We start from the raw sequence: 288,358 nt of genomic DNA, 5'->3' as shown, positions 1-288,358 counted from the left end.
TCCGTGTGGCGGATGCTTCAGTCTCCGATTTTAGAGATAAGTCTCAACTATCATGGCAGCCCGTGTCGTACGCTCGACCTGGCGAGGAAAGTCGGTATTCTGAACGGAATCAAAAGGTTAGCCGCGTTGCGGACTAGTGACAATGCTGTTATTGTGCTCTTTGCTAAATTGGAAGTTTGGTTAATTTGAGGTTTTTCGCGGTCCCCGTGGACTTCGTATTAGCGGGGATCAACTGTGCTCAGCACACACGCCGAGCTACAAGAGACGCTTCGTTCCCGTTGCTCGAACGTCGACGTTCACCCCAGATTTTCTATTCGCCTGTTTTATTTTCAATCAAGCTGGTGCTTATACGGTTCACCTCGCGAAAAACGCTCATGGCCACGTATCGCATTCCTGTGGTTCAAAGCGTACGAACTGAAAAGTTTCATCCTCTAAAAGGACGCCATGTGCAACCCGCGGACGCCTATGTCGTCGCCAAGGACGACGTACGTGTGCTGTTCGTTTTATTTTATTTTTTTTTTTTGTGCGACTGTCGTTCCGGCTGTCATCGCTGCCTTTACGAGCTTTTTTTATTATCTGCGAAAGCGTTCACTTTGCCGACGTATGCGCTATTTCTAAATGAGGCACAGGTGCGAGAGGCTGGAGAGCGCGAGTCGCTTACCTTCATTCGTCGTTACAGAGACGAGACGAAATATCCTGAATTTTAGTCGGGAATAATGGCATTTATTACGAGCGCCAAATGGCTTGCGGCTTTCTGGGCTAAGAAAGCCTCTAACTTTTATGCTCAATAAATGTTTTTCAATCAATGCCTTCATTAGAAACACCGTCTCTTCGCCTCTCTTTTTGCGCTCCTAGGATCCAAACTTATAAACTTTGGATAACGCCTCCGATACCCTACCATTTGACGGTCGGCTTTCTTCTATTCCTCTCTTCTGTCATCTGTGCGTGTGCACGTGTACGCGTGCGCGTGTGTGTGCGCGTGCATACGTGTGTATGCGTGCGTGCAAGCGTGTGCCTGCATATATGTGTGCATAAGTGTGTGTGCGTTACGTGTGTGCGCGCGTGCGTGTATGTGTGCGTGTTTGCACGTGCGTGTGTCTCTGCATGCGTGTGCGCATGAGTGTGTGTGCATGTGTGTGCGTGCGTGCGCGTGCATGCGTGTGCATGTGCGTGTGCTTACGAGTGTGTGTGCACGCGTGCGTGCGTACGCGCTAAATGGGGATGTTCAGAGCACTGAAAGACCTCACCACTGTCATTTGTGGTCACTATGGTGCAAGAATCAGGTAGCGAACCGCAAAATATACTGGAGAAAGAAACAAGGTTAATACTTGCGCATGATGCCTCCAAAAAACTGTTTCCTGCAAACGCAAGCTTTTCTCTGAAAACATGAAATGACCATGCATGGTTTTAGAAGTGCTCCTATCATGACACTTGGCGAACGTCAACTTCAATTGCCGCAACGTTCGGTAGCTCTTTAAAGAAGAGCTAAGCTTTTCACGCCTAGGGATCTGTGCGTTTTTGTTGAGCTAGTGCAGAAATGCATTGCAGAAAAGCCAACTTTACCGCGAGTGCTCAACAAAAAATGTGTGTAACCTGTTTCCTTAAAGGAGTACTGACACGAAATTGCAAAGCTGAGATAACTATGTAAAACGCTTCCTTTTTATCAGGAGATATCTCCCAGCAAGTTTCAACAGCAACCGCTCAGCGAAACATATTTAAAATCCATTTTAATCTTCTCCCGCACGAGAAAGCCGAGAGCGGGCCGACATGACATCATCTGCTACGTGCCCCAAACTGCCGACGTCGGGGCTCCCGTGACGAAGCCGACGCGCTGGCTGTGGTTGGCGCGCGCTGCTCGGGCGTGTGTACACGTCATGGTTTTGGGACTGACGTCATGCTGCCCGGGCCTGTGGGGACGGCGAAGACCTCGGCCGGTCTGGGCGCGCGCGTGCGCTCGCTCGCGCGCGCTTCCAGAGAGGCAGCGATGCGGCAGGAATGGTGACGTCATGTGATACATCCTGTCATGGCGGCCGCTCGGCGTTTTTTAGTCGAAACCGAAACTGGCACGAATAAACGACGCCGTAAATGAATGTTTACACTGCGCTCGACGGTCTAATCTCTCATTCTATGATTAGTGGGCTGGTAGGCACGCATAGCAGCGAAAAAAAACGTAACATAAAAATTTCGTGTCAGTACTCCTTTAACACTAATTAGCCGCATTGAGTCAGCTATGGATGTGAACTACAGAAAGCTCGCGAGAACAGCAGCTTTAAAAAGACTCTGCAACACTGCCGATAAACGATTTCACTCTTTCCTTCGCGTCTAGAAGCATTGTCAAAGTTTTAGCTGTCAATAGCTCAGAAAGCCACCGCGTGATTTGCTCGTCGCAGCAGATGCGCCTTCCGTTTCGGCTTTGCTTTTGTGGCTTTCTATTTAAAGGGGCTATAGAAGGCGTTCATTACTGCAACTGAAGGAAACCCCGCCAATAGCCGCTACATGGCCTTAATGACGTAATTCGACCACTGGAAGAACGGCAAAACCTAAAAAGAGAGAAAAGCCTTTGAGCAAGTTTCTAAGTTATCTGATGTGCATAAAGCAGGAATTTTTGGCCGAGGTGCTTTGCGACCCCCTAATCTAAGTGCTGGATATGCTGGTTGACTACGTTTTGAAAAAATTCTAAGGTTTCGAAAAAAGTTCAAAAAGTGTTGCAGCATTACCAAATTGTCACATCTCACTTTTTTTATCATTTATAACAAAGGGCAACTCAAACATTTTCTCCGGCACGTTGACCGCATTGAAACGTTTTTCTTTCAGTTCAGCCAACCACGGGTCCAGATGCCGACAAAAACTTTTTTTTTAACATACGACACCATTTCTAGCGAGTCGGGGCTCCCGTGACGAAGCCGACGCGCTGGCTGTGGTTGGCGCGCGCTGCTCGGGCGTGTGTACACGTCATGGTTTTGAGACTGACGTCATGCTGCCCGGACCTGTGGGGACGGCGAAAACCTCGGCCGGTCTGGTCGCGCGCGTGCGCTCGCTCGCGCGCGCTTCCAGAGAGGCAGCGATACGGCAAGAATGGTGACGTCATGTTATACGTGCTGTCATGGCGGCCGCTCGGCGTTTTTCAGTCGAAACCGAAACTGGCACGAATAAACGACGCCGTAAATGAATGTTTACGCTGCGCTCGACCGTCTAATCTCTCATTCTATGATTAGTGGGCTGGTAGGCACGCATAGCAGCGAAAAAAACGTAACACGAAAATTTCGTGTCAGTACTCCTTTAAAACTTTCACAGAAAACAAGTATACATCATTTGGTCGCTAAGACGACTCTTTCGTCACTCCAAATTTTATTTACTTGAAATAATTGGTTCATATTGAAGTTCTTAAATTTGCAGAATTTCCGTCTGCTGTCAATAAACGGGCATCTACGGAAGCATTGTGGTGACAGGAAACGGTTGGAACTTTTATTTCATAAAAACAATCCCGCAACTAAGTAATGTTGAGCAGGTATGACTACTTCGCAATTAGCCGGAGTTTAATTTACTTTTCGTGATTTGTTAGCTCACACTGAAGCCACAAAAGTTGAGTAAATCCCGCCTGCTGTAATACACAGGCACCTACGGTAAGAGTATGGTTACAGGAAATGGAAATAATCCTCGTTTTAGCGAAACTTTTCAAGAAACCTATATACGAATATTGACCGCTTAGACGATTTAGAATATTTTCTCTCATTACTTATTTATTTATTTATTTATTTAAAATTCCTTACAGGCCCCTTTACAGGGCATTGAGTAAGGGGGGTAATTGGTGAAGTGTTACAGATCATACAAAGTTGATTAATGCGTTACAAAGCATAGCAGCACAAAGAATTGCGACGAGGTTTGCAATAAGTTGAAGTTAGCAGGCGATAACAAGAAGAAGAAGAAAAGACGTTTTCATAGTGCACACGCGACAAAGTGAACCGATACAATCATTATGGTATATGAAGGCGACATCAACCAAGGATAGCTAGCTGGCTTTACCGACCCAAAGGGCACCAATTAGAGTTTATAATTTGCAGTGGTTCACTTACTCGTCACAATTAGTTAGCAGCGAAGTTGTAAACGTTACCGAATTTCCTTCTGCTGTCAATGCATGGGCTATGGGCTTCTACAGAGGCAAACGGGCAGCCCCATGTTTTTTCCCAAGAATAAAACTCTAGCCTTTTTTCAAGTTTCGTTCAGTAATCCCAAAGCCACTGTCACTACCATTAAGACATGATGAGAAAGATAAACATGGGCACATTCTCTAACCATGAGTGGTGTGTATTTCATTTAGCTCAACTGGCCATGTACCCCTTCACAGAGTAGAATTGCTTCTATTTTTTTTCTGCCGCTAGAAGAAGCCTGTTAGACATCTATATCGTATGAACTCCGGGGCACGAGCCCTTAGAGAGTGACGAAGCTGCAGGTACCGCCGCCCGAGGCCATTCACACCGGGCTTCAACCCTTATAGGCACTCACCACCCTGCAGACAACCACCCAAACGCAGCAGGGACGTACTACAGCATTGCATGCCGGTTATCAAAAAGAATATACCCGCCGCTCCACCCGAAGCGAACCAAAGAAGAATCCACACAATTGAGAAGACTGCAGACAAGCTCATCCCCGAATGCCACGCAGCTGCACAGGATACCCTCCGCGCTCTTCAGCTACGACTGCAACTTCTGCTGCGGGATGCCCAACACCCTGCACCACATGGTGTGGGAGTTTAAGGGCGTCACGGAACTACCAGAGGTCCTCGCGCCGACACTGGAGCAGTGGGAGGTCCTGCTGATCAGTGATACCCTGGAAAACCAGCGTGGCCTGGTGACCGGGCCGTTGGAGCGGCAGCTGGCCATGACATCCCGGACGCGTATTTCCAAATGCTTCGCTGCCCAGAGCACCCACGTGACATGTCTGTTTGCGGGATAAAGAACGGTAATTAAACGTGGTCATTGGCTGCGCTTCAAACCTAAAGCGACCTGAAACACACCAAATCACCATTATTAACAAAAAAAACGCGTAGATTTGAGTTTAGGAAAAAAATCAGGAAAGAAAATTGGTTGCGTCTAATCTCACGGCAGCCGTGAGAATTACCTCCGGGAAATTCTCACGGCAGTTTCCATAAAAGCTGGCTGGCCTAAAATTTGCTTAATAATAGTACGCCCCAACCTAAACTAACCAAACATAACATAACCTCACCGAACCCAACGTAACCTAACCTAACCGAACGCATCCTAACCTACCCCAATCCAGCCAAGCTGCAACAAACCTAATCTAACCCAGCCCAACGACACAGAACACAACCTATATTAAACGTAATTAAACCCATTCTAGAAGTCCTGTGCGTCGAACTCTTGATATAGCAAAAACCGGAGTAAGAAAGTAATAACAACGTCACGATGAGAGAAAAATTCTGAAAGCAAACAAAAACAAAAAAATACATTGGGAATGCCGGACTCGACCCTGAGCCTTCTCGTTTAAAACAAAGTCTTATACCACAGCGTTTCAGGGCCTTTTTTTCTTTGCTGCAATGTGAAAAACTGCACTTATTACAGCCTACAAAAGTTATGAGTCATCCAAGAAGATGCACATCACTGCAGCTAAAATAAGCCGCCTATCAAAACTCCGGCAAGCAGACGCACGCGTCCAACAGCTGCAGCCATTCTGGTGGGTCATTTTGCGCCGCATAAATGCATGCGCCGCAACAACGCAGCTTGCTCCCGAAAAATGGACTTCGTTGGGCGAGGGGTTTCCGCGTGCCTGTCCGTCATGCGGCACTTCCACAAGATGTACAATCCCATTACAACAACAATAGCATAGGTCACTCCAGTAACATCTCGAAAAGGCAAGAACCGAACTGTATAACGGGTAATGTCCATGTCCTTTTTAAAAGTTCGTTGCAACACATCCCAGAAAAACACCGCATCCCGGCACAAAAGAAAACAATGATCGATGGTTTCAGGTTGATTGCATAAACGGCAATTTTCAGACCAAGTAATAGGCATTCCTTCCTCGAGCAACCATGTTTTCACTGGGAGTATCGTTGTATGCAGCTTAAAGACAAACGTTTTTGCATTTGGAGGAAGACACATACGTGTGACACACTTCAAAACACTGTCCTTATGGTGGCCAGTGTAAGGCTGGCGATAAACCGGCACTGGGAACAGTCTCTCTAATAAAGTGTTCGTCAAAGCCTTCCTGGAAAGGCTAAACAGATATTACGGGGAAAACCTCGCAGTAAGGAAATAAAAGGTGTCGACCACGCCCTTTAAAAGAACCCATGGCGGCTTCGTACTAACATCACCAGTGGAGACAAGGAAAAACGGTAAATGAAAATATATGCGTTGTTGAATAACGTTTAGCACAAGTGGATGATGCGTCACCTTATAGAAGAAAAACCGAGATACAAGCTGGTGTACAAACAAATGTGTCAGTCCAGCACCCCTAGACACTAATGGAAGAAACAAATTGTCCCTACGCATAGGTTCCCATTGAGACGCCCACATAAGTGTCGCAAAAACTCTATGTAGAGCTTGTACTTAAGAACGCGCACAATGAAGTACTTGCAGCACATAAACAAGCTTTGCGACAAGGAAGACATTACAAACCTGCGCATTCGCAAACACAGAACGTTCTCGCTCCATCCATTCCTGAGAGGCTTGCTTGACTTTTTGGAGTGCCAATGACCAATGCGGCCCGGTGTTTCGTATAGCTCGGGGGCAAGAATTTAAATCCCTCATTGATCTACTGCCTAAGCTGACAGACGATGAGTGCGGTCTGATTTCTGGGCCTATTGCCCTCGAAGAAGTTAAGGCTGCCATCTCTGACCTTAAGACAAACAAGACCCCTGGGCCAGATGGTTTGAGCGGAGTTTTTTATCAAAATTTCTCTGCTATCCTTGCTCCCGTTCTGTTAGACATATTCCCAGCAGCATACGACCATGGCGTTTTGCCGCCAACCTTTTATTTAGGGCACACAGTTTTCATTCCGAAAACGCAAGACGAACAGAAGCTGAAATCGGTTGCCGGCTATCGGGCAATATCTCTCTGCAATGCAGATTATAAAATGTTTGCAAAACTTTTATCTAGGCGCCTTCAACTTGTCATCACTAGCTTGTCCCCTCACAAAACTTGCGGTATTCGAGGTAGGAGCATTCAAACAAACATACATGTTGCTCGTTCATATTGGAGTGTGTGTTTGATTCGGCAGAGCAGGTGGCCCTTATCCAAATCGACCTTTCAAAGGCGTTTCTCATGATTTTCCATTCGCACTATTGGCAGCGGCAAAATTAGGGGATATATTGTTAAAAGGCATTGAGCTTTATTACGAACAGTGCACCACACAACTGGTCGTCGACCGCGTTCTGTCTAATCCAGCTTCGATTAAGTCGTCTGTTAGACACTGCTGCCCCCTTTCACCCTTGTTTGCCTTATACCTCGAACCTCTATGCCTTAGTATACAGCAGAGTCAAAGAGTACGGGGTTTTTACTCAATATCCTGCGAGGTTAAGGTCCTTGCTTACGCGGATGACATTGCCTATTTTTGTGTTGATAAAAAAAAGCGTTCAAAAAGCCTTTAATCTGACCAGGCAGTTTTGTGCCGCGTCTGGAGCGGCTGTGAATATGGAAAAAACAAAGGGATTTTGGTTTGGTGAATTTGGTGCGAAACCCTCCTTATTTGCTGGCATTACTTGGGATAAGGACACACTTCAATGCCTAGGTGTACCTTTGCACCAATAGACTGGACCCCGCAAATAGTGTGCTGTAATGGTCATGGAAAGCACTAGCGATTTCATCTGCTTCGGTGTACCTAATACCTTTATGTTGAATTTCAATTACTTCCTTCGCAAGTGCTGACTCCCGTTCATCACTTAGTGAACAACGAGTGGGGTAGCTATCAAATAATTTTTCAGGTCTCGACCGAATTAGAGCACCATTGTATTTTTCGGTAACATGTTGCTGAAGTTGTGCTTTAACAATGCCAATTTCCTCTAAACCCGATCCCGGACTGACCGCTTCGAGTTCATGAAGCCCAATCAATGTACGAGTCGTTCCCGTACATAAAAACGTCTTAAAAACGAAAGGCCAGCGTAGTCTTCTATTGCGCAATTCCTTACCTCCTGTGTGAATAGATCCCATTTCTGTTATAAAGAAAGACTGTGTGTTTCAAGAATACTAGTCCAGCAATCTGATATACGTTTACAAAATATTCCATCAGCCAATAAAGAGGTATTGAGCTTCCACTGATCCCATTGAGGCAGCACACTACGCGGTCTTGATCTTCCTAAGCAAACAGCGCTACAGGGGCAGCTGCAAGTGCGGCCGTTGAGGGAATATTTATCCCATTAAATCTTCGCATAGCGTGCTTAAGAGGCGACTGCCGTGAGAAATTTTGGCGGTAGTTCTCACGGTTGCCAATAGACACTACTAAGAAAATTAAGCAATGAAGAAAAAAACTAAGAGCCCTTCTGGGGCTCGAACCCAAGCCGCCAGCGCCAACACCCTACGTCGAGGGTACAGAGCCCGAACGGTGGGTTCGTCTTAGTAGGCGTTCAAAAGAATTGCGCGCGCAGTGACATCACACATGTCACGTGGGGGCTCTGTGGAGAGAAGCGTTTGAAAACACGCATCCCGGAATGAGGCCACCCACCATGGATGATCGACAATCATCTCCCGCTCCTTGTTTTGATGATGAGGATGATTATTATTATGGTGGTGGTGGTGGTGATGATGCCGCCCTCGAAGTTTCTGACACGTACCCACGAGGGGGCATTGGCCAGGGCTAACTCACTTGTTGAAATTCGTGATGTCCTTAAAATACTAGTTTATTTCCTGGAAGATAGAGACCGTAAAATGAAACTTCGTTGTGATCAAAACCCGAATTACCCATTCACCCATTCATTAGTGCCCTTCAGCAATTCAAGCTACCTGAAGCTGCAATCATATATATATATATATATATATATATATATATATATATATATATATATATATATATATATATATATATATATATATATATATATATATATATAATGGTGTCGAACCTGAACCGAACCGAACCGCAAACCGGAACTGAACCGAAAAAGAAATAACGGTTACCGGTTCATGCCGAAATGGTTCGACCCTCCGTTGTTGATGTTGCACAGTCAGTGCAATCCAGGACTTTTTTTTTCCCCGTACCATCAACTTCCTACCCGCTAGCGCGCTTTCCCCTCCAGAGAATTGAACATTATCACGCTCTATGTAACAACAGGGGAAATGAATGAGCACCAAAGTAGCAATGGTTTGTTGCTGCTGGAAGCGCGAGCGTAGTGCATGGCTGACCAAACGAAATGTCATTCTCGGCAGCTTGCAGGGGATATAAAACGGCTTTGCCCTTCCCTAGCTGCGACTTTATTGGAGTAATCAGGCTGCAGAAGTGCTCCACTGCGCAACAGCGAAAGCCCACACATGATGTGTGCAGGCTTTTTGCAGTTCATAATTTGTTTAAAAGGTCCGACACCTGCAAACTGTTAATACTTGATAAGTGTGACCACAGGAGCTTCTCAGTGGCTAAGCCGTTTACTGCTGACCACAAGTGACCTCGATCTCCCTTCCCCACGACTGTTTTTCTGGAAATCGAGAAGGTCCGTGTATCGAGATTTTGATCCATTTTTAATATCACCAGCTGGTTATTAAAATAAGTGTGCCGGCCTGCAACATAAGCTGCGCCTCGAAGCAGAGATTATAGCACGAAGCATCAAATGCACCAGTTTTTCTTAACGTGTTTACACGGAACGCAACACAAAAGGAAAGGCGAATCACGTTGTTTTAAAATATTACGCAAAAAGTAAGTAAAACCGAATAAGTAAAAAAAGCACCAGAACGGGGATATTGCTCTATACTTTTCTTTGCCTTGCCTTTCACAACCAAACGTGTCATCAATGCGAAGGAAGTGAGTTCCGTGGTCAGTTTTTGAGGACAGTACAGTGGACAAGTTCTGTTTTTTACAGATACAAATAACAACAGATGTGTCAGGGAAAACTGTTAAGGGGCGCACTTGATCTCTTGGCAGGAAAATGCAGCCCTCGACCTTGTCTCGGAAGCATAAACAGTAATAAAGCAGATGACACGTGCAGAAAGGCAGGCCGGTACCTCACACTGTCATCTTTTCTACTTGTTCTGCAGTTTTGCCTCTTTTAGGTCTGCTTTTTTTTTAAGGTGCACTTGTACTGACTGTCCAACTCACTACATTACTTCTACTGCTACTCGTTCCGGAGGGGAGTACTGCTTTGGACGAATTAAAGAGCGTCTACCCAAAAAAGTCCCATCTTATGATCCGCGCGTCAAATTTCCCGTTCATTTTGTAAGAGCATAATCTGTTATAAGATTCCGCAATGTAGCACACGGAACGATGGCCGCGGGTCAGGCGGTACGATGACATACTGATTGTAATGCACACATCCGGTATATATATATATATATATATATATATATATATATATATATATATATATATATATATATATATATATATATTTATCAAATTTGTTGCGCGAATAGATAATGTAGGTGGAGCGGATCCATTCTCTGGAATCAATAAAAGTTTGTTCTTCTTCCTGCTGCTCCCCCTCCTCCCCGGACGTTTTGAACAATACACCCCCGTTACTTATGAATGATCGTTGCTCTTTAGTTATAAGTGCAAGTTTGGTCACCACGTTTAGTAGACATCTGTTCCAGTCTACACACCCGCACACTGTAAACAGTAGGCTGGCCTTGACTTTGAGAGTAGGGCTCGCACTTAAGCCGTAGGCAATAAACACACGATTCTATTATACAAATTTAATAGACGTTTGCTTGACTGTGCAAATATCCGATGGTAAACCATTACAGGAACATAATACGCAGTACACCACAGCAGTGGCAGCAAAATCGCTCAGCAAGAGGATGCAGAAAGCAAAAGGCCTATATATACATTTTCTTTTTTTTTTAATATTGCTAACATATTGACATGTTCAGAAATTTGGTGCCCATGCGCAGTTAGACTACCTGTCGACTGCATCAATCAAATCGGTGCTAGCACAGCCCAATGATATTGCCGCGAACCATACATTGGGTTTGTTTATTTGTGTTTTGCTTTTACCGCCCGGCTGTGCCGGTCTGTGTTATCTCTGCGCCAAGGAAAGCGCGTGTTCAATTCTTTCTTTCTGTGCCGCATGTGTTATCTGTTGTGATAGGGAGAGCATTCCGATCTAACGTGAACAGCCCAGAATAATCTTCTTGGGTCTACTATGTTCTCGATGCGAATCGACGTTTCGAGAACCACGCGCGCCAAAAGATAAAAAGCCTGCAGTGCGGACGCCGGGGCATTCGATTCTGTGACGCTCGCTGACGCAAGTCACTTTGTTGACCGCTGCTTCGCCGCCTCTGTATTCTTTTAAGTTGTTAGGGGAGCACAAGTTCGCTCCAATAAACTTGTTTCTCCTGCAAGACAACTGCGTCGTCCTTGGCTTCGTGACATCTGGTGGAGGTGCTGGGTACGCACCCTTCATGCCCACTACAACCTCGAGAAGCCGCCAAGCCAGTCCAACAAGAGCCAGCCCCCGCCTGCAAAATTTACCACCCGAGTTCGGTTTGATGCCAGAAGGGCCCAAGAAAAAGAACGCTGCAACCAACACCATGGTGCAAGAAACAACATCGCCAATCGTCCTGCAGCAGCCCCGGGAACCGCCATCGTTCCGGGGAGCCCCCGCTGAAGACCCCGAAGAATGGTTGGAGAAGCTGGAGCGCGTCCGCATCTTCAACAGGTGGGACGACGAAGAAACTTTCCGGCATGTCTTCTTTTACTTAGAAGATGCTGCTCGAACTTGGTTCGAGAACCATGAGAGTTCTTTGACCGACTGGACTCACTTCAAAAGGGAGTTCCTGAAGACATTCACTACTGTTGTGAGAAAAGAGCGAGCTGCGCTTTTGCTTGAAACTCGGACACAACACCCCAACGAAGGGGTCGTGATCTTCGTTGAGGAGATGAAGCAATTATTTCGCCGCGCGGACCCTGAAATGACGGAAGAAAAGAAGTTGCGCTTCTTGATGCGCGGTGTGAAGGAGGAGCTGTTTGCTGGACTTGTCCGCAACCCGCCCAAAACCATCGCTGAATTCGTGACCGAAGCCAGCACGATTGAGAAGGCTCTCGAAATGCGTGCTAAGCAGTATGACCGGAACTTTGTTGGCGCGGCCAGTGCGAACTACATCGACAACATGCGGGTTCCGGCTGATAGCCTACGCGAGGCTATCCGCGAAATAGTGAGGGAGGAGCTGCGGAAACTGCTCCCGACGACGCCGCAACCACAAGTCGCTTCTCTTACCGACGTCATTAGAGAAGAAGTGCAGCAAGCGCTGGGAACTTCAACGACGCCAGTAGCACCTCGCGAGCCGCAAGCCATGACCTACGCGGCTGCTGTACATCGCCCTCGCCCACCTGCACCCTATCGTCCCGAGGCTCCGTACCGTCGTCCCCTCTCGCCGGCCCGACCACCTGCGGCGCAACCCCCTGCCCCAAGGAAGACCGACGTGTGGCGAACGTCCGACAATCGTCCGCTGTGCTACCACTGCGGAGAGGCCGACCACGTCTACCGTCGCTGCCCCTACAGGAGGCTCGGTTTGCGAGGGTTCTCCGTCGACGCACCCCGCCCCCGAACTGGTCAGCACCTATCGGAGATCGAAGAGTACCTGTCCAACACCAGCCGTCGACCAGCCCGTTTCAACCGTTCGCCGTCACCCTACCCATACCAGTCGCCGAACCGCCGTAGCAATGCTGAGTTCTCACGTGGAAGGTCCCCCAGCCCACGCGGGGGAAACTAAAAGCAGCAACTTCTGGAGGTAAAGTTGCACGATCGCGGAAAAATGAAAACCCTCCAACGACGCAACGACTCGCGGAAGACAGTGATTCACAACATGCCCTCATCCCGACGACCCGACCCAGACCTGACGAGACTCCCGTACACGACGAGACGTCCGCTGAGAAGACTATGACAACGACGACGCACAGTGCCCGACCGTCAACACGCACAAGCCGAGATGCGACGCCCCGACGCACCCGGAACTCGAGGAAGGCGGCATCCGACGTCAAGGTGTCCATCGACGGCTTTGACGTAGTCGCCCTCGTAGACACGGGAGCCGATTATTCGGTAATGAGCGGACCATTTGCGTCTAAACTGAAGAAAGTTATGACCAGATGGGACGGTCCGCACATACGCACAGCAGGAGGCCACCTCGTGACGCCAAGTGGAATGTGCACATCGCGCGTCACCATAGACGGCACAACGTACCCTGCGGCGTTCGTCGTTCTGCCTAACTGCTCCCGCGACGTGATTCTCGGAATTGACTTTTTGACGGACAACGGCGCAATAATTGATCTGCAGACAAGTCGATAACATTTTCCTCCGATCACTCCACGACGCCGCAACCGAACCCCGATCACCGTGCTGCTGTCAGGATCGCCGACGATCACATCACCCTGCCACCCCGCGCAAGCTTGATGATCGCCGTCTACTGTGAGGATGCTGCTTCTGACATCGACGCTATCGTAGAGAGTGATCGAAGGTTGCTTCTCGACCGCGGCGTCTCCGTCGCAAGAGGCATTGCGCACTTTAAGCAACGCCAATCTCACGTTTTGGTCACTAATTTCACCGAAGAGTACCAGCATTTAAACAAGGGAGCTGCAATTGCGTTCTTCGAAGAAACGCAAGAAGCAAGTGATGTGATCGCAGTCGCCGACTTTGAACGCACACCCGTAGAAACCTTCAAGCTCCCGCAGCCATTCGACGTGAATCCGGCGCTACCGCAAGAACAACGGAAAAAATTATTGGCCTTGCTGCGTCGCTACAGCGAATGTTTTTCGTCGAGCGCAAAACTACGTCAGACCCCTCTAGCGAAGCACCGAATAATAACCGAAGATGGAGCCCGACCTACCAGACAGTCACCGTACCGCGTCTCTTCACACGAACGGGAAGCCATCCGGACTCAAGTCGACGACATGCTGAGCGATGACATTATACAGCCATCGAAAAGCCCCTGGGCTGCGCCCGTCGTACTCGTAAAGAAAAAAGACGGCACATTAAGGTTTTGCGTTGACTACCGGCGACTGAACAAAATCACGAAAAAGGACGTGTACCCCCTTCCCCGAATCGACGACGCCCTCGACCACCTCTGCCACGCGAAGTACTTCTCATCGATGGACCTGAAGACCGGCTACTGGCAAATCGAAGTGGACGAGAGAGACCGACAGAAGACTGCATTTATAACCCCAGACGGCCTATACGAGTTCAAGGTGATGCCGTTTGGGCTGTGCACAGCACCAGCGACGTTTCAAAGAGTCATGGACACTGTGCTAGCTGGCCTTAAGTGGCACACCTGCCTCGTATACCTCGACGACGTAGTGGTATTCGCCCGGACTTTCGACGAACACCTTGCAAGGTTGGAGTCTGTACTCGAGGCCATTCGTACGTCGGGGTTGACGCTAAAGCCTGAAAAGTGCCGTTTCGCATACGGGGAACTCAAGTTCTTGGGCCACGTCGTCAACGCCGCGGGAGTCCTACCTGACCCGGCAAAAACTTCAGCGATTGCGAACTTCCCAAGGCCGAAAGACAAGAAGGGCGTGCGAAGATTTCTCGGGCTGTGCGCATACTACCGGCGCTTCGTGGCAAACTTCGCACGCATTGCAGAGCCACTCACGCGCTTGACGAAAGATAGCACCCCTTTCAGCTGGGAAAACGACCAAGAAAAAGCATTCTGCGAGCTGCAAATACGCCTGCAAAGCCCGCCCGTGCTCGCTCATTTCGACGAAAATGCCGAAACGGAAATGCACACGGACGCCAGTGATATCGGCTTGGGTGCCGTCCTTGTCCAAAAGCAAAGCGGCTGCGAAAGGGTAATCGCCTATGCCAGCCGTGGTCTGTCGAAGGAGGAGAAAAACTATTCTGCCTCTGAGAAAGAGTGCCTGGCTATTATATGGGCGATTTAAAAATTTCGCCCATACGTGTATGGAAGGCCATTCAAGGTTGTAACAGACCACCATGCGCTGTGTTGGCTCGCCAATTTGAAGGACCCCTCTGGCCGTCTTGGGCGGTGGAGCTTGCGCCTGCAGGAGTTCGACGTTACCGTCGTTTATAAATCCGGCAGGAAACACTCCGACGCCGACTGCCTCTCCCGCGCCCCCGTCGACCCACCACAAGACTCTGATGAAGACAGCGCGTTCTTCGGGATCGTGACGGAGAGCGACCTAGCCGCCCAGCAGCGTGCCGACCCCGACTTACGCGTCATAATCGAGTACCTCGAGGGATGCAACGTTGCCGTTCCTAGGACCTTCAAACGCAGCTTACCAGCATTCAGCCTGAGAAACTCCGTCCTTGTGAAGAAGAATTTCTGCCCCGGAACAAGAGCGAATTACCTCCTCGTCATCCCCGCGGACCTTCGTGACGAAATTTTGGAAGCGTGCCACGACGACCCGTCTTCCGGACATCTGGGCACAGCCCGCACTATCGGAAAAATCAAGGCGAGGTACTACTGGCCCGGCCTTACCTCTGACGTCACCCACTACGTCCGGAGCTGCCGTGACTGCCAGCGACGAAAAACGCCGCCGACAAGACCCGCCGGACTTCTGCAACCGATCGCCGTCCCATCGAGACCATTTCAACAGATTGGAATGGACCTTTTAGGCCCGTTCCCTACGTCACGATCACAGAACAAGTGGATTGTCGTAGCGACAGACTACATGACGCGCTACGCAGAGACCGCCGCTCTTCCGAGGGGGACTGCACAAGAAGTGGCGAAGTTCTTTATAAGCCAAGTTGTGCTACGACATGGAGCCCCGGAAGTCCTAATCACAGACCGCGGAACGGCATTTACTGCAGAGCTGATGCAAGGAGTATTACGCTACAGCAACACGGATCACCGAAGAACGACCGCGTACCACCCCCAAACGAACGGACTAACAGAACGTCTGAACAAGACAATCGCAGATATGCTGTCAATGTACGTTGACGTTGAACATAAGACTTGGGACGAAGTTCTCCCGTATGTCACGTTTGCGTACAACACGGCTATCCAGGAGACGACGCAGCTGACGCCGTTCGAGCTTGTCTACGGTAGAAGGCCGACTACGATGCTCGACGCCATGCTTCCGCACGTAGAAGACGACGACCTCAACGCCGACGTCCACGGATATCTTCAACGTGCGGAGGAGGCCCGCCAGCTCGCTCGAGTTCGTATAAGGGACCAGCAGCTGGTGGATGCCGGCCGCTACAACCTCCGACGCCGAGACGCCGAGTACCAACCAGGGGATCGTGTGTGGGTTTGGACTCCCATCCGACGACGCGGACTCAGTGAGAAGCTCCTGCGACGGTATTTCGGACCCTACCAGATTCTACGACGTGTTGGCCAACTTACCTACGAAGTGATCCCCGATGTTGACTCCGGCACATCACGACGACGCACGCGGCCTGAAGTCGTCCACGTGGTTCGCTTAAAACCTTTCTACGAACGATGACGAACTTTTATTTTCATTTGTTCGGACTGTCGCTTATGTTAGCATCGGGTCGATGCACTCTTAGAGGGGGGGTAATGCCGCGAACCATACATTGGGTTTGTTTATTTGTGTTTTGCTTTTACCGCCCGGCTGTGCCGGTCTGTGTTATCTCTGCGCCAAGGAAAGCGCGTGTTCAATTCTTTCTTTCTGTGCCGCATGTGTTATCTGTTGTGATAGGGAGAGCATTCCGATCTAACGTGAACAGCCCAGAATAATCTTCTTGGGTCTACTATGTTCTCGATGCGAATCGACGTTTCGAGAACCACGCGCGCCAAAAGATAAAAAGCCTGCAGTGCGGACGCCGGGGCATTCGATTCTGTGACGCTCGCTGACGCAAGTCACTTTGTTGACCGCTGCTTCGCCGCCTCTGTATTCTTTTAAGTTGTTAGGGGAGCACAAGTTCGCTCCAATAAACTTGTTTCTCCTGCAAGACAACTGCGTCGTCCTTGGCTTCGTGACAATATCAAATGGCAGCTCCTTGGACGAATAAGTTGAAAAGGTCAATAACAGCAACAATAAAATTGCTTCGGGTCCAACCCACCCAATTCTATGCAAAGTATACAAAGGTCAGATTCACATTTTTGGGGTATAACGCGCCGAAGCTGCACTTGGGCTATGAGGCGCGCCGTAACAGAGCGCTCCGGATTAATTTCCACCAACTGGGGACCTCACAGGTGCGCCTAATCTCGACACAGGGGCATTTTCGCTTTTCGCCTACATCAGAAAAGCAGACACCGAACCCACGTCCTTGGGATCAACAGCACAACACATTAGCCACTGATCTACCGCGGCGGGTTCCCTGGACGAGTAAAATGAAAAGGTCTATAAAAGCAACAAGAAAACCACTTCGTACCCAACCAACCGCAATGCTATGCAAAGTAGGGAGGTCGCTCGTGTAGGTCAAGGCAGGTAAAGAGAGCCTCGCTAAGCTGTCACCGGCACGCACCAAAGAGGCCCAAACAAAGCAAATGAGCCGATGGCCGACAGCATTCTCGCTGTATACGCAATTAGCCTAGCAAGCAGTCGTTAAAGTGACATTAGAGCAGTGATGGCTTTCAGGGTGCTTCCGGCGCTGCTCTTTCTTTTTAACCTACTTATTTTGCGGACGCCCTGCTTATTACCCCATGTTTTGCTGTCATCCCGCCTTCGCCCTTTTCAATGACGCATCCTGTTTTGTTTCGGTTTTTTCGAAGAATTTTCGTTGCGCATCACACTGCCTTCACGAGACATGGCGCCTGGCACTAGACAGTTTTAGTTTCGCCTACTTAGAAGCTTCATGTACGTAGAGCTTTTCGGGATGACGAGTGCGTATTAGTAGAACACGAAGGGTCGCCGTAAAAGCGCGAAACACATGCACGACTACAGCACGCGATTGGCATGTGACTGATAGTTAAGACGCTCGTACAGGACCGATTTGGGTGCCGTACACTTGTCGGGGGAGGCTTACGACGTGCGACTGGCGAGCCATGTGCAATCGTAAGAATCGTTGCAACGATCTAGTGGCTCTAGTTGCGACCGTCGTACGGCGGCACTTAATGAAAGCCTGAAGGTCTTGTCACAATGACGTCACTGCGAAAGCTTCTATTAAAGCCTCGAGGAGGCGCTAGTGCAGTTCCGAGTATTATGAGGGGAGCAGCCATGGAGGAAAGAAACTTTCCGCCGACGCCGCCGACCTGCGCGTTCTCCGCCGACAATACAGACATACAGACACATACCTGGTAGACACATGTTGCCAGCCGTACTAACAGCACGGACGAACGGAATCGTCGGTGCTTAACACAGCTTTGATTGAGGGGTTTAACGCGCCGACGCAACGCAGGCGATGAGGCGCGCCGTAGTGGAGGGCTCCGGATTAATTTTGACCACCTGGGGGATCTTTATCGTGCGCCGAAATCTCGTACACACGGGCGTTTTTGCTTTTCGCCTCCATCAGAAAAGCGGCCGCCGCGGCCGGGAATCGAACCCACGACCTCGGGCTCAGCAGCGCAACGCCTTGCTTAACACAGCTTTATTGAACATATAAAATGCAATGTATAAATTAATAGCACTATTAATTTTTACGTCAAGTTGATAAATGTTTTCTTTTCCTGCTCGGACTTCTCTTGCACATATCTAAATCGGCCGGAGTGAGCCTAAACAGGGAGGCAACCATGGAGCGAGAACAGTGGGCGGAGCGACGGCGACGACGCATCGCACGCACGCATCGAACCATGTGTCTTAAAGAAGCACTGACACGAAAATTTTATGTTACACTTTTATTGCTTTTATCGATGCTTAATGGCCTGGCGAACCTGGAACAGCAGTTCAAATACTTCAGCGCGCGATAGTTAATTGCATTGAACGGCCTGAAAATCGTTTGTTTCAAATTCCCGCACTTTCATCCCGAACGGCGCATATGACAGACTCCCTGCCTGACCTCACCTCTTTGTGCGGACGTCACCGGCGCCCGCTTGAGAGTGTGTTGCGCCCTCTCACCGCTCGTGGGGCCGCGCGCATGAAATGGCGTTACGAGCTTTTGACGTGCGCTGCCACGTCACTTCTTTTGGCTCTCCCTGGATGATGTCACGCTGATGTCCATTTGCTGAGTACCGCTCCGCGCGCTGCTCCGTCGGCACGATAAATGAGATCCAATTAAACTATGTTCTTCGCGTCGCAGGCCGCTCATATTTCACCCAGGGTATTCTGTTGAGTGAAGGAAGCGAACTGTGCAGTAATATTAACGCAGAAAATTGTTGTCAGCGCTCCTTTAAATTCAACCGTACGACTAGTCGTGGCAGCCATATTTACGACCAGTCGCGCATCAATCGCATCTAACGCCTCTGTCGTGCATGTGTCTCGCGCTTAAGTCTCACGTACGTACGTGAGATTCTAATTTTTACGTTGCGGTCTTTACGTTGCTTACTACGTGGAGTTGACCAACATGGCGGCGCCCTGCCCTCCCACTTCGCAGCGATATGATCGTCGCTAATCCCTAGGCGCGATATCGTGATCTAAGCTGTTCCTTTCGCCTTCGATTTGCCCATTCTTACCCTCTCCCAAAGTGTCAATCGTTAAACAGGTTTTGTTTTTCAAATAAAACGGTGATTTTTCAGCTGTTAAGCCTGACAAAGTAGCGTTTGTCGTCGTCATAGCAACGGCCTCGCGAGATCACCAGTGACTGTTACTAGATGGCGCTAGTAGTAACGCGCGGCGATGGGCGGAAAACGTGTGCATCCCACGACCGTCTTATAGATACCGACCTGCCCACTGTTATGCCACAGCGCCCGGCCCAATTTCGTTGCACGGGGCGACGCGCCGATAGCGGGGCCGATTCACGCCTCGACCAAACCAGACCAAACCACCCGCTGCCGACAGGCCCAAACTTGCATCGCCGCAGAGTTGCCTCTCCTTTTCCTGACGTGGCGGCTCGGCCGAATCATGCATCAGGCGAACGACCGGCAACCCACATGACGCTACATGCTTGGAGACGGCTTCGCTGAGACGGCAGCGGCGTCGCCTTCCCTTTCCCCGTCGGGGCGGCTCGGCTGACGCAGCCGCTTCGCCTCCATTTGTCGGATTTAAAACTTCGGCCAGCGAGAGTCCTGCTTGAAGCGATTCAAACCGACAGGCCCAAACTTGCATCGCCGCAGAGTCGCCTCCCCTTTTCCCGACGTTTCGCATGCGATTGGAGCGATTCAAACAACACACTTCCGGGGTATGAAAACCCGCCCGGAGGCACAGCGAGTGCGGCACTTATCAGCGGCACTTTTCGGAAGTACCGAGTGGACAGGTGCTTTCACCTTTGTGGCTGCCATGTAACGCTGTTGTTACCCTTGTACATACTGTATATAAGTGTTGCTTCAACTTTTCGTCGGCTCGAGAACTTCATCACTCTACTCTGCGCCGCGTCGATAGCGGACGGAGCAAGGCAACGCCCCTACACCGGTGAATGCGCTCGGATAACCAGTCGCAACAGGGGTGGCAGCGGTGGGATGGCCAGTCCCAACATCGGTGTCGGCGCTGGGGATCGCCCATTCCCAACAGTGGTGGCTGCGCTGGGAAGGCCAGTCACAACACCGCGCGCGCCGATTACGTGTGCCGCATTCGTTATTGCTTGTTTGGTTCTTTTTAGTTCTTTCTGGTGGCACCGCACCGGCTGGCACTGATTTTAATCGCCGCTGTTTCGCTGTGTACGCGTTTTATCGGCGTGCCGTCGCTGTTATTTCGTCTTTCTCTGGGTGCGTTGTGGTCTGTCCTTGCCGATACACACTGGGGGTACTGCACACCTTCTGTGAGATCGGCGGTGTGCTGAAATAAGAGTTTTTTTCTTTTTTAGTCGAAATTTTTACTTGGATAGGCTGGCAAAAATATGCAACTGGCCGGCGTCCACCGAACGCGCACCCACAAGAAAGTGTCCACAGCTAACGCGCACAACGTAATTTGATAGCGCGTGTACATCCGCAAGGATAAAGCGAATAAAAATTACACCATCTTCCCGTAGGGGAACCCTGAGTAGTATTCGAAGCAGCCATGGGGTCGACTGAAGTTTCTATTAGTTTTGAGTTCGTCGTTTCCGTTGTAGCGCAGTGTGAAGAGTGCCACGTACCTCCCGTTGCGGCCAGAGTCGTGGGATAGAAACCGGGCGCCGCATAACTATTTCTTTTAAATGCAGAGCATTTCTTTAACTCATGATGTCACCCGGCGTTGGCGTGCCTCGGTATCCGCAACAGCCGTTCCAGGTGCGCCCTCTCACCCACTCCTCCTCGCCTGCTCTCCGCTGCTCCTCGCGTGTTCTCTGCGTGCTCGGATCGCGTTCAGCAACAGGTGGGGCGCGCATGCGTCTTAGTTTGGCGCGGGAGCAACAACAGTTGTGGCGTGATCGTGACGTAGTCGTGGCGCGGTCGTGCCGTGATGGGACGGTTCTCGGCGTTCGCTCTCGCTGTCAATTTCTTTCGAACCAGATAAAATGCCGCAAAAGCGGCGCGAAGAACGCCTTTACAAGCGCCCGCACTCCGTGCCAGAGAAAAGGAAAAATAGAAGACCACTTGCACGCACAAAGTGTCCAGCCTGGAAGCGCTACGCTTTAAAAACAACCAACAGCAGCAACTGCAACAACATTAACGTAATCCAACCTACTTAACGTCGTGCGCCCCCCGAAAATGCTCTGCATTTGACCGTGCCCCTCGCGAGGGGGATGTTTGCTTTTGTGTGTAGCATGACACCAGGTGACAAGAGTAAATACACTTCACTTTTTTTATAGTGGACTGCGCTGACGTCAGGCCAAACGCTGACGGGGCTGAAGAGACGCGCATGCGCAGTAGAGTGCGGACGGCGGACAACGACAACTAGGGAGGGAGGGACACAGCCCCGAGCATAAGATGCTTCGCATCTAAAAATATTCAGTGAGTTTAGTTCTATAGCATGGGACATACAAAAAAGGAACTGAAAGAAGCACTTTGCGGGCACTGTTTCATGTAGTGCGACAAAAGAAAAAGAAAGAAACCGGAAGAAACACTCGGCACGCGGTAAAATCCCGTTGGTTTACGACACATGGCACGAATATTACCAAAAGAAAAAAATATAGCGTGCGTCAGAATTTTCCCGTTTATGAGGCAGTGTGGCGGCAGCATGAATAGTTATTGTTGGGAGAGTAGCTGCAGTGAGTCTGATGCCAAGGTTGTGTTTATGGTCGACCTAGGCAGGAGGCTCCGCAACAAACCTAGCCAAAAGAAACGCGTTCGCGATAGAATACGCTGAAGTATCCTGCAATATTTTCGCGCCGTACTTTCAGTGATATCGTACGTGATGTTATTTGTTGCGTACATCTGACCAAGCCCAGCACGCGCACGCTAAATGCAAATTGTTTTCAACAGGTTCCGATCGCTTCGGTACGGGAGCAGTCGCTCAAAAAGATATCCCCAAGATAACTGGTTCTCACCGCAAGCGTTGAACTCAGGCGGTTGCTATACCCAACTATGCCATTTGTTTGGCTTGTAAGCCCCCCCGACTGAGCTCCTAAAAACGTGGCGCTCAAGTATGGGGATAACGCGGCAGCCGCTGAAAAGGTTGCCGTCGATTAGCTCCGCCTTCACTGGAAAAACTTTTTCTCGCAAGAATGGCGGCGCGTCCACGCCCGGAATGGCCCTGTTGGGGTGTTTATACAAATTGGAGCCTTCCCTGTGAACTTTTCACCTGCATAGACGAGCTTCACGTCGAAAAAAATTCACGCATCTCCACGAAGCGAATCAGAACGAGTGGGCGAAGCACTTGGGATCGTTCTTGCCGTAAATCACCCGTGAGAGTGCTTACTGCTGCTAAAACGATTTCCAATCCAATCAAATGCTCCTCGCATATGCGCAGCACTGCTCTCCAGAGCCCTCTCCCTCTCTCTCTAACCTTTAGTGAACCTTTTATTTTGTTCTTGTTAACCTTTTGTGGACCTTTTGTTCACAAATGTTTCGACTTACACGGTGCTGTTCGTCTCTCTCTCTCTCTCTCTCTCTCTCTCTCTCTCTCTCTCTCTCTCTCTCTCTCTCTCTTTCTAACCTTTTGTGAACCTTTTATTTTGTTCTTGTTCACCTTTTGTGAACCTTTTGTTCGTAGATGTTTCTATTTACATGACGCTGTGCCGTGAGCACGGACGCCGGACGCCGGACAGGCCTCGGCAAAAAGGTTCCGGCCCCTAAAAAAAAAAAGCTCCTCGACGGAAACCTTCGAAAGTCGAGAAAGTTTTTGTGTGTTATAAAGAATGTTAGTCGAGCAGGCGCATATAGTAGCACTGGGGTTTACTTGTGTGCGTTGATTGACGTTTGCATTGCTAAGGGACGGTTCTAGATTTAGCCGTGTGTTCTAGTTGCTGGCCGCTATTGTGTAGGTAGCTATCGATACAATCGGCATTCATTGGTACGACCGCTGCATTTTAGCGAACAGTCGCAGGCCCCGCAGCGAGCGAAGCGAAGCTGGCGGGTTTGCGGATTAAACTTATAACCCCACCTGACGGAGCGCTGCGTCCCTACCCCGGCAATGTTTTGGCGCGCTTGCTCCCATTGTCGCCGGCTGCAATGGGCAGGTCGCTATCTATAAAGCCGGTCGTGGTGCATCCAGGCGGCCTACGCGCGGGGTCGTGGGCGTACATGTAACTATAAGGGTTTGAAACTACATGCGCGCGGGCTATACGCATACTTTTCACGTTCGCGTACGTGAACTCTGTACGCACGTGAAACTGAAACTGTCTACTGAGAGATTCAGTACCCCTTTGGGTGCAATTCCGCAACTGATGATTATTATTATTATTATTATTATTATTATTATTATTATTATTATTATTATTTTCGAGCGCCTAAATGACCCCGCTGTTTGGCCGAAAGACTGCCTCTTTAAGGAGTTCCGAGGCATGTTTCGCGAAGGCATGCTTCACAGCTCTGAGCGCATCACGTAAGAAAAACAACCATGACTAGTTTAGATGTTTTTTATCAGAATGTGCGAGGTCTTCGAACTAAGGCGACTGAATTTTTTGGTAACGTTCTGGCTTCTTGCTTTCCGTTAATAGCTATATCTGAAACTTGGTTGTGCCCTGATATCCTATCCAGTGATTATTTTCCTCAAAATTACCATGTATATCGTAATGATCGTGCTTTAACGGGATGCAAACAAAAAGGGGGCGGGGTCCTTCTCGCCGTTGACAAATCTCTCCCGTGTGTGCTACGTAGCGATATTGATAACGCAGATGAGTCTTTATGGGTCGAAATTCATTTCTCTAAATCTGAAAAACTTCTAGTTGGTGTTTTTTACATTCCTCCTGATGTAGCTCCTGAGGCGTTCAATAAGTTAATCTCCTCCATTGAACAGGTGCTTATCACTCATGGCAACCGCAAAGTCCTCCTGCTTGGAGATTTTAATGCTCCTGGCGTGGAGTGGAGCCAGCTAACTTGTTCCCACTACAACCACCACATTGAACAGAAGGGTAATAGGTTGCTAGATTTTGTGGCTTTCACTTCTATGGCACAGTGTAATCGCATAAAAAATTGCAGTGGAAATATTCTGGACCTGTGCTTTTCGAACTTTGACGGCGTTAGTGTGTTGCACTCTGATTGTTCTTTAGTAATACCGGACAGATTTCATCCTCCTCTTTCTATTTCCTGTTGCCTCCCTTCATTGCTCCACCGTTCCGTAAATTCCAACAACACGCAACCTCATTACGCTTTCGCCAGGGGAGATTATGCTGGGCTGTATGGCTATTTTTCCGCTGCCCCTTGGTCGACCGTCATTGACCACACTGATGTCAATGAACAAGTCGACCGTTTCACAGAGATTGTGCTTTCGGGTATGAAGGAATACATCCCGCAATATTTACCGAGGAGGTTCAAGTTTCCACACTGGTTTTCTTCTGAATTGCGGGATGCCCTGAAACTCAAGGAACGTGCGCACAGAAAGATGAAGCGCTCTGGTGCCAACCAGTTTGCTCAGGAATTCCGGCGCCTACGTGCCCTATGTAAAATATTGCACAAACGTGATCATACTTCGTACCTGGCGTCGGTAGAAACTAAAGCAACTCACCAACCGGGAGCCTTCTGGAAATACATTCATTCTAGATCTAGTACAACTAACGATTCTATTCGTCTTCTAGACTCCAACGGCGATGAGGTTGTCAAGGTGGCCGACTGCTTTGCTCGTCAATTTTCTTCTTTTTTTGGGATTAGCGGTGGTAGTGACAACAGCAGCGCCCCTTGTCACCAGGGCGAGAACTCCGGTTGTTTACAACTGGACGAGAACATCATTCGGACCAGCATCAAGCGGCTCAAGCCCTCGCTTTCTTGTGGGCCAGATGGTATTCCTGCTGCAATCCTAAAAACATATGCAAATATATTCGTTCCTGTGTTCACTTCAATATTTAATAACTGTCTCCGGTCGGGAACGTTTCCTCGCTCATGGAAAATCTCTCGCGTATTCCCTGTTTTCAAGTCAGGCCTAAAAACTGATGCTATAAACTATAGGCCTGTCTCGCTGCTTTGTTCTGCCTCTAAAATTTTCGAGTTATCTCTTCATATGGTCTTGTCTTTCTCATTTAAACATGTCCTCATTCCTAATCAACATGGATTTATGCGTGGTCGTTCAACTTCCACGAACCTTGTATGCTTCATGGAGAAGGCTGTCCCAGCAATCGTTGGTAGAAGCCAACTGGATGTGGTCTACTGTGACATGAGCAAAGCCTTTGATGTTGTCAACCACTCGTTATTGCTTGCAAAGCTCACTCTGTTAGATGTACACGCTTCTTTGGTGGGTCTTATACGTTGTTATCTCAAGGAGCGATATTGCTATGTAAGTGTTAACGGTCAAACATCATTTAGGTACAAAGCAACCAGTGGTGTACCCCAAGGCTCCGTCCTGGGTCCCCTTCTTTTTTCCATTTTCATTAACGATGTTGCTTCTGCCATTCAAAATTCTTCTTTTTTGTTGTACGCTGATGATATAAAAATCTTTAGAGAAGTGCGTAGTGTTCAGGACTGTAATTCTCTTCAGGTTGATATTGTGTCATTCCATCGTTGGTGCACCAAAAACGACCTTATTTTGAACCCTTCAAAAACTAAAGTTGTCTCCTATAGTAGAAAAACTCAACAACTGCAATACCCTTATGAAATTGCAGGCACCACACTGCCGAGGGTGACCGAAATTCGGGACTTGGGAGTACTGTTTGATTCTTCTCTGACTTTCTCTTCCCACATTGCACAAATTACCCGTCGGTCTCTTCGTTGTCTGGGTGCTGTTTGCAGGTATTCTAGAGAGTTTAAAGGTCCGCTTCCTTTCTTAAAGTTGTATTCGGCTCTCTGCTTACCTCTTCTTGAATACGGGTCTGTTGTCTGGAATGGAACTTGCAAGTCCAATAGTGACCGTATCGAAAGGGTTCAAAATAAGTTCCTTTCTATCTTTAAGCACCGCTTCCGTCATGTGCAAGACGACGCAAACGGCATCATGTCTCTTCTGAAAAGCATTCCTTCCCTTCGGTGTCGACGAATGCGAGCTGATATTATCTTTCTCTATAAACTTCTTCATGGTAATATTTTGTGTGACGATTTGGTTACACTTATCAATGTCAATTTGCCAAATAAACTTTTCAGAAAATTTCCAGCTTTCAGACCAGTTGCTTTAAATAGCCGACGCTCGTCCATCTGCCGAATACAATGTGCATATAATGAATATTCCGTTCGGCTTGATATATTCCAGAGCTCCTTTACTTTGTTCTCTAATGAGTTGAAAACTGTTGTAGCTTAAGTCCTTTATGTCATTCCAAATTTATGTACCCTATGTATTATGTGCAAACTGTTCTTGCTTGCTTTTCACTTTTTCTTGTTTTGTGTTGCTTGAATATTTGTACGTTTTTAGTGTCAGTGTTGGTAATGCTGAAGCTTTTCCCCCCTTTTTTTTGGAACTTCCTAATATGTTGTTAGAAAACCTTGGCTATATACGTATACTCTATGTCATGTTGATTCAATATTTGCTTGTATAGTTCCTATTTTTCACATCTACTGAACGTTTTGCTGGCCGAGTGGCATGGCTTGCAACACTAAGCCTGCCTTTTCTTTTTTGACTGTCTGTTCTTTTTTTTTTTTCTTCCTTTTTTGCTTTCTAAGATTTCTGTAACTATTTTTACTTTATTGTTTATGTCATACATATAGTTTGTGTATGTTGTCTTGTCTTAATTGTAGTGTGTTTTTTTTTGTATACGGTGCCCAGGAACAACCCTAGGGTTGTTCCTGGGCACCGAAAATAAAGGTTGATTGATTGATTGATTGATTGATTATTATTATTATTATTATTATTATTATTATTATTATTATTTTCTTTCTTCTTTCTTTCTGAGGAATTTCTTTCCTCAGCGACCAAGTGGCCCGGCTGCGGGAGAACAACGACCTCATGCGCCGGGAAAACGCGCTCTCTTTCGACCGTCTCCGTCAAGAGAGGGAGGGAGACCGCGCCCATTATGCGAAAGTGGTTAGTTCCCTGCGTGCGGAGGTGTGCTCCTTGCGTGCCGAATTGCTTCGTCGCCCCCCTGCCTTGCAGGATGAAGTACGTCGCAGCTCGGAAAAGCCTTCTTTCACGCAAGTTGTCTACAAAGAAGTGTCGCCGTCGGCTACGTCGGCTCCGCTGCAGTCGGTGTCTTCGGCTTTTCCGACACTGCCTCCCACTCCGTCCCCACTTTCCCCGCTGCAATCTGTGTCTGTGCTTGATCGTAACCCTCCTACTATTGAGAAGAAGCGCCGAAGCCAGGCATGTGTAGGTGCATCGGACACATGTGGACTCGTAGTCGTTCCGCAGCCGAAGCGCCCCAAAGCTATGTTCGTCTCAAAGCTTTCCCCATCCACCACCTCTGCTAGCCTTAATGCCCATCTGTCAACTTTAGGTGTCTCGTCCTTGAGCTGCCGACGACTGAAGACGAAGTTTGCCACGTACGCATCCTTTTATATATCCGTCAGTGAAGAGTTTTTCGAGCGCTTGAATGACCCCGCTGTTTGGCCGAAAGACTGCCTCTTTAAGGAGTTTCGAGGCATGTTTCGCGAAGGCATGCTTCACAGCTCTGAGCGCATCACATAAGAAACGCAATGATGACTAGTACTTTGGATGTGTTTTATCAGAATGTGCGCGGTCTTCGTACCAAGGCAACTGACTTCTTTGGTAATGTTCTGGCTTCGTGTTTTCCGTTAATAGCTATCTCTGAAACTTGGTTGTGCCCTGATATTTTGTCCAGTGATTATTTCCCTCAAAATTACCAAGTATATCGTAGTGATCGTGCCTTGACGGGAAGCAAACAAAAAGGGGGTGGGGTCCTTCTTGCCGTCGACAAATCTCTCCCGAGTGTGCTTTGTAGTGATATTCAGAATGCAGATGAGTCTGTATGGGTTGAAATTCTTATCTCTAAAACTGAAAAACTTCTTGTTGGGGTTTTTTACATTCCCCCTGATGTAGCTCCTGACGCATTCAATCAGTTAGTTTCCTCCATTGAACAAGAGCTTATTACTCAATGCAACCGCAAGGTCCTCCTTCTTGGAGACTTTAACGCTCCTGGCGTTCAGTGGAGCCATCTATCCTGTTCCCACCATAACCACCACATTGAACAGAAGGGTAATAGATTACTAGATTTTTCGTCTTTCACTTCCATGGCACAGCATAATCACATAGAAAACTGCAGTGGAAACATTTTGGACCTGTGTTTTTCGAATTTTGATGATGTTAGTGTGTCACACTCTGATTGTCCTTTAGTTAGACCTGACAGATTTCATCCTCCTCTTTCTATTTCCTGTTCCCTTCCCACAATGCTCCACCATTCCGTAAGTTCCTGCAACACGCAACCTCGCTACGCTTTCGCCCGGGGAGATTACGTTGGGCTGTATGATTACTTTTCTGCTGTCCCTTGGTCGACAGTCATTGACGAACCTGATGTCAATGAACAAGTTGACCGTTTTACTGAGATTGTACTTTTGGGTATGAAGAAATACATCCCGCAATATTTACCAAAGAAGTTCAAATTCCCACACTGGTTTTCTTCTGAATTGCGGGATGCCCTTAAACTCAAAGAACGTGCGCATAGAAAGATGAAGCGCTCTGGTGCGAACCAGTTCACTCAGGAGTTTCGGCGCCTACGTGCCTTATGCAAAATATTGCACAAGCGTGATCATGCTTCGTACCTGGCATCAGTAGAAGCTAAAGCAACCCATCAACCGGGAGCCTTCTGGAAGTACATTCATTCAAGATCTAGTAAAACTAAAGAATCTATTCGTTTACTAGACTCCAACGGCAATGAGGTTGCGGAGGTGGCCGACTGCTTTGCTCGTCAGTTTTCTTCTTTTTTTGGAATTAGCGGTGTCAGTGATAACAGTAGCGCCCCTTGTCACCAGGGCGGTAACTCTGGTTGTTTCCAACTGGATGAGAACATCGTGCGGACCAGTATCCAGCGGCTAAAGCCCTCGCTTTCTTGTGGACCAGATGGTATTCCTGGCGCCATTCTAAAAACGTATGCAAACATATTCGTTCCAGTGTTCACTTCAATGTTTAATAACTGTCTCCGGTCTGGCACGTTCCCTCGCTCATGGAAAATCTCTCGCGTATTCCCTGTATTCAAGTCAGGCCCAAAAACTGATGCCATAAACTATAGGCCAGTCTGGCTCCTTTGTTCTGCCTCTAAACTATTCGAGTTATCTCTTCATATGGTGTTGTCTTTCTCACTTAAACACTTCCTCATTCCTAATCAACATGGCTTTATGCGTGGTCGTTCAACTTCCACAAACCTCGCGTGCTTCATGGAGCAGGCTGTCCCAGCAATCGTTGGTAGAAGCCAGCTTGATGTGGTCTACTGTGACATGAGCAAGGCCTTTGATGTAGTCAACCACTCGTTATTGCTTGCCAAGCTCATTCTGTTAGATGTCCACGCTTCTTTGGTGGGTCTTATACGTTGCTATCTCCAGCAGCGATATTGCTATGTAAGTGTTAACGGTCAAACTTCATTTAGGTACAAAGCAACAAGTGGTGTACCCCAGGGATCTGTTCTGGGTCCCCTTCTTTTCTCCATTTTCATTAACGATGTTGCTTCTGTAATTCAAAATTCTTCTTTTTTGTTGTATGCTGATGATATGAAAATCTTTAGAGAAGTGCGCAATATTCATGGCTGTAATTATCTTCAGGCTGATATTGCGTCATTCCATCGTTGGTGCACCAAAAACGACCTAATTTTGAACCCCTCAAAAACGAAAGTTGTCTCCTATAGTAGAAAAACTCAACAGCTGCAATACTCTTATAAAATTGCAAGCACTGCATTGCCGAGGGTGACTGAAATTCGAGACTTGGGAGTACTATTTGATTCTTCTCTGACTTTCTCTTCCCACGTTACACAAATTACCCGTCGCTCTCTTCGATGTCTGGGTGCTGTTTGCAGGTATTCTAGAGAGTTTAAAGGTCCTCTTCCTTTTTTAAAGTTGTATTCGGCTCTCTGCCTACCTCTTCTCGAATACGGCTCTGTTGTTTGGAATGGAACTTGCAAGTCCAATAGTGACCGTATCGAAAGAGTTCAAAATAAGTTCCTCTTTATCTTTAAGCACCGCTTCCGTCATGTGCTAGAAGACGCTAACGGCAGTGTGCCTTTTCTGAAAAGTCTTCCTTCCCTTCGGTGTCGACGAATGCGAGCTGATATTATCTTTCTTTATAAACTTCTTCATGGGGATATTTTGTGTGACGACTTGGTTACACTTATCAATGTCAACTTGCCGAACAAACTTTTCCGAACATTTCGAACTTTTAGAACAGATGCTTTAAGTAGAAGACGCTCGTCCATCTGCAGAATACAATGTGCATATAATGAATATTCTGATCGTCTTGATATATTTCAGAGCTCTTTTTCTTTGTTCTCAAACGACTTGAAAACTGTTGTAGCTTAAGTGCCTTTAGTCATTGCAAATTTATGTGCTGTATTTATTTTAGGCAAATCATGTTCTTGTTTGTTTGTTTTTCACATTTCCTGGTTTTGCGTTGCTTGAATTTCTGTAGGTTTGAGTGCCAGTGCTTGTAATGCTGAACTTCTTTCAAAGTTGAAACTTCCGAACATTTTGTTATAAAACCTTCGTGTTATGCGTATAACTTATCGCTGTCATGTTCAGTGAGTATTTCCTGTTTTTCACGTGCCTTGAACATTTCGCTGTCCGAGTGTCATGGCTTGCAACGCTAGGTCTCCTGTTTCTTTTCTTTTCTTTTTTTTTTTTTTGCTGTTTTGCTTTCTGAGATTACTGTAACTATCTTTACTTTATTGTTTCTTTCATGCATACAGTTTTGTGTGTTGTGTTGTCTTGATTTTAGTTTGTTTTTATGTACGATTTGTATATGGTGTACCAGTACCAAGACCCTAGGGTTGTTCCTGGGCACCGAAAATAAAGGTTGATTGATTGATTGATTGATTGATTGATTGATTGATTGATTGATTGATTGATTATTATTATTATTATTATTAACCCTTTTAAAGCAGCTGGAGCTCTCAGCACACGTTCTCCTCTTCAAAGGATGCAGCATCTGCATAATGTTCACTCCGAGAAGCTCGATATCTTTCAGCGTCCTCTTCGGGAGTTTTTGGCCGGGTTGTCAGCTCTGACACACTAGGTTCATCTTGGCAGTGCTCTTTTTCTTCACTTATCGTCCTGACGTGTGCATTGACTTCACCGAGCTTGTTCTTGTTCCTGTTATTCGTGTATTGTGCTGATACTGCGACTGTAATTATCGTAGAATTTTTCTTTTTCTGCCACTTTTATCATTAAAAGTTGCCATATTCACTTCATGCGTCCATTTGAAACTGAAAATGTACGCTTCCCGAATCTTGTAAAAACTTTCTTCTTTTCACTCACCCTTCCGTATAGTTACGCTTATTGTAAGATGTCTTCTTGCAATTGACCAGACATTACAGTTTCTATTGATTGTGTAATGTTGACTAAAATTACACTATGGTATTTTTATTCTTCTTTGAAGTTGTAGCTTCTTCATATTTTTTGCTCGCTCACTGTTCTTTTGCCAGCTGTTGATGCATTTCATTGCTGTCTTATACCTTTTCTGTGCGCCAGCATGACTTGATTGTGTAAACTGGGTTGGATTGCACTATTTTATTACTAATCTTCTTTGCCGTTTTTTGTAAGTCTTTCTGTCTTTTTTTCTCATTTTTTTTTTTGCTCACTGAGTGTTTATTAGCAAATTGTTGATGTACTACAGTGCTGCATTTTCCCCTCTGAGTGCTCCAGCACGAAGGCCTCCGCTGTTCCTGGGCACTATAATAAACATTGATTGATTGATTGATTGATTGATTGATTGATTGATTATTATTATTATTATTATTATTATTATTATTATTATTATTATTATTATTATTATTATTATTATTATTATTATTATTATTATTAGAGGCTCTCCCTTTGTAAAGCGACATCGGTTGTCACCAACCGACTTGCCTGTGTTATTCTACTAGTGTGCCCCACCCTTCCCTAACTTAATGGGTTATCCCCCTTCCCCCCAGTTTTAAACTCCCATCGCTTCCCCCCCTCCCTTCCTGCTCTTGCACTCCTGTTTACCTCCCCCCTTCTGATTCTGTTTCGGTATATTACTCATCCTACCTCCCCACTCTCTTCCCTAGCCTCTTGATGATGATTATGATGATGATGATTAGTGTCTTTCCCTTCGAATCGGGGCGTCGGTTGTCAGTATGCTTACCTGCCCTACTCCCACCTAACCGATAGATTTGCTTCCTCCCTCCCATCTCTCCCTCTTCCCTGTTTTAAACTCATCGCCTCCACCCCCCTTTTTTCTCCCCTCGCTGTTCTGAATTCCCGCCCTCACCCAGCGCCACGTACTGGTTTGATTCAAACACTCCGTCTATTGTTTTGAGAAACGGCTACTAAAGGATCCACCCTCGCTAATGGGCTTGAGTTGACTAGGGGTAGAATCTCGGGTTTGGGCGCGAACGACCTGGGTTCGAGCCCCAGCGCGCACTAAGACGAATGCATGGGCAGGTGGCCACGAATCGATCTTCGCGAGCGCGCACATATGCAACCCGTTCCTTATTGCCAAATTATGGTATGTCATGCAGGCGCTGTTTTGTGCGTGAGAAAACATTCAGAGTTCATCAGCTGTTTGCTGTGTTCGTATGGCAATCGTCTTTTGAACGCACAAGCGCAGAAACGTGTTCCGGCCGTTAAAAGATGGAAGCCTGGGATTGCCTAATATGTATGTAAAACAGATCATGTCAAGGTTTTTGCTTTTACGCGATCACTGCGACCCACTTATAAGAACGTTTATTCGGGTTAGATTGTTCTCTCCATCCAATTTTATTGTGTGAACAAAAGGTGTACAACGTCACGCTGTCAGTGGGTATATTTGCGTGAAGTTGCGTCGTCATGTCGGTTTCTGAATGCTTGATTTACCCTTGAGCACGTGTCTAAGATTACGCGCAAGCGTCTTCATTGCGATGTTATTGAACTTTTATGTCCTGAACCGATGTACAGGAACTTTTACCACGGAAGTCGGGCTAACAACGTCTTTAAAAATGCCACTAACAGGGTGGGTAAAAACTTTCTTTCTTAAGCTACACACGCAGATATTGATTGTAGGCTTTAACGCGCCGACGCAACGCAGGCGATGAGGCGCGCCGTAGTGGAGGGCTCCGGGATAATTTAGACCCCCTGGGGATCTTTAACGTGCGCCGAAATCTCGTGCACACGAGCGTTTTTGCTTTTCGCCTCCATCAGAAAAGCGGCCGCCGCGTCCGGTAATCGAACCCGCGCCCTCGTGCTCAGCAGCGCAACCCCTTAGCCACTGAGCCACCGTGAAGGGTCACACGCAGATAATGCCAGCTTTGACTTGGTCACATGAAAGGGGACGTTTTGGTCGTGGGGATACGACTGCAGGTAATGCAAGCACGTCTTTGTGAATTGCTGGGATGCGGTACTTTTTTGGGATGTCCTTCAGAGAACTCTGCACGAAGGCCTACCACTGACATCAGATGGAGTATGCTACCTTGACATAGAACACGATGTCACACCGTATGATGTTTACACAGCGAGGCTGTTAGCTTATCGTTGGTCGGAGAATTTCGTGTGGTAAACAAGAAGCTTCCCAGGCATGATCCAGAAGTTCTCGCCCAGGACGCCTTGCGCATGCGTCAGGCTAGGCGGGACCCAGCATTTGCCGCCAGAGAAGCCCAGCGCAATCTTTCTTTGCAATCAGGCATACAGCATAGAGTTCAGTATTCGTTAAAACAACACAAAACAAGCATGGAAACCTCACGATAGATGATAAGTCGCCTGCGAACAATGGGACTCCCTAATGTGTTCCTGGTAAAGACCAAGTTTGCAGCTGCTCGCGAAGAGGGGGGTTGACGTCATCATGAGGACAGCGCATGCGTCACGCTGTGCCGCCATAGAAGCCGAGGGCAAGTGACAAGCCCGCTGAGACGACGAGGAACATTTCGTGCCCTCCCACATCAGCACGTTTAGTGGTTTACAAAAGATTCGCTGGACATACACTTTCGCAGGGCGGAATGGCGGCCTTTTTTTTTTTTTTCTTGCTCGGCCTTCACGCCATACGGAGGAGCAGAATGGCTGTACGGAATAACGACGTGGACGCTATACCTGTGGTTAGTTATTTAACTGAAAACGTGCGTTAGCTTGAGAAGCGTACGCCGTGCAGGGGTTCGATGACGATGTATTGCAAAGTATGAATGGTTTGATTCTGATGAGTGCACAGATGTTGAATGCCTGCTTAAAGTATAACAGGGCGACTATTTACATCAACCTCTAGGTTGAGCTTGTACGTAACTGCGGTATGCCAAATCAGGCAATAAAGAAAAAGAAAAGATCCCCAGCGATGCCAAAGTCTTTGCAAGACCAGTGTTTTTTGTTGTTGTTGTTGTTGTTGCAGTGAAATGTTCCCTTGAATCAATTCTGCGCATTTTTTTTTTAAATAAGGGTAGTTTGGTACCTCTTAGGCCGTTTAGGGGCGAGGCACGGCACATTAACACGTTTAAATAACTTTCTGCGTCTAACCAAGAGTGCCTGACTTGTGCCTATCTCTGAACGGCATATGGTCCTGGCACTACATCGATATCGTTATGACGCAAACTATACTGACTTGTACATCCGCAGCTCCCATGCATACGCCTTCTAGAGCTCGTATATATCCCGTATTTACTGTTTTTTTTTAAGGTCGTGTCTGAGTGTGTGCTTTCGTGAGCACTTTCTGATGAGCCTAGCTCCACAAGGATCTCTTAGCAAAGCGCTGAAGACGCTGATACGAGTTTCGAACGAGTTCTTCGCAGCCGAGGGGGGAAATATAATAATAATAATAATAATAATACCATTTATTAAAAGTTCACCAGAAGCATACATCATGCGCGTTCACCTAAGCCATCAAGTGGCTTGTAGAGCGAAGCCAAAGGGACATACATAATATATGTGTTCATTGAAAAAATTGTTGAGAAGCGAGACACAATAAATGTAGCGATAGCATGAATTACCTACAAATGTACTGTACCAAATAATAATAAAAATAATACTTTATTACACAGGCCAAAACACTGTACAAATTCACACTGGCCTGCAAAAGCCGCAGTGGCTTGAAGGGCAGTGCCCAGCAGGCAGTGAAAATCCATGCACATGGCCGAATACGAAACAGTAACAGAACCGTCTGGTTACTATAGGACAGCATAGTCGCCAATAGAACTGGGTAAACTCTAAATAACGTAACAGGCTATACTCCACCACGGGGCGGCGGGAACGTACATCAGGAGGCAATAGCGATGGGCGTTGGTGGCAAGCATGCTGTCAAACAACTTGGGTACAAAAGGCACGTAGGTGTTTTTTTTTTTTTCAATGTACAATGAAACTGTTTTCAGTTTACAATTTATGCGTGTCAAAAGAAGGCCCCGGCGAGGAGACGTCGAACGGGCCCGGCGTCGGTCGCTGGTTGGGTCACGTGATTCCTGACGGCCGCCACCAGACGGGTCCCCACCCTCTCCGTAAGCAGGCACTGAAATGGGCGGTTGAACGAGAAAAACATGGCAGTTGTGAGGTGTTTTACAAAGCACTGCTGACTCACCGCTACAAGCTCTCCAAACGACGGTTCCACTTTAAAGCGAAGCTTTATATGGCTAGTTGAAAGGTACACCCGGCGGCCCCGTGTTCGTAAAAAGCTCCTCCGGAGCAATCCCATGCGCATGCGCGAAAAATCCAGGTTGTAAGGGAGATATAAGTAAGGTGAGAGAGATTGGCCGGGTTTATCGCAGCAGAGCGCGGCAATGGCCGCACGCCACTTCGAAATGGGTGGGCCACGCGTCATACGTAAAACACCAGGCACGTTACATCTCCGCAGGGTATCATGTTTTGTACGGAGTGAATGTCGCATTTTTAAAGACGATAGTCTTTCTTGGGCTACTTAAACACAGAAATTTCGGTCTGTCTGTCTGTGTGTGTGTCTGTGACTCGGTTTAGCCACCCGGCTAAAGTAAAACGAAGGCTGCCCAATAGTCTTATATACCCACAGCCAAATCTGAACGTCTAAGTCCGGTGTGAGTGTTTATAGTTGTCAACAATGTTGAACAATAACAAGACATTGCGCAAATTAAGGCAGAAGATCAATGCATCAGTAGTATTTGCAGTGTTCATTTATTAAAAATGCATGCATGCTTGGTTTTTGCGATAGCAAATGAAATACTACATCAATGGCAGAAAACCGTCGCCTGCTGTTGCCAGCGCTACCTCCTGGCGGCATTTGAGAAATCAAACGGCAACAGCAACGAAAGGTTCCACTAGATGAGATCCACGTTCCGCTTGGAACGCTCGTGGAGTAGGGCAACGTGGTTCTATAAGCGTTGTAGTAGGGTGCCTCGATTCACGCGTGTCTCTGCCGTACGGCAGCGCTGGCATCGAGGCACCCGACTTAAATTTAAATTGGCTTGAGCAAAACTCTTGCGTGTTATCTTGCGAGGAACGAGACGGGAGATGAACAGCATGAGAGGTTAGCGGGAAAGAGAAGGGAGGCCTTTACTTGGCAGGGGCGCCAGTCGACTATCGTCTTTCGGCGACATTTGCAACGAAAGGAGCAAATACCCGGCCATTTTTTTCCAACATTATACACTGTCAGGACGTTATTTAAGGCACAGAAAAGCCGGGCTTTTTTTTTTACAACCTCGCTGTAACGAGGGCGGTAAATAACGGCCTGAATGTGTGTCGAACGAATGTTTACTTGGCAATTACTAAGAAATACGTGGTTCCGATGAAAGTAACGTCATGTCATGGCAGAGTCGGGGAAGAAACTCATTACACTTCCCTCGTTTCTTGGCATCCCCGCAACTGTATCTTTTACGCAGAGAACCACCTGTCGCAATGTCAGAAATTTCGATGCCATTAAAAACGTTGCGTACGTGTAGTTGGCTCGTTTGTTTGTCACCAGCCAATTGAAAAGCAACTTACTCCTCCTGTGGCACCGAATTCCCGACATTTTTCGGGTGGTTTTTGAAGTCAAGGATGTATGTGCCCGACGGAAACGATGCGGGAAGTGGGTTCAATAGAGGTCGTCTCGCAGGTTTTTCTTTACTAAATAGCTAATTCATGGAGAATAAATTACAGTCGAACCTCTTTATAACGAAGTATTATCGGGGCAGTAAATTAGTTCGTTATAGCCGATATTTGTGGTAACGGTAGAGGTTGAAATCGGCTTTAACAAATCGGCAATCTTGCTCACGCAAAAATCCTGGATAATAAGCGCATTATAAGTAGGCTTCGAACCCGCTATACCCGAAGTAATCCTTAGCTGTCTCCTGTTGGCATTTCAAACTAAATGGACCGGAACATGAACAAAGTGCGTTTGACAAAACAGGCTTGCGTTCTGATTGATTGTAGGGTTTAACGCGCCGACGCAACGGAGGTGATGAGGTGCGCCGTAGTGGAGGGCTCCGGATTAATTTTGACCACCTGGGGATCTTTAACGTGCACCGAAATATTGACCGCACGGGCGTTTTTGCTTTCCGCCTCCATCAGAAAAGCAGCGGCCGAGGCCGGGAATCGGACCCGGGACCTCGTGCTCAGCAGCGTAACGCCTTAGCCACTGAGTCACCACGGCGGGTAGGCCTGCGTTCTAATTTATTTGAAGGAGCATGTGATCTTCACCTGGTGGGTATGTTCACAGCATATGTTCACAGTATGTTCACAGGTGGGTATGTTCACAGTATGTTCACGTTTTCCACAGTGTCCACGCACGAAAGGGCCTTTTCTACTTTTGTAGTTTTGCAAACTGATATCCTCTATTTTTTATGTTTTGCTTTTTTAACCTAGCTATCCAGTTTAAAACCTCGCGTGAACCAAATATTTCTTCGTTATAGCCGATATAGCGCGCGGCTCTGGCAGTTTCGGTTTCGTTATAAAAAGAATAAGCGTCACTGAAATAAAGCGTGGCCACCCCAGGTCGTATTTAGTTCGTTATAGCCGGTAATTCGCTATTTCAGTGTTCGCAATAACGAGGTTCGACTGCACCACCCGTCGAGGCGTTTTACACCATATAACGCCGGACACGATTTCAACTTAAAATTAAACTTTTTAGTTATTTCTATCTTGTATACAGCCTGCTACAAACCTCGAATGGTAACGAGAGATAACAAAATGAGCACGAAACGGTAGTGCATCGTAAACGACATCGCTACATGCAGCTAGGTCGGCTGTGCTCCGGCTCGACCCACGACTTGACTTCATTGAAACCAAACCGCCCAAAACGTATATGCGCTCTCACGAAGGGTTATACGTTCTCTCACTGCTTATATGACAGCAATGGCGGCCGTCTGCCGGACTCTGTTAATTTCTTTCGAATTTGGGGGTTTTTGCGTCCTTCACGACACGTCGGCTATGAGGCGCCCCTTAGTGGATTAGTTTCGGGGGATTAGTTTAGACCATCGGGGTTGCTTGGGTGTACCTTTAATATACGCCTGAATCTCGACAAATGGACGTTTAAGGTTTTGCCTAGGTCATAAAATAAGCGTATTCTTATGAGATATGAGAGCGAGAGCATTTCTTGTGGTTAGGTTCGTCTAGGTTGTCTAATGGCTAGTCGGCAGCCGATGTCGACTACAGCCTACTCCTCGGCATCGGACCCGCTGCAGCTACTCATTGCCGAATCCCCGTCCATGCTGCTTCGACATTGTTTCCACAGAATCTGAAGGCTAACCGGGACTGCGGGAGTGATTTCTTGCGCCCTCCTTTTCTTGTTTCTTCTTTCTTTCTTTCTTTTTTTCTTTGATGTACGCGCTTGGTAGAAAATGGGAATTGAGCGCACCGAAGGTTGGCTGTTGGCGCTGTTTGCTGACGCCAGCCACTGGTGCGCTTTCGTCAACCTGACCAATTCTTCCGCGATAGAAACGGTGCCGCGACCGGAACCGGAACCATACCTGAATCAGCAGCACAACGCCTTACAGTTACATCGGCGGGCTTCGGGCAGCTTTTCGTGCCACTATATCCTCGCAACTCTTTCCAGGCTACATAATCACTTCCCAGAGTAATCAAGGAGCTGGTCTTGTGTGCTTTATTGTAAGGTGACCTTGAATGACTTTGGCGTCGACACGAACGGTACAAAAAGCCCAGGAATGTCAGAAGCAAATCACACCATGCCGGCCGTGTACAAGAGATTATTAATGGTTACCAAAGATAATTAGCCATTCATTAGTGATTTATAGTAATGACTGGTAAGCTGAAAGCGGGTGGAATTTCTTGATTGATTTGATTGATTGTAGGGTTTAACCACGCCGGCGCTTCACAGGCGATGAGGCGTGCCGTAGTGGAGGGCTCGGGATTATTTTTGACCACCTAAGGATCTTTAACGTGCGCCTCAATCTCGAACACACAGGCGGTTTTGCTTTTCGCCTCCATCAGAAAAGCGGCCGCCGCGGCCGGGAATCGGACCCGCGTCCTGGGGTGAAATTTAGGAGGATTAAGATGACAAAATGGATTAATGATTCTTCAGTGGTTGGTAGTAATTATTAGTAAGGTGGTATTAGGTGAACTAAGGTGAACCAATATGGGTGCAGGTGGATGGGGAGCGGAAATTAGGCAAGGGTGGCTTAAGATGAATTATGGTGGATTAAGGCGGATTAACGTGGCGAAAGATGGACTATGCACGCTAAAATAGCGTGGCTGCTGTGTCAAGGGAGGGACGTGTAAATAACAGGCATCAGTCCCAATAGTACGCAGGCTTTCGCCTCACAAGCACGTAGGCCGACTTAAAGGAGCCATGAAGACAAAATAAAAGTTTGGTTTATTAGAAAGACTGCTTAGTCCCGATAACAATGATGTCAATATCATCGCAATCTTCGAATAAATAACGGAGATATTAAAGAAAACGTGTGAAGCAGTCGCGACCCCCTAGACAATTTCCCGCAACTTTTCTATGACGTCACGTAACCTTGTTTGTGCGATTGGCGGCCGCCTTACTGACCTGTCGCGACGACACATGACTGGACGTCTGTAATGGGGCCTCTAGTTCCATTTGACCGCATCACTTGAATGCTAACGTGCAGTTAACGCACTGAAAATTGTTTTATTGTTGGCCCGTATGACGACATTCTTGCTCATAACACGTCACTGTGGCGCAAAATTTGAAAGTTTTTAAATACTTCTTGCTTTTTTTTGTTAAAAAAACGTCCTTTGGGGCTGTAATAGAGCTGAGTGAGGTGCTGAATCCCAGTTTTTTCACATTACACGAAGTTGTATTTTCTCTTCATGGCTTCTTGAAGTGTCCCAGAATTGTTTTTTTTAGCGTTGTTAGGTGAGCATGTCTGCCTGTTGTCGATTACCACCACATTCAAGGCCACGGGGTATACCCGTACTTGACTGACGTTTCCACTCACCGAAAATATGAACAGGAGAGTTCCAAATGCCGATTCCTGGAAGAAAAACGCAGAAAGCGCCTCCTTCATAATTGCGCGCTTACTCGGCGATAAAAAGAGTAAACTCCGTGCGAATTTCGCAGGCGATTACGTTGCAGGTCACGAAAATTCTTAACTCGCCCTACGTTTGCCGCTATGTTTGAACGAGTGTCCAGGGTGCGATGGTTAAAATCAATCTCGCTCTACATTTGATTCTATATATAATTCTAACCTCAGTGGAGAAGTTTGAAGGCTACTTAACCCAACTCCTTGGACTGGAAGACTCCTGAGCTCCCTGCATACACGTACTTATAACCTTAACACTAATTAGCCGCATTGAGTCAGCTATGGATGTGAACTACAGAAAGCTCGCGAGAACTGCAGCTTTAAAAAGACTCTGCAACACTGCCGATAAAAGCTTTCACTCTTCCCTTCGCATCTAGAAGCATTGCCAAAGTTTTAGCTGTCAATAGCTCGGAAAGCCACCGCGTGATTTGCTCGTCGCAGCAGATGCGCCTTCCGTTTCGGCTTTGCTTTTGTGGCTTTCTATTTATTTAAAGGGGCTATAGAAGGTGTTCATTGCTGCCACTGAAGGAAACCCCGCCAATAGCCGCTACATGGCCTTAATGACGTAATTCGACCGCTGGAAGAACGGTAAAACCTAAAAAGAGAGAAAAAGCCTTTGAGCAAATTTTTAGGTTATCTGATGTGCATAAAGCAGTAATTTTTGGCCGAGATACTTTGCGACCCCCTAATGTAAGTGCTGGATTTGTTTGTTGACTACGTTCTCAAAAAATTCAAGGTTTCGAAAAAAAGTTCAAAAAGTGTCACAGGATTACCAAATTGTCACATCTCACTTTTTTTTTGTCATTTATAACAAAGAGCAACTAAAACATTGTCTCCGGCACGTTGACCGCATTGAAACGTTTTTCTTTCAGTTCAACCATCCACGGGTCCAACCACTTTTTCTTTTTTTTTTTTTTTTTACATACGACACCATTTCTAGCGAGTACCCAAGTTGGGCTCTAGCTAATTTATAAGGACCGCATAGCCAGAAGACTCTGAGACAGGTTGGCATGCATCCGAACATCACTTCGCTATATTCCCAAATCGGACGCACCCGGTAGGATTGGCATTAGCGTCGACCAAAAATTCCCTGTTACTTTGAAGACAGGCATCACCGCGGTATCCGATTACGAAGAGCACCACGTTTCGTGACGTCACAAGTCGGGAATAACTCACGGTGGCACGGATATGATTGAGCTGCAAATCGCTTGCAATATCGCAAACAGCGCATGTGGCTACTTTTGGCTGTTTTGGCTTCATCTGGCTACTTTGTGTTGCCTTTACAGCTTTCGCCATTATATAACCCCACTGTCTCTTCCAGGATTTGTGTCGGCTCCCCTTAGTTTCCGACTATTTGAAGGCACCCTGCAAGTTTCCTCCTCCTCCTCCTTCTCCTCCTCCTCATCCTCCTCCTCCTTCTCCTCCTCCTCCTCCTCCTCATCATCATCATCATCATCATCATCATCATCATCACCACCACCAGTCTATCTACGCCCACTGCAGGGCAAAGGCCTCTCCCATTAATCTCCAATTACCCCGCTCCTGTGCTAACTGCGACCAATTCATCCCCGCAAACTTCTTGATCTCATCTGCCCACCTAACTTTCTGCCGCCCCCTGCAACGCTTGCCTTCTCTAGGGATCCACTCTGTTTCCCTTAATGACCAACGGTTATCTTGCCTTCGCATTACATGCCCTGCCCACGTCCATTCCTTCTTCTTAATTTCTACTAATATGTCCTTAACACGCGTTTGTTCTCTGACCCATCCCACTCTATTCTTGTCCCGTTATGTTACACCTGTCATCTTCCGCTCCATTGCCCGCTCAGTCGTTCTCAATTTAAGTTGAACCCTCTTAGTGAGCCTCCAAGTTTCTGCCCCGTAGGTGAGTACCGGTAAGATGTTTCCTCAACTTTTTTTCTAAATCTTAAACGCTTTAAGTCTGTAGTCAGCAAGCGCATCCAGTACTTAGAATGGGGGGACAAGAAGTACCTCCGCCAAAAATTATTAATCTATGCCCATCAGATAACTTAGAAACTTGCTCAGAAGATTTTTCTCTCTTTCACGGTATTGGAGTTTTTCGACCACTGGAATGACGTCATTACAGCAACGTAGCGGCTATTGGCCGGCTTTCCTTCAGTTGCAGCAATGAACGCATTCGATGGCCACTTTAAAAAGAAAGCCACAAAAGCAAATCAGAAACAGAAGGTGGATCTGCTGCGACGAGCAAATCACGCAGTGCTGGCGATTATAGCTTTTGCAGTGCATCCAGATGCGAAGGAAAGAGCGAAAGCGTTTATCGGAAGTGTTGCAGAGTGTCTTTAAAGATAGAAAACCCTCGTCATAAAAAATCGTTTTAATCAAACTCTCACTTTATTGAAAGTGTGACATGGACCTATTTTCAGTGCAGGGGGAGCATATCATGGCCGCTTTTAGCGAAGTATCGCTCATAACGAAGTCAGCTTCCTGTTTCAATGACTGTTTAATTTTGCTGTACATGCCTCGTACTTCGTGCCGATTGCTTTGCAGACCTACCTCATCGGGCGTGACGTCGTCCAGTGGCGGGCACGTCCCGTTCGAAGCCTGCACCGGCGTTGAATATTTCATTAGTTGACCGAAGTCGTGATGATTAGTTCCGAAACAAAATAAGTTCCGCAAGAACTTCTGATGTTGAACTCAAGTTGTGTGTACAATTCATGCGGAAGCATGTACCTCGTAATGTCGCCAAATAGCTCATACTAGGAGACCAACGACGATTAGGTTAAAACTTGAATTGCGCGCGTTTTACGCGCGGATTTTACACCTGTGCTATGGGGCAAGTCATAGACGAAAACTATGAATCAACTTTGATCACCTGGAGGTTTTCGTTACGCGCACTGAAAGCTCATGCACATGGCGATCGTCTATCTTGGGCTGCATAACACAAACATTTTGGTCTGTCTGTCTGTCTGTCTGTCTGTCTGTCTGTCTGTCTGTCTGTCTGTCTGTCTGTCTGTCTGTCTGTGTCTGTCTGTCTGTCTGTCTGTCTGCCCGTCTGTCTGTCTGCCTGCCCATCCATCCGTCCGTCCGCCTGTCTGTCTGTTTTTCGGCTCCGTTTTCCGTTATCACAATTTGTGCTGTTTATGCTGCCTCTCTTACTGCCCGCCACAATAGCGTAACTTCGTGACTGAAGTGAGTTGTGTACGAGCATGTTATCGGCCAAGGTCAACAAGTTCATCCCCATTATCACTACAACACAAGGGAAGTTCAAGCGACATGTCCACTTAAACCAAACTTTCATTCAGAAAATTTATCGGGTGGGTTTATTTTGTTTGCCCAATTCGGAAGTCGATGTATAATTAATGAAATTCGGCCACGTTCGCGGTTGAGATGCGAAGACTGAGGAAACAGAGGAGCTGGTGGTCCTCACTAGCTTTATTTTGGCTTTTCTGAGGTCTGCCCCTTCCTTAAGGAAAAGGTGGTTAAAAGCGCCGATTTCTTTACGCAAACTTACTTAAATCAAAATCTACAATTTACCCTCCTAAGTTTAAAATCCAAACTGCCAAAGTTCGAAGCCAAAGTCCACTTCAACTTAGCCGAAGTCCAAAGCCAATGCCCGCACTGGGAACCCAGAGAATAAGTTGTGGGCCCCAAATGCGAAGATACCGCAAGCGGATAGACGCTGGTTTCTTAACGCGAGGGAACCACGTTGCTTCCGTCGACGGGAAGTTTTTTCTCTTTTCTTTTTTTTTTTTTTGTGCACTCCCAAAACCTGCTCGTTGGCTGCATGCCTCCTCGCCCTTTTATTTTTCCCCTCTGCCCTTTGCCGAGCGGTATTTCCTGCTAACGATCCGCACGGATAGAAAAAAGCTTAAACAGCCCCATTGTTTAAAATACCGGACGATATACGGCTAGTAAGCCTATGTTATGAGAGAGGAGCAGATTTATAACAGCTGTCGCCCCCCTTACATGTGATCCGTGTCTTAAGTGTATATCTCTCCGCCAGAATGATTGCGGTCCAACGCACTGACAAAATAATTCGTGTGTTAATGCAGCAACCACTGTACGACACGAGACTTAACTGAATGTGATTAGAACCATTGAGCCGAATGCATTCTGCACAACTCACCGGTACTAGAGGAGTCTGCCGCGTCTCCTCAATGATCTCATTCCAGGCGACGTGCATGTACAGCTCCTCGACTGTAGAAGAAGATGAAGGAAGTCAGAAAAAATTAAAGCCGTTCCCCTCAATGTGGAAGCTGCCGGAAGTTCAGAGTAATGGTTCACCATGATGGATTGTAGCGCCGTTATCCGCTCACTGCTCCCACCCAATGCAATTCAAACTTCTCGCCTCCGCTAGGGAGCGGGCGCGCATAGAGGCACCCTAGCCTCCGCCAGAGCCTTCTATTTACAGCTCTGGCCTCCGCAGGTCTCGCGCGCCCCCTGCCTGAAACAGTGCCAGCTGTTCTCTCTGTTCTGTTCTCTCTGTGATTGCTTTTCTTCCCGCACGTTGCACTGCCGCTTTTTTTGCTTACTATCGTAAAAACCAACCCAACAAGCGGTCCTAACTAAAGGAACGCGGGTGCCACCGGTTAGTTACGTATATTTTGCCTCAAATGTACCTGCAGTTTTCTTTGCGCTAAACAACGGGGAGATGCTGTGCAAGCGCCAGCGATTCACAAGTTTCGAACGATTATGCCTATATAAACCGCTTGGCTTTCAAAATGTCTGTGGGATGCCATAGTGAAGATTTTTTTTTTTCTCTGTGGGGACGCCGCGACGAGAGAACGCCGTGCGGCCGTGCGGCTCTACGTGGGTTCAGCGATCGAGCTACGACACGGCGAGCCCCCTAAAGTGCTCTGCCCTTGAAATTCCATGTCGTTCCACTCTGTGAAGGTGCATGACCAGTGGAGCTGTGTGTGGGTTATTGGTTGGCCGCAAACTCCCGCTTAAGCCATGCCGTTGCGCCAAAGAAGCTTTCAGCGGGATTGTGAGCAGGCTTCACTGCACAACACACAAGATGGGGAAGCCAGCTTACAAAAGCCACGGCTACAACGATCTCCCAAAGGTCGGCTTCACCTCTGAACACACATGCTATGCTGGGAAGACTATTTTTCACAGGCAATATACGCCATATTGTATCATAATACAAAGCCCCGGAGGAGAATTGGTGGTTGGAAGGCGTGCCGAATTGAGCAGGAGTGAGTATATGCTTTTCTCGGGCTACGCACGAAAAAGAGATGTTCGGCTATAAGCAAGAGATGGTGCACACGCACGCATACAGACAGTTAAACAGAAGAGAACAGAAAGAAAGAAAGAACTAAAGAAAGAAAGAAAGAAAGAAAGAAAGAAAGAAAGGAAGAAAGAAAGGGCAGCAGTCTAAAGCGCCAAGAGGGGTACATATCTATAGCAGGACTGCTATTCGACATCTTCGAACAGAAAGGAAGTGGACAAAAACATGCGCCCAGGTTGAATATGAAAGTGTGAGACTATATAATTTCTTCGATGCCGTATCGATTCAGTAACCGGGGCAGCTGAATTGACCATTTTCTGGTGTTTATCTTCACAAAAAAAAAAAATGGGAGCTGGCCTGCAACAGCGCCGCTGTAGAAGGCATTGGTGGAACCTCTGCGGATGCAAGGGGGCTTTGTGCGACATACGTTACACCGGCAGATGCATTGGTCAAATATCGGGCGCGCAAACCGAACGTTGTGGGTTCGGATCCCAAACGACGCACATGTCTACGTCAACCTTCCCTCATTCCTAAGGACACAAAATTTATGTGTTCATCAGAGAAAACGCGTAACTACGCACCATACGCCCGCCCTGTCGTTCTAGACCGCTGTAATCTTTTCTGTATTCATGAAACGAGTTCTTCAGCCCCAATTAGGTTAATCGACACGCGTCGCGAGGGCCTCTGTTCTGGCAATCTTGGTTGAACCGCAAGTGGCACAGCAGGATTCTCCGTTGGTCGACCGCTCGTACGGGTCGTAATTGCTGGAGTCACGACCCGGGGGGTTAAAAAGGCCCCCCCTTTAATCCGACTTGTAGGAGCGGCGATGCATGCTGCAACCCCTAAGCGCATTACACACTTAAATGCGCATAAACATCAGAAAGTGGCCAATTCAGCTGCCCCGGTAATTGAATTGATAAAGCATCGTTTCGCATGGTTTCGTCGTGGTTTCGCATTCCACCTGGGCGCAAGTTTTCGTCCACTTCCTTTCTGTTCGAAGAGGTCGAAAAACAGTCCTGCAATACTTCTGCACCCTCCTTGGCGTTCTAGACTGCTGGCTTTTCTTTCTTCCTTTATTTATTTATTTATTTATTTATTTATTTATTTATTTATTTATTTATTTATTTATTTATTTATTTATTTATTTATTTATTTATTTATTTATTTTTTTTATTTATTTATTTCTGTCTACCTGTCTGTGTGCACAATCTCTTGCCTATAGCCAAACATACACCCCCATCCTGCTGTACAGTATGTGGGCTCTGCTTTGTTACTTAACGCCTACTCATTAGCATTTGGTCTAATTTAAACTGGCCAGGTTTGCTTCAATCAGGGGTAAACATACACCTGTAGACGTTGCACCTATATACTTATATGCGTTTAGTTGTACGCATTTAGACCACTATAGACCCCCAAACACGCACACTCTGACCACTGCAACAGCTGGGTTCACACTTCCAGTGCTTTCATTTAAATTTAGCCAGGTTGATGACGGCATACATTTTACCGTGCGTTAGACCTCATCCATCCCCGGCCGATCCTTGATCTTACCCGGGAAAAAGGAAGAATGGATGTTCTGCGCCAAACACGACGTGACCATTATGAGGCATGCACCTGATCATATTCTACGGTACTTACTAATTCGTGACCCACAGGCTCAAAAACCATCGTGTACCAATACGAAAAGTTGTACAAATTCATACATATGTTCCTAACGGCCATGGAGGAAAAAAAAGCTTAGGAGAGGCCCCCAGCTATCCCCGCGCATTGGCAAAAGTGTGGAGGAAGTCACGTGTTTTCGGCGGCCATTGGAAGTCGCGTTAGCAACGGCGTCCTAGCAACAGCCCGCCCGCCGTTCGCCAGTCATGGAGGAAAGGCAGCGCCTGCCTTGTCGTCCGATTGCGAAGATTGCTGCTTCGCTTTGCTGCGCTGTGGTCTTGCGGAACTCGAAAAGGATGCTGCGAGTTGCGACAGCTGCGCTGATGTGAATATGTCATTTAATTTCTACTTACAAGTGCACCTTGTACCGCGTCAAGCTATTGCTACGGTCGCGATCACGACGCGCCTATTGAAGTGCAGATATCGTGAACGCGCCGTCCCGTCGTACGCGCGGACACCCGTCTGGTAGATTTTCGGGAAGTGATACACGGTGTGCAGTACGTAGGCGACTTGCAACCGAACGATTCGCAACTCAATTTTTCGGTTATCGCCGGTGCAATATGTAGTTTGCTAGGCCGGCAATGCGCGGCAGTGCTTTTGCACCTGTTACAAGGTAGATTCCCAGTTGATATAATTCCATCGTCCTATTACCTTAGTAGGTGTCCGTCTGTTGACTGGAAGAGTGCTGGATCTGGAATCTGGATCTTTTTGTGGTCTCGCTCTGGATTTCGATTTTCAACGCTTCATACTGCGAGGTTAGTGTATGAACGTTTTCAACTGATATCACCTTGAATTTATTGACACTGAGACAAGTTGAAACTTGGCGAAAAAAAGTTTATTGACGCCACCCGCCCTCTCATTTTTTTTTACTCAATAAAACGTTTTGCCTCCTCCTCCTGCTCCTCCTCCTCCTCCTTCGCAAAAAATTCTATCGAAGGCACGCGAACAACGGTAAAAACATTCCACAATTTTTTAGCGTGAAATCTGCATGAAGTACTGCTTACCTATATATATATAGAACGGCCGTTTAATTGACTAGTCATCTCTGGGATTGCCAGTGAAACTGCAACGCAAACTTGGGCACTTTCCAGTCCGGTAGCCGCACGGCGTTCGCCCACTGTTTGCGGCGTTCTCCATCGCTTGGGAACCTATAAACGGCGGCGATTGCAAACAAAGGATGAATGCACACCAATGTACAGCAATACTTGTCAGCGGAATGATGCACTAACCGGTGGAAAGGGACGCCCAATTCCTTCGGTACCGATCGCGACTTGCAGCCTGGCACCGAGCATTGCGGCATTGTTAGAGCGAGCCGCTTCGCAAACCTGCTGCGGCCACACTGAAGACGTGTAACAGTGTAACCGCGCGTTTAGGTTCACGCTCACGCGCTGCAAAACGGCCTTCTACCTGCCTCTCAGCTGATTTCCGCCGGCTCGGCGCTGGCAGATGCAGACGACAAGAGAGGCGATACAGGACGAAGGCGGCGGAGAAGGTGCACCGAGAGAGAGAGGCAAAAAGAGTCCGCCAATGGCATGGAGGGTCAATGGTCCGCCATTCGACTTACAGAAATGGCGTTTCCGGCTGCGCTGGGTGTGACGTCAGGGCCTCTCCTAAGCTTTTCTTTCCTCCATGCTAACGGCCTAGTTTGCTTCTTTTAGAAATATGCCACCTCTTTACGGAAATAAAAAATAAACAAGAAGCGCATTCTGGTTTATCCACTTCTCACCAGATGGCGCTAGCTGTCTAGCAAGCAAGTTTTTTTTATTTAAGTACAGCAGGGACATATCTCTAAAATAAGCAAATTAGGACGTCGTGAACATTGATATGTATTTTTTAAGATTTTCTTATTGGTGCACGGTGGTTTTTATGTCCCTGGATCATGAGGTAGTAAGTCCCATAGGAAGTACGCGTATGACTCACGCGTATGAAGTATGACTCACGCGTATGAATTACGCGTATGACTCACGGAACTGTGACAACTGGGATCCGTACCAACAGGCTTTTTAGGCCTAAATGCTGTCCGCGGAGGAGCGCAACTGACGCCGCACGCCCCCTCGTAACAGTGTTCCAAGTTCAAAAGTAGCAAAAGGTTCCAGTAGATGGCGCGAGCAGTAGAACACGGCAAAATTGAATTGGCGCGCACGGTATTCGATCTGCCGGCTTTGAGAAGTTCTATGAACCTTCGCCTTGCGATTAAGGTACGCCAGGCAGCTTCGCTGTTAAATTCAGCTAAGCTGGGTTAATTTTTTAATGCTTTGCCAACAGCTAGTTAAGTTATAACGCTTTGCTTACTCGGTCTTACACATTTAGCTTCAGCGTGCTTCACCTACTAAGGAGGGGACAACACGTGGATTCCCCTCGCCCCGTCCCCTTACCGTCCTTAGGGAAACATTTTCCCTTTTTTCTCTTCATATGTCAACTTGGGCATGCAGCTTTCCATTACCTCGACGCCCTGTGGCAAAGTGGCGCAGTACAAAATGGATTCCGCTCCTCTGCATGCCTACGACGCGAGTGGGGATCAGCATGGGATCGACATCATCATTATCAACAAAACATCACCCCTCCCTCCTTGTTAATGAGGAGCTGATAATGATGATGATGATGATGTCGATGCGTCGTGACGGACGCATACATACCCACGCTTTTTTCCCACGTTACACGATAGTTCATGGTGTCCGTACGCTGTTTGAATCTGCCAGCTGCAGCGTCACCAATATCGATCGATCGATCTATCTATATATCTATCGATCTATCTATATATCTATATATCTATTTACCGCCCTATCTCTTGAAGCAGTCGAACACTTACACCAGGGTAACACGAGGGCTGTCACGGCGAGGGCCCCGTTTCGCAGCAAAGTCGCCACTCGGTGTATGCTGAGGTTGGTCAGAACGGCCACCAGTGCATACTGCGCGGATTATTAAGAGCCCGCTCAGAACCGCGCTCGATTCAACCGCCCGCAGAGGGCAACCTGAGGGCGTACTTACAGCTATTACTTTCCTAAAAGGGGGCCTGAGAGGCTTCCCGTCGGCGAAACATGTAAAAGAGGAAGAATACGTCATTTCCCCATTCGCTAGAAATTTTAAATAACAAACGTGTTTTTAAGGAGTAGAACTCGTGTCTAAGAAGCGTGGCTGTGAAATATCAGGAAGAATGCTCACGTAAATGAGTGAAAGGTGACGGGGCCACGAATATTGTTGTTTCATTCAAAGACAGGTGTTCCAGTTGCAATTAAATATGCACCACGCAGATGAAAGTCACTTCAATGACGCAGTGGGGAAAATTGCTTACGCGTCCCGTAAACTTTTGCCGCCGACTGTACGTTGACATTTCTCGCTGCTATTTTACTGTTTGCCAAGGGCAAGCACGGTGCGAACCGACAGGAGTAAGCTTTTATTATTATTTTATTCCTGTGCATTTTGGCGACAAAATAAAGTAAAACTATTCCGTTTAGCCAGAAGAATGAAAAAGAAAGGCCCTTATTCAGGCATTACGGTACCTTTCCGCAAGTGCACAGCAGACCGTCGCCGCACTGAAAGTCGGACAAACGCGCAATTAGTATACGACGCTAGGTCTTCCCGCTCGCAAACAACTCACTCACTCATTCACTCACTCACGGGGAGATCGGAGAGTATGCGATCTCCCGCCGCTAAGTGCTAAGTCGTCGATTCGATTACCACCAGCACGCCGACGGAGAAGCGTATAGTGCAAATTACGCACAAAAAAAAAGGAAATTCGGAAGGCATAAACATCTTTGTTGTTGATAGGATGACTACGCAACCATGCAAGCATTGCGCGGGGTTTCGGTGAAGAACGACGCCTTGGGAGACAGCAACGGTGTTGCGTGTTCACCAAGCGCTTACCTGCGACTGAGTAGCCGCCACGGGCGTGAGGTCACCCTCGGCCACCGGCTCAGACATCTTTTCGTGGCCGATGGCACTCCATTGGCTTTGGCTTCGACCAGAAGACCGCCCTTTGAACCAAAGCCAAAGTTAAGCAGTTTCCTTCATTCCTCCTCCTCTTCTGGCGAAAATCTGGCAATACGACGATCCACTTTTCGGCCAACGCTGCCTTTTGCTTGATGAGAAGCAGCGGAAGAACATACAATAAAATAATACGATAACAGGAGGAGGAGGACCCGAAGAAGGTGGTTAGGATGATGATTATGTTGTCTGACTTGCGCATAACCACAAAGTTGGATTGGCCTGCGCTTGTCGGGTGGCACCGCTCTGGGTAAATCACGGTGATAGCCACAAACGACAACGAAGGGATAGAGTGGAATGAGCAGAAGAAATAAACCATAACTTGTCAGGGCCAGCTCGAAAGTTCAAAATAAAGATAGCGTGATCATGGTGACTATTTTATCGATGAGGATGTCCCGTACCTATCGGTGGAGATTATTAGCTAGAGGAGAAACTTCTTCCCTCCCGTGGGTGCTGTCAGAAATTAAATAGTGTAACTAAAGAAGAGGCAGAAATTAGAAGATCTCGCTATTATTCCGAACACTTATCATCAACGCCAGCATCATCAGCCGCCAGTTTTTTTTTTTTTTTTCACTGCAGGACGAAAGCCTCTTCCCAAAAACTAAAAAATTACGCCCATCTTCCCGCGAGGGGAACCCTGATGTGATACGACGCATCGGGGGGGTTCAATTGGTGTTTCCATTTGGTTGATTCTCTAAATCGCGCGAAACGTGTTGTGAATGCGTAGGATTCATTCCATCACATGCTGGTGTTCTCATACGCTGGAAAGATTGGCGTAATTTTCATTCTTTTACTGAGAGAAAGAAACTGGTTGCCATTTTCAGCGGTTGCACTTTACGTTGAGCACGACGGCTTTGTGGTCGCTGAAGTACACGTTCAGTGGATCGCGAGCGCTGACCTAATCGCCGCAGCGCGCTACCCGCTTTATATTCTCAGCGCCTGAAGGAGAGAAGACAGCGGAGGAGAGTCGCGCATGCGCACACTTGCGCTCCGGAGCAGACGCGAGCGGAGCGAAGCGCGCGCGCGCAGCTGTTGTTGTTTGTGATAATGAGACGGAGTGAGAGTGTTGCGCCAGCTGTCGGAGAGAAGAACAGGGGAGAGTTTCACATGCGCAGGTGGTGTGCGGACTCCGACGACGCAGGAGGGACATACCCCAGAGCAAGAGGTGCGTCGCATCTAAGAAAGACAAGGGGGGTTTTTAAGACTCTATAAGAATGTGAAGGCGGAAACCTATAGTTCATATCACAAGCTAGCTGCAGCACTGTGGAGGCTACATTGTTATCAATAGTGCGCCCACTGAGGGCGCCTAATCCGCCGTGAAGGGGGTCCTGAAAGGACGTTCCCTTCTCCCCTCTCGGCAAGTGGCACCGCAAGGCCCCGGCGCCTTTTGTCGCTTCCTTTGCGGTGAGTTAGGCGCCCTGAGGGGGACAACAATGTAGCCTCCACAGTGCTGCAGCTAGCTTGTGATATGAACTATAGTGGGACATTCTGTTTACCTGCTCCTGAACTTTCTGTTGAACTTTGCGGCCGTGCGCTTCCCCACGTGACCATGTGACCACGTGACCCTCGGACAGCACCCCCTCGAAGCTCGTTCAGCTCGCTTGTCATAGCCAGGAACCTCCTGTTCCATGCGTTATCGCGCGGTGGCTTTATGACAGAAGAGTAGGAAGAAGCCCTACAAAGTGAAGAGTACGTTACTCAACTCCAGGCTGTCCAGATTGCTTGCGAGAGAGCGGAGGAACAAGGACTTGCGCCCCCTGCGCAAGTGCGGCCCGCGTCCGCAGGACGCAGTCACTAAGACTGCCACGGATTTTCTGGGCCTCAATAAAGTTCTCTGTCTGTCTGTCTGTCTGTCTGTCTGTCTGTCTGTCTGTCTGTCTGTCTGTCTGTCTGTCTGTCCTGTTCGCCTGCGTCGTCTTTTTCGCCCCTCAAAGCGGCTCGTATTGCCCCAACTCCACCCAGAGAAAGGTGGCGTTGGTAGTATGCTGATGAGCTCCCCGATGACCTCAAAATACCCCAGTCCACTTCCTTTCCACTTTCTATTCAAATCCCTCTCAATCATACACTGTCCTCTTGCGGTGCTACTGTCCATGGCCCGTTCTCAGAACCGTCCCCCGATCCTCCCCGAGCAATGATGTGTCCCTTTCCCTGCACGTGATCGCCACCTCCTTTCCTATTTTGTGTACCGTGTTTTCGCACGTATAACCCGCCCCTGTATATAACCCGCCCTCCCACTTTCCGTCGACGAAAAAAAAAAGAAATATCCCCGCGTATTGCCCGCATATTTTATACACAAGGGGATGGACCAAATCTACTAGTCAAGCAACATTACACATTTGTTTATGCAAAAGAACTTAGCTGACTACGTAACTAGACGACTTGCCGCATACATTTTTTCAGTTGGTATTTTGTTGAGCTGTATGGGCAAAATAAGCACTCTCAATGGGATAACAGTGGCTTAGTCGTATTACGCTGTATGGGCATCACGGCCCAATGCGCATTGCGGTGAAGCTGCACCAAAGGAAGTATCTCGCATATAATCTGCACCTCTACTTCACCCCTGAAATTTTCGCATTTTTGGTGCGGGTTATACGCGCGAAAATACGATAGCTCACAACTCGCGTGGTTGAAAAGGGGCCATGGACAAAATACCTGTTTGGGTCATCACAGAGACTGCTTTGTCCTGATAATATTGACACAAATTCCATCGCAAACCTCGAAGACGTAATCGAGATATTTACAAGAACATATGAAGCAGTGGCGGCTCCCCAGCAACTTTTTGGAGATTTCTTTATGACGTCACAAAATCTTGTTTGCGCAATTGGCGGCCGCTGACCTAAGCCACCTCCAAGGAACATGACTGGCCGGATGTGGTGGGCCTCCAGTTCAGTCTGATAGTCACACTTCAATACTAGCGGGCGCTTAAAGGAGTACTGACAACAAATTTTGACGCCTAAAAAATGATATAATTGGCTTCAGTAGTTTGTACAGATGCCTCACAGAAATTTTTGCAGCGATCCGAGGCCAGAATCACATCTAAAATCGATTTTGATTGTCCCGGCCGCGAGCTTCCACAAATCGGCAGCACTAGCGAAATCGCTTTCGGCGTGACGAAACATCGGCCTGCGTGTCTGGCCGGTTCAGGGTGACGTCATATAGTCGTTTTCGGAACCGGAAACGATATCCTGCGCTGCGCGTTGCTGTTGTCGGTGGTATTCGTTTGGGCAGGAGACGTACGGGTGTAGCTGCGTGAGCAATGCTTGTAAACTTTGCGCACTTTGCGTGTTCGACGTCTTTGCTCTTCAGTTCGTGGCCGGCGCATGGTGTTCCCTTGCACTGGTGCTGAAAACTGCGCGGTGCGCGATATCGACGCGCACCGCGGCGACGCGGCGGTGTGCGTCGCCGAGCTCGACCAAGTTGTGCTATGGCAAGCTCGCGGAATGCGAAGTACTGCTCGTGGAAGCCTGTCCGAGCAAATCGACGACGACGCCAAGATGCATTATTTTCCACGCGACGACATGCAGCGCTAAACGTGGACTGATTTCGTGCGCGGCGGCGGCCGCAAGAACTGTCGCCCAAGCCAGCGGGCTCGGCGTTGCTCTGTTCAGCTTGGGTGTTGGGAACTTTTAGGCTTAGTATCGTGGCGAATATTTGATCGCCGGTATCTGTACAACTGCGAATGGCCATCCCTCACACAACTTTTCAATCCACTATCCTCCCCTTTTTCGCATATATATCTTTATCTTGGCGATAATTCCCGTTTCAGCGATCGGTGATCAAGACATCTAGCGCGCAGGTGGCTCCCCTTTTTCGTATATAGAGCTTTATTTTGGCGATAATTCCCGTTTCAGCGATCGGTGATCAAGACATCTAGCGCGCAGGTGGCGGCATCTTTCGGCCGCTCGCCGCACCGCGGTGCCGGCAGTGCTGGGTCAGAGCGCCGAACCTCCGCTGCCCGTCAGCGTAGGCTTACCATCGCGGCATATATCTGAACGCCGCTTTTAAATTCAGCGCTGATAACAACCCCTACAATTTTTCAACACACTAACATCTACTTTCTCGCATGTGGAACTTCTTTTTCGCGATCAGATTGATTAAAGGAGTGGCGACAAGCTGTTGCTGTCACGGTCTGCACCGGTTCTAGAGCCGCAGTGATATTAAAAAACGGACGACGGCGAAGAAATCACCGGCCTAATCGCCTGGCCAAATAAAGTTGTTCTGTCTGTCGGGTGGCAGCGGCTCATCCGAGTCTGACGATTCAGACGACATGTCGACTGCGCGGGCGAGTGCGGACCATGGGCAATCGTAGCAGACGATGCGGCGAACGTCCCTGACGTCACGGGTGAGACCGTGACGTAAGGCTGGCCCGCTTGCAGGCTGGCCTTCGAACGGCCATTTTCCCGCGCAGCGACCAAATTTGAAACTGGTTGCACTAAACACGCTATAATTAATTCTGTGTTGGCGGCTGATGGCTTTCGGTTCGATTTTCGTAATTACTGGGCCAATAGGTATTCTTTACAGCACAAAAACTGAAAGCGAGAAATTTCGTGTCAGTACTCCTTTAACACACTGATAACTATGTTTTTGTGCTGGCCAATATTACGTCACTCCTGTCCATATTACGTCACTGTAGCGCGAAATTTATGTTTTATATTTCTTGCGTTTTTGCAGTTTAGAAAAGCCTTTCGTGGCTCAAATGAATCTGAGTCAGTTACTGAAGACACTAAAGCTCTTGCAAACTGAGCAAACTTCCTGGTCACGAACGGTGACAGGGTTCTTCAGGAAACGTTCGACACCTGCCCGCTTCAAAATCTTGCACGCCCGCAAGCACATGCCTCGAGAACACCTGAACAAGGATCTTCGTCAGCTCCACGTTCGTCACCCCTTTCGGGAGTCGAGCGTATAACGGGAAAGGCCTGTAAGCCGCGCATCCTGAGCTGCCATGGCGAACGCGAAGGCACAGAGAATTCACTTCAAGCGGTAAGGCCAACGCATCCTTTGAGCAACCACTTGGAGGTATGAACTCCCGTTTCAAGTGCAGAGCACTTTATGGGCTCGCCTTGTCGTTGAAGCGCGATAACGGTCGATGCGACTGCCGGAATCAGGCGGCGCAGCGAGATAACGGACCCAAGTACAGCCTCCTGTACCGTCGTCAGGGGGTCATGCTGAGGCTTCGAAAACCACACGGTTTAAATAGTCCTAACCGTTCGAACCTCGTGAACCCGGCTGGCGCCTTTCATACATCTCCCCGTTGTTTAGCGCAAAGAAAACTGCAGGTACATTTCAGGCAAGATCTGTGTATTCATTTAGTGCTCGTTGGGTTGGCTAAGCGGCCCCACAAGAAAAAAAATGGACCGTTCGAAATACCGCAGAAAGGCTCCAGCCGCGCAAGCTCCACAGCTCCAGGGCTCCAGCATACGAAATTAAAGCACGCACAAAAAGAACAGAACTGCTGCTGGCGCAGTTTCAGGCAGGGGGCGCGCGAGCCCTGCGAAGGCGGGAAATTTGAAATGCATTTCGTCGCAGCAGTGAGCGGATAACGGCGCTGCAGCCCATTATGGCAAACCGCTTCTCTGCACTTCCGACAGCTTTCACATTAAAAGGAACGGCTTTAATTTTTGTTCTTACGTACACAAACAGCTGTTGACCGTGCCCGGTTCTCCAGGCCCGCACCTTGTGTTCAACAATGTGCTCTACCGGTACTCGCAGAGCATCTTACAAAACAAGCCCTTGTAAAACAAGGGCCACAAAACGCCACTTTCATGAAAGAGCACCTTTTGTACGACACAAGTCTACCCGACACAACATGACCGCTTCTCGCACACAACCGTTCTTCTGAAACATCCGATGTCTACATTGCACAAGCAAGACGCCAACCAGGCGCGAACAATCGAGTGATCGATAACGCGCGCTTCCAGCGAGGCCCCTGGAAGACGTCGACGGCCTTCTTCGCGACGCCAGTTTTGAAATCGAGCGCGCGTACCCGCTTTCCCACGCGGCCCGTGGGAGAGATATGGCACGTGACAGGTTAGGCGAGTCGCTTCGGGCAAGTCGTGAGGATGCAGCAGCAGGCGCGCAACGCGCAGGCCGGGTCAAAGCAACGACGGCGGCGGCTGCCGTGCGGGGTGCAGTCAAGGTACATGCAGACGCATGAGGAAAGCCGCGCTATGGTTCTCGCTAGCGGCTCTGTTGCTCGTCGCCGCTGCTTGGCTCCGTCACACCAGACGCCGCCATCACAGCAGCGACAACCTGGATGACAAGGTAGGTGCTGTGAGCTGAACCGTAGTACCGTAGTACCGTAATACCGTAGGTGTAGCAGCGGAACAAACTCCGACGTCGTTGCCAGCGGACACCATGTGATTCTGCCGCCGCGGGCGGGTGATTCGTGAACGACTTCGTTGACGAGGGTCAGCTTCTCCTATTGACCCTACGGAGTATTACGCTGATACAACTGTGTCTCGCACGTGACGTTCGCGCGTGCACTCGCGCTGTGCTCAGGTCAAACTATTCACTAGAAAGGCTCTCTCGCGACGGTAAATTGCGGATCTGGTTTCCGCGCTCTCGCAATATATACGTGCAACGCGAAAGCTGGAAGTTTTGCGCGCACGCGCTCTTGTCTGAAAAATGTTCTTCGCTTTTAACGGTGAAGATGACAAAGACCTTGCCGTATTTTTAACAGTAGAGTTGTATGGGCCGCAACAAATCCGTCCGGCGTAGACAGAAAACCCCGAACGCACGTGAGCGCGTGCCTCGCAGCGACCGCTCGGCGTCGTCCAGGATTGCGCGTGTGCTTACGCCACATGAAGAGCTCCCGCCTTTTTCGTCGTCGTCGTGTAGCAACCGGCGTGCCACGGGTACACCGCGCCTAGTATCGTCACGACGAATCTGTCAAGCCAACGCAACCAAAAGCAAAATCCAAGAAAGGCAAATTTGTTTCCAAGTCAAAAGCTGCAGTTGCTGAGTTATTGGTGCTCTGAGTTATTGGAGTTATTGGTGCTCTCTGAGTTATTGGTGCTCTTAAAGTTCTCCAGTGGAATTGTCCCTCTGTTTCAGCCGGCTTTGCTGATTTACTTTCTCCCAGTTTTCCCAGAGGTAATTTTGCTCCAGGAAACTTAGCTGCGCAGATACCAAAAGTTTGGTCGTCAGTCTAGACTTGGGAGCCTACATCTTCCCGAGATGGCAGTCTGCTAATTTTGATATCTACAAAGTTTGCCCACAACACGAAAGTGTGAAATTTTAGTGTTGGAGTTAAAGCTACCAGGTTGTCTCCCATTCTCGTTGGCCAATGTTTACTTTCCTATATCGGTGTCATTGATTCCGAACCACTTGATTTGGCTATTACTTCGGCTGTGCCTCCCATTATTTTTGCGGGATTCTTTAATTCCCATCATGGGACCTGAGGATTCCGCACGAATTGCTGCGGTCATCGCTTGTTGGAACGTACTTCAGTGGTCTAACGCAATCTATTGGATTTAACTATCTCTTCCATGGATGTTTCACCCTACTTCGGTCGGCTGTGGACGGCGGGTCTAGTAGTGACCATATCCTTATAGTAGTTGAAATAATGTGAAATCATCGACGGAGTCGCACTTTCGTAAACTATTATAAGTTCTAAGCCTCTCTGAAGGAGGCCATATCTTCTCTACGCACCGAAAACCCAGCTGAACGTACAGGCCTTTGCGTCGCCCTTACCACTTCGGCTCAGCCCTCGTTGTTTGAAGTCCTGGCAAAGAAGTCTGGATCGCCTAGCCCTGGTGGAACGAAGAAAGTGGCAGCTTTAGACGCACAAAGGCAGCCTGGAAGAACCTTTGCCATAACCTTTGCCCACTTGACTGGTATAATTTCAAATATTTTTTTGCTATATTCAAACACGCTGCAGGCTTATGACTCCTAGCGCTGTTCGTATCTTTCTAAGCCTAACAATAAGCGAGCGCTTTCCCGATTTCTTCGATCGCGGAAAGCAGCTTCTTCAACAGATAATACAGATTCTTCAGTGATATCTCCAGGTAATCTTTCCGAGTCCCTAGAGTCGATTGCTAGCGGGCTCCAAGCTCATTTTCCCTCTGTTTTAACGTCGTCCTATCCTCCGCATGACGTGGTGGACGACTTTGTAGAGGTAAGATTCTCAGATCTCGCTGACGCCACGAAAAATTGACCGATGCGGCACCGGGCCCGGATGGAGTTACTATTGGTATGCTAAAGCTCTTATTTGATGAGGCTCCTAATCGTTTACTGAATATGGTCAATTACCCTGTCCGTAGGATCCCCGATGTGTGGCGTCTTGGCGAAATGCATCCTATACTTAAGAGTGCTGGGCAGGGCCTCGTGATTGAAAACATCAGGCATATAGCTATTACGTCGAATTCTGTTAAACATAGAACGGATCTTGCAGCGGTGAATTATGCATTTTGTCTTTAGATATATCTTCAGCCCGCGTATATTGGTTTTAGACCTGTTTGTCATATTTGGAGTGCGCATCAGAACCTTGAAATTCGGATTAAACTTGCCCGCTGTTGTAACCAAGTTGCCGCTCTGGTGACCCTGTATATCTCTAAAGCTTCTGACAGCGTGGAATATCCAGTGTTGTTCTCCATGTTAGAAAGATTAAATTTCCCAAGGTACAACTGTCGATGCACAGTTGTCGATGTGCATTTGGGAATCTCTCTGCAAGGTACATCTTAGCATGGCTTCGTTAATTTCTAAGAGGCAGACAGTTCAGTTGTGTATAAGGTAATATTTATTCCTCTCGGCGGCCACAGACTAGAGGTGTACCGCAAGAGGCTGTCCTTTTCCCTATTCTTTTTAACGTCTTCGTAAGCTCGATTGCTGTGGTTCCCGGTGTCTATACATATGTCTATACCGACGATATTGCGTTTTTTGTATCAGGCTCTGATATTCAAGCCCTTTACTTATCAATTCAGTCATATCTGAATATCATTGCCTCCTGGTTAGACAGTATTCATCTTCAGTATAAATGCCAGTAAGTGCTCTTTATTAGTTTTTCCTGTCAGCAGCTCCCTGTCTATATTTCTCTCAGTTACCGTGGCAGTGCATCATTCCGAAGGTTGGCTCTTTCAGATATCTCGGGATGATTTATGCCAGTAATCTAGACTGGAGACCTATAGCTCTCATAGCTGCTAAAGGTGCACGCGCTGTTGCCATGTTGAGGCGTCAAAGTTATAGAAAGAGGGGAATGCGCAGATATGCCCTTCTCATAATATATAAAATGTACGTTCGCCCTATCTTGGGATTCAGCTGTGGGTTGTTATCTCGGTCCGTGGTGTATAAGCTTTATCGTTAGGTTCTTCTGGAGTGACATGCTCTTCACTGCTGCTTAGGGCTACCGAGGTATGCAGCTAATGCCATACTGTATCTTGAAGCGCCCGTTCCTCCTCTGCTAAATAGGTTTCGCATACTTACTGTGGAAACCCTTCTGAGAGCCTATGATTCAGGGTCTAATAGGCTGTAGTCTAAACTTAATTGTGGAGCCAGGTGCGGGTTTTACGCCTCAGTGGCCTGGATCATGCTGCCTGCAAAGTACTTTAGTACATACTAAAGTCTCATTTCCCCGTTAGGTAAATGGATAGGGTAACTCCTCTCCTTCATAGGAGTGCTTCCGTCTCTATAACCCTCCGAAACATCTTCCCCAAAAATACCACACTTCCGCGACTACTCAATGGCCTCATTGAAGATCATTTGGCCTCCATGCAGTGCAGAAGCTGTAATTTACATACATGCCTCTCAGAGCGATGAAAACTCACGAATAGGTACATTTTCCCCCTCCCTTAATTGGTGGTTTTCGGTCTGACTGGTATAGACTTTGTTGTTGTACTCCACGCTGAATTATTGGCAATTGTCTTGGCTTTACGTAAATTGGATGCATCAATTGGATGCATCAATTCAGATTCGCTTTCAGTCTCCTTAGCTCTTATTTCCCCTAAAGATACCCCTATCCAATGCGCGTTTAAATCGCTCCTGCCACCTCATCTTGTTGAAATCCACGTTCCCCAGCAACCACCGGACGTCTGTCGGCCGCCCAACGTACGTCCATTCCGGTTCCAGCGGACGTCCGCTGGATGTCCGTTTCAGAGCCAATGGACATACCATGTACGTCCGTGTGACGTCTGGACTTAACACTTCCGTACATCCATTCGGACGTCCGAAATTGGATACAGTTCGGACGTTCAGTAAAAACTTACAGAATCACAATCGAGAAGCATATGTTCCTACACCGAATACTACACCGCACAACACCAACACATTGCTGGGCCGATAAGTGTACAAAAACACGACAAACTTGCTTCACACGTAATGGGAGCGGTCCTCAATCCTTAAATACTCTTCCTCCAAAAAACATTGTTGGAGTCGGTGAGGTGCTTTAAAAAAGTGAAAAAGAATTGGCTCACACATGAAACTTCTGATATACAAGTCAGGGTGTTGATGTACAAATTTTTTTAAATTGAAAAGCAGAGCAGCTTTTCCGCTTTAGCTTTTATATTCAATTTACGCCATTATTTGATGCTTCGTGGTAACTTTGTATGACCACGGGCGGATGCATCCTTCGGACGTACAAAAAAATCATACCCTTTGTACACCCGTTGCTGGATGTTCACTGTACGTACACAAATGTACATTCGAACATGGACGTACAGTGGCTGTCCAAACGTGGCATTGGACGTTTGGCTGTTTATCGGACGTTCCACGGACGTCCATGGTTGCTTGGGAATCGTTTGGGTACCTGGGCATGCGAGGATCTATTCAAATGAAGCCACTGACTCTCTAGCAAGAATAGCGTTCTCTGGGCCCGTCGTATAGTACATGTTTTTCCGCCAACATCCTTTATCACTGCTGCTAGACACGCTAAAGGTACGAGGACAGCAGGAATCAGGTTTATTTTAGAGCCTCCCCCCCCCCCCCCCTGTTGTCGGTGCCTATGTAGAATACAGCTATGTACTGTGTAGTGTACTATGTTACCTCTTAACTCTTAACAGTGACCACGCCTAGTGTCACAAGATAAGATATAAGAGTACTACAACTGAGGCACGCAAGTCACCAACAGTAGACATTTTGGTGTACCAGTGTTGCCAGATTGCCGCATCTATGGCCTCGCCGCTAACTTCGATCGGTTCGCTCGTTAACAACACTGCCGAAGATGCAGCAAAACGGCATCTTTGGGCTCATGGAGGAAGAAAAAGTTAGGAGACGGCGCTACCGGAGAAGCGTGAAGCCTATACATAAAAAGTAAAATCAAAGTCGGCCCAGGCGTCACTGCACCACGTGACCCCATCGTGCCGCCGCCGCGAGCTCTTCAATTTCGTCTGCTCGAAACTACTCTGCTGCCCGTTGTCGCGAAGCCTGATATATGTTGGTTTTTTTCCCACGGCTTTTGTCTCTCACACATACGCGGCACTCCTGCCCGCACGCGGGCATGAGATCACCGAGCAGACAAATGCAGGAAGGACGGGGAAAAGCTACCGCCAACCAAATACGAGAGAAGCGCCGGAGTCGGATACCGCCGCCGCCGCCGCCGCCGGCCCACCCGACCATGGAGGTCACGTGCTGGGCCGACTTCGGCGGCTTGAGAAAGAGAAACGGCGGAGGGAGCGGTTTCAACGGAGCTGGGCTTGCGAAGGCTAGCTGCGTGACGTCATGCCGTCTCCTAACTTTTTCTTCCTCCATGTTTGGGCTCACCACTTCTTCTGAAATGCTGCTACACGCGTTATCTTTGATTTGCATTCGAAATGACGTCACTCGCACGCATCCACAGAGCAGGGGACAAGCTGAGTCTACCAGAGTTGACCGACTGAAAATGCATAAACCACAATATGGTGGCGCCCACGTACCGTCGCAGTGTAAACAAATGTCACGTGATGCGAACTGGCCAATGATCATGGCGGCGGTCCGGAACAATAGGAGAAAAGAGAAAACTCTATCAAAAACACGGTCTGTGTGGGACTTGCACACACTAGACCACTAGCTTAATGCAAACACCGCCCATAGTATTCCTTATGGACAGAGCGGCAGGAGACGGGAAAAGCACATAAGGCCTGAAAACGGGAGAGAGGGAAGGAGTTACGTAGCAGCTAGGGGTAGCAGAAACCTATCATCTTTTGACGTCGCTGCATCAAAACGAGCAGATATGGGGTCATTTTTTCAATGACCATTCACAGCATTATCTCCCAGCCCCTCGTCCTGGCTACCTGGGTGTGGTTTGCCCTTTGCCTTTCCATGGAGAAAAAACAAAAAAATTCTAGCTGAAGCTGCTGCAAGAATCCAATAAATCCCGGCTGACAGCTAAGGGGAGGATATCGTCCACGTTGTCTTTCCTTCAAACCCTGTCTTGGGCATAACATAAAGTCTTCTCTCTCTCTGTGCACATGTATGTCTGATGCCACTGGTAATTCCCTTTATGGAAGGACCAAGGCTGTTGTATAATATTCCGTTTTAAGATAGGTGTTCTCTCCTACTAATGTGACCTGAAAGATACCAAAGCACCCTTATTTACAAAACCAATGCACAGAATTGAGCTATAACAGAACATTTTACAGTAAAACAACATTACAAGTCTTCCGAAAAAAAATTGAGTGCGCCCAGGGACTTCTGGACTGAGAAGACCACCGCCCCCCCCCCCCCCTCCCATTGCCGTGACTCCAGAACGAATATAAAAAATAGTCCATTCCTCCTCCTCCTGGGCTCAAGCCCACGCCGCGTGCATTCCAAAACCTGCGATTATACCCCTAGGCAATTTTTAAGGGCGAATTAAGCACCGTAAGGCTGAGGCTTGTCCGTCCGGCGTCCGTGCTCACGGCACACCACCGTGTAAGTCGAAACATCTGTGAACAAAAGGTTCACAAAAGGTTAGAGAGAGAGAAACAAAGAGACGCACAGCACCGTGTAAATCGAAACGTCTGGGAACAAAAGGTTCCCAAAAAGGCAAACAAGAACAGAATAAAAGGATCACAATAGGTTAGAGAGAGAGAGAGAGAGAGAGAGAGAGAGAGAGAGAGAGAGAGAGAGAGAGAGAGAGAGAGAGAGAGAGAGAGAGAGAGAGAGAGAGAGAGAGCTCCTAGAGAGCCGTGCTGCGCATGGGCGAGGTCCGAGGAGCATTTGATTAATTTAGATTGGATTGGGTTGGATTGAAATGGATTGGATTGTATTAAATTGAATTGTATTGTATTAGACTGGATTGGAAATCGCTTTATCAGCAGTAAGCACTCTCACGAGTGATTTACGGTAAGAACGATCCCCAGTGCTTTGCCCACTCGTCATGATTCACTTCGTGAAGATGCGTGAATTTGTTAATTGTCTGGTTTTGCCAGAATATGCAAAACAAAAAAGCACTACCACATGCTATTGTGTCAGATTTAAAAAGGCACTGGCCCTCAATGTCCTGTTCAGTCACCCACTCGAGTGGACAAGGCTTAGCTTCTAACACCTCAACTATGTAACAGACATGGAAGCAGAATAGAGGAGTTTATTTAGTGCTCAGAAGAATAGATGGAGTGTTCCAGGCGAACCAGTAGATGGCGCTGGGTGCATGCAGGAAGTGCCTGCCTTGTACCCGCAGGGAAGTGGAATGTCGCGGCTGTTGTAACTTGTAACCGAAGCATTGCGCACGCGTCTAGGAGGAGGGCCACCAGCGACATCTGTTGCAGCAGCAGGCGTCCCGCATACGGATTCTGGAGGAGACGTGCTCCCGCCACGAGCGTGCTCTCCTTGGGCCGCACTACCTGGGCAGCCGCAGCAACCGGCGCCTGGGCCGGCCCACCCACTGCCCGCCCCGCACCTGCCCCATCTTCGTAGACGAGCCTCGCAGGGTGGCCTTCTGCTTCGTGCCAAAGGTGGGCAGTCGACCTTTCAGAGGGAAGCTCTCTCTCTCTGCATGGGCCATGAAGGCAAAACACAAGTGCGGTGTATTAAAAAGACCGCTTTGCACGTACGGCAGCAATGGCACCAATTGTTGTGGCAAACGTCGAGTAAATAATCCAGATATTAATGAAAACAGATGAAGCAGTGGCGACTGCTCAGCCACCTCACAACAATGTCTCTGTGGTGTCACGGAATGCTGCTTGTGCATTTATGTGATTGTGCAACCAAAACCACCGCCAACGGCAATTGTATAGGGGCATTAAGTTTGGTTTGACCATATCACTTGAATGCTGGTGTGCTGTTAACACACTGATGACTATATGGTTTTCTAATGCTGGCCTATATTACGTCACTCCTGCCTATTTTATTTAGGAGTGTTTAATTTAGGAGTGTTTAAATATTTTCTGCGTTTTTTGGTTAAAAAATGTCCTTTGTACCTAGAGCGGGCTGGCCGGGTGAGTTACAAAATACTAGCTCTTTTATACTGAACAAAGTTCTGTTTTGTGTTCATAGCCCCTTCAAGCTTCTCTCTCTGAAGTCAGCAACGCAACTTCACTCAAAATAGACATCGATGTTCTGTAATGCCACTTGCATTTCAAGCTTCAGAAGGAAGCCATTCCCATAATTGTTGTTGTTGTTGCAGCCATTCAGAAGTCCGTTTCTGAAAGTGCCGAAAAAAGCATAGCTGCATTGGGACCATTCAATTCCAAACTCGCTTAAGTGTAGTAATCCATGAAAGATCGTCCCAATGCTGAAAACTAGTGAAGCCAAGGTGCCTTCTGGCATTCTGATGGTCTAGATGTTTTTACCTGTGGGTATGTGCTTCTGCTGTGTAGCAATTGGCAATGACACTATTCCAGATTAAGAATATTGTGGGGCTAAAATTATTTAAATGCAAACCTAATCTTGTCCTGCGTTGACTTCAGCCTGAATTTTTCATTTTATGTTCATCGGCGCCATCACCTACCTCAATCAAAATGCAAAGCACGAAGAATTTAAGTTTCCCTGATCTTAACTTTTTTTTATCTTACAGTGGCAGCTATAATCACCTCAACAAATAACAAGCTATTACTTTATAATGGACAGAATGAACCAGTGCCGGTCTTATAGGTGAGCGACTGGGGCACATATCAGTACAGCCAGCCGTCACTTGAGCTTGCTTATGGGGGATATATCACAGCATAAACGTACCTAAAGCATACAAAACCATCCGAACTGAAATAAATAACAGCCAAAACGGACCTGCAATGGTTGAAAACTACGGCGTAGAAAAATGTTCAACAGAAATAGCCGAAACCGACCTAACAGGGGAAAACCCGCAGTCAGTCAGTGAAAACTTTATTACACACCAGTCAAAAAGGGGGCGTTAGGTGCTCCCTCCCCCCATCAGTCGGCCGGTATCCCTTGGGACTTGGCGGCTTCTAGGGCGAGACCGATGATCTTGCGCTGGGTTTCGGAGGTTCGGCTGAGGAGTAGTGCCTCCCAGGATGCTACGTTTCGGTGCGGTTTCTTGTACGAAGGACACGTCCACACCATGTGGACGAGGTCCGCTCGACCCTTACATTTCTTACATCTTGGATCGACGACTTTGGGATGCCACTTACTATATAGGACTGGGTTCTGGAAAACTCCCGTCTGCAAACGTCTCCAGTAAATCTCCTCTTTTCTACTTAGCTGCGGATCCGCAGGAGGTAGTATCTTCCTCTTTAGTCTATAATATTGCGTAATTTCACTGTAGTCACTCGGCCCTTCGTTCGCCGTCATTTGGGAAGGAGGTTCGGCATGCAAGGCTGAGGCCAACGACTGGACATCAGCAGCGGCGGCGTTGGCGGCGGTTGCCCGGACTGTAAGACCTCGGGCGGTCGCGTGTGCTTTCTCATTCCCAATGAGTCCCCGATGAGCTGGTGTCCACACTAACGTTACCTCTTCGGTTGTAAAGTTTTTTTATGTTTGCGAGGATACTCCAAGCGGCGCTGGAGATCCTCCCTCGGTCGAAATTTCTGATGGCCGATTTAGAGTCGCTCACTATCGTTCTAATTTCCGGCCGGGTCATTGCTAAGGCAATGGCTACCTCCTCGGCCTCCGTCGTGTCCCTACTCAGTAACGTGCAACACGAGACTGGGACCCCGCTTTCAGTAACCGCTACTGCTGCGTAAGCGGTTTTACTCTGATATGCCGCTGCGTCGGTGTAAAGGACGTCCGTCTGTCCACCGTATCTGGTTTGCAAAAACGTACATGAAGCAGTAGCTGAAATTGACCGAAAGGCAATGAAAATACTCGAAATCCCATTTATAATGCATAAAGATGTCATAAATAGATTACATGCATGATAACAAATGTTAATATTCAAATATGACAAACCCTTGAAAATGAAAAAAAAAATGGCAGCGTATCTGCTCCTTTCGTTGCAAATGTCGACAAAAGACGATAGTCTTTATCGACTTTTGCCAAGTAAATGCCTCCCTTCGCCTTCGCGCTCACCTCTCAATTTGTTCCTCTTTCGTCGCGCTCCTCCCAAGGTAAAGACGCCAAAGGTTTGCTTAAATCATTTTAAATTTACCGCGTTCCACTGCTCCAGGCCGTGTCTCGATGCCAACGCTGCCGTACGGCGAAGACGCGCGTGAATCGAGGTGCCCTACTTCAACGTTTATAGAACCGCGTTTCCCTACTCCACGTGCGTTGCAAGAAGAACGTGGAACCTATATAGTGGAACCTTTCGTAACTGTTGCCGGTTGATTTCTTAAAATGGCGCCAGAAGCTATAGTGGCGCGGGCGACAGCAGGCGACTGCGGGGTGAATTTTTTTCCTGCAGTTGATTAAGTATTTAATTTCGCAAAAATCAAGCATGTATGATTTTTTATAAAGGAACACTGCAAATATCACTTCTGTATTAATCTGTGGTTTTATATTTGCGTAATGTCTTGTTCTTCTTCAACAACGTTGACAAGTATGAACATTACACCGGGCTTAGATGGGTAGATTTAGCTATGACTATATAAGACTATTGCGCAGGCATTGTTTTACTTTGGCCGGTTGGCTGAATCGAGTCACAGACAGGCAGACGGACAGGCATACAGACATACAGACAGACCAAAATTTCTGTGTTTAAGTAGCCCAAGAAAGACTCTCGTCTTTAAAAAAGAGGTTACGGGATTTGAACCCAGGTTAGGATGTTTGCTTCTCAAAAGCGGTACTACTGCACTTCGAGACCAAGCGGTTCTGAGCGATCAAATTGAGGGCCACAAGCACGTGGACATAGCTTCAAACATGGCCCTAGATGGCGCCATGCGTCGCTTGGCTGTGCTGACTAGGAAACGCCTATATGCGACCGGGGCGGTAGCACAGTGCGCTAGCGAGTGGGGGCGCCTACCTGCAATGACCCCCCCCCCCCCCCCCTCGTTATCTGCCCCCGGTCTCTTCCGTCTTCCGTCCATCAAAATAAGAGACTTTGGGGGTGCACTTTTAACTGAACAAGAAATCACGTATGTCCAAATCATCGCAAAACGTTGGTGCGGAGGAGAAATTGACCTTCACAGAAACCGCCTGGGCAGGCTCCGGGTGGGGCTTCTGTAATCGCAAACCTAACTCAAGTAGAACGTTTGTCTTACAACACTTTCCGGCTCCCTAACTCATTTCAAGAACAAAACTTCAAAGAGCGTCTTATTTAGTGGCCAGAAAAGTAAGCTTTCCTCAAGCTTGAAAAAAAAAAGTGGCAAGGAATTCAATTGATCTTAATTATTTTGAAGAACAACTTTACTTGTAGTATTGTAACTGCGTGCATTCATTTCGACATAAGTTTGCCCAATGGTCTGGCTGCTCGGAAAAAGAGGTTGCATTTCCTTGGTGTGGTGTTATGTTACAGCCCGGGTTGGTTCTATTTGAGAGAGAGAGAGAGAGAGAGAGAGAGAGAGAGAGAGAGAGAGAGAGAGAGAGAGAGAGAGAATTTTTATTTATTGACCAGAGGCTGATATTATGGGCCTCGCCCCGTGGAACACATCCCTAGTCTGGGATCCCTTGACTTCGATTGAATCTCCTCTCTCCTGTGTTGCAAAGAGACTGTGGAAAACTTTCTTATGGCAACCTGTTGCTACAACTGTCTCCTACGCACATTTCTAAACAGGCTATTTGTCAAATAAAGATAGAAATGCTAAAATTACTGGCGTGTGGTGAAATTTTTCAAAGAGGAACAGAAAAGACGAAAAATGCGCTTGTAATTGCAAGAGAAAGCCTAATTTCCGTATTACGGCATAGTGGTATCAACATCACTATTATCACCATTCACATCCTTCGATTATCATCAGCAGTGGTGCGTGGCCTCCTGCGTCGGCTGTGAAACGCGAGAGATCGAACACGACTGTGGCGTGAGCGGTCGCTTGTCATCGCCGCTACTAATTGAGGCCGGCTTACGCACCTTCAATAAAAGTAGGAGGCCACAGTCCACGGCTCCTTCCTACAAAGCTAAAGAAACCTGACCTCTCCAATCAAACCTCTCACAGTCTATAACCTTATTTGAGCAAGTTGAGCTCATATTCACAATAATAACTTCGCCCTGCTAGACTTCCGACCATTTGTGTGCAGAAAGCTGGTTCGCAAAACTTTCTTTAGCCCAGCACCCTTATTTAGCACCGAATAAATTCATGATAAATATAATATCTTGGACATTTTCTACATAAAAGCTAATATATACCTGAACTCCACAGTCACACAGTTTAACGGTTAGACTTTGTCCTTCTGTCAGTGGGTACGTGATTTGGAGTATCTACTGAAAACTAAGGTGCACCTATTACTTCGGCAGGCATTTTCAGATAATGAATGACAGCCTACTATTGTCCCTGAAGAAGAAAGTGTATGACAGCTGCATCTTACCGGTACTCACCTACGGGGCAGAAACATGGAGGCTCACTAAGAGTACTGACACGAAATTTCGCGCTTTCAGGTTTTATGCTGTAAAGAATACTGGCCCAGTAATTACGAAAATCTAACCGAAAGCCGTCAGCCGCCAGCATAGCGTTTATTACAACCAGTTTCAAATTCGGTCGCCGCGCGGGAAAATGGCCGTTCGAAGGCCAGTCTGCAAGCGGGCCAGCCTTACGTCACGGTCTCACCCGTGACGTCAGGGACGTTCGTCGCATCGTCTTCCGCACTCGCCCGCGCAGTCGACATGTCGTCTGAATCGTCAGACTCGGATGAGTCGCTGCCACCCGACAGACAGAGCAACTTTATTTGGCCAGACGATTAGGCCGGCGATGTCTTCGCCGTCGTCCGTTTTTTTAATATCACTGTGGCTAGAACCGGCGCAGACCGTGATAGCAACAGCTTGTCGCCACTCTTATAATCAATATGTTCGCGAAAAAGAAGTTCCACATGCGAGAAAGTAGATGTTAGTGTGGTGAAAAACTGTGCTAGGGGTTGTTATCAGCGCTGAATTTAAAAGCGGCGTTCAGATATATGCCGCGATGGTAAGCCTACGCTGACGGGCAGCGGAGGTTCGGCGCTCTGACCCAGCACTGCCGGCACCGCGGTGCGGCGAGCGGCCGAAAGATGCCGCCACCTGCGCGCTAGATGTCTTGATCACCGATCGCTGAAACGGGAATTATCGCCAAAATAAAGCTCTATATACGAAAAAGGGGAGCCACCTGCGCGCTAGATGTCTTGATCACCGATCGCTGAAACGGGAATTATCGCCAAAATAAAGATATATATGCGAAAAAGGGGATGATAGTGGATTGAAAAGTTGTGTGAGGGATGGCCATTCGCAGTTGTACAGATACCGGCGATCAAATATTCGCCACGATACTAAGCCTAAAGTTCCCAACACCCAAGCTGAACAGAGCAACGCCGAGCCCGCTGGCTTGGGCGACAGTTCTTGCGGCCGCCGCCGCGCACGAAATCAGTCCACGTTTAGCGCTGCATGTCGTCGCGTGGAAAATTATGCATCTTGGCGTCGTCGTCGATTTGCTCGGAGAGGCTTCCACGAGCAGTACTTCGCATTCCGCGAGCTTGCCATAGTACAACTTGGGCGAGCTCGGCGACGCGCACCGCCGCGTCGCCGCGGTGCGCGTCGACATCGCGCACCGCGCGGTGCCGGCACCGCGCAGTTTTTGGCACCAGTGCAAGGCAACACCATGCGCCGGCCACGAACTGAAGAGCAAAGACGTCGAACACGCAAAGTGCGCAAACTTTACAAGCATTGCTCACACAGCTACACGCACGTCTCCTGCCCAAACGAATACCACCGACAACAGCAGCGCAGGATATCCGGTTCCGAAAACGACTATATGACGTCACCCTGAACCGGCCAGACACGCCGGCCGATGTTTCGTCACGCCGAAAGCGAATTCGCTAGTGCTGCTGATTTGTGGAAGCTCGCGACCGGAACAATCAAACTCGATTTTAGATGTGATTGCGGCCTCGGATCGCTGCAAAAATTTCTGTGAGGCATCTGCACAAACTACTGAAGCCAATTATATCATTTTATAGGCGTCAAAATTTGGTGTCAGTACTCCTTTAAATTGAGGACGACTCAGCGAGCAATGGAACGGAAGATGATAGGTGTAACATTAAAGGAGTACTGACACCAAATTTTTACGCCATGTTTTTATTGCTTAGATCGATGCCTACGGGGCTAACTATCATGAAACAGTAGTTCAAATACATCAGCGGACGATAAATGAGGAACTATAACGCAGCGAAAACCGCCGTCAACGGCTGCCATTTCAAAAAGCCTGGAGTTCGCGGGCGGCCAAAAGTACGCTAGGACGTCACGGTTTCCGCTGAACAGGGCCGGCGCTATCACGTGTGTATGCGAAAACCTGTGACGCCTCATCCACACGCCAGACGGTTGCGCCTTGCCGGGTGGACGTTACGGAGTAGGGGAGCACGCGGCTACGTCACCTCGTTTGCTCTACCACACCCTGATGTTATACGATGTCGATTTCGGTGGAAGCCTCCAGCACAGCAGTCTCGTCGGCGCTACATTTGCAATCAATTTAGGATATGTCCCACGCGACGCATGCTGTTCATACTTTACGCAGGGTGTCCTGGTGGGTAAAGGAAACGAACTGTACAATAATATCAGTCCCGAAAATTGGTGTCAGTACCCCTTTAAGAGACAAGGAGAGAGCGGAGGGGGTCAGGGAACAAACGCATGTTAAGGACATATTAGTAGAAATTAAGAAGAAGAAATGGACGTGGGCAGGCATGTAATGCGAAGGCAAGATAACCGTTGGTCATCAAGGGTAACAGAGAGGATCCCTAGAGAAGGCAAGCGTTGCAGGGGGCGGCAGAAAGTTAGACGGGCAGATGAGATCAGGAAGTTTGCGGGGATACATTGGTCGCAGTTGGCACAGGACCGAGGTAATTGGAGAATAATGGGAGAGGCCTTTGCCCTGCAGTAGGCGTAGATAGGCTGGTGATGATGATGATTACTTCGCGAGTACTAAGATAACCACTTCAGATTTCGCTGATGTTTCCTTGTCGTTCTGGTGTTCTTCGCAGCAAGCTTGACCAATGAGCATGTGCGCGTACGAGGAACTGTAGAAAATCTCTGTAATTTTACGGGGGTATTACGCGTAAAAATAAATTGACACCGTTGTCGTTTTTTGGAAGACTGACGGTAGATCCTCAGACATCACGTTCAAAGACTCGCGTTAAAACCTCCTCGCGAGACCACTGGGAAGCAGAACTGAGGCCTGAAGCTCGTTCAGCTAAGCACAGTCAGCTAAGCTCTGGGACGCGCTTCTTGAACTGGCTGATTTTTAGCAGGCAGGGGCTGGTGTGAGGCACGAAGCACGACGCATAGCCGGACAGCTCGCTGACCTCAAGACTTCGTAGCTTGGTATGACATCCCGTTTCAGGTGAATGCCAGATGCAAGATCATGCAATGAAAAACAACTGACATTGTCACCCGTACCCCGCTGCTGAGAGCCTGTTCAGAGTACATTGCAAGTGGTCGAGATGATGGATGAAAGGTCATTTGCCTTGCTGAAGACGTGGGCTTCGGAAGAAACGAAAATACATCTACGAATATGGAACGAAGAATTAAAGGAGAAGAAACCTTCAAGAGGTTTCTTCTACTATGGAACGGTAGACATTCTAAAGACGCCAATTGACAAACGCCTCAAACAGATAGAGCAGCGCGTGAATCTATGGGGTCCCCATACAACGAAACAAATATTCCAAAAAGAGCGGCGATTACTGAACTGCGCAGCAACCTTCTTCATGCTGTCAAGCGCAAGGAAAATGCTGACGGAAATGATAAAGACCTCACTTAGCAGCCTCCTGCCACCTGGTTGCAGCAGCTCCTAACGTCGTTCAGTTCAAATTAAGCCACAACATCAAGGTGAACTTTCCAAATGCTTGGCTGGCAAGTGCCACATCATTGGTTTCAAAATGGTCTGGATAAAGAAGCGTTAAAGCCAATTTTTGTAATCATACTTCCTCCGTAGATGGTCATGCTTCACTGCGCAAAAGGCAATGTGGGAAAGCCAGCTTACAAGACCAAGATCACACCCATTTATTTAAAGTAGGCTTCACTTTAAACATAAATGCATTGCTTTGAAGACAGTATTTCAGGGGATCTATAAGCTGTGTTATGTCAAAATGGGAAGGCCCTAGGACATGTTTTTATTTTTATGAATTTTTAACACGAAAGTGTTTTATTCCGGGATACACAAAGATTTCCATGACGTTACATCCATCACAAAAATGACGCCAGTACAACGAAGCAAGCGGCCTGTAAAGGGTGCACCCCTGCACACAGGGTCCTTTTGCGGGGAAGCAACCTTTAGTACTAAAGAGTACGTTATACTCAGGGCTGTTCGTTTTCGGGTTTTTTATTTTAACAGGAAAGTGCATTATGGCAGGATACACCAAGATTTCACTCACGTCATATCCGTCACGGAAATGACGCCAATACACCTTTGCCGAAGCGACCCGCCAGCAGGACGTCGCTCGCCAAGCACACACACAAGACGGCCGCCGACCCGCAGATAATGCTCAGCTGCAGATTTCGCTGCACATTCCACTTTCGTGTTTTACTGATACCTATGACAGAGGAATCAATCGCAGTTTTTTTTTCCATACACGGAAGATGTGGCACCATGGCCCCACGATTCGATTCGGGAAGGGCTCAACCGGGATCCGCCTTTCGCGCTGTCCCATACCCCTAACGCCAGGGCGGCGGCTAAGGCTGCTTTTACTCTGCGTAGAAGCTGCTCCTGTTGCTTCAAATCGCGGTGTCGTGGTTTTACGATCCTGGAGATTTGAGTGGGCACCACAGGGTGGCGCAACCCTCACATGTGATTCCTGTCCACATTGCCCTGTAGTCGGAGATGATCTACTGGTTCCTGGCCACCGACAGCTTCGCTGCAAAAACTAGTTTGATGGCTGGAGGGGCGTGGAGAGGGTAGTGTGTGCTTTGGCGTTAGCACAGGGCGCCGAGTGAGGCGATTCCAGCACTGCCATAGATTCCCTACTACATCCTACGGCAAGGTTCGACATGTGAAAAGACGAAAGGTCTGATGGCCCCCTTTTCTCAGGGGCAGGTACCCTATTATAGCGATCCTTGTGAGGCGCGACGACCAATATGAGGACAGATGCCCCGAAGGGTGCTATAATGACGACTACCCTCAGCCTCAATTCGTCGGATCTTCGCTACAAGACTGAAATCCCTATCCTTGTCACTGCAGTGCTGCAGCATAGCGCACAAGTTAAATGGGAAGATGAACACAACCGGAAGTGACATCACTTCTTCAAATCGTGGAACCTGTGCTGTTACTTGTACATCTCCGCTCACTCCCTCACGACTCCTCTCAATACAGGATACGTAGGACCCCAATCGGGATGTTCCTGCAGTCGTTGTTGGATGTGTGCTCTGCTGCCCGAGCGGATTGTACCTGTCCCTCCTCCACACTTATTTTGCTACCCAGATAAGGCACCTAAAACCGCGACGTACTGAGGGCGTTCCTGTGACATGCGAGCTGACTGCCCGAGTCACAGCAAGGAGGGGCACGCATTTCGCTTCTTCACCAGGCAGCGGCAAGAACCCTGCCCATGGTGCGCGGCCCCAAATTGCCAGTTGGAGAACAGGGGGATTTGCCTCTGGTTGTGGCAATGCCCGCCAGTGACTAGCCTCCTCTTCCAGGGAACGCCCTCCCCGAACCGCAGCGGCTAAGTGGCTGCATGGCGTGCGCAGCTGCTGGGCCCCAAATCGCGGACTAGTCACCCGGCTGCGGCAAGGGCGAAATTTACCCACCACTGGGTGAATGCATGCACGCTCGTGTACTCGCCGCTTGTAGTGCACGATAAAGATCCCACCTTATGTACTGGTGGTCAAATTGCACTTCTTCGGAGATGCACAGGCTGCGTGACGCAGCGATTCTAACCAATCAGGCAAAATTCCAGTTTGGGGGACCTGGGTACTAGGATTTGGCAAAATTTTTTTGGTTCCTGTGCTAAACAAGCGAACAAGGTTTTAACGAAAAAATTACTCCCACCTCCCCTCGCGGGAACCCCTGTGTAGATGCGACGCATAGGGGGTTCCGTTGTTGTTTCTGTTAGGTTGATTCTCCCATCGCATGATCCAAGCCAAGCCGATCCAATCAAATCCAATCCAATGCCCCTCGCGAGAGAGTGTTCGCTATCGGAGAGGAGAGGGGTGAGCGGCGTAGAGCGCAGCTCGCGCGGCGAGGAGAATGGGGGAGGGGTGTGGACGGACAACAACGCCGTATGGAGGGACAAGGCGAGTGAATGAGATGCAGTCGCATCTAAAATGTTAATATGGATACGTCCATCCATCCAAATCTACATGAGGGAAATATTTGGCTTCCAGAAGCCCTAGAATTTAAGGTTAGCCCAGAGGAAATTAACTTCAAGGCTGTCGAGGCGACGAAAAGATTAGAATGCTGGTGAACGTGCACGAAAAGCAGAGAGCGGAATACTGGCTAAGACAGTTACCACAGTAACAGGAAAAAAAAGTATTTTGTGCCTAATAAGTTTTTGTGCCTACCCCAAGCAGCGCTAGCAATAAACTAAGAGTATAAAGCATAGGTATATTGGTGGTTTTTGGTAAGATGACACGTCATTACCTTGCTACAAAGGGGAAACCAATAGCAATCATTATCATCATCATCATGGATAAACATTTTACAGTTTAGGAACTGTTTTTGATTTCAGCAAACGTAACACAAGCCTCAGCTGCTGGTTTTCTAACTCGCGACATTACTTTTTGTGTGTGTGTGTGGGGGGGGGGGGGGGGGCACAGAAACTTACTAAGCCTTTTAGAACTTTTCGGGAAAGCATTTTAAATTTTTACTTAGCAATGCTGGCACCGATTACCCATCAACCACTTGGTGTAGCATCTCTTCTACTAAGTTTTCAATGTACTATTCATCACTAGGATCGCCATCAAAACAGCAGTATTTCTTTCGATTCCTTAAGGTGCGAATGAGTTTAAGGAGCGAAGTGAAATCACGATACGGCACTCGCAAAGCCGCTTCCGGTTCTGAAGACTGCGGTAGTGCATACTTTGTCCTCTTTTGTCTTCAGTACAACAACGAACTTGAGAAGCCACTTGCGGAGACGCCATCATTTTTCCCTGCTTGGATACTAGGCACACGTACAGCTTCGCTACAAAAATGAGTTTGATGGACGGGGGGGGGCGCCTTGGCAGGCGTTTGCACAAGGCGCCGAATGAGGTAAGGCCAGCCCTGGAACGAAGCGTTACACTGCAGGAGTTCCAATGTGTAACCTTTTGGCAACCTGTGATAACATCTGGTGGCACAGCTTGTGCTAAATCACAACTTATATTGCTAGATTCTGTGTGGCATCAATCCTGACAAAGCTTAAACTCAAGCTTGTCTCCCTGTTGCAGGTGGCATCAACAACAGTCAAGTCCCTGTTCGCAGACCTTCTGCATATCAACATCACTCCCGAAAGCAGGCACGATGATGATGATGAGCTTCACACATTATTCAACGAGCGTGCATTCCGGATGGGCCCCACTCACTGGCCACCCAGCAGGCTGCGGCCGTACACCAGGGTATGTGCTGCATGAAACTTCAACTGAAACTAATCTGTGTATTAAGTAGGGGTGTGCGAATCCTGAATAGTGGCTTTTGAATGGAGTATCGAATCGAATTAGGAAAAAAAAGCTGTATGTCACATCGAATATCGAATATCAAAAAAAGTTTTTATAGGACTCAATTTTCCACAGGTATTTATGGAAAAACAGCAGCTGCTTCGCGGGTACGGGAGTCACGACGTTCTTTTGACGACCTGAAGAACGCAGTTTTTCACTTTCATTTGCAGCAGTCGAGTCACCGAACCGCAATGAGACGGTACTTTAGGAATCCGGAGTGGGCCCAATACATGTTGAAAAACGACTTTTGCTAGAGTTGCAATACTGCGCTACCATAGGGAACGATTACCGTAATTATTTGAATATAAGGCGGTTTTTTTTCAAAATCCGTAGTCTCAAACAAAGTGAATATTTGAAGCTCGGTGTGTGTGTGTGTGTATGTATATATATATATATATATATATATATATATATATATATATATATATATATATATATATATATATATATATAAATATATATATATCTATATATATATATATATATATAGTGAAAGAAGTCGACTGACACGTTTCCCGTTTTTGTTGCCAACAGTTTCGGAGTTAGAAACTCCTTCTTCAGGGCTGTAATGTAACAGCCCTTTTATATGTGTAACAGCCCTGAAGAAGGAGTTTCTAACTCCGAAACTGTTGGCAACAAAAACGGGAAACGTGTCAGTCGGCTTCTTTCACTATTTTTATACTGGCCCATCGAACCTCATGATCTCTCTCTCTCTCTCTCTCTCTCTCTCTCTATATATATATATATATATATATATATATATATATATATATATATATATATATAGTATAAGTAAAGAGTCGGATACACAGCAAGAACAATAACAAACAATGTTTACTTACGTAGCGGCAATGGGACTTGCCTTCATCAGAGTAAAGTTACATGATTTTACTGTCGCAAACATTTTGAACACATTTCTTATATAGGTTTGCATAAAACTGTGAGAAAGAGCGGAAAATGTTTCGGAAATGGGGAGTGTGCATACAGTCAGGCTACGCCTATGTTACAACATCAACAAACAAACAAGAAAAATAAAAAGGGGGGGGGGGGGGGGAAGCGAGAGAGAGAAAAAGGGGTCGTGTTAACAATGCAGCGTTCAAGGTTGCACCATGACGGGTCAACGTATGCCGCGCGGGCTGCAAGTTCAGAGAATGGGGGAAACTGAACAACCGCGGTTTGAAAAGAAAGGGAAGAGTATACAGTAAGGTATTCAGTGACTGCGGAGACTGGTTCGGGGGAAGCAAAGATGGGTGTGCCCCCCGCGGGTCAAGAGAATAGATAGGGGGCACAAAAGAGCATTTCACAGAAGCTAGCAATTGAACAGGAAATAGGTAGGGTCACAAAAGGTTAAACATGAATACATCACAAAGAGTTAAACATTCTTAAGTGGTGGTGGGAACGAGGCCTCCCTCCCCAGGACAAATGGCATTGTTGAGCCGCATTAGGCTAATAAAGCTGCTGTATTAGGAGAGTTTCTGCGAATTCTGATGGCAAACTCGAGGGTAGGAATAATGAACATAGTTATTAAAATTATGAAGCCGCTAATTTTAATCGAGGGATAAGCACGTTAGTTTTCCGTAACTTTCATTAATTCCAAGCGTGGCTGACCAAAATAAATGAGATAAGATTCCCGAACCTCGCGGTCGTGGTGTGTTTTGAAGGCGGATTCTAAAATCGTTGCTTTAAGATGTTCAAATGCATGCCCGGGACTGTTCACATGTCTTGACAGGGGCAAATAAGGGCAGCTTTTTGCATGAGAGCGGTGATTATTGAACCGTATTCGGAAGGGCGTTTCAGTTTGGCCGATATATTGTTGCCTACAAACAGTGCACTCTAGAAGATATACGACATTAGCGGAGTCACAGTTAAAGTTACCTTTTATATTTACGTAGTAGTCTGAAGCCGTGCTGGTGGCGCGCTGTGTAGTGGTCATGTGTGGGCATACTTTCTTTACATCGGGGTTTATTGCAGGGCATGCAGCCAGTAGTTGCCGGTCGGTTGATACGAGAGTTAGTAAGAAAGTCACTTAAATTCTTATTACGCCGGTAGACAACGCGTGGTGGTTCGGGGAATATGCTTTATATATATATATATATATATATATATATATATATATATATATATATATATATATATATATATATATATATATATATATATATATATATATATATATATATATATATACCGGTTCGGTTACGGTTCTGGTTCAGGCGAAATCATTTCGCTCCGATTCAGTTACGGTCCGACAAAATCACGTACCGAACCGGTTGGCAAACCGGTTCGGGAGCGTGAACCGGTTCCCGAACCGGTTCGATTAGTTTAATTATCACTGAAATTACAAAAAAAAACATTTAGTAGTTTAAAACGACAGTCAAATCAAAATACATACAAAAATTCAAAATGCTGCTGTTCCTCAAGAGCAGTGGCGCAATTACAAAGCAAACTTTAAAACAATTACGAGATATTAGAAAAATAGATGAAGTGGCGATGACTTACCACCCACTTTCTCGCCCATACTTTAAGTTGTCCTGGCGACTATTCATAAAGCCACCGCTAAGAGATATAATCTGCCCTTTCCTTTTCTGTTGAAATCGCAATCGTCGCTATGGAATCGCCCATCACGCTAACCTTGAAGCCTTAAATTTAGGCCTGCGTACTGGCGCGTTCAAATACCAGCACTTAATAACAATGGGGCACATTTTTTATATTTGTAACAAAACAGAAAAATCCTACAACAGGCATATAAATGCTACCAATTAATTATATTATTAGTATTCGCACACCCCTAGTATAAAGCCATGTGTAGGAATGGCTGGCAGCCTTCTCAAGATACCTCACAATAGTGACATGTTCCTGCGATTTTAAATGCGTAAGCATTTCTGTGTAAACTCGATGAGGAAACCTATATATCCATCCGTAACACGGTAACAGTGCGTCCACACTGTCGTCGCAGAAAAAAATGCTGTTAATAAAAGGTGCCAGGCCCTTCATATTTTCATATAGGACGGCCTCTGGAAAGATGTCTTTCCAGCAACGCACCCTTGCATAGTAGTGAAGCGTACCTTCAAGGGGCTCAACCTGTACTGCTTCGTAGGGATCATGAAGTGTTATAAAAAATTTATGAAAGGTCCTCTAGCATTCAGTTTCCTTCTAAGAAAGCTTATATTGCCCCTCAAAAATCTCTTCCCAGCAATGCATTGGTGTATAGTAGTGAAGCTGGCTTTAGAGGTGTTTGGAGAGCGTTGACAGAAGCCATTTAAGTGGAAACAGTGGAGCAAACAACTCTGTAAACGACAAAAACAGACCCCGTAAGCGGAGAGGGAAAAACAAATGCAATAAATATTTAATCAGCTACATAAATATGCAGGGAGGCAGAAAGCCAGATAAGTGGGTGGAAATTCAAAAGCAACTTGAACGGGAAGGAATAGACGTGTACGCTTTAGCCGAGACTCACCTCCGGGACCTAGAAGCCCCACCTATCATAGACAATTATGTCTGGGAAGGTTGCAACAGGACCACAGGAATGAAGAAAGGGGGAGGGGTTGGCATGCTCATTAAACAAGGGACCGACTGGCAGAGAGTGCATGAAAGTTGTAAAGAGCATCTATGGGTTAGAGGCACCATAGAGGGGAAAAATACATGGTTAGGAGTGGTGTATCTGTGGACCGGAAGTAGTGCTAAGGAAGAAAATGAGGAAATGGTAAACTGTTTGAGAAGAGATATAAACGAGTTCAAAGATTCGGGCGAAATAATCATAGTTGGAGATATGAATGCCCATATAGAAGGTTTGGATGGATACACAGACCACAACGGTTCCCTAGTGATATATCTATGTCAGGAAAACCGGCTTGTAATAGTAAACACGGAAAGCAAGTGTGACGGACAAATAACGTGGGAAAGCGGTAACAGGCAGTCCAGCATTGACTACGGTTTAGTATCCGAGACAGTATACGGAAGGCTGCGGGAAATGAGGATAGATGAAAATGGAAGAGACAGCTTAGGAAGCGACCACAAGCGGTTTAGCTTGCACTTTGGAGGCGCAACCCGGACAAATGCAGAAATAGGTACAATAGGAGGAAATAATTTGAATAATGAGCAGTTAAAGATCATCGCTGATAGATTGGAAGATGAAATCAATAAATACCCAGGCAAAAATTGGGATTACGATGAAATAATTGCGTTCATAAAGGGTAAGATTAATGAAGAAAAGGAACGAAACCGATGGAAAGGGAAGAGAAAGCCGAGAAGCTGGTGGAATAAGGAAATAAAAGAGGCTATCGACCAGCGAAGAAAGGCGTCGAGAGAACATAGAGAAGCAAAAAGAACTAGTATGGAACCGGAGGTAGTGAAGGAAAAGTGGGATGTCTACCGTGGGAAAAAACTAGAAGTGCAGAAAATGGTGCAAGCGAAGATCAAGCAGAAAAGCGAACAATGGATGGCAGAAATACGGAAGAAGGACAAAAGCGCATCCAAGAAGTTTTGGAACCATGTAAAATCACTAAGCTCAAAAAACGATAACCATCAAAAATTCCTGATTGATGAGGAGGGGGAACATTTAGAAGGAGAGCACGCGTTGGCGCATATTCATCGAGTGATTAGTGAGAAGTTTAGGATAATAGTGGTAGGGAAACCTGCACCGATAACATCAGCGCCACAAAAGACTGCGGAAAGGGAAATAAGTTTGAGCAACCTTGATTGGAAAAAAGCAGAGCAAAAGGTTTCCCCTCAGACAGCAGTGGGCCCGGACGGAATACCAATGCAACTGATAAACCTACTTGAACCTAAAAGTAAGGAATCGTTTATGAGGGCAATAGATAAGGTAATAGAAACCAAACAAGTTCCAGAGGACTGGTTAGAAAGTAGGATGAATTTAATATATAAAGGCAGAGGAGACAAAGCCAGTATTGAGTCATACAGACCACTCACAGTAACGTCAGTGGTGTATAGATTCGTAATGCAGGCGATAAAATCAGAAATTCAAGCATGGATGGAAGAAAATGAAATACTTGGGGAACTGCAGAATGGATTTAGACAAGACAGGCGACTGGATGACAATCTGTTCGTGATAACGCAATGCACTGAAATTGCGAAAGCACAGAATAGACCACTATGGATTACGTTCTTGGACATTAAAGGGGCATATGACAACGTAAACAGAGAACGGCTGTGGAGAATGTTGAAACTCCAGGGATTAGATGACGAGTTAGTACAGTTCCTTATAGCAATCTATAAAGACAATAGAGTGCACCTTACTTGGGAAGGGCAGAAATGCACCCGGCAGGTCAACATCCATCGGGGACTGAAACAGGGATGCCCTTTGAGCCCAATAATGTTCATGCTTTACATGGCAGGGTTAGAAAAGAAACTGGAAGAAAGTCAAGTAGGGTTTAGCCTAACCCATATGCTGCAAGGCGAAGTGGTACAACAGCATATTCCGGGAATGTTATACGCAGACGACATTGTTCTTTTAGCTGATAACCAAACCGATATGCAGCGGCTAATAAATATTTGCGGCCAGGAAGCCACTGACCTCGGGTTAAATTTCGGTGCAGAAAAATCAGGAATAATGGTTTTCAATGACGCTACCACCGACGTAGTGTCTATCCAGCAAGGCGAATTACCTAGAGTGAAGGAATATAAATATTTGGGAGTGTGGATAAACGAAGGGGATAGCTACTTAAGTACTCACGAGGAGCAACTTAAGGTTAAGGGAAAGCGAAACGCAGCTATAATGAAGCATAGAGCTCTGTGGGGGTATAACAAATATAAAGTAGTAAGAGGAATGTGGGAAGGAGTAATGGTTCCGGGCCTCACGTTTGCGAATGCTGTACTCTGCTTAAAATCAGACGTTCTATCACGCCTTGAAGTAAACCAGAGAACGGTAGGACGTCTGGCCTTAGGCGCGCATGGAAAAACAACTAACGAAGCAGTTCAGGGAGATATGGGCTGGGCGTCGTTTGAAGTTAGAGAAGCTCAGAGTAAAATATGCTTTGAGATGAGGTTGAGGGCAATGGATCAACGAAGGTGGGCAGCTAAGGTTTTTAGGTACCTATACTTGAAAAGCGTGGACACGCAGTGGTTAAGAAAGACTAGAAGGCTAACGATGAAATACGGAAAGAACAGTGGGGAATCCAAAACAGCCAAGGTAACCAAAAAAGAGGCAAGGCAGATTGAAACGAATAAATGGAGGGAAAAAATGGAAGCCAAAACGTCGTTAGAGATGTACAGGGCTGAGAAGATGAACACCAGAAAGGAAAATTTCTACGATAATTCCCAGGGCAGTGCTTTGCTTTTTGAGGCTAGAGCAGGTTGCCTGCGAACTAAGAGTTTTGTGGGGAAGTATTCACAAAATGATGGGGTATGCGTGGTCTGCGGAAAAGAAACAGAAACTATGCGGCACATCGTGCTAGAATGCGAGGGTATCCATCCAAATCTACATGAAGGGAATATTGGGCTGTCAGAAGCCCTAGGATTTAAAGGTATCACAGAGGAAGTTAACTTCAAGGCTGTCGAGGGGACGAAAAGAAGATTAGAATGCTGGTGGACGAAAAGCAGAGAGGGGAATATTGCCTAGGACAGTTACCACTTGTAACAGAAAAAAAAAAGTATTTTGTGCCTAATAAGCTTTTTGTGCCTGCCCTAAGCAGCGCTAGTATTGAACCAAAAGTGTAAAACATAGGTATATTAGTCTTTTTTGGTAAGATGACATGTCATCACCCCGATACAAAGGGGAAACCAATAGAAATCATCAATCATCATCATCGGTATAGCAGAGAAACGTGCGCGTTTACCCGACAAGTGCCACCTGGATGGAAACACGACTACAGAAAGGGCACACTGACAGGGCGCTGTCGGTGTGCCCTTTCTGTATTCCTGTTTCCAGAGCTGTTTTATAGCTCAGTTATGTACCAACTGGCGCACCTTCACTCTGTGTTACAGTCATCTGGAAGTTTATTTTTTTCCTTCCTCTTCTTCATTTCTTTTTTTCACGACTGTAACTACAATGCTTGGTTCTGAAGAGCATAGGTAGTTGGAAATGGCTCGACCTGTTCACGTTCAATATTCTCACTTGTCATGCTGTTTTTGGACGCATTGGCGGCATAAGCATTGCACTGGCCCAGTTTATGTTGTACCTTGTAGCACCAAAGATCTGATACCATGTGTTCCTGTACAAGCCACTGGCAGGCTAAAATTCCCCTCCTGCAATTTTCAGGCGAGTCTATGGGAGACAAGAACTTCCTACTCATTAAGCGCCGTAGTGTCTGAACCACTGAGGCAGAAAAACAATATGCGGTAAAAAAAATGCGATCTCATTGTTTTACTTGGGAAAACCATGCAGTGCTTGGTGCCAGGAGGTGTACAACATTTCACTGTTTTGTTTGGGAAAACCATGCAGTGCTTGGTGCCAGGAGGTGTACAACACTTTGAAAAAGCTAAACCACGTTTCCGTGCGCAGGTTCTTTTCGTGCGGCACCCATTCGAACGGCTCGTGTCCGCCTTCGAGGACAAGGCAGGCAGGCCGCGAGACCGGGAGCGGTTCTTCTACGACGTCTACTGGGACCGGATCGCCGCAGCCAACAAGGGCAACAGCAGCAACGCGTCGACAATCAGTTTCTCGCAGTTCGTGGATTACTTGTTGCGCGTACCCGTGACCCAATGGGACGACCACTGGGCCCCGTACTATTCGCGCTGCGAGCCCTGTCTCTTCCACTACAATTTCATCGGTCACCTGGAGACGGCACCGGATGATTTAGCACTGCTGTGGCGTAAAATGGGCCTCCAACCTCCAAACTCGACTCTCCTGATGCCCCGTAACGCTACGCCGCGCCGTCAGCGGAGTCGCCGCTACTTTGAGCAGCTGACAGAGGAACAGGCTGATGCGTTGTACCAGCGCTACTACTACGACTTTGAGCTCTTTGGCTACGATCTCAAAGGCTATGTAGCTTCAGCGAGAGCGAACGCCGGTAGAAAGTTCAAAAGTTCAAATTCGTCGGAGTCTGGTTTTACGAGGGGTGGATGAGGAACTCTGGGTGGGAAAGGAGGACATTTTTGTTTACAGAGAAGCTGTTTAGAAAATCGTTATTTTTCGTGTCCGCAGTTCAAAAAAGTAAGAAGATGCTGAGTGCACGTGAGCGCTTATGTGAGCGCGTGCCTCATGGCAACCGCACGGCAGCTAAAAAAAAAAAAAAAAACAAAGAAAAGGCCGAGCGCTCGCGTGTGTGTGCCTCCCGCCACTCGTTTGTCAAGTATACCCACTTATGGAGATTGTCCAAGATTGGACAAAAGAAAAAAAAAAACTCCAGCATTCGCCGTAATCGTGGCAACACTTGCCCGGAATGAGATAGACACATCATAGCGTACGCCCCTCTAAGGTGATGTCCAATAATTATTACTTCCAAAAAATGAAGGAAGCTAACACTCACAGCAACAATGATGGAGTAAAAGTCGCTGCGGCAGTGAAGAAGCAGCAAATCGGCTGCAATCGTGGACTTAAACCGTCGTGACAATCGTGAAGCTTGCGTTCAGCTTCGCTACCTTCAAGTCTTACGCATCAGTGTGAGCCTACTGCATTTTTTTTAATGGAAACCAGCTATTTGTGCAAATGAACTTCAGGTCATCAGAGGATGGCTAGTTAGGCAAGTGGGTACAAATTCATTTTTGGTTCAATAATTGAAATTGAACGGGGACGATCGAAGAGGGAAAAGCACCTGTGTCATCTTCATCCTGTCCTCGTCCAATTGTCGCCATTAAATTAAAAATTAAATCTAGTAAAGAAGTTGTAGCCGTGCATAAAGTCAGCCATGTAGCAAATGAAAGTGAGAAGGAAAAAAAAAGAATTCGTTTGTAATTGGCACATGCATTGATGAAGCATGGCACTCAAAAGCAGTTTTTAATCGTCGAATAAGTTAAGCGCAAGATGCTTTGCACTATGCGGTCTGCATCTGGCCTGTTGCTACTTAGCCAGGTAGGCACCAACAGGAACTGAATGCCAAAAACTGTGGTCACCAACCCAATGTGGAAGAGTGATTGGAAGTTCAGATACCATTTATGGACCACTTCGAAATAAGGTCAGTTGTGAGCACATGCCAGTTATGAACAAGGAACTAGCGAAAACGTTCAAAATGCCAACTCTTCAGCCGCACTACGTCAACTACATTTAAGAGCTTTCGGTGTCAAAACTGAGCCGTTACAAAACTATGAAGATATGAAATTAGGTGGTTTCTTAACAGCATTTGTTCTTAGCTTCTAATCTGGCTTGCAAGCCCCAACCGGGTCATTAAAAAAATAATAATAAAAACTGGCCGAGCTTGCAGTAAGTCGCACAAGGCTTGAACCATAGCGAGGCTGCAGGATATCGTTCTATGTGAGCACTGAAGGACACATCACCATGCATTTGTGCAAGTTTGAAATTGTTTATTTACATGTTCCGGCATCGCTTTCCACTGTGCTAGTATTAGTTATTGTCATATGCATCGATACTGTTGTGTTTCTCATGCCAAGCATTAGATGCGCGGTGGCGCTTGACGACAGCTGGGGCGCAGTGGTGGCGCGTACATGCCCGACGCGGTGTTCCTGAAGTCGAGTCGAGGTTCCTTGAGCAGGTGTTGCACCAGCTGTGGCGTTGTTGGTTGCTAGGCAATGTGAGGCACTCCTCAGGGTTTCTGCCTCTCTCTCTTCCTTTTTTTTGCTAAATCCAATGCGCATACCAGGGACGCTCAGCAGTCACTGCAAGGCACACACTCACAAGCGCTCAGCATTTTCTTGGTATTCATTAAGGCCAGCTATAACAGCTCCACTGTTAAAAAAATGTAAAGCTCAATGTCAATGTCAAGGTGTGTGTCAGCATCACCTTTTAGAGAATGTTGCACTCCAAGACCTAATAAATGTTTTGTAATCACTGGGGAACATTTCACAATAGTTTCAACATTTTAACAAAGGCATACTTCATAATGTATCCTCGTTGGCAATTATTTTTCGTTTAGGCAGCGACAATAAAGAACGATTTCATAAGAAGGGAATAAAATATACGATAGCATTGAGACTTCAGCAGCCAATTACACCAGTAAATGTGCCCTAGAAAAAGGGCAGTGATATGTGAGCCTTTACTCAGGTTATTTCTCAGGCAAAGATGTATCTTTAAGGAAAAGAGTGTTAGTCAAACATGCACTGAAGACTTGAACCCTTCTTAGAGGTTTACAGCTCCTGCAACTCCCAACCTCCAACTCTAGAGTTATCTGCATGTACAGTCATTGTCAAATGTTTGTGGGCCATTTCAAACGTTTCTGGGCTACAAATAACTCAGCGAAAATGCTCAACGTTCTGTGGACAAAATATCTTATGCTAGTGAAAAAACAAAGTGGTACTATAACCATATTTCTGGAATGAACCATTTTCAGTCTCACAAGGGTACACTTCCATGCCGAGTTCTTTATGACCAGTAACGTCTGGCATGGCCTAGAAACTTTTGACAAAGACTGCACTTTAGCATTTGGACACTTCTTGGCTTTCATGTTGTACTTTCCCTTTTTGATATGCTTGCTTGTCAGTATTTATTTCCAGCTTTCAACTTCTCTTAAAAGGTCACAGCTGTGTTTATAAATGTTAGCTTGAGTGTTAAATTAAGAAAAATGCTTGCAATAAAGATGGTTTGTTTGGTTCTCGAAACGATGGTTTGAAAAATCCCCTCGGGTGCAATGTCTATGAAAAAAAAAAAAAAAATGACTGAGAAGGTTTCCGGCTGGTTTCAACTGCACACGATAACGTGGTTTGCATTACAGTGCGGGGCAAGTTTCAACCCCGTTTTCATTTGTGAAAAACTGGAGAAGACATAATGAATGGCGGCTGCATCATTACTAGTTCTACAATTAGCACTCCCTAACTTGGCTGAGCCTTCTCGAACACGGGCATGAATTCAAGGCCTGGCACCCAGAACTGTAGTTACAAGCAGGAAATGTTTTCAGTAACTGCATCACCAGGTTACACGCGTACATTATTCCAAGAAGAGTACGAAACAGACACAAAAGATGTGTAGGCAGCGCCTGTTTTTGCCATTTCTAAGTGCAGAGCACTTTAGGGGCTCGCCTTGTCATCGTAGCTTGCTCGCTCGACCCAAGTAGAGCCCCAAGCAGCTGCCGTCGCGGCATAACCCAGAGGCTTTGAAAGCCAAGCAGTTTATACAGTCATAAACGTTCGAAACTTGCGAACTGCTGGCGCTTGTCATACATATCTCCGTTGTTTATTGCAAAGAAAACTGTAGGCGCATTTGAGGCAAAATACACGCAATTAACCGGGAGTGCCCGCGTTCATCTAGTTAGAAATGCTCGTTGGATTGGTTTTTACGATAGTAAGCGAAAAAAAGTGGCAGTGAAACGTCGGCACGTGCGGGAGGAAATGCAAGCACAAAAAGAACAGAACTCCCGCTGGCGCAGTTTCAGGCAGGAGGCATGCGAGCACTGCGAAGGCGGGAAATTTGAATTGGGTGGTAGCAGTGAGTGGATAACAGTGCTACAGCCCATTCTGGAGAATCACTGCACTGCACTTCCAACAGCTTTCACACTGAGTGGAGCAGCTTTAATTTTTTCACCTGTCTTGTGCTTGATTCGCACCGTTCGACATATCTTGTACGCAGCTAAAGTATGCATCATGATTAACCAGAAGGACCTTGCAATGTCACCTGCCAACTTCTTCAAGACAGTCAAGCTTACTTCTTGCTTACATGCTTGGCACAGAGACAAATGAGAAGTGAAAACACTTTCGCTAGTTCCGCAGAAAAAATTATTTATTCTCCCTTTTCAGTTTTGACAAGCCATTGTGTGTGCATTGAGACCTTTCGATAGGTAGGAAGAGAAAAACAACAAAAAACAACGCAGCTCATTCTGCCATCGATGGTGTGACCCACTCTAAACTTTGTTCTAAATTTTGCCGGCCAGTGTAAAGCTGCACCAAACAAACAAACAAAAAAGAAACATGCTTTCTCACTCATTTGATCTATGGAAAACAAACAAAAAGCTATCTTACTCATTTGAGCCTCATTGATCATTAACCAATGATCACTAATCGTTGATTACTTACTGATCTGCATCGTTGTGACCAGCTTTCAGAGACCTGTCTCGTGACAACTGAGATCGAAGCCGAACTCCCCGAGAAATGCCTAGGTGTGACATGGCGTAACAGTATGTGATGGCGCCATTAAAATAAATGCTGTTTTGTTCTTGTTCTTCAGTCGGCCTTGTTACTTGGCCACTTGGCGGATAGCAGCTGTTGCAGTGACATGGCTACAAAGGCAATTGTGACCAGCAATATGATGCGGTACATCCGAACGGTACAAAGCAGTACGCAGACCACCGCAAGAGCCCGGAAAAACCACCCGAGGGGCCTGTAGTAATGCCTGCAAAAAAAAAAAAAAAAAAGGCACAAGGAACTATGTCAGAGAGGGATGCTACCTATTTCAAAAAAGGTTCCACAAGCAAAGCTAACAATGACAGCCTTTTCAAAAGGGGTGGTAAACTTATTTTCGTTTCCTCAACAGCACAGAAACAGTACAGGCATTCTTGAAGTATTGCGGAATGCCAGATAAGTGCGGCAGTAAACTGTGTCCCTAGCTTGGAACCCCTTAAATGGTACCAAAACGCCCCTATTTACAAAGAAAATGAATAGAATTCACGTAGCAGGAGTACTCTCTGTTTTTTTACGCTAAACACAGTCATTTCACCAAGAGAAAAAGAACGGAATTGTGTGGACAAGCAATTAGCATGCCTTGTTGAACAGTGAGCCCCTTTTGGCACTGTGCAAAGGAATACCAATAACTTTTAAGTGGTCAACTTGAAGGCGCTCACTCTGCGAACACAACATGGGAGGTGCACTTGTGAGAAAACGGAACATTGCGAAAGGTAGACCCACACCTCACATCTCTGTCTTGTGGCATACTTACAAATGAATTTCGGGAAAACACACTGTTAGGTAAGCTGGTTTATATGTGTAGAAAAACAAAGCGCAAAGAGCTTGACGACAGAAGAAAGATGATGGGATAAGTGCTCCCGGGATGAGCGCTCGAGCTGTCATCCTTTTTTTGTCCTTGTATTCTTCACGCTCCAAGTTTTGTACAGACCTAAATGCTTTAGTTCCTACTATTATTTTAAAAACTGAAAAAACTACCTGTAAACTGAACGGAGAAGTGCAGGACCTTGCAAAAAGAACTGCCCGCACAAATGGCATGACCCGCATAGGTACAAATACTTTCTGAGTCACAGTGGTTCAGTAACAAAAACACTCCTTGCAACTTGCAAATTGCCACCTTCACCCAAAAACATCCGTTCCAAGACAAAGCCAAGTCTGAGGTGGGTACATATGAACCTCGTCAGACGCGTTTTTGAGAGAAATGCAAGGGAGAAACGTACTATCCAGGGAAACACACTATACAGTAAGAGATGTACTATGAGGAATTTTTAGTGTTCACAATTACTAACCGAGAAACTGTTCGAACTGAAAACGTATCAACGTGGTTCTACTGTATACACCATAAAGTTTCATACAATGTATTAGAGGAAACTGCGGCACTAGCATCTAGGTGAGCTGCGCTTCAGCGATTGCACCATCGGGTGCCAAGTAGCAACATTCCACTGGTCCTTGATACCATTCGTGAACAAGCTGGACAGTGGAGCTTAGAATAGGATCAATCAGTAGAAAAGTGGAGTTTAAATTATTTATGTCAGGGATTTTTCAGAAGCCTCCAGCAAGATGGAGAAGAAAAAAACGTTGCATATTTTGTTACTCCGGCTTCAGGGGTGAAAAGAAGCCATGTGGCAAGCCAAGCCGAGTAGGAGAGGAACCCTTTTAGCTGACATGGCAGCGCCCATGACGGCATGCAGTTGCAGGGATAGATTTCTCTCTACAGTGGAACCCTGATAATATAACTTCCAAGGGACTGCACGAAAGCGTCACATGACCGAGGTGCCGTAGTCCGCCCTAGTGGGCGGTCTCATGCTACAGGTGGGCTAAGAACTTATTTAAGGGGGGACACTGGTCTTGAGGACATTCTTGTTATTTTTTAACCTATGTGCTTGAGATTTACACATTGAGTGTATTTCAACATCCTGAGCACAAATATGCAGTCAGTTTTCGTCTATGGGGTGTAAGTTTAGAGTTGTGCAACATGTTATGTCACTCCGTTTCGGGCAATTTTTTGATTATGTACCTATGAAATACTCAAATAGCTTTTATCCCTTTGTGCTCTAGAAGGACCAGGGAGTGCAACTATACCACTGCAGTAATTTTAGCATGGTTTCTGCAAATGCTGTAAAATTCGTAAATGTCAGGTCACCAATTTACAATGTTTTTGCAAAACTAACTGCATAAAATCTTGTGCCAGCAAAAAGAAATTCTGTACTTTTGTGGTTTTATTGCACTGTTCAGTTCATAAGCTTTCGAATGCAGCAAAAATGATGTAATTGAACCAGTACATCCCAAGATATTGTACCCGACAGCTGACCATGTGGGAAAAAAATTGGTTCTGAGAAAACAGGGCACGAAGTTTGCAAACATAGGCAAAAATGGTCATTTAGGCGGCTTCAAAGGGCGACAGCTTTGTGAATACTTATGATACAGCTATGATATTTTGCAGGTACATTCTTTAGAACCTGTAGACTGCAAATAAAATTAATACAAAAAATTGATTTTTTTTGGCAAATTTTCGGTCCTCAAGACCAGTGTCCCCCCTTACTATATTCAGTGCGTCTCTGCATAATTTGCGAACCCGTAACCGAAATACCAATTTTCTTAAATAAACGCCTATTTTGCACCCCTTTGTGCCTAAGGGGTATTGTGTATCACATTGGTCGTCTCGATGGGATCTTCAAATTGGCGGTCCGCTGGCTACCTGGACTTTGACTTCTTGTGGTTGTCGCGTTGGTGCTCTGCTGCCAGGTGGGGCTGTTGAAGGTTAAGCTCCCACCCACCAGTACCCGCCTGCTTGCATGAGTCTGCTCAGCAAGTGGCAAGGCCTGCCGCAGACTGTTTTTCGTTACGCATCAAGCAGCGTCAAACAAGGGCTCAAAACTGAAGGTCAGAACTCAGTGGGGTGGGTAAAATGTGGGAAAAACGGCGGTTTATCCCTGCCAGCATCCAGTGTATGGAGCGGACCGCGAGCACTCAAGTGTTGAATTATCAGGGCCTTCAGTGCACTGTTTCTATGGGGAGTTTGCCGAGACTGCACTGATCCGTTGTAAGAAGCGGGTCATCGTAAAACCAGGGGCTGTTTAATTGCGGTGCCACTGCAGTATATATTAGCATGAAAATCCATGAGGGAAAACTGTCCCTGCATTCCACGGATCGCCGCTACCTCACAAATATCCGTTTCTAGACAAATCCAAAGTCGGCTGTCTCGTTCCTTATACCCCGCTGCACTAGCATCCAAATGTCATTTGACGCTAATGCGAAGTTGCGCTGCTCCACTAGCTTTTTAAATGCCATTCGGCTCAAATGACATTCGAGCCAAATCAGCACCCAGAGAGACATGTGGGGCTCTTAAATACCACTTCTAGCACTCTCGCGCACAGCATTGCAAGTCATCTTAAACAAATATATTACTGGCATACTTAAAACAAACAAAATATTTTTAATTGTGGGACTTTGTTTACTTCTCATTCAATTAAATCGTTATATCAAGATGTAATAATGCCATACTCTCAGTCCAGTGCAAGCAAATGGCAAACCAGCGTGGCCAGACAGCACAAAAAAAAAAGACGATTGCGATTCAGCATTAAGCAAAAACAGCATCAAAGCTTACGTTATTTATAATGTGATATCATTTTACTGCCACAGACTGCTGCTAAATTTGATCGTTGCATTACTGTGTAAAAACAGAACTCGACAGCAGCAGCGCCACGCAGCACGGCAAGCGATTGTTAAAGCTTCCAAATGCCATCGAAATTGTAGTGAAGCATGGTGGATTCTGAATGGCATTCGAAGCCCCTCGTTTGAGTCAAATGACATTCGGGCGCCAGTGTAGCCGGGATATTACTCACCCCTGGAAATTGGGGATGACTGGCTGCCACAGTACGCCCTGCGTCGAAAGGAGGATGACGGCGTAAGGGGCCAGCGGGTCGAAGCCACCTGGCATGGATGCCAGGGGCCACCCTGCCCGGAACCACACCAGTGTGGCAGGCAGCCCCAGGGCGGCCACCCAGAGCCACAGGTGGAGCAGACACAGCTGCAGCCGCCAGCCGCATGTCTCGCTCGAGGGGCCCCGCCGCTGCTCCCGTGCACTCTGGTGGCTGCACTGGAGCACCGTCTGAGCAAGAGAGGGTGAAGGAAGGGCAACAAGGGTTGCTGTATACTCTGTTTCATACGTAATGTGCAATGCAGCAGAAGCTATTGAAGGAGTCCTCAGCAAGAAATTAACGAGTTGAATAGTTCCACATTTGCGCTGTTGCTCAGTGGTATACAATGCGTGATATCTCGTTCCGGGATAAGTACAAGCCAGACGCTTCCAGTATGATGCAAAATGTTAATCAAACATGTTGATGTGCCGTGTCCCACCCTTAAACTGACGTAAAGAATAGCACGCAACCCTTATTTACTAATAGAATGCGCAGAATTGAGCCAAGAGAACTTTCTAAAGCGAAAAAATTTGGCCGACGATTACAATTACGATACTCCCTAATAGAAAACTTGTGCGCAGGACAAACTGCAGCCTTCTGGGTGATGGCGCATGCCTGCTGCATCTCGCGAAGTGATTGCCGCATCAGCGAATGCACAAAGACGCGCAATATACTCCCGCGTTGTCTCGTAGCGTGTCGCCGTGGCCGACCATGCCTCCCTCCTTTCGCCATACTTTGCTCTGCTTTCCTGCTTGCTCTATCTTTGGTGGCCTCTCGGCTGAAGAGAATGTCTCGCAAGTGTCGGCATGCCGCCCTCCCCCTCACACTTTTGCCCCACTTTCCTCCTCCACTTTCCTGCTCATTCCATCTCGTTTTGTCTTTGGTGTCCCCTTCGTCCACTCGGCTACAATGAGGGTCGACAATGCCTTAAAGGGACAGACAACCGATCTTTGTGCAGTGTGTGTCCTCTAGCTGATAAGAAAGCCAGCGTTTTGCATACTGGGGTAACTGCAAGGAATTTCTAAATAAACAGGCGGAAATAATTTTAATTTTGCACTGAAATTTCCCATGTCTGAAAGATGGAAGCATTTGGTGTCTAAACGTGACACTCCTGTACATGTCCAAACAACTCCGCCGGTTTCAATGCATGATTTAAAAACCACGTGAAGGAACAGGAAAGGTTGCACACTATTGTTGTTTTATCCGGGGACAAGTTTTTAAATACCTCTTTTAATATCTCGTACAGTTAAAAGTGTGTTGCCGCACGGCTCACTGTCATGGTTTCCAGCATCCCTTTTGGCAAGGCACGTATGGCCCGTAGAACTAAAAATTCTGATTTAAAAAGTTCTAGCGTACTATCAGCAAAACCGTTTCACGTTAAGGCATTTTAAACCGTTTCACGTTAAGGCATTTTAAGCGATGATTTTTCATTTGGGATAAAGATAATATGCTCGACAAAAATCGATTCTCTGTCCCTTTAAGGGAGGAGCGGGCATTTAAAGTGCGGCACACTAAAAAGTCACGGTCTTTTACAACAATTTCGGCACTGCTGTGACTTGCATCCAAGTCGTTCACATCTAAACTAGCAATCGTACCCCTTGGCTACTGAGGCCGAAGAGCGGGGATTTTCTCGCAGTTGCCCTGCCCGAAACATTAGAGTGGTCGAAGCGAACCATTAGACGGCACTGGTTGCGTATAGGAACTTGTGGACTTGTACCCACAAAGGTACAAGCCCGCCACTTTGAATTTCGACAAGTAGTAACACAGCTTTCCCCTGAATCAGGGTCCACACAGAAGCGGTGCATGTGTTCTAACTTTTGTCCCACTGCTACCAACGTGCAGAGACAGCGCAGTGGTGACACCCTCGGCTCCTACTTTGGAGACCCGCGTTAAAATCCCATAGAAACTCGCGCGTTGTTATTTTATTGACATTTTCTGTACTGGACAACAACCCATAGAAACTCGCGCGTTGTTATTTTATTGACATTTTCTGTACTGGACAACAACAACAATAAGGATGTTTTTTTTTTTTTTTTTGCAGAATAGAGCACGTAAGACTTTCGCCCCCCAAAAATCACATTGTAGCTTAATAAGCCCGGCAGCCCAATTTTCCACATTCACTAGACAGTGCAAACATAGGATGCAATCGTCATCATCAAAAAAAAAAAAAAAATTACCAGTGGCTTAGCTCGTCTATGCCAGGATATAGTTAAGGTTCATTATATTCTTAGCTTTCCTGGTTGTCTAGGATTAGCCGATTATAATGCTTACTGCTGCTAAAACTATTTCCAATCCAACCCAATCCCATCCAATCCAGTCCAGTCCAGTCCAGTCCAATCCAATCCAGCCTAGTCTAGTCTAGTCCGGTCCAGTCCAGTCCAGTCACTGCTCCTCGCGCTTGCGCAGCACAGTCCTTCAAGTTCCATGCTAAACTGCTCAACCTCAGCCAGTGTAGCTTACGCTACAAAAAAGTTGGATTTTCTAGCCGCCCCACCCCCTTCCTGTACAAGCCGAGTCAACTTTCCAAGCATTGTAGTCCTGCACAAGGGCCAAGTGCCAGGCTGGGGAGTCGCTTGTACGTATTGCTCCCACGGCACATAAATGCACATGGTGACTTACATAGCCCCAGTGGATGGTCAACACGTAACCGCCTCTGGCAGGACATGCCGGCAGACTCTTTCACTCCCCGGCAATGCGGTGTTGTGGAAGGCTGGGGGACCCTGCCAGCTCATGATGGGACAGGGGCACCTTGCAAGGGTAAAGGCAGCTTTCCAGGCATGAATTCCCCTTTCAAGGGTCCCCCCTCGACCAAGGACGTCTGTACCCAGTGAAGAAACCAGTGGGTGCCTGGTCGTACGCGAATTTGAGCCCGTTACCTCCCGCATACGAGGTAAGCACTGTACTTCTAAGCCATCACTGCGGTTAAAAGTTACGACCCCTTCCGGTCACTCCCAACCACTCCGACCACTTCTGGCCACTCCCACCTTGTGCTGTCCGAATTCCTTCTTTGCCCTTAAATGTTCTCATCTCGCACCTCCACTGAGTAGTCTGTCTTCTCGAGCTCTTCCATGCATCATACAGGACTGAAAGTCTTCTATACGGGGCATCCAGTCCCATATGGTGCAAAAACTGTACAATGTAAAAACCTGTATGATGCACCATTTTATCAAAACCCATATACCAGGCATCGAGTCCCATATAATGCAAAGCCTGTATGACGTCGGACCTGTACAATGTAAAAACCCGTATTATGCATCGTTTTTACCGAGCCCATATACAGGGCATCCAGCTCTGTATGATGCAAAACCTGTACAATGTAAAAATCCAAATGATGCACCGTTTTTACCGAGTCCCATATACGGGGCATCCAGTCCTGTATAATGCAAAACCTGTACGATGCAAAACCTGTACAATGCAAAAACCCATATGATGCACTATTTTTACTACATCCTGATGCAAAACCTGTACGATGCAAAACCTGTACAACGCAAAAACCCATATGATGCACTATTTTTACTACGTCCTGATGCAAAACCTGTACGATGCAAAACCTGTACAATGCAAAAACCCATATGATGCACTATTTTTACTACATCCTGATACAAAACCTGTATGATGCAAAACCTGTACAATGCAAAAACCCATATGATGCACCATTTTCACTAAGTCCCATATACGGGGAATCAAGTCCTGCATGATGCAATCCCATACGATGCAGTTTTTAACGCATCGACACCAACTTGTCAAAGGCCATCACTGCCACGTGGTGTATCTCTTTCGGCAACAATGTTGGAGGGAGAGGAAAAGCTGCTTACCCTCACGGCAAACACGGCAGCCCCCACGAATAGCGCCACAGCTGCACAGGTGGCAAGCATGAGAAACAAGAGGCCCGCCACAAGCAGCCCGACATACGGGGACCACCGCTGCTTCCCTGGTGATGGCGGGATCCGATCCATTTTCCCAAAGTAGGCAAGGCCCCTGCAATGGTAGCACCCCGTGTCACGAGACAATTCCACACGAGATGCACGGGTTCTCTCCTGGTTATCACGCAACTCACAAGGGGACCAAGAAGTTCCACGCAACTTGTAATTAACATGCAGAGGCTGCTCTCCGCAAGTGTCGCATTCCCCCACACACAAGTCGCCCACCTTTACAACATGATACAAAGGAATGCCGTGACTTTAGAGGCACGTCACCAGGGACTCACGAAATGTAGCGATCTGTCCACCACTATTAATTGGCCCTTTGCCAATGGACATAACATTTTGGATGACCACCACAAAATCGAGAATAAGTGCATGAGTGATTTCGCAAGAACAGAAGGATTATAATCATGAAAGATGAATGCTTAATTCGATACTCCCTTACCCCCCCCCCCTTAAAAGAGGCAACGGTGGCAGTGATGGGATTTTGAGAGTTTAGTACAACCCTTATAAACTAAATTCCCACACAGGAGTATAAAACACACTTTTGATGGCCAAAACGTGGAAACAAAGGGTACGACATTCTATAAATAGATGGCGTTTCATAGCTACAACCATGCTAAAGTAAAATGGCGCAGTACTGTAGCTCCTTGCACGCATCACACTTTTAACAACAGCAAAAAAAAAAAAAAACGTCCAAGAACACCCAAACACTTCTTATGAGTTGTGCATGCAAAAGCCCTAACGTCAAACTAAATGCCACCGAGTGTCCAGTTGAACGCCACAGAGCATTCTGTGCTGCGCAGAGCACCCTGGCTCACTGGCGACTGCTGCGTTGCAGGGCGAGGGAAGCGGAGAAATAGCAGGGTGCCAAACAGCTGCCGCTGCGTTGCCACTTTCCCCGCTTTTCACGAGGCTCTGCACAAGCCCATACATAGCCCCGCAACACGCATTCCCTTTTTTTTTTTTGTCGTATTTCTGAAGGACGCAGGGGTGCATGTGCTAGAGAATGTGTAGCAGCCAATTTTCGTGCCACATTTGTGGCACGACAGCTTTTTGGATCGACAAGCCCCTAATGCTTTCACATTAATGAGCAAGAGAGATTACCTTGCAGCGATGGCCACACACAGAAAAAAAAATAATAGGAGACCTAAGCACTTCTTAAGGGTTTTCAATGTGAAAGCAATACTGTCCACTTAAACACCTGAGACGACTTGCTTTGCGATCCGCTTACGCACTAAGCTTTCGAGCAGCTTCCATCTGTCTCCCACGCGTTGCACCGCTACTTGTTGCCGCTGCCGTGCGGTGAAAGTGTTGACAATGATGGCACTGCCTATCTGTTAACTCACTTGGCTCCATTCTTCCGCCCCCTCCCTCCCTTCATCTGTGGCCTACTCATGTTGGCAACCACCTTTCACTACTGCTGAGTTTGAGCGCACTATGAAACACTATACTCGGGAACAAGTTAAGAACGGCAATAGCTCATATACGGTATCACTCCGCCTAAGCGACGGACCCAGATGTCAACGGGCACGCGCGTTTTGAAAGGGGATTGCTATGAATGCGTGATATCGTCTGCCTTTCCTCGCGTAGTTTGTCTGCCGTCGCTGCAGTACTTTATAAGCATATTAAGCACAGAAAATCACGGAAACGGCTCGTGCCATGTTCAAAATATTCCCAGTAACGCACTACTCGCGGCGCATGGAGTAACATCCGGCTGCGGTGATGAGGCTAGTTGTAACCTAGTATACAAGGGCACATGGTCTGGGGTGGTTCGCTGATACACACTGATGTCAACAATGCCATTTTCACTCAATGGGCCACTTAATGCCGTCGCATTAAAATGGTTGTGCATGACAAGTAGCAACATCATAAAACCCTAGCAGATGCCCCGAACAGTCAAGCAACCTCGAAACTCCCGCAATACCTGTTGGCCCCAACAGCGGAAAGGTAGGTAGCACCCGTCAGAAGGCATCCCAGCAGAAAGACGGCCCCGTTGGCAATGCAGTATAGCGCCACGCGGAGAAGCAGGTTCTCCCAAGGACCGTCCGTGCCCAAGTTGTCCAGGGCCAATCCTTCCGATAGGCTCCTGTAAGCAGACGACAAGCAGTTTGTTCTGACAGGCACCAACAGCTCCCTCCAACAGGTATCTCCTACATGTGCAAAACCGTCACTCCCTCCAAAAGGCTCTGTCTTACAAGCAGACAACCACAGTATTTTGTGCCACCGGCACCCATGGATAACATTGACTACTCTTATTGATTCAATCAGCCCACATGGTAGAACCGTAATCGTTGGGTGAAATTGGAGGGTTTCGTTAAATTAGTGGACGTCGACTGTAGAAGCAATGTAAAGTTTTTTGCAAAGCATCAGAAAGCCCTTATTTTCATCCTCCATACAAAAGCACAAGCTGGTGTCATTCCCACACATGGCCTAGATCGTAAGACGGAATTATGTACGCTGTGATACAAACTACAATAACAGCGCAGCATCTACGAAGCACTTCACTGCCACAGCTTTTAAAGCTGCCGCCATTCCACCTGTTCCAACTACAGCTAGACAGCTGCGACAATTAGCAGTTCTACAGCATAGCCCTATTATAACCCTGCACTTCTTAAGACATGAACCAAGAGAAGCCAAAATCTCAATTAATTAAACAGTGTGCACACCACAGAACACTTACGTTGTATGAATACTTTGATGCTACAGTGATGCTGCTTCTCTATGTGTGTATTTTGAAAGAACATAAGAGGCTAAATAACTGTTACATATAATTGAAAGATCCCAGCTTCCATAGCTCTTTCGCCTCTTCGCCAGTGAAGAACAATGTTAGGTCTGTTGGGAGTAAATACCTGCAGTTGCCGTTTATTTCTCTATTATTTTTTTTTCTGGAATGAAAAAGGAGGTCCCAAGTGTGCCAATCAGTGCCGAATGAGCACGGACACAACACAAGGGTGTCTATGAGGTACTGCCACATGCTAGGACAAGGTGTTGCAAACACCCACACACTACAATGGTAATCAGATACGCCAACAGCTGGCTTTCCACACAGTCGACTGCGTGAATCACCTTTCAGCTTTTGGGACTGCCCACTGTATTATGAGTACAGTGGCACTAAGAAGGGTGATATCTCTCACTTCCACACGTGGAAAGTAGGTAGTAACCACATAAAACAATTTCCGCGAGTGACTTTGCCAGTTCTGGTGGTGGTGGCAGCATCATCTTGTCACAGCACCAAAGAGCAAAAGGTTGTTGCACCCACAGGGTTATGCCTGTCATGAGGCACAACAAAATTGCCTCATGTAGTTGCTGCTAAAAACGTTTCGCAGCACTTGTTCCCAGAGACGAAACATTCTATTCAAACTGAGTGAGCTTACCGACAGGGGCAGTAAGGCAGGATGTTTGGCAAAATTTAACAACTGAAGTTTGTGTCATTGCAGAAATATGCGCTAAGCAAAAGTTTCCAGATGCATTTATTTCACAATTACATACCCTTACTTCACTTCTCCTTTTTTAACAAGCACTCAAACAAGCTCCACGAATCACACATCGCTGTTCATTCAGCTCCACCAGCAGCACGCACAAATTGGAAGCGGCTCTCTTACCCGACAATGTATTCAACCAGGCTGGCCAGCATGGTCAGTTCCAGGAAGGTCTCAGCCTTCTGCAAGGCACAGTTGAAGTCCAGACACACTCCTACGGCATAGGGAACACCGCTGTCAGGGTTGGCGTTACACGAAACGTTGGTGCTGCGTGGCGCAGCGGCATTCTATTTTACAAATTACTACTATTTCACCTTGTCACCGAAGATCTTAGAAGGGACCATAAGACAAAAAACAGGTTTTGTTCCCAGTTTCTTGGCAAACTTCAAACAAATATAGTCGAACCCCGCAATAACAAAACTGCCGGGGACAGCCCGAAAATTTGCCTTAGCGAGAATTTCGTTTTTGCGAGAATGAAACATAAACAACAAAAAAAAAATCACCCGAAAACCAAATATTTATTTCTGAAAGCAGGTTATATCACTTTATGAGGCTTACCTAGCAGCAATTTCGCAGCTCAGCTCTCTTACTACAAGAAGTGGTTCATTGCTAGTCGTCGCCGTATGCTTCTAAGAGCGACTGCATCGTGTCAAATGCACCCAAATCATCCCGCAGGTTCACCTTCTCGGCACGTTTTTTTTTTCCCTTGAAAGCAAAAGCAATTCACTGCAAAAGCTTAATGTTCAAGTGTGATCGAATCATCTCATCACAGCAAGAAAGGTAGTTTTGCCAGCTTTTCTGGAATAAACATTGCAGTGACACTCGAGCAGCAAGCTTGTATTTTGAATTCTCCACTGCCTATTAACTTTCAGCATGGCCTAGAAACTTCTGACTACATCGGTGCTGGGAGTCCACCAAGGAAACGTTGGCGTCACACAGGCAAGCAGTAAAACCTCATAGGCTGCGACGTAAGGCGTAACAGAACGACGCGCTACTACAATGGTAATGTAATACAGCCTCACCCCTTTCCCCCGGCCCCTCCCTTTTTGCCACACCTACACTGCCACTTCCAATGATATTTACCTCAACCAAAATTTATTACTGCATTGCACACGCCTTTGGCGCCATCCTCGAAGGAAAACAACAGATCGCATTCCACACACACATTAAATTAAATTAAATTAAATGTACAACTATTTTCTTAATGTGAGATCTAAGCGTACTTACTTCGATTTAAGACCAGTTTGAAAAATAGTTACACTATAGTTCATCTCACAAGCTAGCTGCAGCACTGTGGAGGCTACATTGTTATCAATAGTGCGCCCACTGAGGGCGCCTAATCCGCCGTGAAGAGGGGCCTGAAAGGACACTCCCTTCTCCCCTCTCGGCAAGTGGCACCGCACGGCCCCGGCGCCTTTTGTCGCTTCCTTCGCGGTGAGTTAGGCGCCCTGAGGGGGACAACAATGTAGCCTCCACAGTGCTGCAGCTAGCTTGTGAGATGAACTATAGGTGATTGGTGAGCAGCAGTTAACAATTCCCATGACTGCTTCGCGACCGTTTGATACATGCTCCTCTCGAGGTTCTACAGCGACCCTGTTTTAATCACGGCTCTAGAGCAACAAAGGCATGCTCCCACCATCAAACCCCCAAAAATGACACGGATTGGCTATCGGCATCTTGGCACAAAGTTGCAAGCCCGAACGCATGGCACTCAAAATATGCAAACAAAATTTACGACTTCCATCAAGCCAGGTGTTTGACTGGAACTGGCCAATCTCGTGAATGCTGTGCGCACCATGCGTACAAGCAGGCTACCTTTCGTTCCACACTTTTTTCGGCCAAACTGAATTCCAGCCTTTACTTGAGGTCACTTGAATCAAGTTCCAGTATTTTTTTACAATCTTACGCAAGGCCACAATTCTAAGTACTCTTACCTGCTCAAGATACGAGGAAAGTAAAAAAATTAAGCGGATGACTTGACATGTACGCCCTCGAACTCAAAGCCCACCTCTCTTCCACTTCAAGCACTATCACTTCAGAAAATCGAGTGTACTTAGAATCCAGAGAGCACAGTAATTGTGGCAATAAAAGTTTGACTGCCACTTTTCTCATGATAGAGCTGAAAAGCAACCAATTTCTATCAAAATCACAACATTGCAAATGGAACGAGTTACCTGAGAGATGAATAGAGAAGAGCTGTTCCGCTAGAACAGCCAAGGTGATGGCTACGGCGTAAGAAGGCACCATGGTGACGTATCGTCGCATCATCTGCAACCAAGACATGCCCACGCACATCCCGATCAGCCAGACTAGGGGCGACGTCTATGCAATTGACGTAAGCGTCATCATCATCATTACCAGCCTGTTTGTGTCCACTGGAGGACAAAGTCCTCTTTTAGACATTGCCAACCATTCCTGTTGTGAGCTTGTCAAGTCAATCCCTTGCCCCCATGAAAGCATCGTAGACAAAAATCCTTTCATCGCAGCAAGTTGGGCTACTTTCTGCAGCAGGACGTAGGCTTACACCAACCAGTCTCAGTGCAAGTTTAAGTTACTCCTCAAGTTGCAATATGCTCTAATGGTCAAGTTGTAAAGGTTTGAGGTCAAAGCCATTAGGAAAAGGGTTCTGAGGTAACCAGTTATGGGGACCCCTGTAAGGGGAGGGTAGTGAGGGTGACATGCGATTCAAATCGACGCAATTAGCCTTTGCGCTGAGAAGGCGCTTGCACGCTGCCGTTTATTGCAACATCTTTTGCACACTTTTGTACAGTTTGCAACGTCTTTTGTACACTTTTGCACACGTCCTTTGCAAAGTATTTTGCCCCGACATGGTGCAGTGCAGAAAAGTCTGCCTCATGGCTTAAAAGCCACGAGGCGGAACCAACCTGCTACACCCCTGGCATAGATTTAAAAAATAACAAAAAATAAAAAGAGAATGAGGGCTCCACCAGCTTACTGAAATAAAGTCCCAGCAAGCTGACAAGAGAGGCAGGCACCGGGGTGAAATCACAAAGTACACCACAGCTGCCACCACATTCGCTCGTTTCCAAGGTGCAACTTTTTTTTTTCTTTTCTTCAAAGAACATGACTAAAAACGCCCAGCCCATTACAACCAATAAACACATACAACCAATATTAGCACAGCATAATAATCATTACCACGGTACAATGGCAGCGTACTGTTCAGGATTTATCAGCTAACAAAAAGCAACATGTGGGCATATCTCATAGCGTTGCAATAAAGATTTTTTGCAATAAAAATAAAGCATCACAATAAGGATTTCAGTTACCAGATGAAGAGTGTGGTTGCTTTCATGCACTCGCAAGCTTCGACCATTCACAGCGTACCACCCGTAAAGCACAATACTGCGGATCATTTGCTAGCTAACCCGGTTAAACCTAAAACTTTACTGCCCGCAGAAAAAAAAACACCAAATTTAGGTAGTCAAGGCAGTATATTCTTTGGTTGCAAATCAAGCTTGATACTGAAGTGTGTGGGTATTAAACTATGCAAAAAAAAATTCCTTTAAAATGGTTTCGTGTGAAACAACGTTAATAAGACACAAAAAAGGCAATGTTGCTTTGCAAGAACAGAAATCCAGAATATCCATTTTGTAGGTGCAGTATTTTTTTCACTCACGGATAAAAGTTCACCGTAGTGAGGGCATACCATCAAACAAAGCAGTTCCTTATTAAAGTCGTAAAACCTAAGTTGGCCACGCACGCATCAGAAAAAACATTTGCTTTCTGTTTGACGTTCCTTTCTTTGTAAAGCACCTTACAGCTCTTACATGATTACGCCATTCCAACACAGCCAAAGCAGTTTGGATTTTAGACTTGGACTTTGAGTCGGTTGATAGCAGAAAGCTCCACGTTTTTACCATCTTTCTTTCAAGAAAGGGGCGTTGACTTTTTTTTATTATTTTGTAAAGAAAGAGAAGTGTATTACTGTTTTTAGTAACATCAGTAGACATCACAAGCTGAGACAGGAAAGCAACAAATTCATATTTGAGAAGCTGTAGCATGGTGGAGCGCATCAAAGATGTTACAATTGCCTTCAAAAACAACATTCAGCGGGAAATGTTGATTTACTGTTGGTTTTCGACACAGTGCTCTTCGTTTTAGTGACAGCCCACGGCTGTCGAGGATACTCATTTGGTTCGGAAGCAAATGCGAATTTGTTCGATGAATGCCATTCACGTCAAGTGTCAAGTGTTTGGTATTCTTGTGTAGAGCCGAACTAAACTAATGTCATTAACAGCTAATTTTCTTTGCTTTACAGGCCACTACATTTTCCGTGTGACAGGGACATCAACTTGAACAGAACCCGGAAGGCATTACTAAAATTGAGCCCATGTGAGAATTGGTAAGCATGAGTAGGTCAGGTTGTGTCAGGTTGGCATTGTGTCTGGGTCGGGGTCGAGGTTTGGGATCTGGGTGGGTTAATAAGATAAGGTAGGGTTAGGGTTGAACCAAACTTGTATTTTGTTGTCATGGCGCCTATGAGCCATTGGGTGAGGTGCGGGTTGTGTTAAGTTAGCTTGGGTGAGGTCGGCCGGGTCCCTCCATACCTGTCCCAGGCTGGGAGTCCACTCCGGCTGGGCCTCAAGCTCGTAGCTGCACTCGGGGTCCAGGTATAAGTGCAGCTGGGGCGGGGGACCCTCTTTCCTTCCGACACCGCTCTGCACTTGGATGGGCATTCGAGTCTCCTTTGGGAAGCCACGCGACGTCCTGAAAGAGAACGACGGGACAACTCTAATGCCTGCCAGGGACGGCCAGCTGTACGCTTCCTGCTTTCAGAAACATAAAAAATTACAGCCAAACTCGGCGATTCTCTCCCACCACCATCAGCAGCATTGCATCCTTACATTACATTGTATTAAAGTCAGCTCAGTTGCCGTTCAAGACTGCTGCTTCATGCTGTACTGTATATCTTAAGTTAAACGGTGTAGAAGCCTAAGCTTCCTTTTAAAGAAAAATTTAAAACCAGGAAGGCAATGCAGGTTAACAACATTTTCTAGACATGCACCCAAAGGTAATTAAATTTACCCACTTACGGGTTTTCTGATTTGTTTTCTTTTTGTCCTGCTTTTCAGTGTTGTAAACTTAAAATACCGTCAGTTGTTTTTTTTTCCCTCCAATTTCTTCTGTGATCATTCTCTTGAATGGCAATGTTTTCCAGACATCCGTACTGTGTTACATTTCTCCATACAACATTAAGATGCAAGTACTCAGTTGAAAAACTGCAAACAAAATTACTCAGTTTAGAAGACAATCAGAATTATACCAACAGCACTGCTCTAGAAACCTTTGGCAAAAGATTCCAATTTTTTTGCTCAAAGACATCTGAGGTATTCAAAGTTTGGATGAACATATCAACGAACGTGCAAACGTTCATTTTATAAGCAAAATTCTAGAACAAACAGATTTACACAAAGAATTAGTTAATCACTCAGAAATTGTGTTTCAAGCATTTGAATGTGGTGAGCTGCGGGTGAAAAGCGATCCTAAAAAATTTTTCTGAAACGCCTGTAAAAGAAATTGTCTGTGAAACATTTGAAACCTGTAAAGCAGTTCATAAATAAAACGTGACATACGTAAAACAACCCTTATTCGCTTAAAGGGGTCATGAAGACAAAATAGAAGGTTTCTCCATTACAACACTGCTTTTCCCCATAACGATAATACCACTTCTAATGCAAACTTCAAATATGCAATGTACATAATAAAGACAACGGATGAAACACTGGCGATTCCACAGCCACTTTCGGTGGTTTCTCCACGACGTCACAGAAGTTTGTTTAGGCCATTGGCGGCCACCAATTAAGCTGGTTGATCACATTACTTGAATGCTAATGTGCGGTTACACACTGATAGTTGGTATTTTCAGTGCTGGCCCCTGCTGCATCACTGTAGCACGAAATTAGAAAGACTAACTTCTTTCATTTTTCCGATTTGAAAAACATCTTTTGGGGCTGGAATGAAGCTGAGTGAGTTACCAAGGGCCAGTTCTCTAAAACTGAACAAAGTTCCGTCTTGTCTTCGTGGCTCCTTTAAGATTTCCCTGGGGAGCACAGATGCTACGGTACCTTATGTGCACACTAAATAAGTGTAACTGTGATAGACATGTACGAAGTAAAAACTGAAATACCAGCAACGTCTGAAGTACGTCAGCAAAATGTGTCTAAATAGCGTCCACAAATAGAGTATCAGCAACATCGAGAGTACGTCTTTAACATAGTCAAAATAACGTCCAAATATAAGGTACCAGCACCGTATTCTTAACATCGAAAATTTTTTACAAAATTATAGCATGTACTGTATTTGCATAATTCTAATGCACCCCCAATTGTAACGTGCAGGTTAGTTTACATTGGGGAAATTCAAAAATATAGCTTGCCACCGATCCAACTGCGCAGACGACACCACGTTAAGCCGCGTGCCTGTTAGAAGACATTTTATTTTAAGAGACGTTTTAGGTACACCAAGATTTATGCACATGGTATTGGCGGATTGTTTTGGATTGGATTGAGTTAGATTTCACTGTGAATCTGGTTTCGACTGTAATGCGCACACAAATTTTAGACCTACATTTAGCAAGAAAGGTGCGCGTTAGAATCAGGCAAATACGGTACTTCGGATGTCTAATAGATATACTGCTGGGACATAGACCTTCAGATATTTTTGGGAAGTCGCAGAGACGTTAGCGGTGAGCTAAGTACCCAGCCTACTAATTGGGCCTATGCTGTACTTATGCCCGCTAGAGAGAGTGTAATGAATATTATAGACTAAGTATATTGATTAAAGGAAAGAGAAGGCCAGTTACTTGTCTCGCCGACGTGTGTCATCAAAGCAGAGAGCCCCACGTATAACGAAAGTGTCCCCATCCAATCTCGCAAGATCGCATCTTTTACTGTTCCCAGCATAGTTGCTGAAAGGTGACACAAAGCAAGCAACATTTCATTACTAGCCACAAACAATACATTTCCCGCGGTATCAGATGACAAATATATATATATATATATATATATGTCGCCTGACTGCAATAATGTGTAGCCCCATGGTATCACGTAGGATTTCTTTCACAATTAAGAATCGTGCACATTTGCAATTTTACAAGCAAATTCCCATGTTCAAGCACGTTTCTTACTAACTTTCCATCATCTCACATTATTTTAAATGCGCAAGCACATCTGTCTCGATTCAACAAAGAAACGTCTGTCCATCTGTAGCACATGATGTGTCACGATTTTATCGTGTGAGAAAATGCTATTAACACTTTTAGGGGCACGGCCGTACATGTACGGCATCGGCAAACACTTTCAAAATGGTCAATGACGTACATGTACGGCATCGCTTGTATCTTTAAAAAGCGCGCCTTTTTGCGCCAACTTCTCTTGCTTGGCATATGCTGCCACACTTCAGAAATACGTCAAATTTTTTTTCTTGCGCCGATGGCTCTTCTTTTTATTTTTTTATGATTTATGTCAGTGGCGCGCCGGCTATCGCTTGCGCATTTGCTAACGAGGGGACGCGCTGGGTATCGCCAGAGTCCTTCAATGTTTTACTGGTCACGAAACTTCGGCGCTCGTTTCATATAGGGACCGCGCGCGCCACTACAGGCGCCACCGCCGCACGAAGGTCATCCAGCCGCCGCTTTCGCGGCGCATTGGCCTGCTCTTGGCGTGCAAACGCTCGCTCCTTTTGGTGTCTGCGCGCTGATTAAGTGTGTTTTTTTTTCGTAGTAGTTAGCGATGAATAGTCCAGTCATCACCTGCCTTCAATAGGGTTTTATTTTTCGTAGTAAATTACCGTAGACTTCGGCCGCCAACGGCAACGGCTTCTGCGTGCTCTGGCACAAGCGCTGCGACGTCGTGTTTTCGGATTTTTAAATCTCTATTTCTTCTTTTCTTAAAGCAAAAGTTGTAAATACCACACATACGGGAGCTGCGCAGTCACGGACTGCTGCGGGCCTATCGATACTACAATAAAAAAAAAAACTTAAAGAAACCAAGTAGACGTCGTTCAGACTACGCTTAATGAATCCGTTGATTGCTCTGGAATGCACAGAACACTAAAAGAGATAGCCCAATAGTATTGCCGTTTCAATGAGTGGGTACATACTTGAGAACATTTAAAAACGCCGCAGAAACGCGAAGGATCAAAACACGAAGAGATATATGTTGCCCCATGTGTCTTTCCGCTTCCACGCTTTGCAATCCTTGCAAAAACAGGAAGCGAAAAAAGAAAAAAAAGAACAATAAAACTGATTTTATCACACGCAACAAAAATTCAATGTTACGAAGGGAGACAAACGAGCGTGGTCCAGCGTACAAAAATTTATTTTTTCGCGCTGCGATGTGGAGCACACGGAGGAAACATAATATTGCCACCTAGCCAAGAACGACGCAAAGCTTTTCTGAACGCAGCGAGCTAGCGAGCTCCTGTTCTACAGAAGACTAGAAGGAAACACAAACGTCGAAGAAGCAGTCCGCAGTGTGGCGTGCACAGATGAACGTCGATAAAGTGAGTTGCGCGGCGTTTGCTAAGCATGCATTACTCTCGGAACGTTATTAATTTCGGATCCATGGAAATGGGATCGAGAACATCGTCGAAGAAACAAAAAATCAAGTTGGCGACAAGGTGGCACCCTTTTCATACAGTCAAACCTCGATATATCGAACTCGGGTATATCGAATTATTGCCTATATCGAACACTTTCCATATCACGCGGAAAATCACATGCATTTTTAATTTTTTATTTCGAACTGGGACGGACATGAAATGGGTATATCGAACTTCGCCACCCCACACTGCCCAGACCGCTCGCGCTCTGTTGACAGGCGGTGAGCTATCCCGCAGTACCCTCGAGGATAGCGGTGGAGCGATGGACGTTCCCGGCTGCTGCGCATCGGCTGCATCGAAGCAGAATTGGACGGTGCAAAAGAAGAATGTAAGCTTGAAGAAACCTGGGGCCAGCTGGAGCGCTTTGTTGGTGCTGAGCCACGAAGCATGTGCATTGATGACTTTGTTGGCGGTGACGGCAGCACCGGAACGACAGCGGAGTTGACGGATGTGGAGATCCTAGCGGAGGTTACTACTGAGCGCACAAACGAAGACGCTGCCGAGGTTGTACCCGCAAGCGCTGATAGTGTCTCGCTCCCGACTTCGACCGAGGCTTCAGCGGTTTTGGCCCTATAGCTACTGCAGCGCTATACAAGGTACCGGCCTGTCGCTTGTGGAACGTTTGGACTACGTTGAGGAAGTCGTGTATAACACGCCAGGCTACCCTGCTGCAGTACTTTAAGTCAAAATAATAAATACTTCGAAGCACCAAGTGAGTATTTACTGCACAATTCGTTCATTTATTGATTTGTACCAGTTTATGACGCGTTTTTTGCGTGATTTTATATATCGAATTCTGGTTATATCGAACTATTTCGCGGGCACCGCGCTGTTCGATATATCGAGGTTTGATGTATCGAGGTATCAAACAATATTGCCCGACGGGACGTACGACAAAAAGAGCAAACGGGCGCTCCGGTTGAAACGCCAGATAAGAAACCGGAATTGGCCACGCGCGGTTACAAAACAAACAAGACGAACCCTAAGCGATAATTCGCGGAAATATGAAAAGTAAAAGCACAAGGACGTCCAAAACCTTTTTTATACGCTAGCCTGAGCGCAAGGTAATACAAGTTTGCAAACAGGCAATGAAGCACCGCTACAACCTGACTGATATGACAAAAATCCGGCTTTAAGTTAGCCTTGTACAATTCTAGGTCCACGATGCTCTCAAAAGGGTACCTTGCTTTTTCCATTCTCACACACAGTGCATTTCAACGCACTGTCACACACTTATAATCGAAGCTGAAATCACCCGTTTCTTGCCTTGGAATGGCGCGCCTCCATTTCTCTCGCAGCTCCCCGTCGCTCGGTCAAAGAACAAGGAAACATTTTCTGTGGTATCGTTGTACCAGGAATGACATCCCGGGACGCAACACACGTTAGGCATCGTCGTTGCACTACTTAAGTCGCATCACAAGAGCGCGAGATGCACGTTATATTTTTTTCCCGCACAAAACAAACACAACTCGCCGCGGCTCCGCCGTTCGAGCCAGCGCAACGCCGCCCGAGGAGTGACCTCAGTGAGAGGGTGGCGCCACCGCGCGGCGGCCAAACGCAGCATATGAAGCTCTCCCATTGAGTTACGGAGCAGTTTCGTGACCAGTAAAGCATTGAAGGACTCTGGTATCGCCCACCGAGTACCCGGGCGCCTCTCGCTTCTTGCGCCTGCCACAGACCAAGGTCGCCTGAGAAACTGATGAGGCTCTTTTTTGTATTTTATGAGCGGTGCGCCGTCTATTGCTCCCACATCCGGCCGCGTGCGCAGCGGCTGGTTTCGCTATCGTCCTCCGGGTGCTTCCCGCTTTTTGCGCCCGCGTAACTGATGTCTATCTGATTTTGATTCACTCAAGAGGTGCCGGCTTGTTACTCTCTCGTTTTTATTTAGAACTTTTCTTGTGTAATGCCATAATAAACTACATGTATGTAACAACACAAATGATTTTTTTGTCACTTTACAGTCACCCAAAAAATTTTGATTATTTTTTCTCGATATAGATTCGTCCGTAGAATTTAAATCCGCAATAAAAAAAATCGACCCTGGGGGGACGCATTTGGCAAAAAAATTTGACCCTCAAAGGGCTAAATGGATACATGGATCTCACTGAAGTATTTAATAAAAGGCCCTATGGCCTTTATATTTTCATATAAGACCCCTTATATTGCCTTCAGAAAAATGTATTCCAAAAAATAAATTTGTACATAGCAGTGAAGCCAACTTTAAAGGGGCTCTATTTAATACATTGCATTGTGTTCTACCCAACTATTGCCATTTAAGAGTTTCGACGATTTCTTTTTTTTTCTTTCATCACTAGCACAAATTCATAAATCAGAACAAAAAGCCTCGAAGGTTTAAAAGTCAGTCAATTTCCTGTTTCGCTTGAGCATTTCAACAGTGGCAGCAAATTAAGGTGCACGTGTGGCCCGCACTGCATGTGCTCACCACGAGGAATGCATTGCCACTGCAGCAGAACTCAGAAACTATACAGCCGAAAAGTTAACGCCACAGAACCAGAGCCACAGGGACCAGAAAAAAATTCAGGGTCTTAAAAGTCTTAAAGCAACTTCTTTTATATTTTCAAGTTAACTTTGTGAAATCTGTCAGTCTTCTTTTTTTCCCCCTTTGATTTCAAATATGCCATTATTTTTTTCAGTTGGTCAATTACTTCCAGAGATAATTAGAGGTAATTAACCATTTTTGGAAGAACAATAGACCAAACTGTGTTGGTCATAAAACTGTAATCTTTACATTTTCTAATACTATGAACCCTGGTGAGTGCAATATGACAATCAGTTTTTTGATGCATCGCTTGGAACTAATTTTACAGCTTATTAAACCTTAATGGCACAAGTGGCAAGGAACCTTTTTGAGTGCTCATTTCAAACACTGAAGTTTCATGAGCTGTAAAATTAGTTCCAAGCGATGCGTCAAAAAAAAAAAAAAAAAACTGATTCTCTTATTGCACTCACCAGGGTTCATAGTGTTGGAAAATGAGAAGATTACAGTTTCATGACCAACAGTGTTTCGTCTATTGCTCCTACAAATATGGGTAATTATCTCTAATTATCTTGGTAACTAATTGACTAACTCAAAAAATATTGCCACATTTGAAATCAGTGGGGGGAAAAGCAGCAAGACTGACAAGATTCACACAGTTTACTTAAAAATTAAAAGAAATAGTTTTAAGAGCGACGTCCCCCCTTAAATTCAGAAGAAAAAGACCAGTTACCACAAAGTCATCGGAAACAATATTGCGGTTAGAACAGAGCCACCACAATACCCTTCAAAAGAGCACGCATACTAAAACAATTTTTGTTCCATGCTAATTTCATTTCCTCGAATAAATCAGCAGCACTGCACACCAAAAATCACTATTAGAGCATTACAATTTGACAAGACTTCCCACATTCTAGCCCTGCAGCACAGACCAGATGTACACCACAATAGTGTCTAAATTACAAAACAATATTGGCTCAGAGCTATTTACTTTGAAAAGTGACTGCCGTCAGACAGAGCGAAAACCTTTTCTATGTTCAGACAGGGTAAATAACCACACAGTGGGGAGCTTTTGGGTAACAGTTTCCACAGTTCGTTCAACCCTTTGGTAAATACAACACATTAACAAACTGCCGCAGAATTATACAGCCTCCCAAATTTTTAATAATATAGCCGGAGCGACGACCGATCGGCACGTCAGCGCCTTATCACGGTGTTCACCGGCAAAATAAGCGAGGGTACGTGCACACGCATAGAACTATCTGTTGTGAGAGCGTCGTCTGCTCCGCTCTTCTTCTCTGGAACACACCCCCGGTTTTTCTTATCTTGCAAGGCCGTTTCGCTACTGCCAAAGGTAGCTAAGCAGCGTGGGGCACAAAGTCATTCAGGTGCAGTGGCAGGGGGTGTACCACTCTGAACAAAACAGAGTAGCAGACAACACTCATATAGCAGATATCCCTATTCACGTGCGCGTACTCTCGTTTATTTCGCTGCTGAACACCGTGATAAGACACTGACATGCGGGTCAGTCATCGCTCCCGTTATATTATTAAAAATTTGGCAGGCTGTACACCAGACTCAAGAAATTAACAAGTGTTAAACACGAGGAAACAGGATAACCGCGTCTCGTACGCACAGGGGATACTCGATGTGGAAGAAGGTGTCCTCTTTCGCCCAGGGAACAACGAACCGAACGAAGCCATCACCTAAGAGAAGACAGACGGGCACAAACAGATTTCAGTTAGGTACTCATCTGGGGCGAAAAGCAGAACACTGTCACCACAAATGAACACGCATGCAAACAACTAAATGTGATACAGTGGAACCCCACTGATACATCCTCCGGACCTATGACGACCCGCTTCTTACGACGGATCATCGCGGTCCTGGCAAACTCCCCATAGAAACAATGCATTAGAAACCCCGATGATATGACGCTCGGGTGCACGCGGTCCGCTTCATACGACGGACCCGGGCAAGGTTAAACCGGCGTTTTCCCCATCTTTTACACCGCTTCGCCACCTCATCCTGACTTCTTTATTCATAACCCCCGTTCGACACTGCTCAATGTGCAAAGGTCCGAAAACAGGCCAGACCACTTGAAGAGATGCAAGCAAGCAGGCGGGTACTTGCGAGCGGGAGTTAATCTTCGGCGGCTCCATACGGCAGCAGAACGCCAACATGCCAACTGTGAGAAGTCAAGGTCCAGGTGGCTGGCGGACCGTGAATATCAAGCTCCCTTCAAGCCCACGAATGCCCCACAGCGATGACCGAACACCCGCTTTCCTCGCTCGCACAATCAAGTTCCTTCTTTTCACGACGCTCTCTGCTTTTCAAAGTCTCTCAAAGCCGCATTGTTGCTCCGCTCCTTCCTTTGCCGCCTTTTTTTTTTTTTTTTTCCACCACCACCTAGTGCTATCCTTCGTTTCACTTGGCCTTGGCAGTTCCACACTCTCAACTTTTCCCCTGTCAATTTGCTCAACCACATCATCCTTATCTCGCGCGTGCGAGGCGCAGGGCTGGCTCAGACGCTTTGGAGGGTAGGGAGGCACGGAATAGGCATTTCTTTTTTTTTTATATGAACTTGAGATTTTAGCTAAATGTTCACAAATCATGCGAAAACACGCTAAATATAGTACAGTCTACGCCCGTTACAACGGACCCTCTGAATCCGGAAAAAAACGTCCGCTGTAGCCGAAGTATGCAGTATCCAACGGGGGGGGGGGTGGGGGTGCTATGAGCCCTACAGTGGGTACTTTGACCGGTATTGCATGCATAGTACTTACACTTTGTTCTTTCTACACGCCAGCAGCACCTCTGCACAGTGTTCGCGCGAGGGCAAAGAATCGCGTAAACACCGTTTCCAAAACTTAGCACCGGCACTTCGAAAAGGCCTAGCGCATGTGGTCAAGCGTGTAAAGACGCAAGATGAGCTGAGCAAATAACGCAAGAAGATAACTAGGCGCAATTATAAACCAGCTATAAAACATCAGTCGTGCCTATCAGCATTAGCTAGGCTCTTTTAAATCCCCTCACGACGAGGCAGGTTTTCCCGAAACCGTTCGTCAAACAAATCGGATCGCTGCCTGACGTTCCCTCAAGGCAGATTCCACATTTTTAGCGATTTTATTCTGGTCATTGAAACAGATGTAATGAAATAATCTGACAACGGTCAGCTGTAAAATCGAAAGTTAGACCAGTTGGACTGCGCACGGGTACCGGCAGATTGCACACAATGGATGGGGAACAACCCCTACTTGAGGCATTTCTTACCTTTTTCACCGAACGGAACGGGAACGATGCATGCGTGGGAATAATAAAAGCCGAACTTCACTGAACCCGAGTTTTTTATTACATAAAAAAACTGACGAGGGCAGACTCGCCTCCGAGTGCACCACTTCGAGTATTCGATTGCCCTGATTTCAATCTCACCGGAGTCGCGTTTATCGGCAGCGGCCTTGTTCTTGACGGTACAGCGGACACTGTGCTTAGACAGGCCTGTACTTCTGGTGATGTCAGCCTGTTTTTCCTCGTGTTCAACAGCGTTAATTACGCTTAATTTATCCGACAGTGAAATCAGCTACCCTGCCGCTCATGCCGCTGGTCACACAAAAAAAAAGCCACTGGCTTGGATTGGCTGCGCCAACGACCCGGCTGCCAGCAATGCTGCCAGACATAATAGTTTTCTTGCCAAAATAAACGAAAAAGCACACCGGGCGCCGGCCCTGCGGAAGTCCGCTATAAACGTTCAGTCGAAACAATTTTCGCCTAAAATTTAGTCTGTTGTAGCCGATAGTCTGCCCTAGCCGGGTCCATTGTGAGCGGAGTGGACTCCATTTAAAATGCATGGGTACCAGACGAACCAACAGAAATGGTCTGTTGTAACCGAAAGTCCGTTGTTGCCGGATCCGCTGTAACGAGCGTAGACTGTAGTTAAAATAAATTCATCGCCAACTCGTCCAGTGAGACTGTCTACTAGGCCGGCATTTGCTCACACGCCGGTCATACGGCGCTTTTGCGCAGTCCCTTGAAAGTTGTATTATCGGGGTTCCATTTTATTTGGCTGAGATATCTGGAGGGTTGAATTAACGAATGCTAGCAAAAGAAATTCAAATCCGTGTTATTTTTATCCACAGGCCAGAGTGTTTACCTTGCTTCTTTCGATTCTAATGCGACTTACTCAATGACAAACGGGAATTTTATGCCATCTTGCTAAGAGTGGACAATGCCCAGCGATCTCAGTTATGTCAAGGAGGAGTTACTTTCTGTGTGAGAGTGTTGGAAAGAATCGGGCATAGCTCAAAGAGTGCAGAGCTTAGAAGACCCACACATCCCCGCCAAAGCAACCCGCTCCTTTCTTAGACCTCTGGCCACCCTTGCCCAATAAAGATTTATACATAGTACCAGTATTATTCGCAACACTCACGAAAAAAATTTACCGTCCTTTCCGAAAGAACGCTGAGAGAAGCACAAAAAGCTTTCTAACATCAAAAGTGCGTCAAAACCCTAGCTAAAAGTGCACCGGAAAGCAAAACTCCATCTTTAAACTTTCAAAGACCCAAATCAAGACCAAAGAATGAACCCATGCAACGCCTCTTCGTGCACTAAGTAAACGCGTCTACAAATGATCTAAATGTACGCCGACACATGGTTTACGAGATGAAGGTATACTGTTGCACTCCTCCTTCATTCATCGATGCTTGTGTACTGTCTTATCTAGAACTGTTCCTTTTTCACAATTTTCTACTAACTGCTTTGACACAATAGAAGACTTGTTTCAAGTATGCGCCATGTGTTTAGAGATCTTATCAGAGCTTCTCAGTCGACCAACTGGTCTATGGGAAAAGGCATTAGATTTCTGACAGGACGCCATTGTTCCCACTAAGAAAGCTTTTGTCTTAAAAAAAAAATGTCAGGTGCTTCAAAAAATTCCGGGCAATCTAAACTAACGTGAAACCCAGGGAGGGGGGAAGCATGCATTGTATCAGTGTATTCTTATCGGCTTGGCATTTTTGCCAATGGAGATGAAACTGTTGGGGGTAGAGGTATACAGCTTTGCTGTAAAAGTCTCTTGTCTTTGAAGCACGAAGCTCTCTAGCGCGAGGCGTAAACTAGTGGCCCGGTGTTTTTAAGTACGCGCTACGTTCTAGCGCAAGGCGTAAGCGAGTTTCCCGGTGTTTTAGTACCGTGACTACATGAGACGAACGACGATGACGACGACAACGATGACAGGAGACGCCAACAGCCCCAGCCCCTAAGGGGCTTCCTTCCAAACAATAAAAGTGTGTGGGCAATTGAGTAGTAGCAAATGAAGTATGTAAACTTTTGAAGTGACATCAATAGTTACGCACCTAGCGCCCCCGAGCGGCAAATGCGGACTCGGAGAGTTAGCCGGTATGCCTGCCGGGGATGCCAGAGGCCCCGTAGGCTGAGGTTGTAGAAAGCGGCGCTCTCCGTGAGTGGCACCGTGAGTAGACTTGACGCAGATCCCCACCACGGGGGCATGAGCACCTCACGCCAGCGCTCCGTCGCGCGGAGCCGCTCGCCAACCACCGTCACCTGTAGGCGCACGGAACAAGGGGGTGTGTTCAAGTGGCCGCAAAGACAAAATACAGCGTCATTCAATTTGAAAGAACCAGCCTCTAATAACTCGCTCAGCTCCATTCCCGCCATCACAGACGTTTTTTAAAAGGACAGACAACCGTTTTTTGCGCAGCGCATGTCCACTAGCTCATACGAAATCCAGCGTTTTATACACTGTGTTCACCGACAGGAATTTCCAAATTAAAAGGTGGAAATAATTTTATTTTGGCACCAAACTTTGTGATGTCCGAAAGGTGGCGCCATGTCATGTCTAAACAGGACACTACCGTACATGTCCAGACAATTCTGTCGATTTTGAAGCGTGATTTAAAACAACATGAAAGAATAGGAAAAGTTTTTAAACACCTCTTTTAATCTCGCATGCAGTTAAAAGTATGTTGCCGCACGGATCACAGTCATGGTTGCCAGCATTCCTTTTGGCGGGAGACGTATGGGCGGTAGATATAAAAGTTGCGATTTCAAAAGTTCTAGGATGCTATAGGCAAAAAACTTTCGAATTAAAATGTTTTAAGTGATGCCCTTTCATTTGAGATATAGAAAATATACCAGAGAAAAAAATCGCTTGTCTGTCCCTTTAAACCGAATAGGGTGCAAGAAATACTTGAAAACTTTCAAATTTCCCGCTACAGTGAATAATATGGGCAGGAGTGACACAAGAAGTCACCATTAAAAATACATGCCGTATTTTTGCGCATATAACCCGCCCCTGCATATAATCCACACCCCCACTGCCAGCCCGCAGGAAAAGACAAAAAAAAATCCTTGCGTATTGTTCACGCATTTGATACAGGAAAGGCTGCACCAAAGCTATTGCTCAAGCAACACATCACATAAAGTGTAGACAAAAAAAGTGTAAAATTCAGTTGTTAGAGCGCGCTCGTCTTTGTTTTTTCTTCGTTGTCCTTCTATGTTTCGCGCAATCGTTGCCACAGAAGGCTTAGTCAGCGTTACTGTATAGGAGCTTCACGGCACAACAAGCCTTGTCGTGAAGCTGCACTAAAGGAAAAACCCTGCGTATCATCCGCGCCCCTACTTTTCCACTGAAATTTTCACATTTTTGGTGCAGGTTATACGCACAAAAATACGGTAGTTATCAGTGCGTTAACTGTACATCCACATTCAAGCGATACGATCAAACAGGACCAAAGGCCCCACTACAATCAAACAGTCATGTTTCTCGGTAACGGCTTCGGTCAGTTGCCGCCAATTGCACGAACAAGATTTTGTGATGCCATAGAGAAATCGCTAAAATTCGAGTGGCTGGGAGTTTTCACTACTTCACATGTTTTGTTTAAGGGGGGACGTGGAAAGTAAAACTATTTTTGTTAATTATGGACCAAATTTAGCCAGATTAGAAGATTTTATGTAGTTAACTAACCTAATAACAAAACTTAAATCAGTTTAAAAATATCATCTATACTTTCTGAGTTACCAGACTAATTACCTTCACAGAGCTGTTGCAAGATTAACTAATTAGGCAAGAACTCAACAAGATTTTTATGTCAGCATCACCAGGAAGGGCCATTCTGTGCAAGGAAGCTATTTGATTATTGCTTTATTCCCTTTAGGTATCCAGAAAGAGAGACAGAATATTCACTTTCTTTTTGGCATGAGGCTATTTCTTATTTCGAAAGGAAGGTGAAACTTTTCTTGTTCTTTTTATGCATAAAGGATATAATGCAGTAATCTAATAGCTCCCTTGCACAGAATAGACATTTCTGATCACACTGACATAAAAATTTAGTTGACTTCTTGCCTATTTAGTTAATTATGCTGATTGCAAGCTTCAGGTAATTAGACTTCTAACTTAAAAAGTATAGAAGGTATCTTCAATCTGATTTCAGTATTGTTGTTAGAATGGTTAGCTACATAAATGCTCCTAATCTGATTCAATTTGGACCATAAATAAAAAAAGTCGTTTTATTTGCCACGTCCCCCCTTAATACCTATATCATTTGTTTTAAGTTTGCTATAAGATTGGTATCATTGTTATCGGGACAGAGCAGTGTTCACAATGAACTAAACCTGTACAGCAGACTCTCGTTAAAACTGGTTAAGTTGAACTTCATGGTTAAGACGAAAACCACTTTTGCGCTCTTGAAACGTGCACAATGCAAAAAACGTCCACTTAAGACGAATTTCCGATAAGATTAACAAATTTTCACAGCCCCATTCGAGTTCGTTTTAATCAACGTTTGCTGCATTTGGTCTTCACGGCCCCTTTAATGGGGAAGTGAACTTGTCTTGGAACTCTTATTTGTGGCCTGCGTAAATTAGCTCCGATGCTAACTGCTTATTTCACCGCTAGGTAAAAGTTAGTTTGCAGATTCGTAAAGCTTTCAAAAAGTGGCAAAGCCAAGCAGCGTACACGGCCGCCATCTTATCGCTTACAGAAGTGACATCCCGCTGGCTTTTAATGCAGTTTGATGTTGTTTGCAGGATTTTTACTTGAAATGCTAGAAGGTACCACGCAAACAAAATACAAGCTTGTCTTATTCGAAAGATTTCGTGTTTTATAGTGCCCCCAGTGCTGGTCCGGCAGCAAACGATGCTTTATTCACTCAGAAATTATTCAGTTTAGGTTTAAATTTTCATTTTCCCACCAAATCGTGGGTTTTCGTGACGTCTGCCATGAAGTCACGAGTGCGCGTATTCAAACGAACTTCCACTGCACCATTCAGCTCTGCAGCCTTGCTTACCGACAGTCCTCCCAGATGGCACTACCATATGGAGCTGCAGACCGTTGTCTGCCGTTGCTTTGTTTTTGACTGTATTTGTACACCTGGCTTGTTTTTGTTACGGTAGAAAGTAATCGTTTCGCGAAGCATGGGGTGTGCTCGACAAACGAGGTCCCATAAGACAATGTCACTTACGCCAGTCGGCCAGTGTCGTGTAAGACAACTCCAAAGCGGCAGACCGCAGTGCAGTTAAAACAAGCATAGTGCGCCAAGTACCAACAGAAGTGCGCATCGGTACTCCTATGTTTACGTGTATTTTTGTCCTTTTCATTGTTTACCAGTCCAGTCTTGCCGCTGTAAAATGAATATGCATTACATATAAGTGCAAGTAGCTCGTTCGGCAAGCTTATAAGCCGTGCCTAATTTGCGTTTTGCTTTTGCCGGCCTCAGCCAATCGCAGAGCTGGCTGGTGGATCGCATGGCTATTTCGTAATTATATAACTGATTTGAGCTAAGTGTCCGCTGAAAGTGGTGTCAGTACGATTCAAACGAGGCAATCTTGGGAATGAACTGCACGTGTTTTGTCTGCACGGCCTCTTTAAGCGTTTCTACCCTTCCACAAGTCAGGCCAGTAGAGGGTCTTGTGATGGGGCTTGCCTTGGATGTGGTCGGCCGCACGTGCACCAACAAAGCCTTCACACCGGAGGCCCTGAGGTCGGCCCCCGAAGCATGGTAGCCGCGCCGCTCGACCCCGTAGGCTCCCCGGTAAGGCAGCGTCTCCCCTTGCCGGGACAGGCTCACACCAGACGTGCTGAAAAACACCCCCGTTTTTGCATCGATTTCCCCAAACTGGAACAACGCAACAGCATGGAAGACATGCATTGTTCCCTGATGTAAGAGTACTTTAGCACTTCCGTTAGCTCGCCATGTTCTGCTTTATTTCTGGGTACCAATAATGTGAGCAAAACAACCACAGAACTGAAAAGCCTATTCATCTATGAGGCGTAGCATGCATGAACGCTCAAGCACGAAGGCAGGCATGTAGGAGAAGTAGTACTTGACTTGAGCGACCCAAATTGGACTTAAATAAGGCAAAACAACAGCCACTGCAATGCTCCAAGGTTGAGCTGACCAAAGATTGAAAAAAAAAAAATGTCGCTTGCAACTTATTTTGCTTTAGGTACAGTAATCGCGACAAGAAAACAAAGTAGGAACTTCCAGAAAACTCTTAGAATTGTGCTATGTTTGTCATGACAAACCGCCCGCTATACCAACTGTGCTCCCATGCTGTCTGGTTACAATTTTACGTTATATGCTGCACACACACCAACTCAATCTACTTACCAGTACTCACTGTATTGCTAACGCATTTGTCAAAGCAGACAGAAGTTTTTGTACCACTACTGATACATACATGTACACTGCAGTACTGGTGCATACAGGCATTAACCGGTACATAATGAGTACCGGTACATACTGGTTTGTTCAATGTCAAGCAGCCATGCTGGTATAAGTGCAAGTGAGATACTTTCTTTGTGACTATTTTTTCGCCCCGCTGGCATTCAAGCAAACTAAAGCAGCTAAGTGTTCAACACTTCTAACAGGCTCCATCACAAGCTCCGTTTAATGCCCCACCCGCTTACACCAAACCATCAACACGATTTTTAACCCAAATTTGGTATCCTAATTTAATCCTAATTTGCTATGAGAGTCTGCACTGTGCACACACAACTGCCAAAGTTTGTCAGATACGCGCAGCGAAGTAAGCCGCAGCCATTTTTACAACAGCAGTGCTTAATGGCAACTGTTCCACGATTCTGTGCCTTCGAGCATGCTGTAATAACCACTTTGCATAGGAAGCCTTTAAGTCAAGGAGAGAATAATTTCTTGGTTAATTGAATAATTAATTAAACCATTCTAATTTATTTTATTATGTTGACTGTCACAGGGGTGAGACAGCTGAATCAGATTTCGGAGCAGTTTTTGGAGCAGCAAAATCTTGATTTTGGAGCAGAAGAACCTTGATTCGGAGCAGAATAACGACATTGATTATGTCAACTTTGGAGCCTAAAAAATCAAATGTTTGGCAACTTGGGGGGGGGGGGGGGGGGGGGGGGTGCAATTTTTAATCGGTTTTGAACGTAAATAACACTAAAAACAGCCTTTCAATAAAGCTTTTTCTACCTGATTGTGACAAGGTACGATGTGCATTACCTTTTTACAAACCAATTTTAAATTCTTAGCCTCTATGCATAGATGAAATGGAGCTCCGTTGAAAATATCGAATTGAGAAACTAAACAATCGTAATGCACTTTTATTGTCATGTGTATGCGAAATTTTTTTTGTAATCCCAGGCTCGGCTTTATGCACAAGTGTAGACTCGTCACGGGAAAAGTTCCGCAAAACGAGGTGACAGTCGTCGCACCCCACCAGCCCTCCCATTTCACAATACTCAAGGTGCACGTGCACTACGATCGTAATTTGAGTAACGTTGGTATGTTTAGCCACCTCCATTTTGGCATTAAAATTTCACTTCAGATAGATGAACCATTATTACTAGCGTGCCCATCCCGCTATCGGACACTGCTTGAACATTTTCCGGCGATGTAGCCTGCAGCGCCACACATGCAGTGTCGATCATCCCATTCCCACCGCTCGCAAGCTCGCTGTCAAAGGCAGCAATAACTCGGCGCTTTAGAACACCGCAATGATTCCGAAATTTCACTTCAAGCACGCACCGCACCTTACACTCAAGGCCGAGACACGGCGAATTCGCGGGCACCACGTTGTTTTTGATGAACTCCCGTCTTTCGAGTCGCGCAACTCCCCGGAACAAATCAAACGACTAAATGTGAACCCAGACACCCCCATAACGAAAACCATGGTAGAAACCACTGAAGAGCACTCTGCCTGGACCCTGAACTACCTGTACCATGAGCAACTGCCTCGCCCGGCGGCCATGTTTTCCAATCTCGACCACCCCAAGATGGCGGCGCATAGTAATGACGTTCCGGAGATACGGCGCTCTTAAAATTGCCGTTTTTTCATCACCTTGGACAAGTAGTTTGCCGCCTCAGTACCCAAAAGTATTTTTTCTACAAGACTTTGCAATGGTTTTCAATTTGAAAACTTTAAACTCACAGAATATAACATGTGCAACCCGACATTGCAACTTTCGAATTCAATTAAATCGTTACGAACAGCATCACCTTGCAGATGCTGGAAAAGTATGCCGCCAGTAAGCATTTTTCTCCACTGAAACTGACGGGAGGGTTGAAATCCTTGGCTCTCAGACCATTTTGGAGCAGTTTGGTGCAATTTTCGAAATTTTCAAGCTTTTGGAGCAGCCTGGCGCAGAAAACAAATTGGTATCAAAACTGCGCAATATGCGCAGCTGTCTCACCCCTGCTGTCAAAATCCGTGCTTATTGAGGGCAGCCAATTGATGTGCTTAGTTGCACACTTATTTGACTAACAATCAATCATTTGATTAAATCATTACTAATTTACTAATTAAATTACTAGTAATTATTTATTTCCCGTTGATTTATCATTACTATTGTTATTCACTATTTATTTGCAAGCTGTGAATGAGGAATACAGTCTATCTACTTGAATTACATCAGATTATGCATGAACTGACACCAACTGCAAAAAACCGCCTTAGCTCTCTTTGGCCATCCATAATAGAGCACTGCACAGGCCCGGGCTGGCCCGAAAGCCCGGGCCCGACCCGGCCCGCGGACCGGGCCGGGCCGGGCCGCCCGAAGTCGATTTTCAGTGGGCCCGGGCCGAGCCCGGGCTCAATGCCGCGGGCCCGGGCCGGGCTCGGGCTTTAATTCATAGGCACGGCCGTTAATAGGTCCGACGTGAGGTGTAGAAAAGACCATCAAAATGAATATTCTTGGTTTATTGTTGCGCGCTTCTTGCTGTTAGTTGTACGCATTGTTTTAAAAACGTGTTTTGATAGGTCTGATGGTCACTATACTGCAATTTTAATGACATTTCTTGTACTGCATCAAGATTTTATATTGTGGTGTATAACATACCAAAGATACGATTACAAGGAATTCCCAAGAGGGGAAGGAATTAATTCAGATATCCTGGAGCTGTGCACCTATGTCTATGTATGTACACGTGTGTTTTAGATGTCGCACCAATCAAAATGCGGCTGCCGTGGCCGGGAATCAAACACGCGTGCCAGAGAAACACCACCGTTTAACAACCACTGCAGGTGAAGTATTTCAATGCACGCACATACTCATGGATTCAAATGCGGATCAAAAAATTTCAGCAATACCAACTTGTGGCCGAGACAACCACGTGAAGTTGCCAAGAGTTTGGTGATCAAAGGTGACGGTGTCTCTCACCTAAGATTACGAGCTATTATTACGCCGATGTGGTGTGAACTGCAGACGGTGAAAGCTCAACTACGTGCACTTTTAAACCCTTATTTTTTTTTGCGTTCAGTTCATGACGTGCATGTACAGACTAGATCCTCCGTCTGATCGCCCGGAATATAATAAACAAACTTTCTTCAGCGTCAAAGACCGGGCCTGGTCACACACGCGCAAGCCCTCCCTATGCCAAAAAATAAATTACCGGGCCGAACGGGCCTGTACTTGAGATGGCGGGCCCGGGCAGGGTTTGGGCTAGGCTCACTTATGAATGCTCAGGCCCGGACCGGGCTCGGGCTAGGTGTTACGGGCCTGGGTCGGGCTCGGGCTTCGCGAAGCGGGCTCGGGCCGGGCTCGGGCCTTAAAATCAGGCCCGTGCAGTGCTCTAATCCATAAACCGCAATCCCCCCACAGTTACCCAACTGCGAGGTTTGAAAACAGCTAGACTCAGGTGGTTAAAGACATAATTTTGTGAAAATGTTACAAGTGAGCAGGTTCCCCCTCAACATACATGCTTGACAAGGGCAGTCGATAGGTACGCATAAATGTATAACCATTTCATTGCCATCGGAGGTTTTTTTTTTTTTTTTTTTTTTTCCCCGAAATAAGCCAAATTTAGAAACCGAAACTAAATCAGATAAAGCTGCAGTGACAACAAAAACTCGTCAACTTTCCCCTAGAAAAGACGTTGAAATAAATTGTCAGATAATGCCTGGCGAATGTGCATGCGGAATGTGTTTCGTATCGAAAATGAGTCAAATCTATTTTTTCAATGAAAGTGCGCTTTCAGATTGACATCACATGTCCAACATAGCAGCCTCCTTGTGAGTTCCTGTCTGACAGCTGGGACTGTCGGGCAGGATGAATTAATATATTCATAAATAATTAATTAAAAATGAACAACCAAGCATTTAGCTGCTTGCTGTTTAATTACTTGTGGCTTTAAACTTCCACTATCTGATGTGTAAAACGTCACATAATACCACTGACAGCATTGCATTTAGGTCCCGCAACAGAGTTTTAACAGTTTTCTCAAAATTTCGTTAGGTCCGAAGCCCCTTAGGGGCTGGGGCTGTTGGCGTCTCCTGTCAACGTCGTAATCATCGTCTCGTGTAGTCACAGTACTAAAACACCAGGAAATTCGTTTATACCTTGCGCTAAAACGTAACGCGTACTAAAAAAAACACCGGGACACTCGTTTACGCCCCACGCTAGAGAGCTTCGTGCTTCAAGGACACAAGACTTCTACAGCAAAGCTGCATACCTCTACCTCCCAACGGTTTCATCTCCGTTGGCCAAAACGCAAAGGCACCAAGAATACACTTTTATACTGCATGCTTCGCCTCTCCCCAGGTTTCACGTTCGTGGAGATGGCCCGGGATTTTTTGGGGTGGATTTGACTCATTTCGGAAAAAACTCCTCATTTGTTAACATACGATAATTATTTTCTTTTCCCCGCTTACCAGACGAGCTTGCCAGAGGGCTCCTTGCGCACAGCCGTGCAGCCGTACAGCCACTCCTTGTTGCCCTGTAGAGTGAAATAGGAAGGGGGAATTGGCATACGGGAAGGCCGAGGAGCGGCCGCGCGTGCCTTACGAGACCCGACGCTCGCAGCATGACGTGGTCCCCTTCCCGCACGGGCATCACCACCCACTGGGACACCAGCACCTGCAGTTTCGAAGGCGATGGCTCACGTCAAAGTTGGCAATACAAACTGCTACCACAGCAAATTTCACAACAAATACCGTAGAAGAGTTGATGATGTAACACAAAACTTCTACACACTGAAGCAAGGAACAAAAATTTACGCGAGCTCCCAAATGTAGCCGCATGAATGCGTAAGAAACGATCCCGTCCACTGAGCTTCTTTAAAGTTGGCTTCACTAGTATACATAGATGCATTGCTGAAAAGATACCTTTTCAGGGGAAATAAAGCAGTCTGATATCAGAGTAGGAAGGCCTTAGAGGCTTTTGTTAAAGGGACAGACAACCGATTTTTGTCCCATATACAGGGTGTCCCAGCTATCATGCACCAAGATTTAAAAAAAGAGTAAAGGCGTAACCCGAAAGAAACCAGGTGCATAATGTTTGCAGTACTGTGAAGAAGCGGACAGTATTTTTTTCTTTAATGAGACTTAATTAAGTAATTGTAATTAATTATCTAACTCGAGAAATACTCTCCTAATCACTAAAGTGTCAATGAGGCACTTGAAGGTAACCACGAGGGGCATCTAACTGTGGTATTTTCAGAGATGAACTAATTACGTACACATTTATTCTGACTGAGAAAGGAAACCCACCAAATATGAAAAATACCACGTGACGGCGCCTCCGCGCGCACCGCAAAGCAACGCCCTCAAACAGGCTGTCTCTGAGTTAACCAGAATGAAATAGACAAAAGAAAGAAAGAAGAAATCGCGACCGAGTTTGTTCCTGATCTGCACACGCGTCCCGCAAATCTTGCTGCTGCTGCTCCTTCCATGCATGCTATTATGAAGGTGATGCGCTGTCTCTTCGGGCGGGTAACACGCGAAGCAGTTGCTTTCAATCAGCTTTGTTTGGGGACGCTGCTTTACAATGCGCGCGTAAGCGTCGTCACGTGGTATTTTTCATATTTCGCGGGTTTCCTTTATCAGTCAAAACAAATGAGTACGCAATTAGTTCGTCACTGAAAATAGCGCAGTTAGATGCCCCTCGTGGTTACCTACAAGTGCCTCATTGACACATTAGTGATTAGGACAGTATTTCTCGAGTTAGATAATTAATTACAACTAATTAATTACGTCAACGAAAAAATTACTCTCCGCTTCTTTACAGTACTGCAAACATTATGCACTAGGTTTTCTTCGAATTACGCAACTTCTCTTTTTTTAAATCTTGGTGCATGATAGCTGGGACACCCTGTATGTTCTCTAGCTCATATGAAAGCCAACGTTTTATGCAGCCCGGTAACCACAAGCAATTTCTATACAAATTGGCGGAAATAATTTTAATTTGGCAGCAAACTTCCTGAAATCGGAAGGGTGGCGGTTCGGAGTGTCGAAACTTGGCACTACAGTATGTGTCCCTGTCACGTGACCTGCAAACCTAGCAGCTACTGTAACTGCTGAAACGTTTACTTACGCAGTGAAAACCTTTCAACAAAAGTATTTATACAAGGTTAAATTGTATATGTGTTTCTAAACATTATTCTGAAAATTTTAAAGGCACGCTGCCCGCCGCCGCTGGGTTGCTATCAGTGTGGCTAACTGAGCCTCCATACTCAGAATCAACGGCAGCGTTCAGTAAAGAGAGCCAGTGAAGGAGCTTTGACGATTCTGCCTGACTGAGGGGTGCTTGTTCTGCCAAAATATTTGATTTCAGTTTCTAAATACGCCAACGACAGCTTTAAAAAAAAAAAAAAATGTTGCGCCCAGGGAGAACCGAACTTCCCACCTCCACAACGTGAAGCCAGATTCTACCCATCGTCTGTCACAACAGATGGTGCATTCGTGCACAATAGACCCTTGCATTAAAAAAACACATAAAGGAACAGGAAAGCCTGCGATTCAAACTTTTTAGCTGGGGACAAGTTTTTGAATATCATTTTGCATACAGACAAAAGTATGTTGCCGAGCTACTCTATGTCATGGTTGCCAGCATCATTTTTGGGAGGGACACATACGGCTCATAGATCTAAAAATTCCGATTTAAAAAGTTCTATGGCGTTATCAGCAAAACCGTTTCTCGTCAAGGTGCTTTAAGTGATGCCCTTTCATTTGGGATAGAGAATACACACTCGACAAAAATCGGTTGTCTGTCCCTTTAAAGCGAAAGCTTTTTTTAGTGGGACCAGTGGCATCCTGTCAAAAAACTAATGCATTTCCCCATCGACCGGTTGGTTGACTAAAAAGCTCTGATAAGATCTCTGGACACACGGCGTGTGTGTGAAACCAGGCTTCCACTGTGTCAATGCGGTTACTTGAAATCACAAAAAAGGAACGGTTTTCGACAAGATCATGAAGAAGGAGTACAACCAACCATAAAACTTTATCTTGTAAACCATGTATCGGAATACATTTAGATCATTTGTAGAAGCATTCAGTTAGAGCGCGAAAAATCATCGCATGGGTTTGTTCTTCGTTTGCGATTTCAGCCTATGAGGGTTTGATGATCGATTGGACCCACTTTCAGCGAAGGTTGGACGCACGTTCAGTGAATGTTTTGACGCACTTTTGATGCAGTTTTGATGTGAGAAAGCTTTTGTGCTTCTCTCAACTTTCTTTAAGCATGAATGGCAACTCCGTCTATCCCCATGAACGCATGAAGCGGGATACACTGGGCCACTTTAAAGTTGGCTTCACTACTCCAAACAAGTGCATTGCTGGAAAAACCTTTTTCGTGGGGGCAAACTAGGAGGTCTTGTATGAAAATATGAAGGCCAGGAGGCCTTTTATTAATCACATTTTCATATCTGGCGAAAGTGTGGCAAATTAAGTGTTAGAGACGGAAAGATATGTCTTCTCATTGAGACCACACAAAAATGCTTTTGCATCAAAAAAATTCCTCGATTCTTGATTGTAGGATTTGATGCGCCGATGCTACACAGGCGACGAGGCGCGCCGTAGTGGAGGGCTCCGGATTAATTTTGACCACCTGGGGATCTTAACGTGTGCCGAAATCTCAAACACACAAATGTTTTCGCTTTTCCCCGGATTGAACCCAGTCGCATTTAAAAAAGGTTTCGTTACACACACAATGCACCTAATAACCGATGTACATTGACATAGAGCAACACACTGCACAGCACATGACAAACAAAATACCACGCTTGCTCGTCCACCTGGAGAATCTCACTTGCCTCAGCACACTACTTAATGCCCGGCGGTGCTAATTTGATTTCAGAAAAGACTCAAAACTTCGGTTCTTGCAAACTTTTTCTTGTTTAATCGCACTCTAACTGCACCTCTGTATTTGTGCACTCCAAACTTTAGCTCAGTATCACAGTCCCTATGGAAACAGGTATGTAGCTTTTCTTTCAAAATCTGCTGCATACCGCTTTTACAGCTTCAACACTGCGACTGGTGCAGACATCATGTGTTGCGCTTTCATGGGGTTATAGCGCAGCGACACCGACGGTAGTCATGACGACGAGGCAAACTAACGCCAACGAGCGCAACCACATCTGCACTAGATGATGATGATGATGATGGCTGCTCAGTTATACTGCAACCAACACTGAACTACGCAAATACATGTTTAAGAGTGCTTTATTTTAGCACAAAATTGTGTTCAAACCCCTATATGACACCTGGTGCAACTCTGACCTGCTCGAATACTAAATAAAAGTGAATTGTATTGTATGTGTGTTCAAAAGGTACTAAAAACCTTAATCTTCTCTATCATCACCACTATCACCATCATTATCGACCACTCTGCAGCTATCTTGCACAAACCTCAGGTGCTCAAAGCCGCTAGTTAGAACCGTTCAATATTAACAGTGGAGCTGTTTAGGCTTTCTTCTGTCTGTGCGGATCTTTAACGGGAAATTCGGCGGAGTGGAGAGGGGGAAAATTCTAGACCAAGAAATATGAGGGGAAGTGATGAGGAGGCAAGGAACCCACAAGTAGGTGTTGGGAGTGCACGCCTCAAGGAAAAATCCCGGGCCATCTCCACTAACGTGAAACCTGGGGAGGGGCAAAACGTGCAGAGTATAAACGTATGCTTGGCACGTTGGCACTTTTGCCAACGGAGTTGAAACCATTGGGGGGTAGAGATATGCAGCTTTGCTGTAAAAGTCTCTTGCCTTTGAAGCACGAAGCGCTCCAGTGTGAGACAAGAACGAGTGTCCCGGTGTTTTTTTAGTACACATTACGTTTTAACGCGAGGCATAAACGAGTTTCCCAGTGTTTTAGTCGCGTGACTACATGAGACGACAATTACAACAACAGGAGACACCAACAGCCCCAGCCCCTGAGGGGCTTCGCCTCTAAAAAACGCTTCCCGTGGTCGGAATCTAACCTGGGTCCCCCACGTTATGAAACCCGTGTCTATCCAATTGCACTATCATCGCATTCAGGGCACACAGCATTTCCTTTGGGTTCGTAGTGCGAGCCTTGGCTTTTGACTTCGGTTGAGTTGAAGTGGACTTTGGCTTAGGAATTGGGAAGTTTGGAATTTGGACTTTAGGAGGGTGGATTGTGGACAGTTTTGATTTAACTCAGTTTGCATGAATACAGCTTTGCTTTTAGATGCGACTGCATCTCATTCACTCGCCTTGTCCCTCCATACGGCGTTGTTGTTGTCCGTCCACACCCCTGCCCCATTCTCCTCGCCGCGCGAGCTGCGCTCTCCGCCGCTCACTCCCTCTCCTCTCCAATAGCAAACACTCTCTCGCGAGGGTCATCTGATTGAATTCGATTGGATTGGCTTGGCTTGGATTGGATTTGGATTGGATTAAAGTGGATTGTGTTGGATTGTGTTGCGTCATAGCCGCTCCACATTGCGTCATAGCTGCGGCAGGGGGTTCACGGCACGTTTCACGCGATGGGAGAATCAACCTAACGGAAACAACAACGGAACCCCCTATGCGTCGCATCTACACTGGGGTTCCCGCGAGGGTAGGTGGGAGTAATTTTTTTTAACCATCTTTCTATTAAGAAAGAGGGAGACCTAACAAAAGCCTAGTTAATTAAAGCTAGTGATGAACACCGGGGCTCCGCTGTTTCCTCAGTCTTCGCGTCTCGATTGCGAAGGTGGCGGAATCTTTTCTAAACCTTCGACGACCCACCTTGTACTTGAACAGCCTCCATGAAGGCTCGATTTCGTCCGTCCACTCGCCGCCCGAGCCAAAGTAGATGGGCTGGGTGGTGCCGTCGTCCTCCTGGACGTCGGCCGGCAGCTGCTTCCCGTACGGCCGACGGACAAAGTGGAAACGGACCACCGACTGGATGCGACCCTGGTCTTTCGTCAGTTGGACCTGCGAGTGGAGCGGAATACTAAACTATGGACGTCTACGTGCCCGGGTGAAAAAAAGGTTGTGGGGGGAAAACGGGTCACATTAAACTCATAAACCTTGTCATCACGATGCAAAAGGTGTGTTCGGCTTGGTATTGCAAAGACTATGCGCACAGTGTTTCATCGAAGTTAGGTCTCATCTGCCACACTTGCGTTCTGGCAGCTCAAGGTCATCGCGACACGATGAACGACCTTATGAGACAAGGCACAGCAGAGCTTTCACTCAACTGTGGCAAAATTTTACACGCTTTGAGTGGGGGAAAAATGCATTTGAGCACTTTTTGGACACTGTTAGCCTCAACAGGGGAGATAAAATGCCGACCGAATAAGCAGCAAATTTCGCTCACACAGGGTCGCTTTCTAAAAGCATTTCGTTCCCGCAGGAATTTCATACTCAGAGGAATTTTGTACCCACGGGATTTAATTATCACGGGGTTTAACTGTACTCATTAAAGAACAAAAACATTAGTAGATAAAACAAAATCAACCCGGAGCCCTCCACAATGGCGCACCTTATCGGCTCCATTGCGTCAGTGCGTTAAACCCTACAATCAATCAATCAATCAATCAATCATTGTAGATGAAACAGCAGAGCATTAGAGAAGAGCAGACAAAAAGACAAAAAGTGGTAGCCCTTGCCTGACGATGTTTGCGAATGATGAGATCGAACAGCGCCCTAGCCGTGGCAACCACCAGCTGCTGACACCTGCAGAGGAGGAAACAAGATTACTCAAGCACTTAAGTCAGCTTACGTGACTTGTAGGTGAAAGACTGCTATTATCAGAGGTATCCACTGCTGAACCATGTTTAGGTCGCTTCCTTTGCTTCCACTTCTTCGTTCTTCGACGCAAATTACTCCGACAGGCAGACAATTAATGCGGTAGCTTCCGCACAGACAGAGCTCTCTGCTGCGTACAACTGTTTTACAAATGTAGCGCCATGTTCACCTGCCAGGGGGCACGCATTCCGGTTTAGCACAATGGTTAGCACACTTGACTGCTGCTCTAGCCACGTGGGTTCAAATCCCACACAAGCACAAATGTGTTCGTATTTTTTTTTTTAAATCCCTTGGGCAAAATAACTTTATAACTTACCCTAATGATACTCCAAAAGATACTCTTTGCCCATTCATATGCATTGCAAAGAAGCCCACACATGTCAGCAGCAAGTAAGAATGCACATACTATTACTAAAAGGCTAAGCACAAAACAAGAAATTCCTATGCGCAAAAACTACTAACTGTAGCACTGGCAAAACTAAAGAAAACTTACGTCTATAAACACACATCTGTGCAATAGAAGGCCAAGACAATTAGCCCAATGACACGTTTTACCTAAATACAGCCATTGTCAAAAGCTTGCAGGTCATGCCGAAAGCTTTCAGGACACAAAGAGCTGAAAATACAAGTTTACGTCTCTACTGGGATAGAAATGTTTTAAGCCAGAAGCTTGGAAAAGTGCTTTTTTTTTTTTACTGCCATAAAATAATTTGGTTGAACTTGAGTGTCAAGCTCTTCCTGTGAATGTTTTGTGACCAGCAACTTCTGGCATGGCCCGGAAAATTTTGGTAACACCTGTACACATCACATCTGCCATGCCCTCCCATGTAGTGTTCAAGCAGGTGTACTTAGGACTTGTGAACCTAAGCTGAAATGCTTGAAAAGGAGCGAGAAATACATGAAACTGCCATCACTTACCAAACGATGGACAAGTGATCGGTAGATGCCCAAACTCCAGGCACTGCTGTGCTCTGCAAGTGGAGGAGGAAAAAAAGGGATGTAAAATAAAAATGAAAAAAAAAAAAAAAAATGGCCGCGTATCTGCTCCTTTCGTTGCAAATATCGACGAAAGACGACAGTCGACCGGCTCCCCTGCCAAGTAAATGCCTCCTTTCTCTTACCCGCTCACCTCTCATGCTGTTCCTCTCCAGTCTCGTTCCTCCCAAGATAACCCGCTACAGGTTTGCTCAAGTCCATTTAAATTTACCGGGTTCCACTGCTCCAGGCCGGGTGCCTCGATGCCAGTGTTGCCGTACGGCTGAAACACGCGTGAATCGAGGCACCCTACTACAACGTTTATAGAACCACGCTGCCCTACTCCACGAGCATTCCAAGCAGAACGTGGAACCTACCTAGTAGAACTTTTCATTGCTGTTGCAGTTTGATTTTTTTAAACGCAGATAACGTAAAGCACAAAAAAAATTACAGCTAATGGCAGCTACCGTGACGATCTAAATGTGTAATCTATACGCAACATTAAAAGAGTTATAACAGATAGGAAACGGATTACGGAGATTACAACTAGCGACTGCGTGAACATGAAGCGGGCATTTTACCTCTACTGCATCTCAACAGATGGCGCCAGCAGGTCAAGCTGGGTTCCTCCATGTGGGCTCTCAATACATACGGCTGGCTGCTCCTAGTTTTTCGTTGTAATTTGAGAGTCCCTCGCACTGACACCGCCTGTTCCTCACTCGCCGATTTGTAGACGGGCCCCATGTTGCTGTTAATACTAGTTATGTAGCCAGATCGCCTTTATTTAACCTAAAAGAAGCTATCGTACATGCGTCGCTCGATGACACATGCCACGGCAGTTGGTTCGGGACCGTGTTTCGCTTGCTGCTTGAGCTGTCAGAATCGCACGGATTTCACTTGTTGCAACCTAATTTTTCTTAAACGATCTCATATTTACAATCCCTTCGACTAGGCGTGAGCCAAGTGTACGTCTGTCAAACTCTTCCAAAGCGGCCGTCCGCTTTGGAACGACGGACACGATGCGTCTCGGTACCGTCCGGCCAAGTCGCCCCGGTTTATGGTAGGGTTCTGCTCATGCGGGGTGGCGTCCAGACGGTAGACGTTACCGCACTGGAACCGCTTTTCCGATCTGTTATAACTCTCTTTTAATGTTGCGTATAGATTACACATTTAGAGTGTCACGGTAGCTGCCGTTAGCTGTAATTTTTTTGTGCTTTACGTTATGCCGGACGTAACTCAAAACATTGGCCTAAACGTCTGTCGGACATATAACTCTAGTTTCCCGCCGGCCGTAACCCTAGAAACTGGCTTAAAGTTCCGTCGGACGTAACTCTAGTTCCGTCGGACGTAACTCTAGACACCGCGTTAAAGTTCCGTCGGACGTAACTCTAGTTTTCAATTTTGGGTTCCGTCGGACGTAACTCTAGACACTGCGTTTTTTAAATGCCGCCAGGTAGTGCGGGCAACAGCAGCTGACGGTTTCAGGAGTTGATGTAGTATTTTATTTGCTACCACAAAAACCAAGCATCCGTGTAATTTTTAATAAAGGAACACTGCAAATATCACTCATGTGTTGATTTTCTGCCTTATATTTGTGTGATGTCTTGTTCTTGTTCCACAGTGTAGATAAGTATGAACATTAACACCACACTGACATTTTGGTAGAATTAGTTGTGGGTATGTAAGACTATTGCACCACACACTCAGACAGACAGACAGACAGACAGACAGACCAAAATTTCTTCATTTAAGTAGCCCAAGAAAGACTATAGGCTTTAAAAATCCCAGGCCAACCCCACTATCGTGAAACCTGGGGAGGGGCGAAGCATGCAGTGTATCAGGGTATTTTTAGGGACTTGGCGTTTTTGCCCATGGAGATGAAACCGTAGGGGTATAGAGGTATACAGCTTTGCTGTAAAAGTCTCGTGTCCTTGAAGGACAAAGCGTTGTAGCGCGAGGCATAAATGAGTGCCCCGCTGTTTTAGTACCGTGACTACATGAAACGGCAACAGGAGATGCCGACAGTCCAAGCCCAAAACCACTCTCTGCAGATTAGAGAGAAAAATTGCTGTGCCACTATATTTCCCCACAGCAATGTGACCATGCAATGCTGGGAACATCACGCACAGTTTCAGCAAAGACGGATTGGCACGGTTTGATGCGGAAGGCAGTTGATCTCGCTGCTCACTCACACGATCACAATGTCACTTTGCATTTCAAATGGACACAAAACAAACGAACACGCAGACAAAGTGTTCGAAGTCTAAAGGCGTGAGCAACCCCTTTCCCTTCCTCTATTTCTCTCTCTCTCTCTCGCATGCTTCTTGAAATTGTCACAATTCTTATTATGTATACATTACCTACAGTTGTTGTTGCTATCCCATATGTTTTCGCTTTTTCTAATGCACAAGGCAAGGAATCGGTCCAACAGGGTTTTATTAAGGGGACATGGCTCCTAAAGCAATTTCTTTTAATTTTCGAGTAAACTCAGTGAAACATGCCTGCCTTGGTGCTTTTTTCCCACTCATTTCAAATATGCCATTATTTTTTGAGTCAGTCAGTTACTTCCCAAGGGAACTAGAGATAATTGGTCATTCTTGGAGGAACAATACACAAAACAGTGCTAGTCATAAAATGGTAATCTTTATATTTTTTAATACTATGAACCTTGGTGTATGCAATAAGAGAATCGGTTTTTCGATACACCGCTTGGAACTAATTTTACAGCTCATTAAACTTTTGTGTTTGAAATGGGCATGGTTTCTTGCCACTGGTGCCACCAAGGTATAATGAGCTGTAAAATTAGTTCCAAGTGGTGCATCAAGAAAAATTTCTGATGCTTTCTGATACTTTGTTATGTGCATCTGGCAGCACCCCTGGTGCAAACAGAGAGAGGTATTTAGCCGTGACGGCCATGTACCACCGTGCTGATGTGGTTCGGGTGTGGTGCCAGTCGGGTGAGCGCGGTGGACACCAGGGCATCACGCTTCCCACCGGCGACCGACACCAGCGTGATGTTCGGCGGCTGCCGCGTCCAGACTTCCCGCAGCTGCTCGTAGACGCGATCGAGGTAAGGATCCAAAAGGGCTGCACAAAATGAAAGAAACACGGCACAATGCAGCTTTTCGCAACATCAAAGAGACCACGAAGATAAAATACAACCTTGTTGAATAAGGTGTATGCTTTAGCACGTTGGTAATCCATGCTAAACGTTCACTGTGCAAAACTTGTCCTATTTTGCACAGTGAACATTTCATACATGGTTTAGTAGAGCTTGAGACAGGACGAAAGCAGAGAAGACACACATGATGGTGCTAACTGGCAGAGTTGCGAGTTAGCACCGTCGTGAGTGCCTCTTCTGCTTTCATCCTGCCTCAAGCGCTACTTAACGATGTGTCAACACCAACTAGCCCAAATGTAGATTTTACTGAACATTTCGTAACCTTGTTTAATTTGAAAAAACTAGCACTCGGTAACTCACACAGAACTATTGCAGCGACGAAGGACTTTTTTAATGAAAAAAACACAAGAAATATTGAACAAATTTTAGCACTATGCAATGTCAGCAGTGACACAAGAAAAGGAACAATAAAAATATAGTTAAGAGTGTGTTGATTGAGCATTTAAGTGATATGACCAAATGGAACTAGAGGCTCCACTAGAATTGCCCAGTCATGTCTCTTAGCGGTGGCCAAGCAGCTGCCAATCACACAAACATGTTTCCGTAATGTCATAGATAAATAACCAGAATGTGGCTGTTCAACATCTTGATTAAGTCTTTGAAGTTTGCAATGATGTTGGTAGCACTGTTATCAGGACAGTGCAGTCATTTTAATGAAGCAAGCATTATTTTGTCCTCATGGCTCCTTTAACTGCTGACAACCATTATTATGAAGTACAGCTTGTTACCAATAAGCACCTTATTCTCAATTAGAATTTATAATGACTTGCTAGACATCCCACTACAATGACATTAGAGCTTCCGAGCACCGATCAAGAGTGCGACTCACCGGCACTGCAGTGCGGCGTGGCATAGCTTATGATGAGCGACACGCTGTCCGTCTCAAAGTCCTCCAGAGTGAACAGGGCCCGGGCAACCACGCCACCCTGCGGAACACCACGAAACACCATTCTGCCTTGGAAGTCACTAGTGACTCTGCTTTCGGAGACTGGCAGTTTAATGCATCAGACGGGTGCTACTGCTATTAAAAAATGACACTTGTTATGGCGCGACTAGAGTTCAGTCACATATACACGTTAGGCGTCTGGCAAACCTTCCATGTTCAGCAAAATACAAAAACACAACACAAGACAAATGCCGGCCTCAAAGATATATATGCAGATTGGTGTGCGTCAAGTGACCTAGAGGGGTCATCACAAACGTTGCACTGCCTCATGCGCGCTCGTATCGAACGACGTCACATTATCACATTGACTTCCAATTGGGCAACAAAAAAGAAACAGCACAGGCTAAGTGATTAGCCCTTGACGAGCACAACACGAGAACACAAAAGAAAGAACAGGAGACCGTGACTAATACCTAGCTCTCAAAGGGACAGATGACCAATTTTTGTGGAGTATATGCTCTTTATTCCAAACGAAAAGGGCATCACTTGAAACCCCTTTAACCAAAACGGCTTTCCTGACAGGGCCCTAGAACATTTGAAAATGAAATTTTTAGGTATACCCGCCTTATGCATGCTGGCAGCCACGTGAAAACATACTTTTAACCGTGTGCGAGATGAAAAGACGAATTTTAAAACTTGTCGCCAGCTGAAACAATGATAAAATGCAGTCTTTCCTATTCCTTTAAGCATTTTTTGGATACACACTGAAAGCAACGGAGCTGTCCGTATACGTACGGTAGTGCCACAGTGAGACACCGCATGCCACCACCTTTCAGACATCAGAAAGTTTATTGTCAAACTAAAATTACTTCCACCGATATATTTAGATGCTCGTTGTGGTTACCCCACTACTATATAAACCACTGGCCTTCATACGAGCTGGAGGACGTGGGCTCTACAAAAAGCAGTTGTCTGCCCCTTTAACATGGATCATAGCCACTTTTACGGCTCTCCCTGTATTGCCAAGCACACCCCTTCTAATAGAGTCAACACTGAACTATCGGAAAGACAACGCACCATGGAGTGTCCCAAGACCACGAGGCTGGCATTGGGCGCGGCACTGTACAGCTTGCGAATAGTGCGGACACTTTCGTGCAGGAAACCTGGAAGAACACGAAGGCCACAACAGCCCACATACATGCCTGGACAAGGACTAAGGAGAAGGCAGAGGCTACAAATGCACAAACAGCATACAGGTGGACAGATGCAAAAATAGACTGGTGAAAACACAAAACACGGCAACAGGTGTACCCACAAGGACGTTAAACACGCACACGATACTTCTTAATTTACACTTAATTAACAAGAGGAGGTGATGACAGGTGTCTATTGAGGAGAGTGATCATGATAACACGTCACTGTCCTTGATAAAGAAAGGGAAAATTGTCATGGTTTGCTCCTAGGATAATAATTGGCTTCTTTCCCTTCCATACACTGCCAAGGAGCAGGTCATGATACAGACAATAACAACCATGCATCGTAACATACATAGATAGGTATATCAAGATTTATCACCACAACCGTCATCAACATTCTTGGTTAACGCTTGCAATGATGACAGCGACAGGCCGTGACTTTAGCAAACACTTCCACAGGATGGTAACTGTGTCCGTTAGGGAAAATTACTGTATGGAAATCAGGGGATGATAAATCCTATAAATCGCTCCCATGTGGGAAAGTTTTTGCTTGGTGCCCCTGGCATCTATAAAATTGTACTAGGCTGGCTTCTATACGCACTGCCGCATCAAAAACTCATCAATCCGGCACAGACTTGGAAAAATGCAACAGGTTGACAAGACAGGCACAATTCACAGCCATCGGATATCCTAGCGCCACTTAACTCTTTCGCTACCGCCGGAAAATTGACTAATTTTAGGGGTCCAAGAAAACATTTTTTTTCCTGCTAAAAAATTGGTTAGCCACTAAATGCAGGAACACAAAATGCAGATTATTTAACGGTCTTTCCAATAACACCAGTTTTTTAAAGGTTCTTATATATCATAGTTGTAAAAAAAATATCAAAATCAAAATGTTTGTGAAGTTGTCGAAAAAAAAGATAAAAAAGGAGTTGTGTTTATCAAACCACCGGTAGTAGAAAAAAATGAGAATATACATTTTGTAGGGAAACATTTCAAACACACGCCCTAGAAAAAATGTCGACTTGCGCGGAACAGTGTCAGATATAAAAAAAAAATGTTAGCATGCACGGTGATCGTGTCATGCGGTGAAGCCCAACCTCCAATTCAAAATGTGTAATTTCGGGTGGTTTCCTGGAATAAACCTGGCGGTTTGTCATTATCAGAGGCACCAATTTGCCCCCACATAACGTAAAAACATCATGTCAATGGCTGACTTTGCATTTACAGCGAGCACAATATTTGGGACTAGCACGCGATGCGGAAAGAAACATGCATGAAGTTGAAAACGGAATGCCGTGGCTGATGCTTGTCGTCGTTCACGGTCAGTTATCTCTCAAAACATAAAGCTGAGCTTTATTATTATCTTCTTACTCGCAATTGTAACCTTGCTCGCAAAAATGAGGTACGATGAGCTAGAATCGTGGATCTTTGGCCGAGTAGCAGTTGCGCGATGAAAAAGATCAGCACAACGAGCCTCCTCTATTGCAGCGCCACCTAACATTTTTCAAATGAAACAGTACAAAAACTTATCGGAGACTCCGTCCGAATAGACAGTTCAACTAAGCAGCAACATTAGACACCCGGATATACCCTCGCATGGAAACGAAACTGAAAGTTGAACAGCTGGCAGTGTAAGGCTGGTTTGAAGCGCTGTCCTCGGCGAAACAGATATCTGGCGACTGGGTGTGACCTTTTGACTTGCATCTGAAGTTCGTATCGCCGAAATCGGGTTAGGGTGGGGGAAATCAGGAGCGCCGTGCTTTGTTCAAGGATCAGTCGTGGACGCTCCAGGCGCCATGGCAGGTAGCCTTGAAGTTGGGTAACTGCGTAGTAGCGCTAAATATGAATTTCGCGATGCAGAAACGAAACTGAAACTGTTGTAAACTGTTTGCGAATGGTCCTGGGGTAAGTAAAACTACCACAGTACTTAGAACAACGTGCGCAAAGGCAATAAAACTGCCTAAAATCATAAAGTAGCTTTGCAACCAGGCACTGCTTGACATTTTCAGACGATTTCTGGGATTATTACTGTCAGAGCGCGAACCTGATGATTGAAAATCGTTTGCTAGTTCCCCATTCACGCCCTGATAGCAAAAAACAAGCGCTGGTGCAGAGTAATTACGAGTTCCACGCATTCTTCGTTGGTAGCTACCACATTTCGTGCTACCACATTTAAAATTGACATTTAAATGCTACCACATTTAAAATTGACTACTAATCCCGTCAACAGGTGGGAAACATGTAGCCGGACCTACGGAGTGAACACACATTTCTGACGAGCACTTTTCCCCCACTTTTGCATTCACTCTCATCGTGCATCAAATCGTTCATACACCTGCGAAGCGAATATTCGAAGCATATGTGCCCAAGCATAAAATTGAAAGCTGTTTCACAAAGACGAACACCTGGTTCCCTCTAGAACCTCAACTGAGAGGTTTTAAGAGGCCACATAGACAAAATACAAGTTTGGTTCCTTACAAGGACTGCCTTGTCCCAATAACAATGGTACTAGTTTATTGCCAGCTTCAAGCAAAAAAGTAAAGCCGTTCCGCTCAATGTGAAAGCTGTCAGAAGTGCAGAGCAGTGATTCGACATAATGGGCTGTGGCGCCGTTATACGCTCACTGCTACCACCCAACGCAATTCAAATTTCCCGCCTTCGCAGTGCTCGTGCGGCCCCTGCCTCAAACTGCGCCAGCGGGAGTTCTGTTAATTTTGTGCTTGCTTTTCCTTCCGCATGTGCCGGCGTTGCACTGTCACTTTTTTTCTCTTACTATCGTAAAAACCAACCCAACGAGCGTTTCTAAGTAAATGAACGCGGGTGCTGCCGGTTAATTGCGTATATTTTGCCTCAAATGTGCCTGCAGTTTTCTTTGCGCTAAACAACGGGGACATGTATGACATGCGCCAGCGGTTCACGAGTTTTGAACGCTTGCAACTACATAAACTGCTTGGCTTTCGAAGCCTCTGGGTTACGCCGCGACGACAGCCGCTACAACGGAACGCCCGTGTGGCTCTACTTGGGTTCAGCAAACGAGCTACGACGACAAGGCGAGCCATTAAAGCGCTCTGCAATCATGGAGATACTATTGTAGAAAACAGATAAACCAGCACTTTCAGGCGACATCTCTATGATGTCATGGAATCTTGTTGGTGCAGTTGGTGGTGCAATTGGTGGAGTGCAGCGGGGCCTCTAGTCCCATTTTATTGCATCACTTGAATGTTAACGTGCAAATACCACACTGATGTTTACGTTTTTATTCCTGGCCCATATGACGTCACTCTTGCGCATACTGCGTCACTGTAGCACAAAATTTGAACGTTTTTAAATATTACTTTGGTTTTTGTTTTCGTTAAAAAATTTATTTCGTGGCTGGAATGAAGCTGAGTGCATTACCAAGGGTTAGTTTTTCCAAATCAAACAAAGCTGCACTTTGTCTTCACAGCCCCTTTGACACTCTGGCAACACTTTTCCTTTGGCTTTTATCAGCGAGCTACAGACACCAGCGATGCGAATCCTCAAAGCAGAGACATTCGTGCTATAAAGCCACTCACCAATCTGGTCGCGAAGCAAAGGTCCGTACATCCCCGACAGCTCCCCCTTGAAGTCGGTGGCGAACACGTCGAAGTGGTACGGCAGGCCCTCGAAGTCAGCCTTCCGCAGCAGCACACTTCCAATGGAGCGCACCTGCTCGAAACTGCCCGCATTGCCAGGAACAAATAGCACGGGCAGGCCGCGGTAGTGGCCCCTCCGCAGTTGCCGAGCGTACACCCTGCGTGTGTACCCAGCATGGGTGTCACTCGGAAATTTCACACGGCAACTTAAGTCTGCCTAGTGCTTTGAGGGGAAAGGCATTTGAAAATTCATCGGGGTGCTTAAGTCTGCCTACGGGCTTTGAAGGTGGAAGTCATCCGAAAATTCACCCGCCGCGGTGGCTTAGTGGCTAAGGCGTTGCGCTGCTGAGCACGAAGTCGCGAGTTCGATTCCTGGCTGCGATGACCACTTTTCTAATGGAGGCGAAAAGCAAAAATGCCAGTGTGTACGAGATTTCGGCACACGATAAAAATCCCCAGGTGATCAAAATTAATCTGGAGCCCTCCACTACGGCACGTCTCATTGCCTGCGTTGCGTCAGCCCGTTAAACGCTACAATAAAATCATTCGAAAATTCACCGGGGCACTTAAGTGTGCTTAGCGCTTTGAAGGCGAAAGTCGGTCGAAAATTCACCGGGGCACTTAAGTTTTCCTACATGCTTTGAATGCGAAAGCATTATGGCTTTCCCTGGTGATACTTATCAAAGTCTTCTTTACTACAACATCGGGTTTGAGTTCCTTTCTTTGCCTTGCTTTCATCTGTTCGCCTTCCGGCATGAATTACTTCGACAGTAGGACTGGCCGTACTTAAAATCACAGCTTCTCCAGAATCAGAGCTCTCCGTAGCCAGCATGCACTCTACTCACGTCCCACCACGTTCACCTGTCACATGGCACACACTAGGCTGAATTTTGCTCCACTGACTGCCACGTGCTAATTTAATGTCATGGTAACGCACTTAGCTCCTGCCTCGGACTCGGCCCAATTCCCATATGAACGCACATGTGTTTTTAACAGAGCTGTTCTAGCACTAGCCTTGATGATAGCCTCTATCGGGATCGTGTCACGCTCCCTCCGAAGCAGGTTTCTCCACCCCACAAAAAGCGGTTCCCAGCTTAGAAAAATTCATCAAAATATAAAAAAGGTCCTAAGACCTTCGCATTTTGTTATAGGACGCCTTATATTGCCCCTGAAAAGACTTATTCCCAGCACAGCACTTGTGTTTAGAGGTTAAGCCGACTTTAGAAGATCGGTGTAAGCTTGGTCTGGTCTTTGTAAGTTGGCTTTCACGCACTGCATGTTGCGCGGTGAAGCACAGCAACCTCCGGAGGTAGTATTATTACAAAAAAAAAAACGGCTCTAACTCTCGTGTAATTCAAGGTATTGCGAAACAAATTGTATGGCAATTAACACCTACGACGACTCTACCAGTGAACCGAGTTTCATTTACTTGTCAACTGGTTCACAGTGAAGTCATGAAGAATAAAGAAGAAAACGTGGCACAAGCTAGACGAGGTCACAGAAGAGAAGATACGACAAAAACAGGCATCAAATCAGACAACAGAAACAACTGGTGCTTGTTTTTGTCGTATCTTCCCCCCTTCTTTGTCCTTGTCTAGTTTGCGCCATGTTTTCTCCCTTATACAAGTATGTACCTACTAGCTCAGCGACAAGTTTTGTTAAATTGTAAACATTACAGAATTACTGTTTGCTGTCAATACATGACCATAAATGGAGGGAGTATGGCTACAGAAAACAGCTGTAACTGTTGTTTTAGAAAGCAAAACTATCCGGAACCAAACTATATGAAAATTAGCAGCAAGACGACTCTAAAATCAGAGTTACTCAATATAGACAGTTGCGAAACTCCGCTTCAGAATCCGGGCGGCGCTAGCCCCCCCACTCCGTGGAAGCTGAGGGGCAAGTCGACGCGCGCGGCACCTAGGAGATAAAAGCGGAACTTCGCTAAACTATTATTATTCAAAATTCTTCTGTAAAATAAAGATTGCTTTCTAAATTAAAACACAATAATTACGTAAAATTTACTTGTGTTTTTGCGGCTTTTCTTTTTATGACTTACGGCAGCAGCCGCAAGCACTTGAGTAGTGCTTCAACGTCCTGCCGACAGACGACAGGCTAGTCAACTTGCCCCATGCTTGCCCCGACGCAGGGGGGCAACCGAAGACCGGCTTTCGATACATGGGGCCTATGGGGAGTTTCGCAACTGTCTATATCCAGTAACTCTGTCTAAAATTACGCACAAGAAAGAAGCCAAAGCTAGACATAATCTCCGTAAAGACAACCCCCAGTTCCAACGTTTCAGCAGATTTCACACTGAGTGGAACTGGATTTACTTTTTATTTACTCTTCACAGCAGCGGCCATTTTCTTTACCAGACAGCAGCAACAACAAGAACCAAGGCGAGGACACGAAGATGTTAGCCGCGCGAAGACTGTGCTAAGCGTTTGGCTTTGGCTTTGTGTATGTGCTGCCTGCTTGGCGTAATGATTTGACCACTCCGCGCGGTCAGTGACTGTAGGTGGCAGGTGTCTTGTATTTGCTTGTCGGTTGCAATAACGTGCGCGGGGAAACGTACTATGAGTGCATGAGAGAGAGAGTGTTGGGTCACGTGACCGCAGGTGGGGACATGTGTGGGATTGGTTGGTTCTTGTGGCCAACCAATGGTTCATATTAATCTTTGCCACAGTTCCTTTATGTATATATATTTGCTGTGTTGCTGACATTTCATTATAAATCTGCCTCACTTCTACTCCTGTACCATCGACCATCACCTGATGCGGAATTTTTGTACTTGCTCCCACCTTATGTAATACCCCGCAAGGGGCCCTTAAGGGTATAATAAATGATGATGATGATGATGAACAGCAACACCTTAAGTGCACCCACGGCGGTGCACTTAAGGCAGGGGTTCTCAAAGTGGGTTCCGCGGAACCTTGGGGTTCCGCAGGCCCCTTCTCAGGGTTCCGCGAGCCACTGATAAATTTCCCCTGGTTCCGCAGTCGCAAAGTCTTATATGGTGAACTTGAGGTGCGATCGATCTAAGGAACCTCCATTACTCACGCCCGAGTGTCAGTAAGCACATCTCGGCGCGTGACAGAAACGCGCGAGCTGCGCACTAAATCTCGCCAGCAGCTTGTAGCCAGCCAGACTCCGAAAACGGGCCACGTGGTTAAACTATTGCACTTGAATCTCGGCCTTATATTACCGCCATGCGCATTTCTCCTGTTTGGAGATAGGTGCCGCTAGCGTACGCATTCGCGTAAAGTCGACGGAAAAAAAAAAACGATACCCTTGCTTGCTTTTGAATTTATTGCACGTTAATGTAGCATGAACGGAATGAAAAATGGTGGGAGGGGGGGGGGGGTTCCTTGGCACTTAACGGAACTTAGCAGGGTTCCCTGGGACCAACATGCTTGAGAACCCCTGACTTAAGGTGTTCACCTCAAAGATCTTGGGGCTTCAGGTACACTCAAAGCCTCAATGAAGAAGCAGTGTTGATGAGGTTTTGGCTTGGAGTGACACTATGGTAAGTGGCTACAGGCCCAGAGAGAAAATGTGATCTCACGATAGGGGAGTACCTAAGGCACGGCGTACACAACGAAAAACTAGGTGATGTGCCCCAGATGTACCCTCCCTTGTCCTCATTCAGGTATGTGCTATTTCAGAGCGAATTGTGGCAAAGTACTGTACTTATTCGATTATAAGACGGTCACGATTATAAGGCTAGAGTGCAGTTTGGAGAGCCAAAAAAATCGCCATATATATATATATATATATATATATATATATATATATATATATATATATATATATATATATATATATATACATACATACATACATACATACACTGAGCTTCGAATATGAGGAGGGGTATGACTTGAAAAAAAAAACCTCGCCTTATATTCGAATAAATATGGTAGTCTGCCTCCCATCTGTCTTCCTGTATACCAGTTGGATGGTTGTGCAAATTGAAAAATGCACCGTTTAGAGCTAATGAGTGGCGAAAGAATATAAAAGCGTAATTACTGGGCCCGAAGTGGGCAATGAAGAAGCGTTGATGAGATTCTGGCTTTTGATGGATGTTTCATACAGCTGGTTTCAGCCAAAATCTGTTTGTCGGTACGCCTAAGGGAGGGAGGAAGAACACGCCTCCACACTAGAATAAAGTGCGGTTTTTAGTGGGAGTCCAAAAGGAGGGAAACAAAATGTATATGCACAGGCAGGCGCAAGCATATGCCTGCATACATACGTGCACGTATGCCGCTGATGATCGATACATTTCCAGGCTGCCCCAAGCAGACTGAACAAGCAGATGGTTATCCCGGCTAATAGAGCAGTGGAATTGGCGTTGTCAAAGTTTACTTGCATTTGGAAGTATGCTAGGGCATGGAAGCATGTTTTCTGATGCCATAATGTGGAATGGCAAGTACAGTTAATGACAAATGAAACGCAAACACAAAATAATGAACCAGAACACACAAACAGCGAGATTTCGTTCCCTGCAAATCAAAATTATCCGTGGCTTATAAACCAAAATCGGGAAATGTGGCTTATACTATACCAATAGTGCGCCATTACTGGACCTCACCGAACAGTATTTTTCAATTGTGTGTGCTCTGGTTCCCATTTTCGCGTTCGCATTTCATTTTTCCATGACTGTACATTGCAATCAGCTGAGATCTTTTTGAGCAGCGTAATGTTTTGCACCATGCAAGCAATGCATTCGAAACCCCAGTACCCTTAACTGGTGTGTCAACCCATTTTCCTGTACCTGGCAGTAAGTTGCAATGCAGAAACAAACTTTTGGTAATTCAGTAAGGCCAACAAAGCAAACAGAACATAAGGGCCCCTTTCAGCCTCGGAAATGAAGTACTAAATGTGGGTAATTACAACTACATCGGGCCAGTTGTTACAACTACATTGGGTCAGTTGTCAGCGCTGGCTCAAACCACAAGGAGGAAATCAACCGTAAAGCTGCTATCGAATGGAAAGCACCCGGCAACCCTTCTGAAGTAATAAATAGCAGGCTGCTTCTGCCACTGAAAAGGAAGCTATAATTAATAATTTTTCTTTGTCAATTTGAAATGAACTTTTTAAGCACACCGCTCGTACACCACGAAATGAGACTGGGGGAATGTGATTACAAGGCCACCCAAGCAACCTGCAAATGCATTGTGAGATCTCATCTGTTCATTTCATTCATGCTGTCATCCCTGATGGAAGCAGCAGCTGTGCCCTTTGTAGCAAGTGATGGGGTCGCAACACATGTCGGAAGAGTATGCCCCAGTAAAGAACAATACATGATATCAAGAGAGCAGAGGACAGTTATTGGCTTACCCCTCTCCATATACAACGAGGCGGTACCTTGGATACCTCTGCTTGATGTCCTTACTTAGTCTGATGGGCTGGAAGGAAAAAAACGTACTCGTAATAGCACACTATAATATGCATATAAGCTGCACATATGGATACACACTTACAGTGTAAGGTGACTTTGAAATGCGAGAGCTTTGACGCTAACCTTATAAACCAGAGGGTGGAAAGGACAAGCAATGAAAATTATGTGCGTGCACAAAAAGTCTGCCGATTTCTGTTCGGCTGCAATCATTCCCGTTCAGCAAAACGACGCAGCTTTTGTGAGAAACTTCGCTTCTACATCGAAGAATATTTTTCAATATATCAAACTATAAAAGCTCGATCATTGCCGATAAAATGATGTATCAGCTGTGCCATTTAACAACAAACGGCTAAAGCAGGGAAATAAAAGAATTATCAAAGACTTAGCAGTTTTCTAGTACTCATTCATGATTGATTGATGAGTTGCGCTCACTCATTCATTCATAAACATATGCGTGCAACTCTTATCGCTCACTCCGACTTATTTCACGTCTGCGAGACAGTTGTCTCTTTCGGTTAGACTATAATAAAAGAATGCAACCACTTACAATGAATTCAGGCCGCTCAAACATATACGTCATGTCACACGCATTTTCCTCGAAGTTCGTCAACACATCGAAGAGCCCCACCAGTAGTAGCGCGAGCCCGCACAGACCCACAAACGCCTTCGCACCGAAGTAGAACATTTCTCTTTCACTCGCTGGGAAGCTAAACTCTGCGCTTAGTCCGTCTCCTTTTCATAATGCTGCGTCTGTGCCCTGCGCGCGCAGTGCACACTTTTGACAACCCCTCGCACCGACGCCGTCTCAACCCGGCGTCGGCAACCCGTCGCCATAGAGTTCATAAACTACAGGACTAGTGACTAGAGTACATAGAGGGAAATCCGTCGAATCGCGTGCCGTCGTGGGCGCCGTCATGGCAACTCCAAAAGCGTTTTCTTACTTGGCTTGGCTTGGCTTAAAACGTAATTTTTTTTTGTTCTGGAAGCCAAAATTATTTAAAAATTGTAACATTTGCTTTTAATCGTCCTGCATAAAGCTTCTGAAAAATACATGACAAACAAATCTTGAAGCTTCACTCTTCTATTGATAAAAAGCTTCAAGTACTGCGTGCTTTTGCGGCCACAGGCAACTTTTACGCCTCTGCATGAGCCACGAGCCATGAGCCATGCCAAAGACAAGTGGAACGTACCTCTTGGGAGGTTTGACGGACAGGAGCTAAGCATTTTATATGCATTTTATCACTCTCTCACTCTATCTCCCTCTCTCTTTCTCTCTATATATATGTCTCTCACACACACACATGCACGCCCGCGCGCGAGTGGTTACATCTTACCTTTGTCGTCGTTCCAGCTATGCTGTTTTTTTCTGTTGTGCCGAACCAACACACCCAAGCAGCCACTTTTGTCTCCAGCCAAAATAAATTAGTGCCCTTCCATTCTGTGCAGAAGGATGACCTGTGAAGCTGGACGCACTACACGCAATGAACGAAGCAAAACATGTTTGTTTCGTTTATATAAGCACTAAGCCCAATGAAACTTTGCAGGACTCGAGATTTATTCTATTGGACAAACATGGAGCTGTCTGTTTCCCTCCTGCGTCGTAGGAATCTTACTGTCTGCGTAACATACCAACCTGAAGACACCGGAAAGTTCGCATTGGGGCGGAGGACGTATACGTTTAAACCTCCCGCCAGAACAACGGACATGTCATCATTGAGGGCATGAAACCTACATCTGAACGTGCAACTCCCTCCCCTTTCCCTCCACTTCCAACTTGCACCTGATAATCCGGCAACCAAGTATGTCCGCGTGCTTAGAAGTGAAAGGCACTGCCAAAATTGTTGCCCTGAAAGCCCCTCAAGCTGAACAAGAAATAATGGCTCACATTGATGTTGCTGTTCTTCCGGGAGAGATTCCCAGCTACTTGGCGAGCTGGAACTTGCGGAAGAAACAGCAGCGGCTTTGTTGTTTTCATACCCATTCGCGATTCGGTTCTGGCAGACGCTCCTTCGATTCCCACTGTTCTTTCGCCAAGCGAACGCCACGCGCCTGTCCATGGGGAGTTAAAACCTGGAAGGACTCGAGCTTTATTCTAGAGGAAAAAGATGTGGCTGTCCGTTTCCTTCCCGCATCGTAGGCATCTCACTGTCTGTGCAATACACCAACCCAAACACTTGACCATTGAGGCCAACTGACAGATCGCATTGAGCTACGAGACTCCCACATTTAAATTTCCCGGCAACACAACGCGCATGTCATCAGTAGCGGCATGGAGACTAGCTGTGCATGCACGCCCCCCTGCTTCCACCCCAAACGAGTGCACGTATAAACCAGCAGGTAATGATGGGCTCGTGCTTAGGCCTTAAATACAAGGGCGAAAATGTCGCACGGGGATCCTTTCATGCTGAAGAAGAGTTGTGGGTTCGCGTCGGCATTCAAAGTGTGCAAGTTGCTTTGTAATGCCTGATAATGGTGCTACCGCCGTTATCAGCAGACTGTGCAGCTTGTGGTGGTGAAGGGAATAACAGTTGTGAAAGCCGGGCCGGCAATGGCGAGAAGGAGAGCCACAGCGGCGCCGAATAAATTAGCTTCACCGGAATGAAAACTGCGGGGTTAGACATATACTGCTTCGCGACAAAATTTTTTTGTTCATATTATGTCTGTCACAAACTTTTTTTCAACTTACTCTATGGTGACCGAACAGCTGGAGCCAAAGCAAAGCGAACTGCTCAAAAGTTGATCTGGTGATAGGTCTCTTACAAATTCCATCTATGCCACTAGTGCGTACACTTATTTCTTAGAGCGGGAATTACATCACATAAATGTTTTGTACACTGTGTGCATGGAATGGTGCAAGTATTAAACAAGTAGTTACACAGAATCTTCGTTTTTCCTCTTAATGAGCGTGGCACAACATCGGATGAATGTTTATGTCTCAAGGGTTTCCGTTCTCGCCTTCAGCATGTGTGCAAAGATTGAAATTGATTGAAAATTGCCTCATGCAATGGCGAAGTTCAAGCTTCTGCGAGATCACATACACAGGAAGCTACTGACAAGTCACCTCAGGTTGGAAATTTCACGTCAGTACCTCTTTAAATCACTTTTACTTCGCATAGGTGAAAAAGATGTGAACAGTGCTGCTTTCAACATATGTGGCTTTGTAATGTTACTCCGCACTCCCCAGAAAAACTAAACAAAAACATGTACAGTCTTTGTCAAAATTTTCTAGGCCAAGCAAAATGTGCACAGGCCGCAAAGAATTCAATGTGCAAGCTTACGTCCCAAGCGAGACTAAAACATTTTATGCCTGAAAGCCAGGGTGTCGAACCGGAACCGAACCGAACCGAAAACCGGAACTGAACCGGTATTTTTGCCGGAACTGAACCCGAACCCGAACCGTTATTTTTTGAGCACGCTGAACCCGAACCGGAACTGAACCGAAAAAAGAAATAACGGTTACCGGTTCATGCCGAAACGGTTCGACCCTCTGTTGTTGACATTGCACAGTCAATGCAATTCAGGCTTTTTTTTCTTTCACGTACCATCAACTTCGTACCTGCTCGCTCACTTCCCCCTCCAGACAATATATATTGAACACTATCACACTCTATGTAACAACAAGGGAAATGAATGAGCACCAATGTAGCAATGGTCTGTTGCTGCTGGAAGCGCGAGCGTAGTGGAAGCTGACCAAAGGAAATGTCATTCTCCGCAGCTTGCAGGGGATATAAAACGACTTTGCCCTTCCCTAGCTGCAACTTTAGTGGAGCAATCAGGCTGCAGGAGTGCTCCAGTGTGCAGCAGCGAAAGCCCGATGTGTGCAAACTTTTTCCATTTCATAATTTGTTTAAAAGGTCCGACACCTGCAAATTGTAATATTTGACAAATTTGACCGCAGGAGCGGCTCAGTGGCTAAACCACTTGATGCTGACTACAAGTGGCTTCGATGTCCCTTACCCACGACCATTTTTGAGGACAGTACAGTGGACAAGCTCCGTTTTTTACAAGTACAAATAACAACAGATATGTCAGGGAAAACTGTTAAGGTGCGCACTTAATCTCTTGGCAAGAAACTGCAGTCCTCGACCTTGTCTTGGAAGCAGAAACAGTAATAAAGCAGATGACACGTGCAGAAAGGACGGCCGGTACCTCACACTGTCCCATTCGCCGAGCGATCATCTTTTCTGCTTGTTCTGCAGTTTTTTCTCTTTCAGATCTGCTTTTTTTTTTCGAAGGTGCACTTGTACTGACTGCCCAACTCGCTACATTACTTCTACTGCTACTCGATCCGGAGGGGAGTACTGATTTGATTTGATTGTGGGGTTTAACGCGCCGACCCAGCACAGGCGATGAGGCGCGCCGTAGTGGAGGGCTTCGAATTAATTTTGACCACCTGGGGATCTTTAACGTGCGCCGAAATTTCGTACACACGGGCGTTTTTGCTTTTCGCCTCCATCAGAAAAGCGGCCGCTTCGGCCGGGAATCGAACCCGCGACCTCGCGCTCAGCAGTGCCTTAGCCACTGAGCCACCGAGGCAGGTCAGAGGGGAGTACTGCTGTGGACGAATTAAAGAGCGCCTACCCAAAAAAGTTCTTCTTATGCTCCGCGCGTAAAATTTCCCTTTCATTTTGTAACAGCATAATCTGTTATAAGATTACGCAATGTAGCACACGGAACGATGGCCGGGGGTCAGGCGGTACGATGACATACTGATTGTGATGCACACATCCAGTATAGCTTTCGCAAAAGGAATTGCAGTGGTCAGAGAAATAATGCAGTGACTGAGCGTTAACTAAAGCTTACTTTTAACAAAAGTGTGGCTAACACATTCGATAGGGTGACAGCTAACAAATTATTCAGGGTGACCAAATGATCTAATTCATTGGTAGTATTTATGTGCCTGTAGTAGGGTTGTTCTGTTTTGTTACAAATATTAAAAAAATGTGCGCCATTGGTAATTAGCGCTGATATTTCAACACGCCAGTACGCAGACCTAAATTTAAGGCTTCAAGGTAAGCGTGATAGGCGATTCTATAGTGACGATTGCGATTTTAACAAAAAATGAAAGGGCAGAATATACAGGGTGTCCCAGCTATCATGCACCAAGATTTAAAAAAAGAGAAATTGCGTAACTCGAAGAAAACCTAGTGCATAATGTTTGCAGTACTGTGAAGTTGCGGAGAGTAATTTTTTCGTTAATGAGACTTAATTAATTGATTGTAATTAATTATCTAACTAGAGAAATACTTCCCTAATCACTAAAGTGTCAATGAGGCACTTGTAGGTAACCACGAGGGGCATCTAACTGCGCTATTTTCAGCGACGAACTAATTGCGTACTCATTTATTTTGACTGATTAAGGAAACCCGCGAAATATGAAAAATACCACGTGACGACGCTTACGCGCGCATTGTAAAGCAGCGTCCCCAAACAAAGCTGATTGAAAGCAACTGCTTCGCGTGTTATCCGCCCGAAAAGACAGCGCATCACCTTGATAATAGCATGCATGGAAGGAGCAGCAACAGCAAGATTCCCGGGACGCGTGTGCAGATAAGGAACAAACTCGGTCGCGATTTCTTCTTTCTTTCTTTTGTTTATTTCATTCTGGCTAACTCAGAGGCAGCCTGTTTGAGGGCGTTGCTTTACGGTGCGCGCGGAGGCGCCGTCACGTGGTATTTTTCATATTTCGCGGGTTTCCTTTATCAGTCATAATAAATGTGTACGCAATTAATTCATCGCTGAAAATACCGCAGTTAGATGCCCCTCGTGGTTACCTTCAAGTGCCTCATTGACACTTTAGGGATTAGGACAGTATTACTCGAGTTAGATAATTAATTACAATTAGTTAATTAAGTGTCATTAAAGAAAAAATACTGTCCGCTTCTTCACAGTACTGCAAACATTATGCACCTGGTTTCTTTCGAGTTACGCCTTTACTCGTTTTTTAAATCTTGGTGCATGATAGCTGGGACACCCTGTATATCCCACCGTCATATCTCTCGGCGGTGGCTTTATGAATAGTCGCTAGGACAACATAAAGTCTGGACGAGAAAGTAGGTAGTAAATCGTCACCACTTCATCTGTTTTTCTAATATCTCGTGATTATTTAAAGTTTGCTTTGCAATTGCGCCACTGCCCTTGGGGAACAGCAGCATTTTGAATTTTTGTTTGTGTTTTGACTTTACTGTCGCTTTAAACTACTAAATGTTTTTTTTCTAATTTCAGTGACAATTCAATTCATCGAACCGGTTCGCGAACCGGTTCAAGCTCCCGAACCGGTTCGCGAACCGGTTCGGCACATAATTTTGTCGAACCGGAACTGAACCGGAACGAAATTATTTCACCCGAACCCGAACCGTAACCGAACCGGTATTTTTTTCGGTTCGACACCCTGCTGAAAGCTAGAGAAAACACCTTCCTTTCTTACTGTCATAAAATATTTCAGTCACATTTAAAAGTAAAAACGTTATTCTTTGAATTCTTTGTGGTCGAGAAAGCTTAGGATTGGCCTAGAAAATTTTGACGAAGGGTGCACATAATTTCTTATGACAGAAGGTGCAGCAGGTGACACTGGCGCCAAAGAAAAGCGTTCAGAGGCCGTTTTCATGTCGAGCCTGAAAAATATGTAGGTCTATTTTTGACACAAAAAGGAGAGGCAGTAATGTGAAACGTATTTACAGTAACATGCAGTAACACAGCGAGCAAAGATGTTTGAACGCAAAAAAAAAAAAAATGGACAGCACATAGTCATTGTCACACGTCACATTTGGTCTAGCCACAACAAACAGCTTTAGCCTCCTGCACTGCGTATGTGGAAAACAAGGTGCAGATTAAATGGCTGTGACACTTGTGCACAGATGCAAGTGGAAGCATTCATTCGAAAAGTCAGAGACGACAGATAACAGTTGCCTGGAAGCCTTGTTATACTAATACTTCTTTTTTGATTGATTATAGGGTTTAACGCGCCGCCGCAACTCATGCGATGAGGCGTGCTGTAGTGAAGAGCTCCGGATTAATTTTGACCACCTGGGGGTAATTGCCAGCACCAGTTCGTTCTGTCCTTCTGGCAGAAACTGTTTGACCACTGTGGCGATCTGATCAGACCTGACAAGCTGCCATGGCTCCATTTGAAGTAATACTCCTTGAGCCGTCGATTTTTCGTTTCAGTCCCACTGTTACCGAGTAGGTGCATTTTAATTCAGGTGTGTCCAGTTCTGAACACTGTCACATAGCCAGGGACGATGCAGGCTTCTTTCAGAAAACAGTGTTTACTGGAGCAAATTTGTACTCCGCAAGGAACTTAAAAATACACAAACACCAAAGAAGCAGCCAACCGAGTGATGTGCACAGATGACCGTCGGCGAAACGAATGCAGTGGCGTCTCCCTGCGAGCATTTATCTTTCAACGTTATCCTTTACGGAACCGTCAAATTAGATTGAGAACACTGGTGATTACAGAACATACTGGTCTAGTGACATCAGATTGAAACACACTCCCTATCAATAAGATAGCTTATGCATCATAAAAAAGAAAGAGAAAAATACGTGGTTCACTTCAAACATGGATAAGACGGCCGGGCGCGATCAGTCACTGGCAACAAAGCAAGACGTGGTTCGCGGCAATGTGAAAATGCTTCTCAATATACAAGTGTCAAATAGACGAGTCTTTTCTTTTTCACAGTGAAACATTTGCAGTTGCCTGCATTTCGCTTGCGCGATCCCCTACCCTTTTTCGCGTCTTCCAACTTCCCGCATGACCCCGAGTTCGCTGCAGTGCTTTCAAGCGAAGTCGCCGCGCTGTACCTTTGGTCGGGGAGCATCCACTTTTGAGGATCCTGTACGCCTGCTGCATGTGTTTGTGGGCTTCCCTCATTTTGTCCTCGTCCATGCAATGCGCCACGACACTGGTGATCCGGCGTACTGCGTCGGTTATTTGGCGTTGGCTCTTCTTGCTGGCTTCTCGCGCTGTTTTTGGAAGCATGTTTTCAACGTTGACATGTTCATCTGCACTACTAAAACCGCCGCTGGCCTCATCAGGCTGACAATATGGCTCCAAAATGACCTCGGAGATTCCGTCTTCTATCTGCAGCACAGTCACAAACTGAGCTACATTTTCTTGGTCTACATTTCTGCAATGTTTCCTCTTCACACCCCTCTGTATGTGGTTGATAATGTCCTTCGAGGTTGGGTAAAATGCTCGGCAGCTAGCGTCGGGCGGTTCTTTACCCGCAAACAACACGTCCCGCACGTAGAACTTGAGGCACGTTTTCACCTCCTCCACGGACGTGATCCCTTCGCGAACAAGCTCACCAATGCGATTGATGAGGTTCTGGTCCAGCGTTTGTTGGCGCTTTGCGAAGTGATCGAAGTCGTGCCCTGTGTGGGCAGACATTTTCGACATGGTGACGTATAGTCGCGTCTCAGACCTTGGGGGCTGGTCACTTGCGAGCTGTGTCGCCAACTTCTTCAGCGCAGTTGATTTTGCCGTGACGACCTTGTTTTTGGAGCCTCCTTGGACATTGATCTAGAAGCATTAAAGAGATCAGGTTCAGATTGCGGGGTTTAAAGGGGCCACGCCGACAAAACACAAGTTTGGTTCATTTGAAAGATTACCTCGTCAGAATCATACTGACCCCACTTTTAACGCACACTTCGCTCAAATAAGCTACGTAATTCGGAAAAAAGGGCATGGCCATGCGACCCACAAGTTCATTTCCCACAACAGAACCTAGGATGTCATACGCGCCAGCTGTGCGATTGGCTGAGGCCGCCACAACCAAATTAAGCAGGGCTTATAAGCTTTCCGAACAAGCTATTTACGCTTATATGTAATGCATATTCATTTTACAGCAGTAAGAATGGTGCGGTAAACAATAAAAGTCCCGAAAATAGCCGTACGCATAATAGTACCGATGCACACTGCTGTTGGTACTGGGTGCACTATGCTTGTTTTAGCTGCACAGTTGTCTTAGACGACACTGGCCGATAGGCGTAAGCGACGTTGTCTTACGTGACCCTGTTTGTCAAGCATACCCCATGTTTCATGAAACGATTACTTTCTACACTAACAAAAACAAGCCAGGTGCAAATACAGTAAAAAACAAAGCAACGGCGGACAGCAGTCCGTGGCTCAGTACGGTAGAGCCATCTGGGAGGACTGACGGCAAGCAAGGCTGCTGAGCCGAATAATGCAGTGGAAGTTTGTTTGAATACACGCACTTATGACTTCATGGCAGATGTCACGAAAACACACAATTTGGTGGGAGAATCAAAATTTCAACCCAAACTGATTAATTTCTCAGTGACTTAGGCATCATTTCTTGTTGGACAAGTGCTGGGGGCACTATAAAACACGAAATCTTTCGAATAAAACAAACTGCTATTTTGTCTGCATGGCCCCTTGAATGTGCCAAAGCTCCACCTGGGCTGTGAGACGCACAGTAGTGAAGGTGCTCCGGATTAATTCCGACCACCTGGGATGGAGATCTTTAACAAGCACTGAAGTCCCGAAACACTGGAATTTTTGCCTTTCGCCTCCATCAGAAAAGCAGCCATCGCGGCCTGGATCAAAATCTGCGACTTTGTGCTCAGCAACGCAACACCTTAGCCACTGAACCACCGTGGCGTAGGATTAAATTCAGTACCAACTGACAGTTCACCCCATCCCCACTCAATTTTTCAGCAATTTTTTAGTGTGCTGGCTCCCATACGTGACATGGTTTGAAGCACAACGGAAAACACAGACGGCAAACCCAGAGTAGACAGGACAAGCTCCATCCTGTCTTCTCTGCTAGACACGGAGATTAGCACCTGCCCTGTTTGTTCGGTGTTCACCGTCCGTGTTTTCCGTTGCGCTTCAAGCCATCGGAACTACTCACCCACTAGCCTGGCAGGAAGTTCTACTAAGTTCCCTTTGGTGCCAGCTGCGATGGGCAGGTCGCTATCTATAATGCCAGTAGTGGACTAGAATGACTACAGAAAAAGGACAGCTGTATCTCAATTACCCAAATAAATGCTGTACCCGAACAAATGAACCACTGCCAGAAAAGGCTGTTGGTCATACCAGAACTACAAAGAAAAGGCACCTACTTCGCGATACCGTTGTTTTTCTGCCAATGGTGAGCCACTGGCTTTTAGGGGCAAAGTCCCTTAGGAGCTGCGGCAGTTGGCATCTCCTCTCGTCGTCGTAACCATTGTCTCACGTAGTCACGGTACTAAAATGCCGGTACGCTCACTTACGCCTCACGATAGAATGCTTCGTGCTTCAAAGACACGAGACTCTTATAGCAAAGCTGTATGCCTCTTTCCCCAAATGGTTTTAGTATCTCCCTTGGCAAAAACGCCAAGGCGCCAAGAATACACTGATACACTGCATGCTTTGCCCCTCCTCCCCAGGCTTCACGTTAGTGGAGACACCCCGTGATTTTTCAAAGGTGCCCTCGGCAGTTTACGCTTCAGTGGGTCTCACCCGATAACATTCCTGTGGAAGTTACTAATTCATGACCCACGGGATTAAAAACCATCGCGCACCAATGCAAAAGCACTTACAGTTTCATGAAAATGTTCCTGATGGCCTATTTTTCTTACTTTATAAATACAGTTGAACCCCTTTATAAAAGACACGTACTGGAGAGCAGTTTCTGTCTTTTATATGAGATGTCTCTTATAAGCAGGGAACCATGTTTTCACTTACTAATCAGACCCTAGTTCAATGTGGGCACCGTATGACTAAAATAAGCTCAAAAGAATGCTACAGCATGTTGCAAAAGGCTCATTCTAATTTATGTTTGGCCCCCAGAATTCATGAAACAGTTCTGAATCTTTGTTTGCTTCATGACTGTATTTACACCGATTCTACAAGCTTTCTTTCCTTTTACTGTTTGTGGAAGATGAATCGTAAATGTTGAGTTCACGAGCCTCATGAATAGCCAGAGCACACAGCTTCTTCCGCTGTGTGCTCAGGCTATTCATTACGCTTGCAGGACTCAACATCGGCGATGCTTCTTGATTGGGAGCTATGCCAGTGGGAGAGCCCGCATGTGCGGTCGCGCTCCAATGGATGGCAGTAAGCTTCAACCACTTCTGTAAGTTGCATTTCCATTGGCAGGGCTTCTCATCGTCATTTCATAGCTGACTGAACCACTGTGTGTTTGCTGAAGTTATAATAAATAACGACTGCAGGCGTCTGTCGTCCACCTGTGTTTCCACAGAGGAAGCAACTGCAATTAGTGACTGGTGGCACTGCATCTGAAGTTAAAATGTCTGTTACAAGTGAGATTATCGATTAAAGTTCAAGGACGACTTGTCCCTTATAACCAACTGTCTTCTACACCCGATGTCTGTTATAAAAGAGGTCAAATTAATGGGACAGATAGGGCAGCCAACCATGTGGGTGAATAGTGTCTCTTATACCCATTTGTCTCTTACATCCATGTCTCTTATAACGAGGTTCAACTGTATATATCTAAAGTAAGCTAATGAGGCTGTTAACAACATTTTCATGGATCTGTGAAAGCTTTCGTATTGGTGCATGATCGTTTTTAAACCTCTGAGTCATGAAGGTCCTGTAGTAATGTGATCAGCTGAGTCCCCCTTAATCAAACTATACTTGCTGGCCATTTGTACTAGGAAAAGATTTTTTTTCCCACATAAGTGTAGGTTCAAATAGTAACACTGATTGTTGTAGCACCAACACAGCTCCCAGTAGGTTGAAGCAACAAGCACTACTCACAGCTTTGAAGGCTACAGTGGCATGAAAACAGTGGCTGCGATTTATTTTGTGAGCCCTTACTATAGAAGTCGTCGCTCCTGCACATGAGAATGCACTATTGGTATAAGCACTTGCTTTTGAGGTGGCGATAAAAAAGAAAACACGGCTTCCATGAATTTATGGCTTTCTTGACATGTGAAAACATCTAAAAAGGCAGGAGCATTTTGAAGCAACCCTCTTTAATAAAGGGGCCACGAAGGAAAAAATTCACGCATCTCCACGAAGTGAATCATGACGAGTGGGCGAAGCACTGGGGATCGTTCTTACCGTAAATCACCCGCGAGAGTGCTTACTGCTGCTAAAACAATTTCCAATACAATACAATTCAATTTAATCCAATGCAATCCATTTCAGTCCAATCCAATCCTCGCACATGCGCAGCAGACGCAGGCAGGATCTCTCTCTCTCTCTCTCTCTCTCTCTCTCTCTCTCTCTCTCTCTCTCTCTCTCTCTCTCTCTCTCTCTCTCTCTCTCTCTCTCTCTCTCTCTCTCTCTCTCTCTCTCTCTCTCTCTCTCTCTCTCTCTCTCTCTCTCTCCCCCCCTTTCGTGAACCTTTTATTTTGTTCTTGTTAACCTTTTGTGAACCTTTTGTTCTCAGATGTTTTGATTTACACGGTGCTGTGCCGTGAGCACGGACGCCAGACGCCGGACAAGCCTCGGCCTTAATGTGCTTGACCCCCAATACACTGAAACCGCATTAAACCGTACGTGACGGGGACGCGACGAAAGTACATACTAACTGGCACTACTGTTTATCCAAATGCATTACATTAACTATTTCGTTACCGCGGGAAATTGACCAATTTTGAAGGGTCTAACAAAACATTTTTTTGTGCTACACATATTGGTTAGGCACACATTGCAGTGGCATAAAATGCAGATTATTCCACGCGCTTTCCAACGACACCAGTTTTAATATTGTTTTCCTAAATAATAATTGCGAAAAAAATTATTTAATTCGAAATTTGTGTCAACGCGTCGAAGAAAATAAGAAAAAAGTAAATTGTGTATAATAAACGACAAGTAGTAGAAAAAATTTAGAATATACATTTTGTAGGTAGACATATCAAAAACCCGTCCTAGAAAAAAAATTGAGTTGCGCAGTACATTCTGTCAGATATAAAAGAAAATGTTAGCCCGCGTGGTGCCCGTGCCATGTGGGGAAGCCCAACCACTATTTCAAATTTTGCTTTGTATGGTTCTCTAGAAGAAATCTGGTGGTGTGACATTATTAAAGGCCCAAATTAGCCTCCACATGATGTAAAAACACCTTGTCAATGATTATGACCGGCACAATATTGAAGGCAAGCAAGCGATGTGAAAACATCCGCTTGGAGTTGAGAACCAAACTCTTTGGTGGATGCTTGTTGACGTTCTAATGATCACTTATCAGTCATAACTTTCATTTGCGGTTTATTATCATGTTCTGACTCACTACAGTAGCCCTGCTTGCAGGAATAAGGTATGATGCACTAGAATCATGCCCAGAAAGCTTTCACCAAGCCGCCGTTGTGCTATGAAGCGAGTTCAGCACTACGAGCCTACTACATTGCAGCGCCACCTAACAATTTTGAAAAGAAACAAATACAAGGCTGTTGGAGACTTCGTCAGAATAGACAGTACTACTAAAAAGCGACACTAGACCTCCGGAAATACCCTCGTATGAAACCGAAACTGGCCGGTGAACAGCTGGCGGTGTTCAAGGCCAATTGGAAGCGTTCTCCTCTTCTGGACTGATACCCGACGACTTGGTGTTATCATTTGACTTTCAGCGGAAACTGCTATCGCAGAAGCAAGGCATAGAGAAAGTGGAAGCGCGAGCGGCATGCTTGTTTTGAGGAGCAGTAGCGGGCAACGGAGGCGCCATGGCAAATGAGCTTGTAGTTGGGTAACTGCGTAGTAGCGCCAAATATAAGTTTCGCAATGCGAAAACGAAAACGAAACTGCTGGAAACTGGTTGAAAATGGCAGGCACACTTGCTAGACATGCGGGGGACCATCAGAAATAAGCTTTGGGACAATAAAGCTGCCCTTTGTCTGAATTAAAGATCATTAGTGAATAGCTGGGGCCATTTTCAAGTAATTATCACCTCTCAACGTCGTCGGATTACAAAGCTGACCGCATTATTTGGTATTTGACTTGCCAGGAGCCTTTTGACAAAAAATTATTATGGTAATGCAGCCTAACCACAATCTGCATCCTTTTTTCTCAAGTGCAGCAGCCACGCCCCCTTCCTCAAAAACACACGCACCTTAGCTCACAAAAAACGCCGTCAAAAATCTCAATGTCGCCGGAGCGGGAAAATTTAAACTGATTCTAAAAGGGCAGTGCCTAGACTAACCACTGGCCAAATTAGGTGTACGAGAAACGACTACAACATGTTTAAATAGGCATTATAAATCATTGATCACCGGTGATCGATTTGAATAGGCGTGGTAACGAAAGAGTTAAAGGAAAACCAAGTCGGAGATTGGGCTACACGACGCATAAAAAGAAACTACGCTACAGTACCGTAATATGGGCTGGGGTGACGTTATATAGGTCAGCACTAAAACCACAGTTATCAGCATGTTAATTGCATGTTAGCATACAAGTGATGACAGGAAGGAACTACAATCGCCCAGTGATATTTTTCGGCGGTGAATTAGCTTAGCGACCACCAATCATGCAAACAACAATGTGCGATGTCATACAGAAATCGCCAGAAAGCGGAGTTGCCACTGCTGGATCTGTTTTCCCTAATATGTCCATTATTTCTTTGAAGTTTCCGATAAAATTGATGTCATTGCTATCGGGACAAGGAAGGCTTTTTAATCAGCCAAACCTGTATTCTGTCTTCACGGCGCCTTCAAGATCAAAACTAATGAGCACAGAGCGGCGTTTGAGTGGAGTTTAGAAAAAGCAGTGGTAGTCCAGAACACGATGTGGTGCGTTGCATTGTCCCTGAAATGACTGCATGCTATACATACCGCATAGTCAGGGAAGACTTGAACCTTCTTTATGTGCATGGTGGCAACACACCCCTTCTTCTTGGTGCCGTTGACTTTGCCCCGTCTCTTTTTGAATGTCTCAGACGTCCAGTCTCCGAGGAGCAGTTCAGCAGCATTCTCTGCGGGCTAAAAGGAATAATAACAAACCTTCTTGTACCGAAAGAAAATAAAAAACCTCCACAAATCATCTTGAGACAAGTTTATGTCATGGGAACACATTTTAATTGACGAAGGAACACCTAATGTAGTGGACGTAGGTGACCAACTTCATCTGCAGTTATCCTCGCTTCTTTTCGAGTAATCAACCTATACAAATAAATTCCTAACCGTGTACACAATTTCATAAAGAAATGTTTATTAGTTTTTTTTAATAAATATCTAAAGTTTCTGAGTTTTTTTTTCTTCTTGGGTTAAGGAACATTCGGAGAAATTTTTTTACAGACACAGGTCTGAAACGCTTTCCATGTGTGTTAAATGCCTGAGGCTTTCTTCTGAACTAAAATAATAATGGCGCCATCAACCGTTGATTTTTAAAATATGTACATTTACATACCACAAACTCAAATTTCAGCCATTTTCGACACAAAAAAGTGTGAATAAAAAAAACAAATTTTGGCGAGAACATATTAATTCTGGCTCACATTGTGTATATAGCATTGATAAACAGCTCACAAAAAAATGGTTTCAGAAGCATAAATAGTTGAAGAGAAAATGTTCTTTTTTTTGTGGAAATGGCGTTTTGAAAAATCCCGCTTTAAAGTTTGTTTCATTTTTTTCAAACTGTCGCTTCTTGCGTGGATTCTGAAAAAAAAAAAAAAAAAGGCAATGCTACTAGCACAGGATACTTCAGTCATGAAAACTCCTTGTAATCTGTCGAAAAAGAAACCAATTATTCGAGGGCAAACGGAAAAATGCACGATCTAGTTGACCTAAACAAGCGTTTCACAATGCAAACGCAATGCAGTTTCAGCTGACACAACGCCTTTGCGGCATGTACTGAAGAACTACAGAAAAATTGAAGTAGCTATGGGCTGTATTTGTAAGGTATTATAAAAATAAACGTTTTTACACATTTTTAAAAAAAATTGCGATCTAAATACCACTTTGCGACACACAAAACTTGCACTGACTCAGCAGAGTCGCATGGGCGCGCCTTGGGCGCCATTTTCAAATGACTCGTGGTGCACATCTGAGGATGTCTCGAAGTATGTTAGCATATTTTGCCACTACAACGAAAAAATCCAACTTTTAGCCAGTTTTGCCCACCATCCCCCCCCTTATTAAGGTGGCCATGAAGACAAAATACAAGCCTGATTGATTGATTTATTGTGAGGTTTAACGCGCCGACGCAACGCAGCCGATGAGGTGCGTTGTAGTGGAGGGCTCCGGATTAATTTTGACCACCTGGGGATCTTTAACGTGCGCCAAAATCTCGTACACACGGGCGTTTTTGCTTTTCGCCTCCATCAGAAAAGTGGCCGCCACGGCCAGGAATCGAACCCGCGACCTCGTGCTCAGCAGCTCAATGCCTTAGCCACTGAGGCACCGCTGCGGGGCAAAATACAAGCCTGGTTCACTAAACAGAAAGCTTAGTCGCTAGTTTTATTGACAAGGACGCTAGTTTTGACAATTGTTTGACAAGGACGCTAGTTTTATTGACAATGTCAAACAATTAATGGAGATAATAATGAAAGCAAATGAAGCAGCGGTCACTCCTTTATCACTTCCAGGCTAATTTTCTATGACATCAGAGTCTGCGGGTTTGGCAACTGCTAAGCCACTGCCAACAAGCATGACTGAGCGATTGTAGCGGGGCCTCTTGTTCCGTTTGGTCACATCGCTTGAATGCTTAAGTGCAATTTTGCTCAAGTGTAGCAAAAAGTTTAATGTTTTTCAATATTTCTTGCGCTTTGTCCTCGTTAAAAAAATCTTTTGTGGCTGTAACAGAGATGAGTGAGGTACTGAAGCCTATTTTTTTCAAATTGTACGGTTTAACGTGCCAAAGCACTGCAGGCGATGAGCCACGCTGTAGTGGAGGGCTCCGGATTAATTTTGACCACCTGGCGATCTTTAACGTGTCAAACACACGAGCGTTTTCGCTTTTCGCCTCCATCAAAAAAGCGGCCGCCGTGGCTGGGAATCAAACCCGCATCCTCGTGCTCAGCAGCACAACACCTTAGCCGTTGAGCCACGTGGTGGGTAGTTCTTTAAAAAAAAAAATTACCCGCCGCAGTGGCTCAGTGGCTACGGCGTTGTGCTGCTAAGCACGAGGATGCGGGTTCGATTCCCGGCCACTGCGGCCGCTTTTCTGATGGAGGCGAAAAGCGAAAACACCCGTGTGTATGAGATTTCGGCGCACGTTAAAGATCCCCAGGTGGTCAAAATTAATCTGGAGCCCTCCACTACGGCGCGCCTCATTGCCTGCGTTGCATCGGCGCCTTAAACCCTACAATCAATCAATCAATGAGTTCTTAAAATTAAGCAAAGGTGCACTTTGTCTTTGTGGCCCCTTTAACTCACTATCCGTACTTACAGGAGAAGGTTGTATCCGTTCCTTTGCATGTCTGTCCTTTCCCATAAGACATCCTTTGTCCGTCAAGGACAGCACCCGGAAGGGCATCGCCAAGTTCAGTGGAACAGCTCCCCGGTTGATGGAGAACATCAGCTTCACTGCGTACAGAATTTGCACCAATCGATAATATAAACGTTTTCCAATCCAATCAGTCATTTTCCGCAGTTTGTGTGCTCCCCAAAACTATTCTACACTCTCTACGGCATTCCAACTTTGCAGTCACAATGAAGATTCTAAAGCCTAAAATTTTTATACCCACTTTTAAACTGCAAACTTGCTCTCGACCCCATTAAGAATGCATCAAACATGGCATTCACACACACTCTCTTTAACCCCACACTTTGCTTGGACTAACTTGTTCAAATTTTCTTTTTTTCCCTCGCACCATAGAAAGTGGAACAGCTTGCCCGCCAGCAGTTTGCACTCAACTGAACTCATTCACACAGTAATTTGATTTCATATGCCATTAAAATTATATCTGTTCCCATGTTTGCCTCCCCAACTTTTCCTCTCATTGCTGTTGTATCAAAACATTGTTTATGATTACTGTATTGTTTGTCCCTCCTGCTTTGGTGTCTGGACAGCAATATTTGTAAATAAATAGGTAAATCAATAAATATTCATGTGTGCTGAAATTTTCCATATCGTTTCAACTCCACCAAAAATAAAGCAGGGTGAATTTTATTTAATTCCCTTTCTTTCAACACTAATCATCACCATCTTACGAGTGGCCTCGACAACCACTGTACCAATTTCTCTTTATCCAAATTCTCTTTCCCCCGTTCAGGGTCGAGCGTTAAAACCTAGATGACCCACTAAGCAGTTAAATTAGCTTGGCACACCTTTTTTGAGAGGGAATAACCTTTTTTTGAACATCGAAATTGGACCTTGATTTTTGTTTGGCTTCTCCGCAAAGCAGCGTCAAAAAAGCTGTGAGTTGGCTTTAAGAGGGCCATGCAGACAAAATACAAGACTGTTTTATTCTAGAGATTTGGTGTTTTATGGTGCCCTTAGCGCTTGTCCGGCAGCAAACGATGCTTTATTTACCGATAAATTAAAATATTTAGGCCAAAATTTAGATTCTCCCACTGCACTGTGTGTTTCACGACGTCAGCAATGGCGTATCCATAGCAAGTACCTAAAACAAAATTTAGTATGTTGACTAGGGCTGCTGCCAACAGTGGTAGTAGTGTTGGTAACACGCATTTCTATTTACAGAGGGTACAAAGATGCCATTTTACACTTTGGCGAATGTTGGTATCTAGAGGAAAGGGGGTGGGTTCTGGGAATTTGGCAAAAATAAAATAATGTCTCTAATAGGATAGGAAGCTAGAGGACGTGGTAGAGGCCAGATGTCTCAAGAAAGTTTTGTGGAGCGGTGAGCAGACGTTCTTCGCTTGGATTAGGGAGACTTGGGCAAAGCCAATCATTAAGACTGTGGGCTTGTAGTCGACAGTCAGCAAAGCGAGGACAGTCCCACAGAATGTGTGCGGTGTCGTTATTGGCTGAGCAATGTGAACACTCGGGATCACCTAGACTGCCGTATCTTGTAGCGCGAAAATGTGGTGTCCTTGCCAACCCAGTTCGAATGCTGCGGATGATAGTGTGCACCATTTCCTGGACCAGAGCTCGAGAATGTCTGGATACTTCACACCTAAAAGCCACCTGTAGCTGTGACTTCCATTCCACCTTGAGGCGGGTGTACAATTCCGAGCTCAAAATAGGCACTGTGTTCTCATAGACATCCATCTGCTTGTTTTGAGATCCAGATGATAATGCTATGATCGAAGGATGCTCATGCGAGTACGGTTTAGCCCAGGTGATGCAATTTTGCCCAGTTGATGATCCCTTGCGGCTTTTTGTGCAGGTGGGCCTTGCCATAGCCAAAAAATATTTTTTTACTAGTCTGGTCAGTATCTGCCTTCGTAGATGGCATAATAATACTGCTCGAAGACCACTGTCTGCACACTTTTTTTTTTTTATGACCGGACTTGTACCTGGTTTACTTTTATAGCTGATAGTAATCCTGTCGTGCAATATTGGGTATGACTTGACAGCAAGGATCGTGTACATGGCAGTGACAGTTATGCCAGTTGGCCAGTGTCATGTCAGACAAGCCCAACGGCTGAGCAGTGTCAGCCAGCATAGTGTGCACCATACGCACTAGCGCTGCTATGTTTACGTGTTCGCTCATAAATTCCATTGTTTACCCCATCATTCTTGCTGCTATATAAAGAATTTGCGCTAAATTTAGGCACGAACACCTCGTTCTGCAAGTTTATAGCCCTGTTTAATTTGCGTTGGATTTTGTCGGCCTCAGCCAATCACGGCTGCCCATAATACGTCATAAGTTCAGTGTGGAAGAGTCACCGGTGATCCACATAGCTATTCTCTAACGAGGCAATCTTTCATCAAATTGACCAAACTTGCATTTTGTCTTCATAGCCCCTGTAAGCGCCGTTGCTTTAGTGCGCGTTTTTTTCTGCTCAGTTTGCATGAAGAAAGCTTCGCTTTTTAACCATCTTCTTTTTAAGAAAAAGGCAGACCTAAGAAAAGCCAAGTTAAAGCTACTGAACACCCCTGCTCCGCTGTTTCCTCGCATGACCGATCTTTTTTTTTCATGTCGCCAAGCCGCACTTGCAGGTCATTTCTTAATAATTTGGTTCCAGGCCGTACTTACGTTTGGCAGGTTCACCAAGCTTTTCTTCGGCAACTTGCCGGGAATTAGTGACTTTGAAGGAAACCCCAATACCGAGGAGCGATCTTTCAAGCTCCTCGATCTCCTGGTCGGTGCTCACGTAGCCACGCCAGTTGTCTTCATCGCTCTCAAGATCGCGCAAATGCGATCGCACTATTGCCTCATCGCTGCCTTCCGCATTCGTCATTTTTTCGTCTCTGGACGCGTGCACTGACACGGTGTTGTCGCGTTGAGTTATCGTAACCCGCGCCCGCGCGGGGCTCCGGAGTCCGGACCCGATCTCGGCTCGTCGGTCTCGTCACTCTCGTCTTCTTTTCGTCCCGTCGCAGGTCGGATTGGCACGAGCCAAAAGCCGAGAGGGGCCGGATCACCAAACCGGCCAAGCCAAGCCCTAATTTAGGCGATCGAAGCCGCAACAACGAGCATGTAAACAACAGCCGCGTGCTACAAATGATTGAGGTTGAGAGCTTTGCCATCTTCGGAAGAGTCAGTTGACCTCGTGAATATGCAACTTCACGTGCGGCTTTGAATTCTCGGCACACAGGTAGGAGTAGAGCATGGACAACGCATCTCCGAGATGACTCTATTCACGTGCAGGTGGTGGTGGTGGTGGTGGTGGTAAACTTTATTCACAAAGGTAGAAGAGGAGGGGGTGGAGTCAAGGGTGGAATCCTATTTCCAGGACTCCAGTGGCGAAAGCCCCTAGCTTGGCTCTTTCCAGCAGTTCTCGCTGACTGGAGAGGTCCGAGCTGGACAGTGCCGCTTCCCAGGACTCTATTGATGTCTTGTAGTTGTTCTGTTGCCATATGGTCGGGCAGTTCCATATAGTGTGGAAGAGGTCTGCCTTCTGATGGCATTTCTGGCATTTTTCGTTGCTCTCGTGGAGTCAGTAATTATGGTGAGATTTTTCTTTTTGTGCTCGCCCCACCTTATGGCCATTAGGATGGCGGTGGTTTCGGCTTCTTGTATGCTCTGTTTGTTGCTCATTAGGAAGTCTAGAGCTTTCCCGTCGCAGTTGACTACCACCGCTGAGGCGTTGCCACGGCTGTTAGTTGCCGCGTCGGTGTAGACTGCGTCCGGGTCTTTGCCGTATGTCTTCCTTATGTATCTTGTTCGTGCTAGTCTTCTTCCTTTGTTGTATGTGGGATTCATTTTTCGGGGAATCGGTGCAATTTTGAGGCTTGCTCTTTGTTGAGGAGAAAGTTCTGTCGTTCTCTGTATGTACTCTGAGTGGACTGAGTACCCGGCTCTTCTCAGTATTTCTCTTCCAGTCTTGGTATTCAGTAGTCGTTCTTTCTGGGCTTCTAGGAGAGTCTCTGTGACCTCCCGAAAGGTGTTGCACACTCCCAACTTGTAGAATTTCTCATTTGAGGTGTATATGGGAAGACCGAGAGCTGCCTTGTCGGCTGTTCTGATGAGTGCGTCGACCCTCTCATGTTGATTTGCGTCGATGTGGTGGTACGGTAAGCTGTAAGTAATTCTACTCATGATTAATGCTTGCACCAGCTTGAGAGTGTCTTCTTCTCTCATGCCTTTTCTTGTTCTTGTGATTCTTCGGATGGCTCTAGCCAGTTGTTGTGTTGTTTTCTTTAGCTTGTCCAAGGTAGTGGTGGCCTTGTTGTCGTTTTGTATGTGCATGCCTAATATTCTTATCGTCGGTTTGAAGAGAATGTTTTGGTTGTCAATTACTATGCTTCCAGAGGGAATTTCTTCTTTGGAGGGTCTTATTCTAATGAGTTCAGTTTTTTCCGGGGCACATTTTAGGCCATTTCTTCGTATTGGCTCTTGTAGCTCGTTGATTGTTTCTTGTAGGATCAGTAGTTTTTCTGAGAGGGTTCCACTTTTGGTCCAGATGGTGATGTCATCTGCGTAGATTGATTTGCCGATGTGTTCTTTCTCTTCTAATTTCTTGGCTATTTCAATCATTGTCAGGTTGAACAGCACTGGGGAGATGATGGCCCCTTGTGGAGTTCCCCTGTTAGGCATTTCGAAAGGTTCGGATCTAGTGTTTCCAATGCCAATCGTGGCTGTTCTGTTTGACAGGAAGTTTCTGATGTAATCATAAACTTTCTTGCCGCATCCTGCCTTTTCAGCTGCCTTCAATATTGCCTCATGCGATACGTAGTCAAATGCCCCTTTCAGGTCCAGGGCTAATACAATTTGATCGTAGTCGTCATTGCGATTGAGGATGTCGTGTCTCAGCTGTAGAAAGGCATCTTGAGTGGATAGTCCACTGCGGAAACCAATCATACAGTGTGGAAACATGTTGTTTTCCTCCAAGTGCTTTTGAAGCCTTGTCGTGATAATTCTTTCGTACACCTTTCCTACGCACGAGGTTAGTGATATGGGTCGTAGATTTTCAATAGCTGGTGGCTTCCCTGGTTTGGGTATTGTCGTAATTCTCGAGTGTTTCCATTGCATAGGTAATCGGTTCGGCTTCCATAGCTTTTCATTTATGTATGCAGCTAATGCTTCCAGTTGTGAGTCATTTAGGTTCCTGAGTATGTTATTGTCAATTCCATCTTCTCCTGGCGCACTCTTTCGTTTGCTGGCAAGGATGGCTTGATACACTTCTTCTTTTGTGATGTCACTGTCGAGCTTTGCATTTTGGGAACCTCGGTATTCTCTTGTAGAGGGTGGAATTTTCGCGTTCAGTTCAAATCTGTCTTTTAGGGCTCTAATTAGTTCCTCGTTGGTGCCTTCGAAACCTAGCGGTGGTAGTCAACTGCGACGGGAAAGCTCTAGACTTCCTAATGAGCAACAAACAGAGCATACAAGAAGCCGAAACCACCGCCACCCTAATGGCCATAAGGTGGGGCGAGCACAAAAAGAAAAATCTCACCATAATTACTGACTCCACGAGAGCAATTAGAAACCTAATTTGCGGAATAATTCCTAAAACAGCAAAGAATATAATGCCTCTGACACCGAAAGGCAAACACAAAATAATATGGACCCCGGCCCATCAGGGACTGGAAGGAAATGAAAAAGCGGACTCCCTCGCGAGGCAAATCATGGACCGCGGGGAGTCTGAGCATTCATACGCCCTTCCTCCATACAGTGCGGCTACCGACCAACTCCGGTTATGCCGACTAAGCAGAAAAACAATGCCGACACCTCATCTTCTACTAGACGCAGAGGAGGCCAGAAATCTTAGGAAAATTCAGACAAATACCTACCCACATAAGTCTAGATTAGCGCTCATGTTCACGTGCAGGGGCCTTTTTCTTGTCGCTGGATTTTGCGTGTTAACGAACAATTTCATAACGCACGCGCTAGCCACCGTAGTGCGGCTTCGCACGTGATCGTGCGCAACGATGAGAATTGTGGCACGAACTACCGGAGTGTGGTTGATCGATCTGACTGATTGGAAGGAGGAAACTGTCCTGCTTCAGATTGTGGTCATCTAAATAAGGTAATGAAAAAAGGTGCAGGGATCCTTATCTGCCTTGCGTTGTCTTCGTAAACCATCGTGCGGACGAGTTCTTTTGTCGTTCGCAAAACGGTAGCTTACATACGCAGTGTCTGTAGGCCACGGTGGAAGAATCACTGCGCTGATGTTTGCCTCTCAAGCAGCAGCGCCGTTTTCTATATCCTGGTGGTTCGGGGCGTCATTTCTGTTGTGAAAGATGCCATGCTCATCACGGCATCTCGTCATAGCATTCAATTTACGTAAGTGTTGGCTCCTGTACGAGATACCAGTAGCCGGGATTATTAAGTGGCGCGTATGAGAAGGCTTTAGTCGTTAATATTGAAGCCGAACAATCAGATGGTAGGTAATAAAAAAGGCAGGGAAGAACCGATGCATTCATCAGAGCCGTAGAGAGGAACATAAAGTTCCATTTCACGTCCCATGCATGGCGTCAGTGCAAAAATAACAAATTACTACTGTACATTACATTTGTTTCACTGAAACTGTCACGTTAAAGCCAAAAAGCCAATTTGCAGGTTTAAAAAAAGGCATGAATATGTTCAGCCCCACATTATATCTCTCCCCAAAACGCAGCCAAATGGTTGAGATTCTGAGTTGTATTTAACAAACGGCCAATACACATCTTAGCTGTAAGCTATACACCCCGACTTTAGCTTTTACGTCACAGGGGCACCGTCTTTTTTATCATTGCAGCATCTTGGGTACAGGGCGTAGCATGTCTGTGGACCCATGGGGATGTCACCGATGCTCACGCAGCTTCTGCACAAGTACGGATTTGTGGGCAAGACCACGTATGGACCCTGTGGCACTCTCCTGCGTGACAACTTGCGGCGGGAATGGTGATGTTTTTTTTAATCACGGAATAGGACGTATACAGTCAAACCGCGTTATAGCAAACACTGATATAGTGAATTATTGGATGTAGCGAACTAAATACGAAGTTTGTTTGGTCACACTTCATTTCAATGTAACCTATTCTTTTGATAACAAAACCGAAACCTCGAGAGGCGTGCAATATCAGCTATAACGAAGAAATATTTGTTTTCGGCGAGGCTCAAAAGTTGACAGCTGGCATATTAAAAGCACAATTTAAAAAAAAGTGGGACAAAACAACCATTTTTATTAGCCTTAAAAACTGCACAAGTAGCAGAGGCCTTCTGCGCGGACACTGTGAAACACTTCATCCTGCTCAGACTATGAAAACCCACCAGGTGAAGGCCGCATCCCCCTAGTAAACAAGAACGCAGGCCCGTTTTGCTGAACGAACTTTGCTCTGCTGTAATTTCAGAACCTCATGTTCCGGTCTGTTTAGTTTGAACTGCCACAAGGGGGCAGATAAGGATTACATAATTTATAATGGGTTCGAAGCCTAGAACAATGCGTTTTTTTTTATGCAGGATTGTTGCGCAAGCCGGATTGCCGATTTATTAAAGCCGATTTTTACCTCTACGCTTACAACGAATATCGGATATAGCAAACTAATTTACTGCCCCGATACTACTTCGTTATAACGAGGTTCGACTGTACCTAGTGGCAGTGATGACTTATGGGTCAGAAGCTTGGCACCTTACCAAGTGCCTTGAAGGAAGAATTGGGTCAACCCAACAAGCTGTGGAACAAATAATAATAGGGGTAACGCTTACAGGTAGGCAGAGAACGTGTTGGGTCGGGGAGCGAACTCGGTTGAACGACATCCTAGCTCAGTGTGAGAGGAAGAAACGGCATTGGGCTGGGCATACGTCGGGGCCGTAGCCAGAAATTTTTTTCGGGGGGGGGGGGGGGGGGGTATGGACTTCGGGAAGGGGGTAGTTCTTCTGAAAGCAACAGTAAATATTGCTTACGTGCTGCCTGGAAAAGATTTCAGGAGGGATTAGAACCCCGAAACCCCCCCTCTGGGTACGGCCCTGGCATACGTAATGAGGAGAGCTGATAACAAGTGGACTTCTCCGTTACGAGAAGCAGGAGAAGTCCCATGACTTGACGGAGGGACGAAATCGGAAAATTCGTGGGCAATAAGTAACTAGGGTGTAGCAAGATAAAAATCCCAGTCCATCTCCAAAACCTGGGGAGGTGCGAAGCATGCAGTGTATAAGTGTATTCTTGGCGCCTTGGTGTTTTTGCCAATGGAGATGAAACCGTTGGGGGGGGGTAGAGGTGTGCAGCTTTGCTGTAAAAGTCTCTTGTCTTTGAAGCACGAAGCTGTCCAGCGTCAGGCGTAAATGAGTGTCCCTGCGATTTTTTAGTACGCGTTATGTTCTAGCGCGAGGCGTAAACGACTTTCCCGGTGTTTTAGCACTGTGACTACACGAGACGACGTTTATGACAACGACAGGAGACACCAATAGCCCCAGCCCCAAAGGGGCTTCGCTCCTAACAAAATGGTTAGAGGGATGTGACAGAAGCCTCTATGGGAGAGGCTCTTAATGAAAATATGTCTGTATCAATGCACGTATGAACAGGAAATAGTAACGTACTTTTTTTTAATGCATTAAGTAAAACTGGCACAGAAAGAAGACATCATGTACTAGCTACTCTGTTATGTGTAACTTGTTGGATGTTTGATGCTTCACAGAGACTTGTACGCTTATCTTTAGTGCTGAAAAGAAATTTAATTGAATAATCCTTGTGCTACAAAACCAAACCACGGACTTTGGGGACAAGTTTTGCCAGCCTGCAGAACCTTTTTGGTGAATATAATTTGCCAGAGAATGTTTCGGCTTTCAGGGCGGGGACAGGGAATTGCGCTCGGAATAAAACAGTTAGTAAAAGGCACTGATATGTTCCACCAAAAACGTTCCTTTAACGATTACAGTTCTATTGAGACAACACCAATTCCATTATAAAGGTCTCAAGTTTCAAACTGGATTTGAATGTGGAAGCCCAGAATAATGAATCGGCAAATACTAGTTCCACAGGCACTGAATGTGCCTGAAAACTACCGCATTGAAATTAAGTGAAAAAGAAGTGTGAAATCCCCCCAGTGGGAATTGCCGGAGTTGGCTTAACTGCTATCTACTATACATACACAAATGAATTGCTGGCAGGAATTTTTTTTCCGGGGCAGTGTAGGCAGTCTGATGTCGATGTAGGACTGTCCTCTTGGATACCTCCGCAAGAATAGTCGTGCCCTTAGAAAACACTATACATCGGGCACCTCTGAAGTTGGCTTCACTACTGTGCACGAATGCATTGCTAGGAAGACATTTGTGATAATACAATCAGTCTGGTATCGAAGTAGGGATACTTTAGGAACTTCCCCCACTTGACCTAGCGTCTTCCTAATGTAATAAAGGCTATCTCCTCCTCCTCCTTTTATTAATGACATATTCTTGTGCAGCGAATGTGTGGCTCATGAAGCATTATGCCCATGCTACATGAGCATTTCGAAGGCCTTTGGGTCGAATGTCATTTGACTCAAATGACACCTTTGAGCTGCTACACGATGTTTTTCAAAGGCCTTTGGTTGAAATGCCATTTGAGTCAAAGGAGCGCCACCAACGACCTTTGAGACTCTCAAAGGCCTTTGAAACGCGAACGGTTGTACTCTGGGGCGCAGTTTCTGCATGCCGTAATAACCAAAAGAATTATTTACTAGTAAAACTTGGTGTTTAATCTTCGTAATTTTTCACTTGTTTGTGTTAACTCGCTCTACGAGAACACGGTAACTTAGTACTCTCAACACCGGCGGTGCCAAAAAAGAAAAAAAAAAACTGGCTGTTTTGTGTGCGCTTGTAGCTTGTTGTCAATGTTATCAGTAGTAATTGTTTTCGTTTTCGTTTTTTTTTTTTGCTCGTTTTAACTAGAAATTTTTTTTTTTTTTCCTCCAGAACGAAACATGGTCGCAGAGGTGACACCAAAACATGGCAAGGAGATGCGGAAACTTTCAACTGCCTTTGAGAATTGTCGTGTAGATCGTTGGGACTCCTTAATTCGAGTGGCATTTGAAATTTATAAGGCCATTCGACTGAAATGTCCTTTCAAACGCTCGTGTAGCACAAGTATTAGACTGGTTTTTCTCGTTTAGTCTACGTGGAAATGCCACACATTTAAAAATTCACACATACGTGACTGGAAATGCGACATATGGCGACCACAGAAGTGAGGGCTTTTTTTTTTTTCTTCTTCTTCTTCTTTTTCCAGGCGGCGTCATATTCTCCGGTCAGCTGAGGCCAGCGTGTTGCCACTGGAAGAAGCCTGGCCAGATCACATTAGCTTAGATTCCCCCAGCGGTGAGCAAATTTCAGTTTGTGACTCCACCACGAAATGCAAACGCTGTCTGGCACTTGTTCGAACCCCAAAATTCGTCCCCTTACCATGCGCAGATCTGGAGGCGCTGTTTGGTGCAGCGAAGGAGTTGGTGGACCAGGAGTCTTCGTTTGGGCTTCTCCTGAGCAGCAAAAGCAATAAGGCCTTGTTTGAGACCGAGTCACTGCGAAGCCAGCAGTGAGCCAATTTCGAACCTTTGCTGCGGGTAGGCCTGTGTGGTAGTCTAGTGGATCATCCCGAGGCGATATTTTAGTGACAGCAGCACTTCTCTTTTAAATGCAGAGCATTTCAGTAACTCACGATGTCACCCGCGTTGACGTCTGTAGTCGTCCGGAGTCGTAGTCCGCACCCCTCCCCCTACACTGTATAAAAAAAAATACTCTCCGGCGCCTGGTTTCGATCCCTCGACCCTGCGGGCGGAACGCAATGTACATGGTGCTCTACCCACTGCGCCACAAAGCCGACACAGAATGGGAGGCTACGAACGCGCCTTATATCCTTCACTCATTCAAATTACTGCTGACGAGCGCTCTCTCGTCAGCAGTTGCCACAAGTGCAACAACATTAACGTAATGCAAACTACTTAACGTCGTGCGCCCCTGGAAATGCTCTGCATTTGATCGTGCCCCTCGCGAGGGGGATGTTTCACTGCATCGCCATGCGAACAGTTTGCCACGCTTTAGTTTTAAATGCAGAGCATTTCAGTAACTCACGATGTCACCCGCGTTGACGTCCGTAGTCGTAGTCCGCATCGCTCCCCGTCGGTCTGGCATTGGATTGGATTCGATTGAATTGGCTTGGCTTGGATTGGTTTGGATTTGGATTGGATTAAAAAGGATTGTGTTTACTTTTTACGATAATTTTTAAAGGGGCCATGCTGACAAAACACAAACTTGGTTCATTCGAAAGATTGCCTCGTTAGAGTCATACTGACACCACTTTTGGTGCACACTTTGCTCAAATAAGCTACCTAATTAGGAAAAAAGGGAATGGCCATGCGACCCACTAGCTCATTTCCCACAACTGAACCTATGATGTCATATGCCCAGCTGTGCGATTGGCTGAGGCCGGCAAAACGAAACGCAAATTAGCCAGGGCTTATAAGCTTGCTGAAGGAACTATTTGAGCTTAAATGTAAACCTATTCATTTTACAGCAGTAAGAATGGTGTGGTAAACAATAAAAGTTACGAAAATACACGTAAAAAATAGAAGTGCCGATGCTCACGGCTGTTGGTACTGGGCGCACTACGCCTAGTACCAGCTGCTGCACAGCAGTTTGCCACTTTGGAGTTGTCTTGCATAACACTGGCCGATTGGTGTGAACCACGTTCGTTGCCTTACGTGATTCTGTCTCTCGAGCATACCGCATATTTCACAACACAATTACTTTCTAACATAACAAAAACAAGCCAGGTGCAAATACGGTCAAAAACAAAGCAAGGGCGGACAACCGTCTGTGGTTGAGTATGGCAGCGCCATCTGGGAGGGCTGATGGTAAACAAGGCTGCAGAGCTTAATAACGGGCTGGAAGTTTTTTTCGATACCTGCCCTTGTGACTTCAGGGCAGACGTCACGAAAATACGGTTTGGCAGGAGAATCACAATTTAACCTAAATTGATTAATTTCTCAGTGAATACGGCATCATTTGCTGCCGGACAAGCGCTGGGGGCACTGTAAAACACGAAATCTTTCCAATAAAGCAAACTCGTATTTTGTCTGCAGGGCCCTACAGGTGAAACACTCTGGTTATAAGAAGTGTTTTAATTTGCGTAGATAGTTTTCCGCATTTGTGCAAGGTGAGAAATGTTGGGTTTAACTTGCGCATTGTGTGTCTAGAAATCAAACCATCAGATACTGCAGCGCTGCCATCCTGGTTATGTAGCAAGGCAGCTAATTGCACTTTTTTACGTAAACAAGCACACCTCGGGGCTTCCATTCTGAGAGACATATTATAATAGAAAATTATCACGGCGGCCTTGAGAAATGAAATGGGTCATTGGACAAAAAAAAAGTGTTTAGCTTGTTTTTATGGTTGTGCCGAACAGAGAGAAAAGATTGAAGAATATAGATCGCTCTATCAAGGTTAGTTTTTTACTCAACAAGGTTAATAATTTTGGTCGCCATTTACGGTAGACAATAATTTGCTGCTCGTATGGAAATGATGCCTGGGGGCAGAGCGCATTAGGAAGCAAAAAAAGATTGCATAAACTCCAAAGCCGGAATTGTTAGGCAAATGCAAAAACCATTTTGAAAACCAGCCCATTTCAAATGCATTGCTCGGAATACATTATTAGTAGAAATACGAGCAGTCTGATATGAAAGCATGATAGCAATTCAAAGAAGGGTCAGACAATAGGTGGACGTATTTGATAATTTGATTCACAAACTCTACAATGCATACAAAGATTTCACGCAGCGGTTTGTTGGCAGTGTTCGAACTGTTTGGTGTAAGCGACAAATTAAAGTAGCCGATTTGACGTAGATGGGTCTAACTGACTTTAGTGGTAACAGCACCAAGCAAAAGATTGGACATTTGGATTTGCACCATTTTCGTACTTTTTTTGGACGTTGGCACACTTTAGGCATTTGTGACTGCTGACAATCCTCTCATTTTCTTTTTTTTTTTTTTTTCCCATGTGTTTCTTAGAGGCAGCACACTAGAGCAACTGGTGTTTTTCCCCGCTGCTGGGGAGGAGGCACGTTGGCTGACGCATTGGCAGCGGCAGCGACTTCGATGGTGGCGACAGGTAGGCTCTGACACCTGCCACACAGGCTATGCGTTTTGAGAGGCAACAGTACTTACAACCAGTGGGGAGAAATCCTGTTTTTGGCACGATTGTTTCATCAAAGGTTAGGCCTTGCGCATTGAGCTCAATGCAACGGGTGTAGCTATTCCCCTCTGGGCAGGAAAAGAAGAGATAAAGGCGATTACAACAAAACATTCGTGCAGTCTTTTTTTTGTTGTTGTTTAGTTTTGTTTTTCTCCTTACATTTCTCAAAAGCCTCAGTAAAACAATATTTGCATGAGGCTAACATTTACAGCCACCAACCTTTCCATGGGGATGCTATCGCACCGAATACCCACGGACCTACGGTGGAACAATTTCCAAAGAGTGGATGGAACCAGTTTTTTCACATTTTTTAGACGCCAAGAGCCTTACGTCGGGTGCTCATCGAAAATTCAGATCTGTGCATCTCTGCCTCTAATGAAGAGCAAGATGAAACACTACCATTCCTGATGTGTAGTAGGAGTGTCATGATGCTGCAGCTCATTGCATTCCGTGCACTGCACTTATTTAGGAGAAGCAGAAACAAAAATCCGCTTCATCCCTCAACAAGGTACGATATTTCCTCTGCACCAACACCTGAGCATTGCAGAGCCATGTAGCTCACAGGGATGCAAAGACTTGCCGGTTTTAAGTGCAGTGAACTTTAGGGGCTCGCCTTGTCATCGTAGCTCGCTGTAATGCTCGATGTCAAGTGATCGCCGGAATCAGGCAGCTCAGCGAGATAAGGGAGCCAAGTAGAGCTTGGCATACCATCGTAAGGGCGTCCCACACAGGCTTTGCAAACCAAGCAGTTTAAATGGTCATAACCGTTCGAAACCTGTGAACCGCTGGCGCTTGCCATACATCTCCCCGTTGTTTAGCACAAAGAAAACTTCAGGTACATTTGAGGCAAAATATGCGTGATTAACCGGCAGCGTCCGCGTTCATTTAGTTAGGAGCGCTCGTTGGGTTGGTTTTTACGATAGTAAGTGAAAAAAAAGTGGCAGTGCAACGCCGGCACGTGCGGGAGAAAAGCAGGCACAAAAAGAACAGAACTCCTGCTGGTGCAGTTTAACGCAGGGGGGCCGCGAGCACTGCAAAGCGGAAATTTAAGTTGCATTGGACAAACCTCCGTTGAATTCATCAGGGGGGGAGTGAGACGGGGGGGGCGGCAAAGAACGTGATGGGTGGTAGCAGTGAGCGGATAACAGCGCTACAGCCGTTTATGGCGAATCCCTGCTTCGCACTACCAGCAGCGTTCACATGGAGTGGAATGGCTTTAATTTATTTTCTATTTCTATCTCGGAGTATGATGGCTTGGCTTCAAGCAAAAGTTTGTCTGTCGTCTAATCACAACACGTTACAACTGGCATGGGGAGAGGCACACTTCTGTTGTAAGGGGTGATGGTGGTCGCTCTGCTCATCAGAAAAGACAGTGGCACATAAGTATGCATTGGATTACAATGACAAGTAGTGGTATAAAAAGCGGTATTATAACAGTAGTGAGTCATGCATTCGTCATGTTAGTGAGCAAGGTATCATCGAGTAGAAGCATTTGTCTACGAATATGTGCAACCGGTTGTCACAATATTCTCTCATCTTACCAACTCTCCCCCCCCAAAAAAGAGGAAACAATGCTCACTTCATTTGCTTGGGATTTGGCGAGTTGGTCTGTATTAACTGGAATTTTCACCTTGAACGTAAAAGCCCAGGGACGGTGGTAAAGAAAACACGGACACAGTGCTGACCCGCATTTTCTTTTCTGCCGTCGCGTTCAATCGGAAATTTCAAAGTTTCAAAAAACGCTGGCTTTACTCAACAGCATCAAAAATTTCATAAGACGTTTCACCACCTATGCGGGTGGCATTGTCTGTTACTGACAGTGCCACCCGCATAGATGGCGAAATGTCTTGTGAATTGTTTTACGCTGTTGACTAAAGGCAGCGCGTTTCTTGAAACTTCAGAATAATGTACCCCGCCTTTTGGAACATTTTTTAAAGCTGAAATTTCCGCTTTGTTCCTTAAATGGGCCATGAAGACAAAATACAAGTTTGCTTTATTCGAAAGATTTCATGTTCTATAGTGCCCCCAGCGCTTGTCCGGATGCAAATGATGCTTTATTCACTGCAAAATTAATCAATTTAAGCTAAAATTTTGATTCTTGTGCCAAAAGGTGTGCTTGAACGACGTCCGCAATGACATCATAAGAACAGGTCTTTCAGCTAAACTTGGTGTGGAGCGGAGACTTGTTTACCGTTAGTCAACCTAGATGGCACCACCACACCGCGGCAAGCTGTTTTCTGCGTTTGGTTTGTTTGTGACCGCATTTAAACCTGGCTTGTCTTTGTTCATGGAGAAAATAATCGTTTCGTGAAACATAGTGCTCGCTTGACAGATATGGTCACGTAAGGCACCATTGCTTGCTTCAGTTGGCCAGTGTTGTCTGAGACAAGCCCAAAGCCTCGCAGTCCTGTGCAGCTAAACCAAGCATAGTGCGCGCAGTACCAACAGCAGTACGCATCGGTACTTCTATGTTTACGTGTGCTTTCGTAACTTCCGCTGTTTGTCCCACCATTCTTACCGCTATAAAAAGAATGTGCCCTAATTATAAGTGGAAATAGCTCGTTCGGCAAGCTTATAAGCTCTGCCTAATTTGCGTTTGCTTTTGCTGGCCTCAGCCAATCGCAGAGCTGGCTGGTATGACATCATAGGTTCTGCTGCAAGAAATGAGCTAGTGCATTGCATGGCCATTCGCTTTTTTCTTAATTATATAGCTTATTTGAGCGAAGTTTACGTTAAAAGTGGTGTCAGCATGATTCTAATAAGGCAATCTTTTGAATGAACCAAACTTGCATTTTGTGTTCATGTCCCCTTTAACTGCGACAAGTCTAAGGTGCTGTGGTTGTGACGTGAGGTAAACCCTTTCCTCGCAGCTGTCGCGGCGTCCCTGGGCTTTCAAGCTCCAAGAACTGGAAGGGTCGCAGGAGTGTCGCGTGGTCCATGAGGGAACAGGTCCCCTGGAGCGCCTGTGGAGCCAAGGTCGCCTTGTTGCATCAGTGGGGAGCCTCGAGCTTGCCGCCGAGGCGTTCCTCAGGGACGCCCACCAGGAGGGACCCCTGGGACAGGCACGTGGCCTCGTGGGTGTGGGCACTCCGGAAGAAGTGGGGCTTTTAAAGTGGAAGCTTTTTTAGTGGGATTGATGATGTCCTGTCAAAAATCTAATGCGCTTCCCCATAGACCGGTTGGTAGACCGAAAAGCTGTGATAAGATCTCTGGACACATGGCGCGTGTGTGAAACCCCTGGGCTTCCGCTGTGTCAAGGCGGTTACTTGAACATCGTGAAAAAAGAATGCTTCTAGATGAGACAATACAGGCATAGGTCATGAAGAATAAGGAGTACAACACTGTATAACTTTATTTCATAAACTATGCATCGCTGTACGTTAAGATGTTCGTGCATGCGTTTACTTACTGCGTGGAAAATGGTCGCTTGGGTTCGTGTTAGGGGCTGGGGCTGTTGGCGTCTCCTGTCGTTGTCGTCGTCGTAACACACTTTTAGTATTCGGGCTTCTCTCAGCTTTCTTTAGGCGGGGATGGTAAAGACTTTTTGTTTCACGGTCTAGGACTTGCTGTGGATAGTCTGCAGGTAGTGCGAGAATTCTCCGCATTGTAGGAATACTATAGGTGAAAAAAATGAACCCCAGATTGCTTCCTTTGGAGCCTGCAGTGACTCTGGAATTGATAATTGAAGCAGCCTGAAATCAATCAGTCCCAGTTGGTAGGCACTTGTGGCAACTGGTAGGCACTCATGGAGGCCAGTTGGTAGGCGTTCATGGCCTGAGGGTCGTACACTCTATAGAAACGTGTGAAAAACTACAAATTTCAGCTAGGTTTTCAAGAAGTTTGCAGGGAGTCTGGGACTGGTAATCAAAGTGCCCCACTGTCAATGAAAGCCAGTTTGGTTGGCACTCGTAGTAACTTGTAGGCACTCACGGGGGCCAGTTGGTAGGTGCTCATGGTATGAGGATTCTGCACACTGTAGGAAGGTTTGTGAAAAGTGGATGCTGGGGCCGAATTCTCTAAAACGACGAAGCGTCGCTTTGAAACGACGTGGCAGCGCCATGCAAATGCGTGTGTTCTGGGGTTGGGGCCGTCGCTTTGGGGCGGCCGGCAGGGGCAATCAGCGCAGAAAAGCGCCGTGGCAAGGGCGCGAAGTGACAAGTGAAGCGACGAGGGGCCAGTGGGTGTCACTTCGCGCCCTTGCCACAGCGCTTTTCTGCGCTGATTGCCCCTGCCGGCCGCCCCAAAGCGACGGCCCCAACCCCAGAACACATGCATTTGCATGGCGCTGCCACGTCGTTTCAAAGCGACGCTTCGTCGTTTTAGAGAATTCGGCCCCTGAATTGCATCTCGAGGAGTCTGTGGTGAGTCTGGGACTGATAATCGAAGAGCCCCACTATCAATGAAAGCCAATTTGCTAGGCACTCGTGGTAACTGTTAGGCTCTCGGGGGGTTATTTTGTAGGCGCTCATGGCCTACCAGTAGTGCTAAGAAATGAAACATAAAAGGAACAGCAAAGGAAGAGAACGCTGTGCTTTCTTCCATCTCTCCCTTTTGTGCGCTGTTCCTTATTCTGTACTGTGGAGAAATGCGTATTCAAATCCCACACCAATTTTTTGGCAGTAAAGTACTGGGAACTCTAATCATGTAGTGGTGCATCTGCTTTGACCTACATGTGCAGAAGTTGAAAGCAGAGATTTTTGTTTCTTACACCAACTGTAATGCACTTAAAATGCACAATTTAGTACAAGCGGGGATGTTTTCACTCGAAGGAAAGCGCACATCATATTCTGCAGTACTGTACAAAAAAAAAAAGAAATATCCCAGGTTTATTTTCTTTCCCCTGGAATCGGTGGAAACTTGAGTTATGGTAACCATAGCCAGGTGGACCATTTGCACGCACCTAAGGTGTGCAGGCACTTCTCTTTCCAAACAAGACGTCATTGTCTAATTCAAGGAGGGGGGATCTGATCCTCGGGAAGGATAGTGATATGTCATTCGGCTCCACTGGATTGGATTGGATTTTCGCTCCTGCTTTCATTCCTTCTTCATGTCAGTGAGGATGAAACACTACTGTCTCTTGTTAGGGAAAATACCGTCGTACCACTCAGCATTTCACTCTAAACATTAGCAGGGCTATTTTTTTATTTACACAAGTTGCACCAAACCTGCAATCGGTGTAGCCAGTGTATACCATAGAAAACAAGCTTTGTGAGGGGTAAGTAGGTTGCGACCTACTTTGACCTATTCTGATGTACTCTGACAATGACCTGCATTGTATTTCACAGGAAAGTGACCTACCTAGACCTGCATTAACCTGCTTTGACAATGACCTGCGTTGTATTCTGTGCTGAAATGGCCTACTACATTGACCTTCACTGACCTACCTGTTGCAAATATTAGAGAAAGAAGAGGTGGCTATCGGCAGCTGCCTCCCAATATCACCATCATTGTACAGTTTCATCCGCCATTAAAAAGGATCACTCACGCCCCGCGGTCCTCGCCTCAGTTCTTCAACACTACCTTAACAGGGACCTGCATTGTGGTGTACAATGAAATGACTTCCTTTGACCTGCATTGACCTGCTTTGACCGTGACCTGCGTTGTGTCTTATGGTGAAATGACCTGCTTTGGCCTACATTGATGTACTTTGACAAGCTGTGTTGTATTCCACTGTGAAATGACCTACTTTTACCTACATTGCGTATAACCCGCACCAAAAATGTGAAGATTTCAGGGGTGAAGTAGAGGTGCGAATTATATGCGAGGCATTTCCTTTGGTGCAGCTTCACCGCAATGCGCGTTGGGCCGTGATGCCCCTACAGCAATAGTAGCGACTAAGCCACTGTTATCCCATTAACAGTGCTTACTTTGCGCCCACAGCTCAACAATACACCAACCTGAAAAAATGTACACGGCAAGTCGTCTAGTTACGTAGTCAGCTAGGTAAGTTCTTTTGCATAAACAAATGTGTAATGTTGGTTGAGTAGTAGATTGGGTCCATGCTCTTATGTATAAAATATGCGGGCAATACGCGGGCCTATATTTTCTTTTATTCATCGGCGGAAAGTCGGGGTTTGGGTTATATGCAGGGGAGGGTTATACGTGCGAAAATACGGTACTTTGGTGGCAATTACTGGCATGATATTACAGTGAAATGACCTTCGACATTTGTTGGCCTACTTTGACTGTGACCTGCGTCGTATCCTACGGTGAAACGACCGACGATTTCTGTGCAGGTTCTTTCGCTTCACCCGAGGCTGACCCCGTTCCAGGCGGCCGTCGCCACATCGGGCGCAGATTCACTGAGGCCCCTGGCACAGCTTTTGCAAAGGCAGCTGCAGGCAGCGGCACTGGCTGTCTACACCAATCCCGCCCTGGGGGGAAGCTCACCACTCGACGACCAGCTGGCCAGGTATTAAATGGGAAGGGAAGACAAAATACGAGTTCAGCTTATTAAAAAAAAATTGCTTTGTCCCGATAACGCCGGTTCCGATTTTGCCGCAAACTTCAAACAGAAGAATTCAAGCGCCCCTTCATCTAACGATGATGACGGTTGAACGCGATGCTTTCTCGTGGGGGACTGATTTTTTTCGTTGCTGTCCGATTTTGGACTTTCATTCGCAGACGGTTCGGACTTTGACTTGTTGAGCTTCAACTTCGATTCACGAGCAGTTTTTACTTTTGATCGCAGCGGCTTTGACTTTGACACTTCGCCATTCAATGTTGCGTGGAGAAAGCTTCACATTTAACCTGCGTCGTCTAAAAGGAGGGGTGCATGATTTTTCTGTCTAATTTTGCACGAACGTGCACCCCTCTCCAAATCCAAGCTGCTTCAACTGTTGCAATCGATAGACATTGGCTTCGTGACGCGAGGGACCCAGGTTTGATTCCGACCACAGGAAGCATTTTTTTTTTTTTTTTTCACTTCACCCACGATCATTCATTATCAGCAGAGAAAGTTGGCTTTCCTGCAGTGCGTTATCCGACGTGACATACACCATCACTTAGACATAGAAGGCTTCACTTTAGCAACTGAGATATCAAGGCAAACAGATGAAGCAGCGGTGACTCCTCAGCCCCTGTCTGGTGAGGTCTCTGTGGCTTCACAGAACCCTGTTCTGACCAAAGCCAACGCCAACAAACCATTGCCAAAGCAATCCGAAGCCATTGCCAAAGCCATTGCCAAATCCATCGCCAAAGCCATCCAAAACCAAAGCCATCGCCAAATTGGACGACTGTGGTGGGGCCTCCAGTTCTGTTGACAACTGTGCCAACACGCTGACAACTGTGTTTTTAGTGCTGCCTTGTATTACAAAAAGAAGAAAAAGAATGTGCTAGCAATGCACTTGTGTATAGCAGTCAAGTCAGCTTTAAAGGGGCTCGATGTTTGCGAAAGCATTTGGAAGGGATGCTCAACCATTAGTAAGCGATGCTCAGAATTTCTGTACAATTCTTTTCTCCAGATTAAAAGCTAGCGAATCTGTCACAAATGTGTGAAAAGGAACAACAACAACTGTTCGCACACTGGTGTCAGCGTGGGAAAAAATTTCCGTCATATTTGGTGTGCGCATTAGGTATTTCAGTGTCACAGATAAGATAAAGTACGCTTTCACTGTGAGTGAAACATGCAATGTCTGGAGGTTGTGTTTTAGGCTTGAGTTGTACCAGAAGAACCCTACCTATCTTCTTGGCATTCATATTGGTGCGATGTATGGCGTCAAGAGTCACAAACATTTGGTAAAGTCCAGGGATTAGTGCTCTGCATTCATACCCGTTTCTTTTCGTCTTTGTCCGTTTTCAACGGTGTCTTTATTGTGGGCAAACCAGCCAGTGGGATGTGGTATTTTGTTTTACCAATGTGCGTCCCTCCTAGCCTTAGCTATTTCAGCACTTGACGCTGTAGAACTTACAACCACCAAGCTGTTTAAAATTTTCTATTTAGGGAGTTTTATTAACTGCGTATTTTCGCTGGCACCATGCTCTGATATTTCGTGTAATGATGTAATTTGGAATAGCTCACAATGGGCTATCTTTTGTTTGTGAAAGGGGACAAGATGTCAAATTTGGTCACTGGAGTCGATGTAGTAGTGCATTCAGGAACGATTTCTTCACTTTCTAGATATTTGTGGTCATTACAGTCCTCTTTTAAGGGGCCATGAAAACAAAATACAACTATGTTTAATTTAGAAAGAACCAGTCTTCAAAACCTCACTCAGTTCTATTACAGCCACGAAAAATGTTTGTTTAACCAAAAAAAACACAAGAAGTATTGAAAAACTTTCAAATTTTGAGCTACAGTGACATGTTGCGGGCAGGAGGGACGTCATATGGGTAGAGTTGTTCGTTTTCGGGTTTTTTTTTTTTTTTTAGTTTTTATTCAGGGGGTAAAAATATGGTGCTATTTTTAAAACTGATAATCAGGGAGAAATCGGGTTTTAATTGTAAAACCATTCGGAAATCCTGTATTTTTTTTTTTAGGTTAAATCTATAGATTTGCTAAGTAGTACCCTCAGTTTGTTTTATCAGAAGGTATCGCGAGCTTCTTAACTTTTTTAACACATTAAAATTGGTGTTTGCTTCAAGCTGCTACTCGGGGGGTCATTGGGGTTTTCTAGCAAATACTCTTTACAATTTGGCGTTTGTTTGGAACTGAATCAGTAACGATAGCAGTAAAGAGCACAGATAACCGCCGAGAAATCAAACATTTTCTTCACGTACAAACAAGATTTTGTGACAGCATAGAAAAGTTGCCGGAAAGTGGCTCGGGAATCGCCACTGCTTCACACATTTTCTTTGATATCTCCATTATTTGTACCAAGTTTGTAATAAAACGGGCACAGTTGTTACTGGGGCAAAGCAGTCTTCCTAGTGAACAAAACGTGTACAGTCTAGTCCACTTATAACAATATCCAAGTGCCAAGGAAATCCCATCGTTATAACCGATAATTGTTATAAGCGGGTTGCGAAATAAAAAAAACGGAACACAGCTCAAAACATTTTATTCGCATGCCAGCAAGGTGGTACTACAACTAATATGCGGGAAAGAAGCCACAGTCGGTCACCCTTGTTTGCCGCGTGTGAAGCTAGAGCAAATTTTTTCCAAGAGCATCTATAGGTGCTTCACCTAGCTGAGGTAAATGTCCTTGGCGGAAACAAAGTCCCCGAGGGACTGTGTCACACTTTGGGCCTCCTACGAAGACACTACCTGAGTAGACTGCGCAACCGCGTCATTAGAGTCATCACTGCTGCACTTTTGGTGCACAGTATAACCGGATTCAATCATTATATGCGATATCGTGGCACTGGAGCATTGTAATAAGCAGTTTATTTTACCATAGAGTACAAAATTTGACAGTGCCATAGCTGTTCATCGTTATATCCGATATATTGTTATAAACGGTATCGTTATAAGTGGACTCGATTGTATTTTGTCTTCATGGCCCCTTTAAATTTTTGGGCTGTTTAGAGCACATCCAAAGCAACTCCCTGTTATACCTACCCATAGAATTCCTATAGCATGAGCAGTATTGAACTTCCCAAGAACTGCTCAAAGCTGCTACACTTCCGGCTGCGTGTGACACCCTCAAAACTGTTCGTGACAGGTTTGATGAGATGGGAGTAGTGGCCGTGGTCATCCTGGATGAGGAGACACAAAAGACGGGCATCGCACACGTTCGTCACCGGGACACAGGCCTCAGGGTAAGTTAATACACCCATTGGTTTTGCCAGTAGAGGGCCGGGAAAAGAACCATGTACTACCCTGGCATTGCGGAATCTTGTTTCAAGAGAAATTGATGAGGCATGAGAAATCTGGTGATGCTCCTGGCGATGGCCTCCTGTAGAATTTTTGTGAAGACAAGTTGAAGGAACCTTTGTTTCATTCTCGATGTGCTTGTGAGGTACTGAATGAATTCGCTTCATCATTTGCTGTGCCAATTTGAGTTGAGCTTTTAGCAGGAATGTGAAGTGTGCTTGATGCAGAAATGCTTGAAAGAGCACTGATGGCAAATTTTGGGCAGAATTCTCTCCATCTCTCTTTTCTTGTTCTTTACTTCTGGTAGTGCTTTGTGATTGATGATCAATTAAGGTTACAATTTATTGATTAATACTGTTCACGGAGAAGGTTTTTAATCAATTAATTGGTGCCTTCTCACATTCCCTATCTAATGGGCACTAGAGCAGATTATGAGCTAAGCGTTAAAATTTTCTTTTAAATTTAAATGCATGCTCACTGGCAGGTAGCATAGCAAGTAGTAGTTTCAGCAACTGCTTGCCGCATTCTGCAAATTTTTCCGGACAGCAGCACAATTTTTCTCATTCTGGTGATGCCTGATTTAGTAGCAAAGTCATGTCAGACCCTTTAAAAGTTCATCAAAGGGACTCTGGAGATGATTGTAAGCATTTTTTCAATAGTATTTCTCGCAAGTAAATCCAAAGATGTGTAAATTATGTTCCAAGGTTTTTCGGCCAATTTGCAAGCTTTTCCTTCTATCGAAAAAGCTGTTTAAAAGTGCTGTTTTTCTTGCCAATTTGTTGACATCCGCTCTGACAACACACTCCTAGGTACACAGGGAAATGTCTTAACTGATTGCATGCACATTCAACCAAACTGTGTGGGAGTAAAGAAAAAGATGATAAAGATTGATAATAGCTGAAAGTAAAAAAAATGAAAATTGAAATAGCACACAATTATATTGCAAAACCATGAGACGTCATTGCAATAGCAATTGCAGTGTTTTCTCCCCTTCCATGCTTTACCAGTAAACTAAAGCTCTATTTAGTTTTCCACTAAATAATTGGCAGATCGCACAAGTTCCACAACACAGTGTAGCCACGATTCAGAGCTCGATTAATTAGTACGACAAAATTACGACAGAAATTCTCGGAAAATTATATTACAACAGAAATGCTCACCTTGGATCAGCATTTCTGTTGTAAACTTGTGTAGGCCTGTCCTTTTTCTGCAAGTTCTTTGCAAGTAATTATGCTTATTATATGTTCATTAATTTTATGGTTATTTTACGTTAATTGTTTGGTTAGTATATGTTTATGGTGTTTACATGTTTGTGTTCCCCTTTTGCAGGAACAGGTTCACGTTGCGGAGGTTCACAAAAGGCTACCAATCTGCCTGCAGGCAGGAGGGAATGGCACACTATAGAGTTTTGTTTTAATTTGCTCCGCAAAGCTCCCACGGGCTCAGTTCTACGCAGGCGCAAATAAAAGTTAGCATCCAGAAAAAAACCTGCTGTGTTGTTTCTGTCTCTGCAGTGTTTGCAAAATTTTACAGGTAAGTCATATTTTCGAATGGTGAGATTAAGGGGGGACATTGCTCTTAAAACAATTTCTTTAAATTTTTAAGTAAACTCTGTGAAACTTGCCAGTCTTGCTGCTTTTTCCCCACTGATTTCAAGTATGCCATTATTTTTTTTAAAAGTCAGTTAGTTAATTAGCGATAACTAGCCACTTTTGGGGGAACAATTGAGAAAACAGTGTTACCTATAAAACTGTAATTTTTATATCTTCCAATACTATGAACCCCAGTGAGTGCAATAAGAGAATTGGTTTTTTGATGCACTGCTTAGAGCTAATTTTACAGCTCGTAATTAAGCCTTGGTGGCACCACTGGCAAGGAGCCATTTCGAATGTCCATTTCAAACACCAAAGTTTAATGAGCTGTAAAATTGAACTGCGAATGAACCTGACGACCATCACTAACCTGGACATCAGCAACTACTGGTCTCCTGGGCAGAGACCCCAAACTCCCCGGAAAACGAAAAAAGCATTTCTAGCAAGAAATCATAATTTACAGCTTCATTTCTGACTAGATTTATAGATTCTAGCTGGAATTGACAGCTTCTAACTGGAAAAATTCTTAGTCCAGCAGTTATTTCCAGCTAGCAAGTTTTTTCCCTTCCAGTTGGACTGACAAATGCTAGCTGGAACTAATAGTAGCTGCCAGCCAGAACAAAATCTCAATCCAGCTAGAAATGAGCTAGAAACTGAATATCTAGCTAGAAATTCTGCCTATTTCTATTTATTTATAAGAGATTTCTGGTTCAATAATCCGGCTTGAAAAAACATTATTTTCACCTGGAAAGTGATTACTTTAGCTCCTGGACTGACAAACTACAACCACTTCTTTGCTACATAAAGTTCTTAATTAACTGCTATTTCTACTGTTCGTCTCATTCCGTGTTCAGATGGCTATTTCAGATTTCCTAAAAAAGAAGTTCCAGTGCTACTATATTACACACTACTTAAATTTAATAGAAAAAAATTTGCAGTGCACAGCACGCTCGTCTTCTTTTATTATTTTTTTTTTCCATCCCCTGTGCTTTGATTTTTCACTTGGCAAGAGTTGACTCGTTCCACTGTTCCACTATATATGCCATGTGGGTTGTGACTGGTGTGTTTTGTGTCTATCCTTGCCATAGAGATCTACAGTCTTTCCTGACAAGACATGCCACTCAAGGGCAAATCCAGGCCCACTGTAGTGATGCCCTTTAAGGTAGAAAGTATCAGCCTATTATCTGAGAATAAAGAGTTGTAGAGGTACAACAAACACATCCAAACTACTAACCTTGCATCTACTGTGATTTTAGTATAATAAGATGTAATTACTAGCGATACTGAGACGAGGACAAGAGAAAGACCACTGGGCGACGCTAATTTTACTGCGATTTACAACCTTAGCTCTGAGTTCAGTGATGACTGTGCTCTCCTATTTCTACATAAGCCTTGTCAGGAGGGTGGTGTTCCCCTCGGTTACATTGAAATTAAGTTTTTTTTTAAGTGGCCACAGGGTTTGAACTTGCAGCCATTACCTGTCCAGGGCAGATGCTTTACCAACGTATAGGTCAGACTGTCTCGTTTACGTCATCAGGTTGAGTTTTAGGTGCTTGCCACTTCTTTTTTTGCAGAAGCTTATTCCACTTCAGAGGATTCCTTTCAGTGAGTTAAGCTATTAGTACTGGCAAACAGCTCTATTTAAGCACAAGTACAGTCGAACTTCATCATAGAGAACACTGATATAGCGAATTATCGGCTATAGCGAACTAAATATGAAGTTTTTTCGGTCCCTTCATTTCAATGACACCTATTCTTTTTATAACAATAGCGAAATCTAGAGAGCCATGCGATATCAGCTATAACGAAAAAATATTTCATTCCCGCGAGGCTTAAAACTTGACAGCTAGCAGAATAAAAGCAAAATTTAAAAAAAGTGAGACAGAACAACCGTTTTTCAATAGCTTAAGGTTCTTTATTGCGTGGACACTGTGAAAAACTTCCTTCCGCTCAGACTGTGTGAAACCCACCAGGTGAAGGCCACACCCTCCTTCAAGTAAATAGGAAGGCCGGCCTGTTTTGCCGAATGAACTTTGTTCTGTTGTAATTTCACGTTCTCACGTTAGTTTGAAATGCCACAAGGAGACAGATAAGGGCTACCTCGATCGTTTATAGTGGGTTCGAAGCCCACAACAATGCGGATTTTATCTAGGATTGTTGTGCGAGTCAGATTTCCAATTTATTAGAGCTGATTTTTATAACGAATGTCGGATATAACTAACTACTTTACTGGCCTGATACTGCTTCGGTATAACAAGGTTCGACTGTAATGCAAAAACCTTTCAAATAATTCTCAGTATTAAAGAGTGCTTGCATCACTATAAGGTTTTGTTGTGGGGGTGCAGAACCAGGTTTCTGCCAAATGACTTTTCCAATTCCCCAACTTGAGATTTTCCTTGACTACGTAAGTTAAGTTTTCTTAATGAGAATACTAATTCAATTTAAGAAGGGTAGAACGTATTTCAGGGTGAACTCAGGCTATTGATGTTCCATAACATAGAACATAGCAATAAGCGTATGTACTACAAGAAAAATATACTTTCAGTGCTTGAGTGTGTGTAGATTTTTTTTTTCAGTCTGAAGTTGTGCTTTACTTATTAATTTTTTTAAGTTAATTAAAACAGAGTGGATACTACTACTTTTTTTTCTTGCCCAAGGGTACTGGACTGAGGCGAACCCACCCCACCAAGTGACGGTTCAACCACCACCGTTTGCTCTATTAAATGTTTATTCTCTCTCTCTCTCTCTCTCTGTTGGTTTATTTTTTACTTTCTCCGAAGTTTCAACTGCCAGTTAAAGCATAAAGTGCCTGCTACTGGGGATAATGATGCTATAAAAGCTTGAGGCAGTAATGATGGAAAGGAACTGGCTATTGAGGGCATCGCTGCGACCTTTATCATTGTGTTTTGTTGTAAAATAAGTGATGTTCCAAAATACTAAATGAACGACATAACATTTGTTTAAATTGTGGGGGCAGTTTATTTCACCATCGTTTGAATGCGCTCAAACAATGTTTATTATTATTATTATTATTTTAGCAATTAAACGAGGCTTCCTTGCCCAGTGTTGTTGTCATAAAAGAAAGCCAACCCGAAGGCAGCTCTTTGAAAGCGTCAAACTTGGCGCTACCAAGTGACGTCACCAAGGGCTATCATGTGACATTATGACGTCGTAGTTTCAAACGGTGCCGCAAATGCTCTACCGATTTTTGCGGACAAAAAATACCTAAATTATAAACGTAAGTATTAAACAAAACCCCTGCATGTGTGTGTATGTGTAATATGTATAGTATGCACATCGCGGTGGTCCGCAGTAAAAAAAAATAAATTGCCGGCCGAGCGCGGGCCTCGCGACGACGGCCCAGCGTCCCCTGCGCACGTTTGCCAAGCCAAGCATACCCACTTTGGGAGATTGGCCAAGATTGCGGTGACCGCCGCCATAGGAGGACGGTGAGTAAACTTTGTTTAGGCGAGCCTTATGTGCTGATACTTAGGCACCCGCCTGGTGGGCAGTTAAAAAAACCAATGAAATGTCGAGCGCTCATGTGTGCGTGGCTCGCGGCGACTGCCCAGCGTCTCCGGTGCACGTTTATCAAGCCAAGCTACCCATTTAGAAAGATAGGAAAAAAAAAATCCAGCGTTCGCCGTAATCGTGGCAACACTTGCTCGGAACGAGAAAAAGATGTCATAGCGTACGCCCCTCCAAGGTGATGTCCAATTATTACCCCTTCCAAAAAAATTAAGGAAGCTCAAACTTAGAGCCACATAGAGTAAAGGTCGTTGCGGCAGTGAAGAAGAAGCAAGTCGGCTGTAATCGTGGACCTAAACCTTCGCTACCTACGGCGGCATAAACTCGGATCCGACGGGTTTATCCAGAATTTCGATTTTGGGGGAGTGTCGAGGTCCTACTGTCCTCCTCGGGGAGTGTTGGGGGGATGTTGCGGGAGTGCGTTATAAATCCCTGGGCAGGGTGCTGGTGGTTGTGGAATCTTTTTGGGGGAGAGAAGAAGGGGAAGGGGGGGGGGGGGCGCAACCACCGCCGCATTTCGCGCCCGCCAGTGGGCGCCACCAATCGCGCACGTGCACTTCGTGACGTACGCCACGGTGTTTACGTCACGATAAAGCCGGTCGTGGTTTGCATACAGGGAGAGGTCCATTCAACTCAGACATATGCTTGCGCTTGAAAACTTTTCATGTGCAAGTAATGAAATGTTTCTCTTAAGTATACCTGCCTACTTATCCTGAGGATACGTCGCACCTTCTTCAGCCGTCCCAGGAGCGATACGGCTTGCATTGTGAAGTGAGGACCGCAGTGAAGCCCTTACGAAAGTTTGAACAACCAAACCGCGCGCGCAAATACGTTGACGTCAGGCAATTACGCCATAGCTGTAGCAGCCTCTTTGGCACCACATGTTAGATTGGAGGAAAAAGGGAGGAAAGACGTCACCCCCGAGATTGACGTCAGCTCTGTTCGCTGCGAAAGCAACGCTGATTCGCAAGAAGGCCAAACAACCAAAGTTTACAATAGTATTTACGCAATACAGGTAACTAGATAGGTTTAATTTAGTTTTACATTATTTTTTTAAAAAAGAACTTATTGCCAGTGGAAGTTTTTAGCTGGTATCAGTGATGAGCTGACACTAGGGCCTTCTTTTACCGGAGAAGTGTTGACCCTCGCGTTTATCCTCGCAAATTTGGCCGCCGAGCCGCGCGTGCGCCGGAAGAGCGTTTAAATTTCGCTTTTAGTTTTTCCCGTGAGCTGTCGCCACCGTCGCGCTCCCCTCGAGGCTCTTCAACTGGGCCGCTCGGTAAACAGCTGGGCGCAGGGAGCCGTGCAGGGGGAAGGTGGTGGCAGCGTGATTTAACATCGACGCAACTTTTTTTTTTAAACCCATTGGCCCGTTTTTTTGAGTGAGGAATGTATACTGTCTCCAAAGGACCGCACCATGTATTCTCCAAGTCACGCATCATAGGTACGTATCGGTCGGCCCGTGTCGACGGAACGGAAAGTCCTTCGCGGAAGACACAGCAGAAAAATCCAGACTCCCGTGCTGCACGTGAGTTAGTTCGAGAACGCACGGACGGTTCGGGCGTGTGACCGCTGCGCGTCCCACGTGGAACGGACGGACGCGGATACGGCGGCGGTCATTCACACGTTGCGCCTCGTTTTCAACGCGCGTATCGGTCACGAGATGGAAAATTATCTCTTTCTTTCGTTGTCTACGCAGGGGCGCCGCCGAAACTGGCCAATTCTGAGACGGCGGCCAGTCGGAAAGCGACCAGTACGAACGGATTTTATCACAACGGCGACGCCGAAGAGATCAGGTAAGACGAAGTCTCTTGGATCTAGGAAGCGCTTCTACGTCCGCGTTTACTTTGTAATTTGGGCCCTCGAGTGCTTCGATCGGGGGTCGAAAACTCGGTCCCGATGAGATCGTGTGACGCGTGAGCAGCGTCTTAACCCGAACTATAGATGGGTGAACTGCGAGTCGTCGGACGTCCTTTGACTGTCTGAGTCGTGTGCACTCTCTTTGAAATCTAGAGCAGCATTTGAAGATCTCTGGGGGATTTAAACTCGTGCAACGTGACGATGGTTCTCGCGATTTTACAATTTCTGACAGTTATGTCTGCAAACAACGATGAAAATTCTTGATAAAAATGTTAGACACTTTTATGCATTCTCTGTGGTGCGGTAGTTTGCATGCCGTTCTTGTTGCGTAACAGCATAAGGACTTTGCTGTTCAAGGTAACCTGTTATATACCACATAAAAGGATAAAAGGTGCATATGCGACCATGGGAATGGTTCACAGTTGCTTTGTCTCCTATAGCACATTCGTTGAATTGGAGCATGTACAATGAAAAGGAATGCTTCATGCATCAATTCAGCGTATGCAAATTTAAGCCAAAGTAATTCATGCAGTCAGGCGCATTGGTGGTTAGTCCATACTAAGGTCGACGTCGGGTTCAACGATAAACATCTTTTTTTCTTTTCTCCTAATTCCACCTAGTTTGAGATGAACTGAACCAGAACAGCATCTTCTACTCTTCCAGAAGACAATACCCTACATAAACATTTGCACCGTATGCCTTTTATCACAACCTTTCACATATTGGAACTTAAAACAGTAAAGACCATCTACTTCTCAACTTTTGAAGTCAACCATGGTCAATACTAATCCCATTGTAAGCAACAATGAGTTTTGTAGGGTCTGGGCACATTTTCTGGTGCTTAGACTGACCCAATAGACTGGTTAACACCGAAGTACTTTGTGCTGTTGAGCCCAAGGACGTGGGCCTGATCCGGGCCGTGATGGCTGCTTTCCAGACGAAGGCGACAAGCAAAAACGCCCGTATATCGAGATTTCGGCGCATGTTAAAGTTCCCCAGGCAATCGAAATTTATCCAGAGCACGCCACATAGACCAAGTGTAGCTTCGGCTCATTAAACCCCGAAATTTGAAAACTGGAATACTGGTGGCACCATGCAGAAGCCAGTAATTTATAAAGCACAGGCTGCCGAGCACTCGCTTTTCTTCCCTCAGCCAATATAACAGTACGATGATTTCTTGTTCCCATTTATATAAGTGTGGTAACATTTGTAGGCACACCCTACGCACACGTGTCCCTGTAGTTTGTAACCGCGTGCCTGTTAGTCACTCCCGGCATATGCCCTTTTGATCAAGTAAGTAGTAAAAAGCAGAGCTGGGATTCTGGTAAAGTTGTGTGAGGAGCAGATCACTTGGATCCCACTTTTTATGAACTTGATTGATTGTAGGGTTTGACGTGCTGACGCAACGCAGGCGATGAGGCGCGCTGTAGTGGAGGGCTCCGGGTTAATTTTGACCACCTGGGGATCTTAAACGTATGCCGAAATCGCGTACACACAGGTGTTTTCGCTTTTCGCCTCCATCAGAGAAGCGGCCGCCGCGGCCGGGAATCGAACCCCTGAACTCGTGTTCAGCAGCACAGCGCCTTAGCCACTGAGCCACAGCAGCGGGTATTTTTATGAACTTGTTGATGCAGAACAGGGTTGGGTAGATAAAGACTTTCCTGATCTTTCACAGAGTGAAAGCGAGAAATTCTTTTCCGGAAACAGGAGTAAATTTGCCGAATCTTGTTTGTGGCTGCAGTGTACACCCTCCCAAAGTTTTAACGTATCACGGGAGCGACAACCGATGGGCTGTCGATGCCTTATCATGGTCTTCAGTAGCGAAATAGGCGAGGGTACACGCACGCGCATGAAACCATCTGCTGTAGGAGTGTCGTCTGCTACTCTTCTTAGGGCAAAACACCCCCCCCTGTTCTTATGTGTGGAGGCCCATTTGGCCAGCCAGCAAAGGCAGTCAAGCAGCATAAACCTTTCTGCTGCACGTGCCGGGCAAGTGACCTGAAAAAAAAAAAAAAATCAAACGCGTATCAAAGATGCGCATGTGCTTCAAATAACCTGGTTTCTCGTATACAATGTTCTGGCAATACCTTGGCAGGGAGTATATCGCTCTCGAGGAAACAGCGTATCAGACGATGCTCACAAAAGACAGGGCTTTTTGTGCATGCGCATACTCTCGCCTGTTTCACCGGTGGATACCGTGATTAGGCGCTGACATGCTGATCCGTCGTCGCTCCCGTGATGTTGTTAAAAATTTGGGAGGGTGTACAGTTAGAAATGTGCAACTCTTTACTTGACTAATCAGTGGAAGTAAGGAGCTTCAGTTTACATGTAATGCTCGGGGGGGTGGGGAAGCTACCGTAAAATACCAAGCAAGTCCCCCCTTTGATGTGGGGATAGGATATGGAATTTTGGGGTGGGGGCTCTTGTTCAGAACTGCCCCAGAATTCAGAATGGTGCCGCAAAATTGTTGACCCCCCCCGCCCCCCTCCACCCCATAAAAAGAAAAAATAATGCAGTGCATTGGAGAATGTAACCGTGAAGCCCTTCTTAGCTCAGCCAGTGTTAGCAATACACACAGTGTTCTTTCTCGCCAACCACAATGTTGGCCCTGTTAGCACGATAATCCATTCTAACGATAATCTGGTCATCAGTTAAGATATTGAACTAAATGTACTAGTGGCGTGTTTGGTGGGCATCCCCGGCAGAGCGAAAGGCCTTTGAGAAATCCTCTGGTCTCTTCTGGCTTTTGCTAAGGGCATGGCACATTGTAATGCCAAACCGCTGTTTCCATCGCTTGATGTACTGGTTCGACGCAACAAAATTGCCGAGCTTCAAGCCACGTGTTATGTTAACAGCTTCTTCAGACAGAAGCCTGCTACACACAGCACACCCTGCGCTTCTTTCTCATTCAAGAAACTCAAAAAGAGTGCCATCCACTTCTTCACTGAGCGCCAGCACTCTGTTGCTCAACTTTGGCTGCAGCTTTGCCTTGCCAAATTTCTGCTGCAGCAAACACTCATACTTTTTGTCCAATTCGCATATCCTCTTTCGATCTATACCGAAGAGACAAAATGTAAGGTGCGTGTTTTGTGTTGTTGTTTTTTCGACATGGCGATGCCGTTCCACAACTTCTTCTTTTTTTTTTTTTTTTAAGTGTATACGAAGGCCTGTCACTGACCACCGTGGTCACAAAGTCACAAGCACACTCGGCCTGCACGGAATTTCTTGGATTGGATTTTGGATGAGTCTAGATCGCAGCCAGAAGTTTCTGGGGGGTTTCGGTTTTGCAGGCTCAGCAACACATTACAACAACACAGACTGAATGCCATGGTGCAGACAATGCAAGTGTATATATAAACTCAGCCTGTAGCGCTAAAATCACAAAGGCGGTAAGTGCTCGAGGGATTTCACTTTAGATTACACGTTTCTTGTCGTAAAAATGCATCTAAATCTGCTAAACAGACTAATAAATCAAGCTATACATACCAGACGTTAATTGTAATGAGTAATTAGGGAATGCGTATGACTGTTAAGTGTCTGTTATGGTTCCACATCGATACCTATCATTGCTCAAAATCGCAGGTAACTCTTTTTCAACTATAAATAAGTATTTTGCAAATGTAACCCGCAAGTCTCAAATATTTTGCACGCACTTATTTTTTGTGAGGTAGTGGGCAGGACAAGCAGGAAACATCCAAAACAACAACTCCTTCCATGTCTGTCTTGTTGCAGCTACACTCGTGGTACTTGATTAACCCTAACCTAAATCGAGTGCAACAGAATGTCCTCTACCGAGTAGACCTCACAGTAGGAGTGATGGGAGAAGTGTCTCACCGTTAAACCGCCACGTCTGAGACAAACCAGCCAAACTTTAATTTTATTTTCTCTTATTCAAGTAATTAGAAAATTGTACATCGGTGGACTTGATCCAAGGGCGGGGTTTATGAAAGGCACCTCAAGGCTTAAACCTGAAGTCTGGAGCCCCAGATGCGGCAGCTCCTTCCCTGCCCTCCCAATCAGCTCATGGTGATGGGCTGGTAGAAGCTGCCTCCCATTTGTGGATAAAAGTGTAATGTGTAATTTTAGTTGTTTTCCCCTAAACATACCCATGGACATGGCTAGGCAGGGGACTGGAGTCTTATCGCAAGTAGTTCCGCACATGTAGAACACGTTCTTTGCCCTTGCAAAGAGCGTTTTGTTGCTGACGTGAGTGGTTTTGTTCCACTCGAACCGCAGGGGACCAAAGCCCGTTTTCTACCAGGTAAACAGCCGGCGACTACACTCGCCATCGCACAGACGCCAGGAGTCCATCACACCCCAGCACGAGGAGTTGGCCCAGTACCTCAGCGACTGTGAGTGTCCACGCAGTCCCCTTCCTTTGTTGTTGTTGTCTTTTCCCCTCTTTTCCCCCTCCTTTTCAAAACTAAGTGAAAGGTGTGTTTAACATTCCGAGGCATTTCCAATAGAGTGGGGGGGGGTGAAAAGAAGGATATATTATGCTCCTTAACGAGCACTACAGAGGAGAGCTTTGCTAGTAGTAGGGCCTGCTCCACCAGATGGGAATGACAACAGCAAAACATCAAAAGAAAGGGACTAAAACAAATGTTGCACAGGTTCCTTATGTCTCCTGACATACTTTGAACGCGAAAGATTGGCGATATGTATTAACTCCTTTACAGCTTCATTGTATTTCCATCTCTTTTTCCACTTTCGTTTTTTTTTTCTTTTTTTGTCTTTAGTAGCAAGTTACCCTGACCAAGTTAGCACAGGACCGGGATAATTGGAGATTAATGGGAGAGGCCTTTGCCCTGCAGTGGGCGTAGATAGGATGATGATGGTGGTGGTGGTGATGACTTTGACCAGCTTCTTCACTTCTGCTCACGTGATGTCACGTTAAGTTGCCACGTGGTTTGCTCTGTTCAACAGCGTTTACATTTCCGATTCGTATAGTTTTCGGGAATCTTGTGAAGCAGCCACATTAACCCCTCAGAGCTCCCGATGCTTGAACAACCCCCCAAGTGGGTATGTGTCAAAAAAAAAAAAGGAAAAATGACGAAAACAATGACGAATATTTTTCTTATTTTCTTCTCCTTCCTACTCCTCCTCTTTCTTCTTTTTCTTCTTCTTCTTTCTTTATTTATTTCTTTCTTCCCCTTTTTTTGGTTTTATTTTAATAATGACTAATTTTCACACTCTATTCCTCAAACACAAGAAGAAAAAAGCTTCCAAATTTTTCTAATTTTCCTCGAGTAATGTACCTAGTCAGTAATCTCCTTCGGTTTAACGACTGATGTTTGGCCGATCCTTTAATTGGGTATGCGCCAGTAATATAAGGAACAACAACAACAAACCCGGATGCTTCGTAGGTGTTATAGAGACGGGAGGGGGGGAAGAGAGTCAAGCCAATCAATTATTATTACAGTTAAACCTGTTGTCGTCATCCCCTCCCCCCCGCCTTTCAGATAGTGCAGTGGTAGCACATTTTCAAATAGTGCAGTGGTAGCACATCAAATTGCTACTGTGTAGACCTATGTTCAAATCTCATCGATGACGTGTTTATTTCTTTACTACTTGCGTAGCAGCCATTTTTTTTGACTAGACAACGACAATGGTTTTTCGCAGAATGGGCGCTTAAGGCTTTCGCCTGGAATGCAAAGACGAGGAAAATGCTTCAGAGAAGAGAAATAAAGAGATATTAGCAAAATAACAAGAGAAGGAATAGTAAGCACTACAGCACATTGTGTAATGAAATGTGACATGGCACTTTTGGCACAACTAGAGGTGTTCTTCCAGTCTGTAGTTTTGTAGAAATCTAGTTTCTAAAGTTGAATCTCTAAAGTTGATTCCGCGTTGTTAGGCGGGGGCCTAAGAAAATAACCAAACAGAGGGAAAAAAGAGAATTTCCAAAGCAAAGGCAGGGGAGTTGCTTGCACAGTTACAATTCTCGTGGTATAAATTCCTCAAGCCTCACACAAGTCGCTTACGATTTTTGTTTCAAGTACTTATAAAATAGCTTTATTTGCTCATTGTAATGCAATGCAATATCACTGTAGTGTAGTCTGGCCTTTGTGTTCTTGAAAAGTGCATGAGTGCTTGAGGACTGCCTTGCTGAAAGGATCAGAATTTGAGCGAGTAAATGTCACATTTTAAATTGCACTGTAAAACAAACAGCGCAGGACAGAGAATAACAACTAGATTCTATACTCGCAACATTTGTCAAACCCTAGAGCACGTGTCCCTGGGCTGGCTATGCTTAATAACACTTAATTACACCTCACTAAAACACTACAGCACGCTCTAAAGATTTTTGCAAGCTCAGCGTCATTGGCATCCTCTTGTTTCAAATGACAGCATAGCCTAGTTTGGAAAATCGGCTTTATTTTGTTGACGAATGGGAAACCAGTGAGAACAGGACACAAAACACAAGGAGAGATGAGACAAACACAACGAGAGAGAGAGAGAGAGCGATCTTTAATGAAGACTGGCGATGTTAGCTGGGCTAAAATGCCTAACTTGCTACACCAGTTGATGACATGATGAAGATGATGGCGATGATGTTCAAGAACTTGATGTGCACAGAAACGGCGAGTTATTCACAACGACTGGTCTAGACCTGCGTGTTGCGGGTACTCTAGCAGAGCTTTGGCAGCCCGTGAAGCACGTTTGGGACAAGCCCATTGTCCTAAAACGTGCTTTAGCTGCATTTCCACGGAAAGCGGCAGTCCCAAAGCCACTGCGAGGGACACAGTTTGAGCCCTGAATCGAGCACATTCACAGAGCAGGTGCTGCAGGGTTTCTCGCACATCACAGTGTGGACAGAGTGGCGACGTAGCTTGTTTCACCGTAAAGAGGAAGTTGCACGTGTATGCAGCATTCAACCGCATGCGATGTAGAATTGCTTATACCCGCTTGGAGAGTCCTGGTGGCATTTTGAACTTGCAGTTGGGATCAATGAAAGATAGCGGCGTATAGGCACGTAATACGAGATTAGACAAGACAGACAAACAGGACAGACAGACTTACGAGACAAATGCAGCGTTGTGTTTGTCTCATCTCTCCATGTGTTTTGCGTCCTGTTTTCGCTGATTTCCCATCCGTCAATATGTACCAACTGGCCCAGCGAACTGCACTTCTTCAGTTTATTTCGATATTTTTTTATTTATAGGGGGCTTCTTGTTTAAAAAAAAAAAAACAGAGAGCACAGGTGAGAGGTTGGCAGAGCTCAGGAGTCGAGGTTTAGAGCCCCATCCAAAAGCCTTCTTCACAGGTCATAAGAAGGTATCTATTGCGTCAGCAAACGACTCTTCAGGTCTTTTGAGGACTGAACGGTCGTTTGAACAATCAAACAGTCTGAAAGCACTCAGAGCCAGTCTGAGAGCGTCCAAGCTATCAGGTAGATAAGGAGAGGGGGCAAAGGAGTTTGTTTGTGTGCCTTCTGCCAGGTGCGGTGAGGACTATGGTAATGATGATGATAATGAAATTGTTTGATAGTGGAGTAGCTGACAGTTAAAGACTCTCAGTTGGTGAGACGGAGGGTTGGAAGAGGAGGCCACTACCATCCTTCGGCCCTGCCTTTTTATGATAAGGAGTACCTGCCACGGAATTTTTGTTTTTTTTTCTTCCATGGGTGCCTAAGAGCCCTATAATTACAGTAAAAGCTCGTTAATTCGAACTTGAAGGGGTCTATAAAATTGTTCGAGTTAAGCCGAGTTTGAATTAGCGACGAGCGTTAGAATGAATGGAAATCGCGCCACACTGCGCGACCAGAACACAAAGAAGCCACCTCTGGACTCGTTATCGAGAATTGGGCGGAACTACACGTTTGCGGCAGGTGATTTCGTAAATAATGTTTCGTAAATAATTACGGCATGTGCCGGAGCACTGGCGCCGGTGGTGCGGCACCCTCTGTAGAAGCAAATAAGCTGTTGTAGGGGCGTAGCGCGTGCGCCACGCTGTTGTTTTTCTGTTTTGCTATTTTGCATTTCTAGTATATTTTGGTTTGGCTTGGATTTGCAACACATTGTAGTCACTCTGGGCCGACTTATTCTACGTGGAGTGATGGAAACCAGGGGATCAAAGTTCGAATTAACCGATCTGGGTACTGACGCGTTCGTGTTATCGGGAGTTTTTCCCCCAATGAAGTTCGAATTAATGAACTTTTACTGTATGGTATGGCACATTAGATGGTTGCCTGCAGTATAAACAATTTACAGCCTCATTTATATGTGCTGGTTCTAGTTTTGTGAAACAAAGACCAAGGCACCTGCCATGACAGGACGGTGCTCTTGACATCACTCTTGTTGTCACACCACAGCTGGTCTGGACATGCGTGCTAGAGTGAGCGAACGCATTCTGACCCGGTTGTGCTCTCACGCGGACGGGCAGCATGACGTCAGTCTCAAAACGGTGCCTTGACAATGCAAAGCAGCGCACGCCAACAGCAGCCAGCGCCTTGGCTATGCCACAGGAGCCCTGACGTGGGCAGTTTGGGGCGAGACACATAACAAGTCACTCAACATGTCATGCTGATGCCAATGTTGAAAGGGCAACCTTTCTGAGCTTTCTCGTGCATGCAGAGTTTGAAATTAATTTAAATTTGATTCGATTCACGGCCGCGGCAGCCGCTTTTCTGATTGAGGCGAAAAGTGAAAACGCCTGTGTGTTGGAGATTTCGGCACACGTTACAGGTCCCCATATTGTCAAAATTAATCCAGAGCCCTCCACTACGGCGCGCCTCATCGCCTGTGTAGCGTCGGCGCGTTAAAACTCCACAGTCCAATCAAATCAAAATTTAAATTTGAGTAGTTTTTCTATATTTCTTGCTTTTTCGACTAAAAATGTCTTCTTGTCCGGAACGAAACTGAGTGAGACGCTAAAGGCTAGTTCTTTAAAAGTGAACAAAGTTGTAATTTGTCTTCATGGCCACGTAACACTGCTGCATGTCTAATGACACGCACACATGTGCACAGAAAAGAACTCCTAAGATTACCACAGAGACTTCAACCTGCTCGTTCAAAAGATAAGATATACTAAGTGCCGGTGTTTTGTTGTTGTTTTCGCAGCGTGGAACATGGTTCGCCGGGAGTACGAGCATGCCACACAACAGTCACAAAACTCCGGTGAGTATTTATCCCGGTGGTTGTTTGTTGCATCAGCCGCTGCTTCCGTTCAACAAGCTAGTATAACTGCTGCAATGCGCTGAGCCTCTCAAAACGAGGAATTGTTTCTCTCTCATTGCAGCACCACACGTCGTGTATAAAAAGGTCCAGCCATCTCGAACACCCGGTAAGCCTGATGTTTCACTGTTATTTTTTGAGAAACGTGAAATCAGGGAAATAGAGAGGGGAGGATTAAACTTACAAACAAGCACCACGATTAGCCTTTACCAGTAATAAAGACAAATTCTGACTCTTCAAAAAGTGTCTCCCTACTGTGCACACTTGCATTTTGCAATCGCCTTCGCCGTTCGATTTGTGTGGTTGCTGTCAAAATTGAGACTTGAATGTCGCATAAATACAGCAAAACCTCGTTACAAGAGACACTGTCACAAGAGAGACTTGGTTATAAGAGACATTTGAATGAAAGAGGTTTGGTTGGTTTTCCCATGTTTGCTATCTTAGCAACATTGCCTACAAGAGACCTTGGTTACAAGAGACACGTTTTTTGGTTCCCTTGAGTGTCTCATGTAACGAGGTTTTACTGTACACGTGTTCTTATTAAAGAGGTTATTCTGGGCTACTGAACCACCCTCGCCTTGAGAGGAACACTAAAAGAAGAGTTGGCTTACATCAGTAGGTTGTAGTGCCAAAAGTACAAATACACCACCTGCAGTTGCAGCAGCAATTATTTAAAGCGGTATGCCGAAAGTGTGGAAACTGGTATTGCCACCCCATTCGCTTTTCCGCACTGCAATTTGCGGCATCGGAAACTATATGACTACTGATATAGGATGGGCAGAGCTCTTTCAGGCATCTGTTAGGAGGAACAGTCGGGTAAAAATAGAAAAAGGAATGTAGAAACTTAAACATTTGGCCGTGTATTGGCTCACTTTGCTGCAAATCTCTTAAAAAGATTATGCTCTTTTGCCGCCCCTGCCATGTAAATGCCTCTCTTCCCTTTCCTGCCAACCTCTCATGCTCTTCCCCGCTGATTTCGACGATCCTCCCACGATAAACACAGTGGAAGTTTGCTCAGGTCAATTCAATTTTGCCGCATTTCACTGCTCGCGGCATCTACTGGAACATTTTGTTTTAAACTTGGAGCACTGACACAAGGGGGCGCCATCACCACTTTTTGTATTTTAGGTCAAAAATATTTTTTGCAGGGTGCGTTTTCTTTTTCTCTTTTTTTGGTCGAGTGGTGGTGTATTTTTAATTAGAAGAACAGTGCACAGATCACTTATGTGTTGGTGTCTTGCCTCAAATATGTGTAATGTTTTCTTTTTGCTCAACAATGTTGACAAGTATGAACATTGCCACCAGCTTGAGTAGTGCAGAAGTGCTTTGCTTATACAAACGTCTCATTCACGGGTTCTTTCAACTTTTGAGTGGATGGCTGAATCGATGGAGAGATAGGCAGAACAAAATTTTCGGGTTTAAGTAGCCCAAGAAAGACTATCATGTTTAAAACGTTTGGCAGCTTTGAGTCGAGTCAGTGTTATTGATGGGGTAGCCTTACTAACTCACTCAGCGGTCTTTGTTTCAGTTTTGATTTCGGTAAGATGTTTTGCAAGTGTAGAAGAAAGGTTCATGAAGGTGTATGTGAGCGCAACTGTGCATTCTTACTGCCGGCATCCATATGTATATGGCAAACGGTGGCCAAAACAAGATTATACTAGTGAGAGCGGCGAAACAACAAAGCTGGGATGCTGGCTTACTGTTCATACTTTCTGCACCTTTTCATAGATGGCAGCAGCTCATTTGGGACGCACCGTGGTTATACGCTGTGAAAAAAGATGGTTATACACTGAAAAAAAAATGAAAGGGAAACAGAAGGACAAAATGTTCTCTTTAGTTCTTTATTTCTAAACAAATAATGCACAGCTTGTCTTCGAAATAAACAACAAAGGCACTAAGAAAGCTGTGACCTATCCTCTAAGACGAGAAGCTCATCAGCCTTGAGAGACCCCTTTTTAAAGCCTTGTGTAGTCTTGGCAAATATTTTACAAGTAAAGCTGTTTAAAGAACCATTTGTCTGATAGAAGGCAGTCGCCATCCTAGACTCCCCCCACCCCTTTTTTTTTCTTGTATATATATTTTAATACCTTGTGCGGGGATTGCAACTTGGCAAGCCTAAGTTGCGCTCTCAGGCTGTTAAAAGTTTTTTGTTTCCTTGTTTACAGAACTTTCTTCCACTTTTCAGAGCAATTATATATTATTTTACTGTATTAAATTGGAGCGGTGTTTTCCACAGATATCTCTTAACAGTCGAAGGAAGCAAGCAGACAAAAAAAATTTAGCACAATGGCCTTGCAGCGTAGTGTAGGCATTGTATGCCACCCAGTGAAATGTGCGGTGACAATAACCAACCATTCTGCCTTGTTATCAGCGTTCCACAGGGCGCTAAAATGTGTTATGCCCGCTTAGCCTCGCTTTGTCCAGTGGGAACTGGCCAATTGACCACTCAAAGTCGTGGGCAGTTGCGTTTGATTTAGAATCTGGGAGCGCGCCTTTTCTTCTCTCACCTCTCAGTTTTCGTGTCAGTACAGAGGCTTCCGCTGACAAAAACCATTAAAGGTGTGTACGCTGATACCACGAACAGAGTCATTAGTGCTACCTGCTGGTACTGTTACCCACAGGGGTAATTTAATAAGGAAAAAATAACCACCACAGGCCTAAAGTTCTTTTCAAGTGACAGGATTTTGCTTATCTGAGACAGAGTTCGTCCTTCTTACACTTTTCACCCCACCATTAGCTGTCTTCGAAATGTATGTGTGGGGACGATGCAGATGCAGTTAAGTGTTGTTACAGCGAAATGGGGTATGACAAAATTGTGGATATAAAAAAGTAGTTGTAGTTTTCTCATTGTATTGTTGGTAGTGCGTGTAGACAAGGGTTACAACCAATCAGTACATTAATGAATCTATTCCAGCAACCCTTTCAGCTTCTTTGTAACAGGGTTTTGCTGGAGTTGAGTAACAGATTGTTGCGGAGGAGGTAAGAAAACGAGAGAACACAGGAAAAATACTTGCAGCTGCTATTTAACCTTGTACACTGCTGTTGTGCAGTGTTGCCTTTAGTGCACATTACGAAAAGGAAGAGAAAACAGAAAAAAAAAAGTCTAAATGCATGTGTTTACGCTGCTTCAAGAGAAACCAGATAAGATGAGTGACGTAAGACGTTCTTGTTTATTTCACAGCGGTTGTGCTCAAGAACCTGCCCTTCTTATCTTATCATGTCCTTACTGATAAGCAGAACAAGGTTCAGGGAAGGTAGACCAGTGCATGTGTCCTTGTGGCGTTGTGTCAGCGCTGCCTAAAGAATTTGCATCCACATTTTTTGCATACTCGTGGTATTTAATGTCTAACTGAGCAGATGTCACAACCACAATCAGTGGCCTGAGCTCTATGTGCCTAATGTGTGTTGCTTTACCTCATTGCCGACCTTACTGGGTTAATTGCATCACCTAATCCGGCAGACTAGAATCACTGGGACTGAAGGGTTAACCTTGTTGAGGAATAACTCCTTTATTTACTTTCTTTTTTCACCAAAAATTGTGACTGTTAATATTTTCCTTCAAATGTCTGTTTTTTTTTTCTAAGTTTTGTATTTTAATTAAGAAATTTATTATTTTTTTAATCTGCTGTCGGTGGAAACGCTACCCACTGGTTTGTTTTCTCATTACTTGAAAAGTGTTTGTGTTGGTGTATGAAGTATAGAGGATTCTATTTACCTGCCAATGCTATCTTTTTGTTTACGTGTTAAATGTGCACTGAGTTGAAACCTAGTCAAGTTAGGCCATGCGAACTTGATGTTCTCCATTAAGGTTCCTTTTGAAATGTTTTTGTGCTTCTAGAGTTTTTTTTTTCTTTGATTTTTATTGCCCCCCCCCTACAATGTATTCTTACCCTGAGGGCACAAAAAATAAATAAATAAAATTTAACAGGCAGGGCAGTGGCTTTCTCGTGAAAATGAATGATCATACTAGGTTGTTCAGGCTTGCCATTCCAACTTCGGGAATGGAAAGAAAGCCTTCAAAAGTTTTACGGCTTGTGAGTGGTGACACATGAGTTCACGAGAGAGGGGACCAAGGAAGGGCGTCTAAAAATTGGCAAGCCTCTTTGTTCTGCCGAACAGCACGCCAGCACGATGCTCAAAATGTTACACAGGATTTCTCATGATTTTGAGCGAGGAGCAGAATTGTTACCCCCCCTTTTTCATTGCTCCAGCAATGCTTCTGTGATTGAAAGGAGGAACAGTAGAAAAGAGTGGAAGAGGGAGAAACGGCAGAGCGAGAGCAAATGATCAGGCGGATGCACGTGTCACTTTGTTGGTGGTACAGCCTTAGCGAACAAACCCTTGATTCTAAGCGCTTTAACCCACCTTTGCAAGAAAGGGGGACTGTGAAAAGAAAATACAAGTTTGGTGCAGTAAACGGACCACTTGGTCCCAATACCAATGATGGAAACTTTACTGCAAATTTCACACAAATAATCGAGATATTCAAGAAAGCAGATGAAGCAGTGCTGACTCCCCAGGCACTTTTTGGCGATTTCTCTATAGGGTTGCCACCTTCCCCCGAAAAAAGGAATCAGCCCTTAAAGCAGGGGGGGAGGGGTAATTTGTGCTAAAAAGCGCCTTTTTTCTTTTTACATGCAATGCCAGTCATTGTAGCGTATCCCAGAGAGAAATCAACATAACGTTTTTACCGACAGTGACTCAGATTTTGGTTATTGCTCTGAATGCGCTGCACTAAAAAGTAACGGCACATACGTCGGCCATTAAAAGCTCTTATTCACATCTGAATCCACCAAACGAAGGTTAAAAAGTATGCAATGCATCTAGCAAAACGTATTTGCTATTTAGTTACGCATACACACGCAATACTATGCAATACACCAACAATGGAGAACGACAAAAGGCAAAATTCTATATGCCCGCCTTCTCCTGCGGAACTTGAATGTCTACAGTCAAGTCCACTTCGATACCGTTGATAACAATATATCGGATATAACGATGAACAGCTATGGCACCGGCAACTTTTGTATTCTTTCTATGGTAAAATAAACCGCTTATTACAATGCTCCAGTGCAACGATATCGGATATAACAATTGAATCCGGTTATATTGTGCACCAAAAGTGCAACAGTGATGACTCTAACGACGCGGTTGCGCAGCCTACTCAGGTAGTGTCTTCTTAGGAGGCCCAATGCGTGACACTGTCCCTCTGGGACTTAGTTTCTGCAAAGGACATTTGCCTCAGCTAGGTGAAGCACCTACAGATGCTCTTGGAAAAGATTTGCGCTAGCTTCACATGCGGCAAACAAAGGTGACCGACTGTGGCTTCTGTTCCTCAAATTAGTAGCAGTAACGACCTTGCTGGCATGCGAATAAAATGTTTTGGGCTCTGTTCCGTCTTTTTATTTTGCAACCCGCTTATAACAATTATCGGTTATAACGATGAGATTTCTTTGGCACTTGGATATTGTTATAAGTGGACTAGACTGTATTAAGAATAAGACTTTACCTCTCCGTTGAGCTGCTTGTTTTCTCTCGCTATCCTGGCAGCGGCGTTTTGTTGGGTTGTCACCCCCTTGGTCTGCCTCCCATCTCAGGGAGCGCACTCGCCCGCTTACGTTTCCTGCTTACGTGTCTTTGCGCAGCTTGTTGGTGCATATTTATAGTCGTGGTTGTTGAATTGACGCTTATAAAACGCCCCCCACAAATAATTGTGGCACGATTGCCGAAAACCCGGCCAGTGACAGCTGGTTTTAGGTGGGGACTGGCAGCCAGCCCGGTGTCTAAAAAACTGGTCGGGCCCGTCGCAAACCGGACAGGTGGCAAACCCAATTTTCCCACGGCGTCATAGAATCTCGTTAGTGTGATCAGCCACCACTGCCAAGAAGCAGGATTGAATGATTGTAGTGGGGCCTCCAGTTTCGTTTGATCACATCACTTGAATGCTAATATGCAGTTAACGCAACTGCGTTTTTTAAGGGCTGCCCACAACACATCTCTCCTGCTCATATTGCGTCACTGTGGAGCGAAAATTGGAAGTTTTTCGATTATTCCTGAATTTTTCGGTTACAAGAACACCTTTCGTGGCTAGAGTAGAGTGAGTTACCCAAGGTTAGTTCTTTCGAATTGAAGAGCGTTGTGTTTCGTCTTCATGGCCCTTTAAAAAAATCACAGCTGTTAGCATTAAATCTTTTAAGTGCAGAGCACCTTAGGGGCTCGCCTTGTCATTGTAGCTCGCTCGCTGGACTCAAGAGAGCCACACGGCGTTCTGTTGTAGTGGCTGTCGTTGCAGCGCAACCCAGAGGCTTCGAAAACCAAGCGGTTTATGTAGTCATAAGCGTTCAAAATTCGTGAAACGCTGGCACTTGTCATACATCTCCCGGTTGTTTAGCGCAAAGAAAACTGCAGGTACTTGCGGCAGAATATACGTAATTAACTGGTAATAAAATGTCGGTTCATTTAGTTTGGAATGCTTGTTGGGTTGGTTTTCGCGATAGTAAGCGAAAAAAAGTGGCAGTGCAACGCCGGCACGTGCAGGAGGAAAAGCAAGCACAAAAAGAGCAGAACTTCCGCTGGTGCAGTTTCAGGCAGGGGGCACATGAGCACTGCGGAGGTGGGAAATTTGAATAGCATTGGGTGGTAGCAGTGAGCGGATAGCGACGCTACAGCCCATTATGGCGAATCACTGCTCTGCAGTTCCGACAGCTTTCGCATTGAGTGGAATGGATTTTGCATCTAAGCACCCTTGGTCATTGGCTGCAGTGAAGTGTGGGTCACAACAGAACCACCATGCAAACAACGTGTGATCCTCATTCACCCATCCCTTGTCACACGCAGACTTCGAGCCATGCAACTTTGAGAGGATCTGGGCGGACCACCACTACTGGAGCATCGTGCAGTCAGCCTGATCGATGAGCTCAGAACAACCGCAAGGCCAGCTCCGCCCCCTCCCTTCCTCCCTCCCTCCCTTGACACGCCGCAGTCACCACAAACAACAACCTGGATTGGTGACTGACCACAGCCCACCTCTCCCCCTCCCCTCCTGCCCTTCCGATGCCACCAGTGTTCGCCGCAACCACACCCTCCTCTCCCTCCTCCCCCCACAGTCCAGCACAGCCACAGCCGCCTGTGAAAACGTCGGGACTGGCGCTGCTAGTTCCGAGCACCTTACTGTGGCAGCTCTGTAAGATACATTAGGTATTAATAAATTGTTACAGCGCTTTCTAGGAACCGTGGCTCTCCCTTGTTGCTGTATTTTGGTGCTGCCTGCTTTGAGGCAGGCAGCAGTTCTTCCGGCAAAACAAAGCCTTTGAAGGTCATTGTTAACGCTGGACTATGTACAGTTGAGATCACAGTTGAGGGCTAATTTTTCTTTTAACTAAAGGACTTGGTAAGAATGTATAGTATAAAGGTGGATGATGGATGGATGTTTGCACACGCAAATGTGGAAATATTAAGACATTGCTACCTCCTGTTGTACCCTGGCCCTCACCAAAGGAATCGCAGAGACAAAGTGCAGGTTTTTATCACTCAGGAGATTCCCCATGTCTGGATAAGTGTTGTACTGATTTGAACTCGCACTTCTAACAGTTAAGCTGGATAATATAAAGAAACGGGTGGAAGAGTAGTGACTCGCTATACTCGGGTACAACTTAAGAACGCAACGGCAACAGAAGTTGCCACTGTGCCTCATCACCGCAGCTGGACGTTACTCTGCGCGGTGCAAGTAGTGCGCGACTTAGAATATTTTGAACATGGCACGAGCCAATTCCGTAATTTTTTAGGCTTAATATGCTTAAAACTACTGCAGCGACGACAAACAAACTACGCGAGGAAAGGCAGACGATATCGCGCATTCATAGCAATCCCCTTTCAAAACTTGTGCGCCCGTTGGCATCCAGGTCCGTCGCTTAGGCGGAGTGATACCGTACATGAGCTATTGTCGTTCTTAACTTGTTCCCGAGTATAGTCGCTTTCATGCACCGCCCTTGTCACGTCACAGAGACTAGTCTGTCTAATCAGGAGCTGCCGCCGAAATCTACCACCAGCAAGGGCGATTGTGGTGACACCCCTGGTTCCACTTCTTCGCACCATTTGAATGCCAGCATGGTGGTAACGCAATTAATTTAACTAAGCAGGTCATCGCTAATTAATAAAAAGTGACTGAGCATGACGTACAACGCATGCAACTCGTTTTAAAATGTATAGTTAAACCTGGATGTAACGAACCTCTGTACATATGTAACGAATTCCTGGATTTAACGAAGTTTTTCGTTTCCCGTTTGCCAGTGCCATTGAAACCGATGTGTTTGCTACCTCTATGTAACATGGCGACGGTTAGCCTTGATGTAACGAATTCGCTACACTAGAGGCATTTTTTTTACTTGAACTGGCTGCACTGGTGCAAGCAATGCAGCATATGTTCATTTTTTTACTAATTAATATCCTCAGTAGCACTCTGCACTGTTCTGCACGGCACTGCAGCTGGAGATATGCACTGATTAAGCAACCTTTTCCCGCACCGCAAACTACCGTGCGTTTCCAGTGTGATTGTGGTGTCGATTAGGTGCTAGGCCCGCCTGTCGGTGTGTAGTCGCGAGTCTCCATTGCTTTCTGAGGTGTAGGTTCGTCGGTGATGAATGTCTGCGCCAGAAAACGAAAAGTTTGGTCTTTTCGAGGCAAGCTCACAGTTTCAGGTGCCGTCTCCGCCGGCGAAAAAGATGAACGTTGTCGTCCGGTGCAGTATCCCAGCTAGCGCTCTCAAAAAGTTTTGAGTGCGGCAAAGAGCATGAAGTTCGCGAAAAGGTACCTTTTCAGAATACGTTTGTTCTTTGACACTGGTTAGGGCACCAAAGAGTGTTGTCAAAAGGCAAAACTGATGCGTTACGTTTGCGAATGCAGGGGTAAGTGACCTTGATTCTTTGTAGTGCCGTGTGCTGTCTAACTTCGTGGGAAAGCAAAAGGCGCAAAGCACGCATTCTTTTTCTTTGTGGAATAAATTCTTAAAGGGAAAGTTGGCTATACCTGATGTTTAGTATTTTGATTTAGTTTCTGTTTCATTTATGGGAGTCTTAACTCGAAACCTACATGTAACGAAAAATTCCGAGTTTTTATCAACTTCGTTACATCCAGGTTTAACCGTACATAAAATGGCCTCAAGCCACTCGTGCATCATTTCCAGTGATAATAAAACAGCAGGCCATTGCATCCACCCATGGATCATGGCTGTGCAAAGCTATAATCATTGCACGGATGACTGGTAGCTAACAGTGATGTCCTTCTTGCGGGTACTATGGTTTCATCCACCTTCTTACTGAGGTTGGCAGTGGGTTGAGGAGCAGGATCTTTGCACTGTTCCTTCATTTTGTTCTTCAATAGAGTAAGAAGTGTATAAAGATGCATAATTGCACAACAGTTCCTTGTGGAGGAAGCAGAGAATGTCATCGTCATCCCTGAGCTAAGGAGCAGGGGTGGTATTCTCGAGTTTTGTCCCTTTTGCGTCCCTTTCAAAAGTGTCCCTTTTGGCAAGCCCTGATTGGCTAAAAGCAAACAACCGGAAGTGACGTAACACAAGCGCGGCAAACCTACTGCCAACGCTTATTGCTTAGCCGGAAGTACGTCACGAGGAAGGGGCGCAAAAGGGACGTTTTTAAAAGGGGCAGTTACGAGAATACCGCCTCAGGTTTGTAGTTCTGTTACACAGTCTGAAAAAGGGGCACTCCTATCAATCAGCACTAGTGCTTGCGGTGATCCCAAGGTGGGTATTTCTATTAGAGTCATGGGTGTTCTTGCTGAAGAATTGCACTGCAGTTGCAAACATGTTGCTGGAAACAAAAGCTTGGAGCTGTGTGCAGTTCACTTCACAAAAGGGCTGACACTTGTTGGCACACTACGTTGTTTCGGACCTCAAAGACCATGCCCGTGATACGGGAATTTATTGGCCACCTCTGTAGTCATAGGAGTGTTATTGATCGATGTGGAGAAAAAGGTGGGGTGAACTGCAGGAAAAAAGGTGAAGTTTCAGTTCTCAAAATGTCTGCAGGTGAGACAGTGAGGATCATGCCGAAACCAACTCCGTATTCATTGGGGCATTAACCATTTTAGCTCCTCACTGCTGCTAGCCCTTCGTAACTGCCCTAAACAAATTGTGCTACAAAGTTCAGTCCCAAGACCAATCCTTCCTAAGCTTCGAAATTTTAGAAGCTGAAGTAGCCTCTATATGGTCTTCCAGAGGCGTTCAGGTGTGAATTGTAGAATTTCCTTGTGCAAAAACACCTGTGGAATTAGCTGCTTGCAGTGCTGTCACCTACACGGCTCTCACAGTTCAAATTCCCCGTCTATCAGCGAAGTTTGCCATAAAAGTAGTTCATCAACACCATAGCGACCGGAGCCAATGCCCCCGTGATAAGAAGGTAGGACATTTTTAGCCGACCTAGTCAGCCCCGCCATGCTATTGGCTAGACGTGCCTTGTTTTATATCCCGCATCATCACATTTCCTGGCAATTTTTAAACTTGGCTAGTCACGTCAACAAGTAGATTCCTAGTTATGGCTCTGCAAGGACGCTTCATTCTTAGTTTAGGAGGAGTAGTCAGGAAAACCTGAGTAGGTAAGGCTCACAACTGCGTTCCCGTCTGTTTTGCGCTTGCGCTCGCGTCGTTTGACACCCTTTGTTTGCTTCGCAAACTGTTACGAGAAAGTTTCGCCTTTCTTCAGTGGCGTTTTTTCGCGGAGCTACAACGTTTTCGCGAAGTCCGATCGAGGAACTGCCTGTGAAGGATGTTTCACTGCAAGCACACACATTGTCGGGAAAAGCCAACTTCATTAGTGTGTGCATGATGGCACATTGAGAGAAAGATGGCGTCGGCATTGCCTTTAGCAGCGAAACAGCACCCTTCGTAGCAGTGAAACGGCACCTTAATTCCCATTAACTGTGGCGCGTTCCATATCGCATGCGTAGCGCGGCGGCGGCTGTTTGCTGCCGCTCTCCTCGCGTCAAGCCTTGCACTATACGGCTGCTTTCGCTACCCTCACCCAGCGCAGCTGTCACCAAGAAGGCAGCGTTTAATTAGACAACGCCAACAAGTTGCCAGAAAACGCGTGGCATTGAATTAAACGTTAAGCTTTCGCTTTCATGACTCATAAAAGATGCTTTGATGTCCTCGGAATGATTTTAACAATATCTGTCTAACAAATCTACACTACAGACGGGATGCGTGCCTTGTGTGCTATTCTAGAGGTCGCTGGAATCGACATCAAACCTCGAGCAGCGACGGCGTAGACAATCGGCAATTAGGAAGTGCGATTGATTGATTGTGAGGTCCAACGCGCCGAAAATACGCTCGGGCTATGAGGCGCGCCGTAGTGGAGGGCTCCGCCGAATTCTGGACACACGTTTTCGCTTTTCGCCACCATCAGAAAGCGGCCACCGCGGCTGGGCTCGAACCCGCGTCCTCGGGCCCAGCAGCACAACGCCTTAGTTACTGAGCCCCCGGTCCCCGCGGCGGGTAATTGGGAACAATGAATGGCACATTGTCGATCTTACAATGATGGCTCCATACGCAGATCTCTCCTTACATTTAGACGGCTTTAGATAAACGGGTTTGGATTCGCGCTCGAATAGACTCGATCAATCAATTATGCTCTTATCACAGCGGGTAACAACGTGATTGAGCTCGCACGGCATTTTCTTTCTTGCATATGTCAGTAAGAACAAAACTGGAGCACTTCAGGGCTGAACATGAACGGTACAAATTCAACAGCGAGTTCCCAGTCAGCTCACGCGTCTGGATTACTGAAATTCTTCCACGCAACGCGCTCCCATCTCGTATATATACGTCATCCAAGCCCGAAACGCGGGCAGCGTGTTTGCGCGGCGCAGAAAAAAACGTTCGGGTCGTCGACGGCGCTGTACGTCTTTGCGCAAGGGCGCTTCGTCGTTTTTTCCTGGCCTACTGAGCGCGCGCTACATTTTTTTTTCACGCTTCGGCGTCTTCCTCTAGGACGCGATATTGGAGCGGCAAAAGTCCTAACGGGACGATTGCCTCCACCGATAGTAATTCGGGGACTCCCGGGCCTCAGCTCGATCTCCTTTTCTAACCGGCCTGCGCACCGTCCTTGCACAATTCGCCTGGGACGTGGTGGATTTCCTCAGTCACGAATCGCGGGTTGCCGCAACACAAGCATTTCTCTATCCGCTTGCGTGGTTTTGATGAAATCGGCAAAGCGCGTGATGCTTTCTTGCGAACGGACGCCGCCATTGCTGCTTCGGCGGTTTATCGTCTGCTCGGCAGCTGTGCGTCGTCTGCTACGGATGCGTCGTCGCGTATGGCGCCGAAAACGTGACCGCCGAAATACGCGCCAATCGATTAACCCGCGCGAACCTTCGCAGTCTTCGGGAAAACCGGAATATGCGTTAGCGGCGTGGTAAATGACGAAAAAAAAGCTGGTATTACGAGTGGACAGCCTTGGGGTTGACAGCCTTGCGCAGGACAGGCCCGAGGCGATCGCTAAGGACTGGAAAGTCGGCGTCGCTGGATAACGCACAGTGCAACTGTGGGATATTTGGCGTCGAACGGACCTGGGACGGCTAGTTAGCGAAAACTATTCCTCAGTTTTCGCGCACGGGTTCAGCCCGCTGCTTGTATTCACTTTCGCTACAAGGAGTTGCGTTTGTAGAGACAAACGGAGTACCGAAGTAGGTTAACGCTGAATAATTGTGGTAAGACTGACAACTGGACGGGCCCATTTCACTGTCAATTTTTACACCCTGTGTAGCTTCCTTTTACGTCGTTAGTGACCTAACAGTCTTCACTCTTCATTGCTTGAAAACAACACTGAAATTTCTTCGCAGGTGCGAACCTTTTGATTGATTGATTGATTGATTGATTGATTGATTGATTGATTGATTGATTGATTGATTGATTGATTGATTGATTGATTGATTGATTGATTGATTGATTGATTGATTGATTGAAACACTTTATTCGGTGAGTTTTTCGACGCGTAGGCCGAATCGAAGGGGTTCCCAATTCACGGAAAACCGTATGTTGCTTTCGCTGCCTGGCTGCATCGTCGACAGCTGCAGCTGGTTTTCCATGGCGGGGCTGAACAGCAAAATCTTCCATCGCTCTCTGAGAAGTTGAATGGGTTTGAGGGTCATTTTGGCGTTACTGATGGGCAGCGGGTGTTGGCTGGACCCGTAGTCTCCCATCATGTGTTTCAGCGAAATTTACACGCTGATAGTACCTGCAGTGTAAAATGATTTACACCACCCTTACACCCTATCAAAAAAACAAAGTAAAGCACCTATTGAAAGGGGGTTATTAGCGATAGAACACCCTTTAGATGGGTGTACTCTTGTGTGTTTGCGATAAAAAGACAAAACACCCTTAGATGGTGTTTTCCTTTGTTTTTTCGCTCTGGTGTTAGGGTGTTAGTCAAAGAGAGTAATTTGGACCCTCAAGGGTGTAAGCCATTTTACAGTGGGCGTACACTCGGCTGAGTAAGTGGAGTTTCTAGTAGAACTCAGTCTGAGTCCGCATATATGTGCTGCATGTCGCTCCCTCACTAAGGATTGGCTCGGGGAAGTTCCGTCTGTACACTTTGTTTCACAAAAACTGCGCGCAGTGCTGTGGATGTTACATTGCTATCAACAATCCCCCTGCACCAGCGCGTAGAACCGTGGCCTCGTACGGTGGCCGGTTCAAGAAAGCGACGATATTAGGCGTTGCTACTATAGCGAGTGGTATTTTTTGGGAACTAACAGCAGGACCACATCATGGGATGTAGGTCTGCTCTGCTGTTGCAAAGAGTGCAGAGGTTTGAACAAATATATGGATACTATAACGGTTGAGGGAAACGACACTCGGAAATGCATGTTAAATCACCGGTAAGCGCAGCAAAAACAAGACGAAGGACGTGACAGGCAAGGACAGGCGCTCCTTGTCCTTGTCGGTTACGTCCTTCGTCTGGTTTTTGCTGCACGTAACGGTGATTTAAAAAGAACCCGCAACACTTTTTTCAACTCCTTTCTCAATCATAAATGCTTTCAGAGCGTAGTTAACTAACACATCCAGTTCTTAGAATAGGGCGTCAAAAAGTACCTCACCCAAAAATTGCTGCTTTATTGGAAACCTGCTCAATTTTTTTCTTTTTCCCGAGGGTTGGCGTTCTTTGAGTGCCCGAATCAATTAAGTCCTTACAGAAGTGTAGCGGCTGTTGGTCGGCTTTCCTTTAGTGGTAGCAATGAGCACATTCGATAGCCACTTCAAAAAAAAAGCCACAGAAGAAAATCATGCACCCCTCCGTCCAACGACGATCGTGGTTGAACGCGAAGCTTTCTCGTGATGGGTTCTTTGGTTGGCCAATACCACACTGCGAGTACGTGCTACTCTGGAGGTACGCACCACCTTGGCATTGGTCGCCCTGAGCAAACGAGGGGCGTTTGGGAGAGGGCTGCAGTGGGCGGAATGACGGGGAGAGAGAGAATAAACTTTATTTTTACGAGCATCGTAATGTGGTTTGTGGTCATCAGTACAGGACTCCAATTGGAGACCACTGCTGTCGCTACCCTTTCCACCAGCCTAAGTTGAGAGTCGAGACCGGAGCTGGACAGTTCCTTCTCCCACTGCTCACGGGAGGGGTGCGCGATTCTTTGAACCTTAGGGTTTGCCGAACACTCCCATACCATCTGGTACAGGGTGCCCGGGGCAGTGCAGCATTTGCACGGCGGGAGGTACTGCGTAGAATGAAGCAAATGGTTTTTTTTTAATTATTATTTAAGAGCGTTTATTGTGCCACAGGGCATACATAAGGAGGTATGAGCTGATGATGACGATATGTTATTGGATGAACATGAAAATGTTCGCTTCGCGTATAGGCTGGCCGGGTGAGGAAAGGTATTCTTTTGGAGGAGCCGGAGGCAGTGCTCCTGCCCCTTAGTTAGGGATTCGTGGGCGGGAGGATAGATCGTTCTTTGGTACTTTAGAGACTGCGTATCTTTTGATTATGTGTCAAGAGATAACGGAATTGCGGAGCAAGATCATCATGGGGAGCACAGATGAACAGTGTGTACGTACGTACGCCCTCCCTATTGGCTGATGCGGAAGCTTCCTTTCTCCTCGTGAGTGAGTGAGTGAGTGAGTGAGTGAGTGAGTGAGTGAGTGAGTGAGTGAGTGAGTGAGTGAGTGAGTGAGTGAGTGAGTGAGTGAGTGAGTGAGTGAGTTAACAGGCGGACATAGCCTTGCGCGGCCGCCTCCTCCACAGGAGTCAAAAGGCATTTCACATTGCCTGCGAATGCTATCGCATTCAGAACTACTTTTAGGATGGTAAGAGCAGCGATCAGTTTTTATTTAAACGCGTTTAAAAGAACTCCACCCCTAGGGACATGCTCCGTGCGTTCTCTACAAGCGACAGCCGTTAGTCAAACGCGGAACAGTTCATTTTGCTAAACATAGCGGTTGCGAGAAAGCTCCATGACGCGTTTAAGGTTGTTTCAGTGAGCCGAGCTGGCGCATTTCGCCCCCTCCGTACACTGCTAATCTAATTCCGGGAGCCCCTGTTAGCTTCCCGCCTGGATATGACGGCCGCCAGCTTCCGCAACACAGGATAGGCCAAAACTGCCGGGACCGATATTCAGAAAGCGGATGAGATTTCCCGCATGGAAGTCCGGGTAAAACGACCCGACAGGGAAGGTATTCTACCGGGATTCAATTAACATTCAGCGCCACCTGTGTAAGTTGAGGAGACCTAAAAGAGTTAAAAATAAACAGAGCCGCCTACGGATCAAGGAAACGTAGGGGCGTTCTTCATCGAGCCTAATCGTACACGGTCGAGGCGAGGCGTTAATTCCATTTACGTTAATCCCGCGGGACTGAAAAAATAGCGCCGTCTGCGTGCACCAGGCATGCAGACGGGAGCAACAAGACAGGATTTGCATTTGACTCGAAAGGAAGGAAAATCTTGAAGGAACAAAGTCGGCTTTTAATTTGCGAGGAAACCCGATATTGATTCCTTTACGGAGGAACGCGGGAGAAAAAAAGAGTTTGAATTGTCGGTCCCAGGATTCGGAGCACGCAAGCAAGGAAACTTTCTGCGGGATCTCTAGAAAGCCTTAGAAAGAAGGAAGGCTCACCTATCCATAAAAGATTTTATTGATTGAATAAATGTTTACTGGACGAGCAAGAGATGGTGTGGGCCTATGGCTGTGTGAAAGGCGGCCTTATACCCCTGCTACACTAGGGTCCAAATGTCATTTGAACCAAATGTCATTTGACTCAAATGCCAAGTTGTGCTGCTACACTAGGTTTTCAAATGCCATTTGGCTCAAATGACATTCGAGCCAAATGAGCACCGAGAGAGACATTTAAGATTTCAAATGCCATTTCCAGCACTCTCGGACGCCGCGTCTTCGATCGGCAATAAAAAAAATATAATACTTCCGTACGTAAAACAAACAAGATCTTGTTGTTTGTGGAACTTTGTTCACTGTTTATTTACTTAAAATACGAAATCAACATATTTAATTTTCATACTCTCAAAACCAGTGGGTCAGTTGCAAAAAAACAAACAAAAACAACGCAAGGCAGCCATATTTAGAGTCAAAACTGGTGTCTCTTCTAATTTAATATCATTTTACTGCCTCGGACTGCTCCTAAGTTTGATTGTTGTATTAGTGTACGAAAACGGAACGGGGCAACAACAGCGCCACTACAGCACAGCGAACAGTTGTGAAAGCTTTCAAATGCCATCGAAATTGTAGTGTAGCACGGCGGATTCTGAATGGCATTCGAAGCAACCCATTTGAGTTAAATGACATTTGGTTCAAATAACATTTGGACCCTAGTGTAGCCGGGGTATTAGTCCGGGATAAGTTAATAACGGCAACCGAAGTTGCCGCTGTGCCTTATCACCGCAGCCGGATGTTACTCCACGCGGCGCAAGTAGTGCATTTCTGGGAATATTTTGGACATGGCATGAGCCGTTTCCGTGATTTTTCGTACTCAATATCGACGGCAAACAAACTACGTGAGAAAAGGCAGACGATATCACGCATTCATAGCAATCTCCTTTCAAAACGCGCGCGCCCATTGACATCCGGGTTAGGCGCTCAGTAGGCGGAGTGATACCGTTCATGAGCTATTGCCGTTCTTAACTTGTTCCCGAGTATAGTGGCCGCCCTCGCCCCTTCAGGCCGGACTAAACATCGGAATCTGATCTGTCCAGAGAGCCCCTTCACTGATCAAAGGCGGAGTTATAGGGATTGCAAGAAGCTCTGGAGTTTGTTGACACTGTAAAATTATTTACACCCTTAAGGGAGCAAATCACTGCCTATAGCTAACACCATTACACTCTAGCGAAAAACAAAGGGAAACGCCCTTTAAGGGTGTTTTGTCCTGAATAACACCCTTACACCCGAGCAAAAACACAAGAAAACAACCTTTTAAAGGGCGTTTTTCTTGTTAATTACACCCTTTCAACGCGTGTTAGCTATATACAAAAAGGGTGTAAATCATTTCACATCGTTTGGTACCGGGTTCCTGCAGGAGCCCGGTGCCACAACTATGGTTGTGGACACTATTGGCGGTGAGATGTTTGAGTGGCGCCCCCTGGCTCTGACGTCGGCTTAGGGACTCGCGCCGCTGTCGTCTGCTACACTCCGCTTGTGAGGGGCGGCAGTGTCTGTGCTAGAAATCGCTCTCTTTGTTGCTGTAGTGCATTAAAAACTGTATTTATAAAGGTTAAGTTACTTTACCAGCTTCTGACGCATCTGAATAATTTGAAGCTGTATCCCCCACAAGTTTGCAACCCACGAGGAGATAGAGAACAACTTTCTTCAGAGCATCGGTCAGAAGAGCGGCTGTAACTCGTCCTTTCTAGCTTATTCGCGAGGATCAGCACTCCCAGCTTCTCGATAAGTATTCAAATGCGTAGGATTCCCTGCACTATTTTTGAGATGCTCTTCTGAAGAATCAACAGTTTAATGCTACGTACCAAACAGCGGGGCCCTACACGCGCGCATCGCACAGCAGGAAATAAAACGACTGTCTTCTATTTCTTTCGTTGCTGTTGTCTTGTATCAGAATAATGTTTCTTTTTTTTGTGCCCAACATTTTAATTTTTCTGCACCGTCACAAACCTCGTATGAGGAGGTTTGGGATGTTTGGGAGGCTCACAAAGATACTGTGGATATTTTCTTCAGGTTGTATGGCATACATTCCCACCTTCACAAATTGGCTTTCATTCCGGCTGTGTGCAAGAAGGTGCATATCCGCAGCGTCCTTTGTTTATTCACATGCAAATACAATGAGAAGGTTTGTGCTACGCCACCGCGATCGCGCCCCAAACAACGTTGTCCACAGTACTCGAAGGCGGCTTGTGTACTCCGAATTTCAATCGTAACCATCGTTTTCATAACGAACTGACTCTCAACCCGAACAATGATGACATGATTATGGTATTGAAGGCATGATATATTCACTAACTAACGGAATAAATACTATACCTGCATATATTACAAGAATCGCAACCGATTAATATTTCCAAGCAACTCTTTACTCATTTCCAACTGTTCCAGGAGCAAAGAACAAATCCTACTCTACTCAGGATGGCGTTCTATGAATCGTAGAAAATTACTTTTACTATCTTGTCCTGGACTGAGGACCCGACCCACTAACCAGCTCGATTTCATTGTTAAATAAAGTTTTCTCCTCCTCCTCCTCCTACTCCTCCTCCTCTTAAGTGCAGTTTTCCTATAACGCATATCCGAATATCTGGAAGATATGGCTGTGGAAAATGTAACAAAATATCCCTCCAGGTCTTAACAAACATAGTGTTACTGTATCTTTAACGTAGACGTGACTCGTTTTGCTCAATAAACCTCCATACTGGAAGCCCGGTATAAAACCACCACGCGCCTAGGCACACAGTGGGTTTTTTGGAACTCAACCTGCAGTTTTTGCGGGGCCCATAGTGCATGTTGGCATACTTTCACCCCATGACAACGTAAAGTGATGTAATACAATTCTTTCGAGCGTTCGGCGAGGTTGCAAATACTGTTTCACCTTACATATGATTACCAGGAATCGTAATGCCTTCTGCCAACGCCGGCAGCTTTGAAGGCCTAGAATTTGTTTTGGTCGTCCATTTTCTCTGTTGTTGGTTATTAGCAGCTGACTGTTCCCTTTGTTCGAAAGATGGCTTCATACAGAAGCTGACGCCTAGCTCCGACTTTTCGCGCTCCACACAGGATCGGTTTCGCGAGGAATGGGGTGACGTCGGCAATGTTTCTTCCGTAGCGGTATCAAAAACTATACTTTAACTCACAACATGAGCTAGTGTATACGATTGTAATACTATTATTGGGATAAAAAGTTACCCTCACGCCAATTCTGGTGCGGAGAAGCACGAGGCGTTGACCGAGCGTAAGGAAACAGCAGGGAGAGCGAGCCTGAGTGAAGCAGACGACAAATGCGAGAATCCCTAAGCCGACGTCACGGAGGCGCGCTCCGCAGCGCCGCCCGTGTTCGCGCTCACCGCCAATAGGTGATGTTGGTGTGCGTATACGGTTGCTCTGGATTTTGCATTCCGAGCAAAGCTGCTTCAGCTCTCGTTATTGTCAACGGGGTCGTGAGTATACTTGCGGAACTCGTGTCGCCAGTGTGCCATGCACTGTAAATGATTTAAATTCCTGTCTATAACTAACACCCTAGCAAAAAAAAACACAAAAGAAAACACCCTTGATGTGTGTTGTTGTTTAAAACACCCTTACACCCTGACAAAAATCTAAGAATACACCCTTTTAAAGGGTGTTTGTCGGATCCTTTTAAAAGGTGTTTTTCTTACACCCTGGCAAAAATGCAAGAATACACCCTTTTAAGGGTGTTGTGTCGTTAATTACACTCTTTTAAAGGGTGTTTTTTTGTTTCTAGATAAGGTGTAAGTGTGCTAATTATAGACAAAAGGGGTTTAAATCATTTTGCAGTGTGTCAGTGTAGCTTTTAAGTGGAGTTGGTTTTGAGGGTCTTGCGTTAGTGTTTTTGTCCATCTTTGCCAATTACTCGGTGTACGAGCCGCGGGGTGTGGCTGTTCGCTGCCTTCAAAAACGGCGGGGCCTAGTATCCAGACAATCTGTATTTCGGGCAGCAGGCGGTGGTTATTGGACAATGCGTAGGGCGTGGTGGCCTGGGGATTCTCCATTCACCAAAGGTATGGATTGGACTCCCCTGCGTACAGGTTAGCCTACAAGGGCTGCTTCCCATTCTGGCTGCTTCAAATAAAGGGCGCATAGGATGGCGAAATCTATCAAATACACCGTAGTGGTACAAAGTTTGGTGGATCCTGCGCTAGGATTTAACAAAACAGTCTTTATTCCATGTCTCGCGAATGGCGGAGCCTGCTACAGATGCAATAAAACGTCCCACACAGATCAGATCTCTCTAATGCGAACCGGAATTCGCCTTTGTATAATTGCCCGGACGCACGGAGGTTCTGAATATATATCTGACCCTGACGCAAATCGAATAAACACTGATCGCCATGGCAGCGACACGTCAAGGTCGTGGGGTGGAATTCGTTACACAAGGCAAGAAAGAACTCCTTGCATAACGAAAAAAAAACAAGACGGAAAACACGGTACAAAAGGAAAAGTAAGTTAAAAAAGAAAACTTTCGTGCTCTATCATAACGTTCTTTATGTCTCGTTCATTTTTGTTTTTATTCCCGGGCACTGTCAAATGGCTTATCGTCGTGATCAGAGCAGACAGCGAAGCCGGCCGGGTAAGCTTGACGAATCGTTTGTGACGGAAATAGAATTATCGGTAGTCGTTTTTTGATGATAGCCAAGGGTCAGTGGATCGTCCGCGCCCCCTCCACGAAACCGGAAATTTCAGAGAGGAGGGAGCAGTGGAGACGGGCTAGCGAGCTATTAACTACCAAGCAAAGGGGGCGAGTATTGACCTTAATTTGTGCGCGGAGGAATACGGGGCGGACGCTTAAAATTTTCTGATTCTGAGGGGGGAAAAAGACACAAGGCAAGGAGCAGCCCGATAGTATAACACGCCTGCCGAAAGCTTTGTGCCGCAACACGGATAGTTGAAAGGTGCTATATTTGTTGAGAGCAGTAAAATACCTATAAGGAAGGGTGTCAGACAAGGAGACGCAATCTCTCCAATGTTATTCACAGCATGCTTACAAGAAGTATTCAGAACGCTAGATTGGGAACAGGTGGGAGTAAGGGCTAATGGAGAATACCTCAGTAACCTCAGATTTGCTGATGACGTTACGTTGCTAAGTAACTCGGGGGACGAATTGCAAAGCATGCTTTCTGCACTGGGCGAACAGAGTAGCACCGTGGGCCTGAAAATTAATATGCAGAAAACTAAAGTAATGATCAATAACCTCGGGACAGCACAGCAGTTTGAGATAGGTGGCGAGGCAGTGGAAGTGGTAAGCGAATATATCTACTTAGGCCAAGTTGTGACCCCAGATCCCAACCATGAGGCAGAGATAATTAGAAGAATCAGAATGGGGTGGGGTGCATATGGCAGACATTCCCAGATAATGAATAGCAGCCTACCATTGTCGCTGAAGAAGAAAGTGTATGACAGCTGCATATTACCGGTACTCACCTACGGGGCAGAAACTTGGAGGCTCACTAAGAGGGTTCAACTTAAATTGAGAACGACTCAGCGGGCAATGGAGCGGGAAATGCTAGGTGTAACATTAAGGGACAAGAAGAGAGCGGAGTGGGTCAGGGAGCAAACTGGTGTTAAAGACATATTAGTAGAAATTAAGAAGCAGAAATGGACGTGGGCAGGGCATGTAATGCGAAGGCAAGATAACCGCTGGTCATTAAGGGTAACAGAGTGGATCCCTAGAGAAGGCAAGCGCTGCAGGGGGCGGCAGAAAGTTAGATGGGCAGATGAGATCAAGAAGTTTTCGGGGATAAATTGGTCACGGTTGGCACAGGACCGAGGTAATTGGAGAAGACTGGGAGAGGCCTTTGCCCTGCAGTGAGCGTATAGATAGGCTGGTGATGATGATGATGATGATGATATTTGTTGACAGCTGCTTTCTAGGAGAGGAGAAATACGATGATAATTACGACTGCAGGGGCGCGGGTCAGGCGATTGGCTGCAGTTAAACAACAGCATAGCCTGGCCTTGAATCCCCGTTCAGCTACTTGAACGTAATGTGCGTTACGTGGAGACGTGGATCCTTGCTTAATTTTATCCGCTATTAATGTTCCCGCACGGTGCAGTCTGTCAAAATTTTCTAGGCCTCGCCAAAGGTTTCTGGGCCACACACAAAAAGATTACAATTGAAAGCTTGGCGTGCGACCAAATTATTTCATGACAGTAAGAAAGTCTCTTTCTTCAGACTCTTTCAGTCTCTTGACTCTGGAACCCTCGTCTGTATACCAATATGTTTGTATTGCTTTTATAAAATAAACTTTCACTTTAAAAAAAAAAAAGGTGTTTTCTCGAGCTTTCTGGCATAATACCTTTTCAGCCACGCTCAAAAGGTATACTTTTGTACTTTGAATTTTTTTGTGGCCTCTGTACTTTTGGCACGGCCCATAAAATTTTGACCAAGACTGTACCCATGCCGAGCGCTCGGCATTTTCTTGGTTTTGTTAACTACCGGCCGGTCGCCGCGAGGCACGCACTCACGTAGGCGCGCTCACGTAGCGCTCGGATTTTCTTGGTATTTTTTAACTGCGGACACGAAAAATTACGATTTGCTAAACAGCTTCGCCGTCAAAACTTCTAAACCATAACCCGCAGCGGTGCAAAACTCGAAGCGGAACTCAGTGTCACTCGATTGGACATTGATTCTTCCGCATTCACAACTCGTAAGAAGTGCTTTAATAAGCGATTGATTGATTGATTGATTGATTGATTGATTGATTGATTGATTGATTGATTGCATATATGCCGTTTCAGCGCATCCAAAATTATCTATAGCGTGAGATGAGATAAAGGCGACAAGAACCCGACGGAGCTGCCACTACCACGTCCTAACTGATAAGAGAACGAAAGTCGCACGGAAGGGGACCTGTTTTCGCAAGCACGGCGTTTCTCAAAGCAGCATTTTTTCGCCCTGAAGATGAAACCAAATCGCTCCACTTTTACCTCCACAACTTTCTGACCGCAGCGCCTTTCCCCCCACTGCCGACGCCAATCCCCGAAGCAGATTGAATGCGGCGAAGAGCTTCGTACACACACCCACACCATTCAGATAAGAAGACTCGTTAACTCTCGCCAACACACGGATAGGGCTGGACTGTTCGCTACTGAAAGGACACGTGTAAAAAAAGAGAAGATACATATTATTGACCAAAATCTCATTTGGTTGAACACCCGATAAGACGCGCGTATGCAGAGCGGATCGGCAGGCCTTTTTCGACGCGTGGGTGGCGTGCGACAAGCGACGGCGGCAGCGAGCAGGGAAGACGCATTGCCGTAATAAGATGCGCGGCCACCCGCACCTCTCCGCTCCCCTTGTGGGGGTCTTTCCTCTAATACAGCCGCCTCCAGAATCGGTAAAAATAGACGTCACGCGCCGTGCCTTCATCTTATTTATTTATTCATTTTTGTTCAGTAGCACTTTTATTGTGAGGAGCCGCAGCCTGCGCCTTTTTTTTCTTTTCCGTCGAGACACTGCCCGCACAAGCATTTTCCTATATAGTCTTTTACTCGCGCTTTGAAAACGAAGAACAGCAGGAGGAGATCGGGGTTTATGAACCGTACGAACGACGGCTCCGAGCGCCCAACGCGCGATGGAGATTTTGACCGCCGCGTTATCCCGCCGCGTCTTTCGGTTCCGCATGCCCTTCATTTGCTTGGGGGCCGTTTTTGTTGACCAATGTAGAGATGAAGGCTTTGGTACACCCCTTCATTTTTAGCCCTGCGCGCTGGCAGAAAAAAAAAATTGGGCCCATCTCCCCGCGAGGGGGACTCGAGTAAATGCGTCGCATAGGGGTGGGTGTATTGCGTTAACGTTTAGTGTTTGGGGAGTTGGTGGTAGTGAATGCGTTGTATCAGCAGCTTCTTGGCGTAGTTTGAATGAGTCAAGGATATAAGGCGCGTTCGTAGCCTCCCATTCTGTGTCGGCTTTGTGGCGCAGTGGGTAGAGCACCATGTACATTGCGTTCCGCCCGCAGGGTCGAGGGATCGAAACAAGGCGCCGGATAGTATTTTTTTTTATATATAGTGTAGGGGGAGGGGTGCGGAGTACGACTATGGACGTCAACGCGGGTGACATCGTGAGTTACTGAAATGCTCTGCATTTAAAAGGGTGCGATCACAGATGTCTAGGGACACAATGGTCTGACGTCGCTGGCGTACTTACGCAGGAGAGGGGGGGGGGTCAGATTAAGTGTGAATACTTTGTAAAGAAGACATTTCTGGGCTTATTTGTGTACAGCCGTAAAAATGCGTGTGTGTGTGTGCGTGTGTGTTTTTCCGCGTATTAATCTGAGTAATGTTACTTTCGATTTCTTGCGCGTTTTAGTTTCACTTGTAGTGCTAACCCGGGCTAATTACTTCACGATCATTTTGCTTTTGTTAATCTCAAGTCGCAAGTAGTGTAAATGGGAAAAAACGACCTCTTCGATTCCACTCACTATCTGTCTGTCTGTCTGTCTGTCTGTCTGTCTGTCTGTCTGTCTGTCTGTCTGTCTGTCTGTCTGTCTGTCTGTCTGTCTGTCTGTCTGTCTGTCTGTCTGTCTGTCTGTCCACACACACACACACACACTGCCACCCCCCCCCTCCACACACACACTAACAAATTCTACACATGAGCATAAACCTCAGTGACAACAACATAAAGGACAACAAATCTAAGCCCACCCAACCAAACCACATTTTAAAGCATATCATTCTTTGTCGGTTACCCCCAAAGCCAGGACCATGTAACGCCATGCATTCCACAAAAAATCAGATTTGGTGGAAGTAACCCCTGTAATCGTTATAATAGCGCAAATGTAGGTAATTTGCGGGCAGAATTTTCAGAAATCAAAAGACAACAAAAAATAGAAAAAAATAACATAATTTCCACAAGAATGATCTGACAAAATCAAAATTATGCATCTTATGCATGTCCCTCAAAAGCCGAAGAGTAAACGAAAAAAGGCCGCAGAAAAACGTTTGAAATACGTATAAAAATTGCGTAAATGGGCCAACCCTGCAGCACGCCCTGCATCTTCGGAAAAAATACATAATTAGCGAAGTAAAGCCACTTTATTGCTGTACTGGTATATATATACATCATTGCTGAAAAGAAACAAAGGAAGATTTTAAAAGAATAAAATAATACGTCTTTTCGCGAGGCATAGCCATATTTGGCTGTAAAGAACTAGCACTCTAAACAAGCGGCATAAAAATGATACGCATTAGCAGACAATTCTCTGAATTTCTGCAGACTTTTTTTTTACCAGCCGGAGAGCAACGACGGAGAGCGGTTGACTGAGCTCGCCATGGGCAATCATCATGGTCTTGGCTAATGCCGTATAAAGGCGAGTAACAGCTGCACTCACGTTGGGACAGCCGCCCCCAACTTGAACGGGAAAAAAAGAGAATAAAAAGTTGTTTACATATTACAAGGGACACACGAAGCGTTTTAAAATGCCTAAAGTGTCTTCTTGTAAGTCTTTTTTTTTTTAATTTTATGGCGAGAGTATTGGAGCTCTATGTTTCGAGCGCGCGCGTTGTGACGTTCCAAGCATCCCCGTTCCAAGCATCCCTGTATTTTCGTTTGTTTAGTCAGGAAAGTGCCGGTAGCGAAAAAAAAATTGAAGGCTTTCCATTCAATGTGAAAGCTGTCGGAAGTGCAGAGCAGTGATTCGCGACAATGGGTTGTACCGCCGTTATCCGCTCACTGCTACCACCCAATGCAATTCAAATTTCCCGCCTTCGCAGTGCTCGCGCGCCCCCTGCCTGAAAGTGCGCCAGCGGGAGTTCTGTTCTTTTTGTGCCTGCCTTTCCTCCCGCACGTGCCGGCGCTGCCCTGCCACTTTTTTTTTCGCTTACTATTGTAAAAACCAACCCAACGAGCGTTCCTAAGTAAATGTACGCGGGCGCGGCCGGTTAATTACGTGTATTTTGCCTCAAATGTACCTACAGTTTTGTTCGCGCTAAACAACGGGGAGATGGATGAAAAGCGCCAGCGGTTAACGAGTTTCAAACGCTTATGACTGTATAAACCGCTTGGCTTTCGAAGCCTCTGGGTTACGCCACGACGACAGCTGCTTGGGGCTCTATACTTGGGTCCAGCGAGCGAGCTACGTCGACAAGGCGAGCCCCTTAAGTGCTTTGCGCTTAAAAAGGCGCTTGCGATGCATCTGCTGTGCGCCTCATTTTATCTCATTCGTTTTGGGATCAGACGTGAGCTCTGAATACTTGGAGCAGATGGCAACAACCACCCACGAGACAGCGCCCACTTGTCAGTAAGAGAGGGTGCACATTCGTATTAGTAGACAATCAAAATCTCGGAGGGGAGCTTACGACGCCTTTCAGACGGGAGAATAAGTTTGGGCGTGGTGGATTTATCTTCTGCCATCTCGATAGGAGGCAAGGTGATATAATTCTCAATAGTACCCGCCTCATCACCTTCCCCCTACCAGCATGTGTCGAATTGTTTGTTTACTGCCGATAGCACATGCTTAATAATTTTGGGTATATTTGCTTGCAACGCTGTTCATTCTCAAACAACCTGCTCTAGCCTAAAAAAGAGAGGCATTACGCTAGGAATTTCACAGACATGTTCCCTTCTGACATAGCATTTGTCAGCCCGGTACATCTATAACGACCTTTTCGAATAAATTTGTTTTTCAGTCATTCACTAATATCTGTTTTGTTCCCTTTTGGCCATCTTGGCTGCCTTCGTTCTTCCACTGTTGCTGATCTTTGTCAGATTTCCAGTAATGACGTCACTGTAATGACCACTGTAATGACGTCATTCGAGCGCCAGAGGAAAGCCAAGAGCGGAAAGGAGAAAATTTTCTTGAGCAGGTTTCTAAGTTATCTGGAGGGCATGAGTACTTTTTGGCTGAGGTACTTTGCGACCTCCTATTTTAAGTACTGAATTTTTGTGCTGACCGCGTTTTGAAATCGTTCAGGATTTAGGAGAAAAGTGAAAAAATGTGTTGCAGGGTCCCTTTAAAAGGGACTCACCTGTTAGCATTACTGTTACTACTTCATGACCCATGGACTTAAAAACCATCCTGAACCAATACGAAACGCTAGTTTACTCATTTTAGAGACATGTCGCCTCTGTACTGAAAAAAAAAAAATAAAACTCTTGCTTGCTAGACAGCTAGCGCCATCTAGTGACAACTGGATCAGCCAAAATGCATTTCTTGTTTAATTTTTATCTCACTAAAGAAGAGATATATTTCTAAAAGAAGCAAACTAGGCCGTTTGCTCACTAAACCTGATGCTCATTAAACCCGTGGGTCATGAAATGGGAGTCCTCCTTTAAGAGCCCTATTTTGCGAAAAAACGTCGCCGCCGTCGTCGTCGTCGTCGTTGTTGTTGTCCGGCGCAGAAAATGGCCGCTGCTGTAGGGAGTAAACAGAAAACACGTTTGAGTTCGTACGGGTTGTGATCCCGGGTCCCCATGTACGAACCCATTCCGTAATCACTGCGTTATCTCCGCACGCTTCCGGCGGTGGAAACGTGCGGAAATACCACCCCTCTACGCCCGCTTTTTACGAAGTATAGCTTATAACGAGGCCAGTTTTCTGTTCAAGACTAAGGGTTTACTGTATTTCTCTTTGTGCTTCTCTGACCTTCCAGAAAAACTCGTGGTCTCAGAATAAGGGGTACAGATATCACCTGCACAGGTTGGGGCTAAGAAAGTCATTTCATTCCTTTAAAATCCGCGATAAGGATATCCAAAACGCACATGCGCGCGAATATCCAACAACAGCTCGTCCACTGCTGAAGACATTATGTACATGCCTAAAAACGTGCGGCGAGTCAATACGGCAAAATTTACTTTGCATGCATGCCCCGATACTTACATAGCTTAACCGGGTTCACATGCGCGGTCCCTTTGAACGCTCCGTGAGAAACAAGAGAGAGTGGACGGCACAAAGGCTTGTTTTTGAGCTATAGTCGGGCGGGGCGTGCAGACGTGATGGATAGAGCAAACAAACCCACGAGAGGACACAAGGGAGAGCTCTATATACTCGCGAGAGACACGAGTAGCACCTGTCTTGTGTCCTTTCACGGGTACTCACCATCCATCATGCCTTTGTGAACTGGCTGTCTCATTTAGTAACTGCAAATATTTATCTATTGCGCACTATTATCGTTCTGTATATCACTGAGCAGCTCTCGCTGTGTCCGAACCCCCTCTAAATTTGGGCTGGCTTGGACGGGGGTGTGGGAGTGTACCGTGCGGGTGAGGGGGTGCCACCTTGACCAGGACATGCACGGGATCTGGGCCGGCGCTGCTCGAAAGCTCGTCGAAAAGACGCGTGACGTTAAATTTTGCGAAGGCGTTGGCTCAACTCGCACTTGGCATCCGCCATCGCTCGGGTGTCCTACACCAACTGAATACCATGTTTCGAACAAGCTTTTTATATAATAGGAATCCATGCACCTTTGATCTCCTAGAGCAAAACTTTAACATCCCTTCCTAAAAAAAAAAAAAAAAAAAAAAGTCGAGAGAAGCGTGAAAGTTTTCTGACATCAAGACTGCGTCCAACCTTCACTAAAAGTGCGTCCAATTGATCGTAAAACCTTCAAAGACCCGAGTCGCAAACCAAGAACGGAGCCATGCGACGATTTTTCGCGCGCTAAGTAAATGTCTTGTTCATGACGGAATTTTTGAAAACGTTCACAGCTGTCGTGCGTAAAGAACGCGCTGGGCTATTGCTGCAGACGCGAATCCAACACCCCAACGAAAGCGTCGTAGGTGTTCGTTGAGGAGCTGAAAATGCAGTTCCGACGAGGCTGACCCCGCAACGGCAGAGAAGAAGGTGCGTTTTCTGATGCGGGGAGTTTAACAAGAGCTCTTCGCTGGACTCATTCGCAACCCCCCAACAACCGTCGCTGTTGCCAGCCCTACCCTTTCCCTCTGCTATTACACCGTCTCCCTTTTCACCGCAGTGCCTTCGGCACATTATAATGTGAAATAAACGTGGTTTCATTCATTCATTCCGTCCTTCGTCTTTTTTTGAGATAACGGTGTACTATTGTGCTCCTTCTTCATGGTCGGTGCGTGTATTGTCTTGTCTAGAACCGTACTTTTTTTGAGCACAAGCTCGACAACAAAATCAGGCGTCGTGAAATCGCTGTACTCGCTCGCCAGCGCGCCGCCAGAATATTCACTCCTTCCCCCGAGGTTCTATTCTGGCAGCGTTTCCTGCCCTTGCATATTATTTTCTTCCCCCCTCCGCTTTGTAAATTCTCATCTCTTTTAACTCCTTGTCCTGCGTCCTCAGCACCCGCGGCAGTTTCACGACGCCTGATGTCGTCGAGTTTCAAGAGTACGGCACGCATAGCACGCCTAGCCGGTCTCGCCAGCGCGGTAGCTGTGAGGCGCACTGCACGGAATTAAACAGAGTTTCGGGGGGTGGTGGTGGTGGTGGTTACGAAGCCTGCGAGGCGCCAGCCGGAAAAAAAGAACAATTTGGGATCCAGTTGATTCAAAACCAAAGTTAGGTCGAAGGCGGTGCGCGGAGCAAAATCAACACGAAACGTTGGCTGTAAAGTCCGGCGCAAGCTCTGCATTGCTGCTGTTAGCCTGGGAAATTTGTCATATACGCACTTAGGAGCGTATATACCACTATGAGTGTGAACTCATAGTGAACTCATAGTGGTGCATTGGACAATGCTTTAGAAGAAGGCATATGCATGCTGCTTTCGTGGGATATTCCATGGCTGTCGCAGCAGACACGTCCGTAGTGTCTCTAGCAACGCGCGGTTATAAGGCACCGGAGTCCGCATAGGCTGCATCGGCCCGCTAGCTCAGTCGGTTAGAGCGTCGTGCTAATAACGCGAAGGTCGTAGGTTCGATCCCTGCGCGGGCCAATGTTTTTTTTTATTTTTTTATTAAAGTACTATTTTATTAAATTAGAGTACCTTATTAAAGTACCATTTAAGGAGCTTGCACTCGCTCAGCAGAGATGTGCTTTTATGAGGTACTTGAAAGCATAGAGTAAGAAACTTTGCTTAAAAGCGATACACATGTGCCGTGCGTCTCACCTCCTTTTCATGAGTTTGATCACCCCTTAAAACTTGCCCTAGATAGACGTAAACACAGACCTTTCCAAACATTTGGTTGTCTACCTTGAAGACCCCTCCTTAGCATCCTTATTAAACATAACATTTGATTTTCGGCGTTTATTTTGTTCCTGCATCCAAACTTTCCCAAGATAACTGTCGAAGCATTCTGTCGAAACTGTCGAAACGAAGTGGAGGCCGACCAAGGACTCGATGGCGGGATGAACATACGGAAATTCGAGGGCAAACATGGACTCGGACGTACGTGACTGGAAATCATTGGGGTATGACTTTGTAGGGCAGTCGAACCAAACGGGCTGGTGAGCAGGACTGAGATTCAAGTTGACTTCCCGCTGAAGCTGATAAAGTCGTCCGACGTTCAATTTTTTCTGGGCATGGCTTTCTACGCGACTTTCATCGTCCAGCTGTCGGAGAGCTTGGTTGCGGAACAGCGTGATGTCCTCCGTGAAAATAAACACAGGGCGCTACGACGATAATTGGAACCCTTTAAAAAATTTTCCCGAGCGAACCGCTGCTCGGTTCGCGTTCAAACTTCACACGAAGGATTTTGTGGTCTATTTTGTTTGAAACCGGGAACAACGACGGTACTCACCTGTTTATTCTGAAAATAAATAAAAGCGATTTTCGTCTATGGGAAAATGGCGGCCGATTTGAAGCCAGTGAAAGCTGAACTTTGAACGAGGCCGCCACCTGGGCTGTGCAGAGCGAAAGACAGCAAGCTAAATATGTGTCTCCGATCGACGAGCGGCTCCGGTCTTTTCGGTACAGGACGTTCCGGTACAGGGCGCTTCGGAACGGTCTTTTCAAAACACGGACGTTTCTGGTCCCGGACATTTCGGGAGACGGACGTTTCAGGACACGGTCATTTCGGGACACGGGTGTTTCGGTACAAAAACGAATTCTAGTCAGCGCTTTAGGTTGCGCGCTTTGTTGACGTGGAGGTTACAAGCATGCAATTTGCAATGATTTATTACAGACGTTTTTGTTAGCAATTCCGCGTTATTTTAGGCCAGCGCATGGTTATTGCGGGCTTGTCGAAAAGTGTCTATTTTTATGTGGAATATTAAGCTCAATTTTTGTAGCTTCCAGACAACGTTATTGTTCATTATTTCGATTTTTCTAGTGACTTATTATCAGAAGCACTTTATATAAAAAACCAGTCGCACTACCATGTCTTCTTTGGTCAGCTTTTTTGTAATGACCTGTTATCACTATTTCTTTTTATGAATTAGTGACTGCAATTATCTTTTACGCTTTCGGGAACCAGCGATAACAGCGTATTTGAGCGCCACTTAAGAAGAAAAGGAACGTGTGGCTTTTTAACACAATGGCAAAAAAGAACGTGCAATTTCTTGGCACTCTGCATTTGTGTGCGTTTCTTCCCGCAATTATTGATTGATTTTGGTTTATTCAACTATTTGTTACCACCATTTTTATTTGAAAAATAGGTGGTAATGACCTTTTTTACAGGCAAGCTGTACAGTGTGTTGCGACGGTAATTGGAACACTTTAAAAAAAATTTCCTGAGCGAACCGCCGCTCTGTTCGCGCTCAAACTTCTCACGAAGGTCGCATTTTGTGGTCTATTTTGTTTGACACCGGAAACAACGGCGGTAGTTTCCTGTTTATCCTGAAAATAAATAAAAACGATTTTCGCCTATGGGAAAATGGCGGCGATTCGGACGTGCGAGCCCGAAAACCGGGCTCATTTCTAAGTGCATTTTCTGATCGTCTGCTGCACCATTTGGCTCCGTACGTGAATCCCAAACGTGCGTTTCACTCTGCAGGTGGTTCCGTCGTTTTAACATCAACTTGCGCTGGCTCGCACGTCCAAATCAGCCGCCATTTTCCCATAGGCGAAAATCGTTTTTATTTATTTTCAGAATACACAAGTAAGTACCATCGTTGCTCCCGGTATAAAACAAAATAGACCACAAATTGCGACCTTCGTGGCAAGTTTGAGCGCGAATAGAGCGTCGTTTCGCTCAGGAAAAAAATTTTAAAGTGTTCCAATTATCGTCGCAACACCCTGTATATTGCTCGCTTGTCTGCATTTCTTTCTGTCGTGATCCGTAAGCGGGATCGTTCAGCAGAATATATGCTTCGCGGTGAACCCAACATTCCCGCTAATCTCCTGTAGTTCTAAATCAACGTAGACATCTCGGGGGGAAAAAAATCATGGTGCGATGGGGTTGCTGTGTCACTACACCGAGTTTATCACCGTAATTACCCCGAAACAAATAAACCACGCTTGAAATATCAAACGGCTGCATTATCGAAGGCAGTTTTGTCTCAGGCGACATCATGAGCAATTGCCAGTCGCATTTTTAGTACAAGCAATATGAAGGCGCTCCTCCTGAAACAATCCATTAGCATCGGAAACTAACAGGCTCATGTTTGTCTGCTAGGCGCGCTGTGCGTAATCTGGGGTTGCACTTTTACATACCGATGCCATGTCTGATTTTTGCTAGTTATTTTTATAAGTGAGCATTTTTATGTTTTTGTTTATTAGCTCATTCAGAAAACACCTGTTACGCAGCCAACTAATTAAATTATTTTGCAGATATTTTCATTTACGAGAAGACTTGATAATGTAGATTCGCTCTTTCTTGCCGCATGCACGGCAACTAAGGCAATCGCCGGTGTTTACGATGCATTTTAGAAGTAATTTTCTCTAAATAAAAGGCGCACTCCCACGATCCCAAGAAAACAGCTTTACAAACATTCTGTCGCCCCCGAAAATGCAGATAATTTTATGAAGTGTTCCATCTGGGCAGCGCTGTGACGCTAAAATAAACTTGCAAATACTGTTGTCGGCAGCTTTTTCTTACGGAGAGGTCTAGAATATCCTCGTGAAAGATGAACGGGCCCTTTTGAAAGCAGCTGAGGCTTCTATCTCTCCTAAATGCTGCCAAAGCGCGTATGGATTGTGCGTACAAATACCAGTCATTCCCGTGTACAGGCAAAAACGCGACTTCACTTGCCTTCAGACGGAAGAAAAGACATCAAAGATGGAGTGGACCCCATTTAATTTTTGGGGTGCTCATAACGAAATCAGTGTTTCGGGCAACACCTCTGTCGAATCGCTGGCTGGCGTTCCGGCTATATTTCATGACGAGCGTTTCCAGTCACTCGGCCAACTTGGCGTACTTTGCAGCTTGTTTGAAACGGTGGTCCATCTCGATCTGCCCAAGCCTGTGGAGCTGCACGGTGTCGCCCATTTGCAGCACTTGCAGTAGCCTCCAAATGGTGGGGTGAGCGTACTGCAGGTGGGCTTGCAAGCCACTGCCATGCTGCCACTGAGTTTGTGGTCTCAAACTAGCATAAGTAGGACCCAGTCACAACATAGAATGAAGGTTGACATTTGGCTGCTGTCTGTCCGGTTGGGAGGTTACAAATGAAAGAGCTACACTCTTAAAAAAAAGGTCGGCGCACTTAATAACAGAACACTAACGAGTTACTTGTCCCAGTATTGACTAGGTACTTAGTTGCTTTTACTAACTGGCCATGCATGACCTAGTAAAAAGATACGCGCAACAATGTGGATCTGATGAGTGCGCAGCGCGACATAGACACATTCATCACGCACATATCACACGTGGACAATCAATAAAGGAAATGAGCAAGAAAGCCAACGGTATGCACTGCACAAGGATAGCGAGTATTACTTAGTTGCCTTAGAAATACATCTGCTCTTCTTGCTTTTATAGCCAGCAGCGGAAAGTACCCTAAGAGAGTCGGTGGGCCTGTCGTCAAAATGAAATATTTTAGGCGATAGTTTTAGAATTATGCATTTTAATGTGAGAATATACAAGACATCATGTGGATTTGCAAAAAACTTTTTAATTGTGATTTGGTGTGGAAAATATGCTGTAGTTATTATGTTCAATAATTCATAGAATTTGTTACTTCAGTGAATGTTAGTATCAAACCAGCAGCAGTTACTAAGTGCACGGTCTCGGTTCCACACTTAGTGGTAGGACCTACCTACCGTTCTGAGGGGTAGTAAACTCCGTAAGGAGTTAGTAAATACAGCCGTTACTACCCTTTTACGAGCTTTTTTGTTAAGAGTGTATAGTTACACTGCAAATTACGGTACAATAAAGGGAGAACCGGATGTTTCAGAACCATCTCGATCATCTTTCTCAGGGGTGACTGGGGTCACGCTGCTGCGGCGTCTGATAGCCTTTCAGCGCGTTAGGTATCTTACAAAGCCCCCTCGCTGCTGCGCGCAGCCAGGGCGTGTACACGAAGTTGAGAGTCCCAAGGTAGCGATTAAGGTTTTCTGAAGTTCGCTGAATGTGCCACCTCTCAAGTAGAAGCCTCTTCCTCCAGTTTTGTTTAGTTATAGACTATGGCCGTTCCGACGAAGTCGGTTCTGTGCCGGATGACTGGCAGTGCTGTAGCTATACATGCACCATGAGCTGACATAATCTCTTTTCTGCGCAACTAAAAGCCACCGAAGAAGCCCCCGAGGACACAATGACCAGTTTCGTCGGCCCCCCTGGAGGAACAAGCTTGCTCGCTGCACCCTTCCGCGCGTCGCTGTCATACCGACGGCGACTCTCCAGGAATTGCTCCTTCTTCGCCCCCGGTCGCCCCATCGGCAATAAACTCTTCAGGCCGGGCATATTGACACTCGGGACATTGTTGGATGCACAATTCTTCATTATACTAGGAACAAATTTAGAACAGGTTGGTGTGGCGAGCTGCAACAGTCGTCTTTCAGCATTCGGCGCCCACTTTACACGTAGGAGAAGACACAAATGCAAATGGCGCCCCCCTAGCGAGGAGCCTGGTATCCCAGCATCCCCCCCCCCCTCCCCGCGCTGCCAATCATTTTATCAACGTCACTGTAAGTGCGATCGCTGATTGTTTTTAAGTAGGACTGACACAGAACGCAACGATGACGCACCGTGCTGTCCGCATAACGCAACGGGGTACACTTCGTCGTTAGGTTGAAAAGCCACGGGTACTTTTCCACGTGGTGCGCAATTAGTCCGCTGTTATGTCCCAGGAAGATTCCCATCAGGCCATCTCCTCGCTTCCCCCGCGGCCTTGCCAAAAAATGTCTGTTGCGCAACAATAGCCATAAAACTTATAGCTTGTTTATTTCGTCGATATATCATCACCACTATTTAAGTTAGCAAACGCAGTGACAGTATCATCATGTTTTCTTCACGCAGTTTTTTAAACCACTTATTGCCCGAAGTTTTTTTTTTTTGTTAAAAACCAGTGACAGTAACTTTTTTTTCCACTTCCAGAACCTGGAATAACAGCTGTGTAATTGAGCGCCACCGCTGGTGTATCACGATTGCCCCGCGCGCACAAGCCCCTTCGCAAAAGCCCCGTGACGTTAGCCCCATGTCTGAAATTCCCCGCGAGCATTAGCCAATCCCCGCGTGCCAAAAGCCCCGAACCATTCTCCAGGGGCGACATTATGGCGCGTCATTTTCTTTTCAGTGCCTAATTTTTTTTTAAATTAGAGTGAAGGAAGGTGTGACGACCTTCTCAAGAAAATGATTGCGTGTGCCGCTTTTCCGAAGAAGCACTTGGACGCTGTGCCTTCCTCCTTTAGCTGTGCTAATTTAGATGCGTGTTCAAAGTAGGATGGCGGTGACCACTGCCCCCCCCCCCCCCCTCCCCTAATTCCTACCCCATTCGCTGCACCCCGTTGCTTAAGTGGTGACCGTGCAGTGCCCACCGGAACATACGAGTCATCGCCATGGTCTCTGATAGGCAGGGCCACAGCAGGTTTCCTGAGTGCAACGCTCAGCTATGGTGCGTCTTCCGTGGTAGCGGCTCATTAAAGTCTATTCTCGCTCTCTCTCTCTTCACTCATTTATCGTGGCCGGACATTCCGAGCGCCGGGGCCTCCGAAGAAGCGGAATTTTCCAAAGATCGGGGGCACTGCTGTTTATTGTAAGTGAAGAGGTATAGAACCCACCGCTACGTACAGGATCGCGGTTGATCAAAGACGCGGGGAGAAAAAAAAATAGCAGTGGCTTAGTTCGGCTATGCCAGGATATGCGTAGCGTGAGCTAAGGTTCAGCTGGTTATTCTTAGGTTTCCTGGTTGTCTGGGATTAGCTGATTATCATGCTTACTGCTGCTAAAATGATTTCCAGTCAAATCCAGCCCAGCCCAGCTCAGTCCAATTCAATCCAGTCCAGTCACTGCTCCTCGCGCATGCGCAGCACGGCTTTCCAGGAGCCACGCGAAACGGCTATCAAGTGGCTCCGGCGCACTGTCAGACTTGGCTACTCTCCTCCTTTCCCCGCAGAGTAGCATGCCGGCGAACTGATGTCGGCAAACCTCTCTGCACTTTCCTCTTTAATAAAGAGTTTCTCTCTCTCTCCGAGACGCACAGCTAGGCACGCGCCGGCGCCAGTGCGTCTGCCGCGGCTATGACGTTACTCCTCTGGAATGCGCAGACCGGCGAATGTGCAGACTCAATTCTCTACACACCCGTACACCAATTGGATTGGATTTCCAATCCAACACAATTCTATTTAATCCAACCCAATCCAATCCGATCCGATCTGATCCGATCCGATCCGATCCGATCCAAACCAATCCAATGCTGCTCGCGCTTGCGTAGAACCAACGTTTATAGATACAAACGTTGGCGCAGAACGGCCCTTCACGGCCCACGCGAAAGTGCTCAACCTCGGCCAGTGTAGCTTACGCTACAAAAGACATTCAGAAGTCAACATAAACACATCCATGGAGGCCGGAAGCGTACGCGTCCGCCGCCCAAGTCCGTCTACCAGAATTTTCAGGAAGAGATGCGCGGCCCGCGGCGTCTGTTCGCTTGAGACGGTGCCACCGGACCGCCCGGTGTCGGCGCGCTGGCTCGGGGAAAATAAATAGGTCAGCCGGAGCCCACAGGTGCGGGCCCGTGGTACCGTCAGGCAATCTGCCCCGTGGACGTCGAAACCGAATCCGTCTGAAGCGCGGGTCCGAACACTCGGAAAAGCAAACTGCCACCGAAACGGGCCGACGCAAGACAGGCAAGATTTGTTGCGCTCGAATGCTGTCTTCACGGTCCGCACAGCTCTATTCTCGTCAGTATTTCGCCCATCGTCCTTCCTTCGCCGAAAGCAGGAGCCCGGGACGCGCACGTTTCCGTGTTGAGGTTAAACTGCGGGTCCTCCAGTCAGGTGACGACAGCACGGAGCCACCTATTTTCTGATGGAATTCATACAGATCCAAAAAGGACAGGTGACGTGCTCAGCCTGGGAGCTTTCCTGGAAAGAAGCTCAGCGATTCTGCGAAATCTAAGTAAACTAAGCCACCCGCTGCGGTGGCTCAAAAAAAAAAAAAAAAAAAGCCGCGGTGGCTCAGTGGCTAAGTCGTTGCGCTGCTGAGCACGAGGTCGCGGGTTCGATTCCCGGCAGCGGCGGCAGCTTTTCTGATGGAGGCGAAAGGAAAAACGCCTGTGCGTTCGAGATTTCGGCGCACGTTAAAGATCCCCTGGTGGCCGAAATCAATCCGAAGCCCTCCACTACGGCGCTCATCGCCTGCGTTGCGTCGGCGCGTTAAACCCTACGACCAACCAAGTAAACTAAGCAACCCGCATCACGTCGTTTGGTTTTCTTTCCTTTCTTTTTGTTTCGTATCTATATCTACTGCTTTAAACAGCAGTGCTCCCGATCTTTGGAAAATTCCGCTTCTTCGGAGTTCCCGGCGCTCGGAATGTCCGGCCACGATAAATGAATGAAGAGAGAGAGAGAGAGAGAGAATAAACGTTATTGAGCTATACATTTTCTGGCTACTGTTAAGCAAATATATAGGCACTTTTGGCAAGGCCGCACAAATTTTTACTGGCCTAAAATAACGCAAAAATGCGAGCAACAACAGTTGTAATATACAGGTTCGATTTCCATGCTTGCAACTCCCATGCTAATAACGCGCGCGAATTTTGCTGCCTCAAACGCTCGCCCGAATTAGTTTTGTACCGAAATGTCCTCTACCGAAACGCCCGTGTTCCGAAACGGCCGTGTCGCGAGGGAAGCGTGTAACGAAAAGACCGTACCGAAACGCTGCTTAAATGGGCACAGAGCATTGGACGACGTGAGGAGCAGATGTTTTTTCTCTCTTAAGAAAAAAAAAAACTATCTTTTTCAGTAATAATAAAATATCCTACAACGTTTTCCCCTTTGCTTTCCTTGGCTTGCTTGACTGGCTACCCTTATTTATGTCATGATTCAACGAGCCCCTCATTTCCCATTCTGATTCCCCGCTCACATGCAAAGCGGGGGTCTCGGTTCTGGCAGTCTCTGTGCCATAGGTAGCTTAAAAGGGTTCAACGCTGGTCGACCACTCCTAACATGTCGTAGACGCTCGAGTCACGACCCGGGAGTTAATAAGAACGTCCCCTTCACCCCGAGTAGTCGGAGTGGCACTGGCTACCATGACCTCATCATAAACAGCCGATCACCAGCCAATAAAGTGGAGGGGAGCACAGCCCCGCCGGTAGAGTAGTTGTCATCGCACCACACGCGTATTCTGGAGGCCGTGGGTTCCGATCCCTCCCGGCGGGCATGTTTTCCTCCACTTTCTTTCGTTCCTTAAAAAAAACTGTACATGTTTTAGTGAAAATAAAATAACCTATCACATTTTTCTCTTCGTTTTCCTTGGCTTTCTTGACTGCCTACCCTTATTTCTCTCTTAATACAAGGAGCCCCTCATTTCCCATTCTATATAAATATATTATATCATCATGAGCTTGTTTGTGTGCACTGCAGGACGAAAGCCTCTCCCAAAGATATATATATATATATATATATATATATATATATATATATATATATATATATAGAGAGAGAGAGAGAGAGAGAGAGACCCGAAATGCCAGTAACGGCATAGCACATGGTGGTGTTCCAGAAGTTAATGTAGTGTGGGAAAGGTATCCTTGGCGAAGTCTCCTCATCACCTCCTTCGCATTCCGCTACTTACCGCCGCTTCTTATCAACTCGCAACCGACTGAGCTTGGCGCCCACTCTTCCGCGTCATTGAGTCCTGGTAAAACGGCATCGCGTTTGACGACGGGCTCGACCCCGCTACGCCACCATACCCCCTCGGTGATTCCAGATCGCGAGTGACATGGATTTATACACACCCCCTTAACACCCCACCCGCCAGAAGGACTTCGACACCCCCCCCCCCCCAAAAAAAAAAAAAAAGATTCCACAACCACAAGCACCCTGCCCAGGGATTTATACAACACCCCCCCCCCCCCCAAGCATCTCACAGACACCCCCCCCCCCCCCCAAATCGAAATTCTGCATAAACCCCTGGCGAGCGAAGCTGTCGCTTAGCCTCGATGGCCACTAAACACGCTTGACTGCGGCACAATCCTACGTAACGTATTACGCGACTGCGTATTGCGTCGTCACGTGGGCAACAATGAGTGGCCGTGGAGGCCATTTGAGATGGCGCGATTCAACGCCGTCACTCCTGGATGGCGACAGTGGTCGTGATGGGCGCTACGAACAACGCTCGCCATGGCGTCCCCCAGGGCGGCGTACTTGCCCCTACGCCTTCGACGCTCGGGACTCCCCGCGGGCTGCGGTACCTGTTGCGCGATAGAAGCCATGCCACAACCTTCCTCCTCGCCAGCGATTCGCCATCGACGACGGTGGCGTTGTTTGATGCGGCATCTCCACTCACCGCCTGGTCTCCTTTCATAAAGCAGGTGGTTGGTTATTGAAGCCTGCGCCTCTGCCTTCTTACTCACTACTAAAGTTTAGTCGCCGAAAACGTAAAGCCGTGTCTCCCGACTCAAGACATATTCCTACTTCCTCCATGTATTCCTACAGCCCTTCTTTTCCCTAGGGGATGGCGGTCAGAGCAACCGGAGGCAACTCCGCGGCGTCCGCCGGCCGAATCGTGCATCGGCGCCCGCTCGGATTCGCTCCTCCTCTCCCTTTTTTCTCCACCTGTACAAACGTGAACCGCGCGCACGCACACACGCACAACACACACCGCGGCACATGACTTCGTAGTCTGCGGCCGACGCACGCAGACTCAAAGAACGGCGAGTCAAAAAAGAGACAACATTCAAGTTGCTTCCTCCTCTCCCGCTTCGCAGAAAGGCGCCCCCCCGAGAAGGTATTTTCCACCTCTCCCAGGCGGTCCACCCGGCGTACACTTCCCTCTACCGTAGACCTCCTCTCAAGCAAGTAGTAGACGCAGACTCGCCTTCCACGGCCTTCTGGCAGAGTTGGTTCCCTCCTCCCGGTCCTCCTCCCGCCATCTGGCCTGGTCCCTTCCCCCAGCGGAGCCAACCTACGCCGCCGCCGCGTTTCCTAGAGCTTCGCTCTACCTGTCCCAGGTACCGTGGCGCCCCCTCCCTCGCTGCCTGCGCCCCAGCTAGCAAGCCCCGCAGCAACGGCGACGGCGACGGACGCCAGTGTCGGTTTCAGTGTGGTGAACGCCAACTCTTCGGAACAAGTGTGTTGTGGTCCGTGAGCCGCTACGCTGTGTGTCGTCTCGCTCGTGCCGGTGGTGCCTTGGTCCCAGCCGTTCAAGCTCGGCGCTGCCTGCCAAGGCAGGCTTCCCCCCGGGCGGCCCCCTCTCCCCCCTCTTCTTTGTGCGTCCCATTCGCGGCCAGTTTTGCGCCGGGGATACAGCGCGAACGAAACCGAACGAATCCGACAAGCACTGCTGGAAACGAACCTCCTTCAGAACCACGAACCACTCCGGCTGTCGTGAAACCGTATGGTGTGGTCCTAGTGCACTCGAACCCGCGTGGAGTTTTTCTCTTGGCGAGTCTCAAGACCGGCTACGTCGCTTCGTCTTCCGTGAACCCTGCGGGTTTGTTGGAGTTTCTGAGTGCGTGTTCTGCTTCTTGAAGGCGGTGTGTTTGTCCTCTTGACCGTCGGGCGTTTGAGAAGACGAAGAGAAAACATGGCTTGTTCCGCAGTGACCCTTTCGATAGCCACCATAGCGGCGGTCCTGGCGCTAGCCTGCCTCGCAATCTCCTTCGGCACGGATAACTGGCTAGAGACGCGCGTGAATCGGACAGCCATCAGGCAGCAGCTTCAGAAGGACACCGACGAGTACAGGGCCTACGAGACGAGACCGGAGTACTTCAGCCGCGACCAGGGACTCTTCAGACTCTGCTTCCCCGAAAAGAAGCCCAAAGGACGTAAGTCGAACGAAACCTCCTCGTCAACACTCCCTCTCCCTCTCCTCATTCACTTCTGCTCTTCTTTCGTGGTGCCACGACAGGCAACGCGAGTACTGCGCATGTTGGGGTGACAGCTCGTCGTCATGGGTCGGACGAGTAGACTTTGGTCCACTCCTCCTTGTGGTTTCGGGATACCACAATGAGAGAGGGCAAAAATTCCTCCTGGACCAGGACGAATTTTTCTTCAACTGCGAAGTTTCTGAGAAAGCTGTATAGCTTTCCTTTTGTAGCCGTATGGCTGTGTTTCGGGTGGATGTCGAATTTTCCTTTGCAAAGAGGGCAAATGAAGTCTAAGCAGACAGCAAATTCAGTTAAACTAAATCTTCGTTCAACAGACGGCACTTCATTTGCATTTGCTCGTTCTACGACTGAACATCTCCTTGGATTATGTTACGATTCAAAGCTGAGTTTAGGATCTCTTACTGTTGTTTAAGCTAAAGGTACAGTGACGTAGTGGTCCCTTTCAGCCATTTACTTGGCCACACAGAGGACAAATTTTTGCAAGCGATATTTTATTTTGTATCACTGCTGCTAATTCAGAAAGAGGGGGGGGGGGGATAGATAGGGCCACTTTATTCACGGCTGGACGCTTGACGAACTTCCCAGGAGTGCAGATTGCTTGGAGGTTTGTGTTGGCTTGCATTGGACTTTTTGGAGGAATGTGTAACGTCACCGTGCACTGGCGGCGTTATCAGATCATGAAGCCCGCGCTAGACGAATCCAGCCACTTATTAGTAGCCGGGTATTGCAAAGGATTGGGAAACGAACTGTAACTGGCATGCGAGCGAGAAAATCATGTTATCACTCGGTACTGAGGTCGTCGATCTGGCATTGCTTATTGCAGGACCTTCCTCATTAACTAGTTCAAGAAACTTGCGTAAAGTTTTTGTAATTAAATGTGCTTGCAACGGTCACAGATCATTGGCGGATCCAGAGGGGGGGTCCGGATATCCTTACCCCCCCCCCCCCCCCCCCCATTTCATTTTGGAATTTATACCCCAAGAAGATGACCCCTCAGGTCGCAGAAAAAGTCTAGTTGATTATTCTTTTCTATTTCTGGTTTTCGAACATTTCGGTGAATAAAAATAAAAAAAGGATACTATCCTCCTACTCCCCCTTATCATCATCACTAGTAGAAGCTGACCCCCCCCCCCCTTCAGACAACACCTGGATCCGCCCCTGCAGATGTATGAGTAATAATGTACACTGAAGCAGAAAACATGTATATGTAGAATTCAATCGACTTTGGCATGGGTTGTGCATCATTTTACTGGCGCTTGACTGTGCTTCGCTGCATTCAATGTTTCAAGCGGCCAGTGCATGTCTTTTTTCGACGGCTACAGGCAAAAATAAAAACAAGAAGTGACTTGAAATTGCTTTCAACAGAATGTTTTTCGTTTGTAAAGATATTATCGAAGCTTTCAAGGCAGCCCTGCAATAACATTCCACCCACCAGCAAACCACACAACTACGGATTCCCATGCACCAGACGATTCTGCGAGTCGCTGTGGATCTTAGGCCTGTGATATCACTGTAGATGGTTTATTATTATTATTATTATTATTATTATTATTATTATTATTATTATTATTATTATTATTATTATTCACGAACACAATAAACCAACCAAAAAGCTTAGCGCTCGCTGAGAACTACGGGAACTATTTGAGGAAGATGATGGACCGCTCCGGCAATGCCCGCGCAACGCGCCGCCTGTTTTTTCTGGGAATAGCGGGCCGGGGCCAAGGTGGTCTCTGGTGGTTCGGCGGCGACGAGGAAGTGACTTCTCGCACGGCATCTGGCCGCCGCCGACACGCTCCAAAAGTAAGGCCCGGCCCAGCCGCGAAACTTGTTCTTCAAGATTAGGATGGGCCCAAAAGCGGGCGCGCCTGCTTCCTCTTCGAACAACCGCTAGGGCCGGTGGCGTCATGGCGGCGCTGCTTTCTCCGTCGCCATGACACAACGAGGGATGCAGACGATGACCTGGCCGCCCAAAAGTGTCGTCTGCTACGATCGTCTGCCACGGAGCTGACCTGCGCCGTAGCGTCACGAACACGCCCCGTGCGAGCGGCGATGCGTTTTTTGGTTATGATGCGATTGTAGCCAGCGTTACAACTTAGGAGGAGGAGGGAGGAGGTTGTGGAGAGGGGAAACGCAACGGAATGCGCGGTCCCGTCTCAGCACGGAGCGCTGGCTGCCGGCGTAGTTCAACTTCCGTCTCCGACATTCCCGATGCCTCCGCCGACGAGGGGAGATGTTTTGTCGCCTAACCGTCACTCACACCCACGAGGCTTACACAATGGAGAAGGCGGTGCGTATTATCACACTTGCCTCGGTTCACCGCACCCCGTGGCATGGAAGCCGTACATTCCGTGCGTGAACCGTGCAGCCGAAGAACGCCCTGATGTGACGTCAGGCTTGTATGTTTACGACAGGCGAAATAATGCGGCAAGGCGAGTAAGGTTCGCACCGGTTAACATATATGCAAGAGGAAATAGAAGCGCTTTACTTTATTGGACCATTGGTGTTGGGGGAATAGACCATTTCCACTTGGATGATTGAGAACCCGGGCTCACCGATGAGCTGCACGTACAACGCGTGGCCCGAAGCGCTGCTTTACTTAACTGTCTCACTAAAATTATTGTGTAAGAATGAAGAAACAAACGGCCGGTGACGTAAAGCAGCTAATAAAAAATGGAACCAAATTTGTGAGTGGGCGCCAAAAATGCGGCGTCCATCGTTCGAACAAGTTTCACGGGGTTCCTGAACAAAGACGAGTTCTCTTTCCGCGTTTGTGCACAATTCGGTTTGACCCAAATTTATTCTTTGCCAAATAAGCATAATTTGTGACAGTGACAAAACTGGCATGCGAAAGCGACGCGTTCGACGGAGGTATTCTCAAACCGGTGGTATGCTTCCTTAAAGTTACTTCCTTAAAGTTAACTTTAAGGAAGTTATACTTCCTTAAAGTTACTTCCTTAAAGCAACATCGCATATAGTCGCATAGACGGATGTGAAAATTGGATATACGAGGTGTTATGATTACGAATAACCTTCATTCCACACCACTTGTAATCGACTCCTTAAACCCGACAGCACAAGTGTCCAACCAACATTTCAACGTCCCAGTCATTACACCCGCGATTCATTGTTTATTTCCCAAGGGATGTAGCCCTGCGGTTGTTCTCTGACAACCGTTACGTTACAATTTCGCGCAAGTTACTGAGGCCTGTCAGCCACCCCTTGCAAGCGTGCTGTAAACGTACGGCAACGCGGTGCATGCCTTCACAATGATGCAAGCCGGCTAGACAAAACAAAAACGCGTATAGGTAAGGATAAAAAAAAGGGGGACTGAAGTGACGGAGTTCTAAACAACGCATCAGGTTTCAATGCAACCAGCCTGCCCCCAGACGCCGACATGTCGATCAGGCTTGGGCTCCAACCTCCTCCAACAAAGGTGTGGTCCAGTCCGTGCCTGATGAAGGCTATCAGCGTGATTGACAAGGCCGCGAAGCCTGGCTGATGCTCGGCCCCGCCGGGCTTTGCGTTTTGTGGGTCGCCATTTTGAAGAGGGCGGTGCAACCATAAAGGACGCACTAAAGAGCTACCTGCCTGCCAGACCACGGAATCTGGTGAGAACGCCCAACCGCGGGCCGTCAATATAAAAAGGCAGTGTCTGTGTGCGCGTTCGAGATTTTTCTCATGTCGCTTCGCGAAATCCAATTTCGTGATATTCTCGGGGTGTAATTTGTACGTAGCGTATAATAACACTAGACTCTGAGGAGAAGAGAAGTAGTAGAATTGAATGTGTCCAATGAACCGCGATCAAAGTTTTAAATGGAACACACCCGCGATTTGTGTCCCCCCTGTCACCCCCATGCATCACCTGAAGCAATCTCAAATATTCCCGTGTAACCTGCCACTCCAAGAGCAAACGCAAGTGTGTGAGAGATTCGAACGCAAGGAAGTCGCGCTGGAGCGATTTAAGGCCGTCAAAATGGTACACCAGTGCTCCATCACAATTTTGCGGCCATACATCACACGTAAATAATTAACGCAGAAACAATTAACGAAAATAATTAACCGTGCGCCGCCCTTAATTTCGCCCACCAGAGAAGATCTACAATGCCAAGGTTGGGTGACGTCACTATTAGCCCCCTCCCTTTCCTTTGCGAGCCTCGCTTGCTTCTAACCGGCCCCCTTTTTTGCTAGGGACCAAAATTGAATTTAAAAGTGTACTGGAATATAGTGAGTGTACAAAGCGAGGGCATCTGCAGGCATACATGTGCATTGCCGACACCGTATCGTTGCCTACAGATTGCTTGCACAGTATACGTCACAGCAGCACGGTGGAGTTTACGTCACAAAACCCGCGGCACAAAGCGTGCAAGCGCCACTGGTGGTTACTTGCCTCTACAGTAGACACCAGTGTGCTTACATGTGTGTTCTCCTGTGTGTAGGCGCTTGTGCGCATGCGTCTGTGCTCTTTTTTAAACGTGGCAGCCACTTCCAGGTGGGACAAATCGGTCGTTGCCCTCAGCGAGTAAATCTTTAATCTTTGAAGTGCTGTCTCAAGTTGACACCAGTGTGAGCACATGTTCTTTCGCCTGTGCCCTTTTATAAACGTGGCAGCGAGTTATAGGTGGAAAAAACCGTGGGCTGTTGATCCTCAAAATTCTAATTCGTATGCGCGTTCTCCAGTGTGCGTCTTCAAAAAACCAAACAGGCGAGCGACTTCGTCGTAGTCCGTTGCCGTTCGTTCCGCGTTCGATTCGTTTTCCAAAAGCGTTCGATTTGTACACGACTACGCCGCTCCTTGATCAGGCGTAGTGGAGGGATTTCGAAGGATTGGGTAGCAGAGGCCGCGGAGTAACATCGTGGGAAAAAGAAGAAGAAAGACAGTGGGAAACTTGACCCAGATGCGGGGAGTAGCGGGACTTGAAGGAGTCCGCTTCGATTGTTGTGTAGCGGACGGCCGATGCATGACCGCTCGATAGAACGACCTGCGGGACGCACGGCCGTAGCCTCCCACCGCTTTTATCTCCGCCATGAGAAAGACGTCGCTTATATTGAGAGAGTGCACGGAGCGTTTCTACATTCCTTTTGTCTCCCCGGGAGTGTTTTGCTGTTACGCTGCGGGTGCATTGTCTCGCAGACTGTCCGCGGTCACCGGAAACTAGACTGCGTAAGAAGGAAAAAAAAAAAAAAAAACATCATTCCGGGGTTGGTACAAGAACGCACGCTTCTGTAGTTCGCCTCTCATGTGTCCTTGTGAGTAAGGATGTAGAATAGGATTACAAGTTTTTGTGTGTCAGTATGCAGGCGAACGCGCACAAAGCCGGACTCAACCCGCACCTCAAAGAGTCCTTGGTAGCAGACGACAGCAACAGACGACAGTAGCAGATGACAATAGCAGATGACAATAGCAGACTGCAGTAGCAGACGACAGCCGCAGAAGATTGCTTTTACGTTGAAGAGAGGTATGGTGATTACGCTCCACGTTCTACTGAAGGGAGCATTGCCTTTTCCTAATTGCCGAATGTCAGTGATATGGAGCCTGTCACTCCGTTGATCAGCTCCATTGAACGATGACGGTGGTGAGGATGATGATAATGCGGACGTCGTGACGTATACGTGGGTGCGTACAGACAAATGTGTGCTCCAAGTCAGGAGTAGATAGCATTGTATGACGCAGTAACAACTTCGAGTTTGAATCAACATTCTGTCCAGTTTTAGCTAAATGTATTCCCATTAAGGCTGAGTAGGGAAGTTGGTTGAAGCTCGACATGAACTTTGTGTAAAGGAAGGAGGGAAGAAGTTGGAGAGGGAGGAACCATAACGGCAAACAAACGAAGCCGTGTAAGCGTGAGAAAAGAGAATGTCCCACGCTTACACGCGGACTTGAAGTAACAAAGGTGGGAAGAAGGGCCAATATGTAGCGAGCAAAGACTCGCCAGAACGCAAACACGAGCGTCTTTATAAAGCGCATCCCGGTAAATACAGGGCAGGTGTATGCTATGAAGCAGGGGCCAAGGCCTATACGAAACGCATGACAGATGCTTGGCTCCTTGAGGCCGCACTTCCACCGGTCGCGAGAGGGCAGCAGACAGCGCTGTCAATGCGATGCTGGTCAGAAAATAGCAATACGTGTATTCAGACCTCTTCATTCCTTAAGCCTTGATAACATCTTCGCGTGTTCTGTACTTTTCTGCGCGTTAGCAGTTAGCTGGTCCTGACAACTGCGCCAATTAAGGCGCGTTAGCACATCCCCATGAAGAAAAATGGCTGCTATCAGGCCGATTGAAGTTGAAAATTCGGCCAATTTTTCGCATGTAGCGCATTTTCAGGCGTCATTGGTGTAACAAATCGTCGCCGACGTTTTTGTGTATTACGCACTGCGAGCGAGGGTTCGCTTATGGAGGCTGTTTACCGAAAAAAAAGAAGGACTATTGCTTTTATGGTCTTATTTGAAATAAAATGAGCTGACGACATTCAACTAAGAAAACTAGCTTTAGGCGGTCAGATGCTTTTAGATTGTTGATTTTGTTGCTCACCGCCTGAAATTGACGGTGTTCGAACACGCACCTCGGTTGCTGAGAGGATTTGTTCCTCAACACGAATTGCTTTCAACATTTATGGATTGAGTGATGAAGTGTGAAATGGTGCAAGGGATGAATTTGGGTAAATCATGATAGGACGAGGTGAAGGCGGGAGTGTTTCATGATGGTCAATATTCTGATAAAAAAGGGGATGTCCACGATGATGACCGGCAGCTGTGCAACCGTGTGAAACAGAGGACCCTAACCATAAGCAACGTGCATTATACGTATCTGCGACAAGTCAAACATATATAAATCCCAACACTCGTAAGCCCTTCGCTCCACAAAATGCTCTTTATTACGACAGACAGAGACTGACGCAGAGAAACAGGACCAACATTTCTTGACGTGACTGCCGTGCGTTCGATTGTCTGGTTACGTTTGTTCGAGAAGTGCTCTATGAGCGACTCCCCATTAGCAAACACCATTACGTCCTCAGATGTCTCCGAAGTTCTGATTCCCTTTCCCTATCGCGTGCGCAATGCGATTCGCTTCCGCTCACGCCGGTTGCAATACAGCCGGGAGCAACGCTTTGTTTTGTGCCCCGAGCTCGTTCTGCTCGTTAGAAAAGCGACACAGCGGCGCGCTATACTGCTCCCAAGGCTTGTCCCGGTTTCCGAGCCGGTCCATTTGGCCGCGGGCGAACTCTGTTAGGCGCAGGAATTTGCATAGCCGAGCTTTTTCACCTTTCGTCGCAGACGATTGGCCAACTGGAGAGCAGACGGCGGCCGCTTTCGCTCGCGCCGTCTGCGACTTCGGCTTTGGATTTTTTTTGTCATCTGCTGGCCGCCGGAGGTCGCGCTGCCGCCCGCGAAGGCGAAAAAGGCGTGGGCCAGAATGGCCGATAGCGGAACAAAAACCGAAGGGGGCTGGAGTGTATGTATGCAGAGGAGAAATACGAGCGGTGTGGAAGAAAGTCGTGACTGCTTTCCTTTCACCAGGACTCTGCTTTCACTTAACGGGGTCCGTGGGCGTTCTTTTGTGCCGCTCCGAACAGACGAGATGCGTGGCTTGGAACTGTTGGAACAACGGCGGCACGGAGTTACGGAACGTGAGACTAAGAAGTTCCGTTGCCACTTCAACGTTGAGCTCGTCTAACTGCTTGTTGTTTCTTTTTAACCTGCAGCCGCCACTAAGCGGCTTCCACCGTTCTGAGCTCTGTAATGTCGCGTCTAGGCCTACATCTACGATAGGACTTCTATTGTGCGTCAATGACCAAATGGTTTTATCGTGACCCTCTGGTTAGTAGGGTCTCTGAAGGGATTCGCTCCATTCGCCTAACTATACAAGAAACTGCGCATTTCCACTTGAACGCAATGAGCTAAATTAGCTAAGTTTTTACGCAAAAAGGTCAGTATAAAACAAAAACAACAATGTTGCGACCTGCGTGCAATTCTTCAGCGCATCCTTGTCGACTGTTACCTGTGGTCTTTGTAATCGGTGGAACGAGTTTATCTAGGTTTAGTTTTATGCGGGTAAGGAGACATGTTCAACTAGCAAACTTTTGTTTTATGGAGTCGTTTGTTTTACAGAGCTGCAGTTATTGCTTGGACTGGTTAATCAGCGCACTCCGGGACAGGGTATAAAAGGTCATGTAGAAAGATGCCGCTCTCTACGGTACGAAAATAGACGCTATTTACTTTGCTGTCGATATCATTTATCGATCTAAGCTTGACATATTTTTCGATTTAGACAAGATAATGCGCGCGTCTTCCTCCTCCCCCCCCCCACTAATGAGCACCTGCGTGAATAAGCTTACCGCTCTTAATTAAATTTGTTACCTGGGCGCTGCTTTCCTTATGCCACGATATATAATAACGTTTCGTGCGCAAATATCGGGCAGAGTGTTGCGCTCGATAAACTATGAAGACGAACAACAGTTAGCAGTAGCAAAGCGATTAAAAACCGACTCATGCACAGAAATCACCCTCCTTCTTTCCAAATTTCAAATTTCTATCAACGCTTTAACATCAAGCCACAAGGTCATTTTGTCAACACGTACGTTTTTAATCAGAGAAGGGCTCAGACTTTGTTCTTCCCCTGTTTTTTTTTTTATCGCGCGAGAACCGGAGAAAACGGCCGCCCTGCGTTTCTTGATCTAGTAAGAGATTAACATGCAGTGTATCGTTATTATACTATGACGCAACTGTCATGACGAAAAGCCGTAGTTTCTCTTTGGCAGTGTAAGAATACGCGCCTGATTCGTTTTTACGATAGCGAATGCAAATAAAAACGACCACAACGGGTTGAAAACAATGTCGAAGGCAGGCGATATACATTCAAACATTAAAACAGATGTCGGCTGGAGCCGCTCCAAGCACAGCAAAAATACATTATACGAATGACTCGCGCCGTCCCAACAGACGGCGCGCGAGCAGGGCGGAGGCGGGAAAATTGAATTGAATAAACCTCCATTGCCTTCGTCGTGAGACACGCGAGAGGGAAGGAAAGAGCGTGGGGGATTGTGACGGAGAGGGGAGAGGAGAGGGGGTTAGGCGACAGGGGCGGCAGAAGACTCGTTTTTCGACGACATTTGCAGCGAAGCAAGCGCATACGCGGCTGATATTTTCACTTTTAAAGGAGCCATGAAGAGAAAATACAACTTCGTTTAATTTCAAAGAACTAGGATTCAGTATCTCACTCAGCTCCATTACAGCCTCAAAAGATGTTTTTTTAACGTAAAAAAAGCAACAAGTATTTAAAAACTTTCAAATTTGGCGCCACAATGACGTGTTATGAGCAAGAATGACGTCATACGGGCCAACAATAACACATAATTTTCAGTGCGTTAACTGCACGTTAGCATTCAAGTGATGCGGTCAAATGGAACTAGAGGCCCCATTACAGATGCCCAGTCATGTGTTGTCGCGAGAGGTCAGTTAGGCAGCCGCCAATCGCACAAACAAGGTTTCGTGACGTCATAGAAAAGTTGCGGGAAATTGGCTAGGGGGTCGCGACTGCTTCACACGTTTTCTTTAATATCTCCGTTATTTGGTCGAAGATTGCGATGATACTGGTATCATTGTTATCGGGACTAAGCTGTCTTTCTAATAAACCCAACTTGTATTTTGTCTTCATGGCTCCTTTAAGGGGCCATGAAGACAAAATGCAACTTTATGTAATTTGAAAGAACGGTAACCCACTCAGCTCCAGTGCAGCCACGAGAGACGTTTTCTAACCGGGTAAACGGAAGAAGCAATGAAAAACTTTCAAATTTCGCGCTACAGGAACGTGTTACAGGCAGAAGGGACGTTGTATAGGCTGGAACTAAAAAAAAAAACAAAAAAACATGGCTATTAATTGCACGTTAGCACGTAAAAATGACGCGATCGAACGGACCTAGTGGTCCCACTGCAATCAATCGTCCAGTCATGTGTCTTAGAGATTGTTTAGGTTGGAGGCGGCCAATCGCACAGACAGGTTTCTGTGACGTCATAAAAAAAAGGTGCCGGAAAGTGGATAGGGAATAGTAACTGCGTCACATGTTTTCTTTAATATCTCTATTGTTTCTTTGGAGATTGCGATATGTTCCGTGTGATGAGTCCGTGTTTATTTGCACGTGTTATTTGGAGCCAATATTACCTTGTCTTGCTTGTGTTCGCGCATGCGCTGTCCTTTCACAGTGAATATCCTTTTTTGCTGTGTTGGTCACCCCTGCGTAATACCCTCCTGCGTGAGGGCCTCTAGGGTATTTTAAATAAATAAATAAATAAATAAATAAATAAATAAATAAATAAATAAATAAATAAATAAATAAATAAAGGGGTGTAATTATTATCGGGGCAGCTAGAGCAGTCTTTCTAATGAACCACACTTGTATTTTTGTTTTATTTAATTTTTTTTTCCCTTTCTGTCTCACGCATAGACAAACTTTAGCATCATGAATAAGCAATAAGCCTACCTCCTGAAAAGTTTACCAGCCGTGTATCCAAAATTGGCTGTATATGGCAGAGTTCTGGCTTAGGACGTCGGCATGCCTGCTCCCGAGAAGGCTTTGCCGTCGAATCCATATAATTGCGTGTGCTGCTCTGTAAGAGTCTGGCGTGCTGGAGTTCATTTGCACGCTTCAAAATCGGCGTTGTTCTGTGTCGGTAACGAAGTGAAACAGGATTCGGCCGGATTTATTGAATGATTCACGCGCTACCGTGCGTATTTCGTATGGTGATCCGGTGTAATCCACGCTTCTCGTTCCGAAGTCAATTCTGCGCAGTTTCAGAGCTTTCACATTTCAATTTTCCCGCCAAGTGAATTCAGCTCTCGCGACCCGTAGAAAAGGAAAAACAGAAATGTAATAAAGTAGAAACCCGCCGTGTTGTGTGTTTGCAATGTCGGTGTACGCTCATTAGTACGTATTGATTTCTGCTGGGATGGTGAAACTGCACCAATATGACAATATACAACTATGTTCAGTTTGAAAGAACAAACTGTTTGGTAACTCAATCAGCTCCACTGCCGCCGCGGAAGTCGTCTTTTAACCGAAAAAAGAAAAGAACTGTTGAAAAACTTTCAAAATTCGCGCTACAGTGATGTAATAAGTGCCAGCGCTAGAACATCGGAACTAAGGGCCCCTCTACAATCGCCCAGTCATGTTCCTTGGCGGTCACTTTGGTCGGCGGCCGCTAATCGCACCAACAAGTTTCTATGACGTCACCACTTCTCGGTGACATCATTGATACGTCACCGGAAAGTGGCTGTGGATTCACCACTGCTTCATTTGTTTTTTTTTTATTTATTATCTCAATTACTAGTTTGAAGTTTTCGATGAAATTGGTACAATTGTTATCTTGACAAAGCAGTATTTTTAATCCACCAACTTGCATTTTGTCTTCATATGCCATCTTTGAGGTCCGCTTCTGAACAGCACTCAAAGAAATAAATGACGGAGTAACTTGGCTTCTAAGTTCTGTTCTTCGTTCTTTTGGAAGAGTTTGTTTCGTTTTGAGATGTCTTGAAACTGCGCCAGTTGGCTCGGGTGCTATCGGCGAAGCACTCTTTCCTGTAAGCGGTCTGATTAGTGGACCTGTTTTTCCACTAAGACTTCGTTGTATGGTGGCGGCGTCACTGAAGTGTTTGGCTGCTTTGTTGCCACACGACGACTTTCGACTGAAAAAAAAAAAAGCAAAAAAATCTGTGTCTGTAGGAGCTGTGAATATTCTTGCTGTAAGCCTTCTTGCTTTTCTTTGAGCATCTCGCGTCGTCGTCATTGCCACCACAATCAATCAATCAATCAATCAATCAATCAATCAATCAATCAATCAATCAATCAATCAATCAATCAATCAATCAATCAATCAATCAATCAATCAATCGTGTATTAACGCGCCCAGGAACAGGAAGGCACACGCGCATGCGCTCTGGAGGGCCTTTGTGTTGGCGCACGAAGAAAAAAAAAAAAAACAGGCAATGTAAGATGCCCACACCTGACAAGTAATGCAATTAAAGGACAGCGTTGCTGACTTTACGCACATACTGTCGTATTACTATCACATCACATACTATCGTATTACATACTGTCGTACACAATAATAATAATAATAATAATAATAATAATAATAATAATAATAATAATAATAATAATAATAATAATAATCCTTTGTTGTCTACTCGAAGCACTTCGCGTACGATTGGGAAAAAAGGAACAACTAGGCCAGCATCAAACAATAAACTCACAATGCCGCGCTCAATATGCTAGGAAAGTTGCTTTGTAGCCACCGGCATACCTCGTATGGACGAATTCGGAAACGGGAAGGCACACGCGCATGCGCTCTGGAGAAGCCCTTAACGATCCTTGAAAAGCTCCTTCGAGGGCCCCGGGCTATTCAGCAAGTCGATTTATTACGCCGGGCCATGACAATCACGTTAGAGCGACTGAGACGGGCGCTCACTTTGTATCTCCTGCCTAATTGAGCTGCTGGCTGCCGATGGCTGCGGCAACAATGAGGAAAATCAATGGATCCGTCGTCTGCGCAAACTTGAATTTTATGCCTCGGAGAAAAAGTCGATCTCCGGGCGATAATCTTTTTTTAGACACAGAAATAACGCCGAACAGCCGTGAGATTCTGCCACATTTAGCCGATCGTATAGCAGACGAAAACTCGGTCGTCTGCTAATTCCGTTTCCGCGCCTGTTTTTCTTTTAGTTTTGTCGTCGGTAGTTCCGCTTCCTCAATTGTCTCTTTTCTCTTGTCGTCTGCTAGTTCGTCTGTTTTACTCGTCACCCGCCGTTTGTCTGCTGTCTGCTCCCTGTATCGTCTGTAAACCTCTTGAGGAAGGCCTGCCTATTTGAATTCCAATTAGTGGTTGGGCGCCCGGCAGAACAGGCTGCCAAATGAGGAACGCGCGTTGTTGGCTTGGATCCGGCTACGGATTAGTTTAGACCACCTATTGGCCTTCAAAGCACGCATTCCGTCGACCGGGAATTGATCCCGTCACTCCGTACTCAGACGCGCGGAGCACCTAGCGAATGAAACAGTTTTCTAGCAAAAATTAAATGTGTACATTTTTTTAGGGGCGAATCCCCTTAGGGCCTGGGGCTGTTGGAATCTCCTGTCGTCGTTGGCGGCGGTGGCGGCGTCGTCGTTTCATGTAGTCACGGTACTAAAACACCGGGAAACTCGTTTACGCCTCGCGCTAGAACGTAACGCGTACTAAAAAAACACCGGGAGACTCGTTTACGCCTCGCGCTAGCGAGATTCGTGCTTCAAAGACAAGACTTTTACAGTTAAGCTGTATACCTCTACCCCCCCCCAACGGTTTCATCTCCGTTGGCAAAAAAGCTAAGGCGCCAAGAATACACTTATACATTGCATGCTACGCCGCTCCCCAGGTTTCAGGTTAGTTGAGATGGCCCGGGAGTTTTCTTGTTCGTCTTGCGAACTCCTCCCTACACACTACTCCGGAATGCAGCCTCTCGATGACGAGCCGCGCGTCGATTCATGGAGGCAGCCGCGCCGCCGCTTCGCATTCCGACCGGTCGAGTCCCCGACGAACGGACCAGGAAGAGCGGCGCACACGTCATGCGGCTGCGATGCCGGACCTCGCTCGAGGCTGTGGGGCGCCGCGCTATCAGCCAGCTCTCACGGCGGCGAGCAGAAGATGCAACGGCCCAGAAAGAGCAACAAAACGCCAAAATGGTGGCGGACTTGGGCCGGCCTCTTGCTTCAGGGTCGGGAAGGGACGCGGATTCCAAGGGGACGTTTTACTGGCCATTAATGTCAGAGGCAAAGCGGTTCTATCTGTCTCTTCTACCTGGCTTCACGTGGACTGCCGAGATGGCGGCGCTGAAGTATAGTTGCGTAGACGTGTGCACTGCAGCCGTCGGGTTCTTTTATGATCGGCTCCGTTGGAAACTTGGGAAGACGCAATTGCTCGAAAAGGCTTCGCAAGTAACGAGGTGTGTTATCTCGTGTGCGATAAAATGAGCCGACGGCTGTCAACTTGAGAAACAGGATTAATGTAAGCTTACTGGCGCATCCAAATTATTGTTTTGCTGTCGACTGCTTGAAGACGACGTTGTTTGACAGTACTATACTTTGCTGGCTCAACGGCTAAGACAATCGTTGCTGCGCGCCAGTCCTGAGGCATCATAGGAATATCCTTGCAATATTTGTTAGTACGATATCTCCTCCATTTAGTTGATCCACGGTAATTCCGTCGTCTCGTGCCACTTTCGCTCGTTTCGTTTACCCTCTCCGTCCTCGAGGCCTTATAACCCTTTATCGGATCGCCCTGAACGTCCGCGCGTATACGTTATACAACGCCAGCCTTCGGAAACGAAGGGAGGGGGTTGTAATACGTTCCAGGAGCTATCACACGCCATCAGCGCTGACCCAAGTCTAGCGCCTGCAAAACTTCTCGCCAAGGCTCAGCCGTACTCAACACACTCCACCACCCATTTTCACTTCACCACTGCCCTCACACACCTTGAACCCTTGACGCCTGTATCTGTCTTATCTTGTCGTCTTCGTCCACGTCTAGTTTGCGCCACGTTTTCTTCTTTAAGTATGTACCAACTATCTCAGCAACAAGTTCGGTTAAACCTTGAACCCCTTCCCGGAGCCACTGTCTGCCATTCACGCGTTGAGTGTCTGCCCCGCAATACGAACCCGATTAGGATATACCCTGCGCGTCGCTGCCTGCATGTTTAGGTCCTCTCTAAACGGGTTGATTGTATACTAACTCATGCTACCGTCGTCCACTGACGCCAACTCAGCACCGTTGGTGACCCAACGGGCCTCTTTATTCCCTCTCCTCCTGAACACTGCTTCAGTTTCCTTTGTTTCTCCATCCCATTCCTCTTGAAGAATACGCGCTATTGCTCTTGCGACAGAGCAGGCACCCTTCCCCGTCCGATTGCCAAATCGCCTTGCGTATAACTTCGCTCACCGTGCCACCCATCCGTACCGCATTCGTTACTTCCACCTTATCTTCCAATCCTATGCCTTATTCCTGGCCGCACTGGAAGGGGCGGCAAGGTTCGAGCAAACGTGCCAATCAGAGAACCTTTCCGGCGTCCGCCTTCTGCGCCACGTCATGCCCAGAATTGACATCAATGCTTTCGCATTCCCAACTCATAAGAAGTGCGCAGGTGTCCTCGATATTTTAAAATTTTACTGTTTTGGCTATTTGATGTCATTTCCTGTTCTTTCGTTGTTATTTTTTGCCTGAAGTATGCATTTATTATTCTCAGGTTATTCCCCCATGTAAATCCAAACAGTGTGTCTTCACCTAGTGTCACTAGATAAGGTTACAGAGTATCGACACTTTTTTTTCTCCTAATGTTCCGTGCCGCCGCCGTGATTATTGGTCAGTTCGCATCGCGTGACACTTGCTTACACTGCGACAGTTCATGGGCGCCGCCATTTTGTTCTTTATACGTTTTCTGTCGGTCAACTCTGGTAGGCTTAGCTTGTCCTCCCTTCTCTGCGGCTGCGCAGGACTGGCGTCGTTCAGAATGCGAATCGAAGATAACGCGCTTCGCAGCATTTCAGCTGCAGAAGTGCGCCCGAAGATGCCGTGTTGCTGCGTCTTCGGCACTGTTGTTTACAAACGACCTCGTCAATGTTAGCGGTGAGGTCGCGGAAGCGGCAATCTGGCAACACTGATAAACGACAAAATGGCCGCAGTTGCTCAGTTCCGTGCCTCAGTGACGGTACTCGGTATCTTATCTATACTCGGTTACAACTCAAGAACGGCACCTTTGTGTTGTCGTAGTGTATCACTCCGCCAAAGCACCGGACCCGTGACGTCAGTGCGCGCGCGTTTTGAAAGGGGTTTGCTATGAATGCGTGATATCGTCTGCCTTGTCTCACGCAGTTTGTTTGTCGTCACTGGAGTCGTTTGTAAGCATATTAAGTACAAAAAGTTACGAAAACGGCTCGTGCCATGTTCAAAATATTCCCAGTAACGCGCTACTTGTGCTGCGCGGAGTAACATCCGGCTGCGGTGATGAGGCACAGCGGCAACTTCCGTTGCCGTTCTTAAGTTGTAACCGAGTATAGTGACACTATCTTCATCTATTCAGAGCATACCTACTCCATGGTTTCCCTCGGCAAGTTCCCCTACGCGCTTTTGTACGAATTTGGCGGTAAAGTCTCCCATCACTGTCGCGTTCTAAATGTTTATGTTCTTCACCGCCAATCAATTCGACATCTCCGTACATGTCGACTCGTACTCGTATACTACAGCTTGTCGTCGTTGCTGCATCGGCTTCCTCATCTAAGACAATCCCATGGTTCAACTTCACCAAAGCGCACTCGATGGACCAATCCTTACAGCTAACAATGAACTTCCCGCGAATGGCGGGAAAATCTGACTTAAATATTCGGTCTGCGCTGCGGCACCACGCAATGCGAGCATGGCGTTCCGAATTGCGCAGTGACACTGCGCAGATACCATTTTTCAGTCAAGTGGTATGTACACATCGCTGTCATTTGCCGAATTTGCTTTGTTCGCGGCATGGAGTGGTCGCTCGAGTGCAGTACGGAGAAGCTGAACCACGGGATTGATTGACTGATTATGAGGTTTACGGGTGACTTGCCTGATCACATTCCTATGAGACTTCCTAATTCAGGACCCACAAGCTTAAAAATCACCGTGTACCGATACGAAAAGTTTTACAAACTCATAGAAATGTTTCTAATGGCCTAGTTTGCTTCTTTTGGTAATATACCACTTCTTCACTGAAATAAAAAAATAAGCAGTGAAACGAGTTTTGGTTTATCCCGTTTTTAATATATGGCGCTAGCTGTCAAGCAAGCAAGAGTTTTATTTTTTCGTTCAGCACGGAAGTGGCATATCTCTAAAATAAGCAAACTAGGCTGTTGTGAACATTGATATGTATTTGTAAAGCTTTTCTTATAGGTACACCATGCTTTTTAAGCCCGTGGGTCATTAAGTTGCATGTCCCATATATGTTAATAGGTGAGTCTCCCTTAACGCGCCGACGGTATACACAGGAGATGAGGCGCGCCGTAGTGGAGTGCTCGTGATTAATTTTGACCACGCAGGGATCCTTCACGTGCGCCGAAATCTCGAACACATGGGCGTTTTCGCTTTCCGCCTCCGTCAGAAAAGCGGCCGCCGCAGCCGAATACAGAACCCGCGTCCTTGGAATCGGCAGCAAAATGCCTTAGCCACTGAACCACCGCAGCGGGTTGAACCACAGGATTGACTCAGTATTTCATACTTGATCCCAACGCGCGACCCTCTGGCTAATGATGTGAAATTCCTCCGCATTTCCTGCTATCTTTTCTACGGATCAAAAATCCTGCTGCGAGCTCCTTTCTTTCTCAATGCCCTCGAGGCATGTATACGTGCGCGAACTAGACAAACGCTCGCACGCTCGCAGAAAAAAATCCCCGGTTGAACAAACATCGATGCATTCGACTAGCAATAAAATTTGACGATCAAACCTGAAGGAGCGCAGTTAATACGACTTGTAGGCGCGTGCGGCTCACTGGGCAAGCGTCCAGGTTGTATAAAGTACAATTTTCTTACCGAGAAGTCATTTCCTTGTGTCTCACGAGGCGCTTATCTGAAAGCGCATGGACATGAACCACTTTTAAAAAGCTAATGAGACTGGAAGGACGAAAGGTGTTCTGAAGGACGTTTGGTGTTGCGTATATTTCGTCGTAAATTTGCTTAAGAAACGCCCCCGATACCGGTTTTTATCACGTGTGACTGATCTAGTGCCGCTAATAGGCGCCGTGGTTCCGCCCTACAACAGGATGGACCGCGATGCCTTTGAGGACCCATCCTGACCGGGAAGAAATGGAAACAATAAAAAACGACCATTATGACATCAAAGGCTACATTAGTAACCCCTAATAGGTGCACGTAACTTTTTGTACTCGCTGACGTTCCAATGACCGGCTCTGATAAAATGCGTATTGCATTTTCTAGTAGAATAATTCGTTGGGCCTTATTATGCGTCAGATATTATCGCTCTGTGGCGAAGCAGACCTGCGAGCTTTTCTTGAGTGTGAGCATCAAGGTACCAGCGCAAGCATTGCACGGGTTATCGGAGCTCTAGTGCTTCGGCAGTGAAAAATCAATCAATCAATCAATCAATCAATCAATCAATCAATCAATCAATCAATCAATCAATCAATCAATCAATCAATCAATCAATCAATCAATCAATCAATCAATCAATCAATCAATCAAGTATTTCATTATTGGAATCTTAGAAAGCATACAAAATAGGTGTTAAACGTGTTTGGGTTGTGCTCTCTCATACTGTCAGGATGATGATGATGATGATGATGATTAGAGGCCCTCCCTTTGTATCGGGATGCCGGTTGTTACTAACCGACTTACCCGTGTAATTCTATTTACTTGCCCTACCCTTAACTAACCAAATGGGTTAGCCCCCATCTCCCCCTGTTTTAAACTCCCATCGCTTTCCCCCCTTCCTGCCCTTGCACACCTCTTTACCCCCCCCCCCCCCCCTTCTTTCTGTTCTAAATCCTAATTCGGTAGTTTACTCTTCCTACGCCCCACCCTCTTCCCTACTTTTCTCCCACCACCACTCCAGCCGCCTCTTCGTTACCTCTATGGCCCTGAAGTGAGGCTCCCCCTCACACCAAATCCCAAAGCCTCCATCGACGTCGTTTCCCCATACACAGTGGTTACGAAGCCCTCTTGTGGGACTTCCATTCAGTACTTCCCTCCCTACTTCACAAGGAACCTGGAGTAGTGCTTTGAGTTCCCTCTGCAGTTCTTACATCGTCGCCCGAAATTTCGGCACACGTTAAAATAGCCGTATGGTATAACTAATCCCCTTCCCTCCACTACGTGCCCGTCACATCATGGACAATGTAGTTACGGGGCGTATCACTCCGATCCAAAGTTCTCCGTGCTCTTCACAACGCTGACCCCACATCTGCCTATCAGATCCCGCGCTCGCGCACGATTCGCCCGGGGACGGCTGTCAGCTTGCAAAGCGGGTCGGCGCCTCCGCACAATGCGAGGTTGTCCGGAGGGGCGGAAGCTCCTTGACGCGCGCTTCCGAGGTAACTTCGCGCGCTTGGCTTGCTCGCACTGCGGCGTGCGGGAAGGAGAGGGGGAGCACAATGACAAGCGTGGACCTTGAACCAAAATCAAGTGAGCCTCCGCGTCGAGACTCTCGGGAAAACAAGCGCTCGAGCGAGCGTATCAAGCGACGATGATGCGCCGACCGTCCTGTGCAGGTTGTCTGAATACCGTATTGATGCCTGTAATGGCTGCACTCGCGCTATTGTCCCATCCCTAACTTCAAAGGGGGCCACAAAGACAAAATTGCAAGTCCCCAGACCTGGAACGTTCTTTCATTACGACTTTGATTGATTGATTGATTCCGTCTCCACGCTGAGGGGGTTTAACGTACCGACGCAACGCAGGCGATGAGGCGCGCCGTAGGGGAGGGCTCCGGATTAATTTTGACCACCTGGGGATCTTTAACGTGCGCCGAAATCTCGTACACACGGGCGTTTTAAATGCATAGCATTTTAGTAACTCACAATGTCACGCGGCGTTGGCGTGCGCTGTCGTAGTCCGCATGCGCGCCTTGTCGTAGTCCGCGTCCGCAGCCAGGAAGAAATAACAGTTTCCGGCGCCCGGTTTCGAACCCATGACGCCGCGGGCGGAACGCAAGGTGCCCGGCGCACAACCATAGAGTTTCATACTAATATACACTAGAGGGAAATGTGGCGCCACCGTCTAGGGGAGCCGCGCTTCGGTGAGCGTGCCGTCATGTACCGGGCAGGCACGTTCCACTTGTCCTTGGCATGGCTCACGAACAGGCTGAAAAGTTGGCTTTGGCTGCAAGAATGCAACAATATTACTGCAGACAATTAATCGAATTTGTTCTGTTATTGAAAAATAAAAGCTCCATAAAGATTTATTTGCCAGGGATTATTTAGAAGCTTCATGGAAGATGAACAGAAAAACAATGTTACCCCTTTTGGCTTCAAGACGAAAAAGAAGCCATGTGGCTAACCAAGCCAAGGAGGCGAGGAACGTCGCTAGCTGCAATGGCGCCGCCCACGGCGGCACGCGAATGCAGCGCCAGATTTCCCTCTAGTATATATTAGTATGAAACTCTATGCGCACAACCGACCGAGCCACGAAACCGACACAGATTTCGATGCACCGAACGCGCCTTATATCCTTCACTCATTTCTCGTTTGTTTCGAAAGCGCCACAAGTTGTCCCGCGCTTCCAAAAGATGGCGACACGGGTCCCGCGATCAAGAGATACGACTTGCCGGCGCACCCCCTCGGAAATGCTGTGCATTTGATCGTGCCCCTCGCGAGGGGGATGTCTTTTTAATTTCTACTAATATGCATGTCCTTTTTGCTTTTCGCCTCCACCAGAAAAGCGGCCGCCGTGGCCGGGAATCGAACCCGCGACCTCGTGCTCAGCCGGGCAACGCTGCATTACGACCTCGTCTGAGTGAAGTTTCAATACCTGGATACCGTATTGACGCCTGTAGTGGCTGCACTCGGGCAATGGCCCAATCCATAACTTCAAAGTGGGCCATAAAGACCGAAATGCAAGTCCTCAGACCTGGAACGTTCTTGCATTACGACTTCGTCTGAGTGAAGATTTAATACAGCGAATAAAAACGAACCAATACGAAGAATACATCGGACTATCTCTGCACCGTCTGGGGCTATACTGGGTCGATGTATCTAACACACGCGTCTTACGTTTCGATAATAGCGGGAATCGCACGTGCTACTTCAATATAGTGACTCGATACGGTTCCGGCGTGCGTGTGAGCTGGGCTACCCGAGAAACGTTCAACGCACGACTTCATTACTAGGTGACAGAAAGGTTCCAGCCTGCACTTTTTGGCCATGGACTAAAAATCCGTCTCCACGCTGGTGACGTCATCACGAAGGTTTCCGCTCGTTATCTGACCAATATCTTCATCCGAAATGTGCTTGCGGGTGATACCCACTTTTGGCTCGTCGCCAACTTCGTTGCCAGGATACGTTCAGTTTTGCAGTCAGAACCAAGTAACCTCCCGGTGCAACGAAGTCCTCGGTAGAGAAAACTGTCTTCGTCATAAGCGGTGTTTCGTTAAAAGCGGAGGTTATTTGCTCTTTAGGTTTAAGCAGGCAGTGAATCGTGTCTGGACGGAGAAAAATGAGCGCGGAAGTTGGGTCGGCGGAATGAACGTTTATTGGGCAAACACGTGTGACCAGATTACCCAGAAACGCTAGCTGAATGCCGGACAAATGTGAGTCAAGCCATCAATTGACGCGGCAACCAAGCGAGTCCGTTTTACAGGTGGATGAACAATAGGCTCAAATATGTCCGGACAAATCAGAAAAACGGTTAGGTGGCCGCGTCGACCCTGTTTTTTTCTGGGGAGGGACGGAAAGCAAAAGCACCCGATTACAGTGCACATTAAATGGGACAGTGTTTGTTGGAATTACTAAGAAATATTATCTACGTGAGCAATAAAAACCGTACGTAGCATGTCATTTGCGGGGGGGGTGTAGGCTAAAGGAAAAGGAAAATCAGGAAATTGGAGCAGAAGTAAGTAAAAAGCAACACGATAAAGAAACAACACAAAGCCAAAGCAGGGAGTTTGCACAAAATAAAAACACGAAGACTTCGATGTCGCCGTGCTCCACATAACTTTCCCATTTGGTTTGTTCATTTTCCCTTACTGAAATTGAAAAAAAAAAACGGCTGATATTCGTGGTGAGAACCTACATCGAAGCCGCAGAAAATTTCGAGATGGGCAAGCAGGGAGAGGGGGGGGGGGGGTGCGGACGCCCATCACAGAGGTGCGCCTAGCAACGCCCTCGCGTTGAAAGGGACGAAGGAAATTGCGGTAAGGCACTTGCTCAGGGTATTGCTTAACAACGTATGCCTTCAATGTTACTGACTTTCTCCTTACTCGATATTTCGGAAACTGGAGTGGCCCATTTGGTTTGCGAGTCGGTGATTTGAAAACTGCGAGTATCTGTAATTCCAACAAATGAGTTGTTTACCGTTCGAGTGCAGATTGGCTTAGCGAACGCAGAATATGTCATGACGTTCCGGCGCCACCACAACAAACTCTGTACCACACACAAAAAAACACTATTGACATCGCCTGCACCCCGTACAATGTGCTTCCAATGATAACGCAATCAGCCTGCCACTGTCCATGCCTCAAATAGACGCCCAAGAGATATAAGCAACCGGATGCCACTAAACGTCTTTAGGCCTGTCTCATTTGCCATCTTGGACTCTGCTTCAAAGCAGTTCCGTATGTTATTCGTCTATTGAATTTATATTGCGAGAACAGCTGTTGATTGCCTAGGAACTGCTCGAAACTGCTTCGAAGCAGTTCCGTATGTTATTCGTCCATTGAATTTATGTTACGAGAACAGTCGTTGAATGCAAAGGAACTGCTCAAAATTGCTTCGAAGCAGTTCCGTGTGTTATTTGTCCATTGAATTTATGTTGCGAGAACAGTTGTTGATTGCCTAAGAGCTGCTCAAAACTGCTCAGAAAAGGCGAATAAAAGAGGCCATTTATTGAGCATTTAGGATGCGAGGTGGTTCTTCATTTCTGGTAGCTATGGGCTAACGACATCAAAGTTAGCTCTGCTTCCTCTGTCGGGCTTGTTCACTTGAGAGGGCAATTCGAGGCGAGGCGGATGTGGAAATTCCTTCCCCCTTGTTCCCTGCACAATTCCTTCGCGTGGTCCTCGCAGCCGCCTTATTCTCTCAATAAATGCCGTTCGTTCATTCTAGGTTATTTTAGGCGGAACTTCCCCTTCAATCTGTCCACACGGGTTGACGGGTTGAGATGCCTCAGTAACGAAAACATTCCATTACTCATAGTCGAATGTTTGCATTATCATAACGGGATGTGTTCATAACTGACGACGCGTTTCTGTTCTTCCTTAGGAAATGAAATACGACAAGGAACAGGGTTTTCGATTTGCTACGCAATTGTTGTGGTTCTGTAGATGTTAAAGATGATAAGATGATAGGATGTTAAAGTGTGGGCCATACTCACGGCGGAGGAATAACGATGCGTACGAACACACGCACCCAACCAGTCGCTGTATTTGTGTTCTGTCCTCGTTTTGGCGGGCTTCACCGAGTCATCTCCTTCGGGATTCAGTGAGCTCGGACTATTACCGCTTGTACGTTGGCTCAATCTAAATCGAATCAGGGTCGTTCACGCACCGAAACTAGTCCTGGGGCTACAAAAAAGTCCCGGGCCATCTCCACTAACGTGAAACCTGGGGAGGGCGAAGCATGCAGTGTATGAGTGTATTCTTGGCGCCTTGGCGTTTTGGCCAACGGAGATGAAACCGTTTGGGGTAGAGGTATACAGCTTTGCTGTAGAAGTCTCTTGTCTTTGAAGCACAAAGCTAACTATCGCGAGCCGTAAACGAGTGTCCCGGTGTTTTTTAGTACGCGTTACGCTCTAGCGCGAGGCGTAAACGAGTTTCCCGGTGTTTTAGTACCGTGACTACATGATACGACGCTTACGACGACGACGACAGGAGACGCCAACAGCCCCAGCCCCTAAGGGGCTTCACCCCTAATAAATAGGAACACCTCGGATCTTTAACGCGTCAATAAGTTCTGTAGACGTGCACGTTCTGTGGATGATAGAGCGAAAAAAAGCTGGCGTCGGCGTTTTAACAACGAGGCGGCTCGTTTGGATTGTGTTGCATAGCACGAGGCGTCCCACAGCGCGAGCTTCGACTCAGCAGCTCAGCCAGAGGTGGCCGCTTAAAGGGGCCCTGAAAGGCGTTTTGAGCACACTAAATGAACTAGCGCAATCGTTAGATTGGGTCGTCAACGTCATCTGTGCCAAGTATTACTCTTTTACGCGCAGCGGAAAGCTCACACTTTTGTTGCAAAGTTTGTCGCTTTTTTCTCACCCTTTCCTTCGTGTTTTTGGACGCCGCCATCTTCACATGTCTACATCATCGATTCCCAGATGTTCGTCATGAGCTAGAAATCCTGCTATTGGGCGGCTTTTTCACGCACTTCCGGCAAAGAGATGAGTCGTCTGCTCAGCGTCGGCTCGCCGGCTGATCTGCCGGCGGAGTGCCGGAGTGCTTGGACATTTTACGGCAAACGAAACAAGTGTAAACAAACGTTTAACCGTTTGTATTAAATGCAGCACGGCCATAACACGACATGGATATTCCCTTACCTGAGTACGTTCCGTAAAGAAAGCGTTGAAGACCCGTGGCACTTCTTTCGTGCAATCGCAGAGAACGCCCTGAGCCGAATGCCCGGGTTTGACGCATACATTTTATTCTACTTCAAAATAATCCAGAGATGGGTTTCGAACGAACACAACGTCACAACATGCGTTGCAAGTCTGAACCGCGATTGAAAGACGATGGGTTGCCTCCTCCTGCCCGTCGTAAATTCGGCACTCACCTCGCGCGCGGTTTGCGGGGACGAACAGCAAGTCACTTAACTCCGGCGCACAAGCCGAGATGGCTTTTAGCCACGCACACTGCACATACCCCATGCGAAGTTGAGTCGTACGTCGCTCGAGAAAGATAACCCAGACCATGGGAAGCACTATCCACCCGCAGAAGCACAACGTCGCATTGCATCGATTGCATCGCGAAACAAAGACGTCCACAACACACACACACCATCGCCTCCTGTAATGTCAAACGCATCTCGCACTTCCCAATGGGAGTGGGTGGTACGCCTGCAGTGCCCACATGTCGCGAGGTGGGGCCCCGAGCTGAACCGGGAACACGCAACCGTAACTGAGTTCTACAGTGGCTTGTGCCTTGTTGTCAAGGCAACCGATGTTTGAGATTCTCAAAGAAGTGGCGCTCGCTCCAGCGCTAGAAAGCTCAGAGCCGCGGTGGAGCATGCTTTGCCAACGTTGCCGCTCTCCACCACGCGTCGCCCCAAGCTGAACTGGTCACATGATTGAAGGGTTTTGTGCACGGGTTCTGTATCGATTTAAAATGTCTTTTTCACATGCCGCCGGCAGGAATTACGACCGCCGCAAAATAAGACCCGGCACCAGCGGGGCCACATCTGATACGGCACTTTTTGGATAAACAGTGTCGGTGCATCAAAGGGAACGAGCGCACGATCTTCCCCCTACGGCTGCGAGTTCGCCGCCGATAAAAAGTCACGTGCCACCGATAGCAACTGCACCAACGAACACCGCGAAAGGGCAAGGCCAGGCCGCCGCACACATGCGGCCAGATTTTTCGTTCGGTTTTCCAGCCTTGAGCGAAGTGCGGGATTCATGGTGTCAACAAAGCTTGCCCGTAGCAGACGACAGTAGCAGCGCAATAGCGGAAGTACGTCACCGCTGCGGAGCGCAGCATCATGGGAGGCAAAGCTCGCGCGCCGTCAACAGCGGAGAGTAAGTCGAAAGGAGGAGGAAACGCGGAGCGACGATAATGCGCGGTTTTTGATTTACGATTTCTCAGCTAATACTCATCGCTTTAACAAAATTCTTGCGGGAGGAGATTGCAAATACATTGCTTTATTTGGGTACATGTACATCCATGCATCGGCGGAAGGTATTTCAGGACCCCTTTAAGCCAGTGCACCGCAGATTATGGCAGCGGGAGAACGCAGCCCAAAGGGCGTACAGACACGCATTGAAATTCACCACCACCGTCAACTTTCCCATTACACGGTCGACGGAAGGAGTAGCGGCGCAACACGTAAAAAACCGATCGAAGCCATTCGAAGGCGTTAAGGTGGGTCGCAACAAAGTAAAGCTTCCCAAGCGGCAAGGTTACGAAGCCTTTCTACGTCGCGGGGCGGAAGCAAGGCGTCTCAGGCGCTCAATAGGTGACCGGTAAAACGCGCAAAGGCTCATGGGTACATTGTTTTCTCCCACGGAGTGCCGCCACTTCCGGTTCGGGAGCTCTCCTGGTTCTCCTGACCTCCCATACGCCGTCGGCTTTCACGCGCGTGTGTGCTTGTTGCTTTTAGGTTTTTACCGACAAAGAAAAAACGCTCATGCATCAGGAATTCCATAACTAACAACGACTGACCCTACCAGGGGTTTAGCTGACAGGTGAGCGCCATGTGACAAATAAACAACACACACGCGCGCGCCTGAAAGCCGCAGGCGTACGGGAGGGCAGGAGAAATCTCGAACCGGAAGTTGCGGGGAGCAGACGACGTACGCGTGAGCCTTTGCGCTTTTTTACCGGTCACCTATTGGACTTTCATGCTTTCGCATTCACAACCCATGAGAACCCATGAGCGCAGTGTTTGTCTTTACTCCCTGTCGTATCGTTTCTTGGCGCTATTTTTTCTAAGTACAACCTGGCGGCATTCAAGAAATCAAACGGCAGCAGCAACGAAAGGTTCCGCTAGATAGGTTCCGCGTTCTGTTTGGGACGCTCGTGGAGTAGGGCAGCGTGGTCCTAAAACGCTGTAGTAGTACAGTGGCTGTAGTAGGGTGCCTCGATTCACGCGCGTCTCCGCCGTACGGCAGCGCTGGCATCGAGGCACCCGACTTGGAGCAGTGGAACGCGGTAAATTTAAAATGACTCGATCAAACCTCTAGCGTGTTATCTTGGGAGGAACGAGACGGGAGCGGAACGGCATGAGAGGTGAGCGGGAAAGAGAAGGCGTTTACTCGCCAGGGGCGCCAGTCGACTATCGTCTTTCGTCGACATTTGCAACGAAAGGAGCAGATACGCGGGCATTTTTGAAGACGATAGCAGAGTCCGTCAATGCTGCATGCATTGACGGACTCTGACGATAGTCTTTCTTGGGCTACTTAAACACAGAAATTTTGGTCTGTCTGTCTGTGACTCGATTCAGCCACGCGGCCAAAGTAAAACAAGGCCTGAGCAGTAAATTTATATAGTCACAGCTAAATCTACCCGTATAAGTCCGGTGTAATGTACCTGTCAACATTGTTGAAGAAGAACAAGATATTACGCAAATATAAGACAACAAATTAATACAGAAGTGATATTTGCGGTGTTCCTTTATAAAAAAAATCATACGTGCTTGATTTTTGCGAAATTACATACTTCATCTACAGCAGAAAAAAAAATCACTCCGCCGTCGCCTGCTGGCGCCCGCGCCACTATAGCTTCTGGCGGAATATTAAGAAATAAAGCCGCAACACTTACGAAAGATTCCGCTAGATAGCTTTCATGTTCTGCTTGGAACGCACGTGGACTAGTGCAATGCGGTTCTATAAACATTGTAGTAGGGCGCCTCGATTCACGCGCGTCTCCGCCATACGGCAGCGTTGACATCGAGACACCCGGCCTGTAGCAGCGGAACGCGGTAAATTTAAAATGATTTAAGCAAACGTTTGACGTCTTTACCTCAGGAGGAGCGCGACGCAAGAGGAACAACATGACAGGCGAGCGGCAACGCGAACGGAAGCATTTACTTGGCAAAGGTCGATAAAGGATACCGTCTTTTGTCGACATTTGCAACGAAAGGAGCAGATACGCGGGCATTTTTTGTTTGTATTCCTCCTCTTCCAGCAGTAATCAAACCCGTGACCTCGCGCCCAGCGGTGCTACGGGACGAAAAACAATGAGCGCGCCCGTAGCTTCGCCTGTGCTGCACGCAACTGCAGTCCACAAGACAAGAGCCGGAGGACATCCAGCCTCTTTCCACCCACTCTACGTGCCCTCGGAATTCCGTTCCTCTCTCACTTAATGTCTTGCCTTCAGCGGTCCATTCCATCACGGCCAGTTCCTCCCCTCCATTTGCCTGTACGATGTTTTACGTCGGCGAACGGGCACGCTCCGCCAGCAGGGGTGACGTTTCGGCAACGCCTCAAGATCCACCTTTTACACTCGTGGAATTTCCGCGTAAGGGCCGCGGGTAGTGATGTGAGGCGCCGATAGAAACTCCACGACGAACGGTTTCTTGCAGAAATAGCGAATCCGTTAAAGGTACAGCGCTAGGAAATGTTTATCCTGGAGCAAGTTATTGCCCTTAAAGGTGTTGTGCCACCAAATTTTAAGTCTGTAAAAAGCCTGCTGTAGGCTTCCTCTGCATGCAACGACCCTCAACACGAAGTGCTGGGTACAGCAAGCGCTTAATATATATTTTAATTCGCTTCTAAAAATTACCTAAATGCTCTTCTGGAAATCGGGACCCATCGCTAGCGCCACTAACCATGACGTCAGTGAATTGCCAGCGCAGCAAAGTTTGTGACGTCATACAACGCTAGCGACTCGAGCGACGTGAACGTGAACTCCAGTTACCACAGTTTGTTTGGTCGCTTGGTCGTATCGACACACTATACCGATACGACGGCGACGACGACGCGACGCCGACGAGTCGTTAAAACATCGGCCAACTGCCGAATTGCCAGACCGCGTTGTCACACCACGCCGACGGCGACACAAACACGTCGGCCGATGGAAAGTCGCCGTAGTGTGACTGACTCGCCGACCGAAGACGCCAACAAAACCGGTCGCCTGACTGGTCGCACGACGCGTCGTCAATCGACCGAGAAGCGAAAACTGCGCCCCGACAACATTCGTGCCGCAATGAACGCGGCTCTATTTTGTTAGTTTCTGGAGGGTAATAAACGCAGTAAGTTCCATGAAGCCCATACAACTCAACACTAGCGCTAATGCGATCCGTATTTTGGCGTTCGACGCTTCGGCCGTGCTCTTCGGCGACGCCGCTACCCCGGAATGCGTGTGCGATCGGCTCGCCTGTAGAAAATATAAGGTCAGTTTCGTGCACAAGAACAGTTACGTAGGTTAATTTGGGTAATAAGAGATCAGTATCGGCAAAGGTTTTTAACGTAAAACGTAAAACCAAAGTACGGCAAGCACTATCCCTTCAGTGCAAAATCGCAGTCGCAGCCGGGCTTTGCGAGCGCTTTGCGAGCGCTTTCGCAGAAGAGCAGAGTTGATGGCGATAAGCTGTCGCGGGGGCTTCGCGGAACCTTGCTGCGCAAGCGCTATTTAAAAAAATGTGAGTTTACAAGCCAGGAATTCTGTAAATTAGCTAGTAAACACCGACGTACGACTCCAAGGATGGGCCTCCATCTAGTACACCGGCTATATCGCAGAGTGGAATCGTTTGTTCGCTGGCTCAGTGGTCTCGCGCGTTCCGCCCATCCGGTCAACGTTGCCGGTTCGATTCGCGGCGGGGGCAGCTTTTTTTTTTTTTAGCGTTTTTTAGCATTTTTATGGTTTGCAAATCCATGGTTTTCATTTGTCTGCATCCGAGGATGCAGACAAAGAATCCGCGTCGGAGCTGTCGCGGCTTGACGTGACGAGTCGGCGTGTTTACGAGTCGGCGGAGCAGACGCCGCAGTAAAGTCGCAACGTACCGCAGCGCCGCCGTGGCAGAGCCTCCTCGAAACACTGTGACGTCACTGCTTGAATCGGCGCCCAGAAACCGAAACCGAATCCTGTTCACATGAATCGTGCGATAATAAATTTTTCACTCAGAATATGTGCGTGTGAGAGCATGTATCATGCTTTCTAACGAATTATAAAACGTTTGCAACAAAGAATGCACAAGCAACAAATTTGGTGGCACAACACCCTTAATGGCGGCTTGACTACAAGGCTGTTGGCCAGGCCGCCAAACCTGTTACAAGCTCTAACGATGTTATTTCCCACCGGTTCTTGATTACCAACACAAATCAGTGGCTTCCAAACTACGAAGTTAGAAGATGAAATGTAACAGCGCAATAAACGACGAGGGACACAGAAGAAATTCACAAGACAGGCGCTGACTCACAAGACAAGCGCTGACTCGCAACTGGTTGCGAGTCAGCGCCCGTCTTGTGAATTTCTTCTGCGTCCCTCGTCGTTTATTGCGCTGTTACATCACATCATGAATACGTACCAACTCGCCCAACTTTCCATTTTGTTGCGAAATACAGAAGACCTTGCTTAGGCGCTGTAGGGTCACCTTTGATCGGCATTTTTGAGTCTTAGGCGGACATTCTTTCTGTCTCGTCATGACGACATTGGTTTAAATTGGAGCTTTTGTATAAAAACTTTGCCATGCCCTTTGTAAAGAGAGTTGGGAGAAGCGCGAAATCTTTCTCTCATCGAAACGGCATCAAAAGTGCGTCAAAACGTTCGCTCAAAGTGCATCCAACCTTCGCTAAAATTGCGTCCAATCGATAGTCAAGCTTTCGAAGACCCAAATAATAATAAAAAAAAAGAACGAATCCGTGCGGCGGTTTCTCGCGCACTAAGTATACGCATCTACGAACGATCTAAATGTATGCCGATACGTGGTTTATGAGATACAGATATACCGTTGTACTCCCTCCCCGTGATGTTCGGTGCGGGGAATTTTCCCTTTTTCGGGGAATTTTCGGCTCTAATTTTGGCCAAAAGGGAAAAAGGAAATCTTTAATAGATGCAGGGAATTTTGGGTGTCGTGAAGCAAAAAAGAAAATGGTGTCAGTAACCGGACTTCGCGTCATTTATTACTTTGTTTTCTTTTGAGAAGTTTCCTTAACACTTCGTCGGATTCACGTTCAAATATCCGCAGTCGTGTTCTCGCAAGCCACAGGCGTCCAAGACCGCTTCCAATGCAGTTCATAAAACAGGAGTGAGCATAGAGGGAAGAACACTCCATGAATGAATGAATGAATGAATGAAAGCTTTATTACTATATATCTTTTGCCGGTATAGGTCCCCTCTGTTCAGGGAACCTCTAGGTTGCCTATCGTGGCTTCCTAGGCGGCGTAACACTCCATGAGGAAGAGCTATTAAAGCGTGAAGCGGCGGCAGCTAAAGAGCTGAAGCCTGTTTTTGCTTATAGATATTTAACATGAGAAGTAAGCATGCTTGGTATAAAACGTGAAATGTATATGTCAACGACTGCTGAGCGGCAGATTTAGTGGAATTTAGTTCACACTGAAACTCTCATTATCTGAACGGCGTCTGCGTCCGGAAGGCGACGTAATGTAGACATAGGTGGCGCTGGCTAACGCCGAAAACCGAACAGAAATCCATGTAAAGATGTGTCAGTTGAAGAAAGGGAACGCGCGGTATTTTGCAGGGAGTTCTTGAGAAACCTGCGGGGAAAATATGCTAAAAACAGGGAATATCTGAAACGAGAAATGGGAATTCTTCGCCCCAGTACGGAACATCACTGCTCCCTCTTCATGATCGATGCGTGTATTGTCTTATCGAATATCTAAACCATTCCGCTTTTCGCGAATTTTCAAGTAACTGTTTTGACACAATAGAAGCCTGGTTTCACGCACGCACCGTGTGTCCAGAGATCTTATCAGAACTTTTCGATCGACCAACCAGTCTATGGGGAAATGCATTAGCTTTTTGATAGGACGCCATGGGTCCCCTTAAGAAAGCTTTCGCTTTAATATGGCCCAAAGGCGCTCTGTCAACGACGTTTGCAGCAGGTTCACTTCAAACCATAGAGTTTTATAATAGCGCATACTAGAGGGAAATCTGTCGCTGCAGTCGCGCGCCGTCGTGGGCGCCGCCATAGCTGCTGGAAGCGTTCCTCTCGTACTTGGCCTGGCTTGCAACTTGTCTTCTTCTGGCCCCTGAAGACAAAGGCAACAACGTAGGCATACTTTTTTTCCTCGTTCAAGCTGCAAGAAGCTTTTAAAAATTTCTAATAACGACGTTTTTTCGTTATCTGTACTTTTATAGTTCGGAACTAACTTTAGCTAGTAATTTAAGTACGATAATTACGGTTTGTGCAGCCACAGCCATCTTTGTAGCTTGTTGGCGAGCTGTGCAAGTAACGGTGGAAAACTTCATTGCAGTCAATAACGGCGCGCTCGTTGAAACGCGACTCCCATAAACACCAGCGCCAGACTTTAGTATGTATGCTAGTATGCAACTCTATGCTTCAAACGTGTTCACGCGGTATCTGAGAACATGCGATCCCTTAGCATCACCTTAAAAGAAAACAGGAGAAAAAATCCTCAAAGGAAGTGCACCCAACGGGGAAGTCAACCGTGAAAGAATAGGCCGTACTTGTTTAGTTAGGTGTACGACCCAGGGCCTTAAAATGACATAAAAAAGTCCGGTGAACCCAAACGACGGGGAGAGCTTATGTAATGGCCCGAAAACTAGCAGACCACAGCAGACAAACGACATTCCGTCCCTGCGGTGTTTCACACAACGCTTTCGCGTCATGCAGGGAAGGACGCAAGAAATCCGCGACGTCGTACGTCGCACACAGGAGGAACACTTGTTCGGTTTCGTCGAGCAAAGCCGCTAAACACGACTTTGTCACGAACAAACGTGACAAGCCGTTCGCTCTTCAGCTTCCCGCCGGCAGTGCCGCTCTTCCGGTCGGCGCGGCAGACGACCAAAATTCATGCGCGAGCAGACGACATGTGCCCCACGTTGGGCGCCAGTTGTGGCGGCGCAGACGATAAAAAGAAAAGGAAATGACTTCTTCCGCGGCCTCCGGTGGAGTTCGTGCACGACTGGCGCGTTCCCGTTGACGGCGCCTTTGTCTCTACACGACTTCACGTCTCCTCCTCGCACTTTTTTATTGTGCGTTATGCAGTGGGTGAATAGGCGGGCGGTCGCGCAATGCATCCATACTCACGACGGGGAGAAGCTCTACGGTGCGCTCTCTTTTCCGAGCGCCATCTTCCTGCCGTGTCTCTCACGTTCATTTTTTTTAAAATACGTAAGTGTTCTTTAATGCCACTTGAACGCGGATGTTGTGCGGCGAGAATTTGCGAACACTAATGCGATGGTTCATCTGGTTTCCCGCTAAATTCTCACGTGCAAAAACAAAATAAAGAAAAATGTTTGAAACCACATATGCAAGTGTTATTTAATGCGACCTGAACGCGGATGTTGTCCAACGAGAATTTGCGAACAATAAGGCAACGGTTCATCCCGTTTCCCGGTAAACCCTTACGTGCGATTAAGAACAGAATCAAGAAAAAAATGTTCAAAATTGCCCTCTGCAACGGCTTTGGCGTAATATCGCAGTCGTGCGCAGTACGTCGTAACACAGTGTAGTTGAATGCCATTCCACTTTAATTTTTTTTGGATGCCATTTTCATTGAATGTCATTCTACTTCATTTCATTGAATTTTGTTGAGTGCCATTCTACTTAAATTATTTCGTGAGTCGCAGCTTTTGGTCTTGTAACGGGCTTCGGTGTGCTGTGAAAATGGAAGCAACTCTTCATTAACGCGCATTAAGGCGCCCAGATATCTCCGCTTGTTTTGTTCACGTGAGCGGCCTACCACGTTCGTAGCAGCGCCTTTTCCGAAACTATCACGCCTGACTGACCGACGATCCCTCAGCCCATCAGTGAACTGATGAGGGAAGAGAGGTTGGAAGAAGAGCCTTCCTTGCATAGCACCGAACCTGATGCAGTGTATAAAGATCCCATCATACGCGCTTTTAACGATGCACTGCTTATAACGAAGCCATTTTCCTGTTCGGATGACATCGTTATAAACATGATTTATTGCACGCGAGCTGTTGGAGCTAGAGCTGTGTAAGGGTCATCTTGCAATGTTTTATGTTGATATTCATGCTAGATTAGCGGGTAGGAGGTATGCGTGCCGTCCAGGGAACATGGTACCGCAAAAACTGCTGTATAACTCGCGTCTGTAATGCAGGCGCTTTGAAGAAACACAGTGTCTTGAGTGCCGTCAGACGGCACTCCAGCTCAGTGCTGTGCCAGTGTGCCGTCCGACGACATTCCAATTTTTAAGACTGGCCTGACACATTTCAGAGCGTGCGCCGTCGTGGCGTGAACGTTGCGTCTTCATCATCATGAGCCTGTTTGTGTCCACTGCAGGACGAAAGCCTCTCCCAAAGATTTCCACCCACGCCTATCGAGTGTTAGCTGAGTCCCTGTTTTCCCCCCAAATTTTCGCAGTTCATCTCACCAACGAGTTCTTGGCCGACCCCTACAGCCTTTGCGGACTATTGGCAGCCAGTCTGTCAAACGGATGGTCCACCTGTTATCCCCCATTCGCATTACGCGACCAGCCCATGCCCATTTCCTTCGCTTAGTTTGAACTAGAATGTCCTCCACCTTGGTCTGTTCCCTAATCCACGCGGCTATTTTCCTGTCCCTCAACGTGACCCCTGCATTCGGCGTTTCATGGCCCGTTGTGCCGATCAAAGCTTGGTTTCAAGTCGTTTGGTGAGACCCCAAGTTTCTGCCCCATAAGTCATTACTGGAAGAACGGATTGATTGAATACAAGCTTTTTGAGTGACAGGGGAATCTTACCAGTGAGGATGTCGGAGTTCTGTCAACACGGCGGAGCTTGGCGCCAAAGGCGTGGGCACCAGTGGACGGAGAGTATGAACGCCTTCGCGCGATTTGCAGAAGAGCAGAGCGCCGTGCGAGAAAAACGATGTCACCAGATGACATTCGAGCTTCAAGACATGCCCAGAAGCGCATTCAGAAGCACCTGAATAAGCTTGCAAGACAACGTTGGAGAGAATTTTGTTCCAAGCTTGATCCCCGCAAACCGCTAACTCGCATTTGGCAAGTTTTCAGCAGCCTGAGAGCAACACCGAGTCAAGCTCATCCGTTCTCATCAATAGCTCTCCAGCGTAGCGTCAGTGAACTGGACGTAGCTGACGAATTTTGCGCCAAGGTTACAGCTCCCCGGAGCTCTGCAATGATTTCAGAAGTCCTGACCGATTGGCTGTTCAGTATTCATTAAAGTTTTCTCTCTCTCTCTCTCTTACCAAACGCAGCCCACCACATGCTTATTCTGCGGGTAATTTTCCCGTTCATGGTTTGGATCTGCAGCTATGACTTGCCCAAGGTATACGTACTCGGTGACTGACTGTTTCGAAGACCTCATTGCCTACCTTGATGTACCTTGGCGTGCCGATTCGACATTACCTTGAACTTTTTCGTGTTTATTTTTAAGCCTGAAATCACACTTGCTGAGCACAATGCGCAAAGCATGCCCTCTAAATGCGTGAAGGTTGCGTCTTAGCTTCCTGTTACTAATGGCGGTGGTTCGAGTTCGGCTCTTGCCTCTTTTGTTTTTTGTACATCTTTACATTTAATTATAATTTTCACGGCTTAGGCAAATTTTTACTGTTTTAAATTATTTTTTTCTGTTCGTTAGAGTATATTGGGTTAGCTTACGTTGCGTTACGTTAATGGAAGGTGAAGTAGTTGGAGACATAGCATTTCTTCATCAAAACGCCGGTGGACGTCGCTTTAGTGGAGTGCTTATATTGCCGTCGGATGGCATTCTAGACACACCCATAGGTGAAAGCATGAAATGTTCAAATAATGATACCTTTAAGCCAATGAAGAAGATGAAAAAAAAAAAAACCTTAGCTAGCTCCCCCCCCCAAAAAAAGGAAAAGCTGCACAAAAATATAGCTCTGTGGTTGCTTTGCTATTAATACATTCACCAACTAAGATTCAATCAATATTGAAAACAACAGAGTATGTAGAACCTCCTGCCTTTTATGATCCGAGAATACCAAATGCAAGACGAATTTGGTCGCATCATTTGTAAACACAAACAAAAATTACTCTCCAAGCATCAACGACGATATCGTACAACGTTCAAAATGAAACAAAAAAGGCGACTGGGAAAACTTTATCAAGTTCACGCAAGGCGGGCGGTGAGCCTCGTATAAATTAGCGTGACGCAACAGCACGGCGCTAGTTTTATTCCAGCTCGCGAACGTGCGATAGCTCATTTTACGAGACTGCCGTGGCGGCGACTCGTTTTACGGTCATTTCCCTCAGGTCGCCGTGCCACCGCCGGCACGACGGCGGATGCAGCGGCGCGACCTCACCGGTTTTAAATTTGCGTCAGCTAACGGCCGACAGTAGTGAAACGAGGCAAAAACTTCACGCAGTTAGAGAGTCCAAGGTCAACATTTTGACAGACTTCTGTCTGGTTGGGAAGTTACTAAACTGAAATTTAATTATGCTCCAACCGATACATACACAAAATCCGACGTTTCGAAGCCGGCTCGGCTTCTTCTTCAGGGGTGACTGGGTCCACCTTATAGTCTTTCACTGTTCTTTCACGGTGAAAGACTATAAGACGCAGCTGCAGCGTGGCCCCAGTCACTCCTGAAGAAGAAGCCGGGCCGGCGTGACTGACCCATGTTCAACTGCTGTTCGCATGGAACCCTTTTCGACTTCAGTCCTCAATGTTCTCACCTGAGTATTTGCTACTACCACCAAGATCTGCACCAGCGGCGGCTCCAGGCGGGCTCACGCCCGACACCTTCAACGCTCACCGCAGCGGCCCTCCTACTCGTCGCGGCGTAGCGCTCCCATCCGTTTCGGTTGCACTTCTGCCAGCCAGGTTGCACTTAGTCTTTCACTGTTCTTTCACAGTGAAAGACTGTTAGACGCAGCTGCAGCGTGGCCCCAGTCACCCCTGAAGAAGAAGCCGAGCCGGCTTCGAAACGTCGGGTTTTGTCTGTGTATTGGTTGGAGCATAATTGAATTTCAGTTTAGTTATACTCGGTTACAACTCAAGAACGGCACCACCTGATGTAGCGTATAACTCCGCCAAAACGCCGGACCCGTGACGTCAGTGCGCGCGCGTTTTGAAAGGGGTTTGCTATGAATGCGTAATATCGTCTGCCTTGTCTCACGCAGTTTGTTTGCCGTCACTGGAGTCGTTTATAAGCATATTAAGTCCAAAAAAATCACGGGAACGGCTCACGCCACGTTCAAAATATTCCCAGTAACGCCCTACTTGCGCCGCACGGAGAAACATCCGGCTACGGTGATAAGGCACAGCGGCAACTTCCGGTGCCGTTCTTCAAGTTGTCACCGAGTATAGGGAGTCGTCTTAGACGGTCGAACAAAATGTCGTTTTCTTCAAAGGATCGAGTTCCGTTCCGTCATAAGCGTCGATCGCCTATCTGTGAAGTGCTCTTTAGTGGGCCGTGGAGACGAAATGCAACTTTTCTCAACTTGAAAGAAATAGCCTCTGGTAACTCACTCAGCTTCATTCCAGCCACAAAAATGTTTACGTGACTGAAAAATACGCAAGAAATATTACGTAAAAAATACGCAAGACGTGCACGGGAAGGAGGGACGTAATATGGGCCAGGAATAAAAAACATGACAATCGAGTGATACGATCAACCGGAAATAGAAGCCACACCGCGATCACCCAGTCGTGTTTCTTGGAGGTGGCTTAGGCAGTGCTGCCAACTCCAGGGAAATTTCCCTAGATCTGGGGGATTTGGGTCGTCTTTAGGGAAAAAGGGAAGACCTAAGCCGCTTAGGTCAGGTCTTCAGCCACCAATCGCCCACACAAGGTTCTGTGACGTCATGAAGACCTCGGCCGAAAAGTGGCTATAACCACTGCTTCACAAGTTTTCCTAATATCTTGATTATTTTTGAGAAGTTTGCGATAAAACTGGTATCTTCGTTATAGGGACAAAGTAGTCTTTTAATGATCCAATCTGGCATTCTGTCTTCATGTGCCGTTTAATGTATCCACTGCTCTATATTTAAAGAGAACGAAGATTAAAAGCCACGAGCTTTTTAACCTGCCTTTTTTTTAATTCGAAAGTTTACCCCGTGTCATATCAATACACGAGTTAGCAGGCAGACGAACAAGTTGGCTTTGTGTATTAAGTCCAGAAGAAATGGTCCACGAACCTGCTCAGCGTAACCAACGCGGCCAGATTCGTTCATTCATCCTAACCCACTTCCTACGCAGCATTTGTTTTTTAACTTCTCTGTTAACCACATCTCCGCAAGCCCACAAGCGCTCTATTTCGCGCGTTCCTCTGCCCCCCCCCCCCCCCCCTTCTTTCGCGCCATCCGGGGCTGTCACCGCTCGTGCAAGCCCGGTCCAGCCGTGGCCCTCATTAGCTGTCTCACGCGCTGCTCAACGGACGGGTCGGGTCGCCGGAGCTTCCGGGCGTCGACAGCGATTAGAACCGCGGCTGATGCCCATTTGGTTACAGCCCCTCCCCCGTGAACGGGAGGCCGGCCTCTTTAATCTCTAATCTCTACGGGCACTTGCGTACGCGACGCACGAGGGCTTGACAGTTTCCCGAAGACTGCTTTAGTGGCGGTGGCAAGCCAATTTCTTGTTCTAACGTTCATTGCTTTCTCCGGAAAAAAGGGGGAAGGAAGGGTGGGTCAACGTTCCTCGCTGGAAGCATGGAGCAACCACGCTTCGCCGCTGTCCAATCCAGGCTTCGTGGCGGCGGAACGTGAAGTTTAATTCGTGTGGGCCGTTGCGCCGCGCAAGCTTAAACAAACATTGCGGAAGCCTGACTGGCAAACACCTCCGTGGTGTGACAGGCCGTCGCGGGATGATACCATACTGCGATTCACGACCGTCTTTCTGCATTCGTCAAGTTGAGTGAGGGCATTACGAAAGTGAAGGATGAGATTTACAACTTAGACAGCTGCCAGCCCTCTACAACGTTGAACTAGGGATTAGGAGTACTGTCTTGGGGGCATATGTTTGTACCTAGGAGGTGATTCGCCTGACCACCACTCTACACGGGCGCGCGTGTGTCAGGCGGCGCGCATTGCGCGCCCTCTTTGCGCAGGCAGCGTCAAACTCGCGGTGACAGTTCACTGAACCGGAAGATTACCGCGTCCACCAGATGCGCGAACCGAAAAAGAACGCCCGCGTTCCTATGGATTTGGAGAGGCGGCGCGTTTGTGTGGGTGTTTTCAACGTGTCCCAGCGTGTTAACGCGCGTGTGTGTGCGTTTCGTGCTCGCGCGGTGCTTGTTGAAGTGAACAGGGGGGGCGGGGAATTAGGCGCTCCGCGCGCGCGGCACCGCTGCTGTTATCGATCGTTTTTGGCGGGAAAAAAGGTTCTTTCGGTGCTCGTTCGTTTTAGCCGTGTTTCTGTCTGGGTGGTTCGAGCGTGACATTGGAGCTTAGAATACTTTCTCTCTCTAAAAAAAGGGCGAAAAGGCTCAATGGATTTGTTCTGTGCCAAGGTGAACGAGCCTCGAGTTGGCTTTAAACGACTCGCTAGGCTTCTTCCAGACTGAACGGAGGCTGGGGTTTTGTCCACTGATTGCTGCTCGAAAGAGTCGTTGGCAGAGGGCTGCGAACACTACTCGTGTTTTTTTGTTTTTTTTTTTTTGCCTGCGCGATTGGGGGGGGGGGGGTAATTACTTACGTCGTCAAGATTTTGCTTTGCTTTGCAGGGATAAAGATGGATCCGTTCGCGCGTGCGCGCGAGGAAATTACCCGTGAGCCGTGTCTGACTGACTGAGCGGCGAAAAGTTTTGCGATAATAAACTCGATTATGCGGAAGGCACAAACAGACACATTGCTGGCGCGGTGGGGTGTGAAAGCGGCAATTTATAGCTTACGGGTTTTACGCGAATTTCGGAGCCTCCCACTTCACTGAGTTTTTAGGGCGAGGCACAAATCGTTGGCTACTTTTCTTTTTCGTTTTCTTTTGCGCGTTCCGTGTCGACTTATGCCGACGATTTCATTCAGCCACTAATGGCAACCGTTCGGCTAATGGCGTTCTTATACCGGAGGGCTAGAGAGAGAGAAATAAAAACTCGAAATCCCAAACCAACCCTTAATCAAACCCAAATCTAGACTAAAATAAGCCCCAACGCAACCGTTTGCCCGACCCAAACTAAAGCGTGTCGAAATGGCGAAATTGGATAGACGTCGGCTTTATAACGCGCCTTACCCAGGTTCTATTCCGACCATCGAAAGCGTTTTTTTTTTCTTGAGGCGTCCGATGTGCCTTTGTGTAAGTTAGCTTTCCTGCAGGGCACTTTGAACGTAATGGCACACGGCACCTATGAGACATAGAAAGTTTCGCTTTAAAAAATAAATAAAACGCACGACACGATCAGCTCCATTTGTATACATGGGGTCATATAATATGTATTTAAAGCAGGCTCTATGCCCTTAACACTTTACTGTGAGACTGCTCATATACCGCTCATGAGAAATGTCTTCCCAGCAATACACGCGCGTGTAGTTGTGAAGGCGATATTACAGGGGCACGGCGTATAGCAGAGCGTCTCGCTAGACTGCTTACGCTGTAGTAGACAGTTCTCGGCATTTCTGGATCATATTTTTCCCTCGGAGCATTTTTTGGGTTAATTCACCCTTCTGAGGTGTCTGACTGGTTGACTATGGGATTATCTAGCCTTTAACGTGGACTCATCTATCATTTATTTTCCTGTAAAGGCTGCACCACAGCACAAGGGGTGGTAAGGCGGTGAAGCAAACTTTATTGTTAACCCGAAACCTACACCCATTATTCGCGCGTACAACTCACACTCGCCTACTGGCACTATTGGATTCATTTTGCCGTAAGGACCCGGGAATTATTATATGTAGACTTCTGTGAGGTGGTAGTTGTAGTACGAAACTCTCGTTAAGCTAGGAAGTAGGAGTCGTTGTCTAGTCCGGGAATCCGAGTGATGACCGGGCCCTGGATGCCAGGAGTTGCCGGACGTCCACGTGGTCGCTTGTAATCAGGTTCTCCCACAGCTCAGGGAGGGGGAAAGGGGACAACGAAACGGAGGTCGTGATTATGTGCACAGTCTAATAAAATGTAGGCTAATGCACCTGACGTACTTCCAAAGCGTTTTCTGTAAGGTAATAGTTTTTCTCCCAAGAAAAAGAACCATCTCTATTCTGACTTTCTTGTTGTTTACAATTTATGCGTTGTTGTTTACAATTTATGCGTACGTGCTTTGTCTTCCGTGCTTGTGCCCGATGAGCTATCCGGTGTTCGATTGAGAGAACTATTTGTGGTGTGAATAATAAAATCAATAATTGTATTTATCCAAATAGAAATATCTGAACCGTTGACAACTGCTGAGGCTAAGCCTTTTGTCAGGACGCTTGAAGCATTCTTTGGCGTGTACGTATACCAAAGTAAGCAACGTCTTACACAATGAACGCTTGAAGCAAAGAGTGTTTGTAAACCGGTGCTTACAGAGTTCGTCATCGTGGACAATCCAACGCAACAATACAAGAATGAAAAGGCTAATCTCTAGCTTATCTTCAGAAGAAAACGGTCGCGGCCACCACCCATCTCTTGGATCCCACCAGTGCCCGCACAAGGTGATGAGCACTAAAGAAAATACAAGTACAGGTAAAAAGAGAAACGATATTTGCATTACGGCTTGAGCCACAGTTTGTGGGCGAAGACGCGTTCGAGAGCAAATACAATTCTCGTACGCGCAGACGATCCGCTGCGCGCCGTAGCAGACGACACCGAAGCAGGTTTTCCCGCGTGCTGGCGCCCCCAAATCGACCAGGAGTCACGTCGTCTGCTCCTGCGAGGTGAAAGGGCTCGGGGTTCCATGACTGATAAGCCCGTTACCCGGCCTCTCGAGAGCTCTGAAAAACCGTAGGAAAGCAGATACGCCCTCTCTCCTAAGATAACAGGACTGTTTCCCAGTGAATACGACAGCAGCTAGCGACGGTCGTCTGTTGTACGGATGGCTCGACGGCCCTTTCACTCTCGAATCATATCGTCTGCGTCCGGGAGTTTCGCCTTCATTTTTCGCGCTGTCTTTTTCATTATTTATTGCTTTTTACGTTGCGTCTGGAATTCTACAGGGATACATTCCTGATGGCGAGTCCGCACGGCTGATGTCGGAGTGAAAGACCGCGCAGTTGTTTCGAATATGCCCCGGGCTTACGCGTTGTCGCAATAGCGAAGCGAATTGCTGCCGCCTGGAAAACAGGTCGCGCACCGCATTTCCTCTGGACGAAGTATGCTTTCTTAATCGCCCTCCGACGCCGTGCAATGGGCGCTTACGTGCACAGCGATTGCGAGACACATATGCCACTGGATGTGGGGTTGCAGCGAAGTCTTTCCTCCCCCTTTCCTACCCTCAGTTTTATGCGGGTGCGTTCGTGTGATGAAACCGAGCTCATTTTAGCGGGGTTCGAAATCACAACTTCTGGAATGCCACGTCCGATGGCTGTGCAGTTGCGCTACGTGTGTAGTGGTGTTCCAATGCTTAAAAAAGAAAACGTTCTGTCGTCTTCATTGCGAAACCCAATTTTCGCAGTACACCGAATGGAATAATTACACTGTTATACAACGTTACGCTGTTGCACTGTAATTGCACTGTTACAGATGTTGCACTACACCCGACGGAACTAATGCAACCATCATTATATTACACGCTGTGCAGCATGTTGATTCAATAAACAAGGTGAC

At 46.5% G+C, this 288,358-nt stretch overlaps 6 protein-coding genes and 1 non-coding gene across 9 annotated transcripts in view; 5 read left to right on the top strand and 2 right to left on the bottom strand.

Moving 5' to 3' along the window:
* The first annotated feature begins 57,781 nt into the window (after positions 1–57,781).
* On the top strand, positions 57,782–89,689 carry LOC144138401 (carbohydrate sulfotransferase 8-like). Its single transcript, XM_077670666.1, has 4 exons — positions 57,782–58,169; positions 65,534–65,749; positions 77,650–77,817; positions 85,376–89,689. Exons 1-4 carry the CDS (start codon positions 58,059–58,061, stop codon positions 85,937–85,939), a joined length of 1,059 nt encoding a protein of 352 aa, XP_077526792.1. The 5' UTR covers positions 57,782–58,058; the 3' UTR covers positions 85,940–89,689.
* On the bottom strand, positions 89,678–149,122 carry Pgap1 (GPI inositol-deacylase). Its single transcript, XM_077670668.1, has 21 exons — positions 148,800–149,122; positions 148,192–148,259; positions 142,792–143,009; positions 139,116–139,201; positions 137,982–138,078; positions 136,892–137,058; positions 133,915–133,967; positions 132,858–132,924; positions 131,992–132,180; positions 126,819–126,890; positions 126,686–126,750; positions 121,483–121,636; positions 117,895–118,102; positions 114,180–114,249; positions 105,993–106,152; positions 103,596–103,689; positions 101,545–101,635; positions 99,867–100,028; positions 97,832–97,994; positions 93,942–94,207; positions 89,678–90,307 (listed from the first exon to the last, which is right to left on the bottom strand). The coding sequence occupies exons 1-21, from the start codon at positions 148,935–148,937 to the stop codon at positions 90,139–90,141; spliced, it is 2,757 nt and encodes a 918-aa protein (XP_077526794.1). The 5' UTR covers positions 148,938–149,122; the 3' UTR covers positions 89,678–90,138.
* Positions 149,123–154,639: 5,517 nt separating this feature from the next.
* On the bottom strand, positions 154,640–168,586 carry LOC144138399 (uncharacterized). Its single transcript, XM_077670663.1, has 4 exons — positions 168,265–168,586; positions 165,546–165,682; positions 162,992–163,138; positions 154,640–156,776 (listed from the first exon to the last, which is right to left on the bottom strand). Exons 1-4 carry the CDS (start codon positions 168,467–168,469, stop codon positions 155,928–155,930), a joined length of 1,338 nt encoding a protein of 445 aa, XP_077526789.1. The 5' UTR covers positions 168,470–168,586; the 3' UTR covers positions 154,640–155,927.
* Positions 168,587–168,665: 79 nt separating this feature from the next.
* Polg2 (DNA polymerase subunit gamma-2, mitochondrial) lies at positions 168,666–190,082 on the top strand. Of its 2 annotated transcripts, none has more exons than XM_077670664.1 (9): positions 168,666–168,826; positions 172,409–172,554; positions 175,856–175,944; positions 176,038–176,158; positions 178,630–178,729; positions 181,684–181,875; positions 185,050–185,225; positions 188,416–188,512; positions 189,897–190,081. In XM_077670664.1, the coding sequence occupies exons 2-9, from the start codon at positions 172,445–172,447 to the stop codon at positions 189,969–189,971; spliced, it is 960 nt and encodes a 319-aa protein (XP_077526790.1). In that variant the 5' UTR covers positions 168,666–168,826; positions 172,409–172,444; the 3' UTR covers positions 189,972–190,081. The 2 variants fall into 2 exon arrangements, with proteins under 2 accessions (XP_077526790.1, XP_077526791.1); XM_077670665.1 differs by lacking the exon at positions 168,666–168,826 and adding an exon at positions 171,551–171,697 and having other exon boundaries at positions 189,897–190,082.
* A 4,849-nt stretch (positions 190,083–194,931) lies between these two features.
* LOC144138398 (uncharacterized) lies at positions 194,932–211,777 on the top strand. Of its 2 annotated transcripts, none has more exons than XM_077670662.1 (6): positions 194,932–195,131; positions 195,387–195,483; positions 199,784–199,899; positions 204,610–204,666; positions 204,788–204,832; positions 211,561–211,777. In XM_077670662.1, the coding sequence occupies exons 1-6, from the start codon at positions 195,077–195,079 to the stop codon at positions 211,629–211,631; spliced, it is 441 nt and encodes a 146-aa protein (XP_077526788.1). In that variant the 5' UTR covers positions 194,932–195,076; the 3' UTR covers positions 211,632–211,777. The 2 variants fall into 2 exon arrangements, with proteins under 2 accessions (XP_077526788.1, XP_077526787.1); XM_077670661.1 differs by having other exon boundaries at positions 194,942–195,215.
* Positions 211,778–234,691: 22,914 nt separating this feature from the next.
* On the top strand, positions 234,692–234,765 carry Trnai-aau (transfer RNA isoleucine (anticodon AAU)). Its single transcript has one exon. It is a non-coding gene; the product is annotated as a tRNA-Ile (tRNA).
* A 10,495-nt stretch (positions 234,766–245,260) lies between these two features.
* Positions 245,261–288,358, top strand: part of LOC144138397 (transmembrane protein 114) — a 134,948-nt gene continuing 91,850 nt past the window's right edge. The window contains exon 1 of the mRNA XM_077670660.1: positions 245,261–246,131. Coding sequence (XP_077526786.1) covers positions 245,891–246,131 — 241 coding nt within the window. The 5' untranslated portion in view covers positions 245,261–245,890. The remainder of the gene's footprint in view (positions 246,132–288,358) is intronic.

Source organism: Haemaphysalis longicornis, unplaced genomic scaffold, assembly GCF_048455015.1.
Source record: "Haemaphysalis longicornis isolate Haplotype H1 unplaced genomic scaffold, Haemaphysalis longicornis Haplotype H1 scaffold_5, whole genome shotgun sequence".
Lineage (NCBI taxonomy): Eukaryota > Metazoa > Arthropoda > Arachnida > Ixodida > Ixodidae > Haemaphysalis > Haemaphysalis longicornis.
Note: the sequence above shows the minus strand (reverse complement) of the source record. Positions and strands in the feature narration are given on the sequence as shown.

What these genes read in the sequence shown, in the direction of transcription:
- LOC144138401 (XM_077670666.1), top strand. Translation starts at nt 58,059, where the DNA reads ATGAGGAAAGCCGCGCTATGGTTCTCGCTAGCGGCTCTGTTGCTCGTC. An exon ending in GCGACAACCTGGATGACAAG is followed by an intron (nt 58,170 to 65,533) that starts GTAGGTGCTGTG and finishes GCACGCGTCTAG; the next exon opens with GAGGAGGGCCACCAGCGACA. An exon ending in CCTTCTGCTTCGTGCCAAAG is followed by an intron (nt 65,750 to 77,649) that starts GTGGGCAGTCGA and finishes TCCCTGTTGCAG; the next exon opens with GTGGCATCAACAACAGTCAA.
- Polg2 (XM_077670665.1), top strand. Translation starts at nt 172,445, where the DNA reads ATGGGGATGTCACCGATGCTCACGCAGCTTCTGCACAAGTACGGATTT. An exon ending in TAGCTTAGATTCCCCCAGCG is followed by an intron (nt 175,945 to 176,037) that starts GTGAGCAAATTT and finishes TACCATGCGCAG; the next exon opens with ATCTGGAGGCGCTGTTTGGT. An exon ending in ACCGGGACACAGGCCTCAGG is followed by an intron (nt 188,513 to 189,896) that starts GTAAGTTAATAC and finishes CCCCTTTTGCAG; the next exon opens with GAACAGGTTCACGTTGCGGA.
- LOC144138399 (XM_077670663.1), bottom strand. Translation starts at nt 168,469, where the DNA reads ATGACGAATGCGGAAGGCAGCGATGAGGCAATAGTGCGATCGCATTTG. An exon ending in GCTTGGTGAACCTGCCAAAC is followed by an intron (nt 165,683 to 168,264) that starts GTAAGTACGGCC and finishes TTCTGTACGCAG; the next exon opens with TGAAGCTGATGTTCTCCATC. An exon ending in AAGTCTTCCCTGACTATGCG is followed by an intron (nt 156,777 to 162,991) that starts GTATGTATAGCA and finishes TAATGCTTCTAG; the next exon opens with ATCAATGTCCAAGGAGGCTC.
- Pgap1 (XM_077670668.1), bottom strand. Translation starts at nt 148,937, where the DNA reads ATGTTCTACTTCGGTGCGAAGGCGTTTGTGGGTCTGTGCGGGCTCGCG. An exon ending in GATCACTTGTCCATCGTTTG is followed by an intron (nt 132,925 to 133,914) that starts GTAAGTGATGGC and finishes CCTCCTCTGCAG; the next exon opens with GTGTCAGCAGCTGGTGGTTG. An exon ending in TTCCACATCGAGTATCCCCT is followed by an intron (nt 106,153 to 114,179) that starts GTGCGTACGAGA and finishes GTTCTCTTTCAG; the next exon opens with GACGTCGCGTGGCTTCCCAA.
- LOC144138398 (XM_077670661.1), top strand. Translation starts at nt 195,077, where the DNA reads ATGTATACTGTCTCCAAAGGACCGCACCATGTATTCTCCAAGTCACGC. An exon ending in GGCCCAGTACCTCAGCGACT is followed by an intron (nt 199,900 to 204,609) that starts GTGAGTGTCCAC and finishes TTGTTTTCGCAG; the next exon opens with CGTGGAACATGGTTCGCCGG. An exon ending in CCAGCCATCTCGAACACCCG is followed by an intron (nt 204,833 to 211,560) that starts GTAAGCCTGATG and finishes TGTCACACGCAG; the next exon opens with ACTTCGAGCCATGCAACTTT.